The sequence below is a fragment of the Melanostigma gelatinosum genome (genome assembly GCF_949748355.1).
Source record: "Melanostigma gelatinosum genome assembly, chromosome: 17".
In the NCBI taxonomy this organism is placed as follows: domain Eukaryota; kingdom Metazoa; phylum Chordata; class Actinopteri; order Perciformes; family Zoarcidae; genus Melanostigma; species Melanostigma gelatinosum.
Window position 1 is genome coordinate 9,354,920 of NC_136650.1, and position 283,933 is coordinate 9,638,852.

The 283,933-nt window shown below is 42.6% G+C and overlaps 22 protein-coding genes across 38 annotated transcripts; 16 read left to right on the plus strand and 6 right to left on the minus strand.

Moving 5' to 3' along the window:
* Positions 1-49,288: 49,288 nt before the first annotated feature.
* On the minus strand, positions 49,289-52,403 carry cks1b (CDC28 protein kinase regulatory subunit 1B). Its single transcript, XM_079288752.1, has 4 exons — positions 52,288-52,403; positions 51,994-52,061; positions 51,685-51,812; positions 49,289-50,984 (listed from the first exon to the last, which is right to left on the minus strand). Exons 2-4 carry the CDS (start codon positions 52,050-52,052, stop codon positions 50,935-50,937), a joined length of 237 nt encoding a protein of 78 aa, XP_079144878.1. The 5' UTR covers positions 52,053-52,061; positions 52,288-52,403; the 3' UTR covers positions 49,289-50,934.
* Positions 52,404-54,047: 1,644 nt separating this feature from the next.
* pbxip1a (pre-B-cell leukemia homeobox interacting protein 1a) lies at positions 54,048-63,385 on the plus strand. Of its 2 annotated transcripts, none has more exons than XM_079288009.1 (10): positions 54,048-54,177; positions 54,942-55,069; positions 55,578-55,662; positions 55,788-55,843; positions 56,513-57,521; positions 58,647-58,880; positions 59,638-59,681; positions 59,815-59,910; positions 60,103-60,283; positions 60,499-63,385. In XM_079288009.1, exons 2-10 carry the CDS (start codon positions 54,998-55,000, stop codon positions 61,506-61,508), a joined length of 2,787 nt encoding a protein of 928 aa, XP_079144135.1. In that variant the 5' UTR covers positions 54,048-54,177; positions 54,942-54,997; the 3' UTR covers positions 61,509-63,385. The 2 variants fall into 2 exon arrangements, with proteins under 2 accessions (XP_079144135.1, XP_079144136.1); XM_079288010.1 differs by having other exon boundaries at positions 54,087-54,172.
* A 782-nt stretch (positions 63,386-64,167) lies between these two features.
* Positions 64,168-65,826, plus strand: s100a11 (S100 calcium binding protein A11). Its single transcript, XM_079287932.1, has 3 exons — positions 64,168-64,497; positions 64,594-64,740; positions 65,479-65,826. Exons 2-3 carry the CDS (start codon positions 64,612-64,614, stop codon positions 65,611-65,613), a joined length of 264 nt encoding a protein of 87 aa, XP_079144058.1. The 5' UTR covers positions 64,168-64,497; positions 64,594-64,611; the 3' UTR covers positions 65,614-65,826.
* Positions 65,827-67,092: 1,266 nt separating this feature from the next.
* Positions 67,093-73,962, plus strand: s100u (S100 calcium binding protein U). 2 transcript variants are annotated; one of them, XM_079288232.1, is made up of 4 exons: positions 67,093-67,320; positions 69,798-69,926; positions 70,270-70,500; positions 70,537-73,962. In XM_079288232.1, the coding sequence occupies exons 2-4, from the start codon at positions 69,807-69,809 to the stop codon at positions 70,903-70,905; spliced, it is 720 nt and encodes a 239-aa protein (XP_079144358.1). In that variant the 5' UTR covers positions 67,093-67,320; positions 69,798-69,806; the 3' UTR covers positions 70,906-73,962. The 2 variants fall into 2 exon arrangements, with proteins under 2 accessions (XP_079144358.1, XP_079144357.1); XM_079288231.1 differs by having other exon boundaries at positions 67,105-67,320; positions 70,270-73,962.
* Positions 73,963-74,181: 219 nt separating this feature from the next.
* Positions 74,182-76,596, plus strand: s100s (S100 calcium binding protein S). The gene is made up of 3 exons (XM_079288170.1): positions 74,182-75,569; positions 75,911-76,064; positions 76,291-76,596. Exons 1-3 carry the CDS (start codon positions 75,556-75,558, stop codon positions 76,477-76,479), a joined length of 357 nt encoding a protein of 118 aa, XP_079144296.1. The 5' UTR covers positions 74,182-75,555; the 3' UTR covers positions 76,480-76,596.
* A 6,177-nt stretch (positions 76,597-82,773) lies between these two features.
* Positions 82,774-89,444, minus strand: LOC306791075 (SH2 domain-containing adapter protein E-like). The gene is made up of 6 exons (XM_079287694.1): positions 88,683-89,444; positions 85,986-86,112; positions 84,803-85,039; positions 84,114-84,354; positions 83,785-83,904; positions 82,774-83,488 (listed from the first exon to the last, which is right to left on the minus strand). Exons 1-6 carry the CDS (start codon positions 89,181-89,183, stop codon positions 83,305-83,307), a joined length of 1,410 nt encoding a protein of 469 aa, XP_079143820.1. The 5' UTR covers positions 89,184-89,444; the 3' UTR covers positions 82,774-83,304.
* A 1,062-nt stretch (positions 89,445-90,506) lies between these two features.
* Positions 90,507-95,907, plus strand: pygo2 (pygopus homolog 2). 2 transcript variants are annotated; one of them, XM_079288101.1, is made up of 3 exons: positions 90,507-91,503; positions 92,123-92,175; positions 92,335-95,907. In XM_079288101.1, exons 1-3 carry the CDS (start codon positions 91,452-91,454, stop codon positions 94,057-94,059), a joined length of 1,830 nt encoding a protein of 609 aa, XP_079144227.1. In that variant the 5' UTR covers positions 90,507-91,451; the 3' UTR covers positions 94,060-95,907. The 2 variants fall into 2 exon arrangements, with proteins under 2 accessions (XP_079144227.1, XP_079144228.1); XM_079288102.1 differs by having other exon boundaries at positions 90,507-90,662.
* An 813-nt stretch (positions 95,908-96,720) lies between these two features.
* cgnb (cingulin b) lies at positions 96,721-114,727 on the plus strand. Its single transcript, XM_079288100.1, has 20 exons — positions 96,721-96,806; positions 100,562-101,672; positions 101,754-101,836; positions 101,945-102,014; positions 105,289-105,386; positions 105,615-105,741; positions 105,840-106,052; positions 107,705-107,853; positions 109,415-109,535; positions 109,804-110,016; positions 110,196-110,294; positions 110,869-111,126; positions 111,218-111,388; positions 111,882-112,043; positions 112,203-112,292; positions 112,396-112,479; positions 112,572-112,690; positions 112,838-112,946; positions 114,026-114,189; positions 114,361-114,727. The coding sequence occupies exons 2-20, from the start codon at positions 100,578-100,580 to the stop codon at positions 114,479-114,481; spliced, it is 3,546 nt and encodes a 1,181-aa protein (XP_079144226.1). The 5' UTR covers positions 96,721-96,806; positions 100,562-100,577; the 3' UTR covers positions 114,482-114,727.
* A 5,106-nt stretch (positions 114,728-119,833) lies between these two features.
* tuft1b (tuftelin 1b) lies at positions 119,834-136,280 on the plus strand. Its single transcript, XM_079288103.1, has 12 exons — positions 119,834-120,029; positions 131,162-131,239; positions 131,327-131,419; positions 131,554-131,628; positions 131,743-131,808; positions 132,074-132,163; positions 132,752-132,862; positions 133,881-134,104; positions 134,422-134,527; positions 134,834-134,917; positions 135,146-135,234; positions 135,370-136,280. The coding sequence occupies exons 1-12, from the start codon at positions 119,973-119,975 to the stop codon at positions 135,440-135,442; spliced, it is 1,146 nt and encodes a 381-aa protein (XP_079144229.1). The 5' UTR covers positions 119,834-119,972; the 3' UTR covers positions 135,443-136,280.
* Positions 136,281-136,303: 23 nt separating this feature from the next.
* On the minus strand, positions 136,304-138,906 carry LOC306791407 (protein C1orf43 homolog). Its single transcript, XM_079288104.1, has 7 exons — positions 138,542-138,906; positions 138,340-138,441; positions 138,101-138,209; positions 137,938-137,991; positions 137,416-137,582; positions 137,236-137,294; positions 136,304-137,055 (listed from the first exon to the last, which is right to left on the minus strand). The coding sequence occupies exons 1-7, from the start codon at positions 138,596-138,598 to the stop codon at positions 136,848-136,850; spliced, it is 756 nt and encodes a 251-aa protein (XP_079144230.1). The 5' UTR covers positions 138,599-138,906; the 3' UTR covers positions 136,304-136,847.
* A 1,029-nt stretch (positions 138,907-139,935) lies between these two features.
* On the plus strand, positions 139,936-166,526 carry ubap2l (ubiquitin associated protein 2-like). Of its 12 annotated transcripts, none has more exons than XM_079288462.1 (30): positions 139,936-140,008; positions 141,392-141,529; positions 142,240-142,317; positions 144,747-144,857; positions 146,942-147,116; positions 149,178-149,273; positions 149,445-149,490; positions 152,206-152,250; positions 153,090-153,196; positions 153,521-153,580; positions 153,676-153,728; positions 154,085-154,170; positions 154,594-154,774; positions 154,925-155,123; positions 155,288-155,619; positions 155,843-156,015; positions 156,323-156,443; positions 157,606-157,645; positions 157,736-157,937; positions 158,595-158,661; positions 158,936-159,218; positions 159,839-159,927; positions 160,042-160,095; positions 160,215-160,296; positions 160,560-160,777; positions 160,961-161,066; positions 162,368-162,493; positions 164,314-164,381; positions 164,481-164,678; positions 165,239-166,526. In XM_079288462.1, the coding sequence occupies exons 2-30, from the start codon at positions 141,434-141,436 to the stop codon at positions 165,332-165,334; spliced, it is 3,588 nt and encodes a 1,195-aa protein (XP_079144588.1). In that variant the 5' UTR covers positions 139,936-140,008; positions 141,392-141,433; the 3' UTR covers positions 165,335-166,526. The 12 variants fall into 12 exon arrangements, with proteins under 12 accessions (XP_079144588.1, XP_079144584.1, XP_079144589.1 ...); XM_079288458.1 differs by lacking the exon at positions 139,936-140,008 and adding an exon at positions 140,069-140,186; XM_079288463.1 differs by lacking the exon at positions 139,936-140,008 and adding an exon at positions 140,069-140,186 and having other exon boundaries at positions 164,484-164,678.
* A 1,403-nt stretch (positions 166,527-167,929) lies between these two features.
* On the plus strand, positions 167,930-170,556 carry hax1 (HCLS1 associated protein X-1). Its single transcript, XM_079287527.1, has 7 exons — positions 167,930-168,062; positions 168,159-168,409; positions 168,504-168,727; positions 168,838-168,898; positions 168,985-169,118; positions 169,390-169,510; positions 169,617-170,556. The coding sequence occupies exons 1-7, from the start codon at positions 167,998-168,000 to the stop codon at positions 169,688-169,690; spliced, it is 930 nt and encodes a 309-aa protein (XP_079143653.1). The 5' UTR covers positions 167,930-167,997; the 3' UTR covers positions 169,691-170,556.
* Positions 170,557-172,031: 1,475 nt separating this feature from the next.
* aqp10b (aquaporin 10b) lies at positions 172,032-179,879 on the plus strand. The gene is made up of 8 exons (XM_079288271.1): positions 172,032-172,047; positions 172,159-172,341; positions 173,075-173,201; positions 173,558-173,695; positions 174,145-174,263; positions 174,476-174,693; positions 175,184-175,378; positions 179,805-179,879. The coding sequence occupies exons 1-7, from the start codon at positions 172,036-172,038 to the stop codon at positions 175,374-175,376; spliced, it is 990 nt and encodes a 329-aa protein (XP_079144397.1). The 5' UTR covers positions 172,032-172,035; the 3' UTR covers positions 175,377-175,378; positions 179,805-179,879.
* Positions 175,670-184,719, minus strand: znf687b (zinc finger protein 687b). The gene is made up of 10 exons (XM_079288270.1): positions 184,686-184,719; positions 181,662-183,982; positions 180,627-180,889; positions 180,357-180,541; positions 179,789-179,965; positions 179,498-179,660; positions 178,781-179,128; positions 178,407-178,507; positions 177,819-177,906; positions 175,670-177,494 (listed from the first exon to the last, which is right to left on the minus strand). Exons 2-10 carry the CDS (start codon positions 183,967-183,969, stop codon positions 176,883-176,885), a joined length of 4,245 nt encoding a protein of 1,414 aa, XP_079144396.1. The 5' UTR covers positions 183,970-183,982; positions 184,686-184,719; the 3' UTR covers positions 175,670-176,882.
* Positions 184,720-185,016: 297 nt separating this feature from the next.
* LOC306790938 (26S proteasome non-ATPase regulatory subunit 4-like) lies at positions 185,017-190,122 on the minus strand. Its single transcript, XM_079287493.1, has 10 exons — positions 190,065-190,122; positions 189,241-189,381; positions 188,983-189,097; positions 188,344-188,430; positions 188,127-188,195; positions 187,789-188,004; positions 186,563-186,683; positions 186,315-186,446; positions 186,151-186,203; positions 185,017-185,609 (listed from the first exon to the last, which is right to left on the minus strand). Exons 1-10 carry the CDS (start codon positions 190,088-190,090, stop codon positions 185,439-185,441), a joined length of 1,131 nt encoding a protein of 376 aa, XP_079143619.1. The 5' UTR covers positions 190,091-190,122; the 3' UTR covers positions 185,017-185,438.
* A 1,601-nt stretch (positions 190,123-191,723) lies between these two features.
* Positions 191,724-200,302, minus strand: LOC306790883 (phosphatidylinositol 4-phosphate 5-kinase type-1 alpha-like). 2 transcript variants are annotated; one of them, XM_079287417.1, is made up of 17 exons: positions 200,174-200,302; positions 199,658-199,806; positions 198,801-198,842; positions 198,580-198,614; positions 198,286-198,372; positions 197,698-197,828; positions 197,459-197,576; positions 197,043-197,195; positions 196,413-196,712; positions 196,012-196,226; positions 195,844-195,927; positions 195,608-195,656; positions 195,420-195,504; positions 194,548-194,715; positions 194,134-194,386; positions 193,701-193,773; positions 191,724-193,606 (listed from the first exon to the last, which is right to left on the minus strand). In XM_079287417.1, exons 2-17 carry the CDS (start codon positions 199,704-199,706, stop codon positions 193,601-193,603), a joined length of 1,848 nt encoding a protein of 615 aa, XP_079143543.1. In that variant the 5' UTR covers positions 199,707-199,806; positions 200,174-200,302; the 3' UTR covers positions 191,724-193,600. The 2 variants fall into 2 exon arrangements, with proteins under 2 accessions (XP_079143543.1, XP_079143544.1); XM_079287418.1 differs by lacking the exon at positions 198,801-198,842.
* Positions 200,303-221,939: 21,637 nt separating this feature from the next.
* LOC306791730 (uncharacterized protein) lies at positions 221,940-225,906 on the plus strand. Of its 2 annotated transcripts, none has more exons than XM_079288597.1 (5): positions 221,940-222,512; positions 222,667-222,997; positions 224,962-225,016; positions 225,148-225,259; positions 225,347-225,906. In XM_079288597.1, exons 2-5 carry the CDS (start codon positions 222,689-222,691, stop codon positions 225,369-225,371), a joined length of 501 nt encoding a protein of 166 aa, XP_079144723.1. In that variant the 5' UTR covers positions 221,940-222,512; positions 222,667-222,688; the 3' UTR covers positions 225,372-225,906. The 2 variants fall into 2 exon arrangements, with proteins under 2 accessions (XP_079144723.1, XP_079144722.1); XM_079288596.1 differs by having other exon boundaries at positions 221,940-222,507.
* A 4,372-nt stretch (positions 225,907-230,278) lies between these two features.
* Positions 230,279-238,246, plus strand: hcn3 (hyperpolarization activated cyclic nucleotide-gated potassium channel 3; the record flags this gene model as incomplete). The annotated part of the gene is made up of 7 exons (XM_079287761.1): positions 230,279-230,415; positions 234,127-234,556; positions 234,658-234,819; positions 235,383-235,601; positions 235,994-236,140; positions 237,077-237,317; positions 238,044-238,246. Exons 1-7 carry the CDS (start codon positions 230,327-230,329, stop codon positions 238,244-238,246), a joined length of 1,491 nt encoding a protein of 496 aa, XP_079143887.1. The 5' UTR covers positions 230,279-230,326.
* Positions 238,247-240,086: 1,840 nt separating this feature from the next.
* Positions 240,087-246,701, plus strand: ndufv1 (NADH:ubiquinone oxidoreductase core subunit V1). The gene is made up of 11 exons (XM_079287803.1): positions 240,087-240,155; positions 241,604-241,713; positions 241,802-241,884; positions 242,136-242,306; positions 242,964-243,147; positions 244,191-244,380; positions 244,605-244,817; positions 245,209-245,375; positions 245,464-245,545; positions 245,654-245,799; positions 246,301-246,701. Exons 2-11 carry the CDS (start codon positions 241,609-241,611, stop codon positions 246,376-246,378), a joined length of 1,419 nt encoding a protein of 472 aa, XP_079143929.1. The 5' UTR covers positions 240,087-240,155; positions 241,604-241,608; the 3' UTR covers positions 246,379-246,701.
* A 445-nt stretch (positions 246,702-247,146) lies between these two features.
* On the plus strand, positions 247,147-250,400 carry LOC306791170 (uncharacterized protein). Its single transcript, XM_079287808.1, has 5 exons — positions 247,147-247,183; positions 247,713-247,854; positions 248,014-248,129; positions 248,909-249,052; positions 249,137-250,400. The coding sequence occupies exons 2-5, from the start codon at positions 247,728-247,730 to the stop codon at positions 249,809-249,811; spliced, it is 1,062 nt and encodes a 353-aa protein (XP_079143934.1). The 5' UTR covers positions 247,147-247,183; positions 247,713-247,727; the 3' UTR covers positions 249,812-250,400.
* Positions 250,401-251,355: 955 nt separating this feature from the next.
* Positions 251,356-279,283, plus strand: kmt2ba (lysine (K)-specific methyltransferase 2Ba; the record flags this gene model as incomplete). Its single annotated transcript, XM_079287762.1, has 36 exons — positions 251,356-251,658; positions 254,325-255,786; positions 256,235-256,401; positions 257,411-257,494; positions 257,717-257,873; positions 259,862-260,135; positions 260,635-260,696; positions 260,863-261,096; positions 261,646-261,755; positions 264,179-265,012; positions 265,192-265,305; positions 265,441-265,587; positions 265,978-266,070; positions 266,166-266,283; positions 266,809-266,922; positions 267,254-267,444; positions 267,670-267,771; positions 268,008-268,118; positions 268,802-268,878; positions 269,099-269,280; positions 269,919-270,004; positions 270,369-270,503; positions 270,667-270,825; positions 271,007-271,124; positions 271,214-271,292; positions 271,452-271,612; positions 271,843-272,004; positions 272,136-274,473; positions 274,970-275,089; positions 275,456-275,574; positions 275,781-275,906; positions 276,083-276,335; positions 276,488-276,598; positions 276,746-276,829; positions 276,922-277,051; positions 277,479-279,283. The coding sequence occupies 36 exons, from the start codon at positions 251,356-251,358 to the stop codon at positions 277,752-277,754; spliced, it is 9,393 nt and encodes a 3,130-aa protein (XP_079143888.1). The 3' UTR covers positions 277,755-279,283.
* A 923-nt stretch (positions 279,284-280,206) lies between these two features.
* LOC306791171 (trypsin-3-like) lies at positions 280,207-282,862 on the plus strand (the record flags this gene model as incomplete). Its single annotated transcript, XM_079287809.1, has 5 exons — positions 280,207-280,246; positions 280,458-280,608; positions 281,277-281,530; positions 282,265-282,401; positions 282,713-282,862. 5 exons carry the CDS (start codon positions 280,207-280,209, stop codon positions 282,860-282,862), a joined length of 732 nt encoding a protein of 243 aa, XP_079143935.1.
* Between the last annotated feature and the right edge of the window lie 1,071 nt (positions 282,863-283,933).

The window sequence follows — 283,933 nt, forward strand, 5'->3', positions numbered from 1 at the left end:
TCAGGGCCCATCGCGTGGTCTAGCAGGCCTCATCACAGGGCCGAGACTCGGCGATCGCTAATCTACGTCATTCAGCTATCTGAGGCATTTTAATTAAAGTCGTCCCGAGTATTGATACATCTGGAAATGCCTCTGATGCAGCCTAAAATGCTGGCTCGGGTATCGGCGTCTACGTGAGCCTATATGAACCGATCCGATATCACATTATCATACAAGAACAAGAACAACACGTGTCACTCGTTACATTATCAGCTCCTGAAAAAAAATGATTACTGCGTCCTGAATCGATGATGGAAGTAGCTAAAGAGTGAGCCATCTCGCTTCTTCCTCTGTTGAGAGTTGCACATGCTCAGTACCGATCGGGCATCGGGCAGATGCTAGCACAGCATCAGCAATTTGGCACCATCTTACACTGGAAAATAGATTTTGTTGTTTTTATTGCACCGGTATGGGCTTTTTTTTTTAAGGAAGTGTTTATTCTTTAGGCTGTTGGAGTAAAAGATATTGGAGAAATTATTATTTCCAATTCCCTATTCAGCAGGGGGTCAAGGGTTAAAGCCAGGATTTATTAGAAAATGAATACAGTCAGTGGAAAGTCATTACGAGTAGTCACAACACATGTGTGTGTGTGTGTGTGTGTGTGTGTGTGTCTCACAGTGAAATACAGACTGAGGGAGAGAGCATGGAAACTTGGAGACTTTAATTAACCTGTTTCATTTCGCCTGTGGTGGTTTAACCACTCTATCTAGCCTAACGGCAGCCGGCAGTATTAATTCCATATATTAGGCATTAGCCTCGGTTTGATTAACTCTGCCAATTTCATATCTCATAATAGTGTCCTTTTTAGAGGGGATATCAGTGATATTCACACCCGTAAACGTGGCCGTCGACGCTGTTGGTGAAACTTTAGCCGAGCGATCCAAACATTAATCCGAATGACGTCCAGTGATGAATGAGTGTTCATTACACCCCAGCCCCTGAAGGTCATGCGCACACTCCCGTGAGTGAGGAGAGGTAGCCGGAGTCAGCTGTGGATCTGCTGCCGTCCTGTCTCTCACACACACACACACACACACACACACACACACACACACACACACACACACACACACACACACACACACACACACACACACACACACACACACACACACACACACACACACACACACACACACACACACTGCCTCTCTGTTGTTTTTGTCAGCGATGACGCCTCTCTTGAGTGCCCTCCAGGCATGTTGCCGTGGCGACTGGAGTAAAGGCGCGGATGAAAGAGCAAGTACCATCACTTTTTTCTTTCTCCCAACTCTCCGTCTCTCTGTCCCACCACCTATCTGTGCGGCTCCAGTGGATCACTCGAGAGTGACAGTTAATACGTTTTCTGCACCTCGTCTCAACCGGCAGAGGCACACATGCATATTTATGACGTGCTTGGTGTGTACTGAGTGTGCGTTTTGAACGTGCGACTGAATGAGGCTTCCCAGTGTCAGAAGTTATTGAGCGCAGTTGTTCTTTGCACCATGTGATGCACTGTTTGTGCTCCTGCAGCAGCACGGCTTGGATTTGTTTTGCAACAGGCGCACACTATTCGAACGGTAACCATGGCTCGTTACCTCGACTCTGGCTCCGTTTTCTGATTAATTCATGAACAGCAGCTATGGGCATATTGATTATTCAGTTAATTTGTTATCATCAATCAGCCTCGACTCTTTCATATGTCCTTGTTGACTTCATATTGATTTCCTAACCAACTTCATTCCTGGCGTAAGCAATATTCCAGGAGCTGCTTTTCTTCCTCAGTGGGATTTCTTTATTCTTCCTCCTGGCTTCTATCTGTGCGATCTCTAATTTCCTAAACCCATCTGTTCCCCTTCTCCCCACGTCTCACTTCAGACTAATCTCAGCTTTAATGTTCATGGATTAAAATGAGGTTGTCTTGATTGAGTTTTATGTCCAGTGGCGGTGTCAGTAAACAACAAATTTATTTGATTAATCAGTTAGTCTAGTGAAATGCCAAACCGTGAATATAAAGTGGCTGTGACAAAAACAACAACGGCCCTCTGAACTTGGAGAAGCAGACGAATAAATGACTCTGTGTGAAAGTGAGAGCGTGTGAAAGACGCATCTCTGGCCTGCCGCCCGAGCTCAGCATCGCGTTAGCAAACTGTCAACTTCCCATCATCCTCCTCTTTTCTTTGCTTCTTCCATTTCGTGTGAATCTGCATTTTGCAGTCCCTTAACTCCTACAGACAAAGTGAGGGATGGATACAAAAAGAGGAAGGGACAAAAAATTTCAGAGTGTGAGAGAAAGAGAGCGAGCCTGGGGGCACGGATAGATGGAGGCTGGAGGAAGGAAGAAATGACACTGCAGGAATCACGGCAGATGTGGAGAAGGTTAAAGAAGATGAAAGTGCCTGAGAAACTGAGGAGTTTAGGGAGGGGAGCTTGAGAGGGACACATGGAGGCATTAGCTAAATGGAAGAAAGGCCAACAGTGTTTTTGGTAATGGCACGGTGCTGAGGAGAGTCCTGGCCCAGGCTCCAGGTGGGCTTCCATCGTTTCGTCCCCTCGAGTGTTGCGCTTAACCTGCCGCGCTTCAGTAAGTACCCAGCTGTGCAAATGGTTAACGTGATTCTGAAGATATAAGCCCAGGATAATGGCATCTGCCAAGCAATCAAGAACAATGTTCCTCAGCGCCGGGCAGTGATGAAAAAAGGGAGCGTCCGGAAATGGATGCTGTAGGATGAAGGGCTGAGCCTCCGGGGAAGGGGAGCGATGTGTTGGTAAATGGTCGTAAACGACAGAGGGGCCGGAAGAGCGGGGACATGAACTCTGAGGACAATCTGTTTAAGGGAACTGATAGAAATGAAATAGCAAAATGATGTTTGGAGTAAATTGTCATGGATTAAGGGCACATTACCTCTTCAGAAAACAAATATGGTCACCATATGAGGGCTTGGAAAACCAGCAGAATAATAACCACGACGCAGCAGGATTTTGCTGGGTTGGGCCTTTTAAAGCCATCGTATGCGTTATATCAGGCTACACTAAAACTTCACCGGTCTGAAAGACTGGATTTGTAACAAAAACAAACTTGTTCAAGTGGTAAGTTGTCCGACCACATGGAAAGACTAGGTGAACAGCCTGCCGTCCTACATACGTTGGACATACGAGAGGTGATGGAAGTAATTCTGTGAAGAAAGAAAAGAGGAGAGAGCTTAAGAGACAAGTTCAAACCTTTCTTTCTTGCCTCTGCACGCCTGGCCGATTGCGGTCTTGAACTGCTTCTCAGATTGTCGGTTTTGGAAAGTTACAGAAGTTCAGAAATTGCCGCAGTCCATGTATGTCTTCAAGGAGCCCCTGTATGGATGGAATACGTCTTCACTGGAATAATTTCTGCAAGGTAATAAATACATTTTCCAAGATTGTGAAAACTGGATAAAATGACAAGTTATCGACATAACAAAAGGCCATACCTAGTCTCAGACTCGTTGACTCACAGCAACTTAGTTTTGTCTGTTATTAAGTGCACTGTACAATATTTGATGCAGACTGATCAAACAATTCATAAAAAAACCTTTGGGAAGTTTAGAAATGTCACTAAAGACCCTTTTACAGTTTGTAAACTGATGACGAACGTCAGTGTGAGCACGGAAGTACAGCGGAGTGCAATAACTGGCTCAGCTATGAAAGAGCATTAACCACCAAAGATTACAAACGCAACATAAACTAATCGACTCTCCAGGTCCATTTGCTGTTAGTGAGCGAGTGGAATACATTAGCAAGTGGCCCAATATTTAGTGGTCAGGTACATTCAACTTGTAACGTTACACCACCTGTGCTCGTGTACACAACGTCAAATACCATGACATACACTCACAGCGTTGCGTTGATTGAGTTATGAAATGGGCCGTTGTGGTGGGAAATGATTTCACCCGCTGTTGTCTTTTTAAGCTTAAATGAAGAATATTGTCAAACAGAACTTGTGAACATACAATAGGTACTTGTTAAATATATACTAAGTAGAAATGTTCCATTACACCGTACAAACACCAGCATTTTTCACAGTCCATCGTAGTCAACAACACGTTCAATATCTTGCAGTCATAGAAGCCGCCGGTGCTTTGGTTTGACGAGTGACTATGTTAACTGGTGTGACTCTCAGCCGAGTGAGGCCGTGGTTGCGCGAAGAGACGGCAGCTGTTGAAAACACCAACAGAACATGTGGGTGTCCTCGTAAAAGCCTTCAAACAGTTATAATGACATACTCATCTGTGTTTACCATCTACACCAACCGTTTATGCAAGTTCCTACGAGCAACCACAAACGCATTTGGCTGAACGTCACCAGTTAACACGGTCGCTTGTTTAACCGAAGCACCTGTTGCTGTTGTGCCCCCTTCAGAACTCTGTAGAGCCAGAGTCCGCTGTTGGAATGTCGATTGTGAAATGTTTCCTTCGGACAACAGTTATGATATTCCAGCGGAAGCTGAATTCACAACCTGTTATTTTAAGACTGCACACGCAGGGTGGGGAACGGTGGAGCGGTGTCGATAGCATGAAACATTGAGGGGAGGCGAGACGAAACAAGAGCAAAGCAGCATGTGTCTGACTTGCAAACAAAAATTGGAGACAATGTTTCGCTTGATTATTACAAAAAGAGGAATATTTTCCACCACAGAGAACCGTCAGGAGACTGAAACAGAACGGTGGAAAACATTCGTATGTTCGTGGCGACTCAAGAATCCTGAAAGGCTTTTTAGAAAGGTTTAGCTTTTTATATCATGGGTAAATAAATAGTTTGATTTAATGTCTTATGCTAAACAAAGAGGGGACGAGAGTCTTGAATGAAAACAAATGATCAAAAAAAGAATTAAACTGTTGCACTTTCATTCACAGAAGAAATCAGAACGCTCAGAAAATATGTAGCTGACATTTGTATCACAATGTGGATACGTGAATACACTTGTTGTATGTCGCTTTGGATAAAAGCATCTGCTAAATGACTAATGTAATGTCATAATGTTGCATTATTAATAGAAACAGGTGCCATTCAGTCCCTGTAATCGGTTCATTACACAGAACCGACTGCCTAATTAATATGTTCTCATGAGTTCACTATTAAATGTATGAACTGTGTATCGATGTGACTCGTATTGCAGCTGTGAAAGCACACGAGAGACGGACAGAAAAATCTCTCTGCTTCTTCAAGACTGACAACAAATCAATACGAGTCATGGCAAATCCTGTTGGCAAGCGTTTTGTTCACTCTGGACAAAATTGGAAATTAGTTGAAGCCCTTTGTAACAGAACACAAAGCATTAAACATGCCCACATAAGTCTTATACAATAACACCACCATCCGCTCTATTTCTGGCTAAAAGTTGTTGTTTTTCTCTCACTTGGGTCCGTTCTTCGTGAAAAGCCCGGGTATTGGTTTTGTACGACAAAGCAAACGACAGCTGAGTCAATAGCCAGGCTCAAATCAGCAGCCTGGACTGACCGCAGGACGAGCATCGATTGAGGAAGCAATTAAGTATGCGTCTCAATGTATTCACAAAGGACGGTTTCTCTCCCCACCCTCTCTGCTGCGTGCAAGTAAAGCTGGCGTCTCTGAAATCATGTGATGGCCAGTAACACTTAATGTCGCACCCTTTATGGCGGGAAAAAGAGAAAAGAAAAGTCCCTTTGCATCTCATCGCTGTGCTTGCCCACTGCTCTAATGAGAAGCTATGGAGGTGGACCCGCACCGGCAGAGAGAAGTGACTGGCAGCGTGAATCAAAAAGACAGTGATAGTCACTCCGGGGTTGGCTGCATCCTGCATGTACAGGCCCCATAATGCTCAAGGAGGACAGATATTATTAGCATGGAAACGACTCGCACTATGCCATAATAGCTTGTAGAGTAGGAGCGGCCGGGACCAAAAGCCCTGAGGGAGAAGGATAAATGTCACAATCACTACCGGAGCAAGGCCTGGCCTGGACAGCAACCTTTCCCTGTGTGCTGGATTATGTCTTCATGTTCAGGACTGTTGACGAGGAGGAAGACAAGCTCATTATGGAGGATGACGACAGAGGGTTCAATATTCATCAAGCTGAGAATGCTTTGATTATTTATATGTTGTGTAATTTACAGTATACAAGCCTGTTATAGGCTCTTACTTATTACCACGTTCATGCCGTATTCACCCTGCATGCAACAAGTAACTGCAGCTTATTTCATACAATTATTATAACAGCATCCTGTCCTAATGCACCGCCCTACTTTTTCATTCCACCAGTAATCTGAGGTGTAAACTAGCCTCCTGCATTAGCTTCTGTAGCTAACCGCAGATAGGGATCCACTTCCACTGCAACCCGCCGGCTCACAGACGAGTACAGGACGGGAAACACAGCAACTGGGTTTGAAATAAGTACCAAGCTACTGAGCGAAACAATAAACGGACCTCCAAGGTCAATAATTAAATGACAAACAAAATTGAATTGAAACATTTTAAGAAATTACATAAAAAATAGAAAAAGAATTGTATGTTGGAAACCCTCTTTGGTTGTAATTGAATGTTAGAGAATATGATTCAAAGAAAACACGGCTTCCTTTATTTTATTGCTCCGTCTTGCTCATCGTCATTTTGCGTTTGCAGGTTGCAAACTCCATCAGGCCCTTCACGCAGGTTTAAGTAAATGCTTGTAATTGTTTGCAAGTACAATTTAACTGTAGTCGAAGTAAATTCCTCCACAAAACTCTGTGTGTGAATGGTCTGTGTTGATCTCCCGGAATCAAATCAACCGTTGATTCAAGTGTTTGTCTACGGTGTGAAAAAAGCAAACACGCGTCCAACTGTTCAAAGGGACTTCACTCCTGGTCGTCTTGCATCCGGTGCAGCATCACAGCGACACATGGCATCGTGCCCAGAAGGCCTGTATTTGATGCTCGGGATTTCAGTCACGAGTCCAACTGACGCTCGGTTCACTCATCCCTTTGGCTGTGGACCAATCCCAGCTTGCGATGCCCAGGCAAGCAGTCATGAGGTCACTGTGTCAGGCCGCACCATCTTGCACAACCCTCCGCCTGCAGGGCCGAAAGGAGTTGACTGACCTAATTGGCTGTTTGAATAATTGCCGTGCTGCCCGGCATGTGGCTGATTTGGATGTATGCGTGTTTTCATTCATTGCTATAGACAAATCAGGGTTGAGGGAAACAGTAGACAAGCCGCCGTTACAGCCGTCGCTCACTTGCGAACACGCGCGTAACGCTGCAAAGCATGTGCCTGTAAAGGATTTCACCTTTAAAGCGGATAGAACCTGTTCCACGCTGAAAATAGTCATCAAACGCCATTAAAATAAGGGTTAGAATTGTTTTAACAAAATGTAGTCCAGTTTTATGAGACCGCTAGACGTCTTTTCTCTTCTGTATTGTAATTAGCAGCTCCAACAACACACTTTAACTTCAGAAGAAGAAGAAAAAAAAAACAGAAGGTGGAAACACAAGCCTCTGCTCCACTTTTATACTTCTCTTTATCAAACCCTCGCGTTTTGCTCACAATCTGAGCCAACCAGGGGCCGCTAAAGACCAAGCAAACCGCATACTCGGGGCCGCCCTGCAGACCATCTTTTGCTGGCTTGCTACTATGTTGTTTCCTGCCCGGAATTCCACTTTTAGGGTATCATGTGTTATCTGAAATGATGCATCTTCCTCGGATTACAATGCACAAAATCATGGAGTTTGATGATTTAAATCATAAGCTAGCGAGCGATCCCTGCTGGGTTTAATTAGCCAGCTGTTCCACACGGCACTGCCACATAAACACATTGTGGATGTTGGATAGAAGTGGTATGTTAATGTTATAGTTTTTCCCAAAGCCTGTATCAAAACCAATTCACCGATTAAGTAGTGCTTTGAGACCAACACAGACTACCTTCATAGGGGGCGAACAACCCAAACACCTCTGCTTTTACTGCCAGTATGAACGCATTCGGTTTAACTACGCCTCGGCTCTTCACACACTAATCAGCCACCGGACTCATCCGGACAGAGGGGTCAACCAATCACACATCGTCCCCGTCAAGAGGTCTCACGCCTTAAGTTCTGCTCCCGATCGCATGTCAAGATAGTTCTTCCTGAATGACCTTATTGGCACCGTTTCCCCCAACTGGGAGTCGCGAAGCAAAAAATCTGCCTCCATTTAAATCCCCTTGTTCTGGCTTCTCCCCAAAAACCGTCTTTGGTTTTTTTTCTGTTCTTGTGAACGTCAGTACGAGCCACAGAGGGATCAGCCGATGCTGGGAGAGCTATTTCAGCAAGCCGCACAGTCCGCTCTGCTGTAAGCACTTGTACAAAGGCCAAGTGCAACGCCTCAGAGGAGCATTGTTAGCCAGCAGTCCAGTGAGGGGGAGTAATGAACCGAGCAATCGGTGGGGCTTGCTCGTAGCCCGGTGACACGCGGCTGACGTGGTCACATACAGTATGTGGTTACACATGCCTCACGTTTTTATTTTTTTTCAGCCCAATGTCGATGCATGGAGGCCATCTTTGTCTGCGCTCTCCGATGAGCTGATAGTCGACGAGGAGAGACGGTCATCAGATTCTATTGTTCTATTTCTTTGCTCTGTCGCGCTGCCAGACACAGTTTCTCGCGACGGCATGATTTTCCCAAAGGTCAATTTTTCCGAAAAATGCCACTCAAACTGCAAAGGACAGAACGAGATAGAGAGAAAGTAAATGATTGAGTGGGATTTAAAGCCCCGGAGAGGTTGGAAGAGAAAAGGTAATAGCGCTCTCTGGATTGAGGATGCCTCATTATTTGTGGTGATGTGAATCGCATCAAAGCAGCTTATTATGATCATCAGCGCTCGATAGTGGAGATGGAGGTGATCCACTCCTGGGCTGAGGGCACAGCTGTAGTGCGCTATTGATTTGGCTGTTAAGAGGTGCTTGTGTTACAAAGGGCATGCATCTCAGTCTTCCATGAAGATAATTATGCTTTCTATTGCCTTTTGCGCACCTCTGTGGCCCGTTGAATGAATAAAATCGCAAATAATTAAGTTGCTCTTTATGTGTTTTTTTTCTCTTTTTTTTGCAGAGATCAACGAACTCGGCAGCTACGTGCCATGTGCAAGGTTGCTCAGGTGCTACAAGGAGAGGAGAAAATACTTTCTCAGTGGAGACACAATAGAATTTCATCAACTGCAGGCTTATGGTGATTTTATAACGTTTCCAGATTGGCCCATCAGATGTTGAAATTTTGGGAGAGAGCGATCACAAGTTCTGTTTTGTGCATGAATTGAGGGTTTGAAGTTATTTAGTTATGGAGTGGTCTCACCGACGTCACGATCTCCTTAGTTACGAGGTCGGTCGGCCATGTTGGAGTACATACAGATCCTACATGGCGGCGCGTAAACAAGGAAGTGCGGCGAAAATACCATACTTTGAATCACTGGATAGTGCATCAAAGGTTCGCTACCTGGCCAAATTGAAGGTTATTGGTAACTTGGATCCCTATACGATGAGTGCAGATCGTTTCAGTGCCGATCCTACTTATCTTCCATCGGTAAACTACGCCAACATCTACACGTATCTCGTGAACACCCCCAGTCCTTACACAAAAGACGAGTTGGAGTGCTACAAAGGGCTCAACGCTTATAATCAGTTTGTCAGTGCATGGGTCCGAGACGTCAAAGCAACGGTCGTCGACAATTCTCATCTCGTCATTGGGAGAGTAAATATATACAGATCTGGTCCGATATTTAGCAATATTCAATGTTTACTCAGCGCAAACAGACACGTGTGTTTGTTTACATTGTACGTGCATGTCATTGTGTGCGTGTGTGTAGGAATTCACTTTCAACTAACTCCTAACTTCATATATATATATATATATATATATATATATATATATATATATATATATATATACGTATATATATATATATATATATATATATATATATATATATATATATATATATATATATATATATATATATATGTACGTATATATATATATATATATATATGTATATATATATATATATATATGTATATATATATATATGTATATATATATATGTATATATGTATATATATATATATGATCTGACGTTAAACTCATATCAAGCAATGCTGAGGCTGCATCTCTGTGTTTCGCCTGTTGTACACGCTCGACACGTCTCTGGTACCGACTGCTGTCACGGGCCGATGAAGCTTCGGTAACCTTCTCATGTCCAAGTTTAATTTATATTTCCTTTATTAAATACTGTTCACAAACGAATAAAATCACTGACCACTTATAAAGTGATCCGCACATACTCTAGTGTACGCCAAATTCCATTCCTTTATATCTCGAGAGATGCGTGACAGCCATTTCTCGCGACGTCGCTTGGATAGCTCCTTCGTGTCATTTCCTTGATGTGTAATGACCGCTGGCAAACGAAAGAATGATTTCTTGTCTCTATCAGCTCTGCTGCCACAACCAAAGACAGCACAAAAGTTCACCACCGATAGGTTATGCGACTCAGCCGTGCATGCCAGTGGCTTTGTGTGTACTCCAACATGGCCGACAGCTAAACTGTGACGTCACACGAGACCACTCCATTCTGCAATAAAAAACACAACCACTTTATAATGAATGCAGCCAGTTTGGCATTGCAGGGCTTTAACCCCCGGATCGTGACACAGTGCCCTCTGAGCACACTTGCTTGTGGTCGTCTTCCACCCTTTCATTCGACGCGCTGAGGGCCTTCTCGGAGGACTTGTAGAAAACCATTTGGTATTTGCATTTTCAAAAGGGCAATCGAGTCAGCCCGTCAGAAAACAGGGAAAGGTCACCAGGTTTCCTGCCGCTTAAAACCTCCACACTCTATCAAGTTCTTGCTTCGCTGCCACGGACCGGCTCATGCCAAATTGAGAGATTGCCCATTTTTCTCCCCAGTGACATTAAGAGGGCCATTTAGCACTACAGCTCCGAAAACCCTGATTGGGCTGAACAATCCCCCTCCCAGAACTGCAGCAAACAGGAATCAGCGGAATGAGGTAGCAAGATCTAAGACCCCCAGACGGTTTAGGGCTTGGCTGTGACATGACTGGCACTGAACCTCTGGGGATAAAAACCGCCATGCTGGGTTGGGAAAGGGCTGAGCGCACGGGGAGGGTGGCTGTGGGGGAATTCTCCGTGAACGTCAGTCTGGCTTCCAGTGAAAATGGCGGCGGCGCGCGCCCGGTGCGTTGCTGTGTGGCAAAGAAAGCGTGGGGGCCCCCACGGAGGCTGGTTCCAGGGGTGGGGTGGGGTGGGGAGGGGATGTGCTTACACGGTTGAGTTGGCTAAGCCTGCAGATCCAGAGGGGACAGAGGCAGAGCTCCAGAGAGCAGCGTGAGCCTTGGATGTGGATGAAAGTGCTGCCGATATCTCGGAGTACCCCGGGGTTGACCTTGGCATGCCTGCGCTCACTGCCAGCCCATCTGCTTGTTATAGAGATGTAACGGTTAGGGCGGTTGTACCTTTTGCATGTTTGTTATTCGGAAAATCTGTTTCAAATGGTGCATGCACCAAACTGACACATCGAAACAATGTTATTCTCACAGCATACGGGGAAACAAGTCATCTTAAGTTGATTTGATGCCAACATTTTGACATTTGCATCCACCCGCTTCTCCATTGACTGTGAAGGCTCAAAGGGGCTTTATATAAGATATGATTCAATTAGATTAAACTTTCATTGCACAGAGAGAGCAACAGCCACAGATAAAGATAGGTACAATAAATGTAACTGTGATATATGAAACAATTTCACACGACAGATTTCTGTTCAGACTGAAGTTCGTGCACCAACAGTGGAATCTGAAGACGACAGTTGGTGGCTTGTTTGGTCGTTGCCAATCAAATGTGATCAAACTACCTACACGGTCCGGATGTAGCAGATCAGCTGTTAAACACTAAAAAGATATTTTTCTCTGAACTTAAACTTTCAATTGTTGCTTTTTTTAAGTCGTGAATATTTCATGTCAGAGAGAAATACTGAAGATTTGGCACCAGGTGTTACAGGCAAGCGACAACCTCAGGTGAGGAGGGATGAACCCAACGTGGAAGTGTCACTTCATCAAATGGTGACTTGAGGTTTCCTTCAGAGAGCCAATCCCCATAGACCCCCCCCCCCCCCCCCCAAAGTAAAAAAATAAATAAAACTGCATTTAGTGTCTACTGAACATCATTGAAAATATTGGCAATTTTACAAAAACATCATATATGAACAAGCTTTTAACAGAAACTATGAATAATTCAGATAGTGTTGTGGTCCCTGTATTGAAATACCTGTCAATCAATTTGAGCCTGACAGAGCTTTGGATCTCGCTGGTGGGAGGATGTTTACATTTAGGTTTTTGTTTACATTTAGACCACAGATTGCATCTTTCTGCATCTTTAGAAATATCCATTTATTCTGGAAATCGTCTCTGGAATGTAATTATGTGTATGGCTATGTTTACATATTCAAACACACATTATTATTGCTTCCCGACACCAACCAGTCACTTTCCATTGACTAATACCTTTTGTCTGCCACCACCTGGTGTCTCAGCTGTTGGCGGTGTCTTCTTGTGGATGACGGGGGTCCACACACACTAATATGAAGTGGCATCCTCAGGGGTTTGCGTGGATTTTTTATATTCTTCAAACCAAATCTCCTGAATACAATTAAGAGTCGGAATCTCCGTCCTGTTTTCATTTTCTCCTCCCTCCTCTCTCCCCGGCCCGTCATTGGCTCCGTCAGGCCGTAAACGACATGTGAATGTGCCTCTCCCACCTGCTCCCCTCATCATCAGCGCGTTATCGTCGCCCCAACACTCTCTCGCTCATTGCCTCCTTTCTCTCCCCTCTCCTCTGTCTCACCATCAACCAGCCCCCCCCCCCCTCCCTCTCTCTACCCTCCATTTTCTCCCTTTATTCCCTTCGTCCTTTTTTTGCCTGAGCGGCATGTGGCGAGCAGGTAAATAAATCACTAAGCAGCTCTGGAGGAGATAACGAGGCAACGGGGGATACTCTGCACTCTGCAGATGTGTGCAGATGCTGCGCCTGGAGCCACATGGAAGAGGAACATGCCACTTGATATATATACACAGCAGATATCTGCTACGCCCCTAGAAAAACACATGGACTCTAATCAGGTGCTCCGGATAAACACTCATTTGAATGCATGAGGTGTATGTTGCCGGCCTGCCCGTATTCGATTGAGAAACATTTGGAGGGGCAGCCGAGGGGCCAGAGAATGGGAGTGATGGAAATTTGCCCATGAACTTTTTATTTTTTCTTTCATGCTCTCCGACTTTAAAGGCTCTTCCAGAAATTATTCATCGTCTCCCAACAGGAGTCCAAGGAAGCCAAGAGGGAGGTTAAGAGACGGTGAAAATATGCCCCGGGTGAAATTTCACTCTCTGTGATTTTACATGCAGCGGATACAGAGACAAGCACCAACACGCAAAGGCCCAATTACACTTTCTCAAAAGACGAAGAAAGAGACACAATTGTGGCATTAGGGTAATGAAGGGAAAACTTCATTAATGAGGAGACACAAAAGCAGAGAGAAAGAGAGAGAGAGAGCAAGAGAGAGAGACTTTACTTTCAGTCTGGTTTGGTGTCAGTCAAAGGAGCATATAGTTCAAGAACAGTGAAAGACTGACGAGGACTTTTAACATGCAATTAAATCCCCGCTTTGGAAAAAACGATTATTCTAGCTCTGAGAAAAAGAAAGCCATATAGCTTTTAATCACTAAGAGGAAAGTGGGGAGACGCGGTGGTGAGAGATGATGAGTGGGGAGTAAAGGCTGCCGTCAGGGAGACGTCCTCTTACCAAACGACACTAACAAGCACCACAGAGAGCCGAGGAACACGGGGACAAACCACACACACACACACACACACACCCAATGTTGGGCGAGGAAGAAGATAAATGAGTGAGGAAATATTATCACAGCACATTATACAACACACAGTTTGCTAAGATTGCATTACACCGTTATAATTACTGTCGGGGTGGGTCTTCAATATCAAAAGGATGTAATTATTGCAGAAAAATTGCCAGGGTGTGCGTGCGTGTGCGCGCATACGTGTAGCTCAGGCGCGCCCACGCGTGTGTGTGTCATGAAGTTTTTCTGACATCGAGGAGTTTTCTTCCTGCTTATTAAGCAGGTGAAGGGCTACAGTGTATTAGGATTTGCTCGCTAAATGCTTCATGGCATCGAGACAATGGCTTATTTATTAACACTTCTGCCAACCGCTGGCAAAGCAAATGGAAGCTCAATTAAGGCGAATAAATTAGGATTAACGCAGAAATGCAGTGCATTTTCATTTTAATTAAATGTGTTTATTAATTATTTCCAGAGTCGTTGCAAGGGGGGGGGGGATCAGACGCCTCGCTGCTTCCTTACAGGACGACACAGGCTGAGGGAGGGTTACCCAGGTAGAGGTCTTTGTAATTAAAGTGGTGTGTGGATGACACACGTTGGGCGCTTACACGTTTTATGACTCAATGATATGGCCGTCATTCGCTCGGATAGGAATTCACAGAAAACCGTCGTCCCACAGCCCGATTCTGAACGCATTTATGATCCCTGCAATGCGCCAGAGGAGAGTCGAGTCAACATGGCCCTCCTTCCATTTCATTCTTTTAAAGTTACGCTTGGCGAGCTTTTATGAGCTCCTACACAAATCATATTAGATGAGTTGCCACCAAGTCATTTCTTATATATTACTGCACCTCATCCCATCCCCGGAAGCAGAGAGAGGGAGAGAAATACAGCGAGGGCCCCACGCCGAGTGCCACACCGCTAAACAGAGGGGTGACACGCGTCATGTCATCGATGTCATGGCAGCGCGTCCCGCTGTTTCGTATCATCTAACCAGCCTGGGTGTTAACGCAGGCTTTTTCTGCCATGCCGACATGGCTTCTTGGAATGGAGCTGCAATGACAAGGCAGAAAAAAAAAGAAAACAGGGGCCATGATGCTGGCAGATGCACAAACCGACATAATCAGACATGCACTCTATCCCCCCACATGCATACAGTAATATCCATCTCAAACTGAATCATGTTGAATGGGTTTATTCCAGATCCATTATGGAGCTTGGTGGAGTATTGTTTTGGATATTCGCAGATAAACATAATTAGTATGAAATCACACAGAGCGTTTGCAGTGCTGCTCCAATAAAGTTTGACACCAGAAATGTTTGAATGTTCACTCAAACTTGGCGGACATCGCACGGTTTTAGAATCAACAGCAGGATTCGTTTTCATGCATTCACCATTTCTGATGTTCACTTTTGCAGAGAAAAAAATCCATGGTAGCAAATACAGACACAGTAGGCCTACAATATTTCCACAATTGTGTAAAAATAGACCAGAATACGATGCAGCCACACAATATCTTGTGTTGGATCGAGAGGAAGAATTCACATTTTTCACAAGTTTTTTTCCCCAGCCACACATACCTCTAAAACAAAAAAATGCATGCAAGTTCACTGAGAAACAGAAAGAAATCCAACCCATAAATTAGAAGTGCAGAGAGGCTCGTGGGTGGAAAGCAGATACACCATAATTTACGGTGTAGACGGTATCAACGGTAATTTACAGTGTTTCATTGAAAAACAATTCTGGACATGTGCTGAACATCAAAACCTACATTAGAGTAAAAGTAAATAACCAAGAAGGGTTTTCCTTTGGATGACATTATCGGGTGACAGCCAATATGAGTTTCCTTCTACTCAAAACAGACCCAGATTAATTAACTGTAATAATAACCATGAATGAAAGTGATGCTACAGCGTAACAGACAGAAAGCATCAGAATCGCCTCTCTGTTGCAAACTCCCAAATCTGCAGAGAAGAGGGATATTTTACTGAAATAACCAGAGCATGTAGCCAATCATCATCACTGAAAAAGAAAAAAAACAGAAACACACACATGGTGGAGGACGCCTCACTGCAAGACTAGTAAATGTGTTTTTAAACAAGCACTTAGAATCTGTGGAAAAATCTAACGGGAGATAAGTGTTTCGCTCGGAGCCAGCGGAGGTAGGTTGGTTATTACATAATTACATCAGCGGAGCCCTTTGTTGTGCATTAGCTTCCCTCCACACCTGAACCCGGTGGGAGTAAAACTGTAGCCTCAGCAGCACTTTGCTTTGAGTGGTCTAAATACGCCTATACGGCCATTGTCTTCTTGGGTAGATACGAGAATGAATCGGCACTCCATTAGACTTTCATGAGGGAGCAGAAAGACAACCCACAGCTTTTTATTTATTTTACCTCTCTGGTCACAAAGGTAAGAAGGGTGCTTTGCAAACAGTGATATATGGCGCATATCCACACAGATGCATTATCATAAAGAAGAGCCCTACATTTACTCATCACGGTAGAAAAAGGAGCTCAGAGCCACCGAGCTCGGGGAAAGATGGAAGCCCTGCGGTATTGTAAACACCTAGATTGGGGAAGCTGCTAGAGTGGAGCCCATTTGAGCATTGTGGTAAATTAGGTATTAATTCTGTGCAATGAGACTTGCACAGCAAGTCACGTTGACGGCGGCTGGCCGACGAAATTAACAAAATAATGAGATTTCGACAAAGGCAAATGAGAGAAAGGGCAAGGGAACCCGATGGAAGGGACATATGAAGGAGAAAGCAGCGAGACGGAGACAGACAGACAGGAAACAGAATTTAAGGGAAAAGAAAGATGTGATTATAGAGGAGACGGGAGATGGAGAATGAGGTGGTAAACACAGCAAGAGAAAGAGCAGAAAGGGAGTCATAAACTGCATTTATAAACACGTCTCTATAGTAACCAACTGGTAATTTCACTAGCGGGGGAAGAGGAGGGGGGGGGGGGATAAACTGGGCCACCGTTTACCAGCATCACTATAATCAGGCTAGGTGTTACAAAGAGAGTCGGAGACGGAGAACACTCAGCATTAGAATTAAAAAGAAAAAAAAATGACTCAAGTTGTTTGGAATATAAAAGAAAAGGAGGAGAAACAAAACAAAACAAAAAACGAATTGAAGGGATGCTCGCACTCATCGCTTCTCTTTTCAACACCAGCAGAAAACAGGTCGTGCTCCCTAGGGCTCCATAATTCTGTGATTGGTCTGTAGTTTTACTCTGCTGGGGGAGTGATTCCATCCTTCCCTTTTTACTGGGAGCAGCTTCCAGGGTGCTCTGAGCCTGTGTAAAATCACGAGCAGTTACAGCCCACCTTTACCACGGCAGGTAGGTGATAATGTTGGCGGAGAGAAGACAGAAAAAAGGTGAGACTGAACATGGAACGCAGAGGTCATTTTTCCTGTATCAGTACGTGCTGCACATACCGTAAAGAGCTGCAGCACTTTTCCTACCATGTGCAATTACCCTTTAGCTGTGTGATCGCACACGGTGATGAGGTGTGTGTGTGTTCGTGTCCTTTGGTGTTGTTCTTTTATCATCGAGGATCTGCTACCCGAGCCATAATGTGCTACCCGAGCCATAATGCTTCCTAATGTGCTGTAACAAACATCTATTCTCTACTACTGTACGTCTCTTTTCTCCTCCCCCGTGGCTTTGTCTTTGTCTCCCTCAACCACACACACGGACATACATGTGATACACAGCTCATGTAAAACACCACGAATGCATGTGTGGGATTGAACTGCAAGATCAGCCTTCACAACCACCTCCACTAGTACATCTCAATAATATGCCTGCATGAAATCTACATACCCCTGTCATGCACACAGCAGGGTGTTACATCTGGAGTGTCTGATATACCGTTTCGTAGAGTTGTCTTCCAAGACACTCAGACGGTGAGAGAGAGAAAAAATAAAACCCGAAGTAATCTACATTCAGATTTATGACAGCTTCCATTAGCCGGGAGTGTTTGAGCCCAGGGATCGGGCAGTATCCCTTTACTTCCAATCTCTTTGCAGAGCTGGAGTAAAGACGATCCGGGGTAAAGCTCGGCCCCTCGCTGCCCCCTTCCCTTCCGTCCTGACAAGACTGCAGATAAGACAGCAGCGAACAATGACGGGGGGCCCCGTCTCATGCAGCCCAAAGGGGGCAGCCCTCCCACGGACAAACCAGGGAGCATATAAACAACAGTGCATGGACCCGGCTCCTCGGACGCCGTGCAGCCCGGAGGATTAATCAGCCGCTCCTCGATGGTCCTGCGGAGCAGCTGAGGCCCTCTTACGTTTGTAGTTCTGGTCCTCGACATGCGCCGCATTCATTCGCACGCATGCGTCGTCGATGACCCAGTCAGGGATGAGCGCACGCAGACTTACAAAGGTACAGGAACACATGCACACGCACAGTGGTAAGAGCATATAGGCACAGCAGCATTAGTCTCGCCCCATGATTGTCCTTGTGAGGGATGGCGGCGGCACACGGCCTCAGGTGAGAGGTATCTCGCCACTTTACAAACTTTGCTGTGCTGTAATGTGACACCAGCATCGCTAATAACATGCAGCCCCCCCCCCTCCTTCACAGTTCCACAACGCTCTCTCTTTTCCTATTTTGGCTCTCTCTCTCTCCACACTCGTTTTAATTGCTCCCCTCCCATCTTTTCACTGCTCTCTTCCTCTTTTTTCCCTCTCTTGCTTCCTCTTTGCTGCTCCCTGTTTTGTTCCCCTCTTCTGTGATTTCTGTTATAGATAGGCTGTAGGAAAGCTATTCCACAGGGAGCCCTTGAGGCAACATGCGGAGAAATGAATGCCAAGACCATATCACACAAGATGCGTATAGATATACAGTGCTTATGTTGAGCAGTGTGCAGCCCGGGCCACTATAGAGGACTTATGGGGATTATGCCTGCAACAAAGCATCTGCACTGTAAATGTCTGCGTAAAAATAAATATCTACATAATGCACAGAGAAGCAAAAAGAAGGGAAATCTTACGTCCTGAGAGGGAAATGTATTAAATCAGAGGCGTGTGACAGTGTGTCATTAATGCCGTCTCACAAGACCGATCAAGCAAATGAATTACTGGTTTGTGTTGAGGCCGCCTACTTTATTTATTCATTTATTATTTATCCTCGCATACATTTCTAATAATTATGTGATTAATAGCAGCGCTTCTTCTCAATACCTGGACCGCCGTTGAGAATAAGATTATGCAATGCAAATTCATACCGCTTTTTCAGCGAGACCCCTGTAAAGCACCAAAGCTGAAAAACAGGAATCCTCTAAAGAAGGGGCGGTGAAAGATCTACTTATGGACCCAAACTAGAAATCATTGAACCCGACAGCAACAGCAAACACAGGAGGGAGGGAAATAGCCGATGCCGGCTTCTCCGTTTTGAACTCGGCACGGGCCACGGAGCATCTGGGGGAAGATATTACTCATGCAGGAGTATCGAGTAACCAGAACATCAGGCCAAGCGCTGGATGAGGTGACTGAGGGGGCTGTTTAAAACGGCAAGAATGAAATTACTTCAACCATGAATAGCCCCAGAAAAGCTAAACAACAACAACATGGGGCTACTGTTTAATAAATATATTAATCAGAGAACTCACGTAAGGACGTAGCACTATCAAAGTGATATATATATATATATATATATATATATATATTTGAATTTATAAATGATTCTCTGTCAAAATCATGGGAGGCAGCTAGAAACAGCTGTTCCCGTTCTCCATCTCTCTCTTTACAACCACGAGCAGGCTAAGAAGTCACGTGTTCCGTCTGTCTGTCTGTGGATCGCCTCTACTCGGTTTCAGGACCACGGACAGCGCCGTAAATGTCAAATTGCATTGCAGCAGACTGGGTGGTGGTGATGACCAACATTGTTTTGGTTAGTTTAAAATACGAGTTTTGACAGAAAAAACTGACACAATTCAGGCTTTTCTTTGTTAGAATATCATATCAGACCGGGCCCCCTGGTCCCCCCCTCACTTGCACAGTCTATGGATCTCAGTACTGAGCAATGTTTCACTGAGACAATGCTGGGCCCCGTTCATCTGGCCCCTGCAAACAGGCCCAGCTGCCAGAGTCTGCTTGTCCGTCCAGGAAGGCCCAGTCCTATCACTGGTGCGTCTCGGCTAATCCAGCTAATCCTCCCTCTCCCCGCGGACAGGCCCCGTCTCTTGGCTCCCCTCCTTTGAGCAGAAGTTGCAGGAGGAAAAAAAAAGAGCCACGTTTGTCTTTTGCACTTCTACTCCAAAAACAAATACATTTGGAGGAGGGGGAGGAAACTTGGCAGTGCAACCTCCCCCTCTTTCTCTCTCAAAACACCCTGCTCTCTAATCCGGCTGGAGATGATGGGAACAGAGCAGGTTGCCTTCCAAGGAGGACTATTGGATTCTGCCCGTTGCCCATCTCCATCCTGCAGGGACCAACTTAGTGTGATGAGTAATCAAGAGCTAGAAGAGATTCCCTGCCACCGCACTGCACAGTTAATGATAAAACACTACAAACTCAAACAATGACACGACGGCAGTGATACTACCCACATATTCTTCCTCTGCAAAAAAACAAAGATAAAAACTCTCCTTTAAGACTAAACACTGAGGCAACCGATGTGCTGATTGGACACAAAGAAAAATATGCTTTCTGAATAAACCAACACCGCAGAAATGTCACGTCAGCCACTGGAGTAATTGCTTGTTTGTGTTACTCTGTGCATATTTGGTTCACCTACTTCTTTCCAGATCAATGCTTTCAAATATAGATCAGGCGAGCTCACATTTTGACAGGTGAATATAATGAGGACTCTGTCATCTATCAAGGATCAAAAAGGGCAAAATATAATTTTATTCCAACGAAAACTGTAAATCCAATCAATAGCATTTTGCTTTTCTGTGGCATTGTGTGTCTGCATACATCAATGCCAATCTGTGGACTTCATAAGCGTGCGTGTGCACGTGTATCTGTCTACGCTTTTGAATGTGTCTCAGCGGACAAAAGGTGTATTCGTGAGAGTTTACGCACGTCAGCTCGTGGGTGCGTTCGGCGCGAGATGTCATTCAAATAGCGCACCGCGAGTGCCGCGAGTGCTGCGAGGCTGCGATAAGCGTAAAGATCTGATTTCACTTCTCAGCGTGCCTGCCGCCTCGGCTAATTTTCAAAATTAATTAAAAACGCCGGTAAACATTACATCACGCGGCTGATAAGTTTCCCCGCTGCTCTTCTTGCTTCCCATTAACTGTGAATTATCAGTGTGCGATTGAATTCTCCCTCTGTACTTCACTGCTGAACTTCAATGGAGTGTGGATTTAATGTTGGAACTGACACAATGTGGTCCCTGTCAATCAACGTGATAAGACTGAAAAAGATGTGAGGAACATGTCTGGTAAATATATGCTCACTAGCCACGTTACGCAGTTTGTTTTCCATCACCTTAACGTTCCTTAACATTAACTTGTAAAAGCTTAAACTGTCCCTCAAGAGAGAGAGAGAAATATATATTCACAAATCATGTTGCGTTATTCTCGGCTTCCTTCACATCTTTTCATGAATGAGCAGCAGGAGGAGGCGTCTGCCCAGTTACACACTGTATGTTTACTGCCAGTCTACAGATGGAGAGAGAAAAAGAACGGAGAGATTTTTTAAATGTTATTTCTTATTTTAATGAACCTTTTTTTTTTTATCCAAGTTACTCCCACAATGATACAGGATCTCATTTACGAGCCAAGACAGCAGCTTCATATTGAGCCAATAAAAAAAAAGCAACAATAAAATAAAACTATTCATAATAAGTGATGTGCAATCTATGCAAAAGTGAGCAGGAAAGACGGAGCGTGGGGGTTTTGAGAGAGGTTTCAAAATGATGTGCTAGCAGCTGCCTGCTGTGAACGAGCCCACTCAGCATCCAGGTCCTCATTGGTTAGGATGACTTAGAGTGGCGCCATGGGCCCTTCACTCACCACCACCATCCTCCGTTTCCATCTTCTCCCCATTAATCTTTCACTCGTATTCCTTGCCCCTTTCTTCCCCTTCCTCCCACTTCTCTTTCTTTTTTCATTTGCTGTTCTCTTCAGCTTCTTCTTCGGAGTCTTTTCTCCTCGCACAACACTCTTCCCTCTCCTCATCAGCAAAAGCCTCTCCATCACATATCTTCCCCTTTCTCTCCGAATCTCTTCCTGTGGGTGTCACTACACTGAATGCTAATCTAGATCGTCCTACTGCTTGTCATACTTGCATGCAGGTTTACACACACACACACACACACACACATATATCTCACACCTGTCACTCTCTCTGCCTCTCTCTATTGGTTTGCTTTGGGCTTTCTAAGCAGGTCTCCTGCTGTTTGTCCGTCTCTTCGTTGCCCTGTGTGTCGAGTGTCGCTGTCAGGATTAAGGCCTCGTAATGAAAAGCAGAGGGAGAGCTGCGGACCCAGAGGTTGGGCTAGAACAGTACTCCGATGGATTAACACAGCACATAAGTGTTTGGTTGCACCACAGTGCGTGATCTGACAAACTCATTCCCAGGGAAATGCTCTCTGTGGGTTGCTGCAAAAGCCAGCAATCAGCCCGGTGAGCCTGAGTGAGATTGGCACATCAAGACAAACAGATCAATGCCATTACAGAGAACCAAATGTGAACGTGCGCATGTTTGATGTGGTTTCTCATTTCAAACTCTAAACTAGGCTGCAAAGCAGTCCAGGAAGATATACGATACTCGGTTGCGTGTCATCTAAATGTTCATAGGCCACATGCTCACTAAACTCTGTCATCCATTAGTGGGAATCCCTGCGGAGAAAAAGATTAGGGAAATAAAATGTGCTAATTCCCCCAAGATGTCCCTCACACACACCTCGAGGACAGAAAGATGGCATGGGGCACCGGAAGACTCCAGAGCCTCTGATATCAGGTGTAACCCTAATAAATATGGAGCAACGCGGCGCAAAATAACTGTCCACTTTAATTGCACATTTTCCCACAATAATTGACGGACTAATTAAGACTCGGAGGAGTCACTGAAACCATCTGTGCAGGTGTCCAAGAGGGCCAGTAGAGAAGTGGAGAGAAAGAGAAACGGTACGACTAGCAGAGAAATGAAGAGGACAAGCGTGTTTGAGGGACGCAGATCAAGACAGAGGGCGAGAGAGAGAGGAGAGAGAACAAGAGTGCAAATGTGGAGCAAGAAGGAGACGGAGAGAGAAAAGAGGACTGGATGAGATGAACTCATTAGTTTCGGTTTTATTCACTGTGGAGGAAGTGCTCTGCCAAACTCAACTTCTGCCAGACACATTTACCCAAGATACCGAGAGCTGAGTAAAGTTTCCCTGTAGGTGGGTGTCTGATTATATCTGTGTGTGTGTGTGTGTGTGTGTGTGTGTTTTTGTGTTTTGTTCTGCGCATGTCATTAATGTACAATGGAGTTGTTTTCGATGTCAGTATTGGAAATGCATTCGATACGGCCTAGACCGCTGGATTGGGTATCTGTGAGTATGAGTCGATGCACCGATCCGATTTCACGTCATCATATCATTTATCAGCTCATTTGCGCTACGCAGGAACACCACCACCACCATCCGTACATCCTTTCCAATCGGTACTACTACAACAGTCGCGATCGGGCAGGTGCTAGCGGAGAGTAACATTAGCCAGAGCAAGTATTTTAGACTGGAAAACGTGTTTTTAACACACCGGTATCTTGGCTCAGTACTTGGTATTGGCCAATGAGGCAAGTTGAGGTATCTGAAATCTGTATTAGGAAGGAAAAAAATGGTATCGGAACATCTGTAATGTACAGTGCATGCCATGTGTCTGCGCTGTGCGTTTGAATCTGAGGTAAAGTTACTCATCTGTGCCAATGTGATCGTTCAATTTAGAGGACAAACACAGGGACAAAGCAGACAGCTCAAATAGAGATCAAGGAAATAAAGGAAGAGAAAAAGAAACCTGATAACTCTTCTTCTGTGGAAACATTTATATTTTAACATAGATACAAACGCTGCAGCCAGCAGCGAGGAAACGCCGCTGCTCTCTCTCGCTCTCTTTGTGCACGGTGGTATTACAAATTGTCGGCAGCAGCAACTGATCGTGTCACAGCAGATGAGGCCCAACATGACTGGCTGGCAAAAAGATGAAATAGATTGGCTTCAGAGTCTGTAGCGTGCTAGACTGTGTGTTTTCCCTCCCAGCCTCTCCCCGCTGTGCGTCCGTGGCTGCATTCACACATTCGGTGTTTGAGATTGACAAGCTTTCCGCTAATGAGAGTGAATTTCAATTTGTGGCGCACAAGGCAGAGCAGAATGAAATGAGCACCGTGTGCGTGTGAACAGGTAAAACGCAGTTAGCTCCCTTAACCGATGAATAATGCCTCGGCTGTGATTAAGGGCTGTAGCCATAGCAACGTTTTCTGCTACAGACAAAAGATGGTGACTTCAGCGGCTTGGTGAGAGTATTGACACCTCACCTGAACGGCCAGGCAAGCAGAGGCGTGTTTGTCCGTCAGGTTATGTGACAAACTGACACCAATAACAAAACAACAAACATTTTCACATGTAGAGTCCACAACACTGGTGACTTGGTATAAAATGTGAGAATGTCACATCTCTCTTATCTCCTTCTCCAGCATGTGCAACTTCTAGTTGTCTGGTACAAATCTAATATGGATTACAGATAACAAGCAAGTGCACTCACATCAAATACCTGAAATATTCAATTGCAATGGAGTCATCATCCTTTTCAAAGTGTGAACTGTATTCGCTGTAGCACGCCTCCGAGGAGTGGCAACTGTATTGCTGTGATGTCTGTATAATGTATTATATTATTTACATGGCATCAAGCATCTGATCTCCTGATTAGTCCGGAAACACAATAATGTGTTTTTAAGTGTGCGCTCTGCACAGTAAAAGCAAAACAAAGCAGGTTAAAAGAGACCGACGCAGTGCAGAGATCTGGTTGGCAGCTGGGTGGATACAAAGTGTTTCTTTTTTTTTTTTACTTCTCCATTTAGTTTTCTAAGCCCAACACCATTTTAGTTTCCTAAACTTATTACTGACCTTAATCAGTGTTTTTGTCATGCCGAAACTTAACATATATATCCAACATTTGATGCGACACACAAATGAAAAAAGGCTCATCGGATTTGTGCCACTTTTTCGTAATCCAAATCATGCCTTTGTCACATAATCCAATTTTTGCCGTCTGAATGTAATCTTGGCATTATTCGGATCCACGGCACATAATCCCCATTTGAGTTTTATGAGACTACATTGCACTATATCCTCTCTCTCTGTGCCTCGCGGTTTCTCTCTTGCAGTTTATCCGATCTGAGATCGCCGGGTCTTGGAGAGAAGGCATTAACCCATAATAAAAGGCAGGAAGACAGGAATCAACACATTATAAAGGGATGGGTGGGGAGGTAGTCAACAGGCCTCAGCTCCTACAACATCAAGGACGTCCCAGGAGGGAAAGAAAAGGATGGGAGCCAGGTCCACGGAGGCCCACGGGGAGAGCCCGAATACATTACTGTCATCAACGGCACAGTTCCCCAGACTCACAGGACTAGAGAATAGTCCTGAGAGCGAGGGGAACGCAGAACACAACCAATTCTATGGAACTACAAAGTGTTCTAGCTGTCAATGGGGCCGTAAATGATGTAGGGGATGTGCTCTTTGGAGGTGTATGCATGCATGCGTGTGTGTGTGTGTGTGTGTGTGTGTGTGTGTGTGTGTGTGTGTGTGCATGCGTGTGTGTGCTGATGCTGAGGAACAGTACATATTTTCGCCTGAAGGCTGTGAGCTGAGCCCCGTTTATAAATGTGTGAGAAATAAAACTCTTGTTTTCTCGTCAACCTGCATCGTTTCTCTCTGAGTGTTACGGAGTTAAAGCACATTAAGGTCCAGTGAGCGAAGCGCCGACGTCCTCCGTCACTTCCGGCTGTCAGAGTGTGAGCGGCAGCGCTCAGAGCTGGAGCCATTCCTCCTGCACACTGCACACAGCATCTTCCCCCTGCCGGTCAGAGCGGACATCAGTATGAATGAGAGACATATGTGACTCACACATTTTGTGATGGGAGAAATACTCAGATCTTGTACTTCGCTACAAGTAGCACTACTACAATGTAGAAATACTGAAGTAAAAGTCCCGCTCTCAAAATGTTACCGAGTGCAAAAGTAATAGCATCAAAATACTTGAAGTACCAAAAGTAAAAGTACTCACGATGCACAATGGCCCTTTTCAGAATGATGTATATTAGATTATTATATTATAATTATTGATGCATTCAAGCTTTAATGTTGAAGCTGGTAAAAGTAGAGATCATTTTAAATACTTTATATACTGCTGGGTAGTTGGTTCCCCATAGGGCTCAATAAACTTATCTTAACCTATTTGGGAGAAGTTTTAGACTTGCAGCTGCATCATTCCAAACAAATAATAACAATAAAAGTGCTTTTCTTTCAGGCAAACCTGAAACTTTTCAATTTGAGCTGTGTGCCATCTTCATTTACTCTTAACCAGTAACATATACACTGATATTTACACATCTGAACAAGTGTTACCTTTATTATAACGTCAAAATAATTAAAAACGGAAATACGACGGCACATTTCCGCTTTGAAACGAAAAACCAGAATACCATGGTATTTCCGTATTCTCGTCTTTTCGACTGAACGGTAAAACAGACTATCAAAACGTACATGAACCGTGTACGTTTTGATAGTCTGTTTTACCGTTACAATATCAAGATTAAGAATAGGGCACAGCAATCTACGCAGTACACTACACATGATAGAGAAGCATCCAACCGGTCTCTGTGAGCACTGCCAGGCACCAGAAACTACAACATGTTATCACCTCCTGTATTAGACACAGCTCAGAAAGGAGGGGCATGCTGGGAGAAATGCAAAGACTAGGGATGAGAGGAAGAGAGTTGAATAATATAATTGAGTGGGGATCTAGTAATCTGGGAAGAAGGTGCTTTCCAAACTTTTTGCGAGCAACGGGTCTGATGAGGAAAGTTTAGTAGTTGGTGTATCCACACTGGTCATAAAAGAGTCCACGCTTCATACTGATGTTCACGTTTATTATTGTCCTCTCATGGAACACCGTGAAAGCTAGAAGACACAAAACAGCTTCATGTACAAACAACAAAGAAACAAATACTCTGTCTCTCATCACCTACAACATGTAAAACAGTACTTTAATCAGTTAACTTAAGAAGCTTTACCGTGTTCGCCTGGTAGACCAGCAGTAGAATAACATGACGGGACAGAAAAAGTTCGCTGACTTTTTTTCTGACTCCGTCTGACTGACTTTTTGTCTGACACGATACTTTCACACATTACTACTAACTTTGCTTCTTCCCCAGAGTCTCTGTGCTTTCTCGCCTCGCAGGTTTCCGTGGATCCTGGTTATACCTGGACTATGGTCTTGCCTCCTGCCGTGGTTCTGTCATATGTGTTGTAACTGTTATGCTGTTCATTCTGTACACATTACATCTATTGCACTTTTGTCCATCCTGGGAGAGGGATCCCTCCTCTGTTGCGCTCCCACAGGTCTCTCCCTCTTTTCTCCCCGTTAAAGGGTTTTTCCTGTTCCGATGTGACGGTTCCGGGACAGAGGATGTCGCATGTGTACGGATTGTAAAGACCTCTGAGGCAAATTTGTAATTTTTGGCTGTACAAAAATGAACTGAATTGAATAAGGGAAAAACTGTCAACTGTGTTCAACTGTGTAAAAATACTGAACAAGAGCAAATTAATGAGAGAGCTGAAACCGGTTTTCGGAGAGTCCATCCATCCTTTCTTTATATCCATCCCTCTTTCTTTCTATCCATCTGTCTCGTGTAATGTCATGAGAAGTCACTGGGGCCGGCTAGGGTGGGGTGGTGCAAGGTAATTAACAAAAACAGACAAATCAAAGATTCCTAGAAAAAGGTGAAGTTTTATTCTTCTGTTACGAGGCAACTCAGGTATCTCTCTTTATCGAAATCAAAAGTCCAAAACAAACGAAAGCGTTCAAGACTGCACTTTCCATGTTCAAATCACAAATCAAAACCCACCGATTCAGAACTGCTTTTAATGTGTGACCGATAGTGTGTGTTTTAAAATTGCAGTGTATAGCTTTCTTTTATATGATGATTTTAATGTAAAGTGTCTGAGAATTATGAAAAGCGCTCAATAAATAAAATGTATTATTATCGTGCATTATTAATCTGTCCATGGAGGAATGTGTTGTTAAATTACTTTCTAGGTTTTAAAGAGCGTCTTCAATGCAGTACAATGTGAAATGCACTGGGGCTGATAGAATAGCAGTTGAACTAAGGATATGAACAGGACGGACTGTGAAGATGTGTGTGCTTGTTTATGTGTGTGTGCGTGTGTGTGTGTGTGTGTGTGTGTGGGGAAAAACTTGAATAGCTTTTATTCAAGAGTGTTTCTAAAGCATGAGTGGAAGTCCAGAGACACTGATGCCTTATCGAGCAACAGAGTGACGTAGAGACAGAGGTGAGGAGTAACCTCAGTCCTGCTAAAGAGTCCTTGAGCAGAAAATGTAAATCTGTACAAGCTCCGGCGGTGCTTTTCTAAAGCTTAAAGCAATAGTTAGACAAACTTCTCCTTCCAAGAAAAGCTAATAAGCGTATTTCCCAAAATGTAGAACTATTGCTTCAATGGACTCCACTCATGTATTGTTGCACTCTTATAACACAGTCACACTTACGATGTACACTCATTGACAAACAAGGTATAAATCCAAGGTTATTATTCTTCCTTGTCAAAACCCGGAAACCTACATTACCCACAATGCAACTCGGCCACCGACAGTGTGGTTTGTAGAGTTGGCCGTGTTATGCTAGTAGCGGCTAATGTGGCCTTGAGCTGCTAGCCTGAAGCAGAGATGAGGAGCAGCTACAGACGTCTGGTGAACTTCACAACTTTTCCAACTCCACCGGCTTTTTTTCATATTCAAAACTTGTATTCTTCAGACAACCAGCGCTGACTCAGGTCACATTGATTGGGGCAATTTATCCTCGAGTCACGAAAGGCTTTAAACTACTTTTCATTGTAGTAGTACTCCCCGAGACCTGAAAACAGAGTTCAAAGTGTGAAATGGAGCTCCCCTAAATTAAGCCTGCACGCTGACTTTGAGTGACACATTAGTGTTAATATGGCAGGGAGCAGATTAAATGTATGTTTTGGGGCAGAACAGAATATTGTTAAACTCATAATAATCAGCCCAGCTTCATGTCAACCTCCTGATGAAAGCATCTGGCTTGAGCAAACACTGTCGAGGATGTTTCCTTTCGAACGTTATTACTCTCAGCAGGTATTCGAGATATGATATAATTTCATTACAAACTCGTTTTTAAACTGAAAAGATGAAAGAGAGACGGAGCTACTGAAGTGCTCGCATGTCCTTGTGCAGCTATTATTAACACAAAAAAATGAATATAGAATTTGAGATGAATGGGATTAGTGTCTTAACGCTGCTCTTTTCAAACATTAGCAGGATCCGACAGTCCCTGCCCTCTCCAGGTTATTAAATTGCCCATTGAGGGCATCAATCTCTTCTGATAATTACGAACTGCCTGAAAAGATCTTCCTTTTATTTAACAATGAAATGTGTAAAGATATATTTTCTCCTGCACATGCCCGGTTTCTATCTGGCCCAGATTTTTGCCGCCTGCTCCGACGACAGAGGGGGGGGGGGGGGGGGAACTGTGAAGCCTTTAAAGCAACTTTGAATCTCAGAATGTGTAAAGAGGCAGGGAGCACCAGGAGGAAGAGTGAGAGGAAGGAGGGATAAAGTAAATGAGAAGGGTACAGGCACAAAAAAAAAAAAAAGTGAGGGAGGAGTACAGAGATAGAGACAGAAAGTGGGTCCATGAGAGACGGGGGGAGAGAGGGGGGGGGGGGGGGGGGGGGCTGCTGGTGGCTCGACACAGCCAGAGCAGGGTGCAGTGACTGTGAAACTGCTTAAATAAACACTGCAAGAGAGCAGGAGGGGTGGGAGGGAGGGTGAAAGTGAGCGATTGGGGCCCCCCGAGGGAGACACAAAGCAAGAGAAAGGACTGGACGCAAGCTATATTTTAAGTAAGGAAGAAGGAGGAAGAGGAAACATTAAGGAAATATACACAGGGGTGAATAATGTGAGGTAGATGATGTGTGTCACCAAAGGAAAAGAGATAAAAGAGCCAGATTACGCACCACACCATAGAATTTGACTCAGAGGTGCAGCGTTTTAGATGGATGGAGGCAATGAAGGTGAAATGTGGCATAAAAGGTTGCAAAACGGAGGGAAAAATAGTGAGTGATAAGGAGAGTGAATCGATGGAAACGATGACTGCTGGAAGGGGTTAGGGGTCCCTCAGGGACCGCTTCAGCCTTAACTCACAGAACGCTGCTGTGACAGGAGAAAACGTTTACGTCCAATCCCCGTAATTTTCTTATTCACCTCAGCCGGTGTTGGCGCGGTCTGCCACGTGACGAGCCGGTGTCATGACTCTACCGGGATTACGCAAACTATTAAAACCAGTTTACATTTGGAAAAACAATGGTACTCAAATGACTGTACTTAAGATGTGAGCTTTCACGCCCAGCACCTCCCCCAACTCTTGCTCGTGTTTTCGCTTTAGAGCTTTCAGTGCAGATATTTGTAGTTTCTGCACCAAAATCCCAGACACATAACATAGCATATGTAGTTTCATACACCGCATAGGATTATTGATTTAAGCTATACATCTGCATATACAGCCTTCAGAACTGCCTTAATTCTTCGTAGCATAGATTCAACAGGGTCTTGGAAACATTCCTCACAGATTTTGTCCATATTGACATGTTAGCATCACGCAGTTGCTGCAGATTTGTCGGCTGCACATCCATGATGCGAATCTCCTGTTCCACCACATCCCAAAGGTGCTCTATTGGATTGAGATTGAGATTGGATTACTTTAAATTATTAAAATACTATTTTAAAAGACAACTTTCTTGATATAAAATGCCAGCTTTACGGTAAAGCTCATGTGATGAAATATAATTTACAAAAAGACAATCACCGTATTGAATAATAAACTAATTTGGATAGTGATTTTTTGTTGTGACTTGACTTGTTAATTTTGTGCAGTATGTCGTCATGATTATTCTCACATCTTTTTACGGATGTACTAATTTCCTTTTCTACATTTGGTTGAAACACTGCAAAGTAAAACTGACTTGCACACAGTGGGGTTATCGTTTGAGAAGCACAAGGTTTGAAATATTGTTTCAATTTGAAATGTTTTTACTCAAGTACAAAATATACACACACACACACCCACACACACACACACACACACTCTAACCCAACTATTACAAAAGCATATGGTCGTGCTACATTTGAATTAACTGTATGTTTAAAGGAATTGTACACTTTCATACACTCAGCGAGTGTTTGTGTGTGTGTGTCTGTGGTTGTGTTCTCTATGTATGGAGTACCCATGTGTGCATGGCCGTTGCTGCTCCGGCTACCGGTTCCCGTCTCCGGGACCAAAGGTCAGCAGCTCAGCTGTCACATTTAGTCCGTCACAGGATCTGCTCTGTCTTACAACGCTGGTGTGAGGTTCAAGCTCCGCTGACGACACCCGAACCTCCGGTGTGGGCTGCTTGTGGGCCGGGAGGAGAGTGACAGGACCGGGCTGAGAAATGGCAGCCGACACAGGGGTCACAGAGCCAGAGGGCCATGAAGAGAGTCGCAGGGATGGAGGAAATGCAGGCAGGGTGATGGAGGATAACCAGAGGAAGGGACAACTTCTCGACCGTTGCATTTGTGTCTCTCTTGCTCCGTCTTTCTGTATTTCTCTCCACCACACTTGGCTCTGCCTTCCTCAACCCCCACCTCCTTTTGTTTTGTGTTTCTCTCTCTCTCTCTCCTGCTCGCTCTACTGCTCTGTTGGCTTCAGGCAACGTTGTCCGTTCCCCTCTCTCACTTTGTGATGGAGGGATGGCTTGTGGAGTGAAGGGGGCGATGAAGCGGTGGAGGTCTTCAGTACGGGGAAACACTTCCTTCCCTTCATTACCATCTTCTGCTGGGCCTGACCATCATTCTGATTAGTCGTTTATTGTCTGTACGCCAACCTTCAGAACATCAGTTGTTACTTTAAAAAGGGTTAGTTCACCCAAATTACAAAAAAACACATTTTGTCTTTTACCTGAAGTGGAGATACGTTTGGTTTTATATGGTCCAGGTTTTGAGAAATCAGTCTCTGAGGTTTCTGCCTCATTGGAGATCAATGGTTGGTTATCGTCAGCAGTAATCATTGGGCAAGCTTGTCTTCTAGAAATGCAACTCGGTGCAATATTGTTACACCACAGAGTCTCAGGGAGGTTTAGACAACAGAAGCACTTTGGTTAGGGTTTGGAAAAGACTGTGGTTCAGTGTAATCTTAATAAGGTAAACACATCATGTCTCATGCCTCAAGTCATTGTTGAATCATTGTTCAATATTTAACCAAGACCACAATCTTTCCGGAACCAAGTGCTGTTAGTTTCTAAACATAATATTGAAGTTTCAAAATTGAAAGCAGTCAGTAAACATTTTACTGATATGTTTTGTATAAACTTGCCATACGTCAATTGACCAAATTATGCTGTTAAGAAGCGGCATTTTTTAAGACGCAGAGTTTAAGGAGGGGACTATTGCTATGATAGAAAAATAAATCTGAGAAATTCCGATGGAGGCAGAAACCTCATACCTCACACACCTTAATGAGCCAGTTCTTCAGGATTGGACCAATTAGTCTCAGTAATCTGGTCAATTTATCTGTTCTTCTCTCTCCTCTGGGTTTTAAACTCCTGGAAATCTTGCTTACGCTCTCCCATTCGGCGGCTCAGATGCCTGAGGAGGATGGGGAGTAGAGGGGTTTCTGTGGGAGTTGGTGGGGGAGGTGACGGGGGAGAAGTGGGGAGAGCTACCGGCCGTTCGATATCATAATGGTGCATTACAGCACCGAAAGCTCCCACTGCGCGAGCTACACCCGAGGTCAGAGGGAGCATCATTTAGCTTTGATAGAAGCATCTGTGCTTTGAGCGGCGGGCCTCTCTCCTCGCTCCCTCTCCCAAAGGCATTATCGTTTAATTGCAAGTGTAGCAGGCCCACAGGGTTAGCGAGGGTTATCCTTAATGCGGGGCAGCGTGGTTATAGCCGTGTATCACCGTCACTCGTTCCTCCATTGGGCTGAGCCAAGCGTCGGAGGGTATCGATCTCCGAGCCTCATTTACATCCAATACGCTGCACAATTATCAGAGCTTTAATGAAGATTTCAAATGTGGATCCTGTCTGACCTCGGCATCGAGGTGTGGTCCATTGACCCTTGCCCCGCTGCGTCTCATTATATGGTGACATCGGTGCAGCAAGCGTAACTTCAATCCAACATAATTAGCTGCTAACTATAATTAAGGCACCTCTTGTGGCTCCTTCGCTATCTGATTGTTTTGCCGTGGCGTGTTGTGTTATTAACAGGGGATTGAAAACTCCCCGGCTCGCGTTGCTCTGCCGATTGTCTTTTCGGTAAAAATGCTCACTTAAACCTAAATGCTTCCAGTGAATATATGTTTCGCAATTCTTTATCATACTTGTCTCTGACATTTCCCCCCCCCCCTGTGCACACGTCAGGAAAAAAACCAAAGTGTTTAAATAGCTTATTGTGATTTTTTTGTAAGGTAAAGATGAAGGTATATGGCCGATGTAATCCATTGATGTTAACAATAAGATACTACTTAAATTTATTTTGCCCAGCGGTGGCTCCGACACATCATCTTTCACTCTGCTGCTTTTTTAGGTGTGCATAGATGACTCTCTTTATCAAAGCAAACAGTGGCAAGATGACTCGTTAATTGAGACACAGAGTGTTTGTCTTGGACTGAATACACTAACATCGCATCGATTGCAAGGCCTTGTTTGTGTCACATCTGACTGAGCATGATCAATCCTGTCCTGGCACTTTGATTGATCACCAATATGTTGTCACACGTATTGATTAAGGCTACGGTTAGAATAATGCCACCACGTTAAATGGGTATCGATGAAGAAGAACGTGTTGAGCTCGTCTGATTTGTTTCTTGGACCGGTCCCTTCTCCCACCAGTTTCTTTTTTTCCTTTCTGTCAAACATTTCTTGAATCTCCTCAGTTTTGCATCTCTCTGGGCGAGTCTCTGGCTCGCCTCTCCACATTCTTTCCAATAAACCCTTTTTTTCTCTCCATGTCTCCCTCTTGGCCTTGGTCTCTTCCTTTTCACACACTCCTTCCTCTCTGTCTCTGCTTATTATCCCTCCTTCCCCAACTTCTTGACTTGTCATTTTTCCAAAGCCTCTCCAAGATCTCCTCTGCGCATCTGTGAATTGTCTCTCTCTGTGGCTGTGCCCCTGTACCGCCAGACTCTTCACTCCATCCATCTCTGTCTCTCTCCTGCCTCACCCCACTCCCCTCATCCATCTCTCCTGCTACCTTATTCATATCCTCTGAGCTTTCTCTCCTCTCCTCTTTGCTGCGTGTCATGGCAACCAAGTTTCTCCTTGACCTCGTGCAGCGAAAGCACACATACACAGACATGAATTACGTCAATACGCGAGTGCATAATTTCTAGTTATGTCTTTTTCATTACTTGTTACATTATGCTACATCTAGCTATCCATCCTAATAGGCCAAAAGTATGTTAGCCATATAGTTTATCTATCTGCAACCCAGAATTTTTGATTGGAAGCATCAATGCCAACACAGCAGGTCTATAAAGACCCAAACTGAAGTCTCTTGGGGTTCCCATCAGACTCAACTCTTCCGTTACACACACACAACTGTGTCCCATGAAACAACTGCAGGTAGGTACAAGAATTACTCATGGGGACAGAAATGAGCAACGAAGGAGGATCAACCGCGGCTTATCCGCTTTGTTCAGTTGGATGAGAAGATCGATACCGTTCTCATGTCTATGTGGTAATTATGAGGCCGTGCTACCAGCAGCGGGTTAGCGTACTGTCCTGTAGCTTAGCCTGAAGAATAAAAGCAGTGGGAAACAGCTAGCGTGGCTCTGCCCAAAAGTAAACAACTCTGCCAACCAGCGCCTCTAAAGCTCACTACTTATCTCATGTACTGCAGGTTGCAGGTTGTCCTCGAGTTACAGACTATTTCTTGGATTGTTTTCAGTCTTTATGCTAAGCTACCCGTCTCTGTATTTAATAACAAAATATATCTAACTCTCAGCAACAAAGAAAATAAGCATTTTTTCCAATAAAAGGAAAACTCAAATTCATAAAAAACAATAATAATTGTAGAGCTGTAGTTTATTTTGAAAGACATTGTATAAATTCAACGAGTGGAAATTGAAACCTGGAAAACTGACATGAGCAAAACTGACGCTAGAGGGTTAAATAGAGCGTCGCAGTTTGAAGTGCAGGGTCACTGACCGAGCCGCAGTATTTGACGAGTTGGGAGTGAGAATGTGTTGCGCGAGTACAGTAACAAAGCTTTCATATCTCTATGGACCAATGCACAACAGCTTGCTCATATAGACATGCAGCCAAGCAGTCAAAAGTCCAGTCATTCCTCCTCCTTTTCTTCTCCTCCCGCTCGTGTCTCCCCTTGCTCTCTCTCTCGCTTTCCCCCCCTCCCTCTTCTCAGAGCAGGGCCAATTAGAGAACATCCCATGTTCCTTCTTGGCTCAACCAAGACACTCTCCAGGGCCACGAATTAAACACAAACCTTCCCCCTTTCCGTCTCCCTCTCTCTCCCTGCACTGTCACCTGTCTCCATCCGCCCGATATCCTCTTGCTCTCTCTCTCACCCTCCCTCCGAGCAACCTCTTTCATTTCACTCACGCGCCCCTTATTTCACACCCCTCGCCTGGCTCATCATCCCTCGCCCTCTTTGCCTATTTGTCACGGTAGAGGTTTGATTTTCACATTGGGACAGTCTTCAGAGTCAATCTGTACAAAGCACCAGACGTGTTATTCTCTTCTGCTGGTGTTAACCATTCGCCCTGTAACCTCAGCAATGTACACTTTAGGAGAATGTCCAGATCTGACAGTGCTGCTCCTTTTTTAACAATGTTCCTCCGCAGCTACTGCTGCCCACTGTCCGCAGCCGAGCCCGCCGACACTGACAGCCGGTCCTGTTAATGGGCCAGTCATAGTTACCCCGCTGGACTGCTTTCTCTCTCAGTCTCCCTTTTTCTTTTCTCCCCCATCACTTCCTGTCAGGGCACAGCGTGCAGAAAACATACCGTGTGCAGCTTCATAGAAACGTTCACCTGGCTTGGCAACATGTCAGTCAGTTCTAACTATATGGAAACATGTTGGCATGGAAAAACAGAAGATAGCCGTCTCCGCCGTTTTCATGTTATGGGTTTCATCCAAAAAAATTAGTCAAAGAAGCACGGCTATTTGTTCTTTTTCTTTTTTGGCTGCTATGCAAAGTCTCCAATAACCTTATTGCATAATGTCCCTGCCCTCTATCACAGGAAAGAACGCCCCGGCGAGCTCTATTTATGTGTTTAAGGCTCCGCTGATGGCCTCAATAAAAGGAGAAAATATCTCACAAGCAAATCTTTCATTTCCAAGGGAAAATAGGAGCAGCGAGAGATTCCTGCCAACTGAAAAAAAAGGAACAGCTGTAGACACTCGATGTGATTCATGTGCTGAAAACTAGTGTCTTGTTCTGGACTGATGGAGGTAATTAGTCTTGATTTTAAGGGATGGGCTACCTCCAGAAAACCAGAGAAATTTGAAACTGCTGATGAGGTGCCGTGTTTCATCTTCTGGTCGGTCTCACTCTGTTGGCCCACTGTTTTACAAGCAGAAACTAAATTGATGTATACCAGCAGCAGAAAAAGACCCATATCGGCTGTATAAAATGTGGTAATGTTCGCAGATGTTCTTTTATCTTTGCTATTATTTGTGGGATGTTGGTTCAAAATAACAATGTGAGAAGATAAAATCTATTTCTTTTAAAAGGAAAAATAGATTTGACTATCATTGAAATAAATGTCTGCTAAGTCACCATCTATCGCTGAATGCGGTTACACAATGGTGATTGAGCCTATGGCCCGCTGATGAAAGCCCTCGCATTTTCTGTATTGCAAGCTGGGCGTCTGTGGCGACATTCCCAGAAGAAAACTCAATCGGGGCAAAGTTAGTGAAGTGTTTGTAATCACACAGCAGTGCCGAATAAAAAAAAGAAAGGAGACAGTGATGACTAAAAAGGATGAAACTGCAAAACAAAGCCAAAAACTCTATTGCTAGGAGTTCTGTGAGACTGTGCTAAGGAAAGTAGGTCTTTGAGCTCAAGGATGTTAGTGTCAGAAATCTGCTCGAATGGTACCACTAATTTATAGGACACATGAAAATAGATATTATTTGGAGATATGATCCTATATGATCACTGACTGCAGTTCAACACTTTGATTTACCACTGCATCATTAGTTCTAAAAGTGTGCAGTAAATATACACATCCCACGGGGCTGGGAGTGCAGGGTGAGAGGTAGAGCTCTGGGTCTCACTTTGTCAACAATTGATTGATAAGAGGTTTTGTTTTCCTGATGCCACCCAGATCACCCAACTCTTCCTCTCCCTCATTCAATCCCCGGTCCCTGGAGCAAAACTAATCCCAACTAAACTCCCAGGATTCCTCCCATCTCCCATCCCACTCTCTCACTCCCCCGTGTTCTGTCATTCCTGAAGTGGCACTAATCCTCCCCCCCTTCTCTCTTTTTCTTCTCTTCTTTCCTCCCCTTTGTGTTTTTATGATCAGTCGTTACCGGAGCAAAACTAATCTCCCCCGCCCTCCCCCTCCCCCTGTGGTGGCTCCAGTCTGCCTTGCCTCTTATCCTCCCTCCCTTCTGCCCGCTCTGTCTCCCACTTCTTCCTCTGACACCCTCCTGTTATTCACCTCAGAGCACAACTGTATTCACCCTCTCTCCACATCTCTCCTACTCTCTACGGGCAAAGTTATATTGACAGAAAAGCTTTTGTAACAAAGAAAAAAGGCGCCGGTGGGAGCCGCCATGTATGTGATGTTCCTTCCCCAAAACAGCTTACACAAATAGACTTCATCTGACACTTTGTGTCCAAGAGCTGTACTAGAAGGAAGAAGACGTAGCATGTAATAGTGTTCTCCCACATTTCAAAGAGGAGACAGCGGCAGAGCAGCGCGGATGAAGGCAGAGGCAAAGATCTTTACCCAGACACACCTGCAGCCCAGCTGGATTCAGACATACTCTGACGTCTCATTGACGTACTGAGATACAGTCATAAGTCCTGACAGCACAGCCACACAAAAATACTAATGTATTTGTGTTGAAAGAGGCCCTGCAATTTGAGCCGTATCTCAAAGTCCACGGAGGGAGTGGCCGAAGGGAGAGCATGAGGCTGTCGGCTCATTCTTCACAGCTCCTCCACACTGAGTGTATCTGCTGTAGCCGCATAATTACAGAGCTATCAGAGCCTTTCTCAGGTCCTCAGCGACCGACAGCCTATGAAAAGACCCCAATTAAGCAATTATCTTTAAAGGTAGAGCCTAATTCAGTCATTTGAGCTCCCAAAGAAGCACTGAGAAGGAGACCACAGTGGCTGACAGCTAATTCAGAAAGTGGGGCTAAAAGCATTATGGCTTAGATAAAAAATTGAGAGGGCTTGTCATCACGTAATGCTCGTGAAAAACTGCAATAGCAGCGGCAAAATGCCAGGCTCTTGTCAGAAAAGATTACAGTTTTGTATGCATGCTGTAGACATCGATGCCACTTCATCACACATGTCCATTCTTCCCTATGGTTTTAATAACACTGCAGCTCTTACTTGTAGAGTTCAATTCACTTTCATTTCAAGATATGCCACTAATAGTCCAACATTGGACAATGTGGACTTTTTTTGTTTGCTCTCTAATGGCTCTCTAATGACTCAGTAGAGCCCCCTTTTCTGCAGCATGCCACCTTTCAGTTCTGCGGTTTAACAGCGGCTAAATGCCATCCTTGTCTCTCTCTGTCTCTCTGATGCGAGGTGGCTAGGGTTGGGTATCGTTTGGGGTTTTTCCGAAACCGGTGCTAAAACGATACTTTTAAAACGATACCGGTGCCTAAACCGATACTTTTTTCTTCAAATTGAACAATATATTAACTGTTTAAAGTATACTATAACTATAAATAAATACAAAACACTTGGCTTCAAACTACAGCTTCAAACGTTTTAACTTCAAACTATGAACAATATATTAACTGTTAACAGTTTACAGTGTACTTAAATAAATACAAAACACACACACACACTCTGTACACACACAACAGCTTCAAACTTCAGCAATTATTTTGCAGAAATATGAGCATATTTGCCTTCTCTTGCAAAATAAGACCTCTCCTGACTTATTTTATTTTACCAGTTGGTGGCGCTAATTCGCCAATTCGTCGTTTGCCAACCGCCACTACACCCGAAGAAAGTTTCGCGTGCCTGTGTTGTTGTGCTTATGAGCGGCAGCGCTAAGTACCTGGATGTCGATGGAGGAAGTCAGTAGCCTGCCAGCCGTATGACAGATCTCGTTCTTTGTTTTTTTTCAATAAATCATGGCCGAAGCTTCATCAGAATGATGGAGGGGTTTGTTTCTAAGCGCGCACGGCTCGTCCGGTTGTAATAATATTGTGAGTGAGGAGCGGAGGACCGATGCTATCATTAGCATCGGTCCTAGGACGAACTAACCTAGGACGGAGTCATCAGAGGCGTGTAAAAAAAGTATTTCAAATCGGCTCAGGCACCGAAAGGAAGCACCGAAAACTGCGTTTCGGTCCGGTAGATACCGGTCGTATAGGAGCCGGTACCATACCGGCACCGGTTTTCGGTACCCAACCCTAAAGGTGGCCTCCTCTAAAACACCATCCTCACGCTGTAATGCCTCCTCACAAATCACAGCGGTCCTACGGTGTCGTCTGAATCAAAAGGAGAAATTGGCGCCATTTCTTCCGTTTCCAATGACTGTTCTTTTGCACCTCCCGGTCGACGTTCCACTTTTTCAGCCTGCGTATTCTGGTGTTTCCGCTGCTTTCACTTGAGCCCAGTTGTCCGTCGTGGTTGTGTGCGAGCTTTCGTGAGAGCACAGTGTTGCTGCTGTGGTCTGCTGTCTGCTTTGTTACATTACATTACAGTCATTTAGCAGACGCTTTTATCAAAGGCGACTTACAATTACGAGTCTATCACAATTCTACACCGTAAGCACAGCTACAGGAGCAATTTTGGGGTTAAGTGTCTTGCTCAAGGACACATCGACATGCGACTAGCGGAGCCTGAGCCGGGGATCGAACCGCCCTCTGGGGATCGAACCAGTCCTCTGATTGAAGGACGGCCCTGCTATCCACTTCGCCACAGTCGCCAGTTGTTATGTCCAAATCTTCCCGTGTGTCTCTGCGGTTGTATCAATCACAATTGTCTGCGTGACACTGTTTGTCAATGTGTCTACACTACTGGGGCAAAGTGAAGTGATAGACGACTTGACTCGCTTCTCGCCTCCTGAGCTCACAATATATGAGGTAGGAACTGACAATTGCAGTTGTGGCCTTTTATAACTTTCTGTTATTGTGCTGCAGTAGCCTCTCACTGTACGTTAGAGAGAGACTGACGACGTACATTTTGTTGGATGAAGAGCTGGAGCCGTGCTGGATGTCTTTTTCATTTTATAAACAGTGCTGTGGCTCGTTCTGACGATCATCAACACAATGATAGTCAGACATATTGAGATGCATTATTCATTTTTGTCTGTGTCTGATTACCCGCTACCATTTGACAACGATCACACTCAAATGTGTTTGGATTACAGTGAAAAGGGGGGGAAATGGCTCATATATTGCCTATCTATCATGCAAAGAGGGTGTTTTGCGGCAGCAAAGGAAGAGAAGTAAACATTCAGCGACTCACTGGGAGTAGAGTTCATAAACACAAAGCTATGTCTATGGGAGGATAAGTAGCCTCGCGAGTGGTCAATAAATCGGACAGTGCTCCAGAATCCGCAAAAAAATAAATCCATGTTGGCCAAGGCCATTCATAACGTTTGACTTGTGTGAGGTCATCTCACCATTTCCATTGATTACCGCCAAGTCTGTTGCCGTCAAGGGGTTTGAATGGAGAGGCTACTTAAGAGTCGACATGCTGATCAATAGTGCAGTCCCCAGGTCCAGACGGCACCTAGCACATCGAGGCCATGTGGAAGTCCTTCCTAGCTCTCCTCCAGCTCCATCAATACGCCGTGCACGCGCCCTCCATTTGCTTCGAGCATCCCATCAACAGGTGCAGTTTAATGTGCCTCGTTTTTAGTGAGTCGCTGCAGCAGCCCAGATTGAGTCGCCTTGTTCTACATACAAGGAGCAGTCGGAATTCGACCGCCGGTGCAGGAAATATACTAATGTTTAAAAGACCCCTGAAGGATCTGCCGAGGTTGAAAACCAAGATAAAGCGCTCGTTCAATCCTAAAATTGATTTATAACCTACCTCTCACAAAGAGGTGTTGAAAATACATGAGCCTGTGCTGCAGTGTTTAAGGCTGATTTCATTTTTAGTCTCAATCCCTTTGAATAGAGTCCCAGGATGCAACCCAGAAATATGGTTGGATATTATTTCCGACAGCTTTAAAGCTAGCGGGGCATGATGGAGAGAAAACGAAGAGACCCTGAGACGGCGTGTCGTGAGTTTACAGCATAATACTGTAAGGACAGGCAGCTTGAACCCATGCTGCGCGCATCGACAGACAATACAGATTTTTCTGCTGTACGACGAGCAACCCCAACAAGCCCACTCATGTAATAACTCCCACTGACTATCTCAATATCCTTTTCAATAGGGCCAACTCATAGAACGACTCCAACACAAACAATCCGACGAGCAGAGCCTGCGAGGTCGGATCAATACAGCTGACCGGCAATGTGCCCCCGGACCAAACATCTTAAAAATCTGTATCACCAGAGGTGCCAGTGTCGCTCCTCAGACTGGATCAATGCTTGACCAGCTGACTCCATTAGAAGACCTTTTCATCGACAGGAGTGCCTGGAGGTAGAGTTGGAGAAAGCTTTAACCTCTTGCTGTGGGTTTCAATTGCACTCAAGTGGATTAACTCGCTTTGAGATGTCGGTGGAACTCTTTGCTTGTTGACTGACTGACTGACACAGCTCTTAAGAGCGGTTCAGTGAAAACAAGGACAGGATGAGGACACGGCGGGGATGCATTGTATTCAAAATTATACGTTAAAGCCGGCCAGGCACCGTGCAGATTAAGCCCGATGTTAACCACAAATCGGTCGGCCGCGACTAATTTGAGAATCCGGTTGTTGTTTGAGTGGGGTTCCGATGCCTGATTTCATTAACAATTAAAACACAATGACTGCGGTGAAAGATATTGACCATTGGCAGGTTTGATACAAAGCCATCATGGATAGCCTCCATGAGTCCACTTTGCATTGTGTGAGGCACTGTATGTGTTTTGCCGGTCACAGAGGAAACATTCTCCGCTCAGCTGGAGGCGAGATAAGATAAAGTCAGCCATTTCCTTTTACTGTGATATAACTGGCTGTGAAAGGGTCCACGTTTGGTCCCTAAAACCTTGAAATAAAAGCTGCCGTGCCAGAATTCAATGCTGTTTCAGATGAAATGCAGAACGACTTAAGGCTCCAGGAAAACCTTAGAAAATATTTGCCCGTACAAAACAGAGGTTTCAGTCTCTGCTTGCTGTTATCACCTTGACTTTTTTTTATTAGCCTATTTTGCCACGGTTCAACAACATTAATGTGGTGTTAAACACGGCTCCTTGGAAGTCTAATTTATGTCCTCATTTAGCCTCGCAGCACTAATCCTCAGTCAAATTACAACTGTTTGACTGAATTTATGATTATTTCTTCATCTTAAATGGCACTTAAGCCAAAGAGTACTGAGGTTGAAATTTAGACAATTCTAACTTGAATCATGTATGGACTACAAATTGCTTTATTCTGTTCATGTGCAACCCGGTCTCACTCCCAGTGTGTCAAATACTGCACCTTGGTCAGTGCTCCTCACAACTGACAGCAAGAGGGCACTCTTGTTTTTGTGTGTGTGTGTGTATGAGTGAGATGGATCGGGCTTAATACTCACTCCAATGTAAGCCCACCGGTGTCCCTTTTACACGCTCGGAAAACCGACGCGAGTCACAAGTCATGTTGACATCAACCAAGCTTTTTTTTAAATCTAAACCTAACTAAGTAGTTTGACATTATAGTGGAGCAAAGTTACACAGTATTTAAGACCCCTTAGTTGTGTGTGTGACTTGTGTAAAACTTGAAGGGGGAGCCAACCAGTCACAGTGAGTGATGTTCACTTTTTACTCTTATTTTGGGAGGAAAAAACAAGTACCAATGTGTGCCATGTACAAGCTCACAGTGGGGATTTTTCATATATTGTATTATGACTTGAAATGCGTTATTTCTTTTGGTCGCTTATAATTTACTCCGCAGTGGGCCTTTGCCTCTGGACAGACCCCACCAGGAGCTTTAATTTAACATACGACACTCATTTTCACCAGAATTGCCCTTCTGGCCTCAAGGTCTCATGTCATGTGTCTCAGACGGTGGGGACCGTTTCATATCTTCAGTCTCCCCGACAGTATCAGTCCAAGGCAAAATCAGTAAATTGCATTAACTAAATTATACATTTTGTGAAATGTATTATTCAAAGATTAATTTATCACAGACAGTTTGTTGTTTCACAGAATATTAACCTTAGAATGAATTTCCATTTTTTTGTATACTCTGATAGATTAGTCATAAATTATTTCATGCCGTTCTAAAATTGATTTTTAGAACGTGATTCTCTGGACAGTCTAATGGAGCAATTTTGGGCTCTTTGTTCCATCAGCCGTCTTTCAAACAGCAGCTCTCAATTCTCTCGCACTCTGTATCAAACTTGGCTTCCTTTTAGAAGGCGTCCCGCTGTGCCGACGACACCCAGACATAAATACCTCTCCTCGCCAGAGCACTTTCCATCTCCCTGTATGACCTTCTTTCTCTCCCCCAATGCCTTTCTCTCTTTGACTCGCCCTTTTCGTATTTCCTTTTCGATTCACATCTCTCTCCTTTCTGCTCCTGTAAAGAGTTTGCTTTTGCCCTGTTTGCCTTTGTCTCTTTCTGTCTCACCTCCTTATCTCCTTTTTTTCTGTGTAAAATCCCCCTCTGTCGCTTCTCTCCTCTGGTTCTTAACTGAGCCCATCTTCACAGCCCGTTATCCTCAATCACACTTTCCTCTCACCGCTTTTCATTTGGCTTTAAATTATTCATATACCTGGCCAAACTTAAGAACACTTCGGAGCTCTTTTGCACGTTTTTATTGAGAGGTACAGTGTCAATTCCCAATACCAAAATACAACGAAGGCAACCCATGATTCTTTATCATGATCATTTCATCATGCTGTATAGGAACATTTGCCCGTACAAAATACAGAGGTCTCTGTTTTTGCTATGCCGTTATCACTTTCACTCATTTTTGTTTCCTAGCCTACATTGCCATGGTTCAACAACATTAATGTGGTGTTTAACACGGCTCCTTGGAAGATTCATTCATGTGGTCATTGATTTTTTTTCCAAATACTAAAATACAACAGAAGCAAACCGTGAATCTTTATTATGATCACTTCGTCATGCTGTACAAATGTTCATGATATAACGGAGTTGTACCCCAAATCGGACAGTTTTTAGCTAATGTTTCAATACAATTCACTTACAATGTTGATAAAAATGATCGTGTAATGTTTTCAGTTGATTTAATGGTGTTAAACTGAATTAAACTTCGTACCTTTCAAACGAAATATTGTTGTAATTATTACAGTTAGCTTTGCCTTTACCAGAGTCGTTAAAACGATGCTAACACGGGTGAATTAGCCGCGCACTGCTCTTGGCCTAATCCATACGGACTTCTATCCTCGTTGTAAACACTGGCTGCTGCTGGTTTTTTGGGGATATTCGCTTGTTCCAGGGTCGCAAAAATGACCATCAATGCTGTCAACACATCCGGGACCGTAGTTCTGTCCTTCACAATAAGATATCACGCTTCAACAACTCCAAATGATGCAATAAAAGCTCCTTAATTTCCGTTCGAGCTGTTTAAGCGTCGCCCGAGCGTTCTTTCTGCTTTCTCTCATCAAAGTCACTTTCCTATAGTATTTAGACATATAAACGTCCATATATATTCATGAAATTTGACACATAGATTATTTGATATGTATGAATTAATATTATTTACGTTTGGTTGGCGCTCGCCGAAGAAAATGACAGCGTAATGACCGGAAAGGGCGTCACGACGGAATCGTTCGAGACAGGCCAATAGCAGCTAGCGCCGACCGAGGCAGGCCATCGTTACGTTAGGTTATGGGATTCGTGTTCAAACCCAGAATTGACCATACTATTAGTTATCAGTGTTTTAGCATGCACAGCCTCAAAAATGTAAAGTAAAATGTCTTTCAAGCTTTATTACTGGTTTATTCTAAAAGGCGGCTCGCAGCTAACAGTGCTAACAGCGCTAACAGTGTTTACCTGAGGGGGGCGCTACAGTTCCGCAACGACGACGAAGGCCAAGATGGTTTTACAGAGTTAACCGCTGTATGAGAGCAGCGGCCGTGGGCTAACGAGTGGGAGCCCTTGTGTTCAAACCAACACTCAATTAAATTGCTATTGATGGGACTTTGCAGCCTGTGTATACAACTGATTACCAATTATAAATACAACCACCATACAAGAGTTAACCAAAGAAAAGAAAAAAAAAGGACAAAAAAGACAATTAAACAAAAATGGACAACAGTAATAAAAACTCTGTGGACACCACACAAGCCTGGTTTAAGATACATAACTGGAAAAAGCATCGAGCCAATTATAGAATTAACAGCAGAATAAAACACCACCAAGACATACACAACAGAGATGCGTTATAAACTGCACAGCGGCTGCAGCCACAACACACATATTGAAGCATTAAGAGAGATGCACAGCCTTCAAACACCGTGTAGAACCACGCGCGCATACACACACACACACACACACACACACACACACACACACACGCGCACGCACCTTGTTAACGTTCTCACCTTGGAGAGAGTGGCAACATCCATCAATGAGTTCGTTGTTGTAAAGTTACCCACCTGTCTGAAGCTCTTGTGCACCGCGAAGTCTTCCTCCATCTGCTCCAGGTTTAACCACTCAGCCTCTCTGTCCCAGGATAACCAGTCCATTCAGCCGCTTTGTCCCCAACCGGTCCGCTCTCTGGTTCCAGTATCGCGCAAAAGCGGCAGACAAGCCTCACACATTTAATTGAAGGTAAAAGTTCCTAAATAAATGCAAAAGTCACCACCATTAGCTTGTTAGCATTAAGCACGTTAGCCAGACCTAGCATGCACCTGATGCGATGCAGCATTGCAGGTGTGCTTGATTTGGGCCACGTGCTAGCCGAGTAATTAATTAAGGTAGATGCAGGTGGCAACCTCGGAGTCTGAAGAGTGACGCCAATGCGGAAGTGCCGTAAACTTGCATTCTTTAAAGCCAGCAGGGGGCGACTCCTCTGGGTGCAAAATAAGTCTGACTGTATAGAAGAGACAATGAACCAATTTCTCACTTGATTTATTACCTCAGTAAACATGAGTTTATGGTCTCAATGGCTAGTTTCAAGTCTTCTTCAATAACATGATGTTCAATTAGTAAGTTATGGTCCAATTTTGAGTAAAATAGACGATAAAGCAGGGTAAACTTTAGGGTGCGGCTGTTTGTGACTGACAGGTTCACATGATTTATTCAGGCAACATCTAAAGAACAATACGGACAGATTTTTGACAGGAAAGAAAAATGACGTGTCATTAAGCAAAATTCACAAAAGCTAAGATATGTTTCAGAGCATATGTTTGTAAAATAAATACTTTAAGAAATCATACAGGCGGCATATGCACATATGTTAGAAAGCTGAAACAAAAACAAGGGATGAGGAGTCTCCCCTCTCAAATGGTTTAATGTATATTGGTTTAATTTTTTGTCATTTTCCAAGCATAAATGCCAAATATCCACAAGAGCCAGCTCTCAGATGCAAGGCTTTTGTTTTTCTTTGTCTGATTTGACAAGATTGTAATTGGTTTATCAAACATCAGGAAATGCCAAACAATGAAGTATTTAACTGAGACGATAATCGGATGCTTAATCAATAAGGGAACCAATTGTTAGTTGCATTGTTAGATTATTATTCAGAGTGAAACATCCTCTGAAAACCTTTCTGTGAAAATAACACTGTGATAATATAAGTGAATAATACGAGCCGGCTGATTTTCAATAATAGGTCATCGGCCTTATAAACCGGTCCATGACTTTGCTGCACCTACAGCTATTCTGTAAATACACTTACAGGTTTAGGTTATCGTTTACCTTCAGGATTCCAACAGGAACCCATTTTCAGCATGATTCATCTGGCAGACGCTCAAGCTTTTTTTCCACCTTCAGAGTCAAACATCTTATTCTGCCCACCACACATCTCTGGTTCTCAGCAGGAGGCTCAGATTGCTGATCGCCACAGCACACAGTGATTACCTCTGCAACATTTTCACAGAAATTGTTGAGAAATCTCTCTGTGATTCACAAAACATTTTCTTCCCTCCATTACCCCCTGACTTCCAGAGTTGTGCGGTTACTACCCACGGTGTCTGACTGTCGCCGTGAGCCCCGTTTGCACCCACCGTTGGTCTGTGTGCATCTGGGACACGCGGACTACAACCCATATGCTTCTGTCAGATTAGACCAGCGACACATTATAGAAATGGCTTTCAGGCGAAGAGAAAGTGCAGATTCTGTCTAAATGTAACCATGAGTCAGTCACAGTATTTTTACATTTTGTGGTCCAGGCAGCATTAAAGCAAAAAGCCAACTGAATGAATGGAGATTGTCACCTCCTTTTTCACAGTGGTGTTGCACTGCCCTCTGCAGTCCAAAGTGTGAAACTTTGGACTGCAGAGGCATTTCTTTTGTTCTATGTTTTTGATATCCTTCTGTATTTGACAGGGGAATTTCCTTTTTTGCATTGAAAGGATTATACTTGGTCTAACTTTGATCGTTCGTCTTTGTTTTAGCCTATAAGGCAACTGGACACGCTGGCAAACACATTTCTCTGATTTAAATATTCTATGAGCCCAAACTGCAATTTTCAGTCACACTGCTCGATAAGAAAACACCACACCAAAAGCTCCATGGATGGATTATTATACATCATTGGACTTCAAGATTGTTTTGATAATACGTTGCATCCTACTCTTAAGGTTTTATTCGTATGCGCTCTCTAATTGTACCCAAATGATTCTATAACCGGGCATCATTTTTTTAAATGACCACAAGCACAGAGAAGACAAGAGTCTATATAAGACATATTCATGCAGTTAATTCATGATATTCATATAGCCTGTCTCTACATTCTGTACGGTGTAATGTGAAGAGGTAACCAGGTTAACTTGGGTCCTTTTTTTAGACCAAATGATTCATCGAGAAAATAATCAGCACATTCATTGATAATGAAGAAAAAAGAAAGCTGGTTGCAGAACTAACAGTAACTGGTGTCGTGTTTATGTAACGTGTTGTTTGCCACAGTGCAGCTAAAGTTAGTTCATAGAGAACTTAAAGAAACATCAAGAGCACAGACAACTTTATGTGATTTGTCTTAGAGAACAGAATTTACAGAGAGCTGAATCCTGTTTTAAAATCAACAGCCTCTGAATTACCTAACCTGTTTTTGCCTGCTCATTAAAACTTGTGTAGAGCAATAATACACCGGCCGTTTACACCGAGTATAACTTTTTTAAATATGCGGCAGATGCTGCGCCTGCCTCTCCCTTTATGCACGTACGCCATCATAACGACTTGCCCGTTCAGCAAAACATTGTCCATTAAGCTCAGAGACATTCGCCGGTAGGGACCACCCACATCACACACACGGAACGAGGGACCACGGACTTGTTACCATTGGCAATATTATGGGCAACTAATAAGAAACACACGAGTCAAGTCACGGTGCCAGACAACAGATGCAGCATCACTGTGCCACTGGATGAAAACCAACTGTGCATCATAGCATCACACATCCATTAAGCGTGCTGTCTGGCATACATCCCGCGCACATTGTCAGATCACAGCTTTATCCCAGCTGGGCTCATTACATTACACGCCGTGAGGTGATAAGCTCCTACACCTGATTATCATACACATGGCAACTTTACAGTGCAGCTTAGGCTCACGCTTAGCGCAGCAACACTCATGCGGAGCTGTGATGAAGCCGTGAATGAATCAAAGCAGCCGTACATTGTAAACAGACAGACAGACTTCTTCAGCAGTTTTATTTCCTATGAATGGCTTCATCGATGACTGGAGTCTGGTCTAGGCTGCAGAAACGGTACAGAATCAGCAGGTACTGGAGGTTTCACATTGTGTCAAGTCACATTTCCTGTGTGCGTTGTTTTGTGGCAGTTTCCGTGTATTTTACAGGTTGACAGAGACAGAACAGTGAAGAACGGTGTATTTAAGAATGTCATCCTGCCATCTGGTGGAGTCGTTTGCACCGCAATACACACTTTAAGTTATTGATAGCGCTGACAAATGTGAATATTTCCATTTTGATGGCACCACATATATAGTTATAGCACAACATGGGACATTATCAATTCCACACTCTGCTAATTATTTTCCAGATTACCAAAAAAGGCACAGAGATGTCATCCAACACAGGACTTCCTGTCAGTTGCTTTATTTAAAGACTAAATGCATCATCACGTTGATTGCATTGATTCTTTTAATAATTCTGAGGATGGAACAGCACTATACCTACACATCATAAAAACAAATGCAGCCATATAGTAGTGAACAAAAAGAAAACCTTTCACACAAGGCACAAGTTCATAGGCACAGATGTAGCCTCGGTGACAGCAGAGCAGCTCAGTATGTGGTAGCAAAGAACACAAGAGACAGACGGTAAACACAGACATGTCAGAGGGGGGGGGGGGGGGGGGGGGGGTGCAAGTATTCAGGACGAGTAGGACAGTGAAAACAAGCGCCTGAAAGCGATCTTGTTCAACACCACAATCTGAAACAAATGCTATCGGCTTTCCGGTGTCCCAGTCAATGGTCGAGATTCTTTTTCTATAAGAGCTTTTTCGGGTAGTGTCTGCCATCAACCGCCTCCCCCATTCTTTTTTTTTTTTTTTTTTTTTAACATGTAGCTTCATGATGTGTCAAATGGCTCTGTATTGTGGCCCCAAAGCAAAGACGTAAAAGTTTCCATTCATTTCAGAAAGGGCAACACATTCATAAATACTGAGCAGCTCACTGGTGAAATCAGAGGATTTCTTTTAAAGTAGGCCAAAACTATTAGAATATGCTCTTATGGGGGCGGGGGGCACTCTCATCTATGCGGCTTTTCATGTACATGACAAAAAGTGTTAAATGCCAAATTACAGTATCATTTAAACCAAGCAGCAACATGTCACTTAAAGCCGCACTTCGATGTTTCGGAGTCAAACTTGCATTTAGGATCCAGCTGTTCTGTCTGGCTTGTGACCGGAGCCTGACCCAGAAAAACACTCCGTAAGAAATCACTCAAACGTTTGAACAGGTTTCACTCCCCACATCTTTCAACAATTGTTCTAAAAAGCTGGAATATCCAAGCAGGTTCAGCGAGTTTGACAGATTTTTTGAGTCAAAAAGAACGCGTAAGCCGATTTGAAGGTTTTCTGGCAGACGAGTCGCTGTTATCACATGAAGAAGTCTTTTCCCTCGAAGGGGAGGGTAATTGGTTTTTTTCCCTTCAACGCATACTCCATTCCACAACCACTGTTCATAAATGTCATTGTCCTTCGGGTCCAACATGATCAGCCCAAATCACAAGTCACCTACCACACTAGAGTTTGGTCATTTGACAGCATGATCTCCGCTTTGATGAGTCGATCTGTGGCAAGTAGGGCTGATCTTCCAGGGACTCGGAGTTTCTCTCCATTATGCCTTTTGGCTGGGAAGAGGACGCCGGAATAGCAAAATGTGTGGCTCTGGAGGCGGGAAGAACAATGTATATAAAGCAGAGATAATGATACTTCTGGGGAAACATGACTCCCATTATTTGTTAATAGAAGGGTGTGGCTTGGTTTGACACTTGCCGTCCATATGCTTGTCCACCAAATATGTTTAAAAAAAGTTTACCTTCCTTAAAAAAAAAAGAAAAGGTGTAACTTGACACATTGTAACAGAGACAGACCACCCCCCCCCACCCCAACAGACTCTGCATCCCTCATCTTCTGCCTGAAATACATGATGAGCTAATCATCTCATCTGCAACTGTACCAGCTAAAGCAAAGCGGGCCTACAGGAAACAGAAGCTTCAACTTTCAAATCAACTACACACCGCAAAAGAGAAGTTCAGTTAAATGCAAATTAGCAACATATCAGTCATCAGCATTGTGTCATGTGCCAGTTAGTTTCAGCTTCTGATCATAACTTGTTTTTAATACATATTCAGCATATGACAACTGTAAAACACAACTGTTGCTCATAGAGTTAGTGTGCACTGCAGTCACATAATTACCTGGCACAGAAGCTGATTCAAAACACAATCAAATATCTACACTTTACATACTTTGGCTGAACGTAAACATTGTTCTCGAGATCAGAATCCAATTTTCCCCACTTGAGCACAAAGCTTTGCAACTGCATATTAAATGTGACATGATCCCTGGAAACGAGATGAAATACCTGGCTGGTGGATCATGTAATGCACCCATCCTTGGCTCTGCTGGACCCCCAGGTTCCTCCACTCAGTCTCCGACATCAAATGGGTCTTGGGTACACGCTTTGCAATGTCTTTGGGTAGCATTACATGCCTGTAGGAAACGAGGGCGGACAACGTAAGATTTATGCATCAGATCAAAATGACTATGATGTGGCATGTTACACAACTGGGGATAGGTTTTGCACGATGTCAGCTCGCGAAAACAGTTATAAAATAACGGTGACACGCTGGCAGAGTCAATGTGAGGCTGGATGAACATGAGTCATACACACCTGTACTCGTACTTTTCATCGTCATATTTATCAGAGTAGTAGATCTGTTTGTGAGACATGACGGAGCCCTGTTGGAAAGATGTCTAACATTAGTGGACATTCAGGATCTAAAATATGTCGTTTCGTGGACAACGTGACAGCAAGTTTTAGCTTGCATCGCTAAGCGAGTGTGGCTAACAGTTGAGCTAACGTCGCCCAAGTTAGCCGAGAACAAGCGTTATCTTTGACAAGTTACGCAAACGCACAACTAGTTTCTACAGAAGTGTGACGCCATGAACAGGGCTTCAAAGTTACCTTATTTGATCGCCTACGTATCCTGAGTAGAAAAAGCTAATTATTCCAGTTTTCTTTACGTCCAGCAGTTACAGGATGTTCTCCCCTCTTTGTTTCCCTCTCGAATGTTTGCTAGCCCGCTTTTCACCGTTCAAATCGACCTCGTCCCGTCCCATTGGTGAAGCCCTCCGGCTAACACTCTTGCCATTGGTCTGTTCCATGTGTCGCAGGAAATTGTCGTAATCGCTACGCGGTCTCCTGGTCAGCATAGGGTACTTCTCAAGTCTCTTAATTGTCGTTTCCTCGTTCCTCTCTCCTCGCATGGTTTCCTCCACGCATCCCTGGTGGGAGGGACTAAGACGCAAGGAAAGGACCCAAGTGATACGGGGATGCAATTAAGAGACTTGAGAAGTACCCTTAGTAGAAAAAAACCTTCCTGAAGGTATGCAACACAAATCCAAAAATCCCATACTTTTAATGTCATTGCATAACCAGTGACCCACATCATTTTACTGGATTATCATGTGTACATTTCCCTCTCTTTTTTTGACTGTGGATTCATTTTAAAACATCTAAATGCTTAGTTCTAACTCTCTTAATAGCCTACATCCATTTGCACCATGTTTTATATATTAAGCAAAGAGAGAGAAAAGGGTGATATATTCCAGAGCAGCTACCGTTTGACGTTGAGATGAATGACCTCCATTTTACTTCTCAAAATATGAATGTAGATCTTTTGATGAAATGTCTTAATTAATTTACCATAATACACAAAACTTAATTTCAAACAGATAGAAATATAAATCTAGGGCATGTTTGCATATATGCATTTTACCATTTGCAAACATGAGATTTATCATAAGCTATTTAAAAGCTTATTTCTAAAATGACTCATAAAGTCAAAAATTAAATGCTCATCAAAGTTCACAGTCTGCGACTGTGTAATGATATCACAAGGAATAAAAACATCTAATAATTTCATGTCACTGATGAGCTAGCTACAGCCAACTATTGAAAATTCTGCTTTCACATTATTGCATCATAATAAGACAATATTATATGATATAATTAGAGGCCATACTTTTACTTTTTACTTTCATTCATAGGTAGTTTTACACTGTGGTAGTGTTACAGTTATTTCACTGAAGTAAATGATGTAAGTCCTTCTTTCATCACTGCAATCTACATGTAAAATAAAAAAATAATAATAAATGTCTGAAACCACAGATTCCAATTCTCTCTCTTTGTGTAGGTTCAGATTTCAGATATATGCACAGGTGTAAAAATGTTCCTTTCACAGACATAACAGTTTACAGACTCTAATTTTAGAGAAAACGGGAGCAAGATGATGAAATTGATGGCTAAGCTGGAGCAATCGGAGTAGAGATGTTATCCACCTTGGTAAGTACCGCAGTTCAAATATAGCTGTGCAGACGTGTCAGTGTGCGGCTGGTCCCAGCAGCCCCTCCCTGCTGCATATATATATATATATATATATATATATATATATATATATATATATATATATATATATATATATATATATCGATGCACACGCCTGCATCTTGAGGGTTCGGCTCACACATGAAGTTGTATTCTTAAAACCCAGGGGACGGATCTGTGCTCATCACCTGCCACTTTCACCTGCGGGCGTCAATCAAGCAGGCGCTGTGTGTCGTTTTCCTGACATCCCACTTCTCTCCGATTGGTCCAGCCTCGGTTCAGGGGCGGGAGCTCCGCAGCCTCTGCTGAAATTCCATTGGACGAAAAGTGCCTTGGGGGGCGACGTGACGCAGCTTGGAATTCCCAAACTTCCCAAGTTCACGGGAAGAGAGGAGCGTTGTTCATACTAAAATACTAAACGTTTTGAAGGGGAAAAAACTGCGAGCGACTGAGGTGTAAACAAGTTGGGTAAATAAAACGTCTTCTTTGTGTTTAATGTGACGTAGTCGAGCAGGTGTGTGAAGCGCTCGTGAACAGCGGGGCCTGTGAGAACGCGGAAGAGTGGGAATATTCAGCCGACCATCCTTTGTTTACCATTTTGTGTGAACACTGAATTTGGTTGCTACAACAAGTATATCCCCTTTACTGTGTTTCCCATATGTGCTAAACAGAAGCTGTTGCGCACATAGTGTTGTCGACACGTGAGTATTAACCGTTGTGTGCGCGTGTCTGGATCAACGGCGGGGGGACCGTTGTCGGTCACAGATTGACTGGCCGGACGGATCTGAATGAACGGTTGGCTGGAAATAGCAGCGGTGATGAAAACAATCCGGAGATTCCTATTTCTTCTGAGACCTCTTCTTAAACTGCGCAGCAGTATATTATGGATGCCAACACACCGTTACATAACTTGTACCAGCGACAGTCTGGTCTCTATCCTGTGCGCTGCAGTAGCTCCCAAACTCCAACGTTATTGCGTCATTATGTCCTCTTAGACTGCAATTTGCATGATCGCCATCAAAATATTCCATGCAATGAGGCACAATTTGTCATGTTGTGTGTATTTTCATGTCCATGACGGTGCATACCTATAATTCTGACTGTTAGCCTACCGATACAAACACACACTGTCGAGACTATTCCATCTGGATGATGTTGATTCCCACGAGGCATGCACAGTGAATGCATCAGGCATGTTCAATCACTTGAGTCGTTTCTGTCGTCGTCTGCAGAAAACCCTAAAGCTGAGTCTGCACCGTGCTGAGCCAAGTTGAGCCTGACGAGGGCGATGTCTGACAACAGCAGCAGCACAGGCAGCAGCGGCTCCTCAACCAACAGCTGGACCCTCCTCTCCCCCGAGGTATGACAGAGAGCCAGCTCAGGAAACTGGAACATGAAGCTCTGTATGCCTGGTTATAATTTGGAGGATAGTTGTTTTCCTTTGCTCATGAATACCCGTTCATTTAAAATATGGCATGTCTGCACTTGCACTCTTGAGCTTCCCACAGTGGCAGATGTGTTTTAACTCTTTGTGCACGTATTTGTGCATGTCTGTGTTAAGACAGGGCATTCAGGACAACATGTTTTGTATCAGGCAGAAGATCCTCCTCAGTTATCAAAAATCCACTCAAGTTTCTAGTTTGTTGGGTTCATTCTTCTACAACATCCACGCCATAAATTGTACCTTTTATCAAGGTTGTAGGAGTATGTGGTATGTGTATGCAGTATTTATTGCGTTATGCTGCGCATGCACGCCTGTATAGAAGTTGCTGTAAATGTCAAGGGCAGTGTATGTAACGAGAGCACTGTAGGCGTTAATGTAAAAGTCTGTAGGAAGCTTGATCTCCCTGGATGGTCTGGCTCCGCAGGAGGCTGCTGTTGAGAACGTCGGGCCGGTAGATGACGGCACTGAGAGCCTGGGTGACGTCCCGAGTCTCTCCGAGGATGTGACAGGTATATTGACGAGTCAAGAGCTGTGGCTCCTGGCGAGGGGTGTGACATAAATCCACATTTCAGGCAGAAAGAGGTTTCTTTTGGATTGATATTTTAGTGTTGACATTGTGTGAATGTTGTTTCAGGAGCTGCTGCGAGTGACATTCCAGTAGAAACTGTCCTGTCTGAAGAAGGCCATCAGGTTGGTACACAATAAACTATGCAATATCCAGGCGAGGCATAAATTCAATTCCACCACCTCATATTTACATTATTATGGCCAGATATTGGTAATGTGTTATTGTATTTTTTTTGTTTGATGTTGTGTTTTTGTATGAATGTACTTGCTTACGGCCCACACACAGACAATGTGACAATATTCATTTCGACGAGTTTCACACAACACTTTTGAGATCTGTAACAGCAACTTTATATAACCCAACTTTGTTGCCAGTTCTTCAGAATCAATAAGCTCCTTCTACAGTTAGCACTTTGCACCCGTGTTGAAGAACCACACGGGGTGAAATGTGTCATATGAGCAGTGGAGATGCACTGAAAGTAGCCTCAGCACAATCTGATGAGTTTTCAGTTTGGCGACAGGAAAACTGCCTGAGTCTTGCCACGCCCGATGCCTACTCTCTATATATAATTTGAGAAGTAGAGACCTGTTCTCCTGAAAACGTCACTCTGGGCAACATAGGAAGTCATTAAATGATAGAGAAGTACTGTACACAATACAGACTGAGGGAAAATGGATGCGCTAAAAAACTAAATCGTGGCACTTTATCACAAAATAACACCTTGATTGCAATATAGCTCACAAAAAAAGATGATATCAAAGTATTCACAGATAACTTCTCCTTACTTCTAGGTGTGTCAAGAGACCTCTCCAGAGTCCATTGAGGGTCCCATCTCGTCTAGTCTAACCCGGATGAGTCCCCTCCCACCCAACCTCCTCGATCCTTCAGACCTGGACCCGGAGAGTCAGCCTCCAGTCATCCATGACATCGTAACCAGCTCCCCGAGTGACAATGAGCACCTCGGAGCCACGCCCTTTGTCACCAACATTGATTCCGGGGCTCCGTTCGATATTCCTGCTGCTGATGATCTCCTGACAGCTGAGCCTGAGGAGTCGTGCTCCGCTCCTCCTCTGACTGAGATCCACGCCGCTACAGAAGAAGAGGTTGACGAGTGTGATGAATTTAGCTTGAATCCTTTCTCCGCTGCTGCACCAAAGGTCATCAACCCCACAGAGACCCTTACAGCCACTGGCCACTACAGGTCTCGTGGCGATGCCGATATCAGCTTCGTACCAGAGAGTACAGAGCCACCAAGACAAGTCCCAGAGAGCCTGGTGGCAGAGAGCCCCATCACTGATAGCCCTGCACCAGAGACTGTTGGTTCAGTAGAGGAAGAGGAAGAAGCGGAGGAAGAAGAGGTGGAGGTGGCGGCTGTGGAAAAGGAAGAGATGAAGGTGGCGGCTGTGGAAAAGGAGGAGATGGAGGTGGCGGCTGTGGAAAAGGAGGAGATGGAGGTGGTGGCTGTGGAAAAGGAAGAGATGAAGGTGGCGGCTGTGGAAAAGGAAGAGATGAAGGTGGCGGCTGTGGAAAAGGAGGAGATGGAGCTGGAGGTGGCGGCTGTGGAAAAGGAGGAGATGGAGGTGGCGGCTGTGGAAAAGGAGGAGATGAATGTGGCGGCTGTGGAAAAGGAAGAGATGGAGGTGGCGGCTGTGGAAAAGGAGGAGATGGAGGTGGCGGCTGTGGAAAAGGAGGAGATGGAGCTGGATGTGGCGGCTGCGGAAAAGGAGGAGATGGAGGTGTCCGAGGCAGTGACCCAGTATGAGAGAGAGGAGGAGGAGGAGGAAGAAGTGGAAGTGGAAGGTATGGGATAAATCTACAGGTGTGAAGATGTATGCATGACGAATCACGCAGTGGAACCAGAGTGACCTTCATTTTGCAGGAGAGAATTTAGAGGTAGTTAAAGAAGTTAGCTTTTGGAAATGAGCATTAGAGTTCTGAAGTAAAGTAGTTTTTTTTTTTTTAATTTTAATTTCACCTTTTTTTTTAGCCAGAACCTTTCCTCTCATTCTCTGTGCATTGTGGTCAGCTTCTCTCTGCTGGAATAACACATGGGCACAGATATACTGTGTGGCAATATGATTAAAGACAAACTGATTTAAGAATATGGACCATATAAGCACAACATCGGCTGAAAAAATGAGGCCTTGAATGGAGATTTCGACACAGGCCTCCTCTTCAAGACAGGCCTTCGATGTCTGGTTATAAAAGCAGGATCTGTTTTATCATTCCAGTTTATATGATGCTTTAGTCGTGCTTATCCTCAAACAAAGTCACGCTTTGTCATATTACCATAAACTGACCACAGCGCAGGGAACTTGGTGGTTTAGTGGGCCCCTGAGAGGTCTTGGGCCTCGCTAGTAACGCAGCCTTGAGCAAAGTAAGCGGTTGGTGGCTCTTTGCAATTAGCACCAGTCAGTAGAAACAGAAAACGAGAGATTTGTTTAACATGTGTCTTATCTGTGTCAGGCTAGCATCTGGAAAATGATTCATCAGTATGACAGGGAGGCGTAAACCCCGCTGAGAAAATGAAGAAACCCCCATGCATGAAATGACTGCTGTTGTAATTTATAGAGAAAATGTCATCCATTTCCACGAGCAAGCGCCGACTCTTCTTTTTTTTCACAAACTGTTTACACACCGTGGTGTCATGCGGGTCATGTATTCACTTATGTTTTGGTATTTTTTTGTGAGGCAGTCTGCCAGGAGATAATTACGTTTTTTACGACACTTATAGCCACAGATGTCGAGATGATTTGTTGGAGTGACTCCGGGCCAAATTTGAGTACATGTGGTTTAACTTTAGGCTCTGCGCCATCATCTTTCTCAAGAACACACGATGAAATGTGACGACCCTCTGCTGTGTCGCCATTAGCGTTTCATGCTCGGCATGTTCTCTTTCCTCTCATTTATTCTCCCCCCCTGTAGAAACATCCAACACTTTCGATCCGGGCGACACAGGCAGCTCCGGTGACGGACTGAGGAGGAGGAATGCCCCTGCCTTCGGGTCGCCGCGGCCAAGAACATCCGATGAGGAAGACGACGAAGAGGAAGTGGAGTTCAAGCTGGCGGAGAAGAGGGAGGAAAAGCCATGGTTCTCCTTGAACAAATGCATTGTGGGCTCTCTGATCCTGCTCTTCTTAGGTTCCCTCTTCCTCTCTGGTGAGTTCCTCTCGCCCATCACTCAGCCTGCTGGCCTGCTTCTGCTTTTCACAGTCCGATGCAGTAGGAGGCACTACTTCTGCTCACAGTTACCGTCATGAACAGTAAGATTGAGATCATGCTGATAATATTCATTACCTGATAAATCTGCTTATGTTATCTTTGGAACGGTGCATCTGTTCAACCCTGTTACATCAGTTTTATTGTCAATAAATCATAACACATTTGCTAATTTGACATGATTTACGAATTACATAAGCCCATGAATTGGCAGCTGTCTGCCGTAGACGGATGTCTGTTTTTAGATCTTGTTGACTAAGCTGTACTACGTCAACAGGTTTGCACTCTGACCTGCATAATGGCAGGTCCAGTACTAAGACTAGCTGGCTAACGCTCAATAGCTTGTCCAAGCACTTGTCTGGCCTGACACTTCATGCAGTGGCAGCAGAAAATGGCGGCTAAAACGCGCTCTGAATTGTACAATAACACCCGTCAACACTATTTAAAGGACTCCCTGGATGTTTATGGTGCTTCAGTTGATGGGGAAACTCCTGGCAATTTGCTTATTCAGGCTAAATATCTCACACTGTTTTGTTTTTTTTGTTTTTTTTGAATGAATAGCTTCCATGTACAGGTAGTGCCTGAGCTTATCGAGTGCACTTCACAACAAAAGCATCTGTTACGGTTGTAAGACAGCCTGTCAGCTGTGTGTCAATAGGAGTTCCTGTTGTGAAAGATGTGTTTTCTTATCTGACAGGTGACTTTGACGCCTCTGAACTCAGTGATGGAGAACAAAACCAGGTCTGTTCCTCGACATCTGTGGCTACAATAGCATTTAAGAAAACTTGAGCCTTAAAACTTAAAAGACCCGCGCTGAAGATGGGATTATTTCAAAATTTGTGCTTTATTCATTTGCCCATGATTTTCGATCCAGGACTGGCTTAGCGGTGATCCACAGGATATGAAAGAGCTATTTGATAAACTGACACAGGAAAACCAGCAGATCACTCAGCTAGAGGCTCAACTACAGGTCAGTATACCAGTTATACTGACGTTAATGATGTCATTTTACCCTTTCATGGTGTTTAAATGCACTGCAATATGTATACGCCGCATGTTTTCTACAAACGGTTTGGATTATTGTCCCAAGATGTGCACGATCTGGCTCTGACTGGGACGCTTGTCTGCATTGGGAACGTCTCCATTTCTCTTTAATTCTTAGTCTCAGAAAGAAGGACTTGACTTGGCGCTGAAGGCCGTAGCAGTGAGCGGTGATGAAAAGGGTGAAGCAGATCTGGAAAGAGAAAACGTCAAGCTGAAGGAGGAGCTGTTGTCTCTGCCTGAGCTGAAGAAAGAGCTGGAGAGTCTGAGGTCCAGGTTGACCGAACTCAGCCAGCTCTCAGGTAGGATGGGACGAACATGAAGTCAATCCCATTGTTTCAACTTGAATGAAATCTGTGCTGTTGCAATTTGATTTCAGGAATTATTTATTGAAATGACAATGCATATAGATAGGTATTGTGATATGAAAATGGATTCCATATCTGTGCTGATCTGTTGACCTTTCTAATACAACTAGCAAACCCATGATAACTTTGATATCTTGAATCCTTCACAGCCGATCAAGAAACTTCAAGCTCCGCCCCTCAGCCGGGTGACAAAGATGGTCAGAGTAACGACAAAGCTCCTGAACTTGAGAGGAGGAAGGACACAAATGAGGGAGGAAAGCTGAAGGAAGAACTCCAGAGGCAGAAAGCTCTTCTGGAGGAGAGCAAGAAGAGGCTGCAAGGGATGAAGAAAGATGGAGGCGACAGGAAACGCGTGAGGGACAGTTTGGAGGAGATCCAGAAGAAGCTTTCTGAACAAGTTGAGCAGTGGGGTAAGAGGAAGCCACAGGAGTCCAAATGGAAAGGGAACAAGGGCAAAAGCAATGAGCGGGACCACTGGAAGAAAGAGGACAAGAAAGAGTGGAGAGGGGAGAAAGGCAGGAAGCACAGCAAAGAGGGAGGATGGAGAGACAAAGAAGAGAAGAAAGAGAAGGAGCGGAAGTCTCAGAAGCAAAACTCTCACAAAGAGGCGTGGAGGAAACACCAGGACGAGTGGGAGAAGAAGAAGGACGAGCGCAGAATGGACAGAGAGGAGAGGAGGAAGGAGAAACTGTGGCACAGCGGACCTCCTAAGAACTCCCACCATCAGCACCACCACCACCAGCAGCCCCGTCAGCCTCATCCGTACAAACACAACGACTTCTGGAGGGACCAAGAGCAGAAGCTCAGGCGCAACGTCCGCCCCCAGCTGGGCTGCAGCTCCGTGGAGGACTGCGCCGGCAAGGAGGGCCTCTACCCGGTGGAGCTGCCCGAGTTTGAGGAACTGCTGGAGGGCTACCTGAGCAAGCTGGAAGGATCCTCGTCCGAGAGCAAAGACAAGATCAGGAAGCTGACGGCAGAGTTCTTTGAGGACGGCGGGTTCATCCACGACAGGGTTCTCTTCGGAGACTTTGTCGAGGACGTGGCGGACATTCTGGAGGACATGGTGGACGGCGGGCACAAGGACGACGACGACTCACTGGAGGAGGAGATGGAGGAGTTTGAACGAGAAGCCCTGTGGAAGTTTGCATCCGCAGTTTAAGTAGACATCGAGGAGTGAAATACAACGCTAGGATACAGCACACATGGTGTTTTTGTACGACATGTCTTGCCTACATTCTCCTCTTCAGAGCTGTAATTGTAGTGGCTTCTGGCACAGAGTGGTCGTGCCCCTCATAAACGTGTCCCGCTCAGTCTTTAATCGTAAGCTAGACTTGTACTTGTCATTAGCTGTCGTTACCTACCTCTGTCAGGTCATGCCTCCTAATGCAAAGTCCTTCAGTAATGTGTTGTGTGGGTTTGTTTTTTCCTCTGCTGTATCGTGTTTCCTCAATATGTAGTGCATGTTGCAGTTCACCATTTAAATTCAGCCTGATAATATTTAGAACACACACACAATAAGACGGGGCTTTAAGGAGATGGTATTTGCACACATTATTCTGTTGAGCAATGGTTGCATATATTCATATAATTCATATATTATATGAGTGTTGCCGTTGAATACTTCTGTCATTTGACTGTGTGAAATCAACCTGCCGCTTCTCCGAGCAGGTTAAAACAAATGCTGAGAATGTTTCTGCAGACACCGTTTGCCTGAAGTTCAATCCCAGAGGACGAGGTCCCGCTTCTTTCAGAGACAAAAATCAGATCGGGTCAGACCAGTTTTTGTGTCTGCAGCTCTTTAGTAGATTTTGGCAAACGCACACAAAGGGTGCCGTTTGAGAGCCCTGAGCCTTCGGCGTCTAGCTACGACAGGCTTTTCAACCCAAAGCTCCCAACTGTCAGTTGTCGGCAGATGTGCTGAATAACCAGGAACTGTTTGGGAAAGGTCAGAGCTGATTAAGAAGGAAAAGAAATAGGACAAAGTGATAGTAGCGGAATCTTTAGGACTGCTAAACCACTTTAGCACTTTTCAAAAACATTCACATTTACAGCAAAATTATGTTTCTCTGTTTTTTTAGACCGACCAAAACCGCTATTTATCTTATTTTCCTCTTATTTTGTCAGCAGGTTGATATTAACTGACATGCACAAGTAATTAAGTAAAAATTTAAAAAAATGAGGACGCTGCTCCATTATGTTTATTCAATTTTAAGTTGGAAAAAGGTTTTAAAAAAAAACCCAGATGCAAAGTGCATTAAGTGTTGCAGAACTGCTCTCCATCGTTGGCTAGTTCTTTGAGTTCTTGTTTGTTTAGTGTTGTATTCCAGTCCTTTTTCCTTTCATGAAGTTTTTAGGTGGATGTGAAGTTTAAAGTCGACAGAATGTGATTGATTGTTCTCATTTTTCAGTGATTGAGAGAAGCTTTGGAGTGTTTCATGTTTATTTATTCTGTCGGTGCACTGCACCTCTTTTCCTTCTTTCTAACGAGACTTTGACCCCAGGCCAGACACGTACAATGTGGAAATGGCGACGCTTTCAGTTTGTTTTCCGAAATTTAATTTGCCAAGCTACTGCATATGTGCCTTTTATTATTGTTATTATTATTATTATCATTGTGAATATCTTGGGGGTCTAGGATTTCATTTGCTTCTGCAAGATAGAGAAGAAAACAAGTTTACACAGCTTGCAATTTGACTGCTGTTGACAGGACAGACTGAATGGTTTACGCAGGAAGTGTTGGAGGGATTTCTGCTCAACGTTCTCATGTTTGCAACGTTCTCTGAGGAACAGTTTTATTCTGAACTTTTTTTACACCAAAGCTATTTGGAAGAAGGCTCAATTTCAACAGACGAGTCATTAAACGAATCACATTCGTGAACGTTTAATCGATATTTGAGGAGCATTTCGGTCTTTGTGGGACAACAATAGGTCTTGCTTCATAGCTGACTCAGATGTGCATGTAATTGATCCTTGGACAAATGTATGTTCATCAGTTATGTCCTCTGTAAGGAAGTCGGTGTTGAGTTCAATACATTTTTCACCATTAAATGTGTATCGTTTGTCTTTATTGAAAGGCTTCAGTTGATTCATGTATTATATGATGACAATAGAACAGAATACATCCCCTGCTTCAGAATGAGTTGTATTGATGTAGCTGTTTTAGTCAAATGTACAATGATACCCAGACATGTGTGACTTGCTGTCTGACAGGAAGTGGAGGTGTTTGCACGACGGGCGTCTTTCATCGCACCTCTGATACCGAACTAAAATATTTACATCTAGATTAAATACTCTCTCTCGGCCTGTACGTGATACACGAACCAACCGGTGAGTCACTGACCTGATACGCTGATGAAGGAGAATGTAAGCCATGATTGAGAACAGTCAGCCACTGTGAAACCGCAGAGAGAGAGATGGTCATTCCTCAAATTCTACAAGTCGCCATACAAGCTTTTATGTTGTGTTTTTGTTCTTTTTATCTCCAGGATTTCTTTACCCATGGTGCAACCTGGTTCCAAAGAAAACCCGCATTAAGATGCAGATGGATCAAACTACAAAATAGACAGACAATCTTGAGAATGTTAAAATACTCAAAGGCTTTGCTAAAACCTCAGTGTTCTTTCATTTCATCGTCCTTAAAATGCTGTAAAATCAAAGTTACCATTTCTTTTGTTTTCCACACACATTGACTCCTGTAATTGGAAAGAGCTGCGCATGAGACGGACGTGTGTTGTCCTGAATGCCATTTTATTGGAGTCATGTTTTGTATAAACGTATAACTGCTAAGGCATGCATGATTCAGTTACTTGATTAAAACGGCCTGACAGAGATCCTTTCTCTGCAAACGGACTGGAGAGGGGTTTTGTGCTATCATCAGTACAAATTTGCCCTTCATAGGACAGAGTCAGTCTTTCTAGTTCATGTGTGTGTGTGTAACTGTGTCTGTGTGCAGATTTGAGTGGAAATCAGGCAAAGATAAGGCCAGCCTGCTTGATGGGGGACAAGAGGGTTCGAGTGTTTTTTCCGCTGATGTGTGCATCAGCGAAGGGAGATGAAGCGTATATATTCAGAGAGGTGGTGGTCAGAGTGGAGGGACAAGGCTCTTGCCACCAGCTGTGACACATAACCCAGCGTCTCAACACAAAAAGGTGAGCGACCACAGCCACTGCTTTTCAGCACAATCGGACTCGTAGCTTGCCTGAAAGGTGTTTGTCGAGGCTTTCGATTCTCTGTTTGCTCTCCAGGTCTCAGCACGAACCATCATGGAAGCTGCCATCTGCACCATTGTCACCCAGTTCAAGATGTTCGCTGGGAAAGATGGGTCCTCCAGCACCCTGAGCAAAGAAGAATTCCACATCCTGTTGACCTCCCAGCTGCCCAACTATGTCAAGGTAAATGCAACATGTCTGCAGGCTCTGTGATTGGATTCATGAGACATATGACTCATTCTGCATTTGATTCAGTGCCATGTTTTTAGGTCTCATGCTGCAGCATACAAAACTATATACGAGGGCTCCAGCTGAAGCTCATTTTCTATGTTAATCATCATCCTTTCCCATGACTTATTAATGTAAAACACCAATTTCCCCTCTTAAATCAGCATTCTATGATGTCCAACATGCAGTAATGTATTAACATGACTTTGTATTTGTCTGGGTAAACAATTGTATTAGATTACAGTGGCATGAAAGGAAGGGAAGCAAGAAAATATATTTGATGAGCTATAACTATCAAACGTTTAATAGTTTTACTTGACAAATCACTTAAATCATTAACCGATTATCTCATTTGTCATAAATTAATGTGAGGGTAATGTTGGGTTGCGCCTCTATGAAAGTGGAATGGAAATAATCAGAAAAATAAGTCAGAGACAGAGCTAAGTATTGCACAATTTAACATATAGTGATTGAATACATGTTTTACAATGACCACTGTAAGTGATGTGCTGTCCATACGACATACAATCAAACACAATAACGTGCTTTCAGCATCAGGAAACTAGGTGAGGCTGTAAGTGAGTGTATTTGTTACTATACACTCAACCATTAGGTGGCAGGACAGTCTTTGATGTTGCAGCTCAGGGTGATCTCATTGTGCTCAGGGTCTTCCTCTCTGTGCTCACCCTACAGAACGCCGACGATCCCGGGGCCATCGAGCAGCTCATGGGCTCGCTGGATGAAAACAACGACGGGGAGCTGAATTTCTCCGAGTTCTGGCAGCTGATTGGAAAGCTGGCGAGCAAGCAGGGAGGCTTCAGTCAGTAGAGAGCCCGCCTTCGTCTGTCAAGTGTGGGCTTTGAGCAGATTGTGCAACAGCAACGAACCCCATGTTGAAGCTGTCAAACTGTAAAATCAAAGGCATTTGTCTGCTTTCATCACCCCACCAGTGCCACATGTGTAACTCTTTAGTTAACCATTTCTTCAATGCAGGGAACTTTGAATTAAAAGGCTTCATTGTCTTGAACCCTCAGCCACCGACACTGTCTCCTGTCATTCATTCACCACATTATATGATGTCCGGGCACCCACATTTGAGCAGGAGGGAGTGTATTACAGCCTTTATTGAGGGGGCCTGTAATCCTATATGCGTTACTGCCGCCACAAATACACCATCCAGACCATATCTTGTTCCATAGAGCTTCATAAAGCCTGTACAAAGCGGCCTGTTCAAGCGTCAAGGTTTTCACTGTCTGTCCCCGAGGCCTCAGTGACCTGTGTAACGGGCATGTGTGGACCAAATACACCCCATTATGTTTGGGACATGTGGAGCTTTTCACGTGCATTGTCCTTGTTTAGCGATTCATTCTTGGTGTTACAGGGTCACTGTGTTCATTCTGATGTGTTTGTGTGTGCCGGCTTGCTCCCCAGATGTTTAATAGCCTGCACGCCCGTTTTAATTCTGTAAATGAGTGACGGTGCTCCTCCCTCATTTAAAAAAAAAAATGCAGATCTTTCAACAGATAAGACAATGTGACCTTTGTATCCAAATTACACATGCTAAGGTGCCAGTGTGGGAGGAGCGACGATGGGCGAATGAGTCAGCAGCATTAAAGTGAGACACAGTGAGAGCAGTGCAGCCATTGAGGAAAGGCTGTGTGTGTACTGTCTGTCTGTGTAGGGAAGTCTCTTTAGTGGGCGGTCAAGAGCTTTTCCCACATACCTGAGGCTTGTATCTCACTTATCCACATGAAAAAAAGCACGAGTAGTGAGACTTAAAACAAACAAACACTTGAAAGCCCTCTCAAGAATCTGGCAAGACTGCTTTACTTCTTGCAGCACTTTTGCCACCCACACTGGCTGTCGTATTTTCACTGAGAATTCTTCTACTCTCAGATTTCTCCAAAAAGTCTCAGTTGGGAGAAGCTCGGCCCTCCAACACAGCCCAAATCAAAGTTTGAGCTGTCTCTTCTAAAACTAAAAAGACATCTTCCCTAAAATGTATTGTAAGATCATGGCTGATAGACTGATTTCGGTTTGAAAGTGTTTTTCTGTGTCTACACTTTAATAAGTGAAATACTTTGGAAAGCCACCGAGTTTTACAGATGAAGTAATCCCACCCGCCCCGGCTCCTCGTCCCCGCCGCTGAAGCCGCTCCAAGCCACAACGCCTGCCTTGCCCGGTTGGCGTGCAAATGACGTGAAACGGCTGTCCCCTGAGCCACAGATCATTCCATTCAAAAACAAAGTAGACGTGTTTTGATACACTTTCACTCCCTTTTCTCCTGAGAGGTAGAGCCGCGCTCTTCCACGTTCCCACTTCTCCATCTCACTCTTCCAGGTACACGCCCTTTGACTTGTCAGGGGGAAAAGTTTTAGGGAAAAAAAAAAAAACCGAAATCACGGAAGAGATTCTGCTGTCTTACTAGTTTGGCAAGTTCTCAGCTCTCAAAGAGGCGTAGAAAGGCGGAGAAGAGAGCAGAAACTCTAATTTGCGCACATTTATACACTTCAGTTGTCCCGCAGACGGTATACGGTGAGTTGAATGCGTCTTTCTGGATTCTTTTAAGTTTCTCCTGCGTGTAAGCGTTGTGTTTGTTCATCGTTTTTTTTTTTTTGCCACGTTTCGTTACTCTTGCAAGAGCAATCCCATGAAACTTGGCCGCTGTCTGACTGCATGCAGGACGGTTTCAATGACTCCAGCCCGCAGAAGTGTTTCGGCTCACGTTGCACTTTTACGAAGTAGAGTCGAGTGTAGGGCGACAGTTGGTGGTTATTCTGCTGCTGTGGACGGTTTTATTTGCGGTGTTTGATTGCCAACTGCTCCTTGTCTGTCTCTCGGAAAGATATTTGATATTTTGACGTAGATCAGTTGTCAGGTTGCCGATCAGTTGCAAACAGCCTATGAAAAATTTAAGTGACTTAAGGTGACCGAGTATTGAGCTTACGTGGTATATATCCAGTGGGCATCCGGGTCGCGCGTAAGAGCGCAATTATTGTTTTTTTACGCACAATATGCTTTATAGAAACCGACCGCAACAGAGTGTCTTGCTGGGTGTTTTTGTGTTGTTTTGCGAGGCTGTGTCGTTTGTGACAACTTTGTCGTTAAATATTTAAAACAGCTCATGGTGTTGAGGATAACGAGTCCTGATGAGGCGAACTTTTATTGATAGTGTTGCGCAACGCTCCGCGTTCAATTGTCCAGTGTTTTCACAGCTAAGCGAGGAGGCGGATGAGAGACGGCCGACGTACGTCTGCTCACCGCAATTTACAGCCACAACCTAACTTGTTCCTCTGTTAATAGTGTGTGCCACACACGAGCGGTAGTATTGTCATTACTCTGCGCACACACCGTATCACATTTGCCCGTTTGGAAACGCAATCCTCCCATCTCCTTTGGGCTCTGGAGGGAAACGGGAAACCTGTGGTTGTAGGCCTGTATGTTTGATTTCGGGGGGCCTTTTAAGACAAATAAACGGGATTATTTTGTCTCCGGTCCTCGGGGACGGATGATGCAATTCATTTAGTCGGAATTAGGGCACTGTGTGAGGACTCTTGTCCCAGCGGGAAACACCACGTCGAGAATGGCCACATAGGTAAATAATGAATGTGAGAATGGACAGAAACGTCGATCGAAGAATAGAAGAAATGCCTTTGGCTGGTGTTTTTGGACGGAACACACCTAGAGCCTTTGTGTGCTCTGGCTGAGCAGGGTGTGTCACCTGTGCAGGAAGAAGTCCCCTAAAGTTCCTACAAAACACGTGCTGTGTCTGTCGTATCACAAACGCATGCTGTAAGAAGGACAGGGTTTTTTGTATGGGAGTCAAATCAACCCCTTTTGAATCTCAGCCCTATTTTTCAATGACAGCTGTATTGACAATCAGATCTGCTATATGCTTACTCTACTACATGCAAACCTGTGGCCTTGTCCATGCTACAGTGTCTGAGCTCTCATGATATAATGAGACAAACAGGCATGCATGTATGCTTGCAGTAGAAAAAATTGCTTGGGGGGGGGGGGGAAATATGCACTTCAGAAATTAAGATACAACACTCTGCTCACACGGGCAAATCCTGTGCGCAGATCTAAGGTGTGTTTTTCTCACTCGTGCAAACCGTTTGCTCTGCGGCATTTGAATACTGAAGCTGATAGACGAGTACAGTCGCCTTGAACATATCCTCTCACTGCTTTGGGGCAAACTAGTTGGCCTGTAAATTCCTGTCTAAGTGATCTCCGCGGACAGCAATGACTGGAATTCTGGCGGAGCTGTGTCACCTCCTGGTATTTGTTTTACACTTGGAGCAATGTCTATAGATTACCTGTCGACGTCTACGTTTATTGCTGTGTCTCTATCTTAAATAGCAATTGTGCAGGAATTTGCTGCTGGTGTGTCCCAAAAGTCTTTCAAATCGTTTTGAAGCCTCGTTGTCAGACGTGTTTGCGTGTATTTGTGTCCAACGGTGTGAAGGCTGTAGAAGAAGAAAAGTCAGGAAGAGAGAGTGCCACTGAAAGAGAGAGGCCGGTACGGCTGGTGAGAGGAAAAAAGACAGAGAGAGAGAGCGGAGCAGACAGGGACTAGGTAATCCCTGAGGTAATCTGAAGCCCAGTCCCCTCGGTAGCTTCAGTAGATCAGATGACCTATCAAAGATCAGAACTTCCATTGTGCACCACAGCTTGTCTCTCAATCAGGCTCCCTCTCACCCTCTCCACTTATCTCACGTCACCGGCCCTCCCTTATAGCGGCTCTGGACCCAACACCTGAAACGAAAGGCCTCGCAGGGACACGAGGAGATCCGCTGTTTCATTTTCCACTGGATGTGCCTGTTCAATGTGTTTTGAATCAGGCCGTCCTGGAACTTCCTCCCTTTCACTGCACGCTACAGCAGCAACACGTTTAATCACTAATGCCGTGGTCTATCTATCATTTTCTATCTCTATCTATCTGTCTGTCTGTCTGTCTGTCTTTTTTGTCTGTCTGACACAATTGTCTTGACCTCTTCCTTTTCCCACAGAGAGCAGTCATGGAGTCTGCTATTCAGACCATGGTGAAGGTCTTCCTGAAGTCGACCAAGGGGAAGGAGAGTCTAGGACAGAGTCAGTTCCAGAGCCTCGTCAAGAGCCAGCTCTCCAACATCCTTTCGGTTAGGAAACCTTCACTGAACCTCTCTGAAATATGACTAACACAACTCACAGAACTCACAGACTCACAGAAAACCAAACAGTATAGTCTTACATTAGCACTGGCTGGTTTGAACCTGTTCAGCCTTTTAACACGAGCATTGTGACCGACTGGTGGTGTAATATACAGCAGGGAAAAGTGATCCCATATGATAAAATGACATTCATCTGCATTATGATTTAGATCGAGCCACAGATAGCGGGTCATTTACTAATCATGTATGGTGATTTCACCAGTGGGAGTCCAGGTAGAGTTACTAATTATCATGCTTGATTGTCTCATGGTTGCGTGTGCCTACTATACAGGACACAGACAGCAAGGAGGCGATCAAAAACATGGGCCAGGGACTGGATGCCAACCACGACGGCAAGGTCGGTTTCGAGGAGTACCTGAAGCTGGTCGGCTACCTGGCGGTGTCGCGCAGCGAGCAGCACAACCTCGCCAAAGAGGAACCGGCCCAAAAGGCTAAGTCCGAACCGGTGGAACTTGCCACCGGTCCGGAAAAAGAGGAGGCGAAGCCAGAGGCAAACGCAGAGGCAAAGGAGGAAGATAAGCCAGAGGCACACACAGAGGCAAAGGAGGAAGCAAAGCCAGAGGCAAAGGAGGAAGCAAAGCCAGAGGCACGCACAGAGGCAAAGGAGGAAGATAAGCCAGAGGCAAAGGAGGAAGCAAAGCCAGAAGCCAATAATGCTGCAAAAGTAGAAGCAGTTGCTGAAGTGAAGGTAGAAGAAAAGGTAGGAGAAACGGTAGAAATAAAGTCAGAGGGGGAGACGCAGCCTGAGGCAGCAATGTGTGAGGAGGAGAAAGTAAAGGGGCTGATCTCGATGGGTGAGGTAGATTTGCCAGTGTGTATGAAAGAGCCGGAGATAATATCTCCAGAGAGGGAGATTATTAGATTGGAGGAAGAAGTGGAGAAGAAGATAGAGGAGGCAACCTCATAGGGGACAATCCATTCATTCACAAAAAAAAAAAAAAATCACACTACTCGCTTGCATTCAACACTACACAAAACGCGCCATTAATGCCAAAATAAGTTGGGAAGCCACTAAAGAATTTTTTTTTTCAAATTCACACCTTGAAATACAAAATATTGATGAAAGTTGAAACACTACAAACCCAGCTCCATTCCTCATGAGCGATAAATCACACATGACAGTAGAGTCATTGCTTTGCACCACTACTTACCACTATGTGCATATGTACAGCATATGCATCCCACTATATAGCACATTTACCTCATGATACTATCCTCTGATAGCGTGCCGACGTACACTATCGTACGCACGCCATATCCCTGTGAAAAATGTGCCGCAAAATATGATTTCCCTGCAGCAGCCACACTGACACGCGTGACCAAAGTCTCACTGCAGCCAATATCTTAAGTTTAAATATCATCCTCTACCTACTTTAATCTTAATCCGGCTCCCATATTACACTCCTCTACGCTACTTACTACATTGGTCCTTCGTAGGACATCGTGCTAAGCATTAATGGCTTAAAGGAATAGTTTGACATTTGGGAAATATGATAATTAGCTTTCTTGCCAGGAGTCTGATGAGACAATCGGTGTACACTATAATTCCCAAATAATAATTCCCCAGTGTTGAACTGTTCATATAATGTTTGCAGGAAAAACACAATAACACTATTTTTTGTTTTATTTTTACGTTCTCGTCTTTTAACTCACGTTGCTATGGAGCTGATTTGGCATGACAATAAACAAATTGTTTTGCTAAAGATTTGCATTACTTCAACCTCACCTTTCTAGTCTACCTTATAGGCGCTCTGTCTCTTTCTTTAATTTCTGTAAATCCCAGAGACGTTCACTTCATGTAGATCCTACAGTATATTCCCTTGAGTCGTAGTCGGCCATGGTTTAGGAACTGGAGGATAAAGTGTGGCCGTTAAGGCTAAATAATTAAGGTTCAAGAATGGAATCCACACCAAAGAACCACTATAGTCAAATGGGAGCCTAAAATAGTCCCATGGGAGTGGACTGGTGACCAGAGAAGGTGTTCATGCAACTTAATCCACCTGGATTAGAGCTGCGAAAAGAACAAGACAGCAAACGCCAAGGCAACAAACATCAAGAAGTAAAAAAAAAAAAAAAAAAAAAATGAAGCCAATAACAGGTGTCACCTGCAGTTTTTATCTTGAGTGCTATACGATACAATTAGTGCATCTTAATCAGTTGTGCGTCTTTCAAACCAGATGGCATTTCAATGGTTGTTGAAACCTGGTTTCTTTTTTTGAAAGAAAAATGCTAATTGTTGCTTGTTGTATCCTGCTTGTTTAAACCAGTTGTTAAGGCTTGCGTGTTTGTTTGTCGGTTACACCCTCATACCGTTTAAAGACCCTGTTTGACCTGCAACTGGATCCTTGAGTCACAGGCATTGGGAAAGCACTGGATTAGGCATTTGAGGGGTAACACACCCTGGGACACAAACTATTACATGAAAGTAATCCCGGGTCCAGTGAACCTGCCCATCAGACCAGGTGCTTTAAAGAAAAAAAAAAAAAAAGAATACTGAGCCATCGATATGAATCTATGTGGTGTGATCTTTTACAACAGGTCACTATGTAAGATGTTGCATGCTATCAGAAACGTATTTGCATTGTATTGCAATTATTGTGGCCAAATATTTAAGTTCAACATGGCCTCCTTATATGTAACTTTTGAACCTTTGAACCGAACTCTTTCTTGTTTGGACCACTATGGAGATCACTTGAAGATGTACTGCTTTGTCACATTATATGCAATTTGTTAATTACAATTTAATGATTTGTAAGTTGTCTCCTCATCAATAATGCAGCCATGAGAAAAAAGGCTCTCGTTGCAGGCCCTCTATGCTATATGTCCCTGGCTGGCCGTGTCGTGCTTAAGGCGCGCACTACCAAATCTGCACCTGATGCACTGTAACAGCACCTGGCACTACAAACAGCTCTGCAGCAAAATGGGCAAAACAAATAAAGCTGCGAGTCGTGCGGTCACCCTGCCTCACAGCGACACTCCCATTGTAAATACTCTCATTTGCACTCACTCTGCTCAGCCTTTATACTCGTAGTACGCTGTGTTTCCTGCATGCTCTATTACCAACAAACCTACTGGACAGGCTATTTAGTCTATATTATGATTTCAAGCTATATTCTTTTTTTTTTTTATATGAAAACATTTTCTAATCATGGTACGTCCTGTGAATAATGGAGACATATCACACACTTGCATCATCTAGCCAGCTTTCAACATGTGCATTGGCCTCAGGCCCTTGGCCAGACGTGTTGAGATGCCTGTCTTTGCTCTCAACCGATCATCATGATGCAAAATGATGTAAGATAAAAAAAATTCACTATACTGGCATTTAAAACAGCTTTATCGTGAACAGACCTGGATTCAACATCATCTGGAACTTAATCTACAGCAGCTAACGCTTTGTTTTTTAATCTATTTGGAACCGCAGATGGACGGAGTGAACTCTGAGAGCAGAGTTCTCTCACGAACAAAAGACATTGAACTGTCCCATAGTGTGAACCCCACCCAGCCTTAACTCCCAAGTAGATTAAAAACATGCTGGAACGAAACACAGCGGATTTGTGGCAGGGAGTGTTTGCAGCCAGATTTTCATTGACGCACAATAACTCCCAATCATTCTGTGACAGAGAAAGATAAAAGCCTTTGTCAAGAACCCTCCCAGCGGATAAAAGAAATGTACATACAAGTATGTGGATGTGCTTTGGGTCAAAATGTCTGAGATAATGGGACCATTCCCAGGGTATTGTGCAGGCGCTCATCACTGTGTGCTGATGTACTCTGTTTATTTCCTGCCAAGTACTAGAGGGTGTGTTCGGTGTTTAGCAGTTGGACTCATTTTAGTCTGCTGTCATGTCCAGTAAACGCCACTCAGCTGGTGTGTAAAGCTTCATACGCAATGCTGTATCATTTTTGCTAATTCTATGTAACAAGTTTAATGGCTAATATTGAATAAAACTGTGACAACAACGAGTTTGTATTTGTGTGGCCTGCTATGTGCTTGCAAGGATCCAGTTATCTCGTGTGTGTGTGTGTTTGTGTGTGTGTGTGTGTGATGGAGAGAAAGCACCTGCAAAGAGAGAGAGGGAGGGAGGATAGAGAGAGAGTATGTAAGAGGGTTTTGGGGGGTGAGGAGGAGGGGGAGGAGGGCGAGGGCCAGGTGATATTTAAGACACTGGCATACTCTCTCCCCATCTATCTCTGCCTTGGCTCAGTCCCCTGCACCTCTTCAAAGACAAAGGAGGCCCTACATCAGCACTCAGGTAAGACAGACAGCTTGGAGGGGTTTCTTCCCTCTACTTTCTCCTCTGCAGCTAATGGGGGGGTTCACTTAAAATGCTTTAAATGTGCTTTTTTTATCAGCTGTGCAACTGCAGCAAATGGCTGTAGATTCAAAAGCCTTCAGAACAGAAAGACAGTGGGCGCCCAGCGGAGGACCAACTTTTTCTTTTCTTGTACTGTCTGCTTTTTTTTGATGTGCAAGCTTTGAAAAGAGCATGACAGGGAATTCATACATCAAGCAAGTGAAGCCAATAGGGAGTTTGTAGCAAAGCAGTGTTGAAAAGTAAAAAGAGGAATACACTGGCATTGATGTAGAATTAAGTATTTAAAACGTATGAATAACAACTATAAGCATGGCATGGATGAACCAAACCATTAGTGCGTTGTACTTTTTTTAAACCAAACGTTTAACCTCGTTCGTCACTCGGCGTGGATATTGCTCCATCAATAAGTTTACATAGTGCATATTCATTATAACCATACACTATATTGTGTTACTGAGAGCATTTTCGTCTCCATGGTTTCCTATTGTCTTGTGTCAGCGAGGGAGACAGATGACCCCTATAGATTTTCCAGTTAGCCAGCTTTGGTGTCCACTGGCCTCCTCTTTTGTCTCCGCCGCCTACAACTCTGACCGCTCCTTCACAATGCCCTGCAGCATTGAAGAGAGGCAATAACTGGTGACTGACATCAGCATCCCTGTCACCCGTTGTAGTATCGCTGGTAGTGCATAAAACATGCGCAGGGATTGGCTGTATCCATCAGTATTCTGCGTGGTTACGGATTAGCCTCGAAACAACGCTGTCGATTTTTATCTTTATAGAGCTCTGTCCCTGAACTTTAGACTTCAGCGAGCGTGGAAGGGAGTGAGTGTTAGAGAATACGGTACGCGGGCACCTCATGTTACTCGGCCCCTCAGTGTCTGAATGTGATTACCAGACGAGTTTTGTGTTTCTCTCCTGGTTTCCATCTTTGATGAGGCTGTTACACGATCAACAGACGTGGAACATGTTCCACGCTGAAGCACCGAGTTAATCGTTATGTGTTACCCATTCAAGCTTAAGAGGAGCGTCAACCCAAGACGTGGACTTTAAAAGCAAGCTCAAATGTTCTTCAAACTATCTTTGAGGTGACATGACGAGTGCATTCCCTTTTTTTCTTCTTTTTTGAATACATTGAGATCGAAAATATTCACTCTCTGACTGTTTTTGCATCATTGACTGTGAATTATCTGTGTCTGTGTGTGCAGTCTCTCCACAGGTCCAGCACAAGAAGCTCCAAGATGCCAGACACAATGTGTGTAAGATTGTTTCAAAAAGCTTTTCCAAAGCCATCCTCCATCTTTCCATCCAAACCTCTGAAATGTAAAAACCCAGTACGGTCACGCACACACAGTGACCACACTATTTCAATTTGGGTCAGTAATACGCTCTGCACTACACGCAGAGCGTTATTCAACCCATTGTTGGGCAAAAAAAAAACCTCCTTCCTTCTTACCATCCATCTGCCTGTCCTGCTATCACTTTGACTTAGAGGCGGCTTCACCCTTGACTGCCATGTGACCGCACATGCAGCCGGGGCTGGAGCGGGCATTTTGTGGCAGAACTCTGACCTTTTTGACCCCGATACCTTTCCAGCATGTCCAAGGAGCCCACTTCCAACCTGGAGAGCGCCATGCAGATGCTCATAAAGACCTTCCACAAGTACTCCGGGAATGAGGGCGACAAGTACACGCTGAGCAGGGGCGAACTGAAGCAGCTGCTTCTCGAGGAGCTGGGGACTTACTTAGGGGTAAGAGAACGAGTGATGAGGCAACACCGACGCTCTAATGCAATACGCAAATATGTGACACACAAGCGGTGGTATTCGCTCACATAGTCAGACGCACAAGTTCAGACAGGCTTGTGCACAGTGATGTTTGGCCCCCCCCCCCTCACACACACACACACACACACACACACACACGTAACAGAGGACACATTCTTAACGCTCTCTCTCTCTGGTCCCCCTCTGACAGGGCTCCAAAGATAATGAAGCGGTTGAGAAGGTGATGAACGACCTGGACGCCAACAACGACGGGGAGGTGGACTTCACCGAGTTCATCATCCTGATGGGCGCGCTCACGGTCGCCTGCAACGACTTCTTCCTGGATAGCAAAACAGATGAGAAACCGACAGAAGGCGAGTCGGCGGAGAAGAAAAATTGAATCAGTGCAAGAGCGAATTGGGGGGAGAGAAGTGGGAGGTGGAAAGAGGGTGAAGGGGAAAGGGGGGCGTAAAGAAGGAGGAGGGGAGATAGCTGTAAGGGAAAGAGGACAGAGTAGGAGAGCGGCGGGGAGCGGAGGGGAGCGGTCCGCCAGAAAGTATGCGGGTTCACAGTAATCGGGGCCTTCGGCAGGAGAAGTGTTTTCTCCTCTGCAACTGTTTTTCAGACCAAAGCATATCCGGGATGCAAGTCGCACTCAAAGCAGTGAGAGACTTTACACGCAGAACAGGGCATATATTCAACTTCTTTCCACTCAAATATAGCAGTTTTAACGGCATACTCTGAATTAGGCACCGGAGAGAAAGGAAGTCCGAGTTTTGCAGAACGCACATCAGGGTGTTTTCGCACTTCTTGCAAATGCATAATTTGCGAACATATATTAAGTTGCAAATTATTATAGTAGTGTATGTACTCAGCGTTGAAAAATACAATATGATGTATCCCCTTTCTTGTGCATATTTTGTAATCCGTTTTGGGAATAACCAATGCATTCTTCAAAATATTAAACATGGCATTTAACCAACTATTTACTGCGGTGTGTTTGGTTTTGCACACTTCAAAATCCCTCATGGTGCGCAAGTATTCATCGACATGACGGGCATGAATTGCTGCACCTGGAAATGAAGTTGAATGGCGCAGAGCGTCTCTTTCTCTGTGTCTGTTTGTGTGTGTTTATGTGTGTGTGGGTGGGTGTGTGTGTGTGTGTGTGTATATGTGTGTATTGGGGATTCCCACAGAGTAAACTGCTCCAGCTCACACATCCTGCCAACAATATCCTGCAAGTCTTGTTCCACTAGATATAAGCTGACCCAGATGTTTGACTTGGATCTGCATGGAAAACTTCTTCAAAAGAGAGAGTGAGAGAGAGAGATAGCGAGAGAGGGAGCAAAGGAAGAGAAAGAAAGAAAGAGGGTGTGAGGGAAGATAAAGGGTGTTTGTGTGCATGTGTGTGTTTGTAAATGAAGGAAGGACTGCAGGCAGTCAGTGACTCCAATTTATGGAGTACATTAGTCAAGTATGTAACTTGGAAAGCAATGGTATAATCACAGTGGAATGTTGAAGTTGCTGTGACTGTTAGCACACTTACTGTCCCTCGGTGTCTAAAACACACACACACACACACACATATAAGTCAACACTTCATCTTCCACCTCATTGGCTTTCACAGCTGCCCATCAGTTTGAAAGACGAAACGCTGAGCAGCAGAATCACAGATCCTTGCCTTTCAGCCGGAGGGATTTCTTCACTTCTGGGTGCAGTTGTGCTTGAGCACTGATGAGCCTCCTCTCCTTACTTTCACCGATAATGAGAAACTGATTCCAGGTCAGCCACCGTCTATGGGCGGGGTCCACCCTATCTGCTTTCGTTCGTCCGCCCGCTGTGTTCCCTAGGCGCGTCCTCTGATTGGGCTGTTTGAATATTTTGGCTGGAGGTGCTGGGCCTGCAGATAGGTTAACAATTCAAAACATTGCGGCGTCCATGACTGTTAACCCTGTTGTAGCCTAATGGGAAACAAACAACCTGTTATGAGTGTTAACAGCCTTGGCTAACTGTCTTCTCGTTCCAAAAGATCAGGACAACAGCTGTTATCATGTAGGACGGAACGGGGTTGACAAGATAATACAAACACCTTGCAGAAAAGGAGAAGGATGATTAGATGCCTGTTTGTGAGTTTTTAAGCCAACTGCAGGTATATAAAAAAAGGATATTATTCAATACGTAAAATACATACATAACAAACATACAGTATTCCTACAGTGGTGGAAGAAGTGTTCAGATCTTTTGCTTCTCTAAAAGTTCTCTATATGATATTCAGAGTATTAGAATCGCAGCAGACAACTATTCGCTGTGTAAAGATATAGTGGAGTAATGTTTACCTAAGCAGAGAATGAAGTCTCCCTCCTTCTGTGTGTGTTTGAGTTTCTTGGCCACGCGTGCATGTTAATCTCCCTATTGTGCTCTGAACTGCGCTTATAAGCCGCTCATACAGCGGTTACAGCTGATTACGCCGACCCATGACGCGGAACCGTAGCGCCCACCTCTCAGGCAAGCACTGTTAGCACTGTTGGCGCTGTTAGCTGAGAGCTCTGACCTCAGCGGTCGCCATGTTGAGAGCCTCGTGGAGGCAATAGACATGGATTTCTAATTCAGCACCTTTAGGTCAAAGTGCCAATGGAGTGCTGTAGGGAAGACGTGATTTTGTGGGCCAACTCCAATAGTTAGCATCGCAATGGTCCTTTATTCAAACTTCAAAAAAATACTGAAGCATTTCAGAATCAGAATCAGAATCAGAAACCGTTTATTGCCATTGTATGTTGAACATACAAGGAATTTGACATGACGGGAGGTGCGCAACATATAACAACAATCAACAACAATCGGCAATGCAAAGTACAAACACTTTTTACAGAAATTTACAGAAAATTTACAGAAAATATAAGACAAAGTAAAATATACAATAAAGTGGAATATAGGATAAAGTGAAATATAAAATAAAGTGAAGTCGAGTGCACAAGCGGACAGGTAACAGGACTATAAACCAGTGAGATGTAAGTGTAGTGTGAAAGTGTCCAGTGTGATAGAAGGGATGTGCGGGGGAGTGACCAGTGGGAATTTGTCCTGGGGATGACAGAGTCAGTGGGGGTCCCGGGCTCTGTTAATGAGCCCGACTGCCGACGCGAAGAAACTTCATGTGTCGTGAGGTCTTGGTCCTGATGGACCTCAGCCTCCTACCAGGTGGAAGGGGCACAAACAGTGTATGTCCAGGGTGGGAGGGGTCAGCTACAATCCTTCTTGCTCGCTTCAGGGTTCTTAAAGAGAACAAGTCCTGGAGGGACGGCAGATTGCAGCCAATCACCTTCTCAGCAGAGCGAACGCTGCAGCGTACCAGACCGTGATGGAGGAGCAGAGGATGGACTCAATGATGGCTCTGTAGAAATGCACCAACATTGTCTTTGGCAGGTTGAACTTCTTCAGCTGCCTCAGGAAGTACATCCTCTGCTGAGCCTTCTTTGTGATGGAGCTGATGTTGAGCTCCCACTTGAGGTCCTGGGATATGATGGAGCCCAGGAAGCGGAAGGACTCCACCACTTCGACGGGGGAGTCACACATTTGCAGCCAAATGTACTGAAAGTAAAAATGAGGCTATTCTTTCTGCAGAAAAATGGGCCCCCTGAGTTATGTATGATGTAATGGTGCTGGTGCATCAATGCACAAGCTGCATTTTAATCTTGTAGCTGGTGGTGGAGCTGAATTTATTTACTTCACAGGGTGGTTTAGTCCAGTGGTTCCAAAGAGTCGCATTTATTTAAATAAAACCATTTGAGAAATTTAGAGGGGAAATCACTCTTTGGTGAAACTGCTCTCAACTCATAGGCATATTAAGTGTTAGCTGGGGCCCAACTACACACTGCTTTTTGTGAAGGGACACAAGCCATAAAATGTTGGTGACCACTGTTTTAATCTTAAACAATGCATTGTGTTGTATGTGGGGTTTTTTTTAAATGTAAACCTTTACATAAATATAATTCAGTTGAAAGTATACCTATCGGACATAATAATTAATTTAAAAAACAGTGTTTGCACTGGTGAGTAATGTCATTTTACATATAATAAGTGCATATCTTTAGACTATAAATGTATTTTGTATTTCAATTTGGTGCGAATTCAATACAATGAGATTCTGTTGTAAAAGAATGGAAGCTGTTCAATTAATTTGGGCCTTGTACCTGAGGTGTATCAGTTCAGCTGTGAGACAGGCATCCTCTGGGAGTTCTGCTCTGGAGCAGTATACTTAATAATCAGTCACATGGCCTTTTCAACCACACTTAGACAAACAATGGCTGGAGGACATCCTGCAAACAGTATCTAAAAACACGCCTGACCTTCCAAGGTGAGCCGGTTCAACCTAAAAGGCACGAGTCTCTGCTGATGGATCACACATGGCGGGTGCTGCCAGCGTGAGGAAAGGAGACGAGCGACACAAAGCCGGGCCGGGTCACCGGCGCCGAGCCTGAAGCATCTGATAAGGAAGACAGGGAAACTTCGGTTACCAGCAGAGCAGGTCAAGCGACGCCCAGATGTCAAGCCACCACGTCGATCAAGCAGAGTCGGGCGGGGAATCACGTCAAGCTGTCATGCAAGCCTGAGAGGGAGGGGGGGGGGGGGGGGTCAGCATGAGAGAAGGGTGGCATACATGCGAGAACAAAATGAAATTATTCATTCAAGTATACAGTGGCGAAGATGGCTCCAGGTCTATATCGCGTGATGATTCATTCCGTTGCAGGTGTAGCTCTCTCTTGGGTAGAAATTGAGAAGACCTGCTTTCCTCAGGTTCATGAAATCCATCTTGACAGAAGGCCTCAGGGAAATCTGATGGCTGCAGCGCTCAAGTCAGGAGACATATGAATTACAAGGACCTGGCACGCCTGATTCATAAATGACATGCTTTGATATAACTGTGGTGGAAAGTAATGAATCCCATATATTCGAGTGCTGTATTAAGGTACTTGTAGTTTACTTATCTATATTGATGTTACTTTATACATCTGGATTTGGAGTAATGGAATCTAAATTTTGGGTCACAAACTCTTGGCCCCAAATAGAGAAGCAGACAGCGACAGTGTCCTCCCCGAGAGTCAAGGTGACAGACGGATATCAGCCTCGGGTAACAGTGACAGAGTGCGGTAAAGGAGAGGGGCGAATGATATGTAAGAAAAGGAGGCTTGGTGTCAATTGCCCTTTTTTCCCTTCACATTTAACGTCCTTGACACCGTTGTAATGGTACTACTCTTACTCTTAGTCTGCTTTCAGTGCTGCATTTACCTCAGATCTAGCCACGGCACAGGCCTCAGTGCTCCTTGTTTATCCTCAACATGATCCTCAGCTCAACCTAATCTCCCCACTAGACCTTTCCTTCTGACCTTTTCACTCTAATCTGGCATAATAATCTACCCCCTTTTAGCCAATTGGATTACTAAACTTCCAGACAAATTACCAAACCACTGACACCACAATCAAGCTCTTGCAGTTAAAAGATTCATTACGCTCAAACAAAAGTGCCCTCATTCAGTCATTGGAAGCGTCTGTGAAGAGGTTGCTAAGGCAGTTTGTCGCTTTGATCACTCCCTTTCAGCACACATCACTGACACAAACACCCTCGCATGTTGCTGTACGTGTTGTTGATGTATTGGGATCAGAAAGAAGGCCACAGGGGACCTCCAGCCTCGAGATTCACGTTTCTAGTCCGTTTAACGATTTCCGAATAACAGGTCTTGACATAGTAAAAAGTCAAGAAGAACGGTGACATATGCATTGCAGGTGTGCATGCTCGTATAACGTCTGCTTCAGTGCTCTGCCAAAAACTACAAACTGACCTCGCTTCAATCTTCGAAGAGATATAAAACCTGGCAGGCCTACAAAACAAGAGAACATCAGACAAAACTGAGCCTCAGTTAAACCATGTTTTATTGTCATCCTGGCTTTGTTCCAGATCAGAGTTGTCCAAATGATTTCCAGCAGCTCTAAGAGTACACATGTACCAGGCCAAATGTTTGAGTTACATTTCAAATGCACAAAGAAAAAAATGACTCTCGGGAATACAATATAGTTATGTCAATTTGGTGTTGTGCCTCTGAGCCCCAAGGGGCATTAAACCCTGAGGGAGAACGGCATCACAGGTCTGAATGAACAATGGCTTTTTTAACAGTTGTGTCATTCATTTCTGCACTTATAATAATCTCGAGGCTGGAGGTCCCCTGTGGCCTTCTTTCTGATCCCAATAAATGATCCCCAGAGGTAAAGAAGTCGGACAAAAAACGTTAATTTTACAATGTTTTCTCACCACAAATTACAATAATCTGCCGGTTTATTTGACAAGTATTCCTCCAGATTGGACAGGTTCATTGAGCTGAAAATGAAGTGTCATGAAAAACACAAACTCATTGTAAAGCCACGGCCCGCCAAGCACATTACATCAGGGTGAATCACTCATTCTTCACAGTGCAGATAACACAGTGGAAACAACTCCCTCATTCACAGTGAAGCAGAGGAAGTCCTCAAGGGGCAGTGGTTACAACCAACAACTATAAGAGCTTATAGGAGCATATTATGCTCCTATAAGAGCTGCAACCACAATATTTAGTGGTTGCAGCATGTTTCTAATATATTATATTAGAAACATGCTGCAACCACTAAATATTAAAATAGCTGCTCTTTGTTCATAATAAGTGTAATGATATGCTCTGTGTTTGGATTTTACCCATCAATTTTGAGGGAAGAAGAGACTTCTTTGTGTTGGCATTTTAATGCAGTGTAGCATCTTATCCACCAGAGGGGGAAAGAGAGCCACAAACTACAGAGATTCACTCTGTAGTTTGAAGTACTTTATAATTCATGGGAAATTTCACTTCACAACAACAATATTACGTGTAGCTTCTAATAGAGCCACATTGGATAATTAAAACATCAGTGTATGAGTCTTGGTCCCAATTGCCTCATCGTCTCACAGCAAAACAGATGTTTTGCATCAGCTAAACATCAGAGTAAAATAAAGACAGAAGGAGGCATCTAGTGACACAGAGTGAGCTGCAAATGTTTTCTGATCATCATTCAAAATAACACAAAGTAGGGTCACACAGTCACGTTATAAAGTGAGACGGAGCAGTGGAAGCACACACTGGTTCACACACTGGTTTTTGGAAACATTTTGTCCCTGCAGGCCTAGAGGTGTGTTCGTTTTGTATAGCTAAGGTGGGGCTGGGTGGAGTCAGTGGACGCGAGGCACTGGATGCAACAGAGTCATGTGCTCAACACCGTCGAACGGTAGACGCCGGGAGCAGTAGTGATGCACCACCTCTGGGATGCTGGGGAACACGCAGCTGCTCTGGTCCAGGGTGTAACCGTTTTCTTTGGTCTGGGCAACAATGATGTGAACACAGCCGTGGCTCGTCCTGAGTCACACAGAGGACAAGGAAGAAGAAATGAGAATGAAGCAGTTTTCTTTTTTATTAAAATCTCTTTTAGAAAGAAACGAACCACTGTTACAACCACTGGGAGCCTTTAATACAGTGGGAGGATCTTTTGTTTGACTCTTAAAAAGGGAATTATGACACAAACAACTTTCCTCTGCTGAGTTTACACCTGGACCAAATCCATCTGAATCCTTTCATAGCGCACACAGTATGTGATCAATGTGTACAAGTTCAGCCCTTCAGACACTACCGATGCACTTTCAGGCTGCACTCACTTGAGGGCGATGGAGTACTTGCTGCAGTCCGACTCGCTGTTCCTGACCAGGAAGCTGGCCTCTTTGCAGGACTGCAGCTGAAACTCCGCCTCCTGACGAGTCACACAGCCATGGTACCAGCTGAGAAAGAGGGTGAGAGTGAGGGGGGGGGGGGGGGGGGGGGGGGTTGCGTTTTCATACAAACCTCTTGAGCATGACTCTTGCGTAACTCTGAAATCTATTAACAATCTGGAGTGCGGTTTATAAGACACGTGCGCAGACACATTCTGACGAAAACAGTTTGAGTCGTGCACGTTTTGTGCACCCACGGGGTCACTTCTGCTCCTCACCTCTGTTTTTCCAGGGGCAGGCAGGGGTCAACACAACGGGCCTCGGTGTCGGGGATGTTTCCGGGGGCGCAGGGTGGCGACAGCGTCGTAGGGGAGGACCGCAGGATCTTCTGGGTCCAGCTTTTCTGCCTCAGGTGCTGATGCTGCTGCGGAGGCTGGGCCAGCGGATGTTGGGGCTGCCTGGTGAGTGTCGGGTGAGGCGTCTCCTCTTTGGTTTGGTGCTCAGGGCTGTCAAACTGTGCTGGGGGAAGAGGAGAGACGAGAGAAGATATCAATTCACGTCAAGATAGAACTGACTCTGTGCCTGAGTTTGAACTTTGTGCCGAAGCCTCCAATATAGAATGAGAAGACGGCGGTTTGATGAATCATGCAAGATGTGATTCAATATGCTGTTGGTCTATGCAGCATATGAAATATAAATGTGAGAGCAGGCCTGATCTAAGATGGAGAAGTGGTAGGGTTATATACGAGTTCAGCAACACTCCAGCTGCTGATGTATGTCTTTTACTTGCTTTTAAAAGCATTACTATTTAAGTTATAAAGATAAAGAAAAGATTAGCAATCTAAAAGTGCAAGAAATTCAGTTCAGGTGTGCTTGAGCAAACATTTCCTTGGTGCTTAGCTTGTTCTCAGATGTCTTTGTGTCTGCGATCAAGTTGGCTGTGGCGTAAAAAAAACGTCTGATGTACCTGACAGAGTTTTGACAATGTGCTCTTTCTTCCACTCCCAGGGCAGCTCGTACTCAGTGGAGGGTCGGCGATCCAGCTCGGGCCGCGTGACGGCCGCCTTGTCCCCGTCACCGCTGCCCTCATACGGGACGTCATATATCTGTAAGGGCACGGGCTGACTGTCCTCCGCCGTTCCCTCGCTGGCCTCCATCAGCACACACACCTTCAGCAGGTCCTTGGACCCCCGACGTCTAATCTCTGGCAGGTAGAAAACAAGGGATTAAAGATTCAAATCTGTGCTGAGAGATCAGCATAGAACCACAACGCAGAGAGGCAGCCTGCAGAGATGTAGCCTTTTCATTTGGCTATGATGCTGTTATGAATGTTGGTAATACATTAATACATGTTAATTAAGTTCTAAATGAATAGATTTTGTTTCAGAGGTGAGGTTAGTGAAGGATTTATTCATTTTGGACTACTTTTAAAGCCTTTATAAAAGAGGATTCAGGTCAGTAACTCATCTGCCTTGCTTGTTGAGCCACAGTGACATCAGACTCTTGCTTACTTCCTCAGTATGATTTAAGGCTCATAAATTGACTCAGTCACATCATCACATCCTCTGCAGACTTCTCTGAGGAGGCCTGGAAGTAGCACAGGCACTGATTGAACTGCAATAAACCATTCGCATTCACAGCGGGCTATTGTGTAACCCTTTTAGTTAAAACAATGGAGTGATGGAATGAAAGGTCGGGAGAGCATGCGATTGGCCAGACGGACTGCACCGGTCTTCCTAGATGCTGGCAAGTTTTGATAAATGGTCAGACAGGTCCATATAGGGGGTTACACAGAGAGGAGGTGGGGGGGGGGGGGGCACTGAGGGCCGACTTCCTTTTTAGAGAATGGTACCAGGAAACAGAGACAGGAAAGAGGAAGCAGGGGGCAGGAAACTGCACCCATTGTCCGAACGCAGCGCAGTTGCCACGGCAACCCCCGTGGGGTGCAGAGAGAGCACTCGAGGAGTGAGTTTTTGTGCTCTCGCCGCTCGGCCCGCAGAGACTGAAAATGGGATTCGTTCACACGGGGGTGTGACGTGTGTGAAACGTCAGCTGTACAGATTCTGTGATTCAGGGGCCGAATGAAACATCGGCGCCACAGCTGACAGCTACAAGAGGAGGCAGTAAGAGCACATTGATGAACGTCTCACCAGTGATCATCTGCTGGGCATCGTACGGCTCCATGTAGCCATCGTTCTCCCCGACCCTCTCTGCCTCCCTTTGCTCTCTGGTCTTCTGAGCATCAAAGGGATCTGCGTAATCCTCTAGGATGATCACCTGGATAAAAAAAAACACAGGAAATCACCATTTCTTTTTATGCATAATTAGATGTAAAAACAGTATAGGCTACGTTTCCTGAAAGGCATCAAATATTGTTGTTGGGCTAAAAATGTGCCAGGAGCATAAAACAAGAAAATGGGATTGCCCAACTAGGGCTACAATTGCGTCTGACGTTTCCAGCAGATACAGCTGCAGAGAAGTTGACACAGATGTTTTAAAGCAAATAAATGGTTGAATCGCCCAACCTCTGCCACTTCAAGTAGTAGTAGTACCAATATTCAACTAAATATACGGGAAAGAAAAGGAAAATAAGACCATGGACTGTTCCAGAATCAGTATTTGGTACGTAATAAATTGCATTTATATAATTGATAGTGTTAGATACCATCTAGTTCAAAATAGGGCTGCAACTAACAATTATTTGAATTATCATTGAATCTTCTGAATATTTTCCTGACTAATAAATGTATCACCTTCTGTATAAAATGTCAGAAAATAGTGAAGAATACACATTATATTTGACCAAATGTCCAAACAAAAGTCCCAAACCTAAAGATGTTCAATATGCTATGATGTGTCACAGACAGAATATCCTCATTCTTGCAGTTAATCAATTATCAAAACAGTTGCCAATTAAATTGCGACCGACCGATCGATTCATTATTTCAGCTGTAGTACGGTTGGTGTCGATGTCACACACACAAAAAGAACCGATCAGAGGAATACCAGACATCTTATCTTGTCTGCAGAGGCACTCTTTGTTGTAAATCCCACTCTCTTCACATTCACATCTGTCTGTTCACAGCCTCTATTCTGCGACACCGGTTACGCCTGACTGTCCTGTCATCTTATCAGTGCCATATAACTTCTTGTTTGTTTTACAAGCCACTGGCCAAGAGACAATGGCATCCTGTAACGTGAAGTTGTCTCCCTCTAATCGCTTCCAGTCGTGTTCCCTTGCCAAAGACATGTTTGCATTAGTTGGTGTTTGAATAAAGTAGCAGATGCTTGACAGGCTGAAAGTCAGATAGCTGTTAAGAGCGCTTTAGATGCAGACTACAACACAAGTATACATATGCAGGTCTAATAGCATGTTACACATTGAAATAACATCATATTCTTTATTAACAAGGAAATACAACAAACAGTAACAATCACACCCGGTGGCTGCAGTGGAGATCAATAACAGGGATTTACTCCCTTCCTGAAATATAAAACTCCCATTTGATTCTTTCTCTCTTTTGTGTGTATTTTGTTCTCCCCATCTCTCTCATCTCTCCCCTCACTTCACTATCTTTCTCTCCTTTTTTTTCAAAGCCAAGCTGGAGGGGACTTGGGTTAGCGCCTAAGTGTCAAATAACACGATGCTTATTATAACATGATAGCCTTCTTCACCAGGGGGGGGGGGGCTGAATCCAGTGAAAGAGGGGGATGAGGTGGAGGAAGGAGGGGTGAGAAAAGAGGAATACTGAGCCAGATAACGTACAGGAGAGGAAGGTAAGGCCTTATGTCCGACCACAGCTTTGTGTTCAAGGCGAGGTCGTTGGTGAAGGGTGGAGAGGAAGAGACAGAGAGATAGAAAGACGGACTGGGAGGAGTGGACACAATGGGTATAGTGGAGACAAAGGGGCGGGAGAAGCTAAAACAACAATATCAATTTTCACAGCTTGGACTGGATCCTTTGTTACATTGTTGTCAACATTGATGACACTACATGCCGCTAGAATAAGAGAATGCTGACACAGATTCAATTAAAATACATTTCATTTCCCATCCCAACACTAGCGATCAATCAGCAGCGGTTTACTTGAGTAAAAGTAACAATACCATGGTGTAGAAATGAAGTAAAATGATTGACTGAAGTTTGGGTGCCATAAAAATGTACCTGACAGAATGATCACTGTCATACTGTTATGTTACGATATCATTCTATTATATTATGAGGTTATGATTACCAGTGCTGAAAGAAGTACAGATTGTTTACTGAATTAAAAGTAGTGTAATACCACAATCTAAAAATACTTAGATGACAAGTAAAAGTATTATGCAGAGCGGCCCATTACTAGATTATAATTGCTGTTGATCAGTGATCACTAATGTTGCTGCTGCTAAATCTGGGAATTATTTTAGTTGCTTTATAAATTGCCGGGCAGCTTAATCTTAAACATTATGTCTATTATATTTTGTAAAAATACTCCCAAACTGTAAAGTAACCAGTAAGTAAAGCGGCGGAGTAAAAAGTACAATGTTTGAAAGTATCAAGTAGCAGAAAATGGAATCAATGAAATACATCTCAAGGTACTTACTGATGTATTGTAAGACGTAAAGCTCATTTTAAGTTATAGCTATCTTTGGTGGAGTAATCCTTAATATTGTGCTATTATAAACTAATCATGTAACATCTGAGTAGTTTTCAGACAAACGAAGCCGACCAGGAAACAAATCTAAATCAGCAAACAACTGTTAGAAAACGTTCATTTAGAGCCAAATTACGTTCCCTTGTGATATAATAAAACTCAAGTCTCAAAAAAGATACAAGGGGCTTATAGATCGCATCGGCTGCTCACCGTCTCGGTCTTGCACTGGACTGGTTTCTCTGCTTCGGGTACCACTTGATTGGTGATGGTGGCGCTGTTGAAGTTGGGGCTTTTGTCCTGTTTGTCCACTCTGATCAGCCGGTTGATGAACGCGTTGGCAGACAGAGAGCTTTTCAGGGGTCTGTGCTGCTCCTCAAACACCGGCTCCGCTTTGGAGTTCTTGCGGCTTTTCCCGGACAGGAGGTTCTCCCAGATTTTCCCATCTTTCGGCGATATGGCACCGTTTCTACTCAGCTCAATGGCGGAGTTCTTTCGGTTTCTTCCGGACAGGAGAGACCCGACTCCTCCAACTCCTCCGCCTGCGTTGTCACCAGAACAGTTTTTGCGATGGCCCGTTTTGGAGCCTGTTGTTTTGGTACCGATGCTGGCCACCAGCCCGGCTTTAGGTTGTGAGCCTGATTCGGAGGCTGAGCGGATCCTGTCGGCACCATTCTTCAGATTGATGGGGAACTCCTTGAACCACTTTGCCATTGTGACTCGGATGGAAACTAAACCTCTCTGCCTGCTCCGACGCCTTTTAGCGCCATACACCACAGGGCTCCAGAGACGCACCTTTAGAAATCACAGCCTTTCCAACAAAAGACTTCCTTCCGTTGCTTTATTCTAGGATAGAGCATGTGTAGACTAAAGGATCTCCACACCTCAATTTAGAGCATGTCAGAAATGCGTCCAAAAGCCAATGGTTCTATTCTTAAACTTTCAACTTAAAAAAACAACGTTTGTACAAAATAGGCTACATGCCTATTTGGCAAAAAAGAAAAAAAAAGAAACAAATACCACTACTTTATCCCATTTGTGATTGTCTTACACCTGTTCCTTCTTCTTAAGAGGAATAGTTCATTCCCGTTGGATGAAAAGATGTCTTCGGAGTGGGAGCACCCGAAAGAAGGCAAAGTTATTCTTGCTTCTGATTTGTGGTCCCATTCCCAAAGTGGCTTATCTGGTCTTTCACAACCTTCTACTGTCGCAATGGGGCTCCTGACTGCGCCTGGAGTATAGAGAGGGGAGGGGGTATCTCAAGTTAAGAGGGGAGGCAGGACCGGGTGGGCGGTGTTAAGCTTTTAATTAGACACCATGGTAGAATAGCCTTTTGGGGAGTTATTTTACTTCAAGATTATTCGACACATTGCGTATTCGATGGCTTTGTAATTTATGTAGGTTCTGTTTGAAACTACAACATCACAATAAATATTTACATTAAAATATCTGTTAACCAAAAAATAAAGAATAAACTTGAAAAAGTCATGAAAAAAAACTATATTGGACTTCTAAAATGTTGGTATTTCAATACATTTTGATTAGGCTCTGGAATTTGAAAACATCTGTATAGAAGCTTACTTCCATTCATGTTAACTTTTTTGTCCCCATACGACTTAAATTGATAAAGTTGATAGTTATGTTAATAATTTGATGTTGGATGTTAATTAAATATTAATATTAATGTCACTTCATAATGTGTTTACTTGGCTGTCTAATTAATCTCCACTCCTTTAATTCGGGTATCGTTGGGAAATGGTCTGTTTTGAGCTGCTCCACATATACAAGTGATAGGTATGACACGTATTCTGTCAATTTAGTAAAATACTATTAACCACGGTTATACAGATCGTTAAAAACAAAAAAAAACATTTTAATAGTATTTACTATACAACACAACCTGTGTTTTAATCGCTATAATGTTTAATACTTTTTAATTTCATGAAGCATACATATCGACTCCCCCATGTTTGTGATGCGATGTAACCTTCCATGGTGCGCGATACTCCTGCTTGCCCCTCTTTGTCCGGTGGCGACAGTAGGCCATGATAATTATGGCAAAATTTGCGTTTTTGAATGAATTATAGTTGAATGGTGGATCAACAAGCATACACCGTGTGAGGACTGGTTTCTGGCAATGACACACCAGAGAGTTTCAATTTAAAGGACAGCAGAGAAAGCAACGGAGAAAGGGTACAGTTTGCTTCCAAGACAGTCTGCAAGATGGCTAGCTATCTTCAGTGGCATGCTAACGTTAGCTAGCAAGCTAATGTTAGCATAGTAAACAACAGTTTTCAAAACATGATCAATTGCTTTATCTTATAAATGCTGTGATAAGTGGAACTGAGTGCACCTTTTCACAAATGACTGTAGAACGGCACATCACAGTTTCGGATTAATGTTCCAGTGTTGCCGCTACTGGGGTAAAATCTCACCGCTGCTAGCAAGCCACATTGAGTAACGTGGCTAGCTAGTTAGCCGAGGTAGAAACTAGCTCGCGTTAGCTAGCTGGTGGACTTCTTTGCTACACATCTGTAAGTGATCATTTACAGAGGGAGGTGTGGGGGGGGTGCTCTTGTAACTTGCTTGTACTGACAGTCAAGCCAGGTAGCGAGCAACCAGTTTCACTCAGCTAGCTGGATCTGGTTTTCAACGAGGCGAACTTGTGCTAATAAATAACGTGAACCAGCTGAGTTTTTACCTGACGTTTTATTTGGTGACCAAATCCCGGCGTGACAGACACCGTGGCGAAATATTTTGCAGCAGCAGCAACGGAGTTTGCAGACCTGGGCCGGCGTTATAATATAAAATACGTGTTACTAACTGCTGTGATGATAACCATTTTAACGTGATTGACATGACCTGAAAGCAGATTCCACCCACTCGGCTCGTAGCCTTCAAGACGTCGTCATTTTTTGTAAACTTTTTTTTTCTTGCACATGAACGGTGATATGCCACTTCACCGACAGTCATAATTAGCTAATGGCTGCCGAATCGGGGAAACTACTGGCGGGACAAGGAAAACGAAGCAAAGGTAGGAATAAATTTCACCCATCTCCCAATCAGACCGGAATCATCCATTACTGCGCTGCAATGGGCTGCACTGGTGCTGTCAGCAACTCCCTTCTCGCCCCCCCCCCCCATGTGTAAACTTCACGACTGTCTCCGGTGGTGGCTGTTTCTCACAGAGTGGATCTGTGGACGGGGTTCATGTCTATCTTGCTATAAATGTTCCTTCAACTCCGTTTCCTCGTTCTCATGTCCTCGTCTTTTCCTGTCCCTCATTGACCTTACCTCTTCTGCCTCTTGTTTGCGGCCTCTTTCCCTCTCGCCGGGGTCATTTTTTTTCTCGATTCCAAGGCTTCATATCCTTGGTGGTGATGGCGCCTGGATGTTCAGCATCTTGTCCTCATGCCAGTCTATGTCCCATCATTGAATCCATCTCAACTGTTGGACTTGGGGGAAAAAAGAGGGCCTAGGTCTAACGCTGCTCCACTCTGTCACTCAGGGGTATTGGCCAATCCAAATGTGATGGTGTGCTTGATTGGTGGTGGACCAATAGAATAGCATGATACATGGAATCCTGTTATTATTATGGCTAATATTACATTTCTCCTTTTCCCACCCCGTCCCTCCATATTCCACTCTTTCAGCTTCACAGATGAAGAGCCCGGAGAAGAAGAAGGCGAGGAAATCCACCAACCAGGTAATGGTTGTTTTTGGCAATTTGATTACTTTGCCACATCAAAGAAACATTCTCTCTTTATGCGTTTGACGAGTGGACCACGAAGACTGCGAAGAGATCGGGTCTTGGGAAAGCAATAAAAACAATCATTCTGTATTTTTGTTATCCTTTTTGTTTTAGGCGGCAGGATTCTCCCACCTCACGGAGTTTGCACCCCCTCCTACCCCCATGGTGGACCACCTGGTCGCCTCCAACCCCTTCGACGATGACTTCGGGCCCCCATCCCGACCTACTGGGACAGGTGCACCAAGCAGTGCTCCATTTATCCCCAGCCCAGGTGGAGGAGGTGGGTATGTCGGTGGGGGCAGAATGGGCGTAGGCATGGGCTTCATGGGAGGCCCAGCTGGACCAGGCGGTGGCGGCGGCGGCAGCCAACCTGGACGGAGGCTACCGTTCGGACCTCCATCCAACGCTGGTCCTCACCACCAGCTTAGCTTTGGAGGAATGCCTGGCTTTGGAGGTGGTGGGGGGGGAGGAGGGGGTGGGTTCCCCCCTGGTGGCCCTTCTCAGTTCAACATGCCCCCAAACTTTAGCCCACCCATGCACCCCGGGCCAGGATTCAATCCCATGTTGTCTCCAGGGGCTATGGGAGGTCCTGGGGGAGGGGGGCCACCCCACCCTAGGTTTGGCATGCCTCCACAGCAGCAACACGGACAGGGTGGACACCCATTCAACAGCCCACCATTACCTGGTGGCGGAGGTCCCAGAGGGCCCCCGCATGGCCCCCTGCCTCCTATGGGAGGAGGCATGGGTCCTGGGATGAACATGATGGGTGGCATGGGCGGTGGCCCCGGAGGCAACATGGTGGGTGGGTTACCAGGTATGCCCCCTCAAGGACAGTTCCCTCCCTCGCAGGATGGACCCTACCCTGGCCCCAGTCCGCCAGGGCCAGGCAACGAGGATGTAAAAAACTTTGGTGGAGGAGGGCCTCCACCTGGGCCTCAGCAGCAGCAGCAGCAACAACAACAACAACAACAGCAGCAGCAGCAGCAGCAACAGCAGCAGCAACAGCAGCAGCAACAGCAGCAGCAGCAACAGCAGCTTAGCCTAAATCCTAACGGCCCCCCTCCTAATAATACCCCTCCTGGCCCTCCTAACTCCGGGCCCCCGCAACCAGGAGGAGGCTTCCCTGGCCACCCTGACGTCCAGCAGCCCAATTCCAATACACCCGGTCAGCCTCCCTCAGCACCTCCGCAGCCTAACTCCAACTCTTCTCCTACTGGTCCCCTGAATGGACCAGGCCAGCAACAGCATCCACCGCCCAGTCAGCTACAAACCCCCAGCAATGCAAACACCCCCAATTCTAACAACTCTACCCAGCAGCAGCAGCAATCCACCCCACCGAACTCTGCCCCTGGCTCCACTCCGTACAACCAGCAGAACAACACTCCCGGTGCTGGTGGTCCCATGCCAAATGCGGCCCCCAACCCGGGTCAGAACAGCATGACCAACAACAACGGAGGCAACACTCCTGGCAGCAACCCCAATCCCCCCTCTAACTCCACTTCGACCCCAAACACCCAGTCTCCGCTGCCCCCCGGCCCCGCTGCCCCCTCGACCGGGCCTGGCACCGGCCCCGGAAAACTCGGCGGCCCCGGGATGGTCTTCCCTTGTGGCCTCTGCATGGCGGAGGTGCACGACGACCAGGACGCCATCCTGTGCGAGGCGTCGTGCCAACGCTGGTTCCACCGCGACTGCACAGGCCTGACCGAGCCGGCGTACGGGCTGCTGACGCGAGAGAGCGCCGCCGTCTGGGCCTGTGACTTCTGCATCAAGACCAAGGACATCCAGGCCGTGTTTGTGCGCCAGGGGTTAGGCCAGCTGGTGGCCGCTAATGAGAGTTGAGGAGTGGGTGACAAAAGGAGGAGCATGGAGGTGCTTCACATAAGGATTTGTCCTTATGTGAGATGTTGATGTAGAGATGTAGAGATGTTCTTTGCTTTGATCGAACTGAATGACCTGTGTGTCATGTCAGCTACTCGCTTCTCTTGACTAGCCCTTTACTTGTTCACTACACAGAGAAACACACTCATTGACATTCATGCTTATATATAGCATGTCTAACCCCTAACCCCCCACCCAAAAACGAGTCAAAAGAAATGATGAATGTCAAACTACACAGTCCTTCAGACATCTCGACTGCCAACCAGCAAAGCACTGACACCAAAACACTACCTCACACACTTTGTGACTGACTGGCACCGACGCTCCCGCGATGACTGACTGTGATCGACTCGTGCACCACGGGAGTGTGACGACATTTCAAACACACAAACCCACGTTAGACGGAGAACGTAATGTTGAAATATTCTCCGAGTGTGTATTGATGCAGTGACTCAGATCATCAGCGTTATTCTCCATTTTTCTTGGCTTTAAATTAATACATGATATATACAATCTTTAAAAAAATGGAGAAAAAAATAAGTGAAAGAGTGCCTGAAAATCTAAAAGGGACCTTGTTTCATTCATGAATTGATTCACAGCTTTATTTGCCATCAGAATACATTTTATCAATAGCCTATCACATTGTCCTTTTACTGCAAGCAAGTGGAAAGAAAATCGAAAACCACATCAGTAGTATTTTGTGAAACAAAAGTATTTGGGTGGGGGGGGCATATCTTTTAAATTTAAATTGGACTCCGTTCCTCCACACACGCACACGTACACACACTTTGACCACGTACAGCTGTCGTTTGGTACCCAGTGCTGATTAACCCAAAGGAGACCCCGGCCAAGATTTCATCCACTTCACAGATCTAGTTGTAAATATGAGGACAAAACAATTGTGTGGAACTTCCATCAGTTGTGAACATGCTACAGAGTTGACCAATGAACAAAAAGAATGAGTTAAACTTATGTGTCTTGGTTGTATACAGTACGATGTTTTGGCTTTTTTATACAGTACATTTGAGTCAACCATTTCTTTTTATCTCTGCCGTACACATGAATTGTGAAGTCAGTGCTTTTGGATGGTGTTGGCAAAGCAAGTAGTGTCATCAGATGTGCATAGTCCTTTAACAAAAAAAAAAGAGTTGGACGGGGGGTGCATGTGAACCAATGCAGTAACTGTCTGATCTGTTTATGTTTATATTCTGGCCTCTGCGCTGCAAGAGGCCTTGAATTAGACCAAATAACTTAAGAGCGAACAATTCCCATTTTTTCACATTTCTGTCACGGTATACGGTGTTTATAACTATTCTTCCCTCTGTCAACTCTTTACTTTTCTTTATTCAATGTCCAAGTTGCCTTTCTTTTTCTTGCTCTCTCTGCTGTTCCGTTTCATTTTGTACTGGTATCTGTGCTGTGCTCTGCTCTGGCGCCTCCTGGTGGAACCAGTGAGTCCCACACCAGGTGGGGAGGGGAAGGTACTGAACTCTGAAGTAAAGACAGAACTTTTTTTTGTACTTGTCCATGTCTGTTTTTATTCACATTTTTTTATTTGTTTGCTAATTGTTGTATTAAAATGAGGGTTGGAAAACCCAACGAAACGGGTAACACCGTCATATCTTTGTCACAAATGCCCAGAGTGACACCTACAGTTCATTTTATTAACTATCTATGTACATTTGTTTCCTAGGACATCATCAGAGGTTTGCTTTGAGTTTAGAAAAGTAGCTCAAACTTAATTGTTCGGGTCTGTACATTCTTAATGTCCTAAAAATGTCCTTGTAAGTTTCCTGAAAAGAATAATAAAGTGGCTCTAATTCTATAGGTAAAATAGAGAGTGGTCAATTGGTACACTTCAAATTCATTGCAATAAAGTAGAGAATTTGAGTCAGCCTAAACATACAGAAATAGACAGTCTGTCAAGAAGCAAACACTCCAACAGTAGTGAATAGTAATGTTTCCAGAGAGAAATTATTATCATTATATTTGACTTTGTTTATAACTGGAGCTACTCTCTGGCATGTCTCTCTTTTGCTTGTAATTACCAAATAAAAAAGTTCTTGCTGGAAAACTTCAATCAACCAAATACAACCTCAACACATTATTGGGATATTATTTGGATATTTAAGATGAATTTGTGTGAGGGTCTTTACAAAACGTTTGAGTTCACATAGACACGAAATATACCCTATAAATTCAAATTATACAGTATAAAGTATGTAATTAGCCTTTTATATAGATGAGTGAAGATGGCTGATCATAGGTTATTTGGAGTATTAGTATAAATACGATTTTTCCCTCCAAATTTCTTTTTAATCCAGGTCAATTATACACTATTTCTATCATATATGCAATTCAGTGGCCATAGGCTCCAGTGGAGCTACAGACAGTCAATGAGCATGTTAACTGAACGGAGTATGTTCCTGTGCGATGAAACTGAGCCCACAGCAGGCACCGCCTCTTCGGGGAGCCGCCCACCAATGAAGTCGGTCCTGAGGCGGGACGATGACTATCCGATGTGCTTGCAACAGGTTGCACTGGTATCGGGGAGGGAGGGGGAGAAACATTTCCCGGTGTCCTCAGTCCATTTAGTATCATCTTCTCATCCCACCAGCGCGGCACAGAGCCGCTGTCTCTGTGAGGACTGATACAGGAGCGCTCACTGAGGAGGGAGCAACATTTCGGGCTTCGGATCATCTCTGCAGGTGCGTCTAGAATAATTATTATTACACAGGTGCCGACTGTGTGCTGAACACTTACTTTTTGTGGGATCAGGTGCTGGGGAAGTGCAATACTGTAAGCCCCCGTTTTGCTGAGCGGGCGTTTAATCACATTTGGACCAGCAGAGACGGACACCTGTGGCTTTGTGATTGGATTGAACCGCCCCCCCTCTTTCCTGCTCGCGATAATGCCCGAGCATCGGGGTTTGTGAAAGGTTTGGTCTCCGCTGCCTGTAATCGGATCTGACTGCGCGGCGCAAAGAGGATATGAGAGGTCATTGGCAGGTAAAGGCTTCAAATGGGGTGCGTGGGGAGGGAGGCAGGTGCGTCGGTTTGTTTACCCTCGTCGCTGCGCTCGTGGGGTCTAACTGGCGCGAGTATACAACCCGGTGGTTTCGACGCGCACCCGATACTGACTGACCGGATGGGTGGGTGTGACGCAATTGATCCAGGAGCAGACAAGGTGCGCAGGGGCTTACTTTGCGCTCATGGTTTCTCCGAAGTGAAGTGCCTTTGTTGTGCTTATTGATCGGAATATGAAAGTGATATTATTTAGATTGTCAGTCAAGCTGTTTTGATAAAATATCACGCGTGCCTAGAAAATACAACGCAGGCTTTTTATTCGTTAGATGTCAAGTCCTTTGGTAACAAGTATATCATCAGATGTTGGAAGTCTCATTCTTTTCAGTTGAATTCAAAATAAATTGCTCCAGAAATAGTCCTGTCCTAAAAATGTGTGCCTGGGGGAAAACTTCAAGCTCTATTTGAGGTGTTTACGTAAACATGTACCTTTTAATGAGAGACAAGTATTTCCAGGTTGTTGCTGTTTTACACAACCTGCACCTACCCCTCAAGCACTGCCTGCAATACTGGCAACTGTATAGTCTGCTTTTCTGTTCGCCCCAAAAAGAAATGCCAGGCGTTTAAACTACATGTTTTTGGTCTCAAATAAGGCTGTGTATTTTCATGTATTACTTTTATTGGTATTGTATGGGGATATGGTCACATAGAGAGATTGTTTTGCAAAATTCGGCTTCATCTAAATTATTATTTTTTCCAAAGCAAATACAAATAACTTCATAACAAACATGATTTTACAATTAAGGTTTATTGTTACATTTGTGAATAGTTATATCCGATGTAATACACAATCACATAAGCAATTGTATTGAACATGAATCTGATTATTTTACAGAGTACAGATACACAGTCCTCGTGGTTTACAACTAATGATCATTTCCACTGTGGATTGATCCATATGTCACAAAGTATTGACAATCTTAGAATCCTAAAGATATCCAATAGAAATAAAACAGAGAAAAGCTTTTGCAGGCTGGAACCAGTGAACGTTTTGTTTTATTCACTTGAGTACAATTACATAAATTGTCCGAATTGTTTCTAAATGACTTCTCTGTTTGTTGATAAATCAACTGATCTCACGTAAAAGGCCTGTTGACATTGATTTCCACCAAATCAAACAGCCCAAGTGTGAAAGTAGCTCGTCTTCATCATGCCGAAGGGCACGATACTCTGTGGGAGAAAGTTGAAGATCAGAGGTTGTGGGAACAGGGGAAAATGAGCTGGCTGAGGAGAAAGGGAAGAGCGATGGCAGGCAGGCCCGTTCGGTGACATTCCTGTCTCTGTTGACCCAGCCATTCCTTGTGACAAGAAACAGCAGCAGGAGAGGAGGTGAACCTGTTGTCACCAAGCAGTGCTCGGCTACTGGTTGGTGACAACAACTGAGCCTTGAAATCCGTATTTGCCCAAGAACACACCTGGGAGCTGTGTGATCAGCAGCGGAGGGCTGAGCTCCGTGACAATAGACGTTCACATTGTCCTTTAAAAAAAAAAAAAAAAAAAGTTTTTCCAACATAGCTGAGGAGTAACCCTCAGATTATTGTTTTGATATCCAGTGTGCAGCACAGTTTGCAAACCTTTTTTTGTTGTGGTGTTAGACGGGGGGAATTAGTTTGTTTTGCATTGTATTTTTAGTCTCTGTTTTTAGTTTGTCGTCGTTTAATGAGTCTCTTCACTTTGTAGTGACTGCCTGTGTGGACGCTTTTCCACATGCGTAGGCTTTACAGTTAGCACATGCCCTAGTGCTCCGTTTCCTCTTAATCTGTCTTTATTAATACAAATGCAAACCACGCGCGATGCAGAGTGCAAAGGGAACGTCTGGAATCCAAAGAATGTTTCCCAGAAAGACAAAGCCAGACTTTCATTCACCAATCCAACCCCAATGCCAGTTGAGGTGCTTCGAGTTACACTATAACCAGCGGTCAGTTAGAGTTTGTTACATTTGAATTCCTGTGAGAGTCACATCTGTCGGTGTGGACATCGGAAGCAGGCTGGGGTTGAAGTACGATGGTGAGCTATGCAAAGCCAAAATCTGATTAAGCGACGCTTAAATACAAAGATGAAGGTGTTCAGGGGAAATAACGTGATCATGTGGCAGCAATAACAGACACGTTTTAACGTGATTCCACATCAGTTGGTACTTTCTTTCAGATCAACTACCTGCTACCAGATGGTGAATGCACAGCAGTACCGTACATATGTCTGTGCACACCCTTTCAAGTGTGTGTGTGTGTGTGTGCGCACACTCGAGCCGGCGTGTGTTCCTACACAGCTCAAAATAAACAGTCTACGCCTGAGTGAGTCCACTCTGAAGTCTGGTGACTGTGGAGACTCTGGCAAAGACAGCGAGAGAGGAGGGAGGCCCATTCCTGACATCGCCCCCCAGTGTTTAATGCTCCGCAGAGCCCGGACAATAGGAGGAGTATTCACCTTCTCATCATACATGGTGGACGAGACATGCTTAGGCTGTACTAGTATTTATTTATGCTGATCATCGAATGCAATTGTTTTAGTTGTTTTTCAAGAAAACAAAAGCCACATATCCTGGTTCCAGCGTCTTAAATGTGAGGATTTGATGGCTTTCTTTGTCATGTATAATAAACCAGCATATCTTTTTGGTTCGACACCGATGCACTTACATATAGTTGGAGGAATCACAAAAGACAACATTTTAAAATAAATGATCAACGTCGAAGCAATAGAGGCCAAGATAAGCTGTCTTTTGTTTTTTTATTTTAAAATGATGGACCCTACATTTCCCCTCATGCAACGAATGAGTAGCACTCCACATGACCTGTTTACATGAATACAAAATAAAAATGAATAATGATTGGATGAAAACATCAACACAGTCAGGATGCATTTGTAAATTTGAGGCAACATACAGTGTTGATTACTGTGTGACACCCAGTCACACTCTTACTCTTTGTTTTCCCCGACTACTGAGCACACCTGGAATACAGTATCGACCTGTACAAAGAGCTTCTTAGTTGCATATTCCTCATGAGATGAATACAATTCATTCTCGTTTAGAAGCAATTAAACCTGTAGAGCAGCAAGAGAAGATGGCGGCTTCGTCAAGGTTAACCAGCAATCCGATATGATTGCCGAGTCATTGTAACTCCACCTGGGAAGAAGGAGTGACACATCAGGTTAGACGAGGCATCTAAGTGAGGAAGTATTTACTTTTTGCAAAGCCTGGAAACCTCAACAGGAAAAAGGACTAATTCACGTCTGAAAAAAAGGGGCCTGGGGATGTAATCATCTGCAGGTCTGTTCTGTTGATGAGAGAGAAAAGGGGGAATTTCATGTTCAGCCACTGATTCACCTCATTTCTATTTTTGCTGTTTTCCCCTCCCTGTCCGTCCAGGCTGCCCACACAGAAACCAGGAAGTCAGCATGAACACCCTGTCCACTGACAGGAAGCCTCTTGTGGATTACGGCGTCCAGATCCGCTTCATCAAGGACCTCCACGACACAGGCGGAGGTTATCCTGAGAAATCCCGAGGGAACAACAGCGCAATCCCTCCTTCCAATAAGTACGGGGTGGCAGTGCACGTTCAGGGAATCTCCGGACAGCCCTATGTGGTCATGAAAGATGGCGAGAAGGGGGACTCTTATGGAGTTCAGCTGAACAGCCCCAGCCCCAGTTCAGAGCCACCTTCACCATGCAACATCCTCCCCAAAACAAATAAAGGACCAGCAAACCCCTTTAGCCCTGCTGCAAATACAGCACGCTCCCCCGTGTCTGCAGCAGACGATGAGGTCAGGGAGATTTTTGGGAGCCCTCATAAAAGACCTCCAGGGGACGGTCAAGCAGGAACACAAGGGGACGAGGAGAGTGGAGCTCGCAGAGAAGCTGAACCCCGACACAAAGCAACTGCCCATGAAGCAGAGAGAAACAGAGATAGGACTAGTAATGAGGGGTATAACGAAGCAGGCCTGAAGCCTGTCAATTTCAACGGCACGGGACCCAGAGGGTTCAAGAAAAATAGCTCTGGTTACACCGGCTCTTTGGGCAGACGCAGTGGGAGGGGGATAAGCACAGATCCCCCTTCGGAGTCTCTCCCAAAACCTCCAGCATCAACTATTGTGGAACCCATCCCAGAAATTGACACCAACTCCCTGGCTCCCATCAACAAGCTCATCAGTAGGTTCAACACTGAGACGCCAGCCGGCGCCCCACAGACGAGAGGCCGCTCCGGAGCGAGGCAGAGGCTTAGGTTTGACGAGCACCGGCGGTCAAGAAGCCTCGATGCGAGAAAAGATGTCGAGCCCGAGATTCCCTCTCCTAGCTCTCCGACACCGAATCCCTACGTTCCCCTGTCTACATCCTCCAGGCTATTTGCTGCATCTGTCCCAGCGAGCAGTAGCCTGGGTAGCAGCCCTGCATCTGTTTCCAGGGTGACGGCGCTCGAGGCCGCCCAGCCGAGCTTCAAGTCACTGGGGAAGTTTGTTGCAAAGGACAACCATCCAGCTGTAGCCAAAAAGCCTGTGAGTACCAGTGTTTTGTGAGGCATTGAATTGTCTCTTTGTTTGGTGTCTGTTTTCTAACTCTGCGAACTCTGTTTGAAGGAGATCACTCTGAGGAATCAAAGCAAAGTCAACGGGGAGGAAGCTCAAGTGAAGCAGGCTGGTTACAACGTTCTTAAAAATAGGTAAATAAACAACAAGCGCGACATACTGAATGTCGAGAGACTTTGTTACTGCAGATGAATACATGTGCTTTTCTGATCTGACCCTCTGTCCGTTGTTCTCCTGATCAGCACCAGTGAGAGTGAGAGATACCGCAAAAGAAACATCAACCTCGTCTCTGAGACAAACGGCAGTTTTAAGGTACGACAAAACTTTAAAAAGCTTGTAAATTGACCTTTGAGTTGAGATTATTTTGTCACACGTCAATAACTTCTATTGTTAGTCCCTGTATTAAACCATCTGGTAATCATGCTGCGATTAATATCAAGTTCCAGACTTGCATTTAGAATTTTGCTGGTGGCGCTCGTCTACTTTTTGGAATACAGATGGTGCCGTGGGTAATACTCTTTTCCGCTTTTATGCAGAGAGTTGGATCGAGATATGGGTACAACTCTCATGTCTGTAAGGAAAATATTGAGCTACAACTAGCAGCAGCCTGTTAGCTTAGCTTAGCATAATGACTGGACAGGGGGAAACAGCTAGCCTGATTGTCCAAAGGTAGCAGAATCTACCGTGCGGATTTAGCTTAGCATTAAGACTGTTTAGACTCTAAGACATCGAACCTTAAAGCTCCTCACTTCACAAAAAGTTTGGCAAAACGATTACACACAATTTACATTATGATAGAACATAATCATATTGGATTTTGTTATGTGTAGGTTCAGCATGTTGGTCAAACAAAAGATGTGGTGTCTGGGATGGCCGTCAACAGAGCAGCTCTTGCAATGAAGCTAACAGATGGTTGGTGGCCTGTCCTCTTTTCTGAGGATATGAAGTTTCTGTTTTATTCACTTTGTCTCCAAGGATCCTCTCTTGGCGTGCCAAAAAATGTGAAAACATAAAGGCGCATGCTGAGTATTCCTCTGTCAATTTCGGTGCCATCTTTGCTCCTTTTGTGTTCCTGCGAAACCTTATCAAAAAAGATTGTGCCACGTTTTTTTTTTTATGAACACCAGCGCACCACTTCCTTTAAATTTGCATCGTTTTGCATAAATCTACATACAGAAGTTCGTCCTTTGTGTCCTGGAGCTTCTCATATTACATGCTCTTGATTATGTATGGAGCCCTTGTTATGTACTTCTCAGCGTGTTGGTGACCATGGCTGCATCTCATTTGTTTTTCCGTCTTGTCTCTTGGCAACGATGCACCTGCGGAGGAAAGCTGTTGATGGCTCAGTGTGTGTTGAGCTCGCAGTCATTGAGAGCCATCAATAATTGAGTTGGACTGGAACCTTGCACCAGCTGGGGGTTGGCTTGCCGGATGGGACAGATCTCTTTTGGAGCAGTCTTGTTGTACAAAACCTCCATGTTCTTCAGGGCTGTAACCATGCTGTCCACTTGACTAGATTTAGTTGCTGATTTTTTATTTTTTTTTCTTCCAGCATTCATCTCAGGCTCTTCACAAGCGATAATAGCCACTGAAACATCCACAGCCAACATCAAACTGCAGGGCGAAGGGGTTTACAATGTTTGTTTTTCCGCCTGAGGCTATTTTTTTTTTTTTGTCTTTCTCCAGCTCTGACTCGTAACCAAAACATTGCTTTTGTCTGCATGATGCCAAAACGTAACATCAGAGCAGGATCAGATGAGTGTGTGTGTTACAGAGGGATCGTCCAAATCAGTTTTAAAGCGTTTGTGATACAACCAGTGGCAGATAACTCTCTGAAATGTATGATTTCAGGGCGTTATCCTCATTTGGGAGGGTAATGCGAGGCATGGTTCGCATTCCCTCTGTACCACTCATGTCTGTGGCTCTTTCTAAGTGCTAGTGGTGTGTTTTGACTGGTCTAATGCAGCGTGGCCAGTTAATGTGTGTCAGTGGGAGAGTGATGGAGGGAATGCACTGCTGGTGCTGGTGTGTTGTTGGGTTGCCTTAGTCCAAGAAAGTGGTGAACGTGTGTGTTTGTAGAGATACTGTTAATTCCCTCTCAGGCTGTTTTATTTCAATAGATTGGCCATTCCTGTTTTTCATATGTAAAAGTCCCAGTCATGTATCCATGAACAATGTTTCAATGAAACTCTCCTGGTTGAGTTACAGTACAAAAGAGCAACGATTGCTTGTCTGTCTGTGTAAATGAAAGCGTAAGAGAATAAGTTAACTAGCACTCCCAGGGTGCATTTCGGCAAGAAACATCCAATCATTGAGCTTACAATTCTGCTACATGTGCCGCCAACAGTGACTGGAAGCTAACAAAGGCCAAACTGACGGACAAACCACGATTTCTCAGAGACAAAGTTGAGATGATTACAACTTATGGCCTTATGGCCTTAACACAATCCTATCTGGTTGTTACATTATCCTGTAGAGCTCTTTGTTTTTATGTTAAGTTACAATGAGGGTATTCGTTATAGAAATGTTTATTATAGGAATAAAGAACACTGAAAAACCTAGAACTAGCTTCTCCTCCCACTTTGCAACTCTTGGTCTGAAGTGATAACATTTACCACTGATTCGTGGCGCCGATAAGATTAAAGAAGCGACACTTGCGTGGGTCCTACCCCAATGTTGGGAGCCACTGGGCGAGGAGTTATCAAGAACAAACCAGCCATGACTTTAGATCAGACTTTAATGGAATCTATTTGCATGATGTAATCACACCATGCTTGAGTAGTTCTGCTAAGACTGCAGGGCAGGTCTCTTTCATTGTCGATGATTAATACACATAAGAACACAGCTGATGCAATTCAATCAAAGCGCTCAAACTAAATATATTATCTTCTACGAATTATCTCTTTGTGAGGACAGAGAGAACCCGAAATGTCCCAGAACGGAATTATCTGCAAACTGTCCTGCAGGGAACGAGAGGAAAATGAAACCAATCTGTACAAAATACATCCTCGTAAGACGCCACTGATAAGTGAGCACTGTGAGGTCCCCTGAGGAGCAAAACTGTTCGTGATCCTCGCTTTGTCTCTCTTCTTCTGCTCTCGTGTGTGCGTCCCCGTAATGAGTGTGTGGGAGGATCAGAGAGGGATCATGGGCAGGCTGCGCTTACGCCTCCTTTTCAACGAGAAGGAGCCTTGACGAGGGGCGGTGTGGGCGACGGCGCCCCGGCTCTGCAGCCTGTCAGAAAGAGTTGTTAATGAGAGGAGACTGTCTTTTTTTTTCTTGACGATGTCTGAGCACACTGGCGGGGCCTCCTCTCCCAAAAGATTCTTTTTTTTTCTACTGTCAGAAACTAGTGCAAGGAATCCAAGTCAGGGTTTCTTCTTTTACAGTTTCAGATAATACAGAGGGCATAATGCATTCGCAAGGTCGACATTGACACTCTGTTGTGATGTTTCCAGTCCTCCTCTGTGTGTGTTCATGCTCCCTTTTTGTCCTGTTTCTCTCCGTCTCACCCTCCCCCTCACACGCTTTCTCTCTCTCTCTCTCTGTGTGTGTGTGTGTGTGTGTGTGTCTGTGTTGTGTACAGAAAGGAGGATCTGATGGAAGCCTCCAAAAGGGGAAACTTCAGGAGCTTCAGGAGCAACTCACTTGCTGCAAGAATGAACTGCAGCAAGTGCAAGATGAGTAAGGGCGTGTGTGTGTGTGTGTGTGTGTGTGTGTGTGTGTGTGTGTGGCTTTGCAAGGACAATGTGTGCACTTAACGGCCCAACAATAAGCCTCCAGTTATTGCTCCTGTGGCTTTTTAATTTATTTTTTTGACACAGCATCATTTTACTGTTACATGACTGATGGGCTTGTTAATGTGTTTGGCGCTGTCAAATTGATAATGTGTGTTTGTGTGTGCGTGTGCAGACTGGCTGAGGAGCAGATGGACAGACTGGGGGTGGACTCTCGTCTGCGCCTACAGGAAGATCAGCTGGCTGAGCTTCAGGAGGAGCTGAGGAGGGTCTCAGAAGACTCGCCTCACTCAGTGCGGACGGTAGTTACACTCTTGGGGGAAACACACTGACACACATAAAACATTGCTGCACTTCTGCTTGTCCGTCCATCTGACTGTCTCTGTCTTCCTTTCTGCAGGACGTGATGACTCTGCAGGCCGACCTGGCTGAGGCTGCCATGTTGCGTCGGCGCCTGGAGGAGATTCTACACCAGAGGGAGCGGGAGCTGACGGCACTGAAGGGGGCGCTAAAGGAGGAGGTGGAGTGCCATGACAGGGAAATGGAGACCCTGAGGGAGCAGTACAGCCAGGACATGGACAACCTAAGAACAACCATGGAGCAGTTCACACAGGTGGATGGCACCATGCTTTGCATTTTGTGCACAGAGTTAGTCACATACAACTTTATTGCGTTTTAAGCCCATAAGTTCCAATGGGGTTGGAACTGTATTGCAGCAGTGGTTTATTAAACATCTAACAAAGAATAGGATCTGTTCAGGCTTAGCTTATGAGCTAAAAAGTTGGAAATAAAAGGAGTAAAAGCTGAGACATAAAAGAGTTATTCGACTAATGGCCTTGAAAAAGGAAGAGATTCTAATCTCAACTGGTTCAATAAAACTAAAAAAAGTGTTGGTAGTAACTGATGTCACTGAACCAACACGAGTGATTCAATAAACTGAACAAAGAACAAGCAAGACACTGATAAATACCACTTTAAAAGAACGGGTCAGCTGCAGCTCCAGTGTGTCTTTAAGTCCAGTCCAGCACTCCAGAAAGTCTTACAGACAGGTGCTCCGCTTCATAAACTGTGAGGGAAACTAAACATTCTGCACACTGCCGACTACTTGCACTCACTTTATAAATGAAGAAAGTGAGCAGCTTTTTCAGCGTTTATTTTTTTTATATTTTGGTTAAAAATAAGAGGCAACATCACTGACTTTCTTTCTTGCATGACATAAACTTGCACACTGACACATATTTTCACTTTCTCTCTGTGTGTCTTTCCTCATTATGCTGTGTCAGTGTCAAAGTGAGAGCCTGTAGATTACAAAGAAATGAACCAGGGAGGATTTATAACCTCTTTGACGTTTACAGCTAAACCAGCTGTCAAGATTTCTTTCAGCTTCTGATCACTGTAATTAATATTTGAATTCTACAATTATTCTACACTTTAATGATTTAGCTTGTTACATCAATGTCTGATTGTAGATGAAAAACATTCAGAACATTCTTCTTTTCGGAGAACAGTCGGGTTATACCCGTCAGGCAGTTTGTGCATTCTGCATCGGTTATTAAGACCTTATTAAATTGTGCTTTGATGTTGCATTCGCCCTGTTATACACCCAGGCTTTGTCTTGTCGTTGTATGTGCCAGTGTGCTGTCAGTGTATCATGGGGTCACGCTAAGCCCACTGTGCAGAGTTAGAAAACGAGAATTCTGCTACTTGGGATTGCGATGTAAAACTTTTCCAGTTCTGTTATAAAGTTTCTGCCAGTTCACTATTTTTGGAGTGTCGTACTGACGGATGTGGTGTAGAGGAAATGTGACGCATATATGTATACAGGAATAGATCATTAGGCAGATTCTAGAAACAGCAGTGTCAGGAAAAATATATCGTGCGGCTCGAGAGCAGGAAATAAGCAGACGGGTTGGCAGCTGCTTTTCATGTGGCGATTTATTTGGCGGGAGCAGGATTAAAGTAGTTGCATCGCTGTTTGTGGCAGCTCTATCACCCTCCATCTTCTCTGATATTTCGTGCTTCTTACGCAGAAGTATTTTTTTTAGAGGTTGAAGAAGTGCTGATGAAGTCACGTTCCCAAAGATCTTTATTTGCCGAAAATAGAAACTAAAATATGTGATAGATTTGGGTGTGTGAAACTCCTGTCTGAATCGCTGCCTTTTTTTTCACGACATGATAATGAGAAGGGTAATGAGGAATAATTCACCGTGACTCCCACGACTCATAACGTTATTTGTTTTTGTGTGTTTGTGTGCGGCCGTGCAGTCCCAGGACCAGATAGAAGAGGAGCGCGAGAGGGTGAACGCCTCCATGTTGACTCTGCAGGATGAACTGGAGGGCTGCAGAGATCAAGAAGAGCAGTGGAAGACGCAGCTGGACGTCGCCGCACAGGAGCTGCACAACAGCAGAGAAGAGTCAGTGTCTATATAAGCCTTTTTTAAAAATTCTATTAGTCAATTGTGGGCTTGGAATACACATTTCTTTCCGTATCTAACTGAGGATGAAAAAATAAACACTGCATCAGCATGAAGTAACGTTCAAAGACCGTGAATATGTGGATAAATCAATGTTCATTTGAAACACCTCAGATATAAGCTTATAGTTCTAAGATCTCACGCTGTACCAAACTGATTCTGGAGGCGCAACGGCATCAAACGCACTCTGATAACTTTTATACTTTTGCCACCAGTTCAAAGAATTTAAAGAGTTCACTGAAAACTTTTGGTTCTGGAAAAAATCAATGTGGATACACACTGAAGAAACTCTTTTTAGTTCAGTCTTCTCTGGAGTTATTGTTTTAATGCATGTCCTCTTTCACTTGACTCTTCATTCAGCAGCAGCGGGACGCACGCCACCAGCAGTCGAATGTGAGGCAGAGAATTAATCTCACTGTTTGGTTTGAGGAGGTTTAGCCTCAAATCAGCAGATCTAAACTTGAGAGATGTTCCCTAAAATCACTTGAATACAAACAAAATCCACTCTGATCATATCAGCGGATTTTGTGATATCTGATGATGTTGATCATTAGATCTGTGAACCTTTTTACTGACAGTAATCCAGTGATAATAAACCCAATCACTCAATCAATCATATCAACGAATCAACATTCAGAAATCTACTTCGTTCATTTTCTTAATTAAATCCATTTTTTTTTAACAATTGATTTTTTTTCTTTTTCAATCATTCAATCTTAACACATGTCCTGATTTAATTGCTATTAATTATAATTGATTTTGAATAAATAATTAATGCAATTTAACAATCGCACAAATAAAGTCCCTCTCAGATTGTAGTTGAGGTTTTAACGATTTTGCGATTTTGTGCTTTGTTTGTGGCTAGCCACTGCTAACTTTGGTGTGTGCACGTGTGCTTATGGCCTTGCAGTGTGTTTGTGTGTGTGTGAGTGTAGTTTATAGATCTACTGTTATCACTTTGTGTCTTCCAGAATAATTTATTGGATTTTCAAGAACAAAATGTAATACAAAACACACCTGACGGCAAAGATAGATCAGAGAGTGCACAACTGTTGCAGAGCAGTAAAACACTCAGGAGAGAGCATTGGACATTCATGGGGCACTGAAAGAAGCCGGGCCACAGTGCAATGCACCCCCCCCCCCCTCCCCCCCTCCCCATGCTATGTCTGCTGTGTAATTTGGGAGGTAGTTTACAAAAAAGCGTCAACAGCTCATCTGAAACCTTCTCATTCCCCTTCAAGACGAAGCTCAAGCGCCCCATTGGCAAAACTTGAAAGATTTCTCCATGCCACTGGTTAACAGTAGGTCTGGGCTTGATCCGCTGGAATGAAATGCATCTTCTTGCTAATAGGGGAATGCTTGTTCAAAAGTTCTCGCTGGACCCTTGTCAAAGAGATCCATTTGCCTGAAATGTGCAGGAACAAACCAGGATTCATTTGTATTTCTCTATGAACAAAAAATGTAGACTTTTTTTTTTACAACATCTTCTTTATTCCTGCAGGCTGCTGAAATCTCGTTTGCAGAGGGATGAATATGAGGGCGAGCTGAACGATCTTAAGGACTCACTGCTCAGCGCGCAGAAACAAACGCCTGCGTCTGCCGATAACTTGTCTTTAGCCGAGGTAATTCAAAGTAAGGCAGATTATGCTCGTCGTGTGGGTGAGATGCAGGGGCTCATCTCCTGTGTTTTACAGTACGACTGGTGTTTCTTTTCTTTAGTAGGGCTTTCCTCTAGCTGAAGCTTCAACGATCGTATTCATTGGTCCTGCATTCACACATAAATCCCCACTCACAAGCCCCATACTCGTATTGACACGTCGCTGTGTGCCCTGGCACATTTGTCATTCACGCACACACACACGTTGTTCATCTCCGATTGCTTATCCCAAGGAGCTTCGCCGTTGCCGTGATGATCTGAAGAGGGCTCGCGCCGATCTGGACAAACAAAAGGGCGAGTCGGACGAGAAGAGAGAGACACTTCGAACCCTCAAGAAAGCAAGTGGAGAGAAAGAGGCTGAGCTTCTGTCTGAGATCAGCAGGTTGAAGGTGGAGTCGCAGAAAGACAAGGCCGAGCTGGAAACGGCGTTCGAGAAGGCCAAGGAGGTGAGGCGTCGTCTGCCGTGATTTAGATGATAAAACGGATACAACGCAAAAAGCGCGATTGAAATGGATTCAGTGTACAAAACGAACAAGTTTGTAGAGCGTACATAGAGACGACTGTCATCATTTTAAAGTAAAGTTCATGCACTTCATGTAAAGTCTGCACGTTTCTCTCTCTGCAGTCATCAGTCGGGTCTTCAGGAAAGACTGTGGTGGACCACGGCGCCAACCTGGAGCTCCAGGAAGCAAACACTCGCCTCAGGGAGAGGCTGGCCCGCATGGTACTACACACACAAAAAAAGACACAGCTGTACACACATGCATGTAGACCGACGTACTGTACAAGAACAAAATAAATGGCCTCCCCCACACACTCTATTTTCAACCGAGAGATGTGAAGTGAATTAAATCCATAGACAAATTCAAACATGTAGGCTCAGAAAATAATCCCTTCGAGATAAATGTGAGCAAGATATGCGCATTGTGCTCCGTGTGCTCAACGTTCCCTCGCTATAGATGCTATAATCTTGTTAGCTTTGATGTGAAATGATCATGTGAAGAGCATAGTCGCACACAAATCAGTGTCAGTGCAAAGCCAACACAAATAAACATAACTTTTAGATCCGGAGGGAGATTTTGGTCTGGAGTTAGTATGCGGTGATCGGGGCAACAAAGCACAGACTGTACACGACTGTACTTTGAATGTGACAAAACTTATAGCCCTTTTTTAGTTGCCACTCTTCCTGTTTCACAGGCCGAACAGGTATATCAACACAATACCCACAGTAAATGCCTCATACTTATAGCGTAGTAGTGATAAAAACACACACGAGTGGATATTTTCTCGCTCTCCAGACGAGGCTTCACTCCAGCGCGCCCCGGAGCCCAGAGACTGAGGAGGCGGTGGAAGCTCTGGAGGATGAGAACCGCTCCCTGAAGACTCAGCTGGAGGAGGCCAAGAGAGGAGTCACCCGCGTGAGCAAGGAGAAGGACGAGCTGGCCCGGCGGCTGGAGGAGAGGGACCTGGAGAGGGAGGCGCTGAGGAGGGGCAAGAGTGACCTGGAGGAGCAGAAGAGGCTGCTTGACCGAGGCCTGGAGAAGATGAGCAAAGAGGTTAGGGCCCGAACTATGTCTCGTCTCTGCTGATATAGAGAGATATTGTCACTGACTGCCGTTTCTCTCGTCCTGCCTCCTCCTCTGTCAGATGGAGATAATGATGGGAGATTCCCGTCAGTCAGTTGCCACCCTTCAGACGCAACTTGAAGACTACAGGGAGCGCTCGAGAAAGGAAGTGCTAGAAGCCCAGCGCAACTGCAAAGACCGGCTGGTGGAGCTGCAGAGGGCTCAGAACATCCTCAAGGCCCAGCAGGAAGAGGTGAGGACAAATGGGTTGGACACACAGATCCTGTTAAATGTTATAAAAAGATTTTATATTGTTTAGTATGAAATACAAGATTTTCCCAACAGTAAAAACGTAGCTGATAGCCCGTTTTTCTTTTTAAAGTCCTTCATATGTATTTTTAGCCTTTCTAGTCATGCTAGCAGTACAGATCGAGGGATAAGAACGTCGGTCAGTAGGTTGGCCAGTGGGCTTTGTCCTGACTTAAATACCTCAACAACCATTAGATTGATGGCCCGTCTTCATGGAATTGTATGTATTGAATTTGTATTTGTCCTGAGCACTTTAAGGACTTCTCGTCCGAAATTGCCGTAAAAGTTAACGCTCTAGTGTTCAGGGAAATATGGAAAAAGAGCATGCATGCCCAGCAAACTCTAAGTTAAGGTTGGGGAGGGATGTTGAGGACAGAAACTGCTTTAAAGTAAGTGAACTACGAGACACATTCTGGTCCCCTCCATCTTGTTTCCAGGTTTCCCGTCTGAAGAAGGAGCTGCTGGTGTGCAGCGAGGAGAGAGACAGCGCCCAGTTGGAGAGAGACCTCTTCAGCAACCGTCTCAAACACTTGGACAGCGAACTAGAATCAGAGAAGAGCACCCACACCGACCGCTCCAGGGAGATCAGGGGCCTGGAGGTGAGGCTTTCCAGGTCAAAGTTCACCGACTGGGGTGTCTAAAGTTGGATGGGAGTAAAATTAGGGAGACAGTGATGTGTCAGCAAATGGAGTGAAAGGGTTGCGCTTTGAGTATGGGCAGATTGAGATGTAAATATCTGTCTGTCCGCGTGTTCACAGGATAAGATTAAGACCACGGAGATCGAACTGGATGAGGAGAGGAGCAGCGTGGAGCTTCTGAACGAACGCATCGCGCGTACCAGAGATCAGGTGCCACGTAGGAATATTTGAATACACATGCAAATAAGCAGGAGGCCTTTCTATTTGATAACAGGTGTACTTACACGGCCTCTTCATCCCTCCCTCCTCTCAGGTGGACCAGCTTCGCTCCGAGCTGATGCAGGAGCGTTCGGCGAGACACGACCTGGAAATGGACAAGAGCGCACTTGAGAGACAGGTACTGCTCCCTCATTCAGTCCCTGCACATGCACATGCATTCACACTTAAAATCAGTAGTTCATTCAGCTCACTGTCCCACTCCCCTCCCAGATAAAGGACTTGAAGTCCCGCGTGGTGGACATGGAGGGACACACTCGGCCCTCGCCTGCACTCAACCTGCTGGAAAACAAAATTCAAGAGTTGGAGGAGAGGCTACGCAGTGAAGAAAGGTATGGCTGAACACATGCGATGGCTCCAAAAAGAAGGAATCCTACTGGGGTACATTTGAATGAGTCTATTACAAAACACCTGGAAAGGGGCAAGAGAAAGAAGAAAAGTTCCATAACAACGTGTAAATTCTGAATTTCTCCATACAGAGAGAAGGCCAGTATCCAGGCCTCTCAGAGACGAATGGAGAGGAAACTGAAAGAGCTAAATGCCACGTTAGACCAGGAGAGAAGCCAGCATGTTGAGCAGAGAGATCAGGTAATTGTCCATATTTTGCATGTAAATTATCTTAAAGTAGTGTTTGTCTTGCCTGGTTAAACACAAAATGCTCAAACCGGATCTAACCAATTAATGATTATAGTTTGACATTTATTCACTTTCTTGAAGAGAGTCGGATTAGAATGTCTCTCTCTGTCAAATATGACGTTACATGCATTTGACAGACGCATTTGTCCAAAGCAAATAATGCAAGAAGTGCATTCAAACCATGCAGGTGTCTCCCTGTCCCTATAGTACAAATGCTTAAAGATTGAATTTTTGTCTTTGTTTTTGTTTCCTTTAAAAAATGGAACCAGCTATTCTGGCTCTGTCCAAAGGTAACGAAATCCACTGTGCACCTCAAGCTCACTATTTAACGCATTATATTTCGTCTTTTTTTTTTTTTTTGGACAAACAAGAGCTGTAGAGGTGCTGGTCGGTGGATTTTGTTTCCTGTGGATAGAGCCAGGCTAGCTGTTTCCCACAGTCTTTGTGCTAAGCTAAGCTAACCAGCTGCTGGCTTCACTCGAGCGACATACCTACCACACAGACCCAATCTTCTCATCTAACTCTCTGCAAGAAGGCACATAAGTGTATTTTCCAAAATATTCTTCTAATGTCAGACAGGAAGTATCAAATACTTTCCTGTGGTTGTCTCAAGTTTCCTGACAGTGTGTTTGTAATACTTAAGCAGTTTTTAATTATGTAGTAAGAATGATCTATAGATACTGTTTGACCCACACCCGCTGTTTAATCATTAATGCAGTTCAAACAGTGCTTCGTTGCTTCTTTTACGAAAGACTAATCTCATCCGTAGTCCTCCTGACCCACACCCAACCTGCCTTGGCCCCCAGGACGCTCCCTGACCTCCCTTCCCCTGTCACCTCTCTGCTGCCTCAGCCTTCTTTACATAGCCATGGCTGCTCCCCCACTGACCCACACACCTGTCAAACCCCTCGCCTTTTAACCCCTGCCCCGTCTGGCTACTTCCCCTCCACTCTCTCGCGGCCCACGTCTTCTTTACCCGTGACCTCCTCTGTTCCCCTCTAACCCCCTTGCCTCTCCCTCTCCATCCCCAGCTGACCCTACGCGTGAAGGCCTTGAAGCGGCAGGTGGACGAGAGCGAGGGAGAGGTGGAGCGCTTGGAGGGAGTCCGCCGGAAGGTTCTTAGGGACTTGGAAGAGCAGCAGGAGCTCCAGGAGGCGATGCACGCCAAAGTCACAGCCCTGGAGACTGAACTAAAGTAGGACTTGAGTTATCGTCTCATAAAATACTGTTGATTTACTGTTCCTCATGCGTCCTCTTTACACTAGGTGGCAGTCTATAGTAACTAGCTGGACACATGCCTGTGTTCACTTAGCTGCAATGTATGAAAGTTGAAGACCTGAGTCAGTGTTTGTTTGTTTTATCTCAGGCGGAAGTCACAGCACACGCATCGTGCAGCTCTGGGCTCCTCCACTTTAAGCTCCGAGGACGAGGAGGGTTTCTACGACACCAACGTCTCCTCCGTCCTGAACGAGACCACCAACTGCTAAAAGGAAGATGAATCAAAGGATTTCTTTCATTTCTCCAGTGCTTGTAAGATTTTTATCAAAGAGAGGCACTCAGGGCGTCAAGGACTCTCTTTGCGTGGAGAACTCGGTTGCCATGCACTACAAACTTGCCTTGCAGTTGTTCTTCGGTTTTATTTTTAGTACAGCGGTCCAACAGAGACAGGTTGTCAGGATAATTAGATTGCTTCTTTTTTTTTTTTCAGCTGTGATTGTGATTGCTTCACTGCTGTCATGTTTGTATCCAAATACAAGGTTTGATTTCATTTATTCAACTTGAATCGTTTCATGAAAGGCTCTTTGCTGCGTGTTCTTCGTATTGACTGTGGTAGCACATTACTGTGGCATGGTTTTACGTTCATACAGTAGACTCGCAAATTCAAACCAAAAATATTTTGTGATCTTATCCAGTCTTTCATGTGTTTGCTTGTGCATGATAAGTTACATCTGTCAGTGTTGTCAGCATCTCAGAGTGTTTCTTTGTGTATTGAGTGATATTAATCTTCTTTTTTTTTACCTTTGAATGTGACAATGACAGGCCATTTAAACTGAGCCTTTTATTTCTACACTGTATTAGCTGTGCATACCTGCTACTCAAGACAATCGAATACACCTCTCCCTAGACACTTTTCTACTTTAACCACCTCATTGATGATGTGGTTTGATATATATTCTAAACCTTGATTCACGTGCATGTTTTTACTCAGACGCCTTAAAAAGTAGCCTCATATCTTTATGTTCACTTCATGTTTCCGCATGTGTTCTGTTTATATGCTGCTGCTGCTGTAATGCTTTGAATCGTATTTCCTTTGCTCGCCTGTGTTTGTGTCTCCTGTGCATTCCTGTTGAAAGAATCCTCAGCTGAGTCTTGGAGGTGTTCCACATTTCTCTTGGTTGCACCTGTCTGATGATGATTGGTATTTCCTACTGACATTTTGACGGCGTCGTTACATTTGTAACACGCCACTTTTCAAATTGTACGGGGGTGAATACAGGCAAGGATGCTATGAAATGTATAATGTTTGTTAAACTGCTGGTGACGTTTTTGATGAATATTTTAAGTACATTTTTAACCGTGTGTGCAATTAAAAGAGGTATACGTATTGTATTTGTTCTCTTATTTTCTTGATTTCATATTATTAATAGTATACAATCAAATTTTTTTTTAAGTAGATCCCCTTCTAATGAGCTTTAATTCTAAGTGACAAGGCACAAAATCCAGTACTGGTTCTGTGCAAAAATGTATTCAGAAGTTGATGAATCAGTTGATTCAGAAACTGGTACGAGGCTCCAGCAGACTGAATTCGACAAATCAAGTAGATACCTCTCAAAGTTTCTTTATTTTTAGTAAAATCTCTCTTCTTGCTACTATCTTCCACAAGAGGAGGGAAGTTTGTGCTAGAAAGACTGAGAAAATTGGTGAACAATAATGATGACAGCAACAACTAAATCAACCAATTTTCACGTGGGCACCTCATTTTTGTTTTAATACAGCCTTAATAAATTGTTCACAAACTTGTTAAAATGGTTCTACCTAAATAAAGACCAATTATCTTTTTCCACGTGGATGTAAAAGTGGGTCAGAGGATGAGGTGACCTGTTCAGCGAGATGCTCTAGCCCTCCCTGCCTCCTTCAGATTCAGACACGTTTTAGAGAAGTTTAATTTGATTCTAACCCAATGAATGGCAGCTGCGTGAAGCATCACATCCCGTGGGTGTGGCCGTTGCCTCATACCCGCCTGGTCTGTGTTGTGTCTCCGATGGAGGCGTGCCAGTTAGCGGCAGGTCTGAACTGCTCATCCCCACTTTCACTCTATTAAGCCTGCACTGTCTGCACCACTTCACTGCACATTGTAGTTTTCCTTCATGACAAGAATATAACAAGATTAAAACAAGTCTATACATCTGTGAATGTGAGACTGAAAACATGCACCACAGTCCCATTAGGAAGGTTATGAGAAGATTGATAGGAAGTGTGAATCCATGATCAGGTATTACAATAAAAGCTGTTAAGCAAAACACGGTTTGGGCTCGTAAACTGGGACTTTGTATTTACAACAGAAACCAGTTAAAAATACCAATAAGGGGCAAGTTCACTCGATACAGAGTCGATACAGAGACTACAAGATCAAGGCCTGCTTCTGTGCTGCTGCTCTGTCGCTTCAGGTTTCTCTACTCATAACCGTGCCAGCCTGCCTGATGGTTTCACTGTCAAAGGGAATAGATCCATACATATTGTCAGGCGACGTGCCATTATGGGTCACGTGCAGTACTAACTGGAGACATGAAAGAAACGTAAAAGTGCTGAATTTAAACAGGGCTGTGTTTCAGTAAAAATGAAATCCATGCTTGTATTTCACCTGTAAATACTGTATCTTAAGTGTTCATTTGACCTGTCACCGTATAACCCTCGTAGACCTCGTTGGTCATCTGCTCATTCTAGTCCGTTGCTACTATACTGAGCATTTGACTACGTGCCGCCTGAAGCAGACACGAAGGAGAACAAGTCAGGTGTTGATATCTATCCAAGAGTGGGAATATGTTGAGTATGTCACAAAACCTGCAGTGTATTCTTATTTAATCTTCCGTAATGGAACACTCAGTCAAAAAACGACTTGACATAAAGAACGAGTGTTTGGTTATATTCAAGTAAAATATCCTGCCTCAGTGTTCTTGTAACTTGTTTTAGTAACAAGTCTTTCGCATGTTCTTTTAGCTCTGGCTGACTCCCCCCCCCCCCCTTAGACATACGGTGTGTAATCCTTAGTTGGTTCACTGTTATTACGAAAGACATCAAGCAGTATTCAAGACTCCACCTCATCCAACCCTCCTGTCTTTGTCCTTAGCTCACCTTCTCTTCTGTCGTTTCCCATACTTGGGACTTTCCTTCAAGTTTCTCAAAAGTTTCCGTTTCTTTTTAAAATGGCATCCACGACATCCATGAATATGTTTTCAATGTGATGTCCGTACATTTCCATCAATCAGGGACACCAAGTGTCTAATTAGGTCCAGATCAGTGCAGGCAATTAGTGATGGAGCGTGTCTGTGGCGTGTCATATAATTACTAATTACCTGCACTGTTAGTGGTGTTTAAATACATGATGCGTAAACAAATGTCAAACACTGTCCAAAATGTTAAACGGAGGAATTTTGCATGATTTAATCCATGACATTCGACTCTTTCACTGGAAAAGATTTGGTTTAAAATCACCCTCACAGTATACAAAGGTGGCTGCTCATCGAACAAAGGCCGCATCATAGTGGTAGTGCATGTTTACTTTGGACTGGGCTTTCCAAAATGAGCTGCCTTTTGAGTTTGTGTCATTCTTGCCGGTAGTCTATTCAACCCGATAGGTGCCTCACACAATGCAGATGTGCTATATTTACTGCAGGTTATTGAACTCCATTGATGTGTACAAAGTGAATACTTTTGTTTGGGTGTCACAAGACAAACCGCTCCTAAAATAATGGAAGTTGTGTTTGAAACAAAGATTTAAAAGATAATTACATGAACAGACTCTGGTCTTTCATTTTATGCCACACCTGTCTAAACCGATAAGCAAGTAACAACAGGAAACTACAGTCTGTCGGCACTTAAACAGAAGTTAAACAGACATGTGTCAGCTTGAATCTATGCTCATAGCATATCGATGGATTACTGTTGATTAAATGTGTTAAATAAAATCAAACATTGTAAACTTACATTTTTACCAAAACTCTGTTTAGTGCACTACTTTTTTCCTCACTGGTTTGATCCGTTATTCAACAAAGATCACGACGTTCTCACCCTGTCAGCAACATTGTCAAATGCTGACAGTAGGACACTTTCTCTGGGTTGTGTCACTCTTCATGCCCTAAAAATGTGTTCAAATGAGTTCATCCATAGGCCTAACAGGATAGTAAGCAAGTGTAAGTGGCAACAGGGCAGTCTGACATGTGACCGGACTGTTATTAAACAGGACTACATCCTATTTGCAGCTCTGGCACTGAATTAGCTGCAGCGCATGGGAGGCAGATCACAGCTACTGCAGATTCCTGGTGCTGACACGAGATGTTGCTTGAAAATTGGGGAGAGCTTGAACAGAATTTGTTGAAGCAAGACAGATGAGGAGAGACTGCATATGGGATCAATCTGGAAGAAGATCAGGCAGGTTACTGAGGACAGAATGCTGTTTTTCAGTAGCACTCGCACCAGATGTCTGCCGAATGGAGGCATCAGCAACTTCTGAGGTCAGACACAGTTTATTTGAGTGCATCAGTCATTACCATCCCTATAGATCCCCAGGATAAATATAAATGTTTGATTTGGATTTATTCTTCCCACTCTCACAGCGTGTTATCAATATGAAGCATTTTAGGCAACAATAAATGACCTGTTCCAAATATGTAAAGCTTGCTTGTTTTGGTCCTACTGCCCACTCCCTATACTGCCTACCAAAATAAATGTTCTAATATGAACTATACACGTTGAATTAAGTAGTACAATATTAAACAATAAGATCAGATAAGGGAAGACATTAAGACCATACAAGGTTACATTAAATTGATCACAAATATAGTGACAGAAAAAACAAACAAACAAAAACTATATCCTCAATCCATCAGCTCCTGTAAGGATTACAGATACTAGAACCCAAAAGCACAACTCGGAGACAAGATTCAGGTAAAGGTTTCTTTACTTGGTAAAGGCAGGGTCAACACCGGGAGGTCAGTCCAACAGGCAAACAAATCCAAGGTCGAGAAAACAGGCAGGCAGGGTCGGAACAGGCAGATCAGAATAGTACGATATGTCACACTGGAGAGCTTGGCAGAGACACACAAGACAATCTGGCAGAGAACAAGTGCAAGTGAAGGGACCTAAATAGTGAGGGCTAATGAGGGAATGGGAGCAGGTGAGATGGGTGTGGAGGACCAGGTGAGGGGAAGGAGAGATGATCGGGTGTGCATGGTAGGATCTGAAATGACAGGAGAGTTGGTCAAATAAGCAGACGGGATGAAAATAAACTAATATGAAGGGGAATTCGTGACAGTTACAGCTTTAAAGTAGCCTTCTTTAACCTTGAGTTTGCAAAAATGTTTATGAACAGAACAGATAGGCTACACGATAAGAAAATGACTGAAGAATGATTAGAAATTATTGAAATGTTTAAAAAAGATCAAAATCTAAACCAGTAAAGGAAAAAGTGCTGACAGGCTTTCTGCTTATCCTGAATTATGATTCAGTGCATTCCATGTGAATGAGGCGCAGGCATGTTGAAGACCTGCAGCGGTCAACTTCACTACCTGTGCTGCACAGACAGGCAACGCAGCGGGACACGCGCCAGCTGTCTCTTCACTCTTTGCTGAAAAGTTCTGACAACAGTTTTTGCGAAGAGGACGACATGTAAAGTTGTAAACGATAGGACAGAAAAGAAACTCTCCACAGCTGTAATTGCTTCTTCACTGTTATGTGTGGGCTCGTCTTTCCACTGACAAGATGAGCGGCGGCGCGAGGCGGACTGAGGGGAATGGAGAAGAGGACAACAGAGCTACCGTGAGTGATGCATACAACTTACATGTTTCATTAAAGAGATAGTTGAATCACTGTCCGATTGAACTCAACTTAAATGTGTCTACGGGAGTCAAAAATACGTTTGTGGTTACTCAGTCCCACTTTATGTTCCCTGTATTACTGCTGGACGAACGTGGTTCACTTTAGTACTGCGCACAGCTGTGATAGACGGGCTAATGTGCGCTAACTGACTGTCTCCAGAATGTAACCTATGAAATAAATGTTTATGATCCCTGTGAGACATTTGAAAAGCAGAAATTCACTTTTCAACAAACACATGTCTAAATACATTGTCTCATACAATGCTGTCACATTTTACATGTGAAAGCAAAATGTTCTTTTGATTTTATTTTTCTAAGAGTTTGAATCATATCCAACACTTGTCCTTCTTCGTCATTACAAACTTAAGTGTTTTTAAGTTGTACTCTGTAGACAGACAGGAGCCTCGAGCTTGAGCATCATTCTAATGGTATAAATTGTCATTTAATGCCTGAAGGTGTGGCGTAGTTTAAATCAAATGACTGCAATTTAAAAGGCACGTTAATTCCTTGATATACCTTTATACTCTGACAAAGACACAAGTAATGCCATGGCAAGCTGGATTTTATTGTGTGTCCTAAAACAAACACCTCTTGCATGTTCTCCCACTTTGTGCCTTTGAAGAATCTGTGTGGAGCCTGTATTTTAATGTGTGTGCTCAGAAAGGAAAAGTACACCAGTATACCTTCACAGCATAGCCGACTGTAACTTGATATGAGAATGAATCGATATGTCGAAACAAGTGAAGTCAAATAATGTTTATTTTTCTTTGACCAATCTCATGTCATCGAGACAAACCTGCTTTTCCACAGTTTGTTGCACAGTGTTAACTTTTCATCATACACTTACTTGTCGATACCAAAGTGGAATGGATATTTTCCAAGTGGCATGAATAAGAATTGTCAAATGAAAGGTGAAACATTACTTTTTATTGTGTTAAAGTAATTCATAGCACTAAGCCATTGAGTCAATAGGTATGTACCGTCACAATGGCACATGATTCAGAACCAGGATGTTGGCATGAATGGACAGATCCTTTGTTTCTACAGAGATCTGGCAGGAAGAGTAGAAATACACAGTCATGCCTAAAATAAAAACACATCTTCCAAATGCATTTCTGGCAGTTTTCAGCTTTGATGGGCTCTGACTGTGCTTCAACAAAACTAAAATGAAAAAAAATATGATTTGAGTAGGCTTTTCATTTCATTTCATTGGCTGTAAGTGAAGTTAGTGATTAATGGCTCTGTACAAATGAACTTGACTTCAGTTCACTGGTCCGTTTACACAGCAATGACACTGTCTGAGGTGGCTAAGGAGCATTTTGTTCTTGTCTTGAGTCGCGTGCTCTGTAAACATCAACGTTGACCTTGTTTGCCTTCAGTTCTGCAAACCACGATTTCCATCGGGAAACCTATTTCCTCCCACTTACACACAATTTAGGAGTTAAATACTTATTTTCCGGATCTTGACAAATTACATTGAAGTCGATGTGTTCTCTCATAGCGTGAGACCACGCTGGGAAGAGCTACAATGACAAGGTTATTGAAATGGCTCAGCTGGATTGTTGTGGGTTTTTGTCAACTGTAGGGTTTACTCACATGGCTGCTTAAGAGAGATCCAGTCTGAGCCTTTTGTGTGTGACACTGACGTTGTTAAATGGCATGTTTGCACTGCGCGTATATATAAACAAAAGGATAAACAACAAAATATAAATCGAGTGCTGACGCAAGTTAGTATCGCCCTGGTTTTCTTGACAAGAAGCCAATGGGATTTTTCCATTGGATTTATTTATATATGTTTTGTTCAGCAAGATAATCTTCACAAATGAACACCACTTTTATGATTCTTTAAGAGTCGATGCAATTAGCAGAAGTAAAAAGCTAATGTGAGGCTATAAAGAAACTCCACGTCAGTGCGAGTTTAACGAGGCTGGAACGGCGGACTAGTTGGCGTGATGTCATTTTTCAGTCTCATTTAGCCACTTGTCAGCAACCACGTTTTTTAAGACGCATTAAAGCTTCCACATTTTCGAGAGGGGTATCTACTGTATTTTATACCCTAGAACACAACATTAAAATCTCTGAAGCTTATGTTAACCACAGACCACATTTCAGGCATCTAACCAAAAACCCACTTAGAGACGAGGGAGCCAGGATTCAGGACTCATCCCTGCAGCGCTCTATAACGTGATGCATAACAGGACGTTTACGTGCACAAATTGAAAGTCTGCTCTCTGTGTAAAGAAGCATGCAAAATAAAACAATGTGAGGTACACTGTATGTGAGACACAAGGTCATACATTTAGAATAGGCTAGTGAAGAGACTAAGTCAACTTAATGAACAATCATTTCGGAAACCAATTTATCATTAAAACAGTCAAACATTCAATTGTTCTTCTCAAAGGTGATTTTTCTTTTCTTTTTTTTACATATTTATGACTTTAATGCCTTTGTGTTTTGAACTGTTGGTCTGACAATACAAGCAATTTGAAGGCTTCACCTTGAACTGTGAAATAATGATGGCCATTTTTTCTTCATTGATCGAAAAATGGTTTGGTCTATAAAATGTCAGAATATGGTGAAAATTCCCACCATGATTTCCCGAAATGTCACCTCTTCAAATGTCTTGTTATGTCAGACCAACAGTCCAAAACAAAGATATTCAATTTACTATTAAGAAAGCCGAAGGAACACATATGAACATTTGAGAAGCTGAAATCAGAACATTTGGGTATTTTTTCTTTAAAAAAGTATGTAATTTGGTAGAATGAATATCCAAATAGTGGATCGATTATTCATTGATCATTACGGCTCCAGACAAAACAATGAATCATCAACTTAAAAAACAACAACATATTGACATTTTAATATTTTGAGAATCATTTAGTTGCAGCCCTATAACACTTCAAATTGTAACGAAAAAAACATTAAATTTAAGATCTTTTCAATGCTGGAAGTTCAACGTTTTGAGTTTCAGGTAGTCAGAGACACATGGACGTACACATGCAAGTATGAACATATTTGGACTGTGGCATTTGACTTTTGTTTGCACAGTTTTGTTGACACTAAACACACACAACGTGCCAGTGACTGTTGACACTTCATTCATCTCTCTTATAAAACTCGCACCACACATTCCTCTCAGTGCTGCTACCTACCACTGTCACCATGTACCAGATAAATGAAGCCATCTTCAGCCCACCATTTTATCCATTGATCACTTATTGTCCGGCGAAGTTATGTATCAGTGTATATTTGCATACATTTAGGCTACGCTTAAGTATGATAGTTGAACATAGTCACTCATTTTCTCATTGACTGTTTGATAAAGATAAAAGCCTAGTTCCAGACCTCCGAATAAAATAAAAAGTAATTTCAGTCTGATTATCAAACTATAAAGATGGCTTTCAAACTGTCATGCAGTTTAGATTCACCGTCAACAAACCTCTGTGCTCTGGACGGTTTATTATCCAATCAGACAAATGTTCCCTTCGTTCTGTGTGTATTTGGCACTGCAGTCCTGCAGGGGAGGCTATAGCAACCATGTGCCTCCTTGGACTGGCACTGTAGCGCTCTGACTGGAGAACAATCTGGAGGGAAAAAAGGGCTGGGCAGCTGGCGGAGCCTCACCCAGCCATGCGAGGCAAGACGTCCGGGGCTTCCCACGCTCTTAGTCACAAAGACACAGACGGTCTGGATCACAGCTGCCCGAACATCACTGGGAAGAGTCCCCGACAGCTTCGTCTGCCCAGGTAGATATCAGAGGGATAAAGTAAAGGGTTTGCTTTTTAGGTTCGTACAGGGGGAAGTGCATGATGGTACTGTGCGGGTGTATTTTTGTCTGCTTCGTTACAGTGTTTGCTTTTATGATTCATGTCTTCATTGTGGAGTTGTCATACTAAAAAATAAAGGGCTAGTTTCCCACACACAGATTAGATCAGCCCAAAGAGATACTTATAAATATCATACACATAAGAGACATTAGTTTCCCCTTCATTTGATGAGCATGATGTATACATCATGCAAGGCACTATGTCTCTTTTTGTATATACTTTTAAGTATCAAACATCCATCTGAATCAGTGCGTTCATCTTCATTTCATTCACCATCTGAATGCAAATGTTGCCATGGAGTTTGTCAAGACAAAATGCAACTTTAAAACTTTTCAGAGTCTCTTCCCATCTGTCAGTTACCTTTCAACAGTGACTCAGTCTTGTTCTATTTGTGACACGTACCGTTGGTATTAATCAGAAGGGAAGAGTTTATAACTAACATGTGCGATGGTTTAGAGCAGGACTCGCTGATATCAGCACGTTACCGTGTTTAAAGTGTTTTATGGTTTTTCTTATCATGACGTGTTGCTCGGTAATAAAAGTACTTTGTTGTGACTGCACTCAGAGATGGATGGACTTCACGCTTTGCTGTGATCTCTGTTGGCACTTGGGAAAGGAATGTAGATGCTGGTGTTGGTGCAAACAATGATCCACCGTTCTACTTTCTCAGCTTGTTAGAAAAGCTTTAGCACATGCTGTGTCTGGTTGAATTGTTGTATGTTCTGCAGTTTCAGTCAGCCTGTAGTACAGCTGAGCACAGCAATGATCTCATCTCCGACAGCAGTCATGGAGGAGCTTGTGGCTCGATAGCTGGGATTGGATGGTCGTGTATTGATTGTGGGAGGCCACTGACTGGTATGAGGATGCTCTTGTAGCCCAGACACTCCAAATCGTTAACATGAGTCACGTTGGACGGATGTGTAACTGACTGTTTTCATATTAGCTGCAGCTCTAATGCAGTATCGATGAGCTGCGTTTTTCTTTGTGCCTGGATACCCGAGTGTCAGAGATATTATCTCCTCTAATCTACTTCACTCTACTCCTCTTCAAGTCTGCTCTACTCCTCTTCAAGTCTGCTCTACGCCTCTTCAAGTCTACTCTACTCCTCTTCAAGTCTACTCTACTCCTCTTCACGTCTACTCTGCTCTACTCCTCTTCAAGTCTGCTCTACTCCTCTTCAAGTCTGCTCTACTCCTCTTCAAGTCTGCTCTACTCCTCTTCAAGTCTGCTCTACTCCTCTTCAAGTCTACTCTACTCCTCTTCAGGTCTACTCTGCTCTACTCCTCTTCAAGTCTACTCTGCTCTACTCCTCTTCAAGTCTGCTCTACTCCTCTTCAAGTCTGCTCTACTCCTCTTCAAGTCTGCTCTACTCCTCTTCAAGTCTGCTCTACTCCTCTTCAAGTCTGCTCTACTCCTCTTCAAGTCTACTCTACGCCTCTTCAAGTCTACTCTACTCCTCTTCAAGTCTACTCTACTCCTCTTCAGGTCTACTCTGCTCTACTCCTCTTCAAGTCTGCTCTACTCCTCTTCAAGTCTGCTCTACTCCTCTTCAAGTCTGCTCTACTCCTCTTCAAGTCTACTCTACTCCTCTTCAGGTCTACTCTGCTCTACTCCTCTTCAAGTCTGCTCTACTCCTCTTCAAGTCTGCTCTACTCCTCTTCAAGTCTGCTCTACTCCTCTTCAAGTCTGCTCTACTCCTCTTCAAGTCTACTCTACTCCTCTTCAAGTCTGCTCTACTCCTCTTCAAGTCTACTCTGCTCTACTCCTCTTCAAGTCTACTCTACTCCTCTTCAGGTCTACTCTGCTCTACTCCTCTTCAAGTCTACTCTACTCCTCTTCAGGTCTACTCTGCTCTACTCCTCTTCAAGTCTACTCTACTCCTCTTCAGGTCTACTCTGCTCTACTCCTCTTCAGGTCTACTCTGCTCTACTCCTCTTCAAGTCTACTCTGCTCTACTCCTCTTCAAGTCTACTCTACTCCTCTTCAGGTCTGCTCTACTCCTCTTCAAGTCTACTCTGCTCTACTCCTCTTCAAGTCTACTCTGCTCTACTCCTCTTCAGGTCTACTCTGCTCTACTCCTCTTCAGGTCTACTCTGCTCTACTCCTCTTCAAGTCTACTCTGCTCTACTCCTCTTCAAGTCTACTCTGCTCTACTCCTCTTCAGGTCTACTCTGCTCTACTCCTCTTCAAGTCTACTCTGCTCTACTCCTCTTCAAGTCTGCTCTACTCCTCTTCAAGTCTACTCTGCTCTACTCCTCTTCAGGTCTACTCTGCTCTACTCCTCTTCAGGTCTACTCTGCTCTACTCCTCTTCAGGTCTTTGCTCTACTTTAAAACACATTGTGTGCTCTACTCTGTGCTACCCTGTTCTTTTATTGTACATATTGTGCATCTACGGTACTTAACTCTTTTTTTTTTTTACTATTAGTCGATCATTTAAGTCAATAAATATAACATTAATTGTCATATTTTGCTGAGTCGATTTATTGTTGAAGTCATTTCCAGCAAAATGTCAAACATGACCCAGTTTCAGCCTCTCAATTGTGAGGATTTGCAGTCTTTTCTTTATCTTATAGTCAACGATACATCTCTGTGTTTGGGACTGTTAGTCGGGGGAAAATAAGACATCCGATGACGTACTTTTAAGTTTTAGGAAATAATGATGGGCATTTTTCACAATTTCTGGCATTTTATTGACGAAACCATTCATCAGTTTATCAAGAAAACAATCTGCAAATGAACTGACAATGAAAACAGTAGTTAGTTGCAGCCTTATTGCACTTTACCTTTATTTGCTTAAATATAAGTCAAAGAGGAGTAAAACATGTGTAGCTATCGCACTGTGCGGCCCTCCTTATCTCACAGGACAGAAGCAGGACACTAGAGACAGAAAACAGAGTCTCCCTCAGAAGAGCTGACCTGAGAAATGATCCAGTGGCAGATAACTTACCCGATAGCTTACTTCAACACGTTATGTGCGCCCGTTGCATTGTTTTTGTCTCTAGTGTTTCACTCCAGTAGAGGTAAAATAGTTTGATTTCACTTGGTATGTGGACACTCATTTGGACTCACTTTTAGAGGCTTGCTGTTAAATAAGGCAGCGCTGTTTTGACCACCATACCTACTGTTTAAAGAGAAGCGCTGATCGTGGAGGTTACTGGCAGCACAGAACATGAATGTTATGATAAAACTCACTCATCATAACTGTCTCGTCGTTTTGATCAAATTCATGACCTGAAGTACATGAAATACAGAAACAGTTTGGATTATTTGTGTCTGCGTGGAAACAATATTACTGTAGGAGGTTCCTTTGTGATACATTCATTTGATGTTGCATAGTTTTCCCAGTAGAAATCTTTCTGCTCAGTGTTATGCTGGACATGTTTGTCTTTTGATCTTTATCATTTGATTCATGAGACTGTGACAACGAGGATGTATAGTTCGGAGGGAGAATCAATTAACTGTAATGGAACAACAGCTGAACACCTCAGTTAACGTCACTGACTCTTCCCAGGAATTACAAACAAATGGAAATTAAGCATTTGCTGAGCTACATGGACAAGCCTAGTGGATTAGTACAAAGTGTAAGATGTATTCAGCATAATAATAATAACTTTATTCATAAAGCACAACCTGTTTACGTACATATTCTTCGCGCACATTTGCTGACAGTCTGTTTTTCGTGTCAATACATGAATGTAGGAGCTGTGATGTCAGGACTTAACAGTTACCAGTTGCTAATTATGTGAATTGTTGGACAGGCTCACACAAGTATGCACTGACTCATTGTTCTACCTTGGAACATGACGGCATGCACATTCCATTTGCCCGTAATGACACCTAATGAGCACCTTTTGTCGGAGCAGTTCATATGTATTGGTTTGGACTGTTGTCATGGTGCTGTGCAGTTTACCTCTGCAATCTTTTTTCAGATTTTTTTTTGTGGTGACAATGTTTAATAAGCAGAGATTGCCTTGGCGCTCAGCGCTCGGTGTCTGCGCTCACCACAATATGATCTTATACTGGCAGCATTGCAGTTTCCAGTATTTGTTTTGTTTGTCCTAAGCTGCTGTCGCAGGCATTTTCCTCTGTGAAAGAGGAAACTCCTCACAGGCATTCAGTACAGCACATGAAAAAGCTTGACACAAGGGGTTGGCACTATTAAAGGTTCATTTGCATTCTGGGAACCAAAATATACCTGTGATCTGCCTACAATGTACTTTTATGAAAAAGCCGATCATTATGTGTAAACTATTCTTCAGACGTGCTTATACTTTGAAGCTATGTGGATGAGTGGCGGGCACTTGTCAATGGACTAGCGTGCGGTGAGGAGCAGGACGCTATGTTTCTGTGTACAGTAACCAGCTCCCAGTGCGTCTCTGTGCCGCGATCCTCTGTGGGAAGCCCTCAAGCTGTCGCTCCCTTTGATCACAGAATGAAATGTCGGCCTGCCTGTCACTACCTTGACTGTGATGGTTTTCCGGCGTCGCAACAACACAACAAATATCTGCCCTTCGTGCAAAACCATTTGCATGCAAAGCAGCTAACCGGTCGCTTACGTAAGTAGTCGCATGTGACGTGCCGGGTCGCTCTTCTTTGACCTTAAGCCATAAGTTACTGTATGTGTGTCGACATGGGAGGCATGTTCACACACACACTTTTAAAACCATAAAAACACAGAACAACAAAACAATAAAAAGTTCTCATATCGAGATATATAACTTACAGACACACACAGTAAAAGTAACTTTTGTGGTAGTTGAATCCAACAGGATGTTACAATGCATTCTACTTCTATTGAACAGAGATGATAAAAACAACAGTGGTGCCATTCCGCCCAGTTTTCAAGATATTATCATGATCTGCAGGCAAGAGGCATCACATGATTGTTGATATTATCAAAAGTGTATCAGACTGCAGTTATACAGCAGGGTGTTGCCAAGTTGCCAAGTTGTCACATAGAGCTGTAACATTCAACCACTTACTGGCACTTAATGTGTGTGCGCATGACTGCTGGATGGGTGAAGGGGTGACTGAATGAATGAAGTTTGCTCTCTGGTGGTACAAGCTATCGAGCATGAAACTAAATCTAAACTTTGCAAAATGTTTTATTCCGGTTAGAATACTTTGAACGTTCTCATAGTCAGGCTCAGGTGTCACTACTGAAGGTATTATTGCAGCGCTGCCATCACACTTCATTAACGATAGACTGCGGTATGTAGAGTACGTGTCAGTGGCTCTTTATCATCCCTGCACTTACATCACAGGTGTCATTCTCACAGGGGGCAATTGCAGGTGTGTAAAGCGTCTTTATGATGGTGTGCATGAATCACTGTGCTGCATGACAGTACTGGGTGATATCGACCAAACAAGACGACATTAAAACATGGGATGTTACAGAGCAAGTACTTCTTGAGGTCCTTTAGCTGGATTTCAGACAGGGAGACATGCTTTTTATGCTTTTTTTGTGTGTAAAAAATAGCCAGTCCTGGAAAAAACACATTTTTGTGAGCGAAGCTTCAGTTTCCACTAGTTTGACACCAGTGAGTGCAGCTGTATTCTGCAGAATAAAAAAAGAAAACTTCAAATAAACTCTCCTATCTATCTAGTATTCCTTCCTATTCCCATTTTTTAGTCTTTTAGACTAAGATTTAAAATGAAATCAAAGGAATTAAGGTAATCACAGTACAATCATCGACAGGACATTTTGTTTGTGTTTCTTCTTTGCTTTTGGCTGATAGATTATGGGCCATTTGATCTGATTGCGATCTAATTTACTTGGTAGCTGACGCCCACACCAAGTTGAATTATGGCCACTGATGTTGAGGATGACAGCACCCACTGCAGCGCCACAAAGTAAACGAGCCTAAGAGTTTTTATAATTCTGTAATGACTGATAAAATCCATTCATTCTTCTCCTCATGCGCTGTATGGTGGAGGCACACAACAGCAACAACAGGTCCCATATAAGCGACACACATACATATGAGCACGTACATGCACACACATGCATGCATACAAACGCATAACACCACATAGAGGCCAGGCTTCAGCGTGAGTTGGTGATAACGATCAGCTATGTTACATAACTCTGCTGTACCTGGACTTTTATCCTCCAGCTAAACTGGAATTAGTTTGTCAAAGAGCCAAATGGTTTGTTTTCCTTGCACATTCAGAGGAAAAGCTACACAATATGTATTGAGCCATACCTCCACTTACTTAAATAGGTGTTGCCGAGGAGGATTAAGCAAGTATTTGCTTCGTAAAAAAATGTCTGGTAAAAAAAGGACCAGCTGAGTTTAAGGGCTTTTAATTTGACTGTTAACTGATGTCAATTGTCATTTCAGCTTTTAAATTGAGATACGCTGCAAATTTATTTTTAGCTTCCCATCCTGCTGTGTAATTTATTCACTATCTACTGGACTATTTGTTTGTCACAAACATAAAATCGGAATAACGTGTTTTGTGTCACAGTTCAGGAACATTTTACGTGTTGGAACGTTATGTACTCTATTAATGTGTGCATTAGGCCGTTTGCAGTGGATGATCTAAAACGCTCTCGACAAATAAAGTTCTACAACATGAAACAAATCCATAGCACTGGATTTTGATGTGATCTTCGTCTAAATAGCTTTGCGTAACATAGAGCAACATGCACCTCCAGTGAAAGCCTACATTTACTATCAGGGGTGTCTCCATTTTATCAGGAATCATTTTGTGTCACTAATTAAGGCAACAAGAGAAGCCGGCGCTTAGAATAAACCCCCATCCTGTGGGGATGAACACAGACTAGTGAGTGTGTCGTTATTTTATATTAAGACTTAGTTTTTGTTAAAGTGAAGTTGTCGAAGCTTGTATGAGACAATTCTCACATGATCTGTTTTTATGTCTAAGTTGAATGGAGAGTGACTCACCACTCATGCTGTTTTTAGTCCGGACTGGTTTCATTTTATCCAGTGAGCAGACCGGACTGTTTGGTCATAACCACCAGACTCCCCCCCCCCCCCCCCCCTCCCCCCTCCCCGGAGGATGCAATGGAAATGTCTCGTCTGTGTCGGTTGCTAGGCCTTGTAGTCAAACAGTGTGGCATCCACAGAGGAACTTCAGTATGGGGAAGTTTTCTTTCTCCCTGATGACAATCATTTTAAACCTCTCTTCTTTCTCTTCATTGGTTGTTTCTCTCAAAATCCCCACAGCTCCATTTAGTCATCTAGTTTCTGTTGTTCCCTCATCTTTCATTTCAGGTCCGATGCAGGCGGCGTAGACTCACTCTACAAGGTCAGCATCAGTCAGGCTGCACCTCGGAGCGGCACAGCAACAAGGTACAAAATCAAAGAGGAAAACATTTTTGTTGTGCTGTTTACTGATTGAACGAAAGCACAACTTTTTATTTCTTTTACTGAATCTAGGAGAGCAGCATTGCAGTAGTGCTGCCACAGAAACCAGAGGAGCAGGAAGAAACAGCAATCACTCCCACAGAAGAACAAATTGAAGTCATAAAGGTACGTGAGCTTGTTTTGGTGTTTGTTCCTATAATTGTATGCATGTGCGAGCCAGTCCACCTATCCATGCTCATTGAAAGTATTTGTGTGCTCACCCGTTTCATCCAACACACTCCTGTCATTGTGGTTTCCAGGTTTATCTCGAACCCCGTCTAGAGGCGGCGGAGAGGCTCAGAATGATGACGGACGAGGTGTCGCAGATTCAGGAGGTCAGTGTGCGACTGGAGAACATCTGAGCGCGTGTGTCTCCGGGTTGAATAAGGGGAAGGGCATAGGAAACGTTTCGGCACAGAACAATATTTGTTTTGTGTTTTTGTTACTAGGTGAGGTACTGTCTGAAGACTCTGAGAGAGCAGATGGCCGCCAGGCAGAACGCTAACAACAACAAGGTACACGCCGTCTGCATCAAACATGAAGACGTTTTGATGAATGTTGGGCTGAAACAGGTAGACGAATAACTGTTTGGTCAATGAACGAAAAGCAACAAGAACACGATGCATCAGAACATTAACTGTAGTGTTTCTCAATGTGTTGTGTTTGCTTCAAGTTGCAGTGCTGTGATCTGTCTGGGCCACTCTAGTAGTTGTACATTGTGCGAGTGAAAGGAGAACTAAAGCCCGAACTCCACTAACCAACCGCTGCTCTCCTCTTCAGTATCCAGCCAATGGCTTCAGAGTCAACCTGTCCAGCAGCCAACCGGCTGTCAGCAACGTCAACACGGTTCCCACTGAGTCAGACGCTCAGGTGAGCCTAAAACAATACCGCCGTCTCTAACTGATGTTTGCTGTGCTTGCTTTTATAATCTGATCATTCATCAGTTTAATGTGAATAAACCACGGGGAATAGCGGAAAACAATTTCAGCTGAAACTAGTTTGAATGCTTTCAAATGCGTATTTAAGTGACAGGCATGACATCCATTATGGAACAAATGTCTGGCTCTCCAGCTGTTTCGCACTCAGACAATTCAACTGCCTGCTGCTCCGAACACAACGGTGCCAGACTCTCTGAAGCTCATAACAAAACTTACCACACGCGCAGCGAAGGGCTCACTTACAGCCTGACTAATAGCGCGCGCACACACACACACACACACACACACACACAATATTGTATTTCCCATGCATTATTCTAGACTCGGCACATCACAACATCTCCTGTAACACGACACCATAATCTACCAGGGCAGTAGAGTCAGAGCAGGGAGGTATTGTGGCTATCCATACCCAGTGACCTGTCTGTAGGTAACCAAAGGTCAATTTACACTAAGTGCTGTCAGATTATACAGCAATGCAGAGTGCATTTTTTCACTTTCTGTCTGCCTGCACTCTCAGGTCGGGGATAATCAGGAGGAGAGTGTGAGGCTCAGGGAGGCGACCAAGCGTCTGTACGTGCAGCTGAAGGAGATGGAGAAGAGGCATCGGGAGGAGAGGGAGAGACTGCAGGTCTGTCTCACGAGACGAGTAACATGACGCGCCTTCCTGTCTGCGGCTATGACTCACTCCTCTGCTGCTGCCTTGTTCCTTTAATCGCCCTCATTATCTGTCTTAGCTGTGGATTTCATCCCTCATCCTGTGATCCCCCACTGTTTGGGTCTTTGCTCTACAGCACATTCATCTGTCAGATCATGTAGGGACACTTCCCACCGACTAATCACAGGCTGATTTGTCGAGCACTGTCCTGATGGTCTAGTACTAAAACCCTCCTTTACAGTTAGTGGCAACAGCACAATTATATTAATACAACAGGCAGAGACGTAGAACCATCTTTAGTTTCAACCCTAACATGTCATTTTATTCAGCTGTATTGCAAGTCATCAGCAAATACGTTTAGGTTGTGATGCAGAAAAGATCAGAGCAAATATACAACAATGTAAGAAATACCACTTCCAATTACACAAACCAGCTCTATACAAAATACTGTACTCCCAAAGTTAATGACTGGGATCAGGGAAACACGAGCAGTCAGATAATCAGAGGTTTTAAATGAGCTAAACTGAATTAATAGACTTCCCTGGTTTAACTTCCAACACTGTTGTGCAAATAGGGATAATAAAGGCTGAGGAGGATCTTGTTTATCAAAACATTGCCTTGCAAATAGCAAAAGAGAAATCAAGTATTTATTTGGAGCCTAAGAGTGTGCAGACCTCCTTTGTGCCCTGCTGTTTAGTATTTTTTGACTTACACCTGAGTATTTTGCCTGGATGTGTGCACAGTTGGTCCCTCTTTCAATAGGGATTATGGCCTCACTCATTTTTGGTTTAACTTCCAAATGAAGTGGTTTAGATAATCTGGTGTATTTGTAGGCTAGCCCCAAACAACTACAATGTGACAGAGGTCTAATCAGCCAGAGCAATTGAAAACACTTATTGTTTGTGTGTGCAGAGCCTTTAATATGGTATCCGCCACTACTTGATTACAGGAAAACCCCAAACAAGGTCTTACGCTGTGGCTCTCCTAACAGGCTGAGTCACACGAGTATGGTGTTCGTCTGGCCGAGCAGTCTGAGCAGCTGCAGACGGCGGAGAAGCAGTCGGAGGAGAGGGGTCAGCAGGTGGAGGAGCTGCAGAGGTGGCTGGGAAGCATGGCGATCGAGAGCCGCAACCTCAAAGACAAGATGGCGGCAGGGGAGGCAGAGCTGCTGCAGCTCAAAGCAGGCAAGGAGGAAGGGGAGGAGAGTGAGCAGAGGTGAGAAGAGAAACAAAGCGATGAGACAAAGTACAATCATTGGTACAAATAAGGGAAAACTCTGTATACTGTATACAATAATGTTATGTTTCACTGTTTGATGCCCTGAATTCATCCTCATTATACATCTTCTAACATGAGACAGTATACCTCCAAATATAATCTTAAAATAGATTACTTGCTTCCCAGGGTGTAAAATACAAATCATGGCAACTAACATGACCTCCACTTCAGTCGTTTTGTTAATGTATGGCTTGACACTTCATCCATTTGCTGTTAGTTTGACAGAGTTTTCTCACACATTTGTGTGTTTGCAGGTGTGAGGAGCTGGAGAAGGACGTGGCCATTCTGAAGGAAAAGATCCATCACCTTGACGACATGTTAAAGAGTCAGCAGAGGAAAGTCCGCCACATGATCGAACAGGTACTTATGCACACAAACGGGTTGAGTAGCAGTGCAAGGTGCACACAGACACACACACACACACACACACACCCACACACATAATGAGCTCTCCGGTGCCCACAACGGCACAGGAAGCCATTAACAAGGAAATTAGATTTTGAGGAGGCGGACACATAAAGCGTAATTGATGTGCAGGAGTGAAGTCAAGGAGAAACGTGCGGTGACAACAAAAAACTCACTCGTCATGAATAAGTGATGCCGCGTCTGCTCCTGTAGGAAAAGTGTTTCTCCTGAGCATATCTCATCGTTTGCTCTGTGATACAGCTGCAGAACTCCCGGACTGTCATCCAAGAGAGAGATCGATTCATCGGGGATCTGGAGGAGAGGGTGGCTTTCCTGGAGGCTGAGGTCAGCAGCCTCGTAGTTGGAATCTGAATTCATTTCCGTCTGACATTTTGATATAGTACATAATGTGTGTTCTTAGTTGTCCTTTCTTCGCTGACGCTTCAACACTTTTCCAACCAAGTAAAAGCCGAAAAGTTGTCCTGCATGTGAAACATTCATAGTACTCCTCTGTGACGGCAATGGTGCTTCTTTGCACACGATGCAACGTCTTTAACCCCTTTCCGTCTGCAGAACAGAGAAATGCACGACCACTTGGAGTACTTCCTGGCAGGCCAGGAGCCTCCGACATCCACTGAGAAGAAGCCAGAGGTTGTTTACAGGTCAGCTGCTTGTTTTATTATTTACATTAAGAACGCTGATTTCCTACTGAGACGGCGTATTGTCTGCCAGTCATGCTAAACTCAAATGTTCACATGAACCTCAAAACATTCAATTATTTCCCCTGTTCTGTGCAGTAAAATAATCACACCAACGACACACGCCAACAAGGCCCTCCCGTTCATCAAAGTCATCGAGATCAAGTCCTGAACGGAGCGTCAACCAAAGGAATGACCAGATGGAAAATAAAGTGCAAATATATATTTAACCACCCACCGGTATGTAAAATGTAGATCTGCAGTGATTTAACAAAAGCTGGCTGAACAGACCTCACGGTGACAAAGCACATTGGTCCTTTGGTTAGTACCTCCACAGTTACCCTTGAGGCTGCTCTGCATACATTTGCTGCTTCCCTTCGGTGTCAAACAGAATGTAAAAAAGGAAAGAAGAATTCAGACTAGGTTCCAATGGTAGGAGGAATCCTTAAAAGATACAAGGAAGGAGCTGTTCAATGCAAAGAGTTGTACTGAACTTCTTACATGATATACAAAGACACAAATATGTGCAGCATTTGCTTTGTCAGCAAGTCGTAACGATGCAGTGGCAGTAGCGAGAGTTCAGTAAAGTTTCTTTGTATCCACCTCCACTTCTTCCCCATGCAGAAATAAGATGTGTGAACAGCTCAATGTAAAAGGTGGGTCGAGATTAAAAACAGCTGTTATTTATTTATTTTTCTGCCAAGTGATGCCTTTACACCCTTATTACATACCCTGCCTGTTCTGTGCTATAATATTGCATATTTAATAACTGTTCAAACTTATTGACATCGTTATACATTGTTTGTATGGCTGTTTTTCTGTAAAATACTTTGACTCGAGGATGTACGTTTTGATAAACTACCCATTTACTGTGAACACTGTAGATAGATACATTGAAGTTCAGTCTGTTATTTCAATAGAATGAAACACCTGGTTTATCTGACTGATTTGTTGTATCGCTGTTGTTGCATCTTTACTCTGTAGCCTTGTACTGCCACCTAGTGGAGATATTAAAGACACTGAAAATGAAGACTCTGGTTGCAAAGCTTTTTATCTCAAACCACGAAAGAGTTCAACCACACATAAATACAAATCACACAATATCAATGAAATAAGTTATGATGGTCCGTATAAATATCTTACATCTGTACAAACACTCATATTTACATTTGGACTTGGAAAAACAAATCCAGGTGACTTGCCATTAACTTTGCTGTTTTTACAAAAATTACAACGCAAACCTTGCCATGTGGGCTACAATCATATTTGTCCTCTGGACATGTACATTAGTTCCAAAATACAAACTAAGGCCTTAGGTGAAATGAGAGGAAAAAAACCCACCTTGTGACTGCAAGATTCTAACAATTGTTATAAAAGAGACAGTTCTTTGAAATTATCGGACAAATTGTGTACCTTACGGAAAGGAGAAGTTTTCCCCAACTCAATTAGTGGGTGGATTTTAAAGCTCAACTTGAAAACAAAGTTACAGTACGTTACAACTTTATGTTCTCCACCAGGCTGTTGCAGCCGTTTGTCCACACAAACATGTTGCGACAGTCAGCTGTAGCAGCGATCTCTCACAGGGTGCTCTCCAAGGTGTTGTAGTTGTCTTTGAAACTTTTGAGCTCCAGAAAGTGTTTGGGCCTCTTGCTGCGCTGGCCAGTGGAGGGCAGGTAGGTGACCTGGATGGTGGAGGGAGTGCTCCGGACAGGAGAGCCCGTCAGGTCCTTGGCTGCGGACTGATGGTGCTGGTCCAGGCTGGTGGTGCTGGAATAGGCTTTCACCCTGAGGGAGGGGAGAAGAAAAGGGGGGTTACTGATATATAATAATACTAGTACACATAATAATCTTCATGGATATCTAATGAAATGGCAGTGTAAGTAGTAGTAGTAGCAACGATTACATGTGAAAGCAAACACAAGCTCCAACAATGTTTCAAGTCTGGACCAGTGGAGCAGCACTTACACATCAGCCAGTTCGTTGAGAGCTTGCTGGTATTCGAGAAACTCAGCTTCCCCAAACACCTGAAAGAAACGGTTAACGTCAAATCAGTAACATGCTGCAACATAACTGCTAAATCCATTATATTCATATTTTCTTTTCATCACCCATCCAGTCACACACACAAAAAACACTCGTAAGCACCCCAGGCCCATGGCGAGCGCTGTCGTAGCCTTCGAGTAAGCGGCCAATGAGCGGGCTGCGGCTGCTCTTGATCAGAGAGTGGGAGTTGCGCAACTCCAGCAGCCAGTTCCTGAAGTTGCGTCCAGTGAACGCACTGGGAGATCGGCTTATCTCCTGCAGAGGAATCCCTGAGGTCCAAACAGGAAGGAACCACAAGTGAAGGTGAGAAAAGATGAAACTTCAATACTTCCCAAGGGAAGATTGGGTCACTAGAAAAAACATGATTTGGTATTTGAGTATAATGCATCAATACAAAAACGAATGACTTAAGAAATCCATTTTTAAAAACATTGGAGATTATCGGCTGAAAAGCTGTTTGAACTGCTGCTTCTCCATAAGAGGTAATCGTTGGAGTGATTTTGAGAGAGAATAACCATAATGCGTGTGAGAATAATAGACTCAGTTGATGTGATGAGATGATGATAAGAACAACGCATGCACCTGCAAAATCAGTGAGTCCGAGCGTCACGTTTGATTTCTCACCTGAGTCACGGATGGCATCCAGAGCTTTCATTCTGTACAGGTAGTTGTAGCAACCTGTGAAATACAAATGCATAATAAAATACACATGTTGTGACACATATGTGCACTTTAGGTGTACGTGAGATTCAGGGGGCAACAAGATGAGCTGAATAAGGTGACTGACTGATTTGTGATTCCTGCTCCAGCCTGTCATCTTCCTCTGATAGGAGACGAGGTTCGAAGCGGATCTCGTGGACCTTGGACAGCATGGAGTCAATCTTCTCCCTCAGACCCTAAATCAATTCACGAAGAAAATACACAGACACGTGAACTCTCGCTCCAACGGCAGCTACATACAGTAGTCAACTATTCTTTGGCAACACTATAGGTAATCAAACGTATAAAAGTGGAGATCCACTTTACCTTTGGTGCGTTGTGGCCAATGGGTGCATGGGGTCCTCTGCGGGATCTCATTGCGAAACGCATGATTTGCCTTTTGACGAAGATAAACAGCAGCACGAACACCTGCACACAAGACCAGACGTGACGGGACAGGGTTAACGTCGGCATCATCACATGAGTACATATCAGCCAGCAACTAAAACAGAAACGTAGCATCACGTACCAAGCTTCCATAGGCCATAACCAGAACAACATTAACCCCTGACAATGATTCTGCCATGTTGTCTGTCCGTGTGTACGTTACAGTTTATCCACAGGTCTGTTACGTTAGCTAACCTAGCGTCCAAGGAAGCTATCGTTAAACGTTATGTTACTAACGTTACAGCAGCTTGGTAGCTAACAGTCGGTTGTCCATCTTGAAAAGAATGGCCACTGCTGCACATACGAAAAATAGTTTATCAGCTTGGAAAATGTGTTTTTACAAAAAAAACTATGCTGCAACAGTGCTGATACTCATCTATGTGTTCAGCGGCATCATGCATGAAGTAAGAAGTGTGTTGGTTTGCTTGTGCTAGCTGGGAGCAGTGCGACAGCGACTACTGATTTGCGACTCTACAAATTACCGTAATAACGGTGTAAGGCGGACCAGTCAGGTCAAACAACCTACACGTAGTTTAATTGACATTTCTTACAAGATTTAAAGTGTTGTTCTTTTTTTTAGCCCCAAGATGACACAGGAACCCTAAAACCTACTGCTATCCGTTTTGTTGTGTACCATGTGTACCATGTTTCTTTTTGTACAACATTTGATGACAAACATTAAAGATAATTTTGCATTATGATCTATTCATATATTAGTAGCCCAACTGCTGTCATTAAAACAAACCCTTTACAACAATATAACTGCACTTTCTACTGGATTATATAGCATTATTATAATATTATTACTAGTTGTAGTAGTACTTGTCGTAGTAGTAATAGAAGAAGTAGTAACAAATCAAAAACAATTTTATCTAGAATTATTTTGTTTATATATACATCACAATATTACATATTGTTGTATCGTTATAGCATAGCGAGTGTATATAAATAAAACATTGCATGTACCATATCAACTTAATTTGATGTATATTGCATTAATTATTCATGCTTGTACCTATACATTTATTTATGTAGCACACAAAGCATGACTACAATAAGCCTCAATAAGGATTTCAGAGAGATTTCAGATTATTTGCACAATTCATAAATAAAGTATTTTGTAAAGTGACTGTTATGTATTGTATGCAGCTTTTGATTGTTATTTATGTGCTTTCTTTTATGCATTTTATTTTCCCTATTATATATTGTATTTCCTCTGTTTTCATACCTTCTACCTTTCTCTTGTGCTGCTCTTGCATGTGAAACCTGAGTCTTTCTGAATCTTTGCAGTGAGTACTGTCAATTTCATGGCATCTGAAATGTTATACATATAATTCGTATTAGATAAAATGCAATCTCTCATACGCCTCATCTCTCAGTTTGCCAAAATGCATTTATCTGTGTTGTGCATCCATGCCACTGACATGTCCTAACTCCGCTGATAATATTAAACTAGTGTGTGATCACATGTTGTGGGTCCAGTTTCCGCGAAGCGCCCTACAGACCACGTGACCTAGCTCTCCGTGGTGTCAGAGTGGAAAAGAAACAGGTAAATTCAGTCTCTGGCTTATTGTGCGAGCGAGTCGGTTCGCTAGATTGCCCCAATTTAGTTGTATCAACTTGGGGTTCAGGAATTATATCCTGTCCAAAATCCGACTAGAAGGTCGACAACGAGACCACTTGTCGGCCGGTTGTGTAGCAGTGTCTAACATTGAGCCGGGTTTCTGGTCAGTATCTCCTGTTATTTATTTTCATTTTAGCGGCCTGTAGGCCTGCCTTTAGCCTCGGTCTACGTTGAGAGCCCGGCCATCAGAGACGAAGTGGCGTTAGAATGTTGTAGAGTGGTGGTGTAGTTTGTGAAGCGGCTACTTTGCTAACATAGCTAACTGGCCAACGTTGCCTACCTGTGCGAAACGACGGTGGTTAGTTAAATTAGCATGGCTAACGTTCGTTAGCAGACAACTAATGGTAACCGAGTGGCACGGGCGTCTTTGGTTTTGTCGAACATTACAGCTTCACGGCTCGCATATAGCTGATTAGCTAATTAACTTGTGGCTATCGTGCTAAGTCAGCTAACGCTAACAACTAACGTTAAGCGTTGTATAGCCAATTCTCGACACTCCGTGAGCTGGTTAGCTAGCGTCTGTTAGAATTAGCCTCGTTGTCGCCATGAGGTGAAGCGGAAGCCCACCCAGACTTCAGAGCTGTATGATTTCCCCTCAAGTATTAGCGAGTTTGCTAGCATTTCGGCCATGTGGCTGGCAAAATGGAATTGGATATGTTGGACGGGCCCGGCTTTAGGCTAGTGTGTGTGGGCTAACGTTAGTACAAACAGGGTTTTACGTAACGTATGCGAGATTAAGCAGTCTCTGTCGATAGCAAGGTTAACAATTTGCGATCGAAAAAGATGCAGTCGGATGCGTGAACTAACGTTATGTGTTTGTATTTTGTCTCTCTCGTTTGGTGTTCATAACAGGGTAGATCTATTTATAATAGGTTTGTAATCGTATACTCGTGTTTCACAATATGTAACGTTGGGTTGACTAAACACCACCGAGGCTGTTTTGATATAGAAAGCGTTGCATAATACTCTGAAGAGTTAAATACGCTAATGTTATGCACTTGTACGCCGTGACTGCATCAGCACCCAGTGTACCATGACTTTTGCTTCGCGGGTCAGACCCGCGGCTAGCTTCGGTTTTAGACATTGCCTTAGAAAGGGGCTGAAAACACCCTTTGTCAACGTCCAGGCGTCTCTGAGAACAAAGCTGATGCTGTTTTCTTGATAGCGCTGCTAGCTACCCCCCAATCAGGCAATAAGCCACCAGGCAGTTTGAGGAAGTAGCATTCAAGTACACCAGACATGTACGTTATGACAAAAATAGGTAATAGTCACAGATCTGTAATTCCTCTCTCCTATGTCTCTCCTCAGGTGTTATTCCTTTGTAAATACTGTTATTTGTATATACTGTAAATGATGACGTCCATGGGCGGGAACCGAGCCCGGGGCAGCTGGGAGCAGACACCAGGCCAGACACAGAGTCAGACACAGCACAAGCAGAGGCCTCAGGTACTCTCACTGCCCGGATGCACAGTGATGTGCACCAGGGTTGAGTATAGGCAACACAATTTATTACTCAATGTTGCTTATTTTTTTAGACTCACAGTTTCTACAAAGCTATGGTTACATAGTACAGACACCAACAATTAAGATGTTGTTATTCAATATAACAATATAACTTCTAATACAAAAAGCATAATATGCTGTCTAAGAGGTTGTGAGAAACAATACCAGTTAAAACCTTATGACATTGTCTTTTGATGAAATTCACAGCAAAGAATGTATTACAGGATAATCAATATCTGTTGACACCATATTTTGACAATCAGGAGAAGAGTCCCTAAAAAATTCCCACCTGCCACTGTTGCAGGTCACTGAACATTTCAACCAGCCACTTGATCTTTTTGTCTGCCACCTGTGAAATCTTTAATTGAGGAAAGGATTTAAAAATATTTATAATATATTATTTCTTAATATAAGGATAACCTATATGCCATTGTCCAACATTTACAGTGTGTTTTGGCATGTGCTAATTTCATTCCCAGTGCTTTCTGTTAGATACGAACATATAGTATTGTATATAGATAGTATTTGTACACAAAAGTTGTTGTTGAAGATTTTATAAATGGCTAAATATGAGTTCTTTCTGGTTTTGCAAGAATGCAAATCTTGTGATTCTGTTTGTTATAAATATTCTGTGTTCGCTTCTCTTGGAATAGGCTACTGCGGAGCAGATCCGACTGGCACAGATGATTTCAGACCACAATGATGCAGACTTTGAGGAGAAGGTCAAACAGGTGAGCAAATGCACATATTTTTGTCCTAGTTCTGTAGCATTCAAATAGCACTATTCTGTGTAAAATGTGTGAGTGTAATATTGATCGGAAAAAAGGCTTTAACTACGTCTTTTTTTTATGGCACAAGCTCAGTTATGAGAAATTATGAAAAATGTAATTTCTGGCAATAAGATGTAGTAGTAATAGTACTATAAAGAGACACAGTATGTTATGGAAGGGACTAGGTTGTGGAGGATGAATGTGTCAAATCACCCAATAGACTGGGGGTTGAGTCTTGCGAGGAGGCTATTTTTACACTAGCATGACTTATATTCTGAGTTTAAAAAAATGATTATTTTCAGTTGAAGCTTTGGGCAACAACACGACTTGTTCAGGGAAAATATACATGGCTTACAGTTGGCTGCATACAGTGTGCAATGTGTGCCAAGTTTGGGTGCAAATAGCATTGTTGGCTACAGACATCTGGGAGCTTGTCTCAGCCATGCTATGTGTGTATCTCGCTCGCTCGCTCTCTCTCTCTCTCTCGCTCTCTCTATATATAGCTATATATAGCTATATAGCTATATATATATATATAGCTATATATATATATATATATATATATATAGCTATATATATATATATATATATATATATATATATATATATATATATAGCTATATATATATATATATATATATATATATATATATATATAGCTGTGTGTATATATATATATATATATATATATATATATACACAGCTATATATATATATATATATATATAGCTGTGTATATATATATATATATATATATATATATATATATATATACACAGCTATATATATATATATATATATATAGCTATATATATATATAGCTATATATATATATATATATATATACACAGCTATATATATATATATATATATATATATATAGCTATATATATATATAGCTATATATATATATATATATAGCTATATATATATATATATATATATAGCTATATATATAGCTATATATATATATAGCTATATAGCTATATATATAGCTATATAGCTATATATATATATAGCTGTGTATATATATATATATATATATATATATATAGCTATATATATATATATATATATATATATATATAGCTGTGTATATATATATATATATATATATATATATATATATACACAGCTATATATATATATATATATAGCTATATATATATATATATATATATAGCTATATATATATATAGCTGTGTATATATATATATATATATATATATATATATAGCTGTGTATATATATATATATATATATATATATATAGCTGTGTATATATATATATATATATATATATATAGCTATATATATATATATATATATATATATATATATATATAGCTGTGTATATATATATATATATATATATATATATATAGCTGTGTATATATATATATATATATATATATATATATATATAGCTATATATATATATATATATATATAGCTGTATGTATATATATATATATATATATATATATATAGCTGTATATATATATATATATATATATATATATATATATATATATATATATATATATATATATATACAGCTATATATATATATATATATATATATATATATATATATATATATACAGCTATATATATATATAGCTATATATATATATATATATATATATATATATATAGCTATATATATATATATATATATATATATACAGCTATATATATATATATATATATATATATATATATATATATATACATACAGCTATATATATATATATATATATATAGCTATATATATATATATAGCAGCGTTCAGTTTTTCTGCTCCACATATCTGGAACAAAGTCCCAGAAAGCTGCAGGTCTGCTGAGACCCTCAGCTCATTTAAATCAAGATTGAAGACCTTTCTGTTTGCTGCTGCCTTTAATTGAACCACATTCAATTAATATATTAATCAATTTCTGCATTTTACTACTGAGTTTTATGTGAAGCACTTTGAATTACCTTGTTGTTGAAATGTGCTATACAAATAAACTTGCCTTACCATATATACACGCGGGTGTAAATAGCCACATTGGCTATTCCGCCCTCGTGCAAATAGTGTTTGCATCTGACACCTGGGTGCTAATAGCATCTGCCAGAAAAATAAATAAATTGATGTGCCACCCTGGATATCACCGGCTGCTCTTATTAAATGACTCTCCGCAATTTCAGTTAGTAACCCTTTGTTATAGCTACTTAAGTGACCAAGATGCTCAATCCCTGCTGTTAGCAGGTATACTGTTCTGTAGCTAACCCAGTGTTCGGATGTATGTTTTTTTTATTTTATTTTTTAAAAACATTTGGCACAAGTGCCAGAAGTGTAAGCCTGGATTCACCTCTGGCTCATCATGATACTCCTTCTTTTGCAGCTGATTGACATCACAGGCAAGGACCAGGATGAGTCTATGATCGCACTGCACGATAGCAACGGGGATGTCAACAGAGCCATTAACGTGTTGCTGGAGGGTAGCCCAGACACTGTGAGTATTGGCTTTGTGTGAGGGCTTAGGGCCGCGAGGGCCAGATCCTGGAGAGATCAGTGCTAATTTGGGTTAGATAACTATGATAATGGCCTTCAGTTTCCACTCTCCGAGTAGGGATCCTGTGAAGGTACGGTATTGTAAGAGCATCGGCAGAGGCAGGTTTTCCTAGTTTAGACAAAGTAGTATGTAAAGGTAAAAAATGCAAAAAGATATTCTCTCTACTTCTCCTGTTGGTCAGTATGTCAACTCTGCATTCCCCTAGTGCAGTGGTCGCCAACCCGTCAATCTCGGAGACTTTCCCCGTCGCTCTCCAAAATAAAATAAAAATAAATCCAGAAACATATTGGGCCTCATTCTCGAACATTTTCTGAAGTGTCTTCTGAAATGTTTTCTTACGGACTTCGGAAGACCAACGTCAGAAAAGATCTCCGCCTGAAAATGGGTTCTTACACAGCCGAAGTGTTCTCAGCTGTGCTACCCCCGAATGAGGATTTTTAAATTGAACGCGCGTTCTCGTGCACCTGGATTTGCATACAGAAACACCCGCCAGCTCCTTATAAGGGCATGCAACTGAAGAGACGTGTGCACAATCGACAGACTCCACAGGCAACGAGAAAGCAACTTCAGACTGATGAAAATCATGTCAAAGCGGAAAGCGAGCACCGGTCGAGTAAACTGAGACTAACTTCAGAGGTGCAGATACTGTTGCAGAATGTAGATGTGTCCTTACTTACATTAGTTGCACTGACTGAGAATTTTGTCAGTGTTGTAACTTCAGTTGATAAATACAACAGTTAATATTGGTAGTTAATCCAGCCTGCTCATTGCAAATGTGTTTTTTCTTGTTCATATTGTGTGCGGTTAACAAATGATTTCTTTTTTATGTTGCACTGAAATTAAGTAATTTAGTGTGTTCTTGGTCACATCAATTTGAAAGCTGGACCAAAGTGTTTGATTTCATTCAATTACAATTAGGCCAAATAAAAAGCCTCATGTTGTAAGTACAGTCTGGACAGTCTTTTTATTTCAATGCCTCAATAGGTAGATCTTGCCTGTCACCAAGGCAGAGGTCAGGGATCTTGGGCTTAAAAAAACTTGGTGAGCACTGCCCTAGTGTATTGTTTTTACTGACCCTTTAGCAAATGTATTACCATCTCAATTACATTATCTAACAAGTAAAAACAGTGATGGACTGATATTTTAATCTATGACCAGTTCTTAAAACGGTTGGGGGCGACCGTGGTTTACTGGGTAGAGAGGGTTGTCCACCAACCGAAAGGTCACCGGTTCGATCCTCGGCTGCACCGGGACCTGTGTCGAAGTGTCCCTGAGCAAGATACTGTACCCCTAACTGCTCCCCGGGCGCCTGTCATTGGCAGTCCGCTGTTCCCTATATATACAGGGATGGGACAAATGCAGAGAATAACTTCCCCACCGTGGGACTAATAAAGGAATGTTTCTTCTTCTTCTAAAAAGAACAGTGTATGAGTTGGCCTTGCTTGTGACACAAGTGCAGCAAGGACAAACTTGAAGGGGCCCTCATCGTTGCATACAAGCTTTGATATACTCGTAGCTACTAGAACATGGGGGGGGGGGAGGGAATTGAAAGTGTGGAAATGCATCTTGCCAGCACATTAATCAGACCTGATAAGGGGTTGTCAGCTACCTGCATTGTCAAGATACTGGCTCAGTGTAGAGACCTTAAAAGTTACTAGTTCAATATTGCGTCCTGGGACATTACTGACCAGAGGAACAGAGTTTTTAGTTTGTTACTTTGTGATTTTAAAATGTCTGCTGCAAATTCTGGCTGCATATGAGACAAATGGTGAGAGAGACCACCAGAAACTATTTCTTAATAACCAGCTTGCTCACTGGCTGACCAGGCAATTGTCTCATGTCAATGCTATACTGACCACCAGGCAACTCTCAACATCCAACATTTCCCTGTTGATGTGGCAGTGCGCTATAAAATACTTAATTTAACTTTCACTTTTCCTCAGTGGTTGTTGTTTTTGGTCATCGTGACTCAGTACAAAGTCGATGAGTCCAGCAGTGTAACGCTGTCTTTATTTCTTCCTAAGGACTCTTGGGAAATGGTGGGAAAGAAGAAAGGGGTGTCAGGCCAGAAGGAGACTAGCCAGGCAGAGACCGGAGAGGAAGGAAAAGAGAACCGGGAGAAAGGAGGAGAGAAAGATGTAGCACGTCGCCGAGGTGGAGCTCCACGCAGGGGCCGTGGAGCCAGCAGGGGCCGAGAGTGTAAGTGATTACCATTCTTTAATAACTATGGCTTCATTATATTATTTTGTAGGTATCTTTAAAATGAAACCGAACAAAGCACTGATGCAATCAAAATTGCAACAGGCACTCTACTATGGAGTGGTCTCACCGACGTCACGATCTCCTTAGTTACGAGGTCGGTCGGCCATGTTGGAGTACATACAGATCCTACATGGCGGCGCGTAAACAAGGAAGTGCGGCGAAAATACCATACTTTGAATCACTGGATAGTGCATCAAAGGTTCGCTACCTGGCCAAATTGAAGGTTATTGGTAACTTGGATCCCTATACGATGAGTGCAGATGGTTTCAGTGCCGATCCTACTTATCTTCCATCGGTAAACTACGCCAACATCTACACGTATCTCGTGAACACCCCCAGTCCTCACACAAAAGACGAGTTGGAGTGCTACAAAGGGCTCGACGCTTATAATCAGTTTGTCAGTGGATGGGTCCGAGACGTCAAAGCAAAGGTCATCGACAATTCTCATCTCGTCATTGGAAGAATAAATATATACAGATCTGGTCAGATATTTAGCAATATTCAATGTTTACTCAGTGCAAACAGACACGTGTGTTTGTTTACATTGTACATGCACGTCATTGTGTGCGGGTGTGTAGGAATTCACTTTCAACTAACTCCTAACTTCATCCCCCCCTCCCACACACACACATATATATATATATATATATATATATATATATATATATATATATATGATCTGACGTTAAACTCATATCAAGCAATGCTGAGGCTGCATCTCTGTGTTTCGCCTGTTGTACGCGCTCGACACGTCTCTGGCACCGACTGCTGTCACCGGCCGATGAAGCTTCGGTAACCTTCTCATGTCCAAGTTTAATTTATATTTCCTTTATTAAATACTGTTCACAAACTAATTTGCAAATAAAATCACTGACCACTTATAAAGTGATCCGCACATACTCTAGTGTACGCCAAATTCCATTCCTTTATATCTCGAGAGATGCGTGACAGCCATTTCTCGTGACGTCGCTTGGATAGCTCCTTCGTGTCATTTCCTTGATGTGTAATGACCGCTGGCAAACGAAAGAATGATTTCTTGTCTCTATCAGCTCTGCTGCCACAACCAAAGACAGCACAAAAGTTCACCACCGATAGGTTATGCGACTCAGCCGTGCATGCCAGTGGCTTTGTGTGTACTCCAACATGGCCGACAGCTAAACTGTGACGTCACACGAGACCACTCCATTACAACTTGAGATAATTTCCTCTCTCGACACTTTTCACTAATCAAAACAAATGCTGTACTTGTGACCCGTTAATGGGCACACGAGAGCCCTGTAGGACTCCTAAATGTAGCTGCAATTTGTGAGTGACTGTTATTTGTCAAATGAAGCTGTATTTTAAAATCAGAAGTTCTCCAGTGTTTCAACAATGGCGGCTTTCAACGTGTAGAAGCGGTAAACGTGTTTGGTTTGCATCGACAACAGCTCGTAAACTTGTCTCAACAGTTTTTTCCGTTAGATTAAATTGAGATAAAAAATGTTGCACATGTGCAAAAAAATAACTTAAAGATGAAAATAGGGAGCCTTTTAAAAATGGCAGTTTCTGACATCACGTGTATGAAAGCATGTTAAACTAATTACATCACACTAAAACTTAATAAGTTTGGTTTTTATGTACGCTGCCTTCTTGACCAGGATCTTGTAGAAGAGATTTAAAATGTCTGCTGGATAAATAATGCTTAGACAAATAAAAATTATTAAGAGTGGCTTGACAGAGCTTCTTGGTTTGAAAGTGGAAGGTTCATCATGCCATTAGTAATTTGCAGCACACCAGTAGACTCTTCTTATCCCCAACTGTGGTCCTGAAGTGGGGACAGTGTGTGCCACAGTTAACGATAGCCATCAAGAGATTCGTAGTTCATCTTCATTTTGAATGAATTGGCTCTGATAGAGAACCTTTATTTTTGATTGCTTCTTTCTAAACTGTAACCAGTCTACTTTATATGATTATTTTGATATTCTGTAGTGTCTGAATTTGAAGCGGTTCTCTCTCCAGTTCGTGGTCAGGAGAATGGCTTGGATGGAGCCAAGGCTGGAATAGCTGGAAGAGGTGCAGAGCAAGGCCGAAGAGGCAGAGGAAGAGGGACCGTTGGTAAGTGGCTGTAATCCTCTTCAGACAAAGTCGTTTGTGAAAGAAATGTTTCTCATCAAAACGAGTCAGTATCTAGGGAGGGTTTTTATTTTTACTTAAACTGCGGGCGGTTTTTTTCTTGTGACATTAGTTGTCACGGTAAGAAACTGAAGTAACCTCTTATCTCCCCAGGAGTATCTGGACGGCGAGGAGGCAGATTTTCTGCGCAGGGCATGGGGTAAGAGAACACCTGTGTTGCCTAAAACCAGAGGGCCCTTTGTTCCACTTTTACCTGTTGCCATGGTCACCAGAGAGCAGGACCCCGGCCTATTGTTTAGCCTCAATCCAAAGGAGGGAGAACATGCATCAGCCAATGGGATAGAGCAGCGTGGGCAGAACAACTCTCATGATGTCTAATCATTTCATTTGGTGTGAAATTTTGATGGATCCACTCGAGAGGGTGTCTCTGCTCTCTGGCCCTAGACTGCAGCGTCATTCAGTTGTGTGTGTGCACAGTTAATGTCAGTTGATTCGTTATTGCTTTTACTGGTATCTTGATCAGTAGGTGTCATAACAGAAGAGGTACTTCACAAGTGAACAGTCGATCCAAATTTAGTAATTTAATGGTGAAACATTTTAGTTGTCATGACATGTCCTTTTTGATTTTAAGCAGTTAGGTGAGAAGTTATAGATCTTACAATCTTTTTTCTTATCTTGATCTGCTGAAGTAGCACATGCGATATGATGTGGCTTTCTCTCGTGCTGTCAACGGCTGAGTGGTTTCCTCCCAAGAGACGCCTGAATGTAATTTTCACTCTTGAATGTGTGCTACAAAGCTACAGTAATCATGCCGTAAATATATTTGAACGCAGAGGTTCAGAAGGTAGAGGAAGACTTTAATGAAACTAAGTGTTTTGATTTAATTCACAGATATTTGCTCAAGTGGTGCACTGCACACGATTGCTGTAACAAAACCTCACATGTCTTTTAGGTTTTCATCTGTATGCTCTGTTTCCATGATGCTGTGAAAATGTCAAACAATTTAAAGTATTTGTGAAGTGTGGCCCCAGATATTGACTTTCATATCTCCAGGAGCACTACAATATGCTTTGTTTCATATTGGTCATAATTGAGCTGAGTACTGGGGCTTCGCACCTACAATTGCATGCAGTGCTAGCTGATGTGTTTTCATGTTTCCTAACCTCCCACCTCATGCCACACAACAGTTCTGTGATTGCTTTTGCATCTTGCTGCTAGCAGACACAGTTCACCAGCGTTGCTTCAGTGTCACTTAAACACGGTGGCTTAAATGAAACATGGCTTTAAAGGACGGTGTCTTAAAGCAGATCAGGTCTTTGATCAGTTTATTACAGTGGATTGCATTTGTGTGTGTGTGTGTGTGTGTATCACTGGTACCTTGTGCTAGTACATTTGATATGCTACGGCAGCATGTACCATTCACCTCACATACACATATTCTGCTTGAAAATGTTAGCATGCCCTGAATTAAACTAAGTGAATACTGTGAGCTCACAAGGGAAACAAGTACCGCAATTCATTACTGAAGAATAAGCTGATCAAACGTATTTGTTCTAAAGTTGGTGTAAAACTTAAATTACTAGGATGATAGGGTTGAAATTAATAAATGAATTCAATATAATCCACGAATGTTGGTTTTTAGCCAAATATAGCATTTTAATTCCATAGTAACAGTAGCTTGTAGATGCAGAAAACCTCAGGGTGCCAAGAATCTCAGACACATTCATTTTATTATTTAATGCAATACAGAAGATACTCTATCTTTAAAGCTGCCCCAGTTTGAAAACACTGTTGAAAGAAGGCCATTGTGTTTTGCACAATTAGTTTTGGATGTGTTGTCTGAAATATAATACGTCTTAAGTATTGGCCCATCGTTGGTGAAACGGATCATGGTTTTAAAAACCGTATTGAATTGATCTTGAATCCTTCAGATTGTGGCACACACGGTAATGTGGTGTTGACCATAACTGCAGCATGTAACACGGCTGCATATAATCAACCTCCTCCATTGCTGATGTTGCCTGGCGTAAAGGATGCGTTCATTATATAGCCAGTTGTGTTCACTCGTACCACAGCATTGGCTGGCACATTTACAGCGCTGCCTCTTTGGGTTAACTGTTAGCTGCCTTTGTATTTGAGTTCTGTGGTTGAGTGTCCAGACAAGAAACTCAGGGAAGAGATTGGACTCCCCATTTGTTGAGGCCTCTCCAAATTAGCATGAATATAACTCTCCTGAAAATGGTTAAAACTGTAGGACACCGCTACAAAGACTATAGTAAGTATGGTTTTGCTCCGGTGGAGACTGAGCTGTTTATCTGAATTTAGCCAGTTCAATTCAAAGCTGGGCAAAGATTATCACAGTGTGTGTTCGTCATCATTCAACTTTTACTAAAAGAACAGTGAGATCAAATACGACTAGTTGACTGAAGATGGTGAGTTCTTTCAATGGAGGAGATATTGAATGCGAACTGATGCATTCCCGTCTGCATCCTGTGTGACTGTTCAGCAATAGCTTTGAGACGATGCGGCTGTGTGATGGGCATCATTGAAAGTCCTGAGATTGTTTTAGCCATTAACTGCATCAGTGGAAAGATTACTGCATTTACTCTTGCATAACTGCTGTCATCTAGCAACGGTTTTTGTGTTTGTGGCTGCATCGTGGAATCTTCTGATGAGTTCGGGTTTCTTGGACTGTGTATTTACCCACCACGACTAAAAGCACACTGGCTTGCCTTGCATTGGGGAGTGACTGACAGGTGGCGTAGAGTGTTTTGTTACACTACTGGCACAGGCAGATCAAAGGCATTTTGCTCACGCTGCTGCTCTGGATTGTGGTTTGAAAAACAAAAGCTTTATCTTCTACTTTTACTTTGTTGTGCTTCTTGTAATTGTTGCCATTATTTTCCCTCTAAAGCCAGATTGATAAGGGGCCCAGATATGATATTGCAGGAGGTGAGAGGTGAGTGCATCGCCTCTGGTGTGTCTGTTATTCTTGTTTTTCTGTAGGGAGACTTTTAAGTGACATAAAACAGGATGTTTTAATATAAAATATTATCAAAACTAAGTATTACTCTACATTATATTAATAGTATCTGAAAGAGAAATGACCTTCCTGAAATTTGATGTTAAATCTGCTCATGCAAGCCGTAAGTGCCCTCAGATTTGCACAGGAAATATCTTCGACAAATAATGAAAGCAGCTTAGCTTGACTCAAAAGAAAAGTCTTTTACTTCGTCATGTTGCTAGGTTGCGCCAGCTGTAATTTTTCCCAGCATGCACGGATGTGTCAGATTAATGAAAGACATGCAGTACCAGGAAAAGAGTTGTTGAGAAACAACAAAAGCAGTATTTGGATGCTCACACGTCCTTATTTGCATGTCTTAACTGTAAAAACTCTCAAAGACAGTAATGGATTCACTTCAGCCTCTTACCATTTCCTCTTCCTGCTACAACCCCAGTCACTCCTTTTTCTGAAGTGTTTCTATTAGCTTTAAGTGTAATGACGATAAGAGCAGAGCTGGGGATTTATTCAAACGGTACTCGTAGTGCAATATTCATGCTCACTAGTGGTTTGAAGCTCTTAAGAATTGAACTGCTTCTGCTTGACATTTTCAAAACTTTGACCTGTAGAAGGTAAGTTAAAAATGGACCCCAGATTATTGTTTGTGGGCACCCAGTCATGACTGAAGTCTTCTTTTTGTTGTTGTTTTTTGTAGTGCTGACAGCCCTTCAAATGTGGCCAGTACATACTTGATTACTCAATTCTCAACTCAACCCGCTTATTGCTTTCTTCCCCAGAACATTCAACCCTGCTGACTATGCAGAGACAGGCCAGACAGAAGAGCGCTATGGGGGGGGCAGCACCTGGAACAACACAGGAAGCGTGGAGCTCGGGGAAGGAGCTAGTAAGTTAATTTATTCAGAAAGGTTTCCCTCCAATAAGAGGGGGGTTAATCTTATCAATGAAGCATCTGTTTACCATCCAAACAATCATCAACATCCCAAAGATACTCCTGCTGTAAAGATGAGAGGAAGGGTGACTTGCTTTTAAAGGGCACTCGCTTTTTGAGCCATTCTTCATCAACCATGCACACTGTTCAAAATCCGAGACGCGTTGTATTCCTCTTAGATCTTAACATCCAGATTGCTGTTGGCCAGTTGACTCAAGTATAATCATCTCTTTTCATTATATTCAACTTTGATCTCCTCACCTCCGTCTTTGTCTCTAGGAGTGGATTACGCTGCAGGAGAGGGAACAAATTATCCGCCCAAGTTTGACTCTGCTCCTGGTAAACCTTTTTTTTCTGTTTTTATGCATCCCTTATTCCGTTTGAAACTCTTCTCTTATCGCGGTAGTATTGAACCTTTTCGCTTTGACTCACAGGGGCCTGGAGGTCTGCCACAGAGGAGTGGGGCACCGAGGACTGGAATGAGGATGTGAGTGTTTCTGAGCGTAACCTCATGCAACTGCTGTAGCTCTAGATGTTCCAACTTACTGTTATATTTAAAGACAAATCTAAACTCATCAAATGTTTTAGCAAAGTGTCACTGAAGGAAGACTGGATCCATCTGAATCATATGCTAATATTACAATTTCACACAAATGCCTTGTTGGATGACATTAAGTCATGCCATTTTGGACAAATAAATGGATTTATTGCATATATGGATTTATTGCATAAATGGAAACTGCAACTGCTCTGGTTGGCGGAGACATGCGGCCGCAAATTCTGTGAACTTTTGTTCTTCCAACTAAAACTCCCTCCATCCTCTACACTCTCCTCCTTTTGCAGCTTTCAGAGACCAAGATATTCACAGCTTCCAGTGTGGCGTCTGTCCCTCTGCCTCAAGAGAATGTGACCATCACCAAAGGACAGAGGTGGGTCACTTGTGCACTGCATCAGCTCGACTCATGTTTTCCAAGAATGGGTCGAGAGAATAATTACATTTGCTTGGTTTCACTGGTTACTTGGCTAACTGTCAAATATTTTGTGGGTCACGCTTCTCAATTACGAAGATTTGCTATGTTTCCTTGTCTTTCACCACAGTGAACTGAATATTGTTGTTTTGGGCTATTGGTTAGGGAACAGTATTATGACGATGTCACCTTGGAAAATTAGAGACATTTTTTACTATTTTGATTAAAACACTAAACGATGAAGTAAGAAAATAATTTGCAGATTAATTAATGATTAGTAGTTGTAGTCCTAACAATGATATTTGTACTCGTGGTACAAATAAAGGTTAAGTTGACACAGATCACATTTCAAATGTCTTCTTGAATATTTCTGTTTTGCTACAGGATTGACCTTGCAGTGCTCCTGGGGAAGACTCCCCCATCCTCCTCTTCAGAGACAGAAAACCCCCCCATGGAGGCCGCCCAGCCCCCATCCTTGTCCCAGTCACTGGTTTTTAGCAACTCCAAGCAAGGAGTGCCGCTCTCCCAAACATCGTCCAGCACCCCTTACACCCAGCACAGCATGGTGAGACTCGCCATTTTTAAAGTTTATATCTCAACCACTTCCTAGCCACACAGGAAAGGGATTTGGACATCGGGTCATAACTACGGCCATGTAGCACCAATTGTTTTTTTATTGTTTTTATAACAGTGTCGTAATCTGCCAACATTGCAGGTCAGCATGCTGAGCAAGGGTTTCGGGGATGTGGCGGACCCTAAAGGAGCTAGCACAGGGACCACTGGTTCTCAATTCCTGGAGCAGTATAAAACAGCCCAGGCGCTGGCCCAGCTGGCAGCCCAGCACTCCCAGACCGGACCTCCGAACACAACCCCTTCATCCTGGGACACCAGTGCTGCCTCACTGGGACAGTACGGTGAGATGACAGTCTACTGTAATTACTCTGATCTTCCCTCAATATCCCCCTGAGCATGTTAAGGATCATTCCATAGATCTTTTTTTGTTTGTTTTTAATGTAGGAATATCCAAACTGCTCTACGGGTTTCATTCCTAACTTTCATTTTCTTTTTCATTTTACAGAGATGAAGACTCAGGCGGAGTCTGCGGTCCATACGCCCTTTACGAAGCGGCAGCCCTACCAGGCCGCCACTTCAACCTCGTCCATGTTGGATGTTTTCCTGCAGGACAAAGGTCTGCCTCCTTCCTCCTCGTCTTCTTCCTTATCACACCAAACAACATCCTCATCCCATGTGGTGCCTCCGCCTGCTTCCTCCCTTCCCAAAATGGCAGCAGTTTCATCACTAGGTCAGCAAATTTCCCCAAGTTCCTCAGACGCCCATGGTTCTAGTCCACTGATGTTGCAGCAACACAAACTCAAACAGCAGAAGAAGAAGACTTCCATTTCATCAAAGGTAACAACTGAATTAAAAAAAAACAGCATATTTAAAATGTGATGATTGGATCTTTTTGTTTTTTTTAATGAATGACAGAATGAGAAGCTTATGAAATTCTCCATGTAAACAAAAATGGCAGATTTCATGGATGTGATGTGAAAATATACTCCTGGTTCTGGGATGGCAGAAAACATCCGTGGACATTTGTGCCGAGTCTTATAACGCTCTTCATCTTCCTCAGATTCCTGCGTTGGCGGTAGAGATGCCTGGCTCAGCAGACATCACAGGCCTCAATCTTCAGTTTGGAGCACTGCAGTTTGGGTCAGAACCAGTTCTACCAGACTACGAATCCACCCCCGCCACCACAACACAGGCCAACCAGGTTCACAACCGTCTCTACACCAGCCCCAGCAGGTTAGTGCATTCAAAATTCATATTTACACTTTTTTAAAATTTTATTTTATTTTTTTAGAGATGCGTTTTCACAGTAAAATACGTTTTGCACGATTTATGCCATCTGTATTATGGCTGTAAATTAAGGAAGTATTTTTTTCTTACGCAGCATTTAAGTACTGGGGGGGGGGGGGGGATGATATATTTAAGTGCATGTATTAGTCCCTAAAAGTGCTTAAAAACTTCAGTTGTGATTAGAAATGTTTGTGTCAGAAGCACTAGTTGTTCTCTAAGAACACGATCTTGTCAATACCGTTGCAATCTGCAGTGAGTCAACTCCAGCTCTCTCCAACTCCAGTCAGATGGACCTGTACGATCAGAGAGCGTCCCAGACTCGCCGCTACCCTCCCTCAGCCTCTTCCTCCCCTCAGAAGGATATGCAGTCCAAGGTATGGCCAAAGATTCCCTCTTTTTCACTGTAACTGGGAAAACGTTTGATTTGGTGTTATAGTAGTTAGAGCAGTGGCTAGTGTGGACAACATGCTTAACCCCCACTTAGACCTTTTGAGCTCATTGCTAGTGTTGATTGAAAGGATTGTGTTTAATTCGGAAGTCTCCTGGTGTAAATATCTAACTAAAAAGATTGTCTGGTTGACGATATAAAGAGCTCCACACAAATTGCGTCAGTCAAACTCGCAGGTCTTTATACATATGGTTTAAAGTTCTTGTTTAAAGTTCTTGTTTAATCTAAAATTATGTCCAGAGCATTACCGGATATGGTTTTCATATATACCCTCATTGGTCCACTTTAATTGTAGTCTGTGTAAAACCTGACCTGAAGTTAAAACGCTCTGCAAACAAGCATCTTGGCTCGACTGTTTACAAAAGCCCCACACCCTTCAGCCTCGTAAAGGTATAATATGTCGTCTCATTGTCGATCGCTACTTGTAAACACAGAATGCAAACTTTGCCTCTCCTCCCTAGCTCAATGAGAGAGAGTGTAGAGAACAAAGCTGTGAATCAGAAGAATAAAATGAAGCACTAAAAAAAACATGTCCACGCCTCACAAACTTGCAGGAAGGTGCCCAATTTGGAATGAATACAGCCGAAAGCAGGCTTCATCTTGCTGTGGGCTGTCTGCACTCTCTGTGCCTTCGTCTCCGCTCAGTGACAGACTGTCCCATATGGACAAGGGAAACGCATACAGACTGAAGGACACAACAAAACACAGGGATGTAACAACCCATTTTACGCCGCTTTGTTTCGGACACTAAAGAGTGCCGTGTGTTTGACCTGGGGATGAGAACGGTCTGCTTATTGGCTGGGGCCGAAACGCCTTCTTGGGGTCCAAATGCTCTTTGTTGAGACCTAGAAATGTCCCAAACAATGCAAAATAAGAAGAAAAGAGGAACTTCAGGTAGAGGGCAGGGTCTCTGCAGATACAGACACCGCCACACACTTCTATTGGGTCATAAGAGATGATTGACAGGGATTATATTTGAATCAGTCTATACTTAGAATTTTTAAGAAATCCTTGCTTATTATGCCTTTTCTAAGAATGGCCTGTTTTCATAGAAACCTCTGATTTCACCTTAATTGTTGGTTTTACAGAATGGCTTCAGTTCAATGCAAACTGCACAATCTGTGGAAGGTAAGTGTCTATTTACATTATTATTTATTTTTTTTGTTAAGAGTATTGATGACATTTTTCCTGATCACTCTGGGTTGGAATTTATTCCAGAAATGTCTCGTTTTCTAGCTGCAGCAGGCTCTGCAGTATCGGTCAAGCCGGGCTCGGATTCAGTCACGCCCGTCTCTAGCATGGGCTCTTTGGGTGACGGTGGCTCTGCCTCCGTGTTGTCTACATCCAATCAGATGTCCCACAGTGGCCTGGGGCACAGCGAAGACCTGCCTCCGAGCACCCTCCCCCCTCCTCAACATAAGTAAGATGCTGCTAAATTTACATGCACGATAGAATAGGGTGTTAACCAGTATCTTAAGTTATGACCTCGAGACGGAGTCCTGCATCCAGTTGGGTAACCCGCAGGAAAACAAAATCCATAAATTTGAGTGCCAGGGATAAAACTGAAGTGAATGCAGGTGGGCAGTCGTTGAGAACAAAATGTTTGTCCTTAAAAGTTCACTTCAACCAAAGCACACCTGCATGCAAGGCACTCATTTTGTCAGTTAACAGTCGATAATCGGTTAACGAGGGTCGGCTATCTTTCAGGAAAAGAAATTGGCATCCCTAGCCTCAAGGTTGTTTTGTATTGTGAAGGCCTGGCACTGATTGTACTTGCCAGTGAAGCAGACTTCTCCTTGGCAGGATTTGTGATTTAAGAATGGAGAGCCCCGTTTAATGTGTGTTTAATCATGGGTCAGACAGCAGGACTTGTATAGAAGGATGGGGATGGGTCCAGTTTTGACTTGGAGATAATTGCTGGTAATGGGTCTCTTCCTGTACTGCGCTTTGTGTGTGGGCGGGTTCAGGTTTGCAGAACTGGACCCGTGCAGGACTCTGCCTCTGGACAAATGCCAGTACATGTGATGTAATTCGGAGATAGTTGCGACGTGCTCTGAATCTTCCCGTATTTTTACAGCTCTCACCTATCACAACAGAACAGCCACCTTCCATCTTCAGTCCGGACATCCAACTCAAGCCTTCTGGTAAGCAGGTTCTGGTATAAATACAGGAATATACGTATAACCAGTCATGTGGATGAAGCATAATGTCTTCTGCTTTAAAAAAAAAAAAAAAAAAGATGACCCTTGAAGCAGATTCAATGTGGGGACAGTGCATCTTTATCCATCTCTGAGCCTTTTTAAAGCTGCATTTCCTGTGATGGCAGATGGACACATTAGATGTCCATTCACTCTAATGGAAATGTAATCTCATCGATCCTAACCGCATCTTTCTGTCTTCTTCCTTTTGTCTCTACAGCATCCCAGCTTAGACTGTGACTCAAGCCTCCACTCCTCCTCCGTCCCTTCCTCAGTGTCTGCTGTACCATCATCAGTTTCCTCCTCATCCATGGTGGCTGCTGCGCAGGTGTCACTAGGGGCCCCTCAGGCCTCTATGGGCCATGCCACAGTTTCAGTCCCCTCCGGCCTCGGCCACATCAGCAGTCTGGCCATGGGCCTCAACACGGCCAGAGGTTCACTCGCCGCAGCGGCCTCGGTCATTCCTTCTTCAGCATCCTCACGCAGCTCTGCGGCATCCTCAGGTTAGATATAAACACAAGCACAAACATGAAAAATACACCTTGTGTTTAGTGGTGTAACTGTCGATCAGTGATCCATACAGTTCCCCCCTCACGGTTCAGCATCTGTGTTACTGAAGAAAACAAAATGCCTGTGAAAGACAAAGTGGGAATTATGTATTTGTTAACTGCGTTGTGGTTCATTTTTATCAAGTAAAAAAAGGTGAGGTCAGAGGTTTGTTTGTGACGTTGAATAGAAGAATTGGTGAGCAGATGCTGTAGTCACCATGTCGAGTTAGAAATGAGCCTGAACAGCAGTAAATCTAGCGAGTGCCCCCCTATCGCCCACTTAAAGCAGAAGGATCGGCATTAACAAAATATACAACAGGCTACATTATTATCATTATTGGCACTGTGACTTATTCTCGCTGTCCTCTTAACGAGCTGAAAGACCTTCACTTTGAGTCAACATATAGCAGGTCGTGTCACTTTCTACACATTTAAACATTTGAGTGAATCCCCCCGGACCCCACTAGCTGGCTACTCCATGCCCCTTTGGAAAGCCCTGCCATTTAAGCAACAGTTAATAGATTTGTAGTGTTTGCTTGTTTGGCAAATTGAATCCAATTATGTTTGACTTACAGGGAAAGCGCCTCCAAACCTGCCACCTGGAGTGCCCCCTCTACTGCCCAACCCATACATCATGGCCCCTGGACTACTGCACGCCTACCCTGTAAGTTCCTGCCAGCATCAAGTCAGTCTTTGTACAGTCTGAGCATTACCTGTTTGGAGTTTCTGTTGCATCATTTCTGTAGCAACACGGTTTTCTGACGCATGCTTGGTTCAGCCCCAGGTGTACGGCTATGATGACCTCCAGATGCTGCAAACAAGAATACCGCTGGTGAGTTTTTTTTTTTTTATGAAGTCGTAAACTCCTGCAATAGAAACATTATGCACAAGTTGTACTTTATTGCTTCATGTCTATTATTTCTGTTTTATGCGAAATATTTTTCTCTCTAGGATTATTACAGCATCCCCTTTGCAGCTCCCACGGCGGCACTGACTGGCAGAGACGGCAGCCTGACGAGCAACCCGTACTCTGGTGAGCCAACTAACAGTTGCGTCTATTAACAGTTGAGCTTACGTTGTCTCTTTAGCAGTTAGCTGCATGTTGAAGAAGCTTCATGTGCTTAACTTATGAACAGTGGAACTTTTATGATTATCCTCACAATAATCTCAAAGGGGCTTTTTTTGGGGAGTTGGTGGAAACTGAGCCTGGCAGGTTGACTGCGTACCTGTCTGTGGTCACACATGGGTTCTAACTTCCCACTCTGTCCTGTCGTCCTCTGTTGCACATATTCGCAGGTGACTTATCAAAGTTTGGTCGAGGCGATGCATCCTCCCCGTCTCCAGCCACCACATTATCTCAGACACAACAGAACCAGACCCAGACGCATCACACCACACAGCAGCCCTTCCTCAATCCCGCTCTGCCGCCTGGCTACAGCTACACGAGCCTCCCATACTACACTGGCATGCCAGGCCTGCCCAATACCTTCCAGTACGGACCTGCTGTGTTTCCGGTGAGACAACTTCTCCACAAGCTGGCTAACTTGTTGGCTTGCATTACATTCTTGCTCCCACCCTGAGTTTTTTTTAAAAGTATTGTATTGTCCTTTTGACTTTTCCTCTGGTGGACCCCTCAAGACAAACTTTGGTTACGGCTTGCTGACATGACGACACATGCCATGGTTTTCTTTGTCTAGGTGGCGCCTACCTCGTCAAAGCAGCACGGCGTGACCGTCGGCGTCAATGCATCAGCCACACCCTTCCAGCAGGCTAGTGGCTATGGTTCCCATGGATACAACACTGGTGAGGCGCTAAACGCTATTGAAGCTGCAGTTCTTTTTTTTTTTTGTTGAAGGGTCATGCAGTTCCTGCTCTATAACCTGCATACCAATAACTCTGCGCTGTTTCTCACGATGAGCCCATTGATTTCTCATTGGTGTGGAGTGCATATTTCATTTGTGCTCTGCAGCGTCTACAAGCATGAACACGATGCTCGTGTGAAGACTTCTGTTACGCTCCTGTTGCTAACGGTTCAGAACACATTGTTGAATGCTGATTCTCACTTGAACTGTGGACCTCAAAGTTAAATCTGAATGTTTTTAGATTGCGCATGATGAATATTTGAGGTTTAATTGTGTCCGATTATTGGAAATGCATCTGCACCGTGTGCCCAGTTTTCATAGCCCGTACACACAAGGAACATGTCTCAATAATGGAGCTGTTTTAAGATGGCAAGAATTTGTGTTGCCACTTCTGGTTTCTTGTGATGAAATATGTAGGACGGTCATTCTACTGGATGGGAAAGGGGAAGCTGGGCTTGAACAGCGGCTCCTGGCTTTATCAGTTTATTTAACAGAGGGGTTAGATTATCATTCTGCTGTCGTCCATAGCTTGCTCTGCTATGGGGTTTGCACCAAGGCTTCACCTTCCACCACATCTCCTCCACACACATTCATCCTTAACATGGATCACCCTCCAATATCTCTTAAAATGACTTCTTGTAGCCCATTTATTTTTTCACAGCAGTTTAATTGCTTCACAGTTGCCTTCTGGTATCGACTCTTATTTTTCAGTGAAGCTGTTTTTATTTTATTTTCATGCTTTAATACATCACATCAATATCCACCTTTGGTCACAACATGTGCAGCACCTATTCGTTCTAAGCGTCACCATCTGCTGCTTTCTGCCATCACCCAACTCAAGCTCCCCCTCCTCCCTCCCCTCTCCTCCCACACACAGAACCTGCCTGCCTCCTCGCTTCCCCCACCTCCTCCCCACAGACTTGGGTCAAATAGTATTTGCAAATGACGTTAGCGTTGTTTCTGATCTGCTTGTTGTAACCAGATTGACCGGTTTTGCCAAAAAGGACAATACATTTGGTGTTGTAGTTCAGATACTTGCATTAAAGTATTTGGATGTCAGAATAATGTGTTTCGCTAGAGGACACTATCTGTATTGTCACAATTTGGTGAAACCTGTCCATGTGGTACACTGTTTCAGACCAACGCTATCGATTGTTTGTGAATGCCGCTTGAGCCAGGTCCGTTTCCCCTGCCTGGTGTGTCTAACGCTGTGGGCTGCGGCTGTGTGTCTGACTGTTGCAGGCTATGAGGATGTGGGCCAGGCTTCAGGGAGTGGGGATTTCTGTAAGGGCGGATACGGCACTGCCGTGGCCGCCGCCGCTTCTGCACAAAACAAGCCAGCCAGCTCTGTCACCGAGCCGGGAGTCGGTGAGTGCCGCCACCTGCCAAAATATAGAAGGAAAAAACCCCTGTCCCGCCCGTCTTCCTCCTTGTGTCACCAGCCATCCTTCTCCCACTCTTTGCTCTGGTTCCTTTGCCTCATCGCTGATGAGCTGCGCCTGTGGGAAGACCCGTCACACGACATCTGCTTTTAGACCGTCCAATGCAGCCTGCCTCCCGTACTAGCCTTGTCTGCCACTCTGTTTAGTGTTCTCCTCCAGGGCAACTCATCATCAATCCAAATGTTCTTTTTATATTCTTGACATTTATGCTATGTAATTATTAGATTTAGAGTAAAAAATGTGGCCGGTCACAAGGGCTGTGGCTGCCATAAACTGATGAGTTGCTCTGGTTGATGTTGTCCCTCTGTGTTGCTAGCTCTTCACTCATGTTGTCATTGCTGGCATGTCCATCTCCAGAGTATCGAGTTCACTGTCCTGCAGGTTACAATCCAAGAGAGATAGGTTAGCAAAATGTCCTTGTTGCTTGTAAAATACTGCTGTGCTCTACGAGAGAGTGTGTGTGTGTGTGTGAGAGAGAAGACACCGTTTGATGAAGCTGCAGCAGCATTCACACTTATGCTCTTGTGAATGGTACCTGACTGAAGACTAAGTTGCCTTGTAAAGGGCGCTTGAGGTTGTGATCAAGTGTTTCTGCCGGAGTCTTTGGAGTCTGTATTGTGGTATTTCTGTGACAAATCTATATGAAGAATGTGTTACCCAAACCAAACGATGAAGGAAATGGCACCATTTTGACCTCGAACTGAGGGGTAATTATTTCTTTAGAAATACGACTGATCTATTTCATAGTACCAGTCAAGAGTGAGCTCTTCATTATATTCAGCTATGCTTTCTATTGTTTTGTTTTTTTAACCAGTAACATTTTTATAACACTTTCAGTGCTGTCTGAATCGATGCTATCGGGTTAATGCAAAGACTACAGTGGCACACGGGGATGGGCATCTCTCGTGTTGACAATGTGCATTTAAGGATCCAACACATCACTGATGCAGCCTGTAGAAGAACTCAAACCACTCTTCATTCATATCATGTTGCAGCTTACTGTGGTTTTCTATCAGTTCCATGGCTTCAGATGCCAAATATCACATTAGCATCGTGCCTCTTTCTGTGACAGTCATGTCTTAATAAAGCCATAAAAATGATTCATGTAACGGACTGAATGACAAAAGTAACTCACTTCAGGGTGAATTCATCATGTGATCAGTCTTCTTGCTCACAGATGTTGACAAAACATGCCAGGGACTCAAAGACACGACCATTTTGTTACGTGAATGCCACTTGAACTGAGTCTGACTAGAATCAGTCTTTCATGTCCATTGGGTTTTTTTGCACACCAGTTGACCTTGTTCTACATCTCTATGGTGATATGGGGGGTAACAACCACAGCAGTAACCACCAGATGCTCTACTGTGGCTGACTGATGCACTGCGATGCCATCTCCCACTCTTCCTCTTAATTTCATCCCTCTTCATTGCCTCTGCGTCCTCAATACAGGGAAATTCTGCTGAAATCACCTATGAACTTACGCTGACATAGATGTTCATTCTCTATATTTCCCAGCAACCTCGTTTCTTCTAAAGCCATAAGATTTGTCTTGAATTGGAGAAAGTGTTTACACAAATATAGAATTATACAAATAAGATTCCCTGTTGTTGGCACACCATGTAGCAATTGTGCTGGCTAGAATCTGAAAATGGCCGAGCATGGTTTGTTTGCGGGGTGTTTCTCAAGTCCCCTTAACATGCCCACTTTTTGGACTAATGTCTCCTGTCTCCTCTGTCTCTGCAGGAGTCTCTGTGACATCAAGCAACACGGGGGTACCAGATATTTCAGGGTCTGTTTACACAAAGACGCAGGTAATTACAGATAATACACTTCTCCCTCACAGAAGAGGACTTTTTGCAGACTGAATCGAGCCAAAACATCATGTCTGTTCTTCGTGTCCCTTCCTCCAGCAGTCGTTTGAGAAGCAGGGTTTCCATGCCGGCACGCCAGCGGCTCCGTTCAGCCTGCCCTCGGCTCTGGGGAGCGGCGGACCCATCAACCCCCCGGCGGCTGCCGCCTACGCCCCAGCCCCCTTCATGCACATCCTGGCACCACACCAACAACCCCACTCTCAGATCCTGCACCACCACCTGCAGCAGGACGGACAGGTAGCGTACAGCGTTGTTTGTCTCCATCTGTTGGTGCAGGTCGCTTTCACACCTTCAGTTCGGACCAATAAAAAAGATCCTTAGTTGCCTTTTTTAGGTCTGGTTCGTCTTGCTTTCAACCAGTTTTTATTTTTTAACTATCACAAGATCATATGGACTCACAGGTGACTCCTTCATTGGACTGTTTTAGTCACTGTTGTCTGGCTTCATCAACGTAAATCAAATTCCACTGACTAACATCAGATCATGTAGCACTTCACATGTTTATCTACTCACAGAGCTCACTGAGAAATATTACCTCATCTGTCAAAAATAGTGACAAATGGGAAACGGTTCCTGTTTGGCCATTGTATTTTACTTGTTTTTAATGAGGAACTGCTAGAATAAACAGCAGGGCACAACCTCAAACTGCTTGTTTTACTGCTTTCAACCTACTGTTGCATCAGGGAAAATCCCTGCGCCCAATCCCAGAAGTATATACTTGTTACCATCGTTACAAAATTAACTTTCATAAAACGTCCTGAGGTTTATCTAAAGAGAAACTCTGTCCTCTCTCACAGAGCGGCACCGGACAGCGCAGCCAGAACGCCTCCATTCAACAGAAGTCTCAGATCAACAAGTCGGCATACAACAGCTACAACTGGGGGGCAAACTAACATCAGCTGTCACCCCCCCCCCCACCACGCTGTTGACAGAAGCTAGAAGGGGGGCTCATCACTCCTTCTGCAAAGAGTCTCCACATATAAACTCCCCCTCACCCCCCTGCCGAGATTCCCTCCCCAGTCTCTTGGCCCAGCACTCCTGCAGCTCTGACTGCGGTCAGAGGAGGTGCTGTGCCGAGAGAACCAGCACTGTAATGATGCATGGATGGGCGGGAGGGACAAAAGGGGCTTAGAAGAGAGGGGGAGATCGGAGCTAAATGGTTATAGAAATACACCATCAAGAGGTGAAATATTGAGTGTTGGGAATTTGTATTGTGTTAATCCCCCAGCCTCACCCACTTTTCTTTGACTTGTATGTAACATAGAACAGTTTTCTAAAAGAATGAAAGAACGTTTCCTGTATAGTGTTTTTTTTTGTTGTTGTTTTTTTTGTCTTCCCCCTCCCCTTTTGTCTTCTTTTTCCTTGCAGATGGGGAGGACTGAAGTAATATCTAAAGGTGGGGGGGGGGGGCAGGCTGGTTTTGTATTTCTCACCCTCAACTCCCCACTACTTCATTTTTTGGTGGAACACAAAATACCCAAACACATAAATTAGCAGAATTGCTGTTGAATGTTTTTTTTTGTTTTTATTATGTCATTTTAAGTTTCAAGAAACAATTCTCTAAATTGGTAGAGTTGTGAAGTTTATTTTTTACCAAATATAGATATATTATATATAAAGACGTATCAGCGAGCTCACTGGCTTGGACTGTGTGGAAAGTGTTTGGTGCATGTTTGTACACACGGGGGCTGTGGTTGTGTACTGTGCTTTGTTTTTTGCCTAGCACAGAATTTTTCATTATCCAACACTTGTACAGTAACTGTTCCCATGAATTATAAATATGTTGCATTACGGCCCCACCTATTCTGCAAGAGATGTTGAATGATTTCCAAGGCCAATACACACCCAATCTGCCTTCCAGTGTGTTTTGTTTTATTTATTATTTTTAGGCCTCCTCCCTGCTCCACCACCTGTCTCTCATTGTAAGGAAACCTGCAGCATTGAATACCGATGGACAACATTGTACTATGGGTTGTTGTTTTTTGTCAGTGATTTATTTTTTTCTTTTTGTACTGTGCGTTTTAAAAATTTAAATGGATAAACTTGTCTTGTACATATATATAAAAAAAGAAAAAGAAAACACAAGTACTGTAGTCCCTGTTTGTTCGATGACTTTCTCCTTTACCTTCTTGTAATTACTTGCAGACTTGTTACCTTTTTGTTTCATTATTTTTTATTTTGTAAAAATAAACAAGACATTTTCATCATTTTGGATGTGAATGTCTTGTTAGAAACTATTTGTTTCTCCTGTGCCTTGGCCTTAATTCATCTGACAGTTTGAAACGTTAAAGTCACTGATACTTGATATCAGGGGAACAATGAATTGACAAATGCAGTAAGAAGCAGTTCATCCAGTGAAACCATCCGACTCAGAGGCTGGACGGTTGGTGTCTGTTGGAGGACCGAGTTATCCAACAAACTCCAGGGGATCAGCACTGCACTTCTCCAGGCAAGACTTGGATGTCTTTTGCATCGATATAACCTGTTCTACAGTGCGATTGTCAACAAACTGTCGGAACAGGTTGGTCTCTAGCTAAATATCTAGGATGCCACCTAAATTCAACGTAATCTTGCCGCCATTTAAATTTCCTTAAAATTGTTTTAGTTGGTCATGTCAACATACAGCCATGCCGCTGGTCCTTACAGGATATTACATACATGTCCTGTTTTCCTGAGGTGTTGTAGCTTGTCAAGTGAAACTCAGTGGTAAGTTTTGTCAAGTAGATATACTGTACTTAAGTATTTCTGTTTTGTACTTCTTCACATTTCAGATGGGGACATTTTATTTTGTTTACTTTTTTAAAATCTAGTAGCCTACATTTACTTAACAGGCTCGTCACGTGTCAGCTCATTTCTTTAGAAAAATTACTTACAGAAAATCTGTTTATAAAGTCTAAATGATAATTGTCCCGTCACGTCATTTATTTCCCAACTATCTCACGATATAGACTTCGCACTTTACAAAGAGGATGAACTCCTGTTACCCGGGTGACTGACTGGCGCCATAATGCGCGTTTGAAGTTTTCTCACTTTTGCATATTTATACTGCAGAAATACCCACATGTTGCAAGTGAAAATGTTACATTTTTTGCAAATGAGTCATCGGCAAAATGTATTTTGTCAGCAGAATCGCCTCTGCCATAATGCCTTCATTTTATTACTACTGATGCATTAACATGTAACATTGGCAGCCTTTTAATACAAGTTAGCTAATTAAGATGGGTAGCAATCAATAACATCGGATATATTTTTTCAATTACAATTTGAGTCGTTTATATCCTTCAACGTCTTATGTTTGAATCATTACCACTTAAAACACCCGCACACACATCAGCTTTTAAACTCAAATCCTGGCTGATTCTCAGCAAGCGGCAGAGCGCGTGCGGTTATTTCTCCTGCGCATTTCTTCTGATATTTACAGTAACGTAGCGTTACGACTGATTGCGTAATTCTGAAGGATCTGGAACACTTTACGGCACTATTGACAACGGAAGCTTACGCCAGTGGGTGTCTGTTTTTTAGTTATGAGTTAGTTTGCTACAAAAGCTGTCGCTAAATGAGTGTTTTCGATTTATTTCGCGGGTTCTTCGGAGTACCTGGAGGTCATTATCGTGGCCGAAGGTGAGTTCATGGAGTAAAAGTCGAGTAACGTCACACAGCTGTCACTGAGATAAGCTAACGTTATCAGAGAATGTTGCTAACTCTATAATATTTCAGGGACCCCTTCTTTGATGCTATGACTCATGATGATGATGACGACAACGACGATGATGAAGAAGATGGATTGTCCTATGATGGGGACCAGCAGGACCCTTTTGACAGTGCCTGGAGGTTTGGCTTCAGTGTTGGCCCCGATGGGATGAAGATGCAGGAGCCGCCGCCGGTGTTTGGCCAGGTCCTCAGGGAGATGGAGGAGATCTTCTCCCAGCTGGGCCGCTGGGATGGACAGCCAGAGTCTGGACACTTCGGTATGAAAGCTGAGCCATGATCCAGTCCTTTACCATCTCATGTCTGTTGCAATGGTCACTTGTAAGTTCAGCCTGTGTCTCCCTTTTGTTCTAGATGTTCCCAGTATCATGCCGCCACCACCTCGGGGCCGAGCAGAGAGGGGTGGAGGGGAATCTGGTGAGAACCCCCTGAGAGACTTGATGCTCAAGTCCCCTTACAACAACCCACAAGGACCCCTAGCAGGGCCATCTAGAGGGCCCAGAAGTGATGACCACCCATCTTATGAGTCACCAGACTTTCCCAGCTCACCATTCCATGGCTGGACCCAGTTTTCAAAGGTGCATAAGATATTTTCTTACACATTTTCATAACGGCTTTGTTTCTGTGGCAATATGAAGTGTTTCAGTTTACCGTTGTGTATCGACGTTCTCGTGGTGTCTTTTAATAGTTTAATGATATTTGGAAAAGAGGACCACACAAATCTTCAGAGGAGCGCAAAGAAGACCGGGGTGGGTGATATTTTTAGTCTTTCAGTAAAACAAATGAAGTATATTACTTTGCTCTGTTTTCTCACTGATTTGCCATTCCCATCCAGATCTGGACTCTGCAGTGTCCTCTGGTGGCTTGGATCAGATTCTGACGCCACCTGCTGGTCAGTTACCGAACCAGCCCAGAGCCCGCTCATTCTTCCAATCAGTCATAGTCACCAAGGTGGTGAAACCTGACGGGGTGAGAGAAACGGTTTACCTTGATTTTTAGTATTAATCGTATATATTTATATGCCATCACAACATATTTTCACGTGTTTCGTGCACAGTTCAAATGTCCCACTTCAGCCCAGAGGGTGGTAATACTGCGGGGGTCTGAGTCATGATTCATGTTGGAGGAAAACACCCTAAAAACTATTATTATCACCGTCTATCTTCAGTTATAATCCTCTTTTTTTATCTTACCACTTGGCTGCGAGTTTAATGTTTTTGACTGTTTTGATGTCTGTCAGTCCGTAGAGGAGAGGCGAACGGTTCGAGATGGCCAAGGCCATGAAGAGACCACGGTGACCCGCTCAGGAGGTTCTGGTAGCCTGGAGGGACCCAACCATCCAACTGGACCGGTCACATCAGGTCAGTCTCTACCTAATAGGTGTTGTTAATGAATTAATTGTTCAGGTGGTCAGAGTATTTTGCCTTAGCTACATCTAGCGCTAATGCATTCTTGTTTATATTTCAGGTGGTCAAAATCCATTTTCGGACATGCGGGGTGATGACTCCCTATTCTTCAAGTTGTTTGGAGGGTTTAGATAACATGTAGAGTGGAGTATAGCTTTGGTGCCCTGAAAACACATCAGTCAATGAGTGATTTCCCCAAAGCTGTGAGTTTGCATATGTATAGTTTATATCTACATATGGACGGAACACTTCCATGACCGTCAGTTGCCAAAGTCAGCGTGTTTGATGGATTAGGATCTCTGGCCTGTATACGGTCGCACTGTGGGGTTCCAACTCGCGTAGACTAGAAGCTGCCAATCCTGACGACTAGGTCAAACTCAAAATTACATATTTTTTGGCGGGAATTGTCCTGTAAGAATAAGCGTGTGTGTGTGTGTGTGTGTGTGTGTGTGATATGTCAAATTAAAAAAAGTTTAATATATTTACACAGTTATTTGCCTGTTTTAGGTTGAGGCAAACCACTTTAAAATAGCACTAACTTGGAAACGAGCTCTGCTCTGATTGGGTGAACCTCAGAGTAGATTGACTCACGATCACCTGAGTGAATGTGTTCGTGTCTGTTTATTTCTAGTTCTGCTTTGAGATGGTGATTTCATGACACTTGATAAAATTCTCTGTTCGATCGAAACGAACTGGAGGGAATTTCCAACATCACAACAACATTGACAGTGAATGCAGCTCGTTCTGTTCTTGTGTTTTGACTGCTGCCTTGTTTCTGCCAAGTCTATAACCGCCTTTATCCCTCTAAATTGGCATCAGGCCTCCTCGGGGTCCTTATCAGTTTACACTGCTTCTCTTTCTCAATCCTTCTGAAAAATGTCCATTACAGAAAAGGCCATTTTATTCATGAATATGTCAGTGTAACCGCTCTCAGGTTTGTGGTTTCCATGTGCTTCAGATACAGAAAGAATGTTGATTTGTTTTCAAATAAAATGCAAAAAATAAAATCTCTTTCATGTGTGAGATATCAAAAGGTTTCATCGCTCTTCTCATGTTCTGGTGAATCTTCCTTGGTGAGGGGAGTCCAGATCGTGGGAGTTTTCCTTTGAAGAAGGGCACTTCACTCAACTTCAGAAGGAACTCTTCTTGTGAACCATTTTCATAAACATTCAGGAATTCTACGGTGTGGTGCTCACTCTGGTATCCTCCCTCAGCTACTAACACAGTTGTGTTCCTGTGTGATTTAAAGTCATCAGTTCCCATTAACATAGTATTACATGTGTACAGGTTAAGAAAAGTTGAGTTTAAACTCCTCTTCTGTTACTTTACTTTACAGATCTTCATCATGGTGTCTCTGATGTCGTTGTGTACTGCATCTAGGTTTTACTATGGTAACAGAGTCCTGACCGGTAATCGGGTGGAATCAGGTGCCTATAATTGTCTCACTCACCTAATCAGTTTAGTAGAAAACGCCTTTAAGAGAGAACACATGAACATTTAAACACAGTGCCTGGTTTTTAAGCCTTGAATGTGCAAACAGAAGAGAAAATGAACAGAAGAGTTTGTCTTGCATGCAGAGACATTCCAATGTTGTCAGTTTCCCCCCTTAATTTGACATGGATGTTTTATCTCTGTTACATTGCAGCCACTCGTATTTCTCCATGAGCCTGTCTGTTGATTTAAGTACAATTGATCAATTGATGCAGAAAGTGCATTCCATTCATGCAGGGTGCACGTAGTGTGTAGTATAATCATGCCCTTTGTAGTCATTTGTTTAGTTTCCTCTTCATTCACATACTCTCTTCTTTTTTCTTATAGAAGGGAGATTATCTTCACAGGAAACCTCGGGACAAACCTATCTTAGAGGCTGGACCATAAAATACAGATTAAATATCTTATGCGAGTTGTGACTATATTCTGCTTCACTTTGTTTATGATCTGCAAACAAGTGTCACTATACTGTAATTAGTGTGATCTCTCGACCTACATGTTATGTTGTTGCAGTGATTTACTCTACTTTTGGCACCCGTTGCTAAATCCAACAAAAACGTATATATATGAATTGATAAACGGTATTATCTCCGTCAATGATCTCTGTCATGACCATTAGAGCAACGATTATTCTTATCAGAGATTATAGTGATTACTTTACGAGCACATGGTGCAAGCCAATATCTTTATTGTTCTGTGGTAATTAGTACAGATGCAATATGGCACTAAAACAAGTTGTTACACGTAAATCAAAATTCAGAATAAATGTATTCATTTATTTATAGGAAGCATGTGTCTCGTTTTAGATGAAGAATGCGGAGCTGTACTGTGGCATAAACGGTCAGAGAAGAAGAAATATAACGACCAATCTAACGAGAAGAACAATCGGAGCCAACTGTCAGGTGAGCCAGAGTCAGGCCTGTTGGCAGGAGTCCAGTTCTGCGCAGTCAAGTACTTTCAATCATGTCTGCTGTGATTTAGGTCTGAAGATGTTCTCCAAGGTCAGCTACTCTCCTCCCCTGCGTGCACGCACACCACCGCCTCAGCCGTGCCATAAAGTATGTGACGTAGCCTTCAGCCCCCGCCTGAAAGGGCAAACTCTGCTCGCTCAGGCAGGCTGTGCAGTGCTGTGCGGGTCACATCCACCTGACGGGGTCCCGGCTCTGAAAGCTCACCTGTGGCCGGACGGTGCAGGGAAACATTCTGGGATGGAGAGGCTGCTGAGGAAATGTCAGATCACAAACCAACTGGTCAGGGAGTGCATGGCTGAATGCCTCGGAGTGTATGTCCTGATTGTGAGTATTATTTTGTGGATCTAAACTTCAGTTCATTGCATGAGACACTTTGGTGCAGGTAAGAGAGATGAATTACATGCGTATCACCTTTTGCATTTAATTGAATGAGCTGTAATCTAGAGAAAACAATGAATCTCTTCTCCACCAGTTCGTCCAAATTCTCACCTGGTCAGCAAACTCAACATCAAGTATTTAATATAGTTTCCTAAAACAATAACATGCCTACTCGCTTGTTTTGAAACAGATAATGAATCCACACAATGGATAACTGAGGACTTTGGCCTGAAAGAGAGACAGACAGATGGAAAGAGAGAGCGAGAGAGAGTGGGAGAGGATGGGGGAGGATAAAGAGCAAGGGTGGTGCCATCAGTGATTTGGAATGAAGCGGTGATGTTTGTTCGTCTCTGCTGGCTGCGTTTCTGTGGTGTTGTTGATTCTAAACTGTCTCACCTGTCTGGAGCAATGAGCGTTTTACAACACAAATCATAAAGCAGGTTCCTTGGCAGTGAAGTTCATAAAACAGGAGATTACACCAAAGGAAACGATGTGTGTTCGCTAATCTGGGCCAGACCTTTCTGAACTTCAGTGTGAATTCTTAGTATCTAAATCCAAGTTGCATCACTGTAAAGTCATGCAGATTGTTATTATTTGTTTGTTTTTTTGTGCTCTGTCTGTTTTTGCACTCTGGTTGATATATTCCTGTAATGCAGCTCTTCGTTTCATGTAATTGCAGCTCTTTGGATGCGGCGCCGTTGCCCAGGTGACCACAACTGAAGATAAGAAGGGGCAGTACCTGTCAATCAATCTGGGTTTTGCTCTGGGAGTAACATTTGGGATCTTTGTGTCTCGTGGAGTCTCAGGTAAGGGCCCGTATGAAGATTATGCTTCACGTTTTAAAAAAGCATGTCCTCCCCTGGTTGAGCTGAAGACTAAGACTCCCAAAAGATTCCGACTATCATGCCTTCAGCTGTAAGAATAATGCCAAACCCTCCTCCTCCTCTGCCTCGAATAATGTTTCTACAGTCACTAAACGTGTGCACAGCAACAGAAATGCCAGTAAATAATAATATCACCTTTTATTCATTCTGCAGGTCAAAACATCTTGATGGTTGATTACATTTGCATGCAAATAAATTCTAGTTGTCACTTTCAGGAGGCACAGATCTGTTTTGAATTATGAAACGTTTATTTCTTCTGGATTATTTTCAACCATGAGGTGCCCATCTGAACCCTGCTGTATCTCTGAGCTTGTGCGCTTTGGGCAGACATCCCTGGATGAAGCTGCCTTTCTACGTCTTCTTCCAAGTGCTCGGCGCCTTTCTGGCTGCAGCCACCGTTGGCCTGCAGTACTACGGTGAGTTTCAACAGTGATGACTGCCATCACAATCACATTGTATCTGACGAGACAAACATTACAATAGAAGTAAAATGCATGTTGTATAGGGGTAAAAAAAAAAATTAGATTGTCAAAAAATCTCATAAAAAGACCAAAACCAACAGTGCATTGTTCCATCTGTCAATACTTTGTGGCATTCAGCCCCAAACTTATTCAATGCTACTTGGAAAAACTGGTCACAATTATAGTTTAATCATTAAAACAGTTTCCCAAAACAGCTGGGCTCTGTAGTCTTTAGCAAATATTACTACAGAGTGAATGGTATATTTGTTGGACTATTTTCATCCGTGGATTATGACACATTTGATGCTCCAGTTGATGGTTCTGGCAGTAGGACGTTTAGTATGAATTAAAGCGTGCTGATGGTCCATGTTTTTGCATGCATGATGATCATGAGGTGTCTGCAGATGCCATCCAGGCGTACAGCAGAGGTGAGCTGACAACAACGGGTCCCACTGCCACAGCAGGCATATTTGCCACCTACCCAGCTGACTACCTCAGTGTGTGGGGAGGAGTCGTGGACCAGGTCAGACATCGCCACTCCCACTTACAATCATCACCGTGAATTAAGACGTTCAAATCTTTCGAACATGTCCAGCAAAATCAACAAATAGAACCATCTGGTTTGAGAATCCTGACTTTCGTACCACTTTGCACACCTGTAGTTCAGTTCCAGTGTGTGAATGCGTTTCCTGTTATTTATTGAATCAGTCTTTCTGCTCCTCGCACGTCCTGCAGGTGATTGGCACGGCTGCACTGCTGCTGTGTGTCCTGGCTCTTGGAGACCGGGGGAACAGCTCCGTCCCCGATGCTCTTCAGCCCGTACTGGTGGGAGCAGCAGTGCTGGTTATTGGCATCTCGATGGGCTCCAACAGCGGCTACGCCCTCAACCCCGCCAGGGATTTTGGACCTCGACTGTTCACGTGTATCGCTGGCTGGGGAGTGGATGTTTTCAAGTTAGTAGTTTGAGTCTGGACATTCACATGCGCTTTGGTTTATGAATTTAACCCTTAGAAACACAAATAGACCCGTTTTAGTTTTTTTTCGATGGAGGGGGACAGGGGATCTCACAACAGGTCAACAGTATATGCCACATATGAGAAATATTTATAGAATAGGTGGAAATAACACATTTATACTGAATGTAAATAACTGTATGTGAAGTGGGTTTGTCTGTAAGGGGATTCTCACCCATAAAACCCATTTTATATTCAGATATCTTCAAGTGAGATGTTAAGGGACCCCTGTGTAAACATCCATTCCAGCTTTCCCCTCTTCCAAATTTGTAGCGTTTTAGCCCGGTTCCCATCAATCTAGCATGACATGGCTGGTATTGATGCATGCCTTAGGTTGCATGCTTTAAAACTGAGCACGCTACTGCCTCTTAAGGATATTAATGTCGGGTGGGATCACTGGAAAGTCTTGATTGTGTGTAACCCTTTACAGGGCTGGAGATGGTTGGTGGTGGGTGCCCATAGTGGCTCCCTGTGTCGGGGCGCTGCTGGGAACTCTGATCTACGAGCTGATGATTGAAGTCCACCATCCTCTCAGTCCATCGGAGTTACAGACCTCATGTCAGGAGCCCACTGAGGGCAAGACGGGGCTGGAGCTGGAGGGAGTCTGTGAGAAACCCACTTAGTGGTAAATGAAGCTGTGTCAAAGAAGAACAACTGTCACATATACAGTAAATGCTACTTTTTGGTGATAACCATTGTCTGCGTAAATGTTTGTTACTGATTCACTGGAACAGGTAGATTTGGTTCCGACAATAAGCAGTTGAGGTGAATGCAATAATATGAACAGGGAAGTCGAAACAATCCCGTAAACACTGCTGTGAATGCAAACCCTCCACTCTGCAGATGAACTGGCTGCGTGAGTCAATCTTCTCTTTTACGCATTTATTTCAAAAACAGCACAAAAGTGTATGGCATTTCAGCAAGCAGACCACAACCATGGAAAAGAAAATGACATGTAATTTCCACTATTGAGCTATATAAATATGATATGACATATAAAAGATACAAACAAAACAAATAAAATCCACTTTCAGGCCTCCGTCACGTGACCATGAAGGCTGTTTTTGAAACATACAAAAGAAATGTGAGTACAGCAAGCACTGAATCTGTAGATTAAAAAAAAAAGAATCGTCTCAACGAGATCAACGTTTGTATTCATACACATTAAGACAACACAACCCCCATGTATCTCCCTCTGCTTTGTAATTACAATGTAGAGCTACCTCTGGGAGGGAATTCTTTTAAACTTTAAATTGGAGAAAAAAAAAGCACAAATACGATACGTATTCACATTATCATAGCAAGTTACTAAAACCAGAACGCTTTCTTTTAGTGTAATATGTATTTACATAGCAAAACGTACACACATACTACTGTCAGGAAGCCTGACCTCTCTTCTTCTTCTAGCTTAACGATTAACAACATCACACATTGTTCACACTACTCAGGTTACCTCCAGTAACCTCGTCTCCAAATAAAAATGCCTTCATGTCCCTGTTGGAGGTAAATCGCACCACGACCGATTTACACAAATACCAACAGCAGTAATGTGTTTCGTATAAATAAATATTATAGCAACATAAAAATCAGTGTTGGATTCTCCAAACACTCCCCGTCATGCTTCAGATGTTTTGAGATCCGTTTTAAAAGCCTCTGGAGCTGTTAAAACCCATCTCACGCCGGAATAATGAACAAATGAGTATAAATACAACAAACAATAGGTTAAGGTACAAAAATATCGGCACTACTGTGAGGTGTACGTATTTAAGTGTGTTACGTGGAAAAACAAACAGGTGGCTACAGTCAGTGCAGAGTGATTGAGATGGAAGGACGAGACGTATCAAACACAGTATGGCTGATGTATAAATGCTTCACTCAGAGGGCTGTTTGAGAGTCTTTCCATCACAGGTGTGTTCAGTTAAGTGACCAGTAACGTGATCAAACATGCAGTTACAATCGCACAGAAGAGGTGCCGTAGATTAGAGTAAAACTGTTTATGGTGGCTAAAAAAAAACTGCACAGGAAGTTTCATCTCAGGATCAACATTCATATTCTACAGCCTCTCTCCCTCCGTCATGACCACTCGTTGGAGATGATCCGTCAGTCTCAGAAGACCCCGCCCCTCCTCTCTACTGGGGCTTGTCAGTCTTGTGTGCGGTGAGGAAGGCCATGCCGTGGGTCCTGAAGTGGGTGTTGAGGTCCGAGGCCTTGTCGAAACGCCGGCCGCACACCTTGCAGATCAGATTCCCATCTCCGTCCTCGCCCTGCGCCTGAGGGGAGCCGCCGGGTGAGCAGTCGGGAGAGCCGTGGGCACGCGGGGTGCCGCGGTCCGCGTCGCCGTGGGTGTCCCGCACACGGTGAGTGATGAAGCGGTGCCTGCTGAGCGAGCCGGCTGACGCGAAGCAGACGCCGCACTGCAGGCACTGGAAGGAGGCGGTGTCGGCCCGATGCTGGGGGATGTGGCGCTGGAACTCCGCCCCGTCCTCGGTGGAGAAGCCGCAGGGGACGCAACGGAAAATGTTGTCTTCCTCCTCCAGCTCGTTGGGTGCCAACGATGTTGACGCCCTGGTTCTCTTTGCAGGACCTGGAGGACCTGCAGGACCCTCCTCGCCGTCCTCGGGGGCGTTTTCTTCCTCGTCTCCTGCCTTGCCTCCAGGAGGTCCGCCCTCACCATCCTGTTCTGAGGAGCTGCCTGGTCCTTCTCCCCCTGTGGCTGCTCGCTTCCTGGTCATGGGTCTTTCCTGAGGACCCAAAAAAGTAGCGAGAGACTAAACGTTTGCTTTATTGATGCACACGGCAAGAAAAAAAGTGCAGCAGAATTTCCCAATTTCATCAGGAAAATACTTTCAAACTAACATTTCCATACCTAACTGTATATACTACTGTACATACAGATTATCATAATGTACTATTTCTGTGGTTAGAATACAAAAAATCGAACAGACTTTGTAATAAGTAAATTATGCAATACCGGTATGTGTGTTGCAGTAAGGAATTGGGACAGTTTATCAGACATGAGCATATTTCAGTCCTGAAACAGAAAGAACTGCACCGTGTTGTCTCACCTGTCCATCTGTGGTCCTGTGATGGAGCCGAATATGCTTGTCCAGTAAGAACAGACTACCAAAGGTGCGTTTGCCTTCTGTGCAATATCTGAAAAATAATTACGCTGGTTAAATCACATAAAAAAAGAAAGTTGATATTAAATTGTCAATGTTTTGAGTGTTTTAAAATTCTAATTACAATATTATGGCCAATAGTGAGAAGGAAAACAACAAAAAATATAACTTGCACACTCTTGACACAGATCCTTTCAATTTGTTTCATTGTTTAAGAATTGAGACCAAGAGACACACCGAGGTATTTTGCAGTGTAAAATGAACTTCTCAGTACTCTCTGGTGGACATTTCTGAATAAATTCAAACCTAGTTTTCTATTTGATACTTATCAGCCAACATATACATGACACCAATATAACGGCAATATGCTAATAATATAGCCCGCCCACCAGTCTAGCTCTGCGATCAACCAGTGAATTTCTCTTCTAGCAAAACATTGAAAATGACGAAACATTTAAAATCACAGCCGTGGGTCAGTTCGTGTCCGCACAAGCTCTTCCACAAATATTTGATGAAAGCTTTTAAGTAACTCACTGGCAATGGAAGACTCTCTTGTTGCCCTCATGAATGACGCGCTCGTGGCGTCTCAGGCTGGAAGAAGTGCTGAACGTGCCGCCACAAATACGACAAGGAAACTTTGACAGCACACAGACAAACGCACACACAGACACAGAGAGGGAGATAAGATAAAGAAAGGTAATGAGTGTCAGTTAAATGTGCTCCAGTGCAGACAGGAAATGAACAGCCTCCCTCAGCATGGGTGCTTCTTTGCCTGCTTTACCCTCGAGGATTGGATGTAATTTACCAAGCACGAAGTTCAATGAGCTAGTTAACCTGTTCAAAGTGACTGCAATCACTGGCTTCAATGCAATCAGGTTTAAGTAAATGATGGAGGTGGTATGCTACACCTTGCCGTGCTCTGTCTTCACGTGACTCAGATAGTCGTCGTTGTCAGTGAAGGTGGACTGACACTGCGGGCAGGTCCACTCAGTCTGGGCGGGGGGTTGACTGCTGCCGCCCGCGGCGGTCGAGTTACCCCCCGGAGCTTCGTAGTCGTCGTCCTCATCGTCTTCGTCGTCCTCATCGTCTTCCTCCTCCTGTTCCCGCCCCCAGTCCTCTCCGTCGGAGTTGTCGGGTTTTCCAGAGGACTTTGATTTGGGGCCAGAGGGGCCGGATGCGTTGGTCGGGGCCGAGGCCGGGTTGGAGGCATCGGGCTGAGACTCCGTCGGTTTGGCTGACGGTCCTCTGTGAGCCGTCTGAGAGGTGAGGACAGCGACGTGTGAGAGAAGAGAGAGGCATACGGAGAATATGAAATGAATTGTTTTACTTTTGAAAAATGCAAGTAACTCAAACTGGCACACAAGACTATCTGACTTACAAAAAAAAGTACTATTCTTGGTATAGATTAGAACTTAGGACAAAGCAACCGGGGAGGAACTTTGCTAAAGCCAATCCAAGGATTGCCGTGTGCCTTTGTTGACACCACATTCACTGTAGAAAGCAATGAATTGGCAACACACAAAGGTAGAAGGATAATTCATGATTTTCAGTGGCATTATACGATACTTATTCAACTTAGTGTCTTAAATTTGTACTCATTCACTCTACTCTGAACATATACACACCTTAATATGCTCCATCATTGATCCTTTCTGGGCGTAGAGCTTGGTACAGTCGGGACACTTGAACACGTGCACTTTTTGCTTGGCTAAATGAGTGTCAAAGTGCATGTACAGCAGGGGTTTTTGGGTAAAAACCGTATCACACATCACACACTTGTAGATCATTCTGCAAAAGGACAAAAATACAGATATTTTAGGGATCTATTTACAAATTTATGGGCATCATTTTCAAACATCCTCGAAAGATATTTCTCCCACGAGAAAGATGTATCTCCGTTGAAGTAAGTTACGTACTTGGCCTGTCCTCCAGTGAGTGTTGGGTGCTGGGTGCTGATGTGGCTCTGGGCGCTGGGGGAAGACTTGAAGGCCATGGGGCAGCTGGGGCACTTGTGGAAGACCTCACAGTGAGCGGTCTGAATGTGGGACTTGATGGAGTTCAACCCTCCGAACACGACCTGGCAGCTCGAGCACCTGGACAAGATCATGGTACACAGTACGTCTTATTATGGCTCTAGCACAGAACCATTTCCTAATCCGTCTCGGATGTGTACACCCTAAAACATCCACTACAGACAACACCTGAAATTACATTGGTAGATAGGTTTTGTGCGTATTTGTCCTCAGTACCCAATAAAAGTAATTTGCAAACTCCCATATTTTATCAGGCCTATAACAGCAGTTGTATAATTTGAAGATCTGTGATTCTTTACTTTCCTAAATTAAAAAAAATAAATGAATACTAACCACAGGACAAACTGAAGTTAGTAAAGCACTCAAGCTTGCCCCACGAAGATTTATTATTCTCAAATAATTTCGCCTTTGGTACAGGTCTTAATGATGGTTTTGGGAAATGTCTCCACACCTGTATCCAATGCGCCTGGCGAAGTGCAGACACGCCTCCTCCAGGTGGGTCTGGAAGCTGGCCTGCCGGGCGATCCCCCCACACTCGGGACAGACATGGGGCCCTCTGTGTTTATGGATCCTCTGGTGGGCTGACACGGCACACGAGTTGGGCAGCATCATGGGAGGTGAGCATTGCGTACACGTCTGAAACGGAAGAAAATAAACATCAAACAAGTGATCACCAGCATTTCACAACAGCAGGTATCGGCGGAGTGAAACAAAGACTCACCGAGTTGGGAGTGGCTCTGATCTGCTGGAAGTGGGTGACCAGCTCAGCCTTGCTCAAGAATTGTGATTGGCACTCCGGACATTTGAAGCCGTTGTACTGCAGCCCCTCGGCCTTCTTGCAAGGCAGAGGCATCAGTGCTTGGGGGCCCTGGGGTACGCGGCGGACTGTACGAGGCTGAGCTGTCGCCGGAGACGAGGCCTCCTTCATTGGACTGGAGCTGGTAGAGACGGCGGGGCCCCCGGATGTGGTCGAAGGAGAGGACACTGGAGGAGAGGAGGATGAAGAGGTGAGCAGGCCTGGTCAGCCAAAGGTGGAAATTGGAGGCGACAGATGGGATGCATCTCAATGGAGATGAATTATAAATTAATGAGATGGTTTTTTTAACGTTTAACTTATTGCTGTGGTTCTTTCATGACTCTCTACACTAATAGAAACAAAAGCTATGATGTGGAGCTGAAATGATTCTACAGAAAATGAATGAGCAACAATTGTATTGATTAATTGCTTGCCATTTTTAAACACAAATGGCAAAAAATGATCTGGTTCCATCTCCTGGTTTTTGAATACTTGCCTGTTATATTAGGCCTGTTCTCTTGTCAAATCTATTCTATGATAGTAAATCAAATATATTTTGTTTTTGTGTGGGCGGCCAAAACAAGCAATTTGAAGAAATTGTGATGGATATTTTATAGTCCAAACAATTAATCAAGGAAATAATTGACAGGATGAGCCTTGGCATGATGTAAACTGTTGAATGTTGACCCTGAAAGCATCAAACACACTTTATGCACAACTTATATTGGGGCTGCAACGATGACTTTGTCAATAAACAATTTTTATAGTCAATTGTTTGTCATTCATCTAAATAAAAATCCTCAGAATACTACTCCTTAAATTGAGAATATAATATCTTTGAGTTTTGGACTTCTGGTCAGACAGAACAAGTCATTTTGAGTCACATTGGGCTCTGAGAGATCGTGATCTTCAGACTAAAACCTACATTTAAAATAATCGTGAGCTGCAACTCTTTCTTACCACCAATGGGTGTTATGTCCTGCTGTCCAATCATCTGCTCGACAGTGACGGGCCTCATGACCAGGTGCGAGCACTGCATGACCAGCCCGCGCTCCTTGTGCTCCCTGGCATGCAGCAGCAGGCTGCACTTATTGAAGAAGGCCAGCCTCTTAGCACAGTGGTTGCAGGTCACCTCGATGCGGAGTGACCGTCTGTCGTAGTGTCGAGCCAGGCTGCGCTCCAGGGCGAACGCATCTCCGCACTCCAGGCAGCGGTACCCTGTGGCTGGGAGCGGGAGACCCCACTCGGGTGGCGGGGGTGCCGAGAGGTCGGGCTTGTAGCTCGGTAAGAGGTTCTTACTGTTGAGGATTTTGTTGAAAGCCTCCACCAGGCTCGACTGACTGCGGGAGATCACGGCCCCGGTACTGTTGACAATGGAGGCGGGTTTGTTTTGCTGGAGGGTGCCGCCAATGATGGTGCTGCCACCCCCGTTAGCTGTCTTGCTGGTGGATGTACGTACACTGATCCCACCAGCAGCGACTGAGAACTTGGGAGAGGAGGCCACAGCGGGAGTTGCAGGCAGGGAAGCAGATTTCGTGATGCTGACAGCAGTGGCGGAGACCTTGGCCTTGTCAGATGCAGCCATTTTGTTTTGGACCTTCGTGGCAGCCGCAAGCATCACGCTGCTGGCTGCCAACGTAGACACAGGCAAAGCATTGAGAGCACTTACTTTCTGGGAGGTTGTCGTCATGTGACCTGTGGAAGCGTCAAGTTTTTGGGCCTTGTTTCCTAACACCTTACGTTCCCCAGTTTGAGCTTTGGGGTCCAGACCTTTTCCTGCAGCACCACCTTTAGGAGCTACCCTTGTGACAGTTCTGGTGATTCCGCCTGTGGAGGTTTTAATTGTTTTTATTCTGACTTTGAGGGGTCGGGCTGGAGCTCCAGAAGCAGCAGGTGCAGCAACGCCTGCTTCTCCTCCATCGGCGGACAGAGATTTAAGCTTGCCATCATCGACCTCCATCTTCTCCGCACTTGTTTTCCCATTTTCTCCCTTGTCCGCTTTGCCATCAGCGACCTTCTCTATCCCATTACCCACTTCCATCTCTTCCTCCTCCTCTTTGGGCTCCCGCAGTTCAGTCGGAGGAGGAGTGGAGGCCACCGCAGGGCTGGAGCACCTCTTCGCTGCGGCTTGAGTAGTTGATTTTGGCATCTCTGGTTCAGGACTCTCCGGTGAGTCTCTCTCTTCTATGACATGCTCTGGATGTCTTTCCTCCAGCTGGGGACTCTCTGTTGAGCCTGACTGGGGTGTTGATGAAGTCAGAGATGCCCCTGAAGGAGTGTCCCCAGGTTTAGGGTGACACGCAGTAGAAGATGTGGGCTGCATTGAGACAGAGTCAGACTTGTAACGGCGGCTCAGCTGAGGGCAAGTCGGGGAGTCTGGGCTCTCTTGGATCACCAGTGGACTCCCCAAATCAGGGTCAGAATCATCATCCTCCATCTGTTGGTGCTGAAATCCAGCAGGGCCACCTTTAGGAGCTCCGTTAAAAGGCTGGGATGAGTGCAGCGTATGTGATGATAGGGCCGAGGGTGGAGCGGGAAGCAGAGGCTTGGAAGAGGTAAAGAAAGGCGAGGCTAGTCCGACGGCCCCCCCTGCAGCCAGAGGAGACGACCCAGCTGACAGAGAGGAGGATGAAGGTAATGATGCTTTGACACCATCTGCCCTCTCTTGGCCTGTATCCTGCTGCTGCTGGTGTTGCTGCTGCAGAAGCTGCATCTTCCTGGCCCGGCCCACTGGATCCCCAGACCCCTGTGCCACAAGCGGTTTAAGTCTGTTGAAAATGTTCCCGCCCTGCTTGTGAGACTTGGCTGAACCAGCACCTGGTGCTTCTGAAGACACTTTAGGGGTGTTTATTGACCACGGCGCTCCATTAGACTGGGTCTGGCTGAGGGGGAGGGACGTGGACGCACCAAACCCGTTGTGGTTAAGAGCCTCAGATTCAGCCATTCCTCTACCATCTACCCCTGCAATCACATCGATAGGGTCCTGGTCTGTGTCTCCCTCCTCTCCATCTGCAGTCTCAAGGCAGACTTTATTCTTCACAATCACACTGACAATTGAGTTGTCCGCCTGGGGGTCTGAGGGGCTCGGTGGTCTCAAGGATGACCCAACGCCCACCACGCCATCCGACTTTCCCAGAGATGCACCTGTAGCTTCATGGGGTCCCTCTGCCTCATCTGGGGCAGACTGAATGGCCTCTTTGGCATCTATGTCAGGAATGTCAAATGCTGCCAACAGGTCATCAAAATCTGGGGTCTTCATGTCCCCCATACCGGGATTATTCCTGTAAAAACAAATGAATAGACATAGTAGCAGCAGGCGAAGTCATGAACACAAATCTGTCTGTGTTGTCCATCAACCTCTGCTCTGCCTTGCTAGCATAATAGATTTGCTGCAAAACCTAAACATTCAAAATTACTAAAATCTTCAAAATAGTTATATTTTCGAGGTAAATTCCACTCATAAAATGTCTTGCATGCACTTTCGTTTGACACAAACTTACAAGCTACAGCAGTTTAGCTTGATATCGGGGGACCTGCACTAGCATTTGTATTAGCCAGCTAGCGCGATAGCCACGGCGTTACTGCAACCGAACCCTCCTCTGTTAACAGGTTCAGCACTAATTTGCTATGAATGGGAAACACTGCTTATATGATGATTTTAACGCATGCTAAGCTGTGTAGTAGTGGCCACTTGAGAAACCGTTCAACCGGGCCAGCGCCTCGTTGCAGCTCCTTCGGATATTTTGAGCAAACGATGCTCCTTCCCGGCTGCAGCTGGCTAGCTGGCCGCTGAGCTCCAGCCAAGAAAGAGGGGTCATTTAGCGAACTAGCTAGCGTTCGCCATTAAAAAGCAACTGGAGCGATTTGCTGAGGTATGGTTTGACAGCAATAACAACCCGGTGATCGTAGGGTCGACGATGTCACAAAAGAAGATGGTTGGGATGGGGATTTTCGTTTAATATTTCATGTATTTTGATTGTTTACCTGGATATGCGATTCCCGACTATCCTAGCTCGTTTTCAGCTGAAAATGCAGTGCTTCCCGTCACGTGACCTGCGACATCCTATCAGGCTCAAATAATGCTGGAAAAATGCATGGACGATGCTGCAAACGACACGTATATTTATTTATACTGTTAGTCACATAAAACATTGCTACTTGTCGTTACCAGACAATTTTTTAAATCATGCAAAGCCATTTGAAGTTGGGAAAGTGGTCCCTTAAAAAAATACACCCTTTTGTCTCCCAATCTACTCACAGCACTGTCAATGAGGTTCTGAGGGCAACAAAAAAAAACACCAAAATGCAACATATTTACACAATGATTTTATTGCAAAAACACATACATGACAGGAGCGTGGCTAGCTGTTTAAGAGCCTGTCATGAAAAATTCTTGCTCTTCTAATAGGCCAAGTATACCATGTAGACAAAATGTAGGTTAAAGAGCATACAAGGCGATTTTAAGGATGATATCAATTTATGTTACAGGGCATTCAGATTTTACACTAGTCATTCAACACTTAATATTTTTCTTTATTACTGTTATGTCTGTTCTTTTGAGTGTCTGACAGTAAACGATGGTATTAAATGTCAGAGTGCTGTCTCATGCTGGGCTGTCAGTCCTACAATGCATCAGCAATATTTTGGTATATTAAAGTAATCCTGAATTAGTCTGAAATTGTTCGTTTATTTATTTTCTAGTCAAAGTCTGAAGACTGTGTCCGTCTCGTTTGCCCCTCACTTCTTCTTCTCTTCATCCTTTTTGCCCTCTGGCTTGTTTCCTGTCTGGGAGGCCAGGGAGCCCATGGCGTTGCGGATGGCCTCGTTGTTCGGGTCGACACCAGGCAGGTTCTCCAAGACGCTCTGAAGGAACTCCGGGTCTTGCATCACATCATAGTCATCTTCCTCCTATTCAATTGCATTCGAGGATACAATAGATTAGAATGGATTGGGCCTTTTGTGGTTTTAAGATCTCCAAACTGTATCTGGTCATCTCGTATGTAAAATATTCTTTGGTGGGAGAAGCCATTGGTTACAGGGTATTTTCCCCATTTCAATGTTTTCTTTTCCAATTAAAAATGTCCTGTCAAACTTTGTTGTTGCAATTTGGAACAATGGTATTTTGGAGTTTCTACTAGGTGTAATATTTAGCTTCCACTTACAGTTAGCAGCACACACACACAACAGGATTTAAATCTTGATGTGATGTTTACACAAAATCCACGTTGGGAGTCATACACAGGTCTGTACCTTTGACTTTGAGCTTTTAATCAAAGACCCAGATATTTTCTAAAGCAGTTGCTCATTTGTTTACACTGACTATTCACTTTTACTTTCAGGACCTTGGATGCCAGAAATAATTCCTCCACCTTTTCCAACTCTGTTGAGAATACACAAGGGACAGGTGAGCCCCATTTAACAATTGCTCCTTTAAAACATGATTCCTCACCTTGGCTGATTCTCCAGTGTCCATGGGAGCTGCTGCATCCATTTCTCCATACTCTGTTCACAGAACAAGTGAAAAGAACTTATTATCTTAGACATACCAGCAGATAGAGTGGCCATAAGTTATAGCAAGCACATCAATTTGCATGATAATCAAATGGAACTCACCTCCTCCGGCAAGGGACATCTGCATGGCGTAGGCTATCTGTTCCTCCTCTGTCATGCTGCTGAAGTCGGGAAGCACTGCTGCAGCACTCTCAGGCTGAGACACTGACATCTTCAATAAGGCGTCCTCTGATTCTGTCAAAAAAATAAATAATCAAAAGTAAGTGTCATTCTATCAAATACTAACAATTATAATAAACAGAGCTGTCTCATAAGTGAAAGAAACTAGTTGTTAATCCTACAACAATTACCATCTGCACCGGCTGTGGCCATGCTTGTATCCATGCCTCCATCCGTTGCAGAAGCAGCAGCAGCTCTGCGGGCCTCTTCCTCCTGCCTCTGTCGCTGCTCCTCCATTGATACACGCAGGGCCTAAAGGAATTCACAGAGACGTCACAGTGAGAAATAAAGGCAAAGGGCATCACTTCAAACTCTAAACTGCAAACACCTTTTTTTATTGTAACAAAGTCAACGTGCACTTGAGATCTCATGTTCTTTGCATTCTTGGCCCAATTTGTTTCATCGTCTTTATCAAGCCCTCTCTTTGCAGCAGTGAAATTTTAGTGAAGAAAAGTCACACATTATTGCTATTTTTAATACCATGCAGCATCACATTGGCTTTCTACATGTGGATGAGTTTCGAACCTTAAAGAACTGATCCACATGTATTTGCTTTGTAAACAGCATCTCTCACATTGGTGTTAGTGTGGGTACATCTTGAATGGACTATCTGATAGTTTTTCACTCAACCTATACAATAACTGTATAATAGCAGTTACCGTACTTTTCGGACTATAAGCCGCTACTTTTTACCCCACGCTTTGAGGCGTCGGCTTATAGTCCGGTGCGCTTCATATACGGATTTTTCCGTAGCTTTTCTCTGCCACAACAACCGCAACTTCCGGTTCCGGTCTAACACAACATTTACTAGCTCCCGACACAGAACAGTTGCTACCAGCAACCCCTCTGCTACCAGCTGTTACTGACAGGGTCGCTACAATATGGATGAAGTACCTTTGACCTACCTCTCACTAGGACTGTTAACAAAAAAGGTTGAACGGCAAGATGCTTTTAACAGTACATGTCCGACTCGCTAGCTTCTAAGCTAATTTTAACATTACGGCCAATGGGGAAATGCTAACCGCGATTAGCATTAGCGAATATATAATATATCTTTGTACATCTTTTCATGCAGACATACTTGCATTACAGACTTCTGAAAGGCTGGGATACTATGAGATTAAGGGGACAGCGCAATGAGGAGGACAACACAAGCTCAAGGGCGGATTTGCCCTGGTTCATGATGTGGTGTGTTCTATAGTCCGGAACGTACGGTAAGTGCTATGATTTAACTTTGTTGCCGTTGTCGTAAACAAACTTGTTTGCTTTAAAATAACCCTTGAATTTCTCTCTCAAGAAAATCCATCAAAGCTAACATTTATGCTAGGTACTAAACTCACATCTATATATTGCTTACCAGGGCAAGTTCTGGATCAGCACTGGGATCCACACCAAACTCAAAGTCACTGGCACCAAGACCCATCATAGAGCCTCCTTCCCCGGCCAAGATGGGAGAGGAGAGCAGCGCATCAGCCAGACTGGGTCCTGGAGGGACTGTGACCAGGTGGGAGCCAGTCCCCTCTTTCCCATTTAAAGTATTAATAAAAGCAGTCAGCTTCTCTGTGTTCAGCTCCTGAATAAACAGTTGGGAGATAGATGGGAAGGCAAGTTCAAAGCTCAATTTGTAAATACATTATGCTTCACTTCACTCTGCCTTATAGCAGTGCAACGGTAGATAAACCAAGAAGTCCTCACCTCTTCTCCAAAGTTGATAATATCCACATTCACTTTCTCTTTTTTCAAGCGCTTTGCCAACTTGACAAGCTGCAGAATCAGCAGGTGGAACAGTAGCAGGTTGAGATGAAGAAAGACAGACATAGGCAGTGTTAGAGACAGTGGGAGAATGTGTTAAACCTATGATGTATAATAAAATATATAATAAAAATGTGATAAAAGAATACTTTAAACTCACTTCTTTTTCATTATCCTCCACAGGACTCCCAACAAAGGCAATGATCCTCATCTTGTGGTTTTTTCCTTGTCTGTGTTTTAGGGCCAGCTACACAGGAAACACATGACAAAAAAATATGGCTACTCAAAAACTGCTGCTGCAGACACCAAACCCCTCTTATTTACAATTCAGGTAATCACTACGTATAGCCCTTCTTTTAAAGCTGGGGTTGGTAATGTTCTTAAAGAACTTTTTTAATTATATTTTTTGACAATTTAATAAATAAATCCAATCCGTGGCAGTCACAGGACTGTAATAAATCCATCCAATCATTGATTGAATAATTGGACAGCCGACCTGTTTGTCTACCTGTGCACTAATTGCGCGTCGTCAGAGTCTTCCTTCAGGTGCTAGCTTGACAGCTGCGAGTACAAACAATTGCCATGATCGTTTCCGTTAATTTATGGGGCTGTAAATGTTGCCAACTTGGCAACTTTCTCCAAGAGTTGGACAAGAGTTGGGAACACTGGCACGACATCTTCGGTTGGATCATTTAAAAAAAAAAGATCTAGTTTACTCTTACTGGTTTCTCAAGATTACCAACCATAGCTTTAATTTTGAAACAAATGCTTAAAATGAAAAAAAATCTCAGTTACACACATGAGCCACTCTGATGCCTGTGCAGAAGCAGATATTTCCTTTGGGCTGGATAGCGTGGAGTTTGGACAGGAGGCGGCCAGAGTCTGGTGTCAGCGTGTTCAGGACCTCACAGTTACTGTATGAAAACAAAATCAAACATCCCGTGCTGTCCATCATCCGCCACAATGTACAACAAAACCAATTGTGCTATGAAGTGTTGAAGAGATATGAGGATGAATACTATTAGAACTTGTGATAATTTCTGTGAGAATAACTTACTTGGCCATAGTGAGGAGGCCCACATTGTTTTCTGGATTGCTTCGTGTTTTAGAGTGGCAAACAATGTTGACAGCATCTTGCTGAGCTTGTAGCCTCGTTGGTAGAAAGTCTCCATTTCTCATGTATTCACTGTTGTCCACACTGGGGGGGGAAGTATAAGTTTAACGTGGCTCTGATCACGTTAGCGTTACGTCACTCACGTTAGGCTGCTAACTAGCTAACGTTAGCAGTTGGCATGTCATTCCCATTTCAACCCGAGACCAAGCTAGTTAGCATAGGCCTTGTAGCTAGTTTACAATAATACATCTCAATTCCTCTTCACTATCAGCTACATAGGAAAAGTTTACCTTCTTCCCAATTCATCTGGGAAGTACATTTATGGTGTTTAATAGATTTAAAATGTCGGTACAATAATAAAAACGGCATTAGCACGGCTGGCTAACGATAGCAACCGGTGACTCCACATAACGTTAAGTCGATGGTCGAAACAATCACATCATCGTGGATGTCAGTTGATTATGAAGATAGAAAGTATCTTACTTAATTGTGAGGTAAATAATTCATGAATGTAACGTTATTCATATATGGCACAGCTCGCAAAACATATACTTTAATAAGACCGCAAATCTAAACTAACTTTAGCTACAATGACTCAGCCGTTAGCCGGGCTAACCGTCAACGGTCAATTGTATGCCCTGTGAACCGGGACATTTGCTCTAAATTCAGGTAAAAGATCTCGTACACCGACAGATAGATTATTGTGTCTTCGTGTGAGCCGCTAACAGACCAACAACTACACAAAAAAGCATTTGTCGACTTCTTACCAGACCATGGTACTTTCGAGCCCCATTTTGGAAAGTTCTTGTTGCTGTCTGTCGTAACCTTACAAGCTCACAGGCTATTGGACAAAGGCTGAACAAAGTCAAATATGATTGGCCAGGTTTTTGGCCGGTATTTATTTTACTCTTTTACGTTCTATTTATAACTTGTTACGTCTTATGTTGAGCACTTTGAATTTTTTGAAAGATTAATTAACTTTCCTCGCTCGTGCAGATGATATTGCTTTTACTCAGTTGTCATGGAGACAGTTCAGAGTAGAATGGCATCTTATTTATTGTGCAAATAAAGACTAGGATTGGAATACATAAAATCCTATTTCAAAGTTAACGTCATTTTGTACTGCAATTTCCATATTAACTATATATTGTTTAACTTAAATTGCAATAGATATGATGGAGTGCATTTTAAATTGAATTAAATGCTGTTTATTATTCTGCGACATTGCAAGGGCGTAGGACACCAAGAAATAAAGGGATAGCCAACTCAATATCGTCTTACAGTATGTATCAGTCATATTTTATAACAATATTAAAGACTGAAAACATCTGTATGATGTAATACAATCAAAAAAAAGCAACATTTATTTTGTATTTCATAAATTCAGGTGGAAGTGTACAAAAACATGAAATCACCAAAAGAGCAAGAGAGAGAACTTCTAAATACATATTCTGGTGGAAAAGGCAATATTGTGATTATTGCATACATTTACTGTATATAATGCAAAGGCAAGTGAAGACTAATGAACAAATTATACAAAAAAAATGAAAGGATGATTTCACAATTGTTGTAATCAAAATCATCACAACGAAGACAAGTTTTACCGTAGTTGCATGCCTTTGATAAAAGCTTGTTATGCTAGATAAAGGTACATTTTCAATCAATACTCCTCATTAATAAACATGCTGGACACCAGAGCAATACATACTTTTACTATACTACATATGACTGTGTACATGTTTGGTTCATAGGCTGCATGTCTAGCTGTTTTAAAGTTCATACCGTAAGACACAGTTTCACTTCAAAATAGGGTCGGACAGTTTGATATAACAGCGAGCAGAATAAAATACCTCCACATACCATTAACAGGATGTATAAAACTACCCTAATGATCCATGTTCCTCTTTTCTTGGTTGGAAATTTGTCATGTATGTATTTGTCAGGAATGCAGTATATATGCTGTAAACAAATCTTTTATACACCAGGTGGCCATCACCATGTTTTCCGAATGAAAAACATTACTATATCTTAATTGGGCTCGGTCTCAAAAATCTCTCTTTACGAATTTGGATAACCCTTACAAACAAAGCTCACACAGCTGGCTCTGTTAACCCCGGGTTTACTAGTTCAGCTTATGACAGAGGCACGTTTCTTTAATTACAATCCAATCACATGCAACAAATCAACTAAAATTAATTTAAGAACAGATGGAGAAGATAACCCTTTTGGGAAATTGCCGCAACCAAGGTTGTGTTAAGATTAAGATCATAATTAATACAACAAAATAGTACGAGTAATGTTGAGGAAGTACTTGATGCACTCGTTTCTAAATATCGGGATCAGGAAAACAAAAAGCTGAAAATAATACAACAATCAAACTGCCATACATCTTAATCGGTGTGAAATATATCAGCTTTAATATGTGGTTGACATAAGTGAAGGGAAAAATAGATCACTCAAATTTGAGTAATCCATATCATATTAAGTTTATACATAGCTTTTTGACTATTACCAGTGGACTAATGCAGATTGTGAGAGTAACATTTAAAAAAATATAATAAAACCGCAGTACCACCCATGTTTATAGGTTTTAAATATTCAGAAGAAAAGTCAAAACTTCTACCAACATATATTGCTAAATTTATTTTGGCCAGTGCATCCTACCCTAGTTTTCTTCTCTTTCACCTGGTTACTTGGGAGAAAAGGACAGACAATAACACTCAAGCAAAACTCTTTATGTGGTCAAAATGTTGAAAAATAAAAACAAACTCATACGAATATCAACCGGAAGCAAACAAACAAAAATGTTCTTACACTCATGAGCCGTTAGACAAAGTTGCTGAAGCTGTCACTTTCTTTGACAGCCGGTTGTGCAAATCACTACATCTTCAGGTCTAAACTGCTGCAGCTGCTGCTTATTAGCTTTAGGTGCCGCAGTTTGGACTGGACTGCAGGTCTAAACTGCCGGTGGTGTTATGGTTATGCAATTAGATGACATTAGTGGAGGCTAGTTTCAGATTTTTTACATAAATTACCCAAACAATGCAGATGCTCTGGTGTTATTGATGAGTAAATAAAATATACCTACTTAGAAAATCACATTATGTTCTCCAGGGCTACAGTGTTAGAATGTGTCATTGGATACCAATAGAAATACTCTTTATTCTATTTTATCGTCACAGTGGGACACCTGCCTCTCCTGCAAACATTTACTATATTACCATTTAAAATATCATAATTTATAATGAAAAACAAAGCGATTGTACCACGTTTGTAATCATGTCATGCTTTTTGGTACATGACACTTTCTGCATTTCTGTTCATTAAGCACATGTAAAATTGTGGTTCTTTTATATATATTAAAAAAACCTCAAACTTAGCTGACTAACTCACTGGTATTGCTTCATGAGGCAGGCCCAAAGTCTTTGGTCACATTTAGACATAAGCCAGTAGACGCCAATAAACCTGAAACTGATATCAAACTGTACAGTGCAAGTATAAAACAATCCTTTTAATATAACCCTTTGACCTGAATATGAGAGGTAACATTTAGAAATCAGTCCATTATTAGAATAATTGGTTAAATAAAAACCACAAGCTGAGGATCACCTCTTTTTCTAGCATGATTTGCATTCAGAGTAGGCTTTAAAAATGGCAGCTTACAAAGTATATAGATATATACATACAGAAATTGCTTTAAAACATGTTTTATTTGAAACTGTGTTCCCAACCCAAATAATATGGTTTTGTGTTAAGACATCTTAGTCAATCATGTAGTAGGAACCGGCTCGGGCCTTTGGGTGGTGGGACAGACACTTACAGAGATGAGTATGCACAAGGATGTGCTACAGCATTTGGTAAACACAAAGGAGGAAGTAATTATAAAAAGGAGACAATACAATTCAAGAAACAACACTTAAATAAAGACAGTCTCAAATAAGGCAAAGTCCTCATGTTACACTATACATCAAATGCTGGCTGAGTTTCAACATCAGTGCCAAGAACAATCTGGTTGTGCATAGAATCATTCCTATGAGATGAATAATAGTGTTCAATAACCACAGCATTAACGTACCCGCAATTACTAGTGTCGGAACACAACCACCCACTGGCATGCCCATACCATGTTGAGATTTGGATATCATAGTGCAAAACAACAACAACAAAAACATTGAATGGTCCACTTGGTCTCGCTGATGCACAGTAAACTTTACCTCAAATCACACCAAAGGGAGGGTCGTAACAATTCATCCACGCCCATGACTTCCTCAAAGTTTGTCTCGGATCCTTTAAGTTCACTCTTTTACACCTAAAAACCAAAAGGCAATGAACATAAGTTACAAAAAAACACTCGGCAGAAGCTAAATCTGTCACAAGAAATTAAAAACGTTTAAGCTACTTACAGAGCATTTCCTTGCTTGAGGAAGAATGTCACTGAGTGAGATCACATCCTCAGAACTTTCGTCATACTGAGCTCTGCAAACAACAAAAGACCAGTGTAAGTGAATCAAACCTTCACACAATAAGAAACAACTCGAAATACTTTTTAATTGTGTTTTTCAGCAAAGGTTTACTTGAGATTAGCATGATGGAGATGTTTGCCACTAGATGGCACTTTTAACAATGCTGCACTGCCATTATGCATGCTGACGTTTCTTGAGGTTCTGGTTCAACGACATTTATACGGCATCTGAGTTCAAACTGTAAATATTCGACGACACATTTAATCATTAGACACTATAATCCATGACAGACCTAAACACATTTGAATATGCATGTCCTTCTGACGAGCTCGCATATGAAAATACTATTCTTAATGTGTGTTTTCCCTCTTACTTCTTGGGGGAGCTGAGCTCCTGGTCTTTACTTGGAGTGTTGTTTAAATCCACTTCCACTGGCTTGTAGGCGTCCTCAGAGTGAGGCGGAGGCTGACTTGTGGGAAGAAATCCAGGGTTTCCCAAGGAGGAGGAGGCAGTGGTTTCAGTAGCGTTGCCAGTAGCGTTGCCAACAGTGTTGCCAACAGCGTTGGCAACAGCGTTGCTGGGCGGTAAGGTCTTTGGGAGGATGTCAGGACGACCTGAATGCATGACTGGGTGGAACGGGAGTGGAGTGGGTTGGAAAAGTGTTAAGATGGTGTTGTGAAAGAAGCACTTCACGTGCTGGTACATGCTGGAGGACTGCCGGTATCAAAAAACTAAACTAGATTTCAGCACTTCACTTGAAACCTGAAATCCTGTTTCCAGTTCTTACCGTTGTCTCCTTCAGTGTCTTCTTTGGCGTCAGAGCTGACTTGATGTTGGAGGTTGGAGTGCTGGCTGTTGTTGCTCATTTGGGTCAACAGAGAAGGCCCGGCACCAGGTGTCTTCCTCAAAGGACCATGTGTCACTGCACGCCGCTTCTTAGACGGCGATGTCTTTACTGGATACAAGAGGAAAAGTGTTAATTAAGAGGCCAAAAAATGACACATTATGGGCTCAATTTTTGTGTCTAGGCAATAGTGCAACCCAGTGGGCAGAGAGGCACGTCTGGGGGTGTGGCAATGCGATCTTGGTGCCATGATGTATTCTGTGATATTCTGGTCACTTTAAGTGGTGAATGCAAACCTACATAAACTTCTGAAATCAAACGAACACGAACTTTCCACTTTTGATCTACGTTTTTTTTAACTACCGGTAGCTGACATTTGACTTATGTTTTTACAATTCTTTTTGGCCCTTTTTACCATTATTAGATAGTTAGAACAGGTAGACTAGAAAGGGGGACAACATGCAGCAAAGGTTGACTCTTTATTGCCACCTGAAGGCAGCAGATATTTATTTCATCAGCAGTCTAGAATGTTGAGTGATGTTAATGAATTCAACAAGAGTCATCATCTGCTCTTGGCAGGATGTTTGAGCAGCTGTTTCTATATTTGAAATTCTGCACATCCAAGACAACAACACGTTTCCTCTGAGGAAAGCTCCCCACAGGGTTCCCAAACTGTCAATGCACCACGACAGGAGAGAGCCCTGTGCTTAAAGACAATGAAAGCAACAAATGTGCCGAGCAATGAGGTGACACAGGTGTGATCTGTGCCACACAGTATTCATCCGCATACCTTCATGGATACAATATGTACTTACATAAGACCTTCTTGAAGACTGCATTGCACATGAACTTGTGAAATCGTTCCGCATAGAAACTCGGTCTGTGTACCGATACAGCGTCCTACAGAAGAGGAAAGATTACAGGGTTTACTTAGAGAAATGTAAATTCAAACTAACTAATTAACTGAGGCCAGATGATGTAGTATGATGAGGATGTAGCCTACCCCGTCGTGAACCAAAGCTTTCCACGAGTGTTCAAGCTTCTTCACTAATCTGAAAAACAACACACAGAGCATAGATCAATACTGTGCTTGAACACATGCTGTGTAGACGACAGACAGGGCACTGAAGCTGCCGCTGCCTTGCTAACGGGCTGCTTTTGCGATGCAGGCTGTGTAGACTTTGTGCGTCACTGACTGCACAAAGGCTTTAGAGTTATACAAACATGTGTGCTGTTTACCTATAGGACTGCAGAATGTCAATAATACCAATATACACCAGCAGCCTCTCGCCTTTTGAGTTTCGCGCAGGGATTCCTCCAGTTCTGTCAAATGAAGGAAAAAGAAATATCATTTTGTGTTCCGTCATTACTCTCAGTAAACATGACCACTGAAACGCCGTCACTCACTGGTCCTCTGTTTCCGGTGATCCCATGCTCCCTGCCTCCGCCTGGATGGCCTCTATAGCAGTGCTATACAGGGACTTTTGACCCTGTGGCTTCCGTTGGTCCACGGCCCCGGCCCCGGCCACCGCCTCTTTGCTGGCCTGCTCTCGACAGCCTTGATCTACATTATGGATTCCCACCAGAAGGCTGTAATCCATAATCTTAAAACTTTGCAGAAGCTGAATGGAAAACAAAAAACAGACCAGACCAGTGATTACAAATGAATTAGGAGGAAAATACATGAGAAAAATGTAGATATTTCTCACTCAGTCTATGTGCGTTTGTGATGATTTTATCCTAAATAAATTTGGAAATATCCCACTTGTAGCCTCATGTTTAGACAGGCATTAATCTGTAGTTCTTACCCGGCAGTCTCTCTGGATGGTCTTGCAAACAGCACTATACTTGTCCCCCTCCAGTATCAGGCCATTCTGCATGTCCTGCAGGAAGTCCAGGTCCTTGTATGTGGGCACAGACCTTTCTTTCTCTTTAGCCGAGGCCCGCCGCTTGTAGGTGGAGCCCTTTAGATCATACTTGAGGTGCATTTGTACGGCGCTCGGGAGCAGATTGTTCATAACTGCTATACGGATGTTTTTACCCGCTGCCTGGACACAGCAGAGTCCATAAAACTTTGGTAATAAGGTCCGTTTGTTCTGGTTCAGGTTCTGGAAGAGAGCAGAGAGGATGGTAGAAGGAAAGTACAATATTAAAACAAAATCAAAACAAGCATCAGTGCAACTGATAAAAATCAAAACAGCCTTACAATGTTGCACATTAGCCATGAAAAAAAAAATAATGCAGAGACAATATTTTGCCAGAGCTTGTTTTGTCAAAATAGTAAAAAAATGCTACGATGCCTTTAGTGCCGCAACTAATGATTATTTACATTCACAATAGTCATTGTAAATTATTCTCTTGATTTATCATGTTGTCTACAATATGTCTGAAAATAAGGAAAATGCCCAAGGTTATTAAAGCCAATCATTAGCTCTTACCATGAAGTAACCTGGGAGCAGTTTCTGCAGAAACTCCGCCTCTTTGTGCTGCACGGTCTTAATGATGAACTCATCATCACTGGAGACGTAGAAGAGAGATCCACTCGCCCCGGAGTTCGATAGCTCGATCAGCGGCTCATTACACAGAGAGTACTGTCACCAGACCAGACCACAGTAGTTAGAAATGTTATATTATAGAAACCAAAGAACTACGAACACCGGTTAAAAACAAGTCAGCTGGGATGTTACATCGTCAGCAGCCCCCACACCTAGTGTGTCGGCGCCCAATTATTTCACGCTTCCCTAGTTACACTCTTTCACGCCTCTCTTCTCACAGTTATTTCCCTTTCCTCAGAGTTTTACTGTTCTGCTAGCAAATTTTCTGATTATCACAGATGCTGAGTAAACAAGAATACCATGTAGTCATCAGGCCGGATGCCAAACATCTCTCTGAAGTACCGAAAGGCCATTGGGGCGTACGTCTTGAACCGGAAGTCTCCGTAGTGGTGGGCTGGTGTAAGGTTACTGCCCTCACTGCCAGTAAAAGACAAGAGGCAGAGGATTAGACATCATACAAGGAGGTTATGTAAAGGAGTAATTATTTAGAACAGACAGAACACCCTCTTTACAACTTGTCTTTAACTCAAAATTGTACCTGGGAAAGAAGAAGCTTTCGACAACTTCAAAGTCCTGCAGCAGCACGTCTCTCTCAGGTTTCTGGCTTAAGCTGCCCACCGTGTGAGCGATGCCTAACTGGATAGCACCTTTTAGGGCTGAAGATGTTGTCTGGAAGACCGAAATGACAAATACAGTTCAGATCTGTCTATGGTTTATATATTATTAACCAATCATAAGCAATCTCCACAATAGGACTTGGCAAGAAAGATTTGACATATTTTCATGAATTAACAGTGAGTATAGATCTGCAACAATTACTTGATTAATCAGGGAACAAAAAAATGAATCTGCAGATTTTTTGCTCATTGATTAATTGTTTGAGTCATCTCTAAAGCAAAGGCACCAAACATTATCTTTACAATTTACATATCGTTGTGTGTTGGACTGTTGGTCAGACAAAACAAGACATATGAAGATGTTACCTCTGGCTTTTAAAAATATTATAGAATAAGCGATTAATCGTAAAAATATTTGGCAGATTAATAGATAAGGCAAATTATTGTTGGTTGCACTCAGAAGTGAGTGGATGTAAATGTGCTTCAGTCAATGAAGGCTGATCTCCCACCTTCTTGTACGTCGTCTCCCCAGTGGTATCAATTCCACGATGGCCGATGGTCTTTTTCATGGCCGGAGTCATGCTGGTGCTTGGACTCTGAGTACAAACATGGTGGGAAAATCACGTAAATAGAAGCGGAAAGAAAGTCTGCTGCGAAGTAATAGCCTCATGTTTGAAAGAGGAAGGAATGGAGGGTGTGTCAGCTAAATGTCTGTAAATTCTGTAAAGACAAACGCAATGTGTTTCCCAACAGTCACAGAGCTCGATTACGCATTTCCTGCAAACGAATCAGTTATTTCTTACCTCGGGAGGAGCATTTTTTCGGGTCCCAGCCGAATCTGGAGTGAACAGGGGGAAGAAACATGAAAGTTAGAAAAGAATACACAAGGAGGGAAAGAAATAAGTTAATCAAACAAATGTTATTCTCACACTGGATGCGTTAATATTACACAACACCGCTTAAAACAGCTTCCACCATTCCATAATGGTGAAAAGAAAGCGTGCAGACGCACCTCGTTCATTACCTCTGAGAAAAGACAGTCTCCTCCAGAACTGACTCTGCAGGTCTTCGAGTGCAATGGGAGGAATTAGATAAGTATTCTATTACTATTCAAGTAAATTCATAAAAGGCTAATGAATGTCCTGATATCGATAATGGATAGTTATTTTCCTGGGAGTCCAAATTGAACAGTAGACCTTAATAGTTCACTTTTGTCTTTCAAGAAACACTTCAGAAAGTGACACAACAAAATGATGTGACTGTCTACTTTTCAGTTTGCTTTTCCACCGATTTTCCACTTAAAAGGAAAAAATAAAACCCCTGAGGATGTTGTGATGTCATCAAGAGAGCACAACTTTAAAACGAAAAGCACCGGGGGTGTAGTTTTAAAGTCGCATTACCGGAAATGTAGGAACCCGTTTTCTGTTTTTTAGAGCTTGACCCATACCAGGCACTAAAAGTCAGGATGTTTGGCCATTTTGACTATTCATCTTTTCAATCTGTCTCGTATGAATCCCACAACTTAATAGAACTATAATACAAAATCGCTAGAGTTCCACTTTAAACGTTTTTGTTAAATGGCCCCATTTACTGCTGTTGATTTCACTCAGTTGTGAATAATGTAGTCCGTTATACTATTTACATTACTCTTTTTTTGGTCCGTCACACTTATTTCAATAAGACTTAATAGTATAATAGCAACACATCTCATCATAACTCAATGGAGTTCAACAACACCACTGGTACCTGCCCGTCCACAGGATCCATAACCTGAGCGAATGGCCATCTATCTAGATTATCTAAGTGAATAACTCGTGTCAAACACATCTGATTTATCCCTTTCATGAAACAGTGGTGTAGAAATACAGCGTTAGTACTTACTACCAGAGAGGCCCTGCAGCTCTGGAGGCTCCTCTGCAGCTGTGGCCATTCAGACCGAAACCTGATCTCAAACTCGGCTGTGTTGAAAGTCAAATCCTGGTTAGACGTTATCAGTTTTCCCTGCGTGAGCACGTCTAGTAGTTGGGGATCTGTGTAGACAAAAGTAGCTCGTTAACAGCAAACACTTCTGATGACTCCATGCCACAAATATTGACAACCGCCACGTTGACTGGCTCTGTTGCTGGACTGGAGGATTTGAAAATACAGTTTGTTACGTTAACAAGACTTTTTGCTCACCGTCTGTGAATAATGTAACTGTTGGGGGGATGTAATGAATGGTAAGACCAGTGCACGTTGTAACACGCTAGCACGTTAACTTACATTGGTGTCTGGATTGCGACATTTACATAAGCTAGCTAACGTTAACTGCTAACTCTTATTCAACTTTTCTAACTTTAGCAAAGCTGGTCACACTGATAACTAAATAACAGCATTACAAATAAAGCGCCAACTCACTGGAAAACCTCGTGGAGTAGTTTTCGCCGTTTCCAAAGAAAGAAAAACTCAACTTTAAAGGCACTGTTTTTCGTAAAAACGAAATAAACAAGGAAGCAGTGCGGAAGCAGCAGTTTTGTATTATGCACCACCAGTCAGAGCAAGAACAAAACTTCCGGTTAAATGTTCTTTCAGAATAAAACACAAATGTCACAGGAAAACCAAAAAAGAAAACAAAGGTGTTTTATTGTGTGCACCACGTCATCAAACAACTATTTCTAATGACAACATATAATGGAGTAATGTTTACCTGAGCAGAAAATTAAGTTGCTGTAAGCACCCTCACCATGTTGAGAGCCGTATGGAGGCTTATGCTCTGAGTTTCATATTGAGCACCTTGAATATAGAATATATACCATTATTTAACCACCCAAAAATATAGTCTGAATGTATAATGATTGTGTGTGGTCAACAATACAATACAGGCTATATTAAGCGATTGTGATCTAAATATGTGTTGGCGCTATTTCATTCGTTTGATTATTTTGTTGTTATTTTTGTCTTTATTTGTGCTGACACTAGGGGCACTGAGCACCAGGCACTTGTGTAGGTGAAGGGATACAGGTAGCAGGTGTGTCAATGTCAGGTGATGCACCAGGAAGGACATATTTTGGTTTTTTTTACCAGAGAGAGACTGCAGGACAAATGTTTGCTTTTGATCACTACAATAGAATCTACCAAAACTGCAAATCACCACTGAACATTGAACTTCTTGCCTGAGTTACAATCCTACAATCCGACTAAAATGGTGCATAAGTGGCCTTTTGATGTAAGTTTTGTTTTTGATTATTTCTCTGACAAATAAACACTACATAAAGTAAAATAACCGCCCTTGAAAAAAATGTGTTGGATTCTCTGGACCTAATGTGGATGCACATTGTTAGATCTTCTGCCAAGATGCCAAACAAAGGAATGACAATCCACGCCATAGCAGGAGCACACAACAAGATGGAATGCGGTTTAGAAACCCAGTAACTCTGTTGATGTGAACTGCCACGTAATGAGTGTTCGCTTTTGATCCTGCTGTGAGGAATAAGTTTCGGACTGAATGATAAATTGTCTCTTTTCATTCATGCATTTGTTTTCCGGTTGTGGTGATGATGAATTGAAAGAAGTGAACTGTGCTTGTGATTGTTAACAGAAGCATTGTATGGTTATGCCGCAGTGTGGGTCGCTTGTGTTAAAGGAGGAGCGCACTAAAAGTCACTAACGATAAGAAAGAGGGCAACATGTCTATGCTGTCTGAAAAAAGAGACCTCAAACTCACTTCAAAGTGGCCGGCTCACCACATAGAAAAGTGCCAAGCAGTAAGAAAGTCAAAATGCAAGCAAGCAAGCACACATATGAAAAGGCTTCAGGTGCTTAATCCCATGAAAATGTCACACACGTGCAATGTCAATTGTCCTATTTCATTAGGTGCTATGATGAAGTAAAAGATGAGCACAGATCTTTTTTTAAGCTTACCCATACTCCAGGATGAAGTCGAAAAACAAAATCATTGGTTCGAGGATATAAGGAAACTCTACTGGGATTTTGCAGAAAATGTGAAGAAATGGCTCGTTGATGCTGGTCAACCATATGCACAACCAAATATTAAATGTGTTGAACATGTACGTGTGATAGACTCGGAGGAAGTTGGACCCGAGGACAGTGTTTCCAATGTCGCACCCTCTAAATCAAGCCTGCCAAAAACTTCATCTCAATTATCATGTGTCTCTACAGCATCCTCTGCAGCATCATGGCTGAAGCTGAAAGAGCAGCTGGTGTGTTGCAGCACTGGAGAAACAACACTTAATAGAGGCACAAGAGGAACAACTGAGAAAGGAAAAATAAAGACTTGCATTGGAAACAGAGATGGCGGCTTCTAATGCTAAAATTCCCGTATTGGAGGCCAGTGCATCAAGGAATGGCTCTATAGTGTCAGATGAAATGCACTCTTATTTTGAAAAGGCTAATACTCAAAACACCAGTAATCTCAATCCTACTGTGCCTGCTTACAGTCCTAAAAGTTAGCTAACTGACTTCTTACACACAGGAACAAGTTTCTAAAACATCAGTCAGAACCAATGCCCATACTCAAGCTACAGATCAAGTGCAAGAAACTCAACTGAGGTCCAGCATCCATACCCATTCATGTACAGAGAGACTCAGCGGGGCATATGCACTCTCAAACGCCAATGCTCATTGGTAACTGTCAGGGACATTGTTAATATCATGCAAAGACAAAATTACATTACTGCTTTATTGGTCAAACTAAATCTCTCATCTTCTCTCCTGCCAAGAGACATTCCAGTATTTAATGGAGATCCTCTTCAGTACCAAGCTTTCATCAGAGCTTTTGAAAATGGAGTAGAGGAAAAGACAACTTTGGCAACTGCCTGCACTTTCTTGAACAATACAACAGAGGTCAGCAAGGAGACATAGTGCACAGCTGCCATCATCTTCCTCCAGGATACAAGAAAGCTCTTCTCTGAGAACATTTTGGAAATTAACAAAAGAATGTCTTCTGCTTGTATGGACAAAGTCTTCAGGACACATATTAAAGGTGATGATATTCAAGCATTACAGGCTTTTGCTCTTTTTCTTCGGGGATGCTGTCATGCATCAGAACAAATTAAGGACATGAAGGAATTGGACATGCCATCCAACATGAGAAATGTTGTGCTGAAGCTGCCCTATAAGCATGTACAAAATGCTTATTGACCACTCTTTCTGGGCAATATTAGCTTAAGCCTTATTTTATCTGTAACTGTGCTGAAATACCAGGTTTAAACGGAATGAAAAGACGTGTCTCGTCCCCTAAACGCTTTCTAAAAGCGATTATAAAGTTTCCGGTTTCTTTGATTCTGACTATTTTTTCAACAGTGTTTTCGTTGTTGTGGAGCTGTTCCAAAGCTTGATATTTATTTCTTCCTTCCATAGTTGTGAAGGTTCTTTCCAAGGTAAAATTGAGTGTGACTACAAGGCTGATGGGTCCTGATGTGTGCTACCTGTTTTTATCTGCACCAAATGCTTATATACGTCATGGTTAAACATGTGACACTTTGGTCGATTTGATGATAGAACGGATTTCTCTTTCAATTTGCTGCTCAGTTAGTTGTAATATAAAAAACATGGTACCTTGATGAAACCATTTAGCCTCAGAGGGGCTAAATAACAACAATATACATACTGTCTCAAAATCAGAAAAATATCATTGTTAATCAGAGCACTCACATTATATATTAGCATTATCAGAGACTATTTTGAATTTATTAAAGGTTGTTTGTCAAATGAGCAGTGGGAGGCGGGTAGAAGCTGTTTTGGGCTTGCAGCTCTCTCTCTCTCTCATCTGCTCCGTTCATTGCTGCACAGCTCTGCTCATTGCTGCTCATAGAAGCTGGTTTGGGCTTGCAGCTCTCTCTCTCTCTCTCTCTCATCTGCTCCGTTCATTGCTGCACAGCTCTGCTACACATCATCTACACGCAGCAAACAGCGCTGTCCATGGTTCTGAAAAAACAGCTGAGTGAAAGTCCAGTTGGGCTGTACCAAAGGTCGTTGTTCTTACACAAGAAGCTTCTATTAAGGTTTTTTGTCCGTTGTTACTTGTGACATCATCACCCTAAAAGAATATCATCAAATAAAATCCTATATCTGTGGAGGGATTAATTTGATCAAATGAGTCAGTCCTTATTTAGTAATACAAACTTTCTCTGCTGAATATAACTCGTCAATGCGTGCCTCCCTTCTGTGTGCAGCAAGTAAGAGAAAAAATAGCAGATACGGTATTATTCGTGAAAGCTTAAGGTTTGCTGTGATTTATGTAAATGTCTATTTGTGACTTTAACTTCACATTGCTATTCTGGTTTGGCAGTACACTGATTATCTCATTGATCATTGATCTGTAAATGTCCCACACCCAATTATTAAATCCAATAGCGACCCCTAGTGACATTTTGTTTTTATTACAAGACTTGAAGAACGAAATTTGTTTCAAAACTCAACATTGTTTGTTTTTTGTCATTTGAAGCTGCCAACCTGCCGTTTCTCCAAAGTTATATCAAGTCCATTATCAGTAGCTTGTTCAGTAACAAAAAACATGAGAACTTTAATGTCTTTATTTCATCCTTTATTTCCCTAACAAAGAATACTACAGTACATGTTAGAAACTGTGAAATCAACTCAGGACACAATTTATTTGCGCTATGACTGTGAGTAAACATTTGCCAAAAAATGCATTGGATGTTATTAATCATCTACAACTCCTTAATAATTGGTTTGTAATATATATAATACTTAATTTACCAATGGGGAATCCATCATTTATAAAGTATGAAAACACAATAATGAAACGCATAATAGACAAGCTTATTAATCAGGAATAAAACATTTATAACTGTTGTTGAATAGCATGATAGAATGAGTGTTAATGTAGGAACAATGCTTTATAAATGATGAAGTAAGTGTTTACTCATACTTAACTAATGCTTCATAGTGTGTAGTTATTATAAAGTGTTACCAATGCATTTTAAAAACATGTTTCCCGTTGTGACAAAGCTGGTTAAAATACAGACATGTCAAAATAATAACTGACTTCAGCTGTTATCATCCTTACTGTCCGCCTCTGTGACAAAGATCCACAGGACACATCCCATTATCAGCTCAGCATCATGTATGATTTATAATGCAGGCATTAACCCAATCTCACTCCCCAAGGTTATACAAAAATCATTATTTCATTCCAAGATACCTCGACCTAACTATTCTGTTCACTTTTGTTTTATATTTTATATTTAGTTTGTTTGACCAACTTCAGCAAGCGTTAAAGGTGAATCCTGGCTCCACGGGGACGGGGGGTGCAATGTAGCCTGGTGTCGGGTCATAGTTTGGGTTTGGCAGCTCGCTGTTAAAGCACGCCCACTGAGCGGCTCCTCTGTCCCCACAACACACATATGCGCCAGTCATGGTGGAGAACTCTTCCGTACAGAACTGGGTCAGGGTTTGTCTCCACTGTAAGAAAAACATACTCAAGGTCACAAAGTTGTATTTCATCTCTCTGTGAAAAGCAAATGTTATCTTCACAAGTCCTAACCACTCTTAGTTTCTAAAGTTAAATCAATTCCTTTGTATTTGGGTGCAGAATACAGGTATTCCTTTAAAATGTGTATTGTCTTTTAATCCGCCTATCTGATGCTGGTCCTGCTGAACTGAGACACTGAGGTCCTTTTGTCACCATTCATCTTGTAAAAGGCAATAAATTGAACCGTTTTTTAAAATTATGACTTGAATAAATCTTGCGATTGACATTGTTATATATTTAATTAATTCAATTATATTTATGTAAAAATACTTGGTATATTTCCTAAACTATTTTTTAAATGTATCTCATTATTTCTCCCACACACAAACACAGGCAGAGACTCACAGCTTGTTGGGCGCAGCAGAGGATCTGGTCGTTCTGCTGTGCTATCTGGGCGCTGCAGCAATAACTGTACCACGACTCCAGACGGTTGATGGCGTTTCCACGGCGGCGGAAGTGACTGACCCTGGATCTCGGGAAGAAGCCGGGTAGGTATCTGGGACGGCCTTGACCTTGATGGCAGATGGCAGCGAGGTTCTGAGCAGTGGGATAGGCAGGTGGGAAAGGCACGTCGGGCTCATTGAAAGAGCTTCTATTGGTCTCTGTAGGCAAAGAACATGAAGCAACACAGAAGTTAACAGCATTGCGATTAGAAGAGTACATTAAGTATAAATACTGAAATAATCTTGAAGAAATTACCTCCCACATCTGCACCATGAAGAGTTAGCAGTGCAATCATCCAAAATCCTGTGAGGCCTCCAATCGAAATCATGGCTGTATGGTTGTCTAGCCGGAGCTTATGTTGCTCAAAGATATTGTGACTGGATCTGCAACCAGCTTATATGGGGCAAAGGGAGTGAGTCTGTGGGCGTGAAATGCTTGGAAGTGGGGGTGTAAGGGTTCAGGGGTTGTGTGTGTGTTGGGAGCTGTCAAGATCCAAAACGAAATGAGTTTGAACTTCAGTGATATCTGCTGATGCATGCCACAACTATTTGGTCTCAAAAGTCTGCAATCGTAGTGGAAATAAGTATTCCATGATGATATGGGTTTATCATTTAGACTTGTCTTCAGAGGGGAAGCACAGGTGACAGGTGTTTCTAAAAACATTAACTCTGCCTTACACCAAATGCAAACACATGTTGTATTTATTTTAAAGACAGTAGCCAGAACATGTTGAACACATATCGAGTCCAACGAAACATAATGAAACCGAATATAAATAAGTGAGTTAATGAATAAGTATATAACAAAAAAATCCAACTTGTCTTTCAGAACAAAGCTAAATGTTTTGTACAGAGTATCAGGCAAGTAATTAAGCCAGTACCGTACTGACGGAGGTTTCCGGTGTTTTCCAATGCTGGAGTAGAACTTTCTTCGCAGTTAAAAGGCCGTAGGCAATACATCTGAGGCTTCCTTAATGTGTTCAGTGCCTCTGTTGTACCAAGGATGATCAGCTTGGAGTCTGGATACAATGCCAGATCAACCATTTTGGTAAAGATGCTAATAATGCTTTGGACAGCAGGCCAAGCTGTAACAATGTGCCCTCTGCAGAATTACACTCACCACATTGTAATGATACCTCAAGAAAGAGGCTGTGTGTGGAGTTTACTTTTTGTAAACTGTGTTGTTGATATAGTTTGATGGCTGTGGCGGCCACAGCCCCACAATGAAAGTTACCTGGCTGCTAAGTTCCCTTTCCTGGTCTGATAAAAGATGGGGCTGAGGGTGGAACCTCGTTTTATGCAAGCGGGAGGTTTTGTGTTACCTTGTGGTTATTGTCTTTGTTGTCCTCCCCTGTATGCTTTGGTTGGTTTGGTCAGCCAGTGTATAGCTTTCCCTCAGTTTCATTCGGGGAGGTTTTTTGTTAATGGAGTTAACGTCTTGTTTTGTTAACCTTATTCTTTAATAGAGTTATGTTTTCTTGACTTCTTTTATTGGGGCCCGATAACGCTGTTAATTAATATCTTTGTAAATGATTGTTATTGAATAATCTTTGGGAAAATAAACCCACATTTTGAATTTAAAGCCTGTTTCCTTGTGCCTTGACTGCTTGGTCCACGACAATGACATATAAATCTACTGGATGAATACCATTGAATTCCAATTGTAAAAAGGCCCCATCGAAAGCCTTTATCAGAGCATCATCAAGTTTGAGAAATGCTGTGATAAACCACAACTCAGGATTGAAAAGCTCAAAAGCTTTGGCTCCAAAATATAAAACTGCAGTCCATCTGAACCGTGAGACAGATGTCAAAATGTCTTCCCTGAAAAAGGACAATTAAAAAAAGGAAATTCCCACTTTTTTAATATGAAAATGATCTAAAGAGTAGAAAAAAGAATTCTTTAGCATTTGCCAGTCAGTGATGCTTTGCTGACTGGATAAAGTAGGAAAACAACATTGAAAAGACTGGTACGCTTATCAAAACAATTCTGTCTTTCTCAGAAGTCAACACTGGACGGTAAACTCCCACAACCCGTTTTAAAAAACAGGATGAGTGTGCTTTCTGTTATCTGCTACAGATATAAACATGAGACATCTCGTCTCATGTTGTTATCTACAACCAGTGTTTTGACTCCCTTCGTGTGAGAGGAATGAAGGGGACGTATACTCGGTGGAAAATCATTGAACCACTTTAATTGTTTTTCACTTCCTAGAATTCAAGCAGTTCTCACACATCATTCCTGTTGTCTGCATTGTGTTGATGAAGAAGTGTAATTGAGTAATTGGTTTGTTTTCACCAATGCAATCTGCAACTGTCAAATAGTGACTTATTGGATTTTAATCCTCTCTCATCTACTACATGTAAGTGTTGCTCCAGTGTAACTCAAACTTTATTTTGTTGTTTGTTTTGTTATGTGGTATCCAAGGTGCTTTGCTAGCAGATGTATCACAGTATGATTGATCATCTTGTCAAGTCTTGTATTAATTAGTGTTATTATGCAGATAAAATAGAGAACTTACCAACTTTCTTGTCAAACTCAAACGCAATTTCACAGTCAGCATTTCAGCAAATGCGGTTGGAATCAGTTACACATAAGAGACAGACATGAAACTAATTGTTTATTGAGTACACAGTAAAAATTCATCATCATTTAGTTTGAGTGGTTGATATGTTGATATATATTCCCAAGCAAATGTTTGACAAGACAAATTTTTCAGACTTTCGAAAATTGAAAAGAAGCAAGGAATGGGATTTACATGGATATGGGATTCTCGATATACATACAAATAATTTCATGAATCAATGATGTTGTCAGTTGGGTTAGCGCTGAAGGATGTTGATCAATGCAGTTGATGGAAAGCTGGCAGGACTGAAATTTACAAACCACTGAAAAAGAAAAAGACAAATATTTTTTCAGGAAAGCTCCAATAGTGACATGTATGTGCAGTCAGATTTTTTTGTCAGATTTAGTTCTAGAAAAATACAATTCCTGTTGAAATTGGTGCACTCTATGGGTTAATGGTATTGAGGTCTTCTTAGTATCAGTTATTATTTGGAGGCATCATTTATGTTGCTTACCATTCGGGGAAATCTGGAGCTATCCACTGCCTAAAGTTGAATGACGCAGAGGCAGCATTCAGCCTGAGTAGTTGAGCAGGCCTGATGGTTCCACATACCCCACATACCACGTCAGCGACTTCGTCGCTGACAGTAATAGTGAGTTCATCAGTTGAACTGAAGGACACCTGAAGGCTGGAAGTGTTAATTGTCACTGTATTGTCAGAGACCACCACTTTCACATTGTTCTGGGAGAAAGTGGTTTGAGTCAACGCTCTTCCATTTATCTGTGAACAGAGATTGAACACTTTATAGTAACATTCATTTTTTTAAAGTAAGATTAATGTCACATCTTTATCCAGACACTTACCCAGACGTCATGTTTCCTGTTGACTGTGATCACCCCTTCATTGAAGAACACATACACAGCTGTAAGTGTGTTGACACCAGGAGTGCACATCTCCAACTTCCCCACCACCCTGAACGAGACTGACGTTGGAGAGACGTCACAGCTCTGGATAATCTCATAGGCTCCTGGCACTGTAATGATACTACCCACTCCATTAAATGCAGTGAAGGTCCCATTGGCCTCCAAAAGGCAATGCTGAACATGGCAGCCCATCACGCCTTTCTCGACCATGCATCTCTCGTTGGGGTCACATGACATGTTTTGGGACACAACTACTCCAGAGGCCTGGCAGGTGTGAATCTTGTGACAGTCGTCAGTTATAATGGACTCTCCAATCTGCAGCAAAACACATGGTTTGGTTGATGGTTAAAGTGGCCTACATACTTTATTAGTTCATAGTGTAATGCAGTTGGGAGTACGTGTTAGTGTACATATCATCAACATTTCAAATGGTGGAGATGAACTCTTGTGCCCCAAAAATGCCCCTGTAAGAAGGCAACAAGCATAGAGCTTGATTTATGCTTGACGCATCTGCGAGGGTCATGGGCCAATGTGACGTCACACCGTCAGACATGCCCCTTTGCGTGGTCCTGTGCAACAGGTTTTCTCCTATCCATGCACATCTGACATTTTCTAACAAATGGATGGGCTAAGAAAATGGAGAAGCTTGGGGAGATGCTGGTGGCAGAACTGAAGAAACGCATACATCGGTCTCACAAGTATACTCTCTTCTGTCTCGCCTATGTTTATGTGGTGGCCGTACGGCCCATCTGCTCCTCCTTCATTTCTGTCACAGCAGGATTAATTATGAACACAGCAGCTTGTGTCTCCATTTTTACATGAGTTTTCAATATTCCGTCCTCTACAGTTTAGGAAAATATTGATTAAAATATCCGCAGAGAGGAGAAACCGCATGGGGAATAAAAGATCCAAATATTTCCTCAGCTCACATCCATGCTACCGTCCATGCATTAATAAATGTAATGTCAAATGTGTTGATGTGGAGCACTGCATAAGCCTCGTCACAAACTTTTGTTGGAAGCCAAGATGCATTCATCAACCGACTGAATAATATCCAGACTGAATGATATCCAGGTTTACTTCATCAGATCGGGTCTATGATAAATGAATAATACATTATCTTCTCACCATGTAAGTTTGGCCATTGTAATAGCAGCCGCACTGGTTAGTGGGCACACAGCCAGTTCCATTGTAGAGGTAGTCTTTATCACAGGCACAGCCCTCAGCACAAGTCATTGTGCATTTGATGATGTCATGGAGACCAGGACAGGGAGAGGTACACAGCAGTGCACAGGTGTCATAATGGCTGCCAGCACTGCATGTAAAAGCTGGAATCAAATAATAGTAGCTTTTTTATACAGTAAACGTAAAAGTGTTGAAGAGATGGATATTACAGTGTACAATGAATAATACAAATGTGCAGACTCACGGCAAAAAGAAGCACTTCTCCAGATTCCAATCTTTATGCCAAAGCCTTGGCAGTCTAACATGTATGCAGCGATACTTTGACACAGCACGCTTTCATCATCGTTGGACATGCAAACATCATAGACGCAATCTCTTAAGTAGGAGGTGGGATCAATTACATCATGGCAAGCAGCAAATGGACCTTTGATATCAGTGATTATTGAGCATTTTGCCTTTATCGCAGCTTCTATAGAATCGTCACATTTGGGGCACTGGTCGCCACTGCAGCCATCTTCACAGACCACTCCAGGCACGGGCACTTTCCACGCTGCTCCAAAGGTCTGGAAGTCCTTGGTCAAATTTCCATTCGGCAGCTGGAACTCATCTGCTTTGTCATCATTAAAATTGCCGCACAGACCACAGGTTCTGCCGTAGTAGTTTCCAGGCACAGTGACAGTGACGTGGTAGACCAGATCATACGTGACCCTCAGTCCAAAGTCGGTAATAATGACCTCATTTGCCCCCTCCTGATAAACCATCACTGCACCATTGAAGAGGTTTAGCGGAATGCGATGTAAGACTCCATTTACCTGCAGAAAAAATAATAATTTTTTGAGTACTCATCCTTTATTCTCATTTTACATACATTTGTCATTCAATTATATTCAATTGACGATTTAAACATTTGTGCCTATTTTGACTGCTTATGCTGTTATTGTTGTCCTCAATTGCATAGTTCCCTATCTCAGTTTAAGCCCTTAAACCAGCAACAACTGATTTGTTTGCATTGGCATATGGCAAACTTTCATTGCAAATATATAGCTCTGTTTTTGGTCTCTACCAACGATATCTATAGCTACTAAATGTTAAACTGTGTTCATCTGGCTGAAAGCTAACTTTGTCTGTTGTTTGGTCTTGAGCAGGTCGTGTACAGAGAGTTTAATGGAGCTGTTTTGCTGAAAACAGCTGCCTGCTGTGGATGAAAACGACACTATTAGAGCATTGATAGTGAACCAAGATGGTTAAGTTGTGGGCCGGACAACTAAAAAATAAGATGGAAATACGAAAGGATCTGCAGATTCAGTTGATAATTCTCAGTAGGTTCATCCCTAGAATTACTTACCTTCACATTGTAACTCTGTTTTCACATTGACATTTAAATCATTGTTCGTGTAAAGTACAGTTATTGCATCTTTAAATAATATCAGTCACTTACCCAAACCATATCAATTTGGTTGTTGCGAAGCATCAAGAGGGTTCCGTAAACTTCTACCGCCACAAGCTTTGTCACTGAGAACTTGGGATTGTCAGAGAAAGCATACCACTTGTCATTCTCCACCTCCACAGAGAACTCGGGGAGCTGCGTGGCGCTCATGTGGCAGCTTTTAGCGGCGATGTAGGTGCAGGTGCCTTGGAAGTCATAGGTGATGTTGTCAAAGGTGTTGTAATGTGGATCTCCAGAGATGGAGCAAAGTCCGCTTCTCAAAGGCTGACATGATCGCACGTTATTCTTCATCTCACACTTCTCATTTGTGCCACAAGAGGACTGCTTACACTGCACCTAATATGAAAGACATACCTGCTTGATCATTGTTGAAAATGTTATGCATTAAAATACATTCCCATTGTTCCAAACAGATCTTGGAAAAATAAACCCAAATAACAAATTCAAACTCTCCGTTCATGTCATCCTTACTGTGCCATTACAGGTGCATTTCTTCTGGCAAAGGACATCAGGGTAGAAGACCTGTCCGTGCTGGTAGTATTTCCCCTCAAACGTGCAGCCACAGTGGTCGGCAGGCAAACATTTACCTCCACTCAGCAGGTAGCCCTCATCACAGACACATCCCTCCATGCACTGAGCTCCACAGTTTGGGTCTTTCTGACATGACCGGAGACAGCCGCTGCCACAGAGCTCGTACTGGCTATTCGATGGACACTGGGCATCTAGGAAGAAGGCAGGGTCAGAATTAGTTTAGCAGTATAATGGAGGAACACTCTCGTCATAGATTTGAACCATTTATAGCATATAAATGGAAATACAGTTAAACTTGGCGATGATGGCTCCGCTCTTTGAATGCTCCCCGGATTAGCCAGCAGCTACCAAGCCAAAACGGGGAGCACCGAGCAACAACCCCCAAGGGTTTACAGGAATGAGCCAGAAGTACATTTTATAAATACATTTCAACCATTTGCCTTGAAAGACGAACTCTGAACTAAAAAGTGTGGAGGCTGGGGTGGAGGAGGCAAAGCTTTGCCAGCAGTACGGTCTGCAACAGCGTAGGTTTAGAATGAATCAGTGAGGAGGGGGTCATATTTCAATAAACCTCCTTGAAGTGAGAGTGGGCTGTGATTGCTGCGTGGCCGATTGGAAGCTATGATTCAATTGGCTGGCTGTCAGCTGGTTACAGCTGGGGGCGTATGACTTCCGTGTCCTGCATGAACGAACACTTCATTTCAAGAAATTCACAATAATCTGATATATAGTAGATGTCCTTACCACAGAACTGAGCTGACCTCCAGGAGTACACCGTGGCACCTTTCAGCTGGCAGGCGGCTGTGTAGGCGGTGAAAGTCTTGCACTGCATGTTGCTGCCGCCCTGGTAAAGACAGACATCATACAAGCAGTCGTTGAAGAAACCTGCGGGGTCGACCTTGGCGTGGCAGTCACGGAACGGGCCTGCGGGGTCGCTGATGAGGCCACAGTAACTGTTAGTGCTGTGGGTTTCTTTCTGAGTGGCGTTACAGCCGGGGCATGGGCCTCTGCAGCCGTCTACGCAGCCGGGGATTGTGGCGACTTTCCAGCTTTGACCGAGCTCCTCAGAGGCGGTGGCTTGTTTCCCATCTCTCATCTGCATGTCGTCTTTGGGGTTGAGGTTGTAATTGCCACAAAGACCTTGCATCTTGCCCATGTACGTACTGGGAACGGTGACTATTGCTACACTGTTCCAGTCGTAGTACACGCTCACTCCGGAGTCCATCTCGATAACAGCAAACCAGCCGCTCGGGTAAAGATGGAGTTTACCGCTGTTTAGCGTCAAAGGGAGGTAGGAGAGCTCGCCATTGACCTTAAAAAGATAATAGAAAATGGAAAAATAATTGATAAAGTAATTTTTAAACTCAATAATAATAAAACATAGAATTAGAAAATAACTACATGTATGTAGAGCCGCAACAATTCGTCAATTATTCTCTTAGTTTATTTACAAAAATGAATTGAGACCAATTTTGATACTAAAACTGTACAACTCAATATTTCTTTATGTTTTGGACAGCTGGTTGAACAAAACAAGGCATTCAATGACGTCACATTTAGCTTTAGGCAGTTTAGTTTCGATGGGCATATTTAATTGTTTCCTGGTGTTTTATATACTGAACAATTAATCAATTAATTGATTAAGTAATCTGCCCGTTAAGTGGTTATTAAAACAATAACAATCATTAGTTGCAGCCCTACAAGTATGATGGTTTATACGTTACCATAACAGTGCCAGGGTGCTCTTTGCTGATGACGATGGTGTCTTCATCCACTTTGACCTCCACCAGCTGGACAACGGACCCAATCTTCTTATCTTGACCATTATTCTGCAACACAACGCTAAAATGTTCCAGGCTGGTTTGATTGGAGGAGACGGCAGCCATCTGATACACACAAGTACCCTGGAAGTTGTAACGATCCCCATCAAAGGTCACAAAATGTGGGTCACCAGATACCATACACGTCGCGTAGTTGACAGGATAGCAACCTCTGATGCCTTCCACTACTTGGCACTGCTGCCCGGCGGGACAGCTAGCCTGATTGAAAGACAAACTTCCACCAGCGGAGCATGTGTAGCGTTTGGTGCAGCTCTCACTGCCCCAGAAGGAGGCTCCGGCTTCCACATAGTGACCCTCATACATGCAGCCGCACTGAGCCTGGGGAACACACTTGGTGGCGCTGAGCATGAAGCCGTCATTACAGACACATGTCTCCACACATGTGGCATTGCATGTTGTAGGAGTGTTTGGGTTTGCACATGTGGCAGGACAGCCACTCCCACAGAACTCATAGTGGCTGTTTTCTGGGCACTTGGGTGTAGCTGTGTGGACAAAGAAGAGACAGATCCAGTTATTCACATGTATTCAGTGATTAAGGAAATATTCACATCCTTTACTTAAATAAAAGTACTAATGTAAAAATACTCAGGTGCTGCATTGACAGTATTACTTGAGTAAATGTATGTACACTATGTAAAATCAGGAAAATGTCCTTAAAGTATGAAAGTAAAAGTACTATATGAGGAAACATAACCCCTGTGAGCACACTATTATTTATTGTTAGACCTTTATTATTATTATTAATCATGCATGAATATAAAAACAGTTATTCACTGTTGTTGTTGGTTGAGGTAGAGGTAAGCATTTGATATTGGACTGCAACTCATGATTTTTTTCATGATGGATTAATCTGACGAACATTTTCTCCATTAATTGATCAAAAACAGCGAGAAATGCTTTTTTTTGTCCCACCAACAGTCCAAAAAATTTAAAACGATTAAACAGAAAAGCAACAAATCTTCACATTTGAGATGCCACAATTATAAAGTGTTTTTGCATATTTGCATTAACAAGGATTTAGTTGTTGACAATTTTCTGTCATTCAACTAAGTGGTTGATTAACTAGTTGTTTCAGCTGTGTATATACTGTTCGGTTGTTTAATTTATAACAAAGCGTCATATTTTCTAAATTTATTGCAAACATCTTATTTTGTTAAGTAACTAGTACTGTATTAATTTATGTTATTACAAAATGTAGTGAAGTAGGAGAAGAAAGTGGCATGAAAAGAAAAAAAACTCAACACTTTGGATTACTCACTGCATTCAGTCGGAGTCCTCCAGTTGGGGCCTTTGGCCCCAGACCTCTGACAGATTTCAGCGAAGCCTTGAAGAGTGTTGCAGAGATACGTGTTCACAGTTTCACCTCTACAGAGGTCAAGCATGCAGTTACTTTTAAAGACGCTGGAGTCGATGTCAGGTTGACAACCCAGAAGTTCTACAAAATTTAGTATGAGGGCGCTACAGAAGATTTGCTTCTGTAATTTCTGAACTTCATCGAGAGGACAGATTTCACACATGTCACATGCATCGTGGCAACCGGCATCGTCTGCGGCACCGGGAACCCTCCAGCTGTTTCCCAGCACTGCCACGCTGCTGGCCACTGAACCACTGGGAGTGGTGAGATCATCTTCCTTTTTGTTGTTGAAGTTGCCACACAGGCCGCACACACTACCGGCAAAACTGCCGGGCACTGTGACGGCGAGGTACTCGTTCCAGTCGTACTGCAGGTTCAGTCCAAAGTCTGTCTCCATGATGACATACAGACCTCTCTGGAAAAGCTTCACCTGGCCGTTGTTCAAGTTGATCGGGAGATTCCATTTTTGATAGTTCACCTGAAAATAGATCCAGTTCCACATTTTATACAACAATATGTTTGAATATATAGAGACACCACATTGCACAAGCCAAAGATCTTTTCATTGCTTTGGTTCTTTTTTGTTTGTTTGTTAGATAGTAGAATATCTCCAAAACAATTCATTTTAAAAGTTAGTCCAGTCAAGGAACAAGTGAGTAGTTGTTGGTACAGACAGGACTGCAGCCAGACAAAAACAATTTACATCTCCTAAACACACCACCATAATTACATGTTGAACAGAAACCAAAAAGAAGGCCTCTAAATTTGTGTCAAATATTTATATTTTTTATATTTTACTTTTTTCAGTTACCGATTATATTATACTCACTATTTCCCAAAATGTAAATGTCAGTATTAAAGCTTTCTCTACAGTTCTTTACTTATGTTGTTGTCCTTAAAGTAGTCATACTAGGTTTAAAAGAATATTCTTTTTTTAATCGGAAGTTCACAAATAAAATCTGTGTTTTTAACAATAGTGGAATGTAAACCTCTAAAAAAAAAAAAATTACCACAAACATAACTACAACATGGCCTCTACTGCACTTAAATGAATACAAATATAAAGCCAATGCATCCCATATAACAAAAAAATCAAAGAATTTTCAACTATAACAATGAAGATTAGAATACTCAGCATTCAAACAATGCCAACACACAAAACATGAAACAGTGCAACACTACTGACTGACTCACCCGGACAATACCAAACTCAGAGCGAAGTATTTCGATGTTGATCCCGTGAACATTGATGGTGACCGTCTCCACTGTCGGGACCTGTACGTTGCCCTCGTTGGCGTTCTTGGTCTCCACCTCAAAGGCCGGAAGGGTGTCATCAACATGGCAGTTCTTGGCCAGGGTGTAGGTGCAGTTGCCCGTGAAGGTGTAGTGATAGTTATCAAAAGTGTAGTGGAGAGTGCCAATGACCCAGCAGGTGCCTGACTGTGGTGTTAAAGTAGTTGGTCCTCCTCTGCAAAATCCTGGAAAACATTTTAAATGTCTTTAGTGGTTTTTTTCCTGACTGTTTTTTCAACATTTCAGTCATCAAAGAATAAGTTAGGTTCTGCAAAATGTACTTAAAACATTTAAGTACATACATTTCTGTGACATTATTAAATGTATCACCACAACAAACAGTTGAGTGTCATTCAGTATGTGACAAAAGTTATATTTCAATTACTTAAAGCCTTCAAAGATCCTAGAATTAATGTCCACAGTCGAGTCATCAATGTATTGTTTTATGGTTCACATTGACGTAAAATCTTTTACTATTTATAGCTATATACGATTTAATATGTATTGATTTATTCTGCAGTCCAAGCTGTTTCTTCAACTTTATTTGTGATCTAGTTCAACTCACATACAGACGTCTAACTGAAATACTTTTCATTTGTCATTTTCATTGTTTATAAAATAATGCTTCATAACTTACCACTCAGGAGAAGAGCTGAAACGATTGCAACAAACACACCCATGTTTGTCAGTGGAGGGGACCTAATACCTAAAGGGAAACCAATAAGTCAGGAAAATTGTACCTTTTTAACTTTTGGTCATCCTGCATGTAAACACATCTCAACAGATAGATGCCAAAATGTTGCAAACCTCAATTTTGTCTCTTTGTTATGAACAGTAGAAATAAATTCATTGAAAAAAAAGAAATTACAAGAAAAAGAAAGAGAAAAATGCATGCAAAAACCTTTTACAAAAATAGCTAGAGAACAGAATTGTTATTTTGTTTAATACTTTAGTTATCTCAATCATTCTCACCTGTGCTGGTCAACAGGCATTCGGGGGTTCAGGTGCAGGATCTGAGGATCCTTAAATACTTTCTGACCTCCACCAATGGACCAATCAGCTTCTTTATGTGGCTTTTCCCAGAAGTGAGCAAATACAGCATCACGTGACACACGTCTTGAAAACCTTTGTTGACTGAGTGACAAGTTAATCATATTTTACCAGGTCATAAAGGAGTTCACTGCAGTGAAAAAAATAAGAGCAAGTGCATACGAACAAGCTAATTACGGTCAAAGGGTAAAGCAAAACTACCTGAAGCAGGATGTAAGACCGCTGTGATTATTATACAGATCAGTTTGAAATTACTCTTTTTGTAAAATGACTCCATTGTTATATGGGACTGGTCTGCTGGCTTTGAGCCCATCGATTTGACTTCAAAGTGTGACTGTAAAACATTCAACAAGTATGATTTATTTGTTGACTTTGTGGCAGCTGCACCACCTACAAGAATAATGGGTGGGTGTGAGTTGTTTAAATGCATAACTCTGAATACTATCGTGACTTATTTCGCAAGGATCAGGTGGAGCTCTGTTTTGCTGTCCTGTAGGATAGTGGACATATTGGGACGTGGTGGTGTTGTTTCTTAGTTGTACCAACGTTATGTTTTGTGTGATGTTAAAAGATAAAGACTTTATCCGATTGTTCTATTTATTTAGCAGGAACACAATTCAAAAGGTAAAAGAGTCTTTGTTTGCACATATATCTGACAAACACGCATACACACACACACACACACACACACATATATATATATATATATATCTCAGTAGCAGTTGTTATACAGTGATGCCTAAAACACAGATATGATAGTGTTCAGTTTAATTGAAAAATCCGGTTTTTAGCTCCGACAATGTGTGTGTCAGATGATCCAATGTTTTTTTAAATTTATAAATAATGTAGTTTATCTTAACAAGTAGGAGAATTTTTTGACAAAGGAACAGTTTGTATGCAAAACATAAAATCACATAAATTGTTAACAGTGCAGCACAAAGTACGCAGAATATCATTGTATTGTTTGCTTTAAAACTGTAAATGATGTGCATTTTACGTTTCAGATATACTGGAAAAAAATAGCTTTTTTTCAAGGCAGATATTTCAACTTGTCAGTGTAGGAAACGCACAAGTGTTACTGAAAATTAATTATGGTTCACTTCCACTTCACAAAAGTTAATATAGACCAGATACTGAATGGTAAGATTCCTAGCTGCATGTATACCAGTATTTACTGTATTTAGATTGGAACAGCCTCATGTCAACATGGAAGATGTAATAGACAATAAACTTGGTAACTAAGGAAACATTTATTGTATTTGCAGACCTCCTAAAAACCATAATGAAAAAACAATGTGAAATTTGACAGGAGAGGTCCAGAAGCCACCGACTGATACAACGGACCTTCCCTTTACTTCAGGAGAAAAACAAACAATGACAATCAAAGTCTAGTGTTTGAGCAAATAGCTATTCTTTTAAATTCACTCGAGTGACGCCAGTCAGGCCGAACAGACCTGCGTTGACAAAGACAATGAAGCAGAGGGAAACAGCTTCATGGAGTAGTTCCAGGGGATACTCATACCACTCCAGGGATAGGTACCTACTGTTTTTCTGCTCCACATATCTGGAACAAAGTCCCAGAAAGCTGCAGGTCTGCTGAGACCCTCAGCTCATTTAAATCAAGATTGAAGACCTTTCTGTTTGCTGCTGCCTTTAATTGAACCACGTTCAATTAATATATTAATCAATTTCCTGCATTTCTGCATTTTACTACTGTATTTTATTTCTTACACTCTTTTTAATTGTTTTTCAAATCTCCTTTTCTTTTGCCTTTATGTTTTGATGCTTTTAATGGTTTTATGTGAAGCACTTTGAATTACCTTGTTGTTGAAATGTGCTATACAAATAAACTTGCCTTGCCTTGCCTTGCCTTACTGCTGAAAAATAGCATACCACTCCAGGGATACAATATTGTTTTGTTCAACATATAGATCGAGGTTTTAGGGGTAAGATAGGACTAGCTTGTATCAACTGGTGAGTCCTCGTCTACTTTAGTACGATTAACGCTTGATTTGTTTTTTTGACTGCCCACACTATAACTCCCATTTCAAATGGTTGTGTGGAAGAGTTAAAGGAAGCATAAATGAAATACAATAAATCTTGATGAGATGATCCTCTTAACCTAATTAATCCTACCTAATAAAGACATGTTTATTTTTGCCAAATTTTGTAGGACAGGTTGAACAGCTTGACTAACTGGAGAGATATTAGCTTGCATTATTTTTTCCAAACCAGGTGTTAATGTAATCTGGAATGACCACCACTCTCTCGTGGCTGGAAGGACATCTTTAGAAAGAGGCGTGGCCTATCGTGTAACCGGAGATTTCAGAAAATGAATCACTACCGGAAGAGATCTCAGAAGCTGTGTGCGCACTACTTACCCTGTAAGAAACACACACACAGTTCATGTTTGCCTAATGAAGACACTGAGTTCATTATTTTATAAATAAAACTAACTAAAACAGTTCCAGTTGAAACTGAATTTGATTTAACTAGTGATGGTGAGATGAAGCCTCATGAGGCATCGAACCACTTCAGCCAATTGTTCGAGAAAGGGTTCATTACTCGAAGCTTCATGTGCACACGATACCACCTACTGGCCAAGTGTATGATCACAGGCAGCTGTATCTGAACCACATAATGTGATGCATTGAATTGTTGTGTCTGTTATGGCTGTTGGGAATGACTATGAATTACAAAAATGTATGACCAAATCATTTCTGTACATAAATTATCACACATGTGCATAATAAAATATTTTTTGAATGTATTCTGTGTGTGTAAATTTTCCAAAAATGGTAGTATCATGATATGGCAGGTTGTGTAATAATGTTATTATGTCACTTTAGGAAAACGGCATGGGCTTAAGCAGGCAGAGGACAGTGAAAGTGCTTGTGGAACTAGGAAGAGGGGACTGAATATGCTTGTGTAACTTGGACAGTGATGTACAGGACAGGGGACATTTTATTCATTTTTATTCAGAAATAACAGTTTCTCAACAGTTTTTGGTTTTAAACGATTCCTTTTTTTTGACACAACCTCTCCGGCCTTTGAAAACACCCTTTCACAGGGTACAGAAGATGCTGGCGTGCACAAAAACGCAAGAGCAAGTCTATATCAATTTTGATACAGGAATTTTTGTTCTTGATAAGCAAACCTAATGTGTCTGAAATAGAGTTAGATTTAGCTTACCTTATTAGGAGTTATCAAATCAAAGTGTTCCCACACGGGGGAAATCCTCCTCTTCCTAGCTGGCTCCATCTTATCACCTATCCTCTCCTCACTCTCCTATCTCTCCAAACTATCTCTCTCTCTAAACTCTCCAAACTATCCAAACTCTCAACTGACCGCAACTCTCCACCAACAACCTACATTTTGAATGGAGCCTGAGGGGTTTATATTGCTGTCAAAGCTCCCTGCAAAATCTGTACCACTTCCCGAAGCAGTCACGTGGTACAGCCGGGCAGCGAGGCTTCGGACGTCATCAATTTGGCTCCTCCCCTAAATGAAGCACGCCTCGATACGCGCTTCGAGGAAACGCCCCCTCCGACACACGCTTCGAAGCGTCGGCACATCTCGTAACATCAATACCCACAACCCAACTTACAATTGTAAGAAATTTGAGCATAGAACTGTGTGTTTAGTAGCTATAATAAAAGTGTTCAATGATTCATATTTAAGAATTCATAATTAGTCATAATCATAAGGGTTTTGGAAATGCATAATTAAGATAAGCATAAAGTGTTTTAGGATTAGTAGCTAGAAGTAGAATTTGAGACATGAAGCTTTTGCCAAAGTTGCAGAAGTTTAACGTTTATACTGAAGGATTATCATAGAAGGGATTAAACAATAACTGACAGTCATTGAATGTGTTAGTAAACTCAGGGACAGAAAGGCAGACAGGCGAATACACTCCTGGAAGTTAGCCAATAGGAATCGGGATAAACGGAAGAGGAGGTGTTTCGAACGGATGTGGGTGGTTTCATTTCAAGTCTTTTTCTCTCTCACGTGATGGCTCTCAGAGGACGGACGGGTTTTATACCTGAGGAGCTGAGTTGAGTTTTTTGCAAACGGGGTTTTATTGATTTAATATTTCATGAAATGGTGTACTTCACTGTAGATAATGTGCTTGCATCAGTGGATTAAATTCCTTTTAATTGTAAACCAGTCTTGGTAGATTTCTTATTGCAGCGTGTCGACTGTACAAAGCAGCCGGACACGTGCTCTGGCCTCCTCGCTGTGGAACAGACTCAGACTTCCACACAGGTGTGATCAACTGCTCCAATCAGCCATCAGCTTCTTTCTTCAGAAAGAACCGGTTCTCTCCCCATCACAGTAAAAAACACGTTGCATATCACAAAGTACACTTGTGAACTTTATCACCTGATGATTTACGACACAACAGTGTGAGCTACTCGACCTGTTTGCAGTGTCAAAGTCAAACAGAGAACTGGTCTGTTGAGAAACAGGGTGGGGGCACAAAAGTGGGTGGAGCATGAACCGACACTGGCTGTTAACCTCGGGACAGTTTGATTGTTTGCTGTGAAGAGACACACAATCTGTGTGTAAATAGATGAAAGCAAGATTTGAAGTGGACTACAGAAAGTAAGGTAAGCTGGAAATATGACTCGGCATGTGGGAATTTTAACTGACGTTTGTTATCACACTCTTATTGATTCGAAGCTGGACTGAACACTGTGGAACATGTCATCCCTGCTTCTGCAGGTATGTTTATCTCTCTCGTTGTTTTCAATCTTTCCACAGTACAAACACCCAAACAGCTTCAATGAGGGTTCCGGGGCTTCTGCTCATTATATCCATTTTTGTGTGCATGGCACTGCTGATGATTATTCTGAGTCAACAACAATTGTTGACCACAGTGTACAAGGAATCAGACACGCTGCCAAATTGGAGAGACTCGGAGTTGGAGAGACTCGGTAATGAACAATCACAATTAGGTATCGCTAAAGACCTGGTGGAAAAGCTGCTGACTGAGGGGGGAAAAGCAGCGGAGGATCTGAAGGCTGAGGTGGCCAAAACCGCCCCAGACATGGAGAAGAGGAAAACAGAAGTTGACGCTTGTGAAGCAAGAAAGGTGAAAAGTTTATTTTTTTGCTGTTTTTGCTTTAGCATCTCTCTTTCTGCTCTTAAAGGAAATAGTGGACATGACTGTGTTGCTAGAAAAATGCTGCAGGCCAGGGTGTAGTCCAGGAAAACGAATCCTCACGCTTAGCTTGCACACATGAGTTTGACACTCCTCCTGTGGGACAAGGACAATGACGGTAGTCAGCACAAACATGTAAATGACTCCATCTAGAGCCAGTGGCAGGTTTGGTTTGCCGGCTCTTTGAAAAGGACCTGCTCCGTATGTAGATATACGTAAACGGCTCATCTAAGGCAACGAAAACACCACAATACTTATTTTCAGGTGATTACACACATACTTATTAATATTATAGTCCAGTTCTACCAATAGAGCTCCCTAAATTCTACACACTCTTCCTGTAAGTAAAATTTGAAGGTATCCCAGTGAGCACTAACCCAGATTTCAACGTTGATTTCTGGTTGAAAAAGCGTTGATATGGGGTCTGAACGTCTAAGACGTATTTTAACCGTCTTTTGAACCGGCTAAATTACGGTTACAATGTCAACGTGTCACAAAACACCAATTGGTTGCTTTAAACATATTTCTCCAAAATCATATTCCGCTGTCCGTTCATATGTGGTCTACACGAAGACGTTATTTCAACGCATTCAATGTCTCATATAAAACGTCGTAAATATGGAACTATAGACTGTGTGCTGTCAACAAGAAGCTCACAGGACATCATAATGAGAGCAGAGCACATTATGTCTGCATATGTTCACTAAAACACAACTCAGTGTTTACTGCTGGAATACGCATGCGCACGGACTCTGCATTGTTGTAAGTTAGAGGCTGGAAACACGACAAGGTTTGAGCTAGCTAGCTCTTACTGAGTGATGAGGAAGTGAACGAGCTGATGGAATAAAGGAGGCTTCACGCTAACGACGTACTCTGTAAGTACTTGAACTACTTTATTCCAGTATTGCAAACCGAAATATTATTACCATACCATTAATATCATGTTATGATCATCATGCGGGTGAGGCTGCTAGCTTGTTAGCATGTAGCGTTAGCAGGTTACGAACAGTAAACAGCAGACATGTGTGTTAGTTAATGTACTGTACTAACGTTAATAGATCATGGTCAAAACATTGTTGTTTGGGTTATGGCAATATATAAACAATATTGTGTAATATCCAGGTCAGCATCGTTCCGTTGAAGACACGTCTATGGTCTCCGGTGTAGAGACGTTCAAAACTGGTCTAAGTCAATATGTTTTTTTAATACTTGTTTTATTTACAGATGTCCAGCTTGAAAATATGGCAGATCTCCTGAAACAGGCTCCTGTGTGGCTTTGAAAACGACATTTAAAGAAGGAAAAGGAGATTATGTTTTTATATAAAGAACATTGTTATATTTATATTGTGCTTTAATAAATACAAATGAACTGTTGCTGTGTCACTTGGTCTTTTGTCCTGTAAGTGGAAACTGTTGATGTGTTCTATACCCAGAAGCACTGTAAGCATTTCGGCGTTGAATACACGGTGAGGTTGAGTTGCTAATTCACTTTTATGCCACTTTATTTGTGGTGTTTCAGATGACTTTACGTTGCAAGCGGTTCCATTTACGCTCTAACAGAATTACAATTTTCCAATATTTCAAGAAAAACGAGCTCGTGGCTTATATTTCCATATTCATATCTGTGGACAGATTGTGTCACTGCGATAGGAACCGTGCCAGATGCATTCAGAAAACTTTGCAGACGTGTGTAGTTCAGATCAGAATGAAAGTCAAATTCGAAGATGTCTCAGGTCCGAGCAAGGGCGCGGGGAAGTAGGGGTCTCGGTTAGAGCCCACCAGTCTTAGAGCTTGGATGTAATTGTAGTGTATAAAGAATCACAAGTACATATTCAGTGTTTGTGTGACACAACTTCCATGTCACATTGACTGACATTTCTACGACACTATTGTAGGAAACAGAAGCAGACGAGCTGGCCGCCAAGGAGCAGGAACTCTCAGAGACTGAAGGTATGACACACAATGACCTCACAGATAATTCTCAGCTGCGAGTGCCATCATGTGGTGAAATACAATAATTACTGTTTGATTCTAAATTGTTCCTTCTCTTCTCTCTCTTTTTTTTTTTTTTTGACACTAAGCAACTTTAAAAGCAGAGTCTGACGCCTGGAACCTAGAGATTGCAAATCTGAAAGCACAAGTGATAGGGTACAGGACAATATGTGATTATGTGAATGATGAGGAAAAAGCTAAGTAAGTCACAAGTACCCATCAGACATTTGTGGAAAATGGAGCATTAATAGTTGAATGATATTAACACAGTATAATTCTGTCTTTTAGGACATCGTGTGGCATCAAAGCTTAACCTCTCGCCTGAAGAAGATGGAGTAAGATCTCAACTCTCAACAATTGGTAAACTCACGTTTACCGTTAAAGTTTTATATTGAAAGTGATTACCGGGAGTGTCGCTATGTTACGTTGTCTATCGTGACACTAGTGGTGAAGGTACATGTTGTGGCCACTAGAGGGCCTCACGAATATTAATAAACTGCATTCTGTTAAAAACTCAATGGAGGTAAAACTGAGAAAATCTGGGAATGGATTAACACAGTTTGGTGTTTTTACATGTCATGAATACCTATTTGTATTGAAGACAGTTGTATTGTCATTTTCCCCTGATTACCGTCTTACAGTGCAAACTAGTACAACTGCCAGCTAGCAAGAAAGCTAGCGAATGAAACAAGCAATGATGACATCAAATGTTCCTGTACCAGTTTTTATTATCTATGTCATCGTCAAATTACATTTTTGGAGATTTATATAAAACATGATTGTTTATTGACTTGCCATCCTGCTTCTGACTCAGAGCCACAGGTCAGAAGCTTCATTTAATGCTAATAAAACACATTTTAAAACAAAGCGGTTCCTGCGTCTCTTGGCTGTTTCAAATGAGTCGGAAATTCTTCATTTATAATATGTGTTGTATGTTCCCACATCATTAGATAATTTGTTAGTAATGGAATGGTACGCCATACCGCCAGGAATCACGTGACACGGGAAACGTTTCAAAAGGCTTTTATTCTGACATTGTGGACAGGAAGTACAACTATACAATTGTGTGTGCTTTGACAGTAGTGCTGTTGTAGTTACTCATTGCGGCCACAAGAGGGCATAACATTTCAGAACTGTTAACAGAGCAGTTTGTCAAAACTATTAACAGAGCAGGTTGAAACCGTAAGAGGTTTTTAATATCAATTCCAAACATAAACCTGTGAAAAGGTATGGTGTACAAAAAATATTTAACACTTGTGTTCACCAAAACTCTCAATATGCTATTGTGTTCAGGGCTTGTTAGAGTTTATGGTTAAAAACAGCATTTATAGCCCATAGAATACAATCACGTGTAGACACTGCCCTCTGGCGGACTTAGTGTGTAACTACATCTGTCTCTGTATTTAATTTGAAAGTGCCTACCGGAAGTGACCCTGTGTAATTGTGTCTGCCTTAACACAAGGCACATTATATAGTAACGTGATGTGACCACTAGATGGCAGTATACAGCTAGCATTGCTCTTTTGCCAGGCCTCAATTCTTCATCTGCACACAGAAACGATAGCATATGACTGCTTCCGGTATGTACTTTCAAAATAAATATTTTTACATCAATAGCTCAGTTGTTGAGTTATAAATGGATTCATTTCTTACACTACAACCATTACGGCACAACTTCCCAAGCTAACAAAATGTAGCTATCTCTATTTTTTGTTGCCAAGTCTCCTAGTCTTGTTGCAAAACAAAAAGTATATATTAAACATCGTGTGGTGGCCGCCTGCTTTCATGAAGTCGATCAACTCCATCCTGTGATTCGCAGTCGTGACGGTCTGAGAGCAGAACTTCAGCAATTTACAGGTATTCATGCATCAAGTGTATGTTGTTAACTTAACCGGTTGATTTCACTAATTCTGAAAGAAGAATGACTCTGAAAACGGCCGTAAAAATACATCAATAACAAACAGCTTCCGGGCAGATTTTCTATATTTCTCTCAATGCAAATCAAAATGTTACCTTGACAGCTGTGAGAATCATTAACGGTCATCACGCATAAACTCACGTTTACTGTTAAAGTTTTATATTGAAAGTGATTACCGGAAGTATGGCTATGTTACGTTGTCTATCTTGACACTAGTGGTGAAGGTACATGTTGTGGCCACTAGAGGGCCTCACGAATATTAATAAACTGCATTCTGTTAAAAATTCAATGGAGGTAAAACTGAGAAAATCAGCGTATAGATTAACACAGTTTGGTGTTTTTACATGTCATGACTACCTATTTTTTTTAAAGACAGTTGTATTGTCATTTTCCCCTGATTACCGTCTTGCAGTGCAAAATAGTACAACTGACAGCTAGCAAGAAAGCTAGAGAATGAAACAAGCAATGATGACATCAAATGTTCCTGTACCAGTTTTTATTATCTATGTCTTCGTCAAGTTACATTTTTGGAGATTTATATAAAATATGACAATTTATAGACTCACCATCCTGCTTCTGACTGAGAGCCACATGTCAGAAGCTTCATTTAATGCTAATAAAACACATTTTAAAACAAAGCGGTTCCCACATCACCAACATGTCTGAAGAAGATGAAAGATCTATGATGTACTGATGTATGAAACCACTTTACAATGCAAACACTGTCATCATGACATTGCTTTGTTAATCGGGGTATTTAATAATATCAATTATTTGCACACATTGCACGAATGTCTTTTCCTTGTAAAAAAACTGTTTCTCCAAACATCAACTTTGTATGAGTCAAAATAAACCGCCATGTATTCAGCTTTGTGATGATGAAACTGTATTTGTATCGACTCTTTTCATGCAAGTTATTACACTTTGATATGCTTTACATGTGACTGTCATAATAAAGCAGCACAAATATAACCAGTAAAACAATCAGAGACGTAGCTATGCACATGAAAGGAAACTTTAAAATAAGAAAGATAAAAGATAGTACAAGTAAATGCAAAAACAGCCCAAACAAGTAAGGAATAATTTAATACAATTTAAATAATGGCCAAAAAACATTCCAATTACAGCTTTTCTCTGTGGTACTTTTCTCAGATCAGAATTTAAACTCCCTCCCTGTTATATTGACAACATGGCTAAACATTTTGACTATGTTGTTTGTGAACAATGACATGAGGACTTTAATGCTGTCAACACCTCAAACAATCTCCATTCAATTATTTATTTCTCTTAAGAAGCACAAGAATTATCTTAAATTATAAAAGAACAATTCATCTTTTCTGAAAAGTATGATGAAAATCATCCTTGTGACGGCACAATTGTTTTCAAACATCTCATGAAAGAAATCTTGAATGACTTATGTCGGTCTTCTGTCAGGACCCCAGTTTCTCAGTGCCTGAGGGTCGTCAGATATTAACAATACAAATAAAAGACCAAGTTCTTTATTTTATTGTCTGTCAATTTGGTGTCAGTTTCACACACATGGTAATATTATATATATTACATAATTATACCATGTGTGTGAAAATGTTAGAATTTTGTCAAACAGTTAAAGGTTAATTTTACATCAGATGGGGAAACAACTATGAAGCTACTTACTTTGATTACTTCAACATTTTAATCAGTGCGCTTTAGTTAAGATCAATTTAATTCATCCAGAGGGAAGTTGTTGTTCACTGATTAACTTTGTGCATGATATCCAAAACACCAAGACTAGCTCCAGGACTTCCAGTAATTGTGGCTTTTCAAGTGTACCTGTTTGGGGGTCACAGGTGTAAACGTGAACACGAGACCTGCAACTTCAGAGAAGACACCAACAATGGTGAAATGTGATCTAATAGCCCGCAGGGGGTCCATATAATGAAGACTGACCTGCTCACAGACAGGAAGACACCAAGAGAGAGACGGTCTGGAGGGCAGCACTGAGCACGTTGAGTACTAGTAGCTCAATAAACAGGTGTAATTAAACATCATTTTAAGATGTGCTGGGCAAATGTGTTACCTCTTTGCACAGAGCCAGGCTAGCTGTGTCCTCTTATTTCCAGCCGTTATGCTGCGCTCGGCTGCTGGCTGTCAGTGGACCGACATGAGTATCGATCTCATAAAATGAATGCAAAATATGGAACTCTTTGATTTATTGAGTCTGTAAATCAACTATAAAGATATTTTTAACGCTTGTTGTGCGGGTAAAAACAAAAAATAAATTTGAAATGAATATCGAGCGTGATATATTTCGAGCAGATACGAAGGCGCTGTGGTTTCCAGTAGCTTAATTCCCGTTCCCGTTCTGCCTGCGCGACAAGACCTGCAGCCGCATCACCACCCCGGGACTCGTCCTCGAGGAGGGAGGGCTCTTCCACCGCAGGGAGGAGGGGGAGGAGGAGGATAGAGGTGAGTGGACGCAGTTATGCCAACAAGCCGATTATTGAAGGCGACTGAAGCCTCTCTGTCAATTTGCGTCAAACAAAGACGGACACACAATACATCTGAGGCTGAAGTTTTTGTTTTTACGGGCGGAGGATTCATTCAGCAATTCACAGGGAAGTACTTTTTTTAATGGCTGCAACTTTTTATGGATTTGAGAAAGCCATTGTTTCTATTATATACGATTTAGAGACTTGCAATGTGTATTTGCTAATCTGTAGAGAGCTAAAAATGTTTTTTAGTTGCTGTGGTGTCACTGTTTTATATTTTTAATCTCAGTACCTGCATGTTACTTTATGTTCACAGCCTGCCTAAAAGTATTTCAGTATTTATTTGATGAAGGAAGTTAACACTAAAAGAATGCATCAAATGAAAATGGCAGCTGCAGTTTACTTTTTTAATAAGTGAACTTTACAACCAGGTCCCTACAAGCCAAGTCATAGGGAAAACAGAGCCCACTTTGTCTTGCCCAGTTTAAAGTGCAAAGTATGAAAATGAAGAGCCTCTCCAGGAGTATCGAGGACCAGAGAAACATTAGCGAGAGCCCGTCTCACAAACCGGAGACATCCAGGTACCGCAGCTGGAGCAGCCTCCGCTTCTCAAGGTGGAGAAGTGGCTCCCAGAGGATGACCCCCCCTGGTACCCCCTCCCCAAAGGAAGAGAAGAGGGCCAATGTGACCAAGACGCTCTTCTCCTTGGTTCAGACTCACAATGACGACTTTACGGCAGATCCAGATAGCGTGCTTGAAACCAACGAGGAGGGCGAAGGAGACAGCGACGACACAAAACCCTCATCGGACCAGTCCACCTACTTCCAGAGGCATTTAGTGTCAATTTTGCAGCCCGGGGTCAACAAGTTCTCCCTGCGCATGTTCGGCAGCCATAAGGGTGTTGCTGCTGAGCAGGCCAGGGTCAAGAGCTTTGGAGTGTGGATCATCCACCCTTACAGTGATTTCAGGTAATAATGAGGTTCTCTTCAGAGTTTCCTCGGTTTCCTTTTTATTTCAGTGCTGTTTGTGGGAATGCTTGCCCCCATTATTTCTACATTAACATGAACAGAACATGCAAAATGGGTGAAAACACAAGTCAGCCTTTTGCCAAAACAACATTCCCCAATTGGTCGTTAATCTTTCTCAATCTTCCCTTGAACGTATCCAGTTTACATCCAACCGAACAGCCTGTGACGGTGCTGAGATGCAATTGTTCAAAGACAGCAGCTGATGTCAGGGTCGGTCTCACATGATAAGGCGATGAAGGGATTTGATTAGTGATACAGTATATAGGACAAGATCATCTGGATTAAAGATACCACTGGTAACTCCCTTTCTCCCTGCTGAGGAGGAGGTATAACTACATTCATTGATGCTGTTAATTTAAGTGATCCAATGTATTCCATTTGAAAAACAGCCAATATTGTTTTGCTCTAGTTTAGCATCACTTTTGGAGGATTTGTCAGATCATTCAGCTTTTGTGGCGGAGCAACATCCTAGCAGCGATGCCCCAAGCAATCCGTATGTGTGGTCCCTAATAATAGCCGCCATCAAATTTAAGCAATTTTTAAACACCAGGCCTATGCCAGACAGAGAGGATAAACACGTGCAGAGGGATTATTGCCCATAAGAATCCCTATAATTCCAATCTTGCTCTATTATGCAATAGTACACAGACAGCTGAGGGGGGATTACTGGAGGCCTGCTCTCCTTAAACCTTAACTTCCCCTTTTTAATGGATGAGTTGGAATAGCACATTTGTGGTTACAGCTTTCCTGTTTAGTGGTTAAGGTTGAATAGCTGGTTTCATTTTGCATTTTGAATCCAATTTAAAATTGGCATTTAATGACGGAATGACATGCAACAAAGGTCCTTCACTGATATCCAAAAGTGGCGTTGCGATCACATAATATGGTACATTTTTTCATCACCAGGCCTCTTGTCAAATCTTTATCTCCCTTATTGTTTTCAGCAAAGATTATTATACGAAGCTTTCAGGTTGTCAACTAAATTATCTGAACTTAAAGTCAGGGGCTCTCCAAAGTCACTGTGCTTCATCCTCTGCAAAACATGAATATCTGTGCCAACTTTAAAGTTAGCATTTGTAACTAACAAGAGTACGCTAGATTTTTTTAAATGACTGAAAGTTGCCAAGTCGGCAACACTGTCAGCCCGTTCCTGCCAGGCGGCAACCACAGAGTCTGGTAAGTGAAGCCAATGTAGAAGTACCTTCAACTTGAGTTCTTTCTAATGGCCATCAGGGGGCGACTCCTCTCCTCTACTCCTCTACTAAGAAGTGTGATCGTATAGAAGTCTATGAGAAAATGACCCTACTGCTCACTTGATTTATTACCTCATCAAACATTGTAAACATGAGTTTATGGTATAGTTTCAAGTCTTCTTCAATACAGCATGATGTTCATTTAGTAAATGATGGTCCATTTAGAGTAAAATAGACAATAGAACAGGGGATGCTTTGAGGCGTTGTCCGTCCTGGAAGTTGTAGTTGTTTTCATCCTGCAACTTTAACCCTTTCACAGTTTGTTTTCAGTTCATGAAAGTTAATTGAACCATTTTGATCCCCTAAAAATGTCTTATTCAGCGTTTGGATGTAGTTTGCAGGCAGGTGGAGAGGCAGGTAGGCCGTCTAATCATTTAATTGGGGCCAAAGGAAATGATTGGACGGGTTTATTTCAGTCTTGTGACAGCCGCAGATACCAGATTTATTTTCTCTATTTTGTCAGAACATTTATTAATTATGTAATAGTTATAGTAATACTCAACCCTGGATTTAGATTCAACATAAAATGCTTTTATAAAACCACGTTGCTATTCCTGTTCCACTCCCGCTTTTATTAATAGCTAAAAGGTTTTCATACAGAAGAATTAACTCGGCCTCTCACATGCTTCATGGAAACAGCCATAATGGCGTCCAGAGTCTTTAGTGGAGTTATTAGCAGCAAGCAACCACTAATCTGCTGCAACATGAGAGGAGATGATAAGTAGTCATGTAAACCAGCGTGTAGACACAGACGACAGATAGATGGAAGGATAAACGTGAATGAGAATGGGGAACTAATCGATCCCTTCCTGTGTCTCTGCTCTGACACTAAAGAACACTATCATTTTCTCACAGGGTTCATATGGTGATCACTGACAAGTGACGGTAGTCAGACATAGTCTGGTTCATATACTGTTACTGTGCCTCTGTCGAGAGAGAGAGAGAGAGAGAGAGAGAGAGAGAGAGAGAGAGAGAGACCCGAAGTGATTGATTCGTGATCGACAACATGTAAGGAAACCCAATCCGTGTACTTGTGGTGTATAACGAGACTCTGGACACTAATAGGAAAATGGGACTTGTATGACACGAAGCAGACAGGGATGATTGACGCTATGTGCAGCGCAGACATCTGGGCTTCAACATCCTAAAAGCAGCAGACCGCCTATCAGACAGCAGTGGCAGTGACGTTTCTCTTTTCTTCAATGACTTAATATTGAGCCCGCTGAGGTAAACACCATTCATCATTGATGAGAAGGGGTTCCTCTTGTGACAGCAGCTTGTTATGAGAGTACGGCTCACCTTCCCTTGATGGTGCACTATTTATTCGATAACTTCACTTGACCTTGATTGCTAATACTATACTATACTTAAAGGAATAGATTTGGACTTATTCGCTTTCTTCTTAGTATTATTAGAAGATCAACGCCAATCTGCAGGTAAGTATGGAGCCAGATCTAAGAGGTGACTAGCTTTGCTTTTGTCTGGCTGTGTCCAAAGGCAGAATAAATAGCTTAACATCACCTCTAAAGCTCACTCATTATATATTGTTTGTTTAATTCATATTCAAACAGAAAAGTTGTGATTTATTGAGGAGTTGCAAGGCAATTACGGTAAGCTAAGCTAGATCTCTCTTGGCTCCACCTCCTTACTAAAAGCACATAATGCATGTGACAGACTTTACTGTATGTCACTGGTGTTTCTCTATTTAGGGAATACTGTAAGACACTCTGGAGCAGCTGCAACAAAACAAACACTGTAGACACCAATAGACTCCATAACAATGAATTCTCTCACAATGTGAACAGATTTCACGATAAGCCTTTTGCTGCCTGCAGGGATAAGGCTGTTAACCTCCCGAAAAGCTCCCCGGGCCTCTCCTGAACTCTGAACCCAAAGAAGTTCGGGTCGCACCATCAACTTGACAATCAGCATTATTGCCAGAATTCGCTCATATCCGTTCACACATGTATAAACCAAAAACACTTCATGTATGACCCAGTAAGAGGACTTGTATGTTTTTACATTTTTAGATTTTTAATCTTTTAATTGTATGCAGGAGTGCACTTCTGTTAGCCTGCAAAAGACAGACTTAGATATAAATATAAATATTTACAATGTTTCTTTCATTCATTTCCCTCAGATTTTCTTTGAATATTATCATTTATTTATACAGTTAACAACAATTCAAAGGTCCTCAAGAGGATGCTCAGAGCACTAAAATAGCTTTAAACAGCAAGAAACCGTATTATTTTATTAAGGAGCAAAAAGGGGACACTGGATGTATCTGGATCACTGTACAACAATAGCGGAAAAGGTTTTGGTGTTTAGTTGTACATAAAATGCTCACGGCTTAGCATCTGCACAACCATCACACTCCCACCACTCCTGTTCTGTCCAGGTTTTACTGGGACATCGTGATGCTCCTGTTGATGATGAGTAATCTGGTCATTTTGCCATGGGGAATCACCTTCTTTGAAGACCAGAACACCGGGCCCTGGATCACCTTCAACGTCCTGTCTGACACTCTCTTCCTCATGGACCTGGTTTTCAATTTCCGCACAGGCATCCCAGTAGAGGACAGCCACATCATCCTGGACCCCAAAGATATCCGCATGCAATACCTCCGCAGCTGGTTCCTCGTGGACTTCATCTCCTCCATCCCCGTTGACTACATCTTCCTCGTTGTAGACCTGGAGTCCCTGCAGGACTCGTCTGACGTGTACCGCACCGCCCGCGCCCTGCGCATCGTGCGCTTCACCAAGATCCTCAGTCTGCTGCGTCTTCTCAGACTGTCTCGCCTCATTCGCTACATTCACCAGTGGGAGGAGGTAAAGGGAGGATGAGGGATGAAGCTCATGATGATCAGAAATTCAACTTTTGTCCTGTTTAATGTTGGTTTCTTTCTTCCATACAACTTCCTCTCGCTCAGATTTTCCACATGACTTATGACCTGGCCAGCGCTGCAGTGCGCATAGTCAACTTGATTGGTATGATGCTGCTGTTGTGCCACTGGGACGGCTGCCTGACCTTCATGGTGCCTATGCTGCAAGACTTCCCCCCAGACTGCTGGGTATCCAAAAACAACATGGTGGTGAGTACATGTTCATTAATACATACTCACATGCATGTTTTATAAAAAAAAATGTAAACCTGGAAAAAAATCGATCTCCATCTATTGGGAAAATAGTTCTTTCCTTAAAAACCATAATCCAAAATGTAATATATGTGGAATTGCTTGCCAGTTACAATTTTGCTTATTCAGTTGACCTGCTGTGCACTGACTAAAAGACTGTTTAGGTTCCAATGGCAATTCATTTGATTAAATTAATGGAACAGTTTGAATGAGGAGATTGAAGCCCCTCTCTGACATTAGAGTGGTTTTAATCATCTCACCTATCTCATCAAGTGAATAACTGTATTTCCCCAAATGTTAAACAATTTCTATAATTACAAGTGCACCAGTGGAAAACTGCATATATTTTTCTTATAATGAATACCAAATTACATTAATTCCAGGAAACTTCTAGGAAATTATTTGGCGACCTTTATCTGTAAAACAATGTAACTGTAAAAACGTCACTTATGCTGCATTCATGTGGCTATAGCCATGTAAAGTATATTTTCTCCCTTCGTTGTTTACTCTGTCCTTCCCAGAATACTACATGGCACCTACAGTACTCCTACGCCCTCTTTATGGCCATGAGTCACATGCTGTGTATAGGGTACGGTGCCCACCCTCCAGAAGGCCTGACTGACGTTTGGCTCACCATGATCAGTATGGTCGTGGGGGCCACCTGCTACGCCATGTTCCTTGGTCATGCAGCTAACCTGGTCCAGTCCTTGGATGCATCACATCGGCAGTATCAAGAGAAGGTAATCACCTCTGCACTGTCTGCAAAAGATTAACACACTAAAACATTTTGACCTTCAGCTTCAATTGTTTTGTGCACGGTATGTCCCAATAGCTTCACGTGGATGCTAATGTCATTCTGGCTGCAAGGTTTAATATCACAGCCATGTTTTATATCATAGGCTTACCTGCTCGTGCTTTATTTGTGGAAATTGTGCCAAATGCCTAGAGAATATTTATATTATCTAATTGTTTTTGTGACCTAACTCTGACCCTTTCCAGGGGATTTTCACAAGATAAAGCAGAACGGATGATGGACAAATGATGGCACCATTGTTTTGGATCAGCTCTGTGGAATTCCAATTGTATCCTCATGAAGGTCAAATGTCCATGTGTTTTGTACAAATGATTTCAGTACAAGCAAGTGGAGCAGTACATGTCGTTCCATAAACTGCCGGTGGATGTAAGACAGAGGATCCATGATTATTACGAGCAGCGATTCCAAGGCAAGATGTTCGATGAGGACAGCATCCTTGGAGAGCTCAGTGATCCGCTGAAGGAGGTGTGTTATTCATGAGACCATCCATTTGACTTTCTGTCTCTTGCTTTCTCTCCATGTCTCTCTTTATCGAGACATGCCCACACAGATGCAACTTTAAGCCTGAAAGATAAGTTCAAAAGCAATATATGTATTAGTCTGAGTCCAAAAACATGAAGATATTAAGTTTAAAATGATATAAAAGTAGCGTATCCTCTCATTGGAGTAGCAGGATTGTTTACCAATTTTTCACATTTCTTGCTTGAAAATAGCTATATATTCCAATGTTTATATTCTCTATATCATGATGTGAAAAATGTATGCAGTGTTATTTTTTTTAATAAGTCGATCAATGGTGTTGATAGCAGAAATTTGCCCATCAAAATTTCCTTAAGCCAAAGGGGACATTTTCAAATGTGAGCTGATTCTTAGTTAATTCATTGATTAGATAGTCAACAAAATGTGAGGATTTTCTGCTTCTTGCAACTTGAATCTTTGGGTTTTGGACTGTTGGTCAGACAAAACAAGACATTTCAAAAGGTTTCAAGTTTTGTAGACCAAGCGATTAGTCCAAAAAATAGTCTGAACATGAATCTATCATGAGAACAATCATTACTTGCAGTCCTAGCCTTGTTTTGTTCAAACAAAGCCATATATATTTTGTTTACTATCGCATAAGACAAAGAGAAGCAGTTAATCCGTATCAAAACAGTGGATCATCCATTTTCTATTTGATTAATCAATTGATTGACCAAACATCAGCTTCAGTTTCAGATCTACAAAACTTGTCACACATGTAGAACAAGAGCATCAATAAATGTGTTTACTTTCTCAATAAAATGAGCTCAGAATCATTCATTTGAACAGCTGAATGTGATAAAATGATAACACGGTAACATAGAAAATGTCTCAGCATCACTTATCTTAATGTCTTCTCTCTCCACTCTTTCCACCATGCAGGAGATTGTCAGCTATAACTGCCGTGGGCTTGTAGGCAACATGCCACTGTTTGCCAACACCGACCCTCATTTTGTGACAGTGATCCTGACCAAGCTGCGTTTCGAAGTCTTCCAACCTGCGGACCTTATTATACGAGAAGGAATGCTGGGTCGGAAAATGTACTTCATCCAGCACGGCAGCGTCACTGTCATCCCACGTGGCAATAAAGAGATTACGCTCAACGATGGAGCATATTTTGGAGGTAAATCATTTGTGAATCATTTAACCTTCAAAAGGTTTCCCATCAAATTGTGAAGAGGATGGTTGTGTTTCCTCTCCTGTTGTTAAAGCTGTCGCTGACCCCTTTTCACTTTTTCTGCACTTGCTATACAAATGTATTGCTCATGTGTACATCATCTTATCATCCAGACACGGCCTTGAATCTAAGATTGCAACATCCAATTATTTTATCGATTATTGATTAATCTGACAGCAATTTTCATAATTAGCTGATCAATTGTTTGGCCTAGAAATGTTAAAAACAATACTTAAAAAAAGAAAACACCCATTACAATTTCCCAAAACACAAGCTGACGTCTTCCAGTTGCTTGTTTCGTTTAACCAACAGTCTCAAAGCCAAATATATCTAGTTTACCTTCTTGGAAGACCTAATAGTTTGACATTTTACGAGTTAAGCTGATTTGCTTTCTTAATTATTGTTAGATGATAAGATTGGTACCACTTTTGTATCTGTACTCTAGAGTCAGCAGCCGGTTAGCGTAGCTTAGCACAAAGAGGGGAAACAGGGGGGAACAGCTAGCTTGGCTCAGTCCATTATGCTTAGCTGAGCGAGCCAGCTGATAGCTTCGTAATTACTGTGCAGACATGAGAGTGGTTTCATTCATCTGTTTCTTGGAAAGCGAAAGATTTTCCAATACATTGAACTATTGCTTTAAAGGTTAAACTGACTCTCTCTTCCTTGGTTCAGAGATCTGCCTGCTAACCCAAGGACGACGCACAGCCACTGTTAGGGCTGAAACCTACTGTCGCCTTTACTCCCTGAGCGTGGACAGTTTCAACGAGGTCCTGGAGGAGCATCCTCTAATGAGGAGGGCGTTTGAGAGTGCGGCTGTGGACCGACTGGGCCGGGTGGCTCGCAGACCCAGTTATCAGCCTCCACCAGATGAGTGACTTCCTCAGTACTAACGAAGAAAGACGCCTGCCAGAAATGCGGAGGATATTTGTCATGCTGTGACTGACCGTGACCACATAACAAAGAAACCTTTGTTGTAAATTTGACTAATTGCAGTTTACTTTAGTGCTCAATGATGGATGTAGAACCTCAGTTTTATTTATTTACACATTATTGCTGCACTTGGTTGAAAATAGTGCACCTTCAGTTGATTTTGTTTTGTTACTTGGTTCTCAAGGCATTAGCTGAAATTAAATTTTGTGTTAGATCTTTGTATGTAGTTTCATGTTCGATTCATTGTGTCATTTACAAATCGATGAAAAAAAATCACAATTTTCTAGTTTCTTCAGCAACTTTGGTGATACATGTGCTTTTTACCATTGGCAACACTAGCTTTTCCAAATGTAAATACTGCTTTAATACTTATTTTTAGTTGCCTGTATGCTTTCTGGCACTGCAGTTTCATAATCCATCACATCATTTATACGAGCGAGGGAGCACCAGCTGGGCTACACATCACATGGCTGAATGTAGCGCTGATTCTAATGATCCCTCAGATCTGAAGGTTGCATCAAGTCACGGTTTAATACCAATGTTCACTGAGGATAAGCTGCTGTGATGTAATAACTCCAACTGTACAGATACAGATTGCACACAGATATGCATCATTGTTTAAATGGCCACATTTAATCGTGCTCAAACTTGAAGAGGTAATCTAAAAAAAATTACCTTTTCATCTCTTCAATTCAGTGTCCAGTATTACTTTGATTTCTTTCCACACACGGACTTAAGTTACTGACTTTTCTTTTGAATCACACTTTTATCTGTTTTAATTCTCTGCTGACTATAATTGTTTGCAATTAATATGCAAACAAACATTTGGCTTTAAATAGGCAGAAATATATAAAAATATATTTATTTTATAATAATAAATAAAAGTCAGTGCATATATTTATGTTGATGCGGGGGAAAAAACGTATGATTGATCTGTGCAACTTATTATCAGACAAAACAAACATCTCTTGTGTATTTGTGCTGTTAGACTGTATTTATTCATACAGAGAATTTATTTTCCAAGTAATTTTGATGCAAAGAAAAAAGCCATTGTTTATCAAATGTCCTCCATTACAGCAATGTAAAGTGAGAATGCAGTCACGTGAATTTGTTAAATTTTATTTAAACTTTCTGATGAATGATCCTCATACTTATGTAATGTAAATATACATATTTATACCCTTTAAACATGAATATGTTTTTTTTAGCCTATGCAGTTTGTTTAGACACACATGCACACACACACACACACACACACACACACACACACACACACACACACACACACACACACACACACACACACGCACACCAACACCAGTGACCATTATATTCCCATTATATTAATATGTGCTAGTATTAAACGCAATAGATGTCACCTTGTATAATGGCCACTTTCATATACATTGTTTTGTTTTATATTTATGACATTTAGCTTCATGATATATAATCCGGCCCTATATGTAAAAGTTTTATTTTTGAAAAGTGATAAGTAAGTATAGCTCTCAAATGGAGTGAAAAAGTACAATATTTCTCTCTGAAATGTAACTATTAGAGTTGAAGTATTATGCAGTCATCATCAGCACTAAATTGAAGTAACGTTACCCAGGTACTGTATCAGTACTTCTCAACATACACTTACAGACTGACCTTCAGTGAGGGTAAACTGTTGTTATGAAATAGTTTTTTCTTAAATGCAAAGAGGGCGGTTCATAGTCAGCATGTTGTGCAACCAAAACTTTTAAAGAAGCCTCCACAGCGCTGCTGCTGTGTTGTTGATGACAGCTTCCGGCCGTGTGGTCTTCACTTCCTGTCAGTGTTTCATAAACTCGGGTCGTATCGTTAGACAAGAAGGTAAGCAGTGCCGGTTGTTTGCTAACTTAGATCAAACCCGTTTATCATTTAACTGATTTTAATGGAGCTGCCATTAAGCCTGTTATAAACGAGTTCATTCATGTTTTGTCATTGTTATGTCTGGATGCTACGTTGTGAATCCGCTGATGTTATTCTGACATTACAAGGTTAACCGCTAGCTGACTTAGCGTAGCGCCAGACTAGCAGTAGCTAACCTATATCTGCATGGGGCTCAGGTGTGCTCTTTAAGCGAGGTAAAATAGTTTAGTTGTAACGTTACCCATGCTTATTCCATTTGATAAAAGTGTGTTTATCCGAAATATTACAGCTTGGAGTGTTGTGTGGATTGATAACATTGCTGGCTCGCACCCTCACCTTCGTTAGCTAACTTCTCTCAACATCGTTACCTCTGACATAATAACGCCTCATAACAAGTTACACAAGATCTCTTGCAAAGCTATTACAATGCCAAACAAACGTTTATTAACATGTCTATTGGTCGTCACCAAAAAAAAAGAAAGTGAATCTAGTGTTTGTAACTTTTGTTGAAATAGAACCAGCATCTGCTTTCACTCAACGTCTGTTGATTAGATGCAGTTTAATGGCATGAAGACGCTATTTAGCAGCCATGACAAAATGTTGTTTTTACAGCTTGCTCTTGTAATATGACTAATGTGTATTGTCATTTGATACGGCCGTGGAATGTGACCTATAACTAATGCTCTGGTTGATGAGTCCATTGGGCTATTTTCAGCAAGCGTTCTTCAGTTTTGTTTTTCTGTACTAGCCTTGATACGTTACCTGAGTTTGACACCAAAATTATTCATACCTTATTTGAGAAATATGTTTTTGTCCAAAATCTTTTTTCATTTAGTAAAATAAACTATACTTCTATTTTGAATATTGCCGATTGACAAGCACTTGTGCAAGAACTTTGCCTAAAATAAGAAATATTTTAGCGTAAATCAGCAACTTTTGGATCAACAAATATTTAAACAAAACTAAGAATTAAACAACGGAATTTGATGTCTACTTTCAGTCCTTTACAGTTTGTCATATTTTTATGTGAAAGTGCTGAGGTACCCTGGCCATAAACGTGATAAATATTGTTTTTCATAACAACACATTAGAAGATCCTTGATATGATAAATATTGATGTCTTTATTTTCTGCTTTAACTTCTAGGATTACAAAGGAAACACATTTTATTGTGCTATGCTGCAACAGTTTGTCATGTTGTTGAAAATAACTATTTTGGTTATCACGTTTTCATTTTTTTTAAGCAAAACTGTCAAACACTCTTCGGTTCTAGAGAATGTGAATGGGAAGATTTACTTATTTTCTTTGTTTTATATCATTGTAAACTAAACACCTTTGGGTTTAGGACTGTTTCGGTCATGCAAAACAAGACATTCCAAATCTGTTTGATTTGTCTCTCCTCCTGTGCAGGAAGGATGCTGTCTCTGTCTCGAGCAGTGGTGTGTGGGGTGGCCCGTGCTCCAGCTGCTGTCAGTCAAGGGGGAGTGACTGCTATCACCCGATTCAACAGCACAGCTCAGGTACCTGGCTTGTATTTTGAAAAAATGTAAATTGTAAAAATATGGTTAAGAAGTAGACACTGATTATGTGTTTGTCTCTATTGCTCAGACTGCTCCTAAGAAAACAACATTTGGGCCTCTGGCAGATGAGGACAGAATTTTCACAAACCTTTATGGCCGCCATGACTGGAGGTAACACCCCTTACCAGCTTATTCTTATGGGCTCTGTAAAATCTGAAACATTATATCCATGTTGCTTCTATTTATCCTCACACAATACAAAATAATGTGGTGAGCAGTTAAAGAACAGAACAGTGAAATAAGTATTCCAGTCATACATGCCTTTGACAGACCTGACAGATTGGAGACAGGTTGAAATGTTATCAATAATTTATTTTGAAGAAAAAAACCCAGAACACAATCCTCTCATGTTTGTGCTTCAGGCTGAAGGGGGCATTGAAGCGTGGCGACTGGTACAAAACTAAGGAGATCCTTTTGAATGGAGTTGACTGGATCCTCAATGAGATCAAGGGCTCTGGCCTACGCGGGAGAGGCGGCGCTGGTTTCCCCACTGGCATGAAGTGGAGCTTCATGAACAAGCCCAGCGATGGCAGGTCAGTGAGGATACAGACGGATGCACACCCTTCCGCTCTTTTTTTTTTGCTTGATATTCTCATGTGTCTTTTTTTTTTTTTACCAGATTCATATTGAAAGACAAATGTCTTACAGAATGTAAACCAACAGTGAAGAATGTCCATGTTCCTTAATTTGCCCCAAGTATTTGTGCTGGTACCTCAAAATAATATCAGTAGGTGTAACATTTTACAATTTATTTTACACTAATGTTTTATCATTTATTAGAAGTAACCAATTCTTGCAATTGGCAAAGATGGTATTTTGCATTCTTTTCACATATTTATATATCTAAAGCTTCATATTTTATTTATCTTTTCTAAAAGACGGCAAGTTCATTTTTCATTAATTCCATTCATAGGAATTAAGAAGGAGCCATTAAGGTCAGAGTATGCAATTTCTAAATGATTTTCACTGAACATGGATTCACATGGTCTCTTGTAATCAACATTTGTTGATGCTGACACAATTGACAAGAGCAGCTTTGAAATCTTGGTTGAAACCATGAAACTATATTTGGATGGATGCTGTTGCAAAGCATCCACTCAGACTGTTTGGACACATTCACCACGGTGGCTGCTCTGGGACAAAATTAAGTTTGCCATACCTATTTAACCCAGTTCTAATGTCTTCTTTAGGCCAAAGTATCTGGTGGTGAACGCAGATGAGGGAGAACCTGGCACCTGTAAGGACAGGGAGATTATGCGGCATGACCCACACAAGCTGGTGGAGGGCTGCCTGGTGGCTGGGAGGGCCATGGGGGCGCGTGCTGCTTATATCTATATCAGAGGAGAGTTCTACAATGAGTCGTCCAACCTGCAGGTGAATATGAACACAATGAAACCTGAAATATAAACCTTTAAATAATTGTACATTGTCTCACGGATGTTCCACGTCAATTTATGGAACATTTTAGTATCTTAAAAACAATAACTGTCAGTAACATTCACACAATTCACTGTAAAATCAGTAAATACGATTTCATGATTCAATAGTTGCTTTGGAATACAACACTGAAACATTTGACCCCATACTAAAATGTTTGTAATAATTTGTAGTGAAATTCAAACAATGCTCATGACGAACACCCAACCCACCGACAGATGCAGAACAGCCAATACAACGCCATGTAACGGAGAAAAAACTTTATTTATGTGTGGATCAATACCGTGTTTCTAGAAAACAAATTGGAATTGTTCCCAAACTGTTCAGAGTCAGACCTTGTTCAACTTTCGGTTCAAATCATAGGTCAGTCTCTCTAATGGCATAACAGCGAACCTGACTCCAAATAAGAGTCTTGTTTGATTGATCTGTTAATATATGTTGCTTATTGATCTGTTGGTTTCGACACTCCTCTCAACATGACATTGTCCAAAAACAATACAGGTTTACAACCACGTTTATGCACATTTGTGCTTCAAATCATTCTCATATAATTCAGCTAAATCCTGATAGTCAAAACTCGTATAAGAAGATCTCGGAAATGTAAGTAAATTCGCATTATTCAACATATCTTGTGTTTAACAACATAATAAAAGCTCAGAGGTCTGCCAACCAGTTTTTTCAGCGTTCAGCTCCATTTGACATACCGTAAAGTTCAAGAAGGAAGATTAATGCTCAAATCCACATACGGTAATCTTAATTTCATTATGAGGTATACAACTATGACATGTTAACCAAAAATGCTGTTTGCGTTGTTGCATTGTAGTGCATTGCCGTGTCTTAATCAAGTTTATTTTGACATAGTGTAGGCCAAGTGCTCATGACTGTAATAGGAGATTTGTAGAAAACACAACGTATGATTGTATAAGACTATGTAGTCATTCATCCTGTTGAAGCATTTTTTTTTCTATTTCTGCTCTTAGGTGGCTATCAATGAGGCATATGCTGCAGGGCTCATTGGAAAGGACTCCTGTGGCACCGGTTTTGACTTTGATGTGTTTGTGATGCGGGGTGCTGGAGCGTACATCTGTGGAGAGGAGACTGCTCTTATCGAGTCCCTGGAGGGAAAGCAGGGGAAGCCCCGTCTGAAGCCCCCATTTCCTGCTGATGTGGGTGAGTGCACAGAGAGGGTTTACGAGGGCGGTACAAAATATTGACAAACAAGGAGAAAATGTTGATCGTATTATTTCTTAGCTTGTATCCCACCGTGCATTCTCACATATTTTCTTAAACTAGTTATTATGATCTGAACACAGTGAGCGACTGCAAAACTCTTGTTCCTGCCAAATAAAAGTGGCACTGAAATATCTTTTCTCACTTATGCTGCTATCTTAAAGGTGTGTTTGGTTGCCCAACAACTGTTGCCAATGTGGAGACTGTAGCCGTGGCGCCCACCATCTGTCGTCGTGGCGGCTCATGGTTTCTGGGTTTTGGCAGAGAGAGAAACTCCGGCACAAAGCTATTCAACATCTCTGGCCATGTTAACCACCCCTGCACCGTAGAGGAGGAGATGTCTATCCCTCTGAAAGAACTCATTGAGAAGCACGCAGGTACTATGACGCTAAGAATGTGTCACAAAATGTATCTAATGAGCCCACTTGACTCATATCACTGAGACAATGTTTTTGAGTAAATATTAACACCGTGGGTCTCAAACTGGTGTGTAGAGTGAGCTGTTTGTAGTTGTTATATGACTTGAGTCAGGGGGTTTTGTAAAAAATCAACTGAATGGAACAAAATTACTTTTTCTGGTGAATTAGGAAAGCCCTCCTGTAAATAATTCAGTGAAACTGGTGGAATTCCGAAAACCTAAATGCATCATTTGTTTATCTGCCCCAAGGGGGTCACAGACCGAAAAGATTAAGATGGCTTAACATAAGCACGCCCGAAGTAACTGCAGTTTTTCTTTTTACTTAATTGAAACGAACATCCGTCTGGTAGGTGGTGTGCGTGGTGGTTGGGATAACTTGCTGGCTGTAATCCCCGGTGGCTCCTCAACACCGCTTATTCCCAAGAAGGTATGTGAAGAGGTGATGATGGACTTCGACGGCCTCCTCCAGGCTCAGACTGGCCTGGGCACAGCAGCAGTTATCGTCATGGACAAATCTGTGAGTTGCCACCTCTGCTCCATAATTCATCATGCATAAATTAATCATCAAACATCTGTTACATTGGTGGATGCATTCTTTTTTGCAGACTGACATTATCAGAGCCATTGCCCGCCTGATTGAATTCTACAAGCATGAGAGCTGTGGTCAGTGCACACCCTGCAGGGAAGGTAAGAGCTACTTCAGTGTCATTTTCTGCACCGGCCATAACCTCACACATATTGGGTTTTTCAGTGTCTCGTAATACCTCTAAATTTCCCTTTCACCTGCTTCTGTAGGAGTGGACTGGATGAATAACATGATGTGGCGTTTTGTGAAGGGTGATGCACGCCCATCGGAGATCGACATGATCTGGGAGCTCAGTAAGCAGATTGAGGGACACACTATCTGTGCCCTGGGAGATGGTGCGGCATGGCCAGTGCAGGTAAACACATGGACCAACAGGATCATTCGAAAAATGAATGGGGGACTGTGAGAAATTAATAAGTTAATATTTTGCCAGTTGCAGTCTGTGGTGCTGTTGTATGGTAGCGTTTTGCATTACATTGACAAAAGTTTCCATTATTTTGTGAATTGTGATTGATGGACAAAGATTATTACATAATTCAATTAACAACTCTTCAACAGAGTAACAAAAACTGAATATGATAAGTTTCATAAAGGAAAGATTGATTGCCAGTTAGTGTTTTGGATTGGAGTAGATTTAGCTAGGTGTAGCGATGAAGAGTAAGCCCCCAACCACAAACCATAACCTAAAACAAATACTCTTAATCTCAACTTTAAACCTTTACCTCTTCTAGGAATTAACACTTTTCCTTTTTTTTGTAAATATACACTCTGACGTACTGTTTATCGACAGTCTCTGTTACTCTTCTACTTTTTTAATGTACCATTTTCCTCTGTTTTCTCTATTCTGTGTTCTCAGGGATTGATCAGGCACTTCAGGCCTGTGATGGAAAGTCGAATTGCTGAGCACCAGCAGAAGCAGCAGGCCAGGGCTTAAATGGCTCTTCTAACTCCTCGAACTCGTTCTTCTGCCTATTTGCCCTCAATCCTGTGTTGTTTCATTGACAAATTATTTAAAACAAATATGTGCCGTCTTCTCACCTTATCATCAAGTTTTACATTGATGTGTCTGCCTTGTCTGATAATAACCAATACAATTCTATGAATCTTAATTATACTCTACTTTTTTTTGTTCTTTTAGTTTTATCTTTTTTTAAAGTGTTTAACGTCTAGAAAATTGTGGAAAGGAACAACTGGCAATTTCCATTTTTTTCATAATTTTCAAACGAGTAGTTTCAGTATGATAGAATTATTATAATCAAAGGTTATTAAACCACTGAAGCACTGCAGCTATTATGCAAATTTTTTTTCTTGTTTAAAAAAAATAAATGATCATCAATGTTTAGGAATTAACAGTGTGCAGTGAACCTTAATGAGCAGAAAGTTTAACACAGCCAAGGTTCACTATTTATTATAGGGGGAAACATACAATATATATATATTTTAAAATTATATAAATATGCTACTGTATAACGCTGCCCCAGTTCAAACTTTTGGTTTTGTAACAAAACAATCATGCGCCTCAATTCATACAGTTATCAAGTATTATAAAGCATGGTGTCACCTTTTAAAACTTAAAAGCTGTGTGCCCCGAGGGGCAGTAATGTCGTTCAAAAGCCACTGCTGTGACAAAACCGCAGTTCCATAATCTCGCGATATCGCCATGATCGACAGCCCTTCTCATATCACGTGATGTAGGCAGAATACTCACTGCGGCTTCATTTCGGCGGACCTTTCGCACGGTAAGAAATGGATCCCTTTTTGAATTGTTTACAAAGACTGAAGTCCAAATTCATCCCAATTTCTCATATTTGTGCAGATTTGAAGTACAAAGGCATAACACGGAAGTAAGCACGAGGCAACGGGATTCAAAATGTTGTTGAAATACATAGGCACAGTCCCCTCGCTTTCGGTTGTCGCTGTGCATCAGTGTCCGTTTTGCTGTCAACGAACTAGCTCAGGCCTAACGACATGTGTTGTGTTTTGTCTTTATTTCATAACTAGTGTGCCCAACGTTAAAAGACAATCAGCCTCTCATCGGGGATGTATTTAATCGAGATATTTTACACTGTTTTCAATTTTCCCAACCTCCAATATCTGAATATCTATCCGAAACATCCCGATGCCTCTTACGCGGGTTCATTTAATGCTAGACTCACGTCTGCCACTGCAGTCTTCTGTTGTCGCTTTATCTTTGCCCGCAAACAAAACATTGAAGATGCATGAACTGTATATTGTGTTTCAACATTGCATCTCCACGTGGCTGATTAGTCTGAAAGCATCAACATGGAAATGATGAAGATCGAGCAAGTCATTGTTGGGAATGAGATGAGATCCACCTCGGTGGCGGAGATGAGATCCACCTCGGTGGCGGAGATCAAGTCTGAGCCCGTGGTCGCCCCTCTACAGTCCTGTAAGCTAACATGTATTATTGCATAGTTCATGCACGATGTGATGATGTTAAAATAATTATTTTCTCATTTGACAGCAATCGTAGTATAGCATGCAGTTGTATATTTATATTCCCGCTGTAACTGATCATAAAACAACGTGCCATCTCATTGTGATGCAGATCAGCACGAGAGTCTGCAATGTTTTCAGTGCTTCATCACTTTCTGTAACTCCAAAGCCAAGGAGAGACACATGAGGAAGAGTCATCGGGACCAGTACAAACAGCACCTGCAGCAGGTAGGAAGAAGCAGACTGAAAATATAAATGCAAGGTCAGGATTCAAGTAGTGATACAAACTCAAGCAATTCATGTGTAATACGGTTTAATGTTATTTCTGTCATTGTTAGCATTATCGATTATTCTGCAAACTGTTTTGTCCATATATTGTTTGATCTATAAAGTATGAGAGAACAGTGAGAATGCTCTTTATTTTCCATAAAGCGGTTTGATGTATTCAATAGATTGTTTTGTCCAACCAACAGTCTAAAAATCCATTTGTTTTACTGTAGTCTCATAGAAAACATACAAACAGCAAATTGTTCATTTTCTGTTGATCAAATAATCGACAAATTGTTTAAGATCACATGATTTCTAAGAATTGCAACTGTGGTACGAAGTGGGATGCTGTGTGTATATATAAGAGTTACCTGGTTTGGTATTTCTGTGGCCGATATCAATATACAGTATGGGACATTTTACAGGTGAAACATTTGTCAGTACTCCCTAACACAAATCTTCTGAGTTGCAGTTTCGTCTGTATTGCTGATATCGACCAATATTGCCGGGGCTGATGTATCAGTCAGGCTCTGATATTGATGCCGATTTTCTGCAAAATTTAGTCCTTTTATACATTATATCATTCCAGATGAAAGTGAAGATGTAATTGAACCTCAAGAAAGATTGTCTTCAGTTGACTATTGTAAACATCTTTCATCATTCTTTCAACAATCTGTGAATAATGCCTTTTAATTAGGATTTCATGTTTTTAACCAATTTCCTGCTCATCATTCTTGCAGACTGATACAGTCTTCACTTGCTATAAGTGTGACAAGAGCTTCTCCTACTCTGAGGAGCTAAGCCAGCACCAGGCCACCCACAGCACAGAGGAGAAGCCCTTCCTTTGTGCTTTCTGCCAGAAAACCTTCTTTACCTTCCCTGAGGTGAGTGCGCAGCAGGCTACATGCTTTATTGTGTTTGGGAACTGAGTAAATAATTGTGTATGATGAATGTTTAATGTCTTGCAGCTGAACAAACACAGACGACATGAGTGCACAGAACGACAGTGTCCCTGCAGGGACTGTGGCGCCTTGTTCGCCAGCCCTTCACACCTTCGCAAACATCGCATTTCAGTGCACCCCCAGCACCCCATAGTGGATGATGACGTCAACACCTTCCAATGCTGCAAATGTAGTCACGGTTTCAAGACAGAAGAAGAGCTTCTGCAGCACCAGGAGAAATTTGCCAATGATATAAACTGTGGCGTTAAGCCGCAAGGCAAAAAACGTGGCCGTAAACCCAAGAACGCAGCTCAAGGAGTGATGGTTGAGAGCAAGAAGATCAAACAAGAAGACAAAGCAGGAAACAATAACTCCACAACAGAGGGTTGCACCTCCAATGAGCTGCAACCCGAGCTCAAGATCCCTTGTTCCGAAGCAAACTGTGACCTCGTATTCCCTTCTATTGCAGCACTGCGGGCACACAAAAAGGAGGCACATGGGCCTCCCCCTCGCAATGCTCACACATGTACAGAGTGTGATGAGAGCTACGCTCAGCCTGAGCAGCTCAAAGCACACATGGCCAGCGATCACCACTCTGGATACACCTGCCCCATCTGTGAAAAGAGCTTTGCACAAGAGAGCACCATGACGATCCACCAGAACACCCATGCTGAAGGAGAGGTGGCAGCAGGAAAAAGATAATATATGGGTAAAAGACTGTAACTTCATCCTACATTATTCACATAAATGATTATCTGAGTGTTTTGCACCATAATCTGTCAAGTGTAGGTAGAAGATTTCTATGTGAATATTTTAGGGTGAGAGTTTTTGAAGCAAGGTTATGCAACACATGACTTATGGGGGTTGTTTCTGGAATGCCGGTTTTCAATTGCTTTTAGAAAGACATCCCACGCTTGCGAATAAAACTGTGTACAGATCTATACATAATTATGATTGATGTCCACTATAAGCTCATGTCACAAGGCCCTTGCTGTCCATATTACCTCTATTATACCTGGATTTTTTTTTTTTATTCTGGTAGACCAGCTCGCTAATTCTCCCTCAAATGTGGGAATGCTTTTTTCTTTTCAGGATGTACACATAAGGGTGTCAATTACACAGAGAATGTAAGTCCTAAACATCATAGAACCCAAAATTCTGAAAAATGGCCAGTGTATAGGATGATGTAATGATGGACTTCAACAAGTAAATAATTATTGCCTTAAACAACACTTGTGTCAATTTGTGTGAGTGTGTGTGAATGGTTGAATAAAATATAGTAATGGTGAAGGTTGACAGTCACTTCTCCCTGCATCTCATGTAATTCCTTTGTGGAAGATTATGCTTGAAATAATAATACTATAGACTCAATATTTTGTTTTTATGAACATATGTTACCCTGAATTGAAATTAATTTCTTTGCTATGACTTTAGTATAGTGTGTGTATGTGTGTATGTATATATATATGTGTGTATATATATATATATATATATATATATATATATATATGAAATCAACCTGCAAATTCTTGATTATATGACAAAATTTAACCTTGAAAAGATTGATGTCAATTTTAGCTTTTACAATATACAAAAAAGTCTAATGCTGAATATATTTGTCCTTTGTTCATGCAAAACATTTTAAGATTATTTTAAGATTTGCATACAAAACACATCTTGTTATATTTGTTTACATTAGCTGCTTCTTTGCTTTTGCATGCAGGACTAGTAATGTAGTAGATTTACACTCCTTTACTAGTGACCTCGATACATATTACACCACTGGTACTATAATAATTCAGCAATTCATACACAAGAGTTAACGTTTAACAATATGTGATATAAAAAAAACTGGTCTTTACAAGCGAAGTCTCCCAGTTTGCCGAACAGGCGTCGTCCAGAGACCTAAATAACGGATCCTGCTATGGCGAAGGAATGACCCGCCCTACTATGCCTCTGATTTGCTAGTACTCGTTGGTTGGATTGGTTAGATTTAGGCATTATGGGTGAGATTGGTTATGGTGACGGTAAGAATATCGGTATAAGCCAATCAGATGCAGAATAGGGCTTGCCAGAGGCAGTGTAGTGCTGGTATACCGCGTCAATAGGGGGAGAAGTTCGTTTTCCCATGATGCACTTGTGATTCCTTTCTATCTCGCGCCTTTGCATCGGCGCAGTCCATCTTGCCTCACATATCGCTGCTGTCACACTCTGCCAGCTCGCCGTCCGTGTTGTTGTCGTAAATAATGGCGGCATTGGGAGGCGGATTATCATCTCCCGCTACCGCTGCGGGCTTGAGCATTCAAGCCCCGGCCCGGGCTCGCTTCCCGGGTCGGCCGTGCACGGCTCGCAGCAGGTTGCGGTCGGAGAAACGTACCAAACGCGGAAGATTGGGCTCGGACGACGGGAAACTACCTGCCGAAGGGCCGAGGCCCGTAAACATCGGCCTGGCGTTGAGCGAGGACCCGTCCCTGCTGCGTCTGCTCGGGGTGGCGGAGAAGCACAGGAGGCAGAGAGATGCGGGCTTCGACTCCAGTAACAGTGAGGAGGTGAACAAGCTAACTGTACTATGTCAGCTAGATGGGTAACAATACGTCTAATGGGACACATATGTCCGTTTTTTTCTTTCAAAAGAACGACATTTAAATGAATTTGGATGTTACTTTCTGAAAGTATTGAAGCTAACGTAGAGCTAGTTAGCGGTAACTTGGCTAGTGAACACTAACCCCAAATAACATTGTAGCCAGCCGCCTGCCTGGCTAACGTTATCCTTCAGATTGGTTAATCGGTGAATATTTATTTGCGTTTACTATTAAGTTATTCATTGTTGATTTTCTGTTTTGAAGTTGCAAACAGAGATCGGCGTCGGTCCAGCAGAGTTTCTTTGCATGAAAAAAACATTAGCCGGGAAGTTTGGCGGTATGATAACAATCGTGAATGCGTTTTGTTGTGGAAACCAGTAGATGTCTTTGTTTATTCATCCCCTGACACGTTTTGTTGAGTTGAACTTTCCACACTGCGCTGACATACACTCGTTGGTAATCTTGTGGTGAAAACGTCGCTGCTGCTATCGTGGGGATCACGTTCTCCATGTTGGAGCGGTCAGCTGATTGCTCGGTGTTTTGAACGTGTGATGCGAGGGAGAGGCAAACAGAAACGTTACCTTCACGTTATAATAGAAAAGTCTAATTTGGATAATACACTGAAAGATGTTGCTCAGTGCCTTTCTAAAACCGAATTTGACATAGTGTATGTTAAACAAACATGATGCATCCATCATGCAGTATTATTGAGATTTGTGTACAGGTGAAGTAAACGAGGAATGAAAGCTTTCCCAACTTTTTACTTTTATAAGGTCAGTTTATTTTAAAGAGAGAGCAGAGTTCTCCCCTGATGGCCAGCATGCTCTAACAAGAGCACATTTGTGTTGCTTGCATAGGCTTTCTCACAGATGATGAGTTATTGCAAAGTGCCATTCCACCTGCTGAAATCAAGTCTTCATGGATGGAAGACAATCGTGTCTGCAGTCGTCTAGCCAAGAGACACTGAATGTGTGTGTGTCTTGTGCTGATGAACTGTCTGTTTTTATTGGTGTTGGGATTGCTGCTCTTGTGGGAATTTAGTATTGTTCTTCGGTTTGTTTCGGGGTGTCTTTTTTGGCTTGCTTCTTTGTTTTTCGTTAAAGGTTTTGGTTTACTACAACTGATCTTTTTCTCTCTGTATCTGCTCTAAAATGCAGACACACTTAAAATGGTATCGTGTTGGGCCACTTTATTTATTCTTTCCCATTCATTGTGATAGGTTTGCTAGACTAAAGGTTATAGATGCTCTGAGCACAGCCTTGCTTCCCAACTGGCAAGAGCTAGAGTAATTCATAATCTAACTACTGTATTTTATGCAAACTGATAATAGAGGACTTGAATCTACCACACTGTGTTCTTATTTTCAGCATTTCTTCATAGAAGCCAGTGTGTTAGATTCACTTCCAAGGTAGTCTTATTGTAGCTCCATCCAGACGATGATGATGATATATTGCCTAATCCAATTTTATTACTTAATCTCCAGAGCAGGGGCTTTAGTCTCTGACATCAGTTGGACCTCACTGACGCAATCCCTTTAGAGTGGACTGTAACAGAGTCACATGGCTCAAAGCTTGTGGGTGCTGATCAACTGGAGTACCACGCGTCACATAGTGCCACACTCAAGTGCTCTGCAGTTATTTGGGAAAGCTATCATAAAGAGGGATTCATCTCTGACAAATCTATGTAGTTGTTGTTTTGTGCATGGAGATGGATGTGAGTAATTGGAAGTTGCTGTATGCTTTTGATTTGCTGTAGCGTACAATCTTTGCATCTGAGCGGATGCTGGAGACTGACTGTGCTCCATAGGATCTATTTAAACTTTTGTAGCAATTGCGTTTGAATGTATTTCTAGTACTTTGCGTTTAGGGGAGAATTGGACAAATATGCACTGGTTTTTATTCCACTATAGCTTGAGTGCTACACTCTTGATTGATTTCAGAGAGGATATTGTTGCACATCTCACTAACAGTGAGACACGTGCCGAGGTGGTGCACAGTGAGATAATTCAGCACTGTTGTGATGCAACTCTGGAGTAAGGGTTTAGAGCCGTGCTGAACTGTATTGTCAGAAGGGCTAATGCCTGATAAACAAGATATGACTCAGAAGTGGGTGAGAAAGTACGAAAGCATCATCCCATCATAAATCAATTATTGTCTGACCCCACCCCTTTCGATTTTAAATTTGTTTTCCTACATGTTAACCTATATAAGATGGTGTTAGAACGTGGTATAATTAACCAGAATGACCAACCATTCAGGGGCTCTCAAAGTCTGCTCGTATTGGACGACCACCCTACCTAAAAGAGATGGATATCTTCTTAAAAACACTATGGTTCTGTAATTATCACAAAGCTAACAAACACGGTTATAAGTAATTTCAGTACGTTTGGCCTCAATAAATACGTAAAGATGCATATTAGGCGACATATATTTTTTGTCCTTAAATATTTATTTGCAAAAAACACGAACTCTAGATTTAATTTATTTTTTAAATATGTGATAGGGTAATCCGTACATTACATTCAGATGAGCAATAGTGGGCCTCTCTTGTACAGCATACCTGTCCGGTCTTCATTTCAATATTCTCAAATGTATTTTTGCCAATCAACGTATATATTTTGTGTGTTTTTTCAGGAGGAAGTTTTCACTGGATTTGGGACCTCAACAGTTGGTCCTCAGAAAGCTCCTCAGGCTTCGTTACTCAGCCAAGCAACGCCTCTGCAAGCTTCAGGCTGTTCTCTGTCAGCAAAGCCTCTCATTGGAAATATTACACCCAAGACCACAAAACCATCTCTTATTGGGAAAATTGTACCACGGGTCTCTAAAAAAGGCCACGGTGTCCAAGAGAGCCCAGAAAAAGACAAAGAAATACCCACGGTGGTAATTAAACTGCATGGCAAGCAGGTAGCTCTCACTGCAAAAGCCAAACATTCAGGCGAGCAGGCCTCAGGGAGACGGAGCAGTACAAGATCAGCTGACTTTCTCAGGAAAGCAGGAAAATCAGCACACTCAGGCAGTAGGCAAAACCAAACTGCCGCTACCTCAGCTGGTGGCACCAAGCAAGCCCCTAAGATCAGAGAACGAGGCGAGGTGTCAGAGGACTCAGACACAGACCAACCCCAGCTACAGAGATCTTTGAGAAGCATGAGGGGGTTTCGAATTAGGCACACCAGACGCACATCACAAGCAGTCGCTCTATCAATTACGTCCTTTCACAAAAGGAAGAGGAAGAGAATAGCTAAGGGTATGGGTGCTTCTCCAGAGGCTGGAGCTGAGGCTGGTGCCCAGAGTGGAGAGGAGGCAGCGATGCCCCTTCAGTGCAAAGCCACAGATTCCTCTGAAAGAAGAAAGCACAGAAGACGCAGGTCTGTGTTTGGTCACAAGCGAAAGCAACTAAAAAAAGCTCCAGATTTAAGACGTCCAAAAATGGGTCGCAATCGCATTAGGCGTGTTTTTTACACGTATGTGACAGAGCCCATTCCGATGACGCTGGACGAGAGCGAGCAGCAGCAGCAAAAGCAGAATATCACTTCATCTGAGGGTGAGCTGAGCTCGTTTCCTAAACAAGTCGAGAATAACTCATCCACTCCTGTAATGAGTGCACGGTCCTCGCGTGTTATTAAAACTCCAAAGAGGTTCTTGGACGAGGGAATTATTTCCTTTCCAAAGGGGCCTCTGTCAACATGGCTGAAAAGCCAACAGAGAGAGGACGGAAAACCAAGTCCATCACGTCACGAGTCAAGCTATGGTAGCGACTTGCTGCAGTCGGACAGTGAATTAATATCTGTGGCTGAGAGCCCATCTGCAGTGACAAAGTTCTCATCAAAGCCCAAGCCAGGAACGAGCCACCTAGAGATCTACGAGAACCTCAAAAAACTAACCTTGAAACTGGCAGAGAAGAAGAAAGGCCACTCCAACACAGAGGGGGATCATACACATGGTGACGGTTTGACCTCTCATGTCAGGAAGAGACGGCGGTCAAAGATCACGATGGAGGAGATGGACTCTCCTGGTGTTGTGAGGAAACTAGCCGTGTCGGTGAACGCTGATGTGAAAGCACTCTCACATTTGCCGTTGGGAGATACAGGCAGCAATAGTAAGAATCATTTCTTCTTTTTGTGTTATTGTTTTTGAAGATCTTGTTTTTACCGATGTGTCTTCCTGGAATTGAAAATTAACAAAATTTCTCTTAGATTAGTGAGATGTTTTTAATATCAATGGGACTACACAGTTGAATTCATGTTCAATTGAGAAAAAATAGTCAGCAGAGACTTACGCCTGTGGTTGATTTTATTTATTTATGCAATTTTTAAGATGTAGCTTTATTGGACAGGTCAAATTAGAAGAAATACCTACTAGAGAATGCAAAATCTCTAGGCTGAAGAACTCTATTAAAATATGGAATGTCTTGGAAATTGCAAAGAGATAATCAAACAAACTGAAGTGGTTATTTCACTGTTTAGTGTGTAGGTGTGTTTTCAATAGATGGTTTAGTTTGTTTGCACATCACACTGTTCACACATTATTCCCACTGTGTAATACAGATGAAGCAGGAGGCGTGGCTGCAGACTGTCATGAGGCATCAGAAGTCAGCGGGCCCAGCCATCGAATTGGTCTCAGTGGAGCCAATAAGACAATGCTCCACCTGCTGAAGAAAGCCAAAGTCCAGCTCATCAAGATTGATCAGCAGAAGCAGCTTAAGTTGTCACAGGTAAGAATCCAATCTCTGCACAAGTATAAAAGAAAGATGATTAAATAATTGTTCCTCAGGCAGGTACTTACGACTACACATAGATAGTCACTATAAATACTATGGCGGAAATTGTGTCAGTGATATTTGGCGTTTCCAGGCTCTCAAAAAGAGAATTTGTTGCCGCTCTGTTTTATATAATTGTGAGCTAAATATGTTTTGTTTTTGACTGTTGATCAGACAAAACAAGTAATTTACGGATGTCTCCCAGACTAAGGGCAAATAATCCTAATCGAGGGGACCACCCGGTTTACCAACCAGTATACCAGATATATGCGGGTAATTGGGGATTCACCAATCTAACTTTTTCAGTGCCGATACCGATATGTGGGTTTTGGGTATCGGCCGATACAGAGTACCGATCTGATACCAATGTTCAATTATTAAGCTCTATGCCTCACTGTGGGGAAGTGACTAGGATCATTCTTTTATGTGAATGGTAACGTCAGGCTTGACTTAAACATGGCTTTCTCAACTTTGAAAACAAAATATAACAAATAAATACAAAGATAGAAATTAATTGAATTATTATTAGAATAATAGATCATACACCAACAACTTGGTTAACAGGAACTACAATTCTAGTGTAAAGCTTTTTAAATGCAGACAAACTGATCTGAACTTAAACAGGGTCTCAAATTTCAATATATCATTTATTAAGTTTCTAAAACAACAAATTGAATTATATAGATTGGCCCCATTTTCACAAATACCCGATCCAGCGATTTGAGTCAATACCGGCCCCTATCAGCATCAGTGAATGCCTGCTGGTAATGACTCACTACATCCACAGAGCAAATGAAAGGAGGATTGTACACGTAACATTTGTTTAGCCATCTTATTTTAGTCTGAACTTTACAAGTCAGATTGAAAGTAGCATGGCTTTTTATTACAGAAGGTGCAGTAACGTAATGATGTTGTAGCATCTTTTACATAAGATCTTGTTTTTCTTCCTTGTCTGGTCCGGTAGTTGGGCTACAGAGAATCACGAGTGCCAGTGAGCGGAAGGAGGAGGAGGAGAGTTGGTGCATCTCCCAAAGATATCAGTCCTCAGGTAATACTTTCAACTTAAAAAAAGTGTTTTTTTTTTAATTGCCCATCCCTAGTATCATACTGTTTGTGTAATGTTGGACTAGATATTTAGAGGGCGCTTGTGTATCTCACAAGTGATGTTACCATCAGTTGTTTAAAGCCAGATATTTCTGCATTTTACAGTTTTTTATTTATTTTTTTATTTTATTTTATTTTATTTTTTTTTGTTTTGTTTGTTGTGCAGGAGCAGCTGCTTGGGGGTCCGAGGATCAAACATGTGTGTCGGGCAGCAGCAGTGGCGTTGGGGCAGCCCCGTGCCATGGTACCAGATGATATCCCCAGACTCAGCGCCCTGCCACTACACGAGAGAGAGGGCATCACTTTTTCTCCTGCAGCAGAAGGTACAGTGCATCCACGTGTGTTTCTTTTAAGCAGAATGCAGAAATTAACTTCTCTGTAGCTGTACAAGAGGAAGATCAGCACAGCAGTACTGTGTGTATATATACATTTTAATGGAGGTTTAATAAACAAGGGAGTTTTACATCAGTGCAATCATGGTTTACGATGACATTTTCCCTTGTTAGGATCTTGTTGAAGTGTCCAGAAACTGACACAGAACACAAAGGAGGGACCTCAAGCTCTCAATTTAGTAAAAGCACGCCTTGAAAAAAGTCTTAAAGCATTGAATTCAGTTTTCTCATGAAAGAAAGGATTTAGGAAGGACTAAAGTTTTTGTTGCCTGCTGTAGGCAGTGATGTTTGTTATAAAAATGTTTTCGTATCCAATTACGGGCTGTTGCACACTTCTGATCTAAAGGTAGGAATGATAGGACAGTGGATTGTGCATGCAGAAAGCGGTTCAATCCTTGTCATTCAGCACCATCTGACCTGTAGCAAACACTGTCACAGCTCATCAACTCATTATGGTCAAGTGCTGTTTTTAATGAAAACTTTTCAATTGAATTAATTATTTCGTTTATTGGTTAATTGGTTTTACGATGCATATTCAGATCTGCATTTATTCTAAGAATTATATCATTATAATTGATTGTTATATACTACTGTGAGATGTGTAAAAAAAAAAAAGGGACGTATATATATATATATATATATATATATATATATATATATATATATATATATATATATATATATATATATATATATATAATAAGGCCATATCGTCCCTACTGGTTCTCCATCATACTTTTATTAAGTTGCATTCTATGTGGTGTTAAAAATATCTTAAAATTTCTTCAATTTAAATGTAAGTTTCTGAATCCTTCAAAGACAAATTCAGAAGCTTACAGCGTATTGCAATGTGTGCAGCATCAATTGTTGCTACGGTGCAGTTGGAGTTTGTGGGACCCTGAAGTAGTCAGGATTACCACATCATTCAGATTGATACTGCATATGGCCATGCTCGCAGGTAGGTTATCTGTTTTTCAATCCAATTGCTCCTGAATTGCTTCATTAGCATTTCTGCCAGTTTTTCTTTGGCAAAGCTGCTCTGCTAATGTATTATCAAATCATTCACCATCTAAAATATTTCAAACTGGCATAGTTAAGCTTTTGCATTAATAAAAAACATAAACCAAAAAAAGATTATTTTGTAAAAGACCACAATTTTGAATAGATTTTGGCAAACGTAACCTGCTGAGCGCAAAACATAAAAACTGCTTTGTTAGCTCAATGTAGTTGTAACCAAGATATTTGCCAGCAAAAATATCTTTTGTCACACACAGATTAGCCACCGCTGTTGGAAAGCTTTACCCAACACTGGTCGAGTGATCATCACTCAGTATGAGGTGAGGAAGTGCCGTTTGACAAGTAGTCTCACTGCCCTGAATTATGTCTCCAAATGAACACATCTAGTGCTTTTGGGAAACACGGATCCTTACACAATGTTACTCCACCTACATTCTTCATTTAAAATTATGACAGTAATGTATTTCTGTGCCAGTTGGCATTAAAATACTACAACTTGGTGGTTGACCGGTTGTCAAAGAAATTTAGTTTCAAATCTATTTCTAGTAGTCTTCAACTCTAAAATGTCAGGTTATGGGATTTACACCAGGCAACAATGGATTTGTCAGAGACTCCTGATGTGTTCGTCCACTCCCTTAACTTTGTTCTAGAGTGACTTTTTCTTATTTCTTAACACTTCTGGCAGCCAGTAGTTCCTTGTAGCTGTAGAAACCAGACAAAAGACCAGTAAATGAGTTTATTTGCACCTTCAATCACAGCAGTTAGACCTGTAATGTATCCTGCAGACTGAATAGTAAGTTTTTGGCATCCACAGATGTCTCGCCCACATCACATGTACTTTAATTGTGATTGAAATGTATATTGTTGCTCTTTTACTCATCCTCTCTGTCTCTCGCTTGCAGATGTGGCAGATGATGACGACGATGAAGATGATCAGGGCAGGACTCAGTGGGTTGTCTCTCAGGAACAAATCCAGCGAAGGAGGAAGAGGGGGAGGGGGAAGGGCCTCAGGTTCAGAAAGAGGAAGACCCTGAGTACATATGCACCCGGGGGAATCCGTGCCCGGCGCTGTGGAGGCTGCAAAGGCTGTTTGATAGAGTATGACTGTGCAAAGTGTACCAATTGCCGCGATAAGCCCAAATTCGGGGGCCCCAACACCAAGCGTCAGTGTTGCATGTAAGTTAAACTAATCACAAATTCTGTTTGAGTTTATGGAGCCTTCTGGTGAATAGGCATATTTTGCTGTGCAAAATGTCTGTTGTGTGGGCATTTCTCACACGCCACGAGTGAGCTTTTGATGAAACTTAAGCAAATGTTTTAAAGGCAGTGGCACAGAAGACAAGAGCTGGCAGCATGAATACATCAACTATTCAAATATGAAGATTTCAAGTTGCACTTACTTTGTTATTAAAAATAAACTTTGGGCGAGCAGACGTCTAGTCAAGTGAAGAAATGCCTCAATGCGGTTAGGGTTCCCCTTCTAGGTTTAGCATTTTTGTACTTAAAACACGAAAATACCTTTTTATTTCTCTCTCTTAAAACACATTAAACAATCCAATTCATGAAGGCAAGTCGATTCTCATAGTTAAGCACATTCATTGATGTATTTTTTACTGTCACATTATAGTGACATTTGACTGTTTCTTGTCTCCCCCCCCCCCCCCCCCCCCCCCAGACATAGGAAGTGTGACCGGATTGAGAAGGCGAGGGCTGGTCGCGTCATCAAACCATTGAAGCGTATGTCTCTAATTATTAGAGGATGCTCTCGTTCTTCTCCCAGAGTGATTTGTGTCTCTTTAAAACTCATGTGCTGTAATTAATTCTCAAACAAATTTTAAAAACATACTATATCCAAATATCTAGTCTGTTTACAAAATGTTATTGTGGGGCTCCCCTTTCTCAGTCCGGGCGAGGCGTTTTGCGAGCTCGCTGTCGGGCAGCGAAGATGCGAACTGGTGGTTTGAAGGCGCAGACGGGGGATCGCCCTCGATGCAGCCTGGAGTCAGGAAACAGTCCCTGCGTAACATCACACCGCGCTCCTACAGCAGCCTGCTCAAGTCTGAGTCTGAGGAGGAAGAAGAAGATAAGGCACATAAATCGCCAGTCAAGCCAACTGTTGCTGCAGCTAGCAAACAAGGTAACTAAAGCTTTGTTTTTGTGACACAAACCTCTCGGCGTGTCTTTTCTTGTCACTGTATTGGTTTTGCAGATAGTGGCTTGAAGATCTATGACGTTCAGAGATTTGTTGCAGCTAGCGTATCACAAATGATCATAACTTTCATATTTCAGACATGGAACAGGTAACAGTTATAAAGATCGGTCAACAGTAGCACCATTTTCTCTTTCGATAATATAATGAAAGATTTTTGGGGCTACAAGACTGTTGTGATTGTGTTTTATATGTATTGCATTACGTACACTGCAGGATGTGGAGTGTTAAAAGGTAACCAACATACAATTTCCAAAAAACTACACATAGATACCATTGGTAAGGATCACAAAGTAAATGTGACGTAATGACAACTTGATGAACTTAAAGGTTTGAACAGATGAAGCCTCCTCAAACTCTCCCACTCAAGGCCCTTAAACTCTCGCAACAGCACTTCTCTAAAAAAACATTTTGAGGAGTTTCATCCACACAATAGAATCCGAATTTTGTCTCAGATCTTTTTTTCTCCAATTGGAGATCTCGCTCCTCAAGATGGCGGATCGCTGCCAGACGACCCTCCAGCTGAGGCGGTGAAGCCTCGCCGGCCGTTCTCCAGGGGAGCAGGGAGCAGACCCAGAGCTTCCAAGGTAAAAACATCCAGCAGATTTCCCTCCTCTCTTCCAGTGTTTCACCTGATCAAACCTGGGTCAAATTGTACTTTTATAAACTGTTTTTTTGCGTCATTTGGTGGTCTGTTGAAGTTCCAGAAAGGTGACGTTTTCAAATTTGATGATTAAAAAAAAAGTCATTGTTAAAATGATATATTTCTCCAATTTAAATTTGTCTGCTTAAATTAAGTGACTAAATTAAATCAGGATTTTGACAACCCAAATATCCCCAAGTAACACTTTGCCCAGGTCTGTGTCTCACGCTGTGTTTTTCACATTTTAATTTCACGTTCTTTGTTGGAATGAGTGAGTCAAATCATTCAAATTCACCCTTGCTAAACTTCTGTTTCTGACTTTTTGATTTTTCCTTCACATAAACACCTTGCATGTGCTTGACCTCCTTGACCTTTTATGAATTATAGATGTGTTCATGATAAAACGCAGTGCTGCTCTATCCAGACCTAGGACTTGAAATGTAATTTACATCTAAACTGGAAGGAAGAACTACTCATGTCATGGTTAAAGGACTAGTGTCTGGCATTTAGTGCCATGTAGTGGTCGCAGATTGCAGCCAATCCTTTAGACAAGCATTTTTACTTAAATATTTAGCCCACATGAGATTTACCGTACATGTTCCTCTGTGGTCATACATCTACAGCACAGCATTATGCACACACATGGTTTACAAAAGGGTTTATGCCCGGGACTTTGCATCACGAAAACAAAATCCGAGAACATGTGTTTAATTTCACTTTAACAAACCTAATGATTTCAAAACCCAACTAACAAAGATAGTACAAGCCTTTTGGTAACTGGTATATTTTTGATTAGGTCTCACACAGTATAAGTGATCAGTAAAATCTGCCATTGCTTTCTAACACCACTAACGTCAATGTTGAACGGCTGTTAGCTCAGATGAAACTTAAATCTTTGCTGTGCTCCTTGACTCTTTGCTTCTGCTTGTTGTAGTTTGCCTGTAATCACTTGCCTATCCAATCAAGCAAACTCGCCAATTACAAACCTTTTGCTTATCCACTGTCAAAGCTCTGTTTTTTTTTTTTTTACCGTTTTATATCTGCATTACTTGAATCCCTGACGTTCTTAATAAGACATTCCCCTATATTTATGCACAGACATTGCTTCCAAGTGATGAATTTATCTTCATCTGTGTTTGTTGCTTGTGAATTGGTGACGATTTCTGGTTTTGTCAAGTTATCATGACATGTACCCATGCATACACAAAAAACACCTGTGCGTACATCTTAAATTTTGAAACATCATGGCGACTGTCTGCTGCTCCTCATTGACTGTTGACTCATTGGTTTGTGTTGCCACAAGCCGATAACCCCATCTTGCTCCACCTTCACACATCAGCAACAAGGACGCCACCATATTTTGAAGAAGAGAATAACAAGGAAGCAAATGCACAAAATCATCATCAACTTGTGGTCTATATAAGTGGCATTGTAACCAAAGCGACAAGTGGCTTTCCCTGGTTTCACCTAATTTATGGGCTTTTGTTTGCTGCAGATTTGTCCCTGGTTGACTTTTATTTTATTTATTGGTTTATTTGATAAGGGACAGTGCACATTAATAAAAACATTGCTGTAAATGCGCCAGAGTTAGCCAAGAGGCTATTCATCTGTAGTCCCACATGGTTGTGGACAGTATGTTGGTGGGTGCAAAAGAAGAAAAGGATTGCGGGTTATTGGTGGAGACCCACTCTTCAGGAAATGCTCGTTGACGATACAAATGCATATATCTAATTGGAGTAAATGCATGTATATATTAGTATTCTACCATATTCTTTTTTTAAGCAGTCTTTCATGTAATGCGGCATCAAACTACACATTGCACAGGGAAAATACACAAACCTTCTAAAATGAACAAACTGAGAGAACGTTTCTACACTTTATCAACCTCAAACCTGCAGTTCCAGGTGTAGTGATAGGGAAGTGTAAATCTATCATTTTTGAAAATGTCTTTCACATCAAGGCGGTTGATTTCTCTCATGTTATCTGCCTATTTTCATTGTTCAGCTTATACATCAGAGATGTCAGCCTTTTTGACTGACACTTAACATGACAAATTATTTGTGAGTGTTTATAGTATATAGACAGTTATATACTAAATGTTAGCAAAATTATGTGCTAGTTGTTTAGTTTTGTGTTTTATCTAGCAGTCTTTAAACACCTTACTTAATGTGTGTCTCTGCTGTAGCTTAAGGCATCTTCTTTACCTTTTCTTACCTGTTATTCCTGGCTAACATTCTCAAAGCCATAGCTAGCTCTCCTTTTCTGTCACTTTGGCTGCTGCCGGTCGCCGTCTCTGCATGTCACTAGTATTCGTGTCACTTTGGTACCTGTCGTGCTGGTTGGCTTAGGCAGTCCCCTCCTCCACAGGAACAGGAGAACACGGAGGAGACGGAGCCCAGAGAAACTTTACCAGAAACCAGCCCACCCAGAAGCCCAATGCCGAAGCTGCAGCAGCAGCTCCAAATACACTTACGCCGTCTGCCTGATTTTATCGTGCAGTCTGCTCTGTCTTTGCCAAAAGAGAGTCCCCAAAGTCCGGATCAATGTGCTTCTCAGTCGCGTCCAATACTGTCCCAGCTTTTAACGCAGCCTGCCATTTCACATTCATCCCATTCCACACCCCAGTGTCCCCCAGAACTGTCCCAGCCTGCAACGCCTCCCGATTCTCCACTTTCACCGCATACTATAACAGACCCTACACATAAATCTCTGCTGTTACGTTTGCACCGTTTGCCCCAGGCCTTGGTGCAGTCAGCCTTGCATTTGCACAAATGTATATCATCACCATCTCAACAGCATCCCCAGTCCATCCTGCACTCAGCTCTGACAGAGGCTTCGGCAAAGTTGTGTTTTCAGGAACATCCGGAGTCTGAGGTGCAGGACCCAGATGTTTTGACTGAGACGCATAGAGCTAACAAAGATAAAACTGTACAAGTGCACCCTCAGACAGTCGATCCACACACAGAGTTACAGGAGGGCACGCAAGAGGAGCAGAAGGACAGAAGGGGCGATCGGCCTGAAGAGGACGGTTCTGTAAAAGAGACGGTGCTGAAAAACGGTCTCTCCACTGACAAACACTATGTCCTTCGTTCCCAGAATCCTGCAGAGTGTGCGTCAGTGAACACCCTGACTGGGTTAACTAATGGGTTTCCCCAAAAGGGCCTGTTGCAGAACAAGTTCAAGATTCGCGTAGACTTCAAGGTGAGGTTTTTCTCTTGTGTTGGGTGGCATTTATATCATTTTTAAATAAACTGCATTCATCCTAGTGTTAGAAATAATGACTTGAGCAAACTGCATGTTTATTATTGTGACATGTTGAGGACCGGCAATGTAACTAGTAGTTTAATCTTACTTTCTTTTTCTTTCCTTGTGTTTACCAGGAGGACTGTGCTGTCCAGAACGTCTGGCTAATGGGCGGCCTCAGCGTACTCACATCTGTCCCTACGACACCACAACCTGTCTGTCTGCTGTGCGCCAGTAAAGGACGCCATGAGGTAATTCTTTACCAGCGCTCGAGTAGTCTTTCTGTTGCTAATATCATATAAATCTCTCCAAGCCCATGTTTGGTTAGGTTTGTGTTGTGGTGCTCTGCAGGGCCAATAATAACTTTTGTTTCACACTTCCATCAGATGATATTCTGCCAGATCTGCTGTGAGCCTTTCCACAGTTTCTGCCTCTCGCCAGATGAACGCCCCCAGAAGGAGAACAAGGAGAACTGGTACTGCAGACGTTGCAAATTCTGTCACGTGTGTGGCCGCCGAAGCAAGAGCACAAAGGTATGCAACCCAGCATCACTTACAGTATGATGTAAAACTAAAGAATTCTCCTAAATGTGTTAAAGGATATGTTCTCAAGTCTATCTTCATGCAATAGTCGTGTTCCCATGTATACTTTGAAACTGGGATCACTTGCTGACTTGAAAAGTTGTGAACCGATCTTTTTAAATTGGGTTACATTCACAAACGCACTTGTAATGTACATAATAGAAAATATTTTATGTAATCACAAAGGATCAAAACTGGCAATTCATTTGTTACATTTTGCGATATAGAATTTCTTGTATGTAGCATGTTTGCAAATTTGAGAGCGATCGCATTCTAATGAGGTGCTAGTCAAATAGTTACACCATTAATTAACTCATAACTGATGTACTTTTTCCTCTCTAGCCAGTGTTACAGTGTCGGAGATGCCAAACCTCATACCACCCTTCCTGCTTGGGACCAACTTACCCTAAGCCTATGAACTGCAACATGCCCTGGGTATTTGCTTTAATAGCCATACATGTTTTTGTTTTGCCACATCCTAAGGATATCGAGTGATAAATCCTATAAAAAAATGTTTTGTGATTGTGCAGGTGTGCATGACATGCATTCGGTGTAAAAGCTGCGGCGTAACTCCTGGAAAGACTTGGGACTTGAACTGGAACCACGAGCAGGATCTTTGTCCTGACTGCACTTCTCTCCACAAAAAAGGTAAGACTTCAGTGTCTGTTTTAGAGGCCTTTTAGTCTTCTTTTTGAATGCCCAGTAAATGCATTGTTCAGAATCCTCCCTGACTCAGTTAAAGGTATGAAATGATAAAATTTCCTGAAAAATACTGTATCGTCTAATAATAAATGAATCAATCCCAATCATCAGTTATGAATCTCTTTGCTGTGTTTGGGATGTTTCTGGGCATCGTCAAAGAGCCTTTGGGCCCCATGTGTGGGTATATACTCCAGCCAATAAGCAAGGTGTGCAGCTCGTTCTCATTCCCAGGTGAAATACTGCTGCTTCGTCACGCCCCTCGGCGTCTGATACCAAGGCACAAGCAACCCTTTAGCGAGCCAACTTAGAATATGTGTGTTTACAAACGACAACCAACAATGCTGCAAAATACCTTTTACCCAAACAAGTCCAATGTTGTTTGGATGGATGACCTGGATTTGTATGCATAGTTAAAATGTCCGGCACTGGAAATGGATGATGTGACTGATATAAGATCTGTATCTACATCAGGTAATTTCTGCACAGTCTGCCACAAATGCTACGACGACAACAACCAACACGCACAGATGATTCAGTGTTCAAAGTGCAGCCACTGGATTCATTACACATGTGAAGGACTTTCAGGTGAGTCACACTCCGTTTAGTCATGAATGAAATTCCAAAGTGATCCAGAGTTTTCATTCCAACCAAACACTAAATATATCCCTGGACTAACGCCATCTTAAGTTTCTGTATATGGAAGAATAAGATGATTTCTAATAAGAGAGTGAATTAAATGTTGCCCAATGAAACATCCGTTGTTACATGTAAAATAATACAATGGTGCATGATTCAATTTCAACTACATCTTGATTACTTAAAGAGGGGCATATAGTATTATGTAGACAGTAATAATACTTCAGATCTAATCTTAATCAACAATATGGTGATTTAAACTGTCTGCCTGTCATTACAGATGAGCTGTATGGGTTGCTGTCAAGCCAGCCAGTGGACGTGTGTTTCACCTGCTCACCCTGCAGCGAGCACCAAACTGAACACAGCAGCTTGAAGAAGGAGCTGCAGAGCAGGCTGATAGCCGGGCTGAAGGAGTTACTCACTGACCTCCTCTCTGACGACACCACACAGCACCTCCTTACGTGTAAAGTGGTAAGAGCTTACCCATGGGACTTTGACAAATACTGTCCAAAGATCCTTATATTTGAGAGTAATAAACAAAAAACAAGCATACTGTTTAAAAGCTTTTACCTTCCCTTCAAGTCATCCTAATGCGTTTCTTTTCAAATTGTGAGTTTTCTGTATTGTTGTTTTTGGTCATGTCTACCAGATAGCAGGATTAGTCATCTTATTTAAACTGTTGTTTTTCTGTTTCAGTGTCGGGAACCAAACGACACACAATTTGTCAGTGAACAGCAACCAGTGTGTGATCTACAGGCAATGGAGAAGAAGTTTAAAGGGGGTGGTTACACCTCAATAGTGAGTATATTTGTCCTGATAAGCCGCTAAGAACAGCTCTTCCTGTTTTTATTCCTATGTATGTACCAACGCAGACAGTAATAGATACAATACAGCAAATGTTGCCACACTCGGCTGAAAGAAATCAATACAAATGGTAATGAAATCAGTTATGTCATTCTTTTTCTGAAACCCACTCTTGCGAGATGCTTGTGATTGAATCCCTGACCTCCTCTTTTTCTTTCTTGCTTCCTCAGAAAGCTTTCCATGCTGATGTCGCCTCTGTGATGAGGAAGTGGTTGAAGGAGGAGGAGCTTCTCCCCGAGGACCAGAGACCGACCAGTCAGGCCAGGGCACGCTATGTCAAAGTAAGCTTCCCTTCCAAATCTTCCACGGTTTAAGTGTTTTCATGGTTATCTTTGTCTTATTTGACCAGCTGGAATGTGGAGCTGAGTCATTAAATAAATATTAAAAATGTTGTCCATATAGACACCATTATTCACCATGATTTTACCGTTGATCTACCGTACTTTTCGGACTATAGAGCGCACCCGTATATAGGCCGCACCTGCTGATTTGCAAAAGAAAAAATAAGTTGTACACAGATAAGCCGCACTGGTCTATAAGCCGCAGGTGTCCCCGTTGAACGGCAAGATGCTTTTAACAGTACTAAAGTTGTCTTCTTCTCTGAACATCATAACATGTCGCTAGCTTCTAAGCTAATTTTAACATTACCGCCAATGGGGAAATGCTAACCGTGATTAGCATTAGCGAATATAATATGTCTTCGTACATCTTTTCATGCAGACATACTTACAGACTAAGGTCTCTCAAGGCTACCAAACGGAAGAAGTAAAACGAAGCAGCGTGTCTTCTCATTAGAATCTAAAAGCAACGAGGCAATAACTGTTGTTGCTCGTAGCTCTGCTAGCTGCTAGCACAACAGCTACGGTATTCAGAAGCTACGAGCAACAACAGTTATTGCCTCGTTGCTTTTAGAGCGGCTTATAGTCCGAAAAGTACGGTAACTTAAATTTTCTCTTTCTTGCAGCTGATTGAGCAGGTGTTCAGTTGGTTTCCTGCAAGCTTTCTGAAAAAGGGAAACACATTTGCCCATGAATTCCCAAGGTAATTGCCATGTGCAGTAAACCAAACATTATCCCCTCAATATCTACACATTAATTATTCCCTCATGTATATTTTAGCTTTTCATTATAGAAGCTTTAGGCATGTGTTTAGTCAAATAAGAAATAAAAGGCCGTAAAAGTGTCACTCATGGCGCAGTTCTCTCAAATGTCCTTTCTGCCCCATGTCTGCTGTCTTACGGTCCTTATCCTTCACTCTGTAGTGGCATGCTCCCTGAGGCGGTCCTCCCACCATCTAAGGAGCACAGCTATGCACAGTGGCTGGAAAGGACATATCAGCCCAAAGACACTCGGGGCCTACAGGCGGGGAAAACTGACTCGGTGCTATCCTCAGTCACTACACAGCAGTCTGATGTACCGCATGGCCACCCTCTGCATTCACGTGGTATGGAAACTATTGTAGCCTGTTCTGTATCATTTCTGCTGACGGATGTGATCTTTGTCAGAACCTCTGGACACCCAACTGCTGTTAATTTTTAGGAGGGAAGGATCATATCTTTACAGATTTCACATTTGCAAATTCAAAAATGATGTGCTATCTGGTATTTATTCGGTCAACAATACTCGTAACTTTTTCCAATGTTTTTGTGTCCTTTGATGGGCAGCGCCTTTTAATGGGAGCTCTGCCACCATAGGTATATGAATGTGTGAGTGTGAATTGGTGAATGAGAGGCAAATTGTAAAGCGTTTTGTCCCGTAAGGTTGAAAGGCGCTATATAAATGCAGTCCAAGATTATGATAAGTTTAACATGAATACATTATTTATTTTAGGAATGAGGGTTCTCCTAACAGTGGTGTTATATTAGAAAAATGAACATGGCAATCTAAAGATATTATTGTTCTCTTCACATTTTTGTGTTTGTAAGATTACTGATATTCTAAATTATCAAATCAAACAGATTACAGGTATCTGTTATTGTAGCTCTCGAATGCCGCATGGGTACGTCTCTTATTTAACACATTTTGGCGTTCTCAGGATTAAAACGTATGCATTTGTTAATTTGGTCCCCTTTCTTTCTTCAGGTGTGAAGAGTGATGTGAAAACAACCAAGACTGAAGATATGAGGCAGTGTGCCCTGTGTCAACAAAATGGAGACTGTGCTCCGAAGGTGAGTTTGACTGTTTTTGCTACAAGGGCTGCAACTAATGCATACATGAATCTGCAGATTATTTTCTTGATTAATCAACACATTAGAAAGAAGTAAAAAAGAAAAGAAAAAAAACACAACACCTACAGTCCAAGGTGACTTCAAAACCCAAAGATATTCAACCAATGTTTCAAGCTCCACTCGCAAATTCTCATAAGAAGTAACTACTTGAACACAAACAGGATGCATCATGTTTTCAGGGACTGTACATGACAACTGTTCTGAGTAGACATGTTTCTAAATGTCCTGCATGTCATCTTACACTATTAAAAAGTGGCTACTCTACTGCTAATTAAGTGATGTGAATGTGTTTTCCCCCTGATAGGATGCAGGACGGCTGTTGTACTTGGGACAGAATGAGTGGGCCCACATTAACTGCTGCCTGTGGTCTGCAGAGGTGTATGAAGAGAATAGTGCTCTTTTGCAAGTGCACAGCGCTGTCTCAAGAGGGCGCCACCTGGTAAGATATTACCAGGAAACAAAATATAAGGGGTTTTTTTGTAGCTAGATGTTTATTTGTCAAGTGTTGAAGGATTGACACAAGTTCCGTAACTCTGTGAACGACCTGTGTGGACGGTATTGTGTATAGGAAAGTAACATTATTTGTGTCCTTCATTCTGCAGCGTTGTGATCGTTGTGGGCAGTCGGGGGCCACTGTGGGCTGCTGTCTTTCCACCTGCCAGAGTAATTTCCACTTCATGTGCGCTCGTGCCCAGAACTGTGTGTTTCAGCAGGACAGGAAGGTGTACTGCTTCAATCACAGGGATCTTGTCAGTGCGAAGGTATAAACGCTATATCCCCCCAAAATGTATCTTTTATTTGTATCATAGTTACATATTAACATTTTTACCAGAAGGGAAAACATTGCTCCATCCGTTTACCCACGCACACCTCACACCTTCTGATTTTCTCTACATTGTATTGATTTAAGTTTTACCAAACTCTACTACCTTATCATACTAGATGGTGTCTGGGAGAGGGTTTGAAGTGCCTCGACGGGTATATGTGGACTTTGATGGGATCAATCTTAGGAGAAAGTTCCTCACAGGCCTTGACCCAGATTCCATAAACATGACCATAGGTAAGAATATCATACTACTTACTACTACTACTAACCAGACTGCCTTTAATCTGCTGTAACGTGTTATCTTTCCTTTATCATTTTTCCAGGCTCTCTGCAGATTCAAAAACTTGGTGTGTTGTCTGAGCTGTCTTCAAATGGGAGGATGCTGTATCCTGTTGGTTATCAGTAAGTGCTCATTGTCATTATACAACTGGTAGCCTTATCTCTTAGTATGTTTGTTTGAAAAACCCAAATACCGTTTGGAACTTTGGTGCTGAATGTAGCATAATTATTACTCATTTTGTTTATTTACATGAACGCATTCTTCCTCCATTCCTTTTCCAGATGTTCTCGGTTGTACTGGAGCACTGTGGACCCCCGCAGACGTTGCAAGTACACCTGTAAGGTGACAGAAGTGAGCACACCTCTCCCTGGTGAGGAACAAGACCCGAGATGGGACAAAGAAGAGAATCACACCATAGTCCACAGCCCCAACCGCAACAGAGGTCAGCAGGAACTTTCACTTTTTTTTTTTTTTTTTAATTAAAAGCCTGGCTTACTGCTGGCACTCACAGAAAAAGTTTTGGTAAAAGTACAGCCCTGACGAGAAACTTTGAAAAAGCTTCCTAGTCCTTGAAATAATTAAGCTAAATCATTCATTAAAACTGATCCAACTGTTCTTTTGGTTTCCATGAAATGTTACTTTTTCAACGTGACACCTTTGCTTCTTTGCCAGATATGGATTCCCCAGATTGCTTAAGTTCTTCATCCAGCCCTATAAAGTCCGCTACTCCATCACCCAACTCTAAACAGCACAACACACCTGGTTCCAAAAGTCCTGGTTACACACAGACCAGGAGACCAGCAGGAGGATCATCCCGACCTCTTCCATCTCCAGGTAAATAGTTTAAGAAGTTGGAAAACTTTTTTTTCCTTTGTTTTGAATGAGTCACATCTTACTGTGTTTTTGAGTCGACCCTATAAATTAGCATTGTTTCCTCTTCTTTACAATGTTATTTGATGATTCAGGGTCAGCTCTTCCCAAATCACATCACGTCCTGACATTGAGGGACCTGGAGGACACCCGTCGGCCGCGCAGGCTCTCATCAAGAAGCCGCTGCAGTTCCTCGCCAACAGACAGCGACCCATCTGTACCGATGACCCTCCGCTCTGGTGGCACCATCCAGTCCAGGTGTGCCCTGTTCAGCTCCCCTCCGAGGTCATCAAACCTGGGTGCAGCCTCGCCTCCTCTGTCACAACAAAACTCAGCATCACCGGTCTGGAGCTCCCCGCCTCGATCCAACTCCAGCATTTCTGCAGGGTTGTCACCTCGAAGAGGAGCAATCACTCACTCTCCCAGAGGGAGGCAGAACTTCAAAATCACCACTCCAGTTTCTGCAGAGGTTCCCCAAGACTTCCTCGCATCATCTGAGGCAGAAGATGCAGCAGTGGCAACAACCAATGGGATCTCACTAGCCCCTGATAACCTGGAAGAGGAGGTAGCTCACCTGATGGCCCAGGAGCTGCCTTACACTGTGTTTGATACTGACACAGAGGTAGCAGTGGCCTCCATGCTGGATGCTAAGCTTGAGTTTGACGAGGCTCTGCTCACGGAGAACGTGACACTTCACTGCGGAGCACAAGGCGGGAGAGGAGAGGTTGAAGGCGTAGTGCCAGATGTGGGAATGCAGGTAGATAATCGTGAAAATTACGAAGATGAAGACTCCAGCCATTACTTAAAATTTTCACGTACAGTGGTGTGCGACGCAGCTAGCAGCTCAGAAACCTCAGGACAGCTCCCTTCAACACAGTCGATCTCACAGTTAGATGGAGCGGACGGCGGGTCAGAGAGTGATGAAAGCGAGGTGGTGGATGATGAAGCTCGGGACACAAAAGGAGAATATGGAGAGAATACGATTCACAGCAACCATAATACACCTACTAAACAGCTAACGGTCTCTCTAAAGAGGTTGGAGCCCATCTACACCGTGTCAAAGTCAGCTGAGCCAGAGGTTCAGGAAAGTTACCCACCATCTGATGTTCTTGAAGCAGGTTACGGAAACGATGATCTGTCATTTCAGGAGGAAGTGGTCCTGATGAGCTCTGAAACATCAAAACCTCAAAATGAGGTGTTTTTAGATTCCGCTACAGGCCATTTCATTTCTACTGGAGATGGCACTGTGGTGGGCCCAAATGTCATCGAAGTTGGCGCTAAAGAGGACAGTAGCTCATCGACCGACTCCGTTGAAGGATTTAAAGATGATTTGAATGACCCGGACTACTCTCCAGAGCGTAAAACCAAAAAATCTCCCACAACTCAGTTGAAATGCGTCATTGTGAAGACAAAACGTCCGGTATCAAATCTCAAGCGCTTGTCGCCAAAACCGTGTCTTCCACAGCAGCGCAAACTCAAATTGATGTTGCCCCTTCGACCTACACAGACTGTAAAAATTGCATTGGCTTCCCCTGCTGCCGCCACAGTTTGTCCAGTTCCACGCACAGTTACCTCCCCCATTGTGATCAATGGTTTAAACGTACCTATCCAGCCTGGTGCCTCACAGGGAAGAACCATCGCCATTCGCTTGGACAACTCCAGGACAGGAAGTCAGCAGCAAGTTGCGATTCAGAATCAAGCTGCAGCCACTAGCTCGCCCCCGGCTCCTGCCCCTCAGGTCCTTCTAGTCAACCGACAAGGTCAGATTCTTATCAAAGACCCTAGGTCAAATACCTATCAGTCCCTCAGTACAAACTCTCCTGCCTACAACAAAATAAGCCAGATTGCCAAGATTCTCCACAGTGGTAATGCGCTGCAGCGCTCAGTCCCTCGTGTTATAATAAAGCCTCGTTCCAGCCTCTCCGCCACAAACGTCCCCTCTGCCGGTAACAACACGACGACATCCGAGAGAAAAGTCGTTTTTAGAGTCGTGCCTGTGAAAAGCATTGTAACTCTAGCTCCCACAACTCCTGTCAGTGTGCAGAGTGTTCCTGAAGCAACTTTCGCCAACATTCAAGAAAGCACAGCCCAGGCTATTATTGACAGAGCCATGGCTACCCACCGCGACGAGCCAAAGACAAAACCAATCATCCTCAGTAAAATGATGCAACCAAAGGCCGAACTTCACAGGCCGTCCCAGTTTCAGGTTGCAGAGGTATCAAATCAGTTGCCAGCTGCACCCTTGGCATCCCCTAGTGGTTTCCTCAATAAACCAAGCACACAAACCAACACACAACCAACACCTGCTTCATCACGCCACCAGGTGAGAGTGAAGAAAGTGTCATCGATGTCTGAGCGGCCCTCCAAGAAGAAATCCAAGATGGACTTCTTGAGAGATCCATCAAGTGAGCTGGGTGAAGTTAATGATGCAAGGTATTCAAAGATTTGATTCTTCTCGTTGTTTTTACTGCAATGTACAAGAAAAAATATGATTTATTAAAAAAAAAAAAAACTACCAAAGTACACAAGTGCATTGTCCAAAAAGTAACTTTGTGCTGCAATGCACGTTTAGGTTACAGCCTAGGATAAACTATTATTGAGGCTGCAGCAATTGGCTATTTACATTATTGATAAAAGTACAGATAATTGTGTGATAAACTGTGTTGTTAAATGTTCTGCATGATGTATTTTTAATGTTGTCTGCATTATTTTAAACCTTTAAAAAACATCACCTGTCCATTTTCATGCAGTCATCTTTAAGATTCTTGGTATGTTCACTTGGCAAGTCTGTCTGTCGTCATATATTGTTGTAAGCGCGTACACTTTGACAACCCTAATGAAGAGAACAGCGACAGCACTCTTGTTTTTGTGAAAGTCTCAGGAATTGGTGTACTACGTCGTCTAAATGTTTCTTGTTTTCTTCCAACAGACCGAGTGGTGTGAGAATGAAAGCTCCATCAATGAAGGATGTCCTCGATATGGACCAGGAGAAAATGTTGCGTGAGCCTGAGCAGTTGAGAATTACTGCTCCACCTACTACACCGCCCAGGTTAGTTCAACTCAGAGGTCCCCTCATTAAGAGCCTTCTTACTTTTCTATAAAGTAAAGAGGCAAATTATTTGCGTCAGGTAACATGAATTTAAAGATGAATGTTTACCCACCTCCATGTTTGAGGGTCAGAATTTTAAACAATTTTAATTTCATACGGTGGAAATTCTGGATTAATAGCGATTTAAGGACATTTTAAAGCAACGTTGTGTTTAAAGAAATGTAAGTAGTATTGCTTGATGAACAAAATGCATAAGTTCTCTGCACATGCCCGTACATTATTGAATTGTGTTAATTATTTCTTCCTCAAATGTGGTATAATACTCAGATTTATTTTTGGACTTAATTGTTTGCTCTTTCTGCTCAGGCCTCCTCTGGTTGAGAATCCTCCCGCACGGGCACAAATCAACAGTCAGAGTCAGGGTAAAACACACACGTGGGTCAGTGCTCGCCGTGGAGAACTCTCCGAATGGGGCCCTTATTCAGGTTTGCAAATAATTTTATGTGTAATTTGTTTTTTTTGGATGTCCATCAGTAATCACCAGCTTAACGGCTACTCTTCCCGATAATTTTAACAATTTAATGTGGAAACAATCTTGAAATATTGTCTTAACACTAGCTTTTCAGTAAATGTTGTATGTGACATTTTTTTATATTATTTTTTTACAATTACGGCTCATTTAATTCTACAGGTTTTAGCTCGGAAGAAGATGCATCTGCACCCAAACACAGAAAGAGGACATACATGAACCAGCCCCACCTGCGTTTTGAAATCACGAGTGATGATGGCTTCAGTGTTAAAGCTAACAGCATAGAGGGTAAGAGCTGCTTGGTTACTGTCCTGTGCTCTGACTATGTAAACAATGCTGATGAATAGTCTGCCATGCATGATGTGAGCTACATAATGTTTGAGAAGAGCAACTAAAAGGAGAAAATTGTCAGCGTGTCTGCAGCTTCACTCTCTCACACCCTCCTTATGTCTCGCCTCCCTCAGTCGCCTGGCGTGCGGTAATTGACGGCGTCCTGGAAGCTCGAGCGGGCTTCCATCTGAAGCAGCTGCCTCTGGGCGGGATGAGCGGGCCGCGGGTGCTCGGCGTCGTCCACGATGCCGTCATCTTCCTGCTGGAGCAACTGCAGGGTGCCGCAAACTGCAAACTGCACCGCTTCCGCTTCCACCGCTGTGATGACATTGAGGAAGAGCTTCCCCTCAATCAAAGTGGCTGCGCTCGGACTGAAGTCTACACACGGTACAGACGGTTAATTTTTTTGTCATAACTGTTTTTATTATTATGATGTTATAAGAGTTTGATGTTGTGGCTTGGTTTATGTGTTTCTGTTTCTTGTCTGACTTAAAATGCACTTGAAATTGATTTATTATAATTTTTTTTCCTATAATCAGGAAAGCGACTTTTGATATGTTCAACTTCCTGGCATCACAGCACAGAGAGCTCCCTGTCATCGTGGGCCCCTTTGATGAGGAGGAGGATGAATTCCCACTGAAATCTTCCAGGTTAGGGGATTACCTTTGGGGCACTTTCTTGATCCTAACCTCAAAGTTTAAACCCGCTGCACTCCAATGAACAGGAATTCTACAGATGGTAATTTAGCTGGAGCATTTCCATATTGACGCCACCTTTTCTGTGTCTCACTCTGACAGGCGAGCCACCAGCAGTGAGCTTCCCATGGCAATGAGATTCAGACACCTGGAAAAAATCTCCAAAGAAGCAGTAGGAGTTTACAGGTCAACAAAAAACGAAAAGAAAAACATGAGATTTTATTCATGTCCCAAATGATTTGTGTGCTGAAATGTATTTAACTGTAATCCTCTCTTAGATCTGAAATTCATGGTCGCGGCCTTTTCTGCAAAAGAAACATCGAGGCTGGCGAGATGGTGATCGAGTACGCCGGCACAGTCATTCGCGCTGTTCTGACTGATAAGCGGGAGAAATATTATGACGGCAAGGTAAGTAAACAAAATAAAATAATGGTTGTTCTTAGAAGTCATCATCATAATGACAGTCATAGTTTCTGCTTCCATTATCGTGCGTGTTCATTCCTGTTTAATGTAGAGCTGCAACAATTAATCGATCAGTTGTCTGCTGTTACATTAATCGGGATTAGTTGCACCCTACTTTTAATGAGAAGCGGGAGTAGTCTCATGAAATGGGATGTAGGTTGGTAATTTGAATCTAGTGCAAAAGTGCAGACACCACCACAAACAATGAATAATATTGTGAGGGTAGTAATATTAAGAGGGGTAACAACAGAATGGAAATACTTTAAAATGGCTATTGCAGAAACAATGCCGACCACAAGTTATCAAAAACTGGATTTAATTTCATGATGTGAAAAAACCCGACTAACTGGGTTGTTAAATCACTCTCCATCAGGGCATTGGCTGTTACATGTTCCGCATCGACGACTTCGACGTGGTGGACGCGACGATGCAAGGCAACGCGGCTCGTTTCATCAACCACTCGTGCGAGCCGAACTGCTACTCCCGCGTCATCAACGTGGACGGCCGCAAGCACATCGTCATCTTCGCCCTGAGAAAGATCTACCGGGGCGAAGAACTGACCTACGACTACAAGTTCCCCATCGAGGACGAGAACAGCAAGCTGCACTGCAACTGCTCGACGAGACGCTGCCGTCGCTTCTTAAACTAGTACAACACACACACGCCACATACCGATAGCCATCTTGGTTAATGCACTTGAAATTAGGAGGCGGACTTTGATAAACTGATTATGGCGACTTTTGTGACGTGGCCTGAAAATCTTCACCATGTTGGAAGCTTTATTAAAGACTGATGGAGGACAGCATGCGTTTTGCTCATTTCTGTCCTCTGACCTGCTGTCGCACAAACCAGATAAGAGCCATATGTCGAAGCGTAGGATGAATACTATTTATGTGATTTCAGACTGCAGGATTGTTGGTCTGTTGAAGTAGGAAGTGCAATTAAGGACAACTGCACTCTTTTTGGACTGTACTGCTTTACCATCTCATACAACACGTTCTTTCAGTTTAACATTGTTGAATTTGTCAGTAGCCTCTGCTGGAACTGGGGCCAAACAGCCGGGAGGCAATTATTACCAGCTACAGACGGTGCAAACTGAAACAACCTGATTGCAGCTATTAGTGAGTTAAGGGGGATCTATTGTTATGCTGTAAATACACGGTCACAGAGAAGGATGAGGAGAATTTATTCAGCACCTTACTTTGATACAACCATCTCTAGCAGTAAACATGTTTGACTCAAGGCACCTTGTGTACATTGTAGTGTCGCTACATTTTAACCTTGGTCTGGATACCACAAGTCGTGTGAGGGGACTCCAATATTTTAGGTGAAGGTGACAAACCCAAACCCCCCCCCTCCCCCTTTCCTCATTCATTCAGTTGAAATTTCCCATTTTTATTTGTGACGGCAGAGATGCTGTGATCTAAATGCTTTTATCCTGCCATTACAGTCCGTTCTCTGTTTGTTACTTTGTACTGTTTGTGGATTTTTAGGTCTATGGGGGAGAGTTTTCTTGGTGCAGGGTTCTAACTGAATATAGTGATCTTGCTCTGCACAGTACCCTATAAATCGTTTTGTATATTTGAATAATAAATGTGTATCCAACAAGCTGATGGAAATAAATGTGTTTGCGCTTTTAACTTTCTATTTGTAAGTAATGGAACAGAAGCTATTGTAGTGAGTTAAGTTAATTTCTTCCTCCTGTTTGTCTCTCACAGGTGTACTACCTCAAAGGAATTTGTTACAAAGCAAGAATCATTTTATTACACAACACATTAGTGGAAAACAACTTCCTCCTTTCCCCCTTGTTCAATCTTTCGAATCATTTCTTCTTAGTACAAAAGAAACATCAATACTAATAAACAATGACTTGCTTTTATACCTGCAATTATTCTGAAAGAATAGGTGGCCACCATTTTTTTTGTGCTCATTTTCCCTGTGCAGTCACACCCAGCTGATGGATGTAGGTAGGACACTGGAGTGTAGGTTGAAGGCTAAATGCTGTGGAAGTGTTTTTTTGTTTTTTTCAGGCTTAATAAGTGACTCTCAAAGCTTTGTTTATTAGCTCACTATGGATCCTTACCTGTACATAGTTGTATAAAGAATTTCTAAACCTGTTAAATATTTTTTTACCTACTTTTTTTTAATTTTTTTTATGTTCAATAAAAATTGTAAATGTTCAAAATTTGCCATCCATTTGCCAATGTTTTTACAAATGAGTAAATATGAAATTAATTAAAATATCACTTGTGATTCTTAAGTTAACATATACAAATGTCCAAACTACACTTTTTATTTTTGTAGAAATGTGTGATATTGTCAGTCCTCTTCCCTGCAACAATAATCTTGTGAAGCCTGTTTGAATATACATCGTGCTCTTTCTATTGCGTTGCCCTTTTTATCAATTGTTAACTGCTACAGTTTTAGAAACGTGATCAGGTTTTCTATGAATTACTGATAAACACATTGAATGTTCCTGCAGCCCACTGCCAAGTTGAGACCAGCGACACCTGCAAACTGAACTGAATACGCTCAGCCACTCACATCACTGGTCTCGTAGTTAGAAAAGAGGCTGTGATGTAACCTGACCTCTCCTTTGTAAAACAAGCAGAATATCAAGTTATAACCGTCTGATGTGTTTAGAGGTCTGTATGGTTGTACGGTAGCAGCCTGGTGTCATTTTCAGGTAATTTAATGAAGGTAAATACAGTGAACGGCCATGTGTAACGGCTGCAGATTTAGCAACATGTCCCGCTACCTTCAGATGCTGAAGGAGAAGCTTTTCATACAGTATAATTCATTTGATAATGTTTGACCAAGTAATAAGTAAAGTTATTACTTTTTAAAGGAGTAAAAATTAACTTCTTACATTTCCTGATTAACTTGCCCAGAACTGCCATTTCTGGGCAACTGCCATTTGGTAGCCTTGAGATTTATCACTTGGTCTTGGCATCACTTGTAGCCTTCAGACATATGGCTCTTTCCCAGAACATCATGTTTTAACTTCCTGACCTTGATAAATTTGGGAACATAAAGGGCTGGACAGGTGTATATAAAGAGTTGCAGGTTGAACTTTCTCTTACATTCAAAGAAACGTCACCATGAAGACGCTGGTATTTCTTGCTTTGCTTGGAGCAGCGTGTAAGAGACTAATCAAATTATTATTGTCCTATTTTGTTTTGATTAACTTTAACTTTAAATGTAGTCTTATGCACGTGTTACAGGACTGATTTGTTTTTTTAAACAAGTTTTAACTGCTAAAAACCTTTTACGTATTTTATTTTCGATTCTTGGCTATGGTTAAGTATTTCTAGGTTGTATTTCATGTCATAATCCTCACATGTTGTTTCAGTTGCTGCAGCTGTGGATAAGATTGTCGGAGGTTATGAGTGTCCCAGAAACTCAGTTCCCTATCAGGTGTCTCTGAACTCCGGGTATCACTTCTGCGGTGGATCCCTCATCTCCAGCCAGTGGGTGGTGTCAGCTGCTCACTGCTACAAGTCGTAAGTACCGGAAGTAAAATCGTTTTTGCATTACAATCAATTTATGTACCCTGCAAGACATATGTCCTGCTTTCAATCCAAGGATCAATAGTGATTGTGCGTCAGTACTGGGGTTTTATTGGTCTTTTGCACTCTGGTGCACAGCCATGCACCAAGCTGAATGCACTTCAAGTAAAGGTTGAAAACACGAGTCGGCCTTTTTAGTTTTTATTGTAAGCAACTTGGAAACTAAAAAAGATGAGATATCATAAACACGTGTTACATTAAAGGCAATGTGAAAAGAGTTGGTCCAGTATCAAGAAAAATAACCCTGAGAACATTCTGCCCGTCCACTCATTCCTCGTCACTGGAGTCTTCCACAAGCTGCCTGATTGACATAATGATAATTACATTACTGTCACTCAGATAGAAATGAGCTGCTGTTGAACTGTCAGTTGAGGTTGTTATAAGAAGGGAATGTTAAACTGAATCCAACTCTAGTGTGAGCACATCTGCACACAAACATGTGGTGGCTAATGTTTTCTTTAACCACATATACGTATGCTTTCTAATGACACCACTGAGTCAGGCCATTAACTTTATGACTTGAAGATGATTATTTAAGTATTCAGAAATCATTTTTAACTAAACAGACATTTAAACTGTCTAAACATTCATACCTCCTCCAGTCGTATCCAGGTCCGCCTTGGCGAACACAACATCGCTGTGAATGAGGGCACGGAGCAGTGGATTGATGGCATCAGGATGATCAAGCACCCACAGTACAACAGCAACAATCTAGACAATGACATCATGCTGATCAAACTGAGCCGCCCTGCCACCCTCAACAGCAACGTCCGGACCGTATCCCTGCCCTCCCGCTGCCCTCAGACCGACGAGATCTGCCTGGTGTCTGGGTGGGGCAACACCGCCGCCAACGGAAGTAAGTTGAGTCTAGAAGCTGGGAGAGAAGAACGGTTATATATGCATGGTCTCAAATGACAATGTAGGATGACTTATACAGCATTAAGTCAGAGTAGCATAGAGCTTTTTTGTGTTTGTCTTGAGACTTAATCATTTCACCAGTGTGCCTGCATGACAAACTGAGGTGTTGGGTCTGAACGAAGTGGGTATTAGGAGGCAGAGGGGAGTTTTTGTTTTTTCCAAGTCTCTCAACTTTATGGATGTGCAGTAGCACATAGCTGGAGTACCCTTTAAAGAGGTTTTAACACAGAAAACATATCTCACACACACAGGCCTATTATACTGTTTTTTTGCAACAATGCACAGTGACACGCATCTCTAGGTCTCAAAATGCAGGGCTCAAACAAATCAAAGCAGGAACTGAGTATTTGTTCTATATTTACATTGCTTCTTTTGTTCGACTAGTGGTTCCAAACCCAAATGTAATAATTTTACAGTGATGTGAATTAGAAGAGAGCAGCAAATCTTGACATTAACGAAGTGGCAACCACCAAACGTTTGGCATTTTACTTTACTAATAAAGAAAAGAATCAGCAAAATGGGAGTCACATACTTTTCTATCAACAAATCATTTCGTCAACTCATTACTACATTACTCGTATTATACCACATTATTTCCATGTAATGCCGAGTACATGTAGTATTTACATAATGGTAGGTACAGTAACTGTGACTTACCTTCCCGCTCCACAGACAACTTTCCTGACAGGCTGCAGTGTCTGAGGCAGCCCATCATTGATGACAGGATCTGCAAGAACGCCTATCCCCATATCTTGACCGACAACATGCTTTGCTCAGGATTCATGAATGGAGGTGCCAGCAGCTGCCAAGTGAGTTGGACTAAACCACAGTGAACTCACAGGGAGTCAGGTGGTGCACGCGTGTGCATCTATTGCAGCAGGACAAGTACCAGTCTGTGACTCGGTGTCGTGAGTCCACACTATAGCACTTATTGAGTTTAATTGCTCTTTCAATGCAAATGCTCCACCCAAAAGGTGAAACGGGGATGAACAACTGTGACTGTTACCTTTTGATCTTGAGTTACATTGCTCACCATGACGACAGCACATACCATGGATTTATTATGACCACTTACAGTAACATTTAAACTCCTGTTATTCTTCTTCTGCTTGTGTTGCAGGGAGACTCTGGTGGTCCTCTGGTGTGTAACGGTCAGCTGCAGGGAGTTGTGTCCTGGGGTTATGACTGCGCCATGAAGGGACACCCCAGTGTCTACGCCCGCGTGTGCCGCTACAACAACTGGATCAGCACCACCATGCGCAACAACTAAACACACTCCCTCACCCATACATCAATGCGTGCAAGCTGACATTACAACAGCATAATCAGTGTTCATCCTCAGTTTATTTGAAACACCCTTTGTATTGCTATTTCACATATACGTATACATCTCAGGAATAACATAATAACATAATATTCTGAAGAATTGGACAAATTTATATAAATATACATCAGCATCCACCAAATTTGTTTTGTTTTTTTGCATTGAGTTTCACAGTTGCTGTCAAACACATTAACATGCTCTTGCTGGGTCATTTTGTATTTTTCACTGGTTCTGTATCCATTCTGCGCGGACACAAGGCCACTGCTGTCTTGAAATTCACAATGAATAAATTAACAAAAGATAAACCTAAAACCTTTGCAAAACATTCAGGTTTAATATTTAGTTTATACTTATTGTACTATAGACACATGCATCTCTATGAAATACCGCTCGTACTTGGTTATCGTGGGCACTTGAGTGATATGGGAGACAAGCGAACTTGAGTAAATAAGCAATAAGGCACAACTGCATTTCACTTGTTTGCATGCATTCCTCAGATGGCGCTTTGTAAACTTCTCTGTTTCTTGTTTGCTGAGGCAACGAATACATATAAAGGAAAAGACAGAGAGCAGAGGGGATAGCCATGCAGCCATATCAAACATATCTCTCTCTCACTCTCACACAAACTCATTATTTGGGTCCTTCTCCACCATCTTGAGAGCCTGGAGGACCTTCCTCGCCATCACTTCCTCTGACGCCCTCCGTAGATCTTGATCATGGAGCCCATGCCGACTCCTCGTTGCAGGCACAGGTGAGGAGCTGTGGATGCTGGTCAAACATGCAAACAGTATACGGTATTATGTTGCAATATATCCTTGTTTTATCATCTGAAAAAGCTCTTGACCAAAAGACATGAAATCAAACATTCCAACTTATCAAATATGTGCCATTTTTCTATGAAGGGCCAATATGTCTAAGTAGATAACACATACTGTAACAGCAGAGAGAGTTGTGCTCATGTACTTACATGTATATTGTACCAGTTATAGAAAATCTACTTACAGGCCGTAACTAATG

Bases quoted from the DNA above. Each gene is read 5' to 3' on its own strand.
- LOC306790938 (XM_079287493.1), bottom strand. From the start codon at position 190,090: ATGGGGCTCGAAAGTACCATGGTCTG. The intron at 189,382-190,064 runs GTAAGAAGTCGA...TTCCCCCCCCAG, and splicing joins CTCGAAAGTACCATGGTCTG to TGTGGACAACAGTGAATACA. The intron at 189,098-189,240 runs GTAAGTTATTCT...GTTTTCATACAG, and splicing joins GGCCTCCTCACTATGGCCAA to TAACTGTGAGGTCCTGAACA.
- LOC306791407 (XM_079288104.1), bottom strand. From the start codon at position 138,598: ATGGCAGAATCATTGTCAGGGGTTAATGTTGTTCTGGTTATGGCCTAT. The intron at 137,992-138,100 runs GTCAGTCACCTT...TGTATTTCACAG, and splicing joins GGAGCAGGAATCACAAATCA to GTTGCTACAACTACCTGTAC. The intron at 137,295-137,415 runs GTGCTTACGAGT...CGTTTCTTTCAG, and splicing joins GCGCTCGCCATGGGCCTGGG to GTGTTTGGGGAAGCTGAGTT.
- LOC306791075 (XM_079287694.1), bottom strand. From the start codon at position 89,183: ATGGCAAAGTGGTTCAAGGAGTTCCCCATCAATCTGAAGAATGGTGCC. The intron at 84,355-84,802 runs GTACATCAGACG...CTCTTCCCCCAG, and splicing joins CATTGTCAAAACTCTGTCAG to CACAGTTTGACAGCCCTGAG. The intron at 83,905-84,113 runs GTGAGGAGCAGA...CCTCTTTCTCAG, and splicing joins CTGCCCCTGGAAAAACAGAG to CTGGTACCATGGCTGTGTGA.
- aqp10b (XM_079288271.1), top strand. The intron at 173,202-173,557 runs GTAAGGGCCCGT...TTCAACCATGAG, and splicing joins TGTGTCTCGTGGAGTCTCAG to GTGCCCATCTGAACCCTGCT. The intron at 174,694-175,183 runs GTTAGTAGTTTG...AACCCTTTACAG, and splicing joins TGGGGAGTGGATGTTTTCAA to GGCTGGAGATGGTTGGTGGT.
- hax1 (XM_079287527.1), top strand. From the start codon at position 167,998: ATGAGTGTTTTCGATTTATTTCGCGGGTTCTTCGGAGTACCTGGAGGT. The intron at 168,410-168,503 runs GTATGAAAGCTG...CTTTTGTTCTAG, and splicing joins GCCAGAGTCTGGACACTTCG to ATGTTCCCAGTATCATGCCG. The intron at 169,511-169,616 runs GTCAGTCTCTAC...TTTATATTTCAG, and splicing joins AACTGGACCGGTCACATCAG to GTGGTCAAAATCCATTTTCG.
- LOC306791730 (XM_079288596.1), top strand. From the start codon at position 222,476: ATGAAAGCAAGATTTGAAGTGGACTACAGAAA. The intron at 222,508-222,666 runs GTAAGGTAAGCT...ATCTTTCCACAG, and splicing joins TTTGAAGTGGACTACAGAAA to TACAAACACCCAAACAGCTT. The intron at 225,260-225,346 runs GTAAGTCACAAG...TCTGTCTTTTAG, and splicing joins AATGATGAGGAAAAAGCTAA to GACATCGTGTGGCATCAAAG.
- s100u (XM_079288231.1), top strand. From the start codon at position 69,807: ATGGAGTCTGCTATTCAGACCATGGTGAAGGTCTTCCTGAAGTCGACC. The intron at 69,927-70,269 runs GTTAGGAAACCT...CCTACTATACAG, and splicing joins AGCTCTCCAACATCCTTTCG to GACACAGACAGCAAGGAGGC.
- pbxip1a (XM_079288009.1), top strand. From the start codon at position 54,998: ATGTCTGACAACAGCAGCAGCACAGGCAGCAGCGGCTCCTCAACCAAC. The intron at 55,070-55,577 runs GTATGACAGAGA...CTGGCTCCGCAG, and splicing joins GGACCCTCCTCTCCCCCGAG to GAGGCTGCTGTTGAGAACGT. The intron at 59,682-59,814 runs GTCTGTTCCTCG...TTTTCGATCCAG, and splicing joins GTGATGGAGAACAAAACCAG to GACTGGCTTAGCGGTGATCC.
- ndufv1 (XM_079287803.1), top strand. From the start codon at position 241,609: ATGCTGTCTCTGTCTCGAGCAGTGGTGTGTGGGGTGGCCCGTGCTCCA. The intron at 244,381-244,604 runs GTGAGTGCACAG...GCTATCTTAAAG, and splicing joins CCCATTTCCTGCTGATGTGG to GTGTGTTTGGTTGCCCAACA. The intron at 245,376-245,463 runs GTGAGTTGCCAC...TCTTTTTTGCAG, and splicing joins TTATCGTCATGGACAAATCT to ACTGACATTATCAGAGCCAT.
- LOC306790883 (XM_079287417.1), bottom strand. From the start codon at position 199,706: ATGGCCACAGCTGCAGAGGAGCCTCCAGAGCTGCAGGGCCTCTCTGGT. The intron at 197,829-198,285 runs GTGGGAGATCAG...TCGGTCTTCCAG, and splicing joins GGGAGACGACGTACAAGAAG to ACAACATCTTCAGCCCTAAA. The intron at 193,774-194,133 runs GTAAGAGGGAAA...TGTTGTTTGCAG, and splicing joins GAGCTCAGCTCCCCCAAGAA to AGCTCAGTATGACGAAAGTT.
- pygo2 (XM_079288101.1), top strand. From the start codon at position 91,452: ATGGCTGCCGAATCGGGGAAACTACTGGCGGGACAAGGAAAACGAAGC. The intron at 91,504-92,122 runs GTAGGAATAAAT...CCACTCTTTCAG, and splicing joins ACAAGGAAAACGAAGCAAAG to CTTCACAGATGAAGAGCCCG. The intron at 92,176-92,334 runs GTAATGGTTGTT...TTTTTGTTTTAG, and splicing joins CGAGGAAATCCACCAACCAG to GCGGCAGGATTCTCCCACCT.
- ubap2l (XM_079288462.1), top strand. From the start codon at position 141,434: ATGATGACGTCCATGGGCGGGAACCGAGCCCGGGGCAGCTGGGAGCAG. The intron at 152,251-153,089 runs GTGAGTGCATCG...TTTCTTCCCCAG, and splicing joins GATATTGCAGGAGGTGAGAG to AACATTCAACCCTGCTGACT. The intron at 157,938-158,594 runs GTAAGATGCTGC...GTATTTTTACAG, and splicing joins CTCCCCCCTCCTCAACATAA to CTCTCACCTATCACAACAGA.
- s100s (XM_079288170.1), top strand. The intron at 76,065-76,290 runs GTAAGAGAACGA...CCCCTCTGACAG, and splicing joins AGCTGGGGACTTACTTAGGG to GGCTCCAAAGATAATGAAGC.
- znf687b (XM_079288270.1), bottom strand. From the start codon at position 183,969: ATGGGGGACATGAAGACCCCAGATTTTGATGACCTGTTGGCAGCATTT. The intron at 180,890-181,661 runs GTAAGAAAGAGT...CCTCTCCTCCAG, and splicing joins GGACATAACACCCATTGGTG to TGTCCTCTCCTTCGACCACA. The intron at 177,495-177,818 runs GTGAGACAACAC...TTGGGTCCTCAG, and splicing joins ACAGGACCACAGATGGACAG to GAAAGACCCATGACCAGGAA.
- tuft1b (XM_079288103.1), top strand. From the start codon at position 119,973: ATGAGCGGCGGCGCGAGGCGGACTGAGGGGAATGGAGAAGAGGACAAC. The intron at 131,420-131,553 runs GTACGTGAGCTT...TGTGGTTTCCAG, and splicing joins AACAAATTGAAGTCATAAAG to GTTTATCTCGAACCCCGTCT. The intron at 134,918-135,145 runs GTCAGCAGCCTC...TTCCGTCTGCAG, and splicing joins TGGCTTTCCTGGAGGCTGAG to AACAGAGAAATGCACGACCA.
- s100a11 (XM_079287932.1), top strand. From the start codon at position 64,612: ATGGAAGCTGCCATCTGCACCATTGTCACCCAGTTCAAGATGTTCGCT. The intron at 64,741-65,478 runs GTAAATGCAACA...CTCACCCTACAG, and splicing joins AGCTGCCCAACTATGTCAAG to AACGCCGACGATCCCGGGGC.
- LOC306791170 (XM_079287808.1), top strand. From the start codon at position 247,728: ATGGAAATGATGAAGATCGAGCAAGTCATTGTTGGGAATGAGATGAGA. The intron at 248,130-248,908 runs GTAGGAAGAAGC...TCATTCTTGCAG, and splicing joins ACAAACAGCACCTGCAGCAG to ACTGATACAGTCTTCACTTG. The intron at 249,053-249,136 runs GTGAGTGCGCAG...AATGTCTTGCAG, and splicing joins CCTTCTTTACCTTCCCTGAG to CTGAACAAACACAGACGACA.
- cgnb (XM_079288100.1), top strand. From the start codon at position 100,578: ATGAACACCCTGTCCACTGACAGGAAGCCTCTTGTGGATTACGGCGTC. The intron at 109,536-109,803 runs GTAATTCAAAGT...GCTTATCCCAAG, and splicing joins ATAACTTGTCTTTAGCCGAG to GAGCTTCGCCGTTGCCGTGA. The intron at 112,044-112,202 runs GTGAGGCTTTCC...GCGTGTTCACAG, and splicing joins GGGAGATCAGGGGCCTGGAG to GATAAGATTAAGACCACGGA.
- cks1b (XM_079288752.1), bottom strand. From the start codon at position 52,052: ATGTCTCACAAACAGATCTACTACTCTGATAAATATGACGATGAAAAG. The intron at 51,813-51,993 runs GTGTGTATGACT...CGTTTCCTACAG, and splicing joins GATGAAAAGTACGAGTACAG to GCATGTAATGCTACCCAAAG. The intron at 50,985-51,684 runs GTATTTCATCTC...TCCCGCCTCCAG, and splicing joins TTACATGATCCACCAGCCAG to AGCCACACATTTTGCTATTC.